The following is a 243,793-nucleotide window of genomic DNA, read 5'->3' as shown; positions in this document are numbered from 1 at the left end:
CTGCCATGGGGCCCTGGGCGGTGGGGATTTTGGATCTAACGTGTCTAGGCCGAGCCCATGCCGTGAAAGGCCGACCCTGCCGAAAGTCAGTGCTCGGTGAGGCGCCGCAGCCAGCTCTGCCCGCGAGCCGAGTCCGGGCTGCTGAGGGGGAGCCGCGCTGGGGGCGGCGGCGTCGGGGCGGGGGCGGGAGCCGGGCGGCAGCTCCAGCGCCCGTGGGGGAGGAGCGGCAGCGGCGGCGGCTGGAGCTGCTGTGGCGACCGACGCGAGGCGGTGGCAGAGGAGACCCACCCCTGTCCACATGGACAGTCGCAAAGGCCTCCGCTGATGCATTCACGCCTGGGCGGGGTGGGCGGACGGCCGTAGCGGCGGCGGCTGCAGAACGAGCTAGGGGCCTGGAGGCGCCTCACGGTCGCAGACACCTCGCCGCTCCGGCGCGGCGGGTGCGGCCATTTTACGGCCTGGGACGAAGGGAGGCGTGTTTGTGTGCTCGCGTTCATCCTCCTTTCTTGGGAACCCACGGCTGGGGGAAGTTTCTCAGGCAGCCTGGGTGGGAGGTGGATGGGGAGTCGTGGGCCGAGAGGAACCGGGCCCGGGAAGCGCCGTCGTCGTCGTCGCCGCTCGCGTTCCCCCGGAGGGGCCTGAGAAGCTCGGGCCGCGGGCCTCGCTGCCCGCCCGCCCGCGGACAGGCCGGGGCGCGCCTGGCCTGCTTTTGTGTAGGCCCGTCTGAACGTGGGAGCGCAGCCCGCCTGACGGCTGAGGCCAAGGCCCGCAACCCTGCGGCGTCTACCCTCCTCCGGCGCGGCCCCTCATCCCGGCGAGCACGGCGGCGGTGTGGGCCATGGATTAAGAAGGAGGCGGCGTGGGAGGAGGAAGATGGCGGCCGGCAAGAGCGGCGGCAGCGTCGGGGAGATTACTTTTCTGGAAGGTAAGTCTATTTCTGCCCTTGACGGGGAGAAGGGAGGGCATACTGGAAAACGTGGCCCCCAGAACCCCGGATATTCAGTTATCTGCTCTGGGTGGGTTTGGGGGGCGGTGAAGTACGAGGGATGAGCGATGACGGGGAGGGAGTGTGCTGCGAGCGCGCCTGGTTCGAGTCCGCCCAGGCGAGGGGCTCGGCTGCGAGCCGGTTCGGCCCAGGGGGCGCGGGTGGATTGAGCTGCGAGCCAGAGTTGGTGGGCGTCCTTTGAGAGTGCGCGCTGAAGTCTTTGACATTTAAAAAAAATTTGGGGGTGGTGGCCTAAGGATGAGAGCAGCCAGCATTCACATCTTGTTTGGTGTTCATGAAAAGTTTCAAATTGCTAAGGTTGGGTGCAACTGGGGACCAATCAAAGTAGGGAGGGGACAGTTTCATTGAGGTGTGTTTTATACCTTCTAGTCTGTTTCTCAGAGTTTCAGGCTTGCTTTTGCAGCCAGCCTTCAGATTAGGCTTGGCCTTGTCTGATATTCTTTCGGAATGTGTTTTTATAAAAATATTCTGTAAATTTATCTGGAAAAAGAGTAAGGTTTCCAGTGTCAATTTTGGGGCCGTAACTAAAGCTTATTGACACAATTTGAGTGTTTTATTCACTCGTGAGGGAAAGTTAAACATTTGCTGTAAGTAGACTAAGCCAGCCTCAGGAAAAGCTGTATATTTTTGTTGGGGAAGGTGGTAATGGGGAACAATATTGATTTTTTTGGCCTATGAATATATAAAGACCCCCAAAGTAGAGCTAAATGTTATTGTAATTGTAGCCCAAGAAGTGTTTATATTACTTAATTTGACTATGGATTCAGTGTTTACACTTTGTTTAGCAAAATGAGTCTCTGCTGCTCAGAGACTCATTCTTTTTGTTAAAAAGAATTTACTCTTTGGATAATTTTGCAAAGATGATTTTCATTCATAAGCTTTACTTCAAAAAATAACTTTTTTTAGTACGTTTTGGAAAGATTACTGAATCAAGAAAGTACAATTTAACTTAAAATTAAGAAAACCCCTAAACAGGTTCTATAGGAGGGTGTTGAGGAATGGGAATGCCTTGGTACTGCTTTGTTAACAGCACCTTGAACAGTCCCTGGAACACAGTAGGTACTCAATGTTAGTCTAGTGAAAGAATAGTGAATAATAGAGGTAATTTTTCTTAATTCTTCCTACTTGAGTATAGTAAAGTGAGAAAAAAATCTTACCGTACAAGCCAGCCTTTATCTAAAAGCGATGAGAACTTTACAGGAGATTTCCTAGTAAGAGTAAGAAAAGCTTCTGAGTTTTTCTGGGTTCATTTCGTATTACCTCCATTCCAGTTTGCGGAATGGGTACCTGTCGAGGCTGAGAGGGTGCAGCTTGTGTTACAGGTAGTGCTGTGTGTGTTGTTTTTGTTTTGAAATTGGAAACAAAAGATGGCTTACTCGTGCTTATTTCTTCAGTATGCAGGTGATTATACTTTTGTGCTATCCTAGATTTCCAGCTTCTATAGGCCCGATTGAGTTAAAATTCTAATTGGATGAACATAGGGAGGATTAAAACAAGCACAAATAAAGCCACAGGTGTAGAGTTAATGTGAGTTTCAAACTACTCCTTTTAGTTTATTCTAATCTAAGGGTCTTTGAATGTACAGGTGTGATAAATTCGAGTTTCACCATGTCTTAAGCATTTTTATAAAGCAAGCAAACGGTAACTTCTTTAGAGCATCAGCGTAAGGGTTCTGGGCATGGTGGCGCACGCCTTTAGTCACACACAGCATTTTGGAAGGCCGAGGCAGGCGGATCACTTGAGGCCAGGAATTGGTGACCAGCCTGGCCAACATGGCGAAACCCCACTCTACTAAAAATACAAAAATTAGCCGTGTGTGGTTGGCGTGCGCTTGTAGTCCCAGCTACTGCGGAGGCTGAGGCAGGAGAATCGTTTGAAAACGGGAGGCAGAGGTTGCAGTGATCGCGCCACTGCACTCCAGCCAGGACAACTGAGCGAGATTCTGTCTCCAAAAAAAAAAAAAAAAAAACGTAAGGAAAAGGAACAATTTTAGTTCCTCATAACCAATTTTCATATGCTATATTGAATGTTTCCAAATAAACGAATGATATTTAATACTAATGTTTTCTGCTTAATTTCCCATGATTCTTTTGGTGTCTTACACTTTTAATAATAATAAAGTATTCCAGCCAGGCCTGGTGGCTCACGCCTGTAAATCCCAACACTTTGGGAGGCCGAGATGAACAGATCACCTGAGGTCAGGAGTTTGAGACCAGCCTGGCCAACATGGTGAAACCCCGTCTCTACTAAAAATACAGAAATTAGACTGGCGTGGTGGCATGTGCCTGTAATCCCAACTACTGGGGAGGCTGAGGCAGGAGAATCACCTGAACCCGGGAGCTGGAGGTTGCAGTGAGCCGAGATCGCACCATTTGCACTCCAGCCTGGGCGAGGAGCGAAACTACATCTCAGATAATAATAAAATATTCCACCATAATTTGCTGTATGTTTTGTATTATCAGGTTTATAAGTGTTCAAAATATTTCCCCATACATAGGCTCCTAGGATTTAATATTAAGACATCTACATATTACACTTTCTTTACTTTCCAGTCGAGTCCTTGAAAAACTAAACTAGGTTCTCATTCGCTCATCACACTTACGGCATCCTCCTCTAACAGGCAATGTACCACGGTGAATACAACAGTGCGTAAGAGAGTCAAGGACTCTGCCTTTACTTAGTCTTCTGTCTTAGGTTCTGCGAAAGCATATCTCTGTAATAAACTGTGAAAAAGTAATGACTTTATCTTTTCACCATCATATTTCTTGCACCTGAAACATATTTGTTGTTAATGAAATAAACCAGATGATAAACAGTATGATAAATACTGGAAGACATAAACAGCAATGATGGGGAAGCCATTTTACATAGCACTGAAGTCAGGAAAGGCATCCCTGAGGAGGTTACACATAATTAAGTAAACATCTTAACTAAGAGACACTTCAGAATATGGCAGACGGGATACGTGTAAAGATTCATTTGATAAAAAGGCTGAAATGTAGAAAGCAAAGGAGAGTGATATGAGAGGCAGGAGATCTTTCATACAGGATCATGAATAATTTTTATATCTTTCTCAGCGGGAAGCCATTGACGAGTTTGGGGCAAGGAGGTGTAATGATAATGGTTTATCTTTATTTAAAAAAAACTTTGGCTGCTCTCTTGGAATGAATTAGGGGGCAAGATTAAAAGCAAGACAATAAATTAGGATAACATTGTAGTAGTCAAGGTAGAAGTGGTCGGGGCTTCAATTAGCATGACGTCAGTGGAGATTGGGGAAGAGAAGTTGATAGGTTGAGGATATGTTTGGATGTAGAGCTTACAGGAGTTGATGAATTGTACATTGAGTGTCAGAATAAGAGGAATCAAAAGGTTTTGTTTAGCCTGAGGTATTGGTGGTACTGCCATTTACTGAGATGGAGTAGACTGATAGAAGAATGAGAAGAAAATCAACAACACTGGTCATATTAAATTTGAGATGCCTGTTTGACATTTTTGCTCTGAAGTATGTTTTATATCTTTATAACTACTAAGATTCTAATTCCATTTCTTTCTATAGCTTCTCTAGGGAAAAGGAGACCTACTGGTTGTCTTTTTATACAAAAGCACACTAAAATTGTATGGATTTCATTAAGCCACAGCTTGTGTTAAAATTTTTTACTCTCCTCTCCCCTCTTTGACTTATTTCTTTCACTTCGCTAACTGCTGCTCATACCCCTTTTCCACTTATGATAGACAGTTTTGGCAGGTTGCTCCCCTGTATTTATTCAGTCAGCAGATACTTATTGAACACCTATGTTGTAGGCAATGGCACTGCACTGAGAGGCATAACAGTGAGGGAGAAGAAACCATGTTTTTTTCATAGAGTGTTCAGTCCAGTGAGGAAAGTAAAAAATAATAAAATAATACTTTTAAATGTAAAATTACAATTGACAAGTACAGCAATCAGTGGTGTATTGTTTATACAAGTTGAACATCCCAAATTTAGAAATCCAAAATGCACCAAAATTTGAAGCAACATGACCCCCCTAAGAAATGCTCATTGAATCAATTTAGATTTTTGGATTTGGGATGCTCAGTTGGGATAATATAATAAAATTTGCAAATATTCCAAAATCCAAAAAAAAAAAAATCTGAAATCTGAAACATTTCTCCTAGTTTCAAGCATTTCGGATAAGGGATAGTTAACCTGAAATCATGAGAACTGGATCTAATCAGGGTGGTTCGAAGTGGGTATTAGAGAACAGAAGGTAGGGAGGCAGTGCTTTCTAGGCAGAGGGAGTAAAATAGGGGAGCACGGCATGTTTGGAGAATTTAAGGGAGGACAGTAATGGTGTCAGATAGGAGAGAGGTGCAAGATGATACTGGAGGTGACATCAGATTTATTTCAAACAAGGTCAACAGCCGGGCATGGTGGCTCACGCCTGTAATCCCAGCATTTTGGGAGGCTGAGGTGAGAGGATTGCTTGAGCCCAGGAGTTCGAGACCAGCCTGAGCAACATAGTGAGCCCGTGTCCATACAAAAAAATTAAAAAATGATATGGGAGGGTTCTTGAGCCCAGGGGGGCAAGGCTGCAGTGAGCCATGATCATACCACTGCATTCCCACCTGGGAGTACAGAGCGAGACCCTGCTGCCCAGAAAAAAAAAAGGTCATCAGCTGCTACATGGAGAGAGCTTCAGAGAGGGGCAGCAGATTATCCAGTTAGGAGATGATTGGAATATAGGACAAAGGTGATTGATGGTAGCTAGCTTGTTCTTATAAACTTTCTTTTGATATTCTACCTCTTTTTTCACTGTGGGGGCTCGTTATAACAAGTCTACCTACTCTCTTATACATTTCTTCATTTTTGTACTGCACTTGTTCATATCTAGTTTTCTTTTCCTTTTTTTTTTAACCAAGTGAATTCCTTCTCCTATATTTTCTCCCGTTTTTCCTGAAGTAACTTTTTTCTGCCTTTCCTTTCTAATATACATATATTACTACTTTAGTTTGTTTTCCTTTTCATTTCAGCCTGTCTTCCTTTATGGACCTTGTCTACTAGGTTGAAAAGAGTGATGCTAAACTGTTGCATGCAATATTGTTCTCTACAGATACCAGCAAAAATGCTTCTGTCTCCAAATGAGAAGTGTTTCCATTTCACCTTAGCCAGTCTTTTATGTTATATATAAACTCAGTGCAGAACCCAATCAGTTTGCCAGTTTTACTGGAGACCGTAAATACCTAACACTGTCTGTTGAACTAGAGCACAGTTTCTCCCAAATGATTGGCATTCCATGGAATATGAACAGGGTTTCTAGTTTCTGCCTACTTAGGGGAATACACCTCTTTTTCTTTTGATTGCATTACTTTTGGAAACTACATCATGGTCATTGCTTATTTACTTACTTAAGTATGTTTATTTCCTGATTTCGTCCCAGTTAAAGTGATAAATTCTGTTTATCATGTGAGTTCATGTACTTGAAACAGTAAAGCAGAACCTCACTTGGAATGAAAGTGATTTTCAGGCAAAGTGCAGTGGGTCATACCTGTTATCCTGAGATAACACTTCGGGAGGCCAAGGCAGGAGGATTGCTTGAGCCCAGGAGTTCAAGACCAGCCTGAGCAACATAGCGAGGCCCCATCTCCACAAAAAATACAAAAATTAGCCGGACGTCACAGCATGCACCCGAAGTCCCAGGAATTCGGGAGGCTGAGGTGGGAGGATTGCTTGTTGCTCGAGCCCAGGAGATTGAGGCTGCAGTTCATGACACTGCACTTCAGCCTGGGTGACAGAGCTGAGAAGAAAGAAAGAAAAAAAGAGAGGGAGGGAGGAAGAAAGAAGAGGAAAAAGAGAAAAGGAGGAAGGAAAGAAAGGAAGGAGAAAAGAAAGTGATTTTCGTTAGAAATGCATTGAGAATATGAACTCAAAAGTCAGAATGCTGAGGTTCAACATCTGGCTTTACTACTTGTTAGCTGTGTGATCTTGGGTAGATTACTTAACCTCTCTGTGTTTTCTCATCTGTAAAACGAGGGTAGTAATTGTCATTAAAAAATAATAATTGTAGTTACCTTGTAAGATTGCCATGAGGATTGAGGTAATATATATTACTTAAAGCAATTCCAGGCATATAATAAGCACGCTGTGTTACTTGATATTATTTATTTTATTAGCAGATAGAGAAAAGAAAAAGAGCTTTCTTTCCTTGCTTGTCTTCTCTTCTATTTGAATTTTAGTTTGCATTGTTTTTCTTTCACTGACTACCTTTTTCTAGATATTAGCTGATTTTGACCAGTGTTGTAATGAGAGAGGAAAGAGAATGAAATTACATACTTTGTATGTCTAGACTTTCATAAGTTGATTATTCCTGTTACTATTAGAAAAGTATGTTGAATATTTGAGAAACTTGAGGTATAGAAGGGTTGTTTGGCACAGCTTAAGTTATTGGGGAAGTCAGACTGTAGCCTGGGACATGACTTAATAGCTTCAGCTTTCTTCAGCATTTCCTTCCTCTCTCTTTCTCCCCCTCTTCCTCATCACTTTGCTTCCCTGTTCTTACCTCTTTTTCCTGTGCCTCCCCCCAAAGGAAGGGGCGACTGAACAAGAGAGGGAAAAATAATGTTATTATTGGAGAAGTATTACTTATTGATGAAGCAGCACTTTTAAGAGGGCAAAAACGGAAAGCCACAAATCTCTTGAGGCCCAGCTTCAGAAATTTACAGTGTTACGTCTTCCACATTGTATTGGCCAAAAAAATACAGAGCCAGCCCTGATTGAAGGGGAGAGGGAGTAGATTCCACCCTTCAATGGGAAGAATGACAAATAATTTGCAGCCGTCTTTAATCTATACAGCCATCTTTTCTGTCCCATACCTACCTGGTATTTTTTCCCCATTCTTTCAACACTCATAGTATTTTTCAACAGTCATGTAGTATTTTAAATGACAATTCTTATGAAACCCAAACTCCAACTTTTGGACAGTTTGGGAAGCTAAAGAAGGACAAAACAAAATGGGCAACTTAATTAGTAATTTATTTCAAAGATATAAATAGCATAGAAACAGTCATTAGTTTAATGTTTTGTTTTTGTTTTTTGAGATGGAGTCTCGGCTCTGTTGCCCAGGCTGGAGTGTAGTGGCTCCATCTCAGCTCACTGGCTCACTGCAACCTCCGCCTTCCAGGTTCAAGCAATTCTGCTTCCTCAGCCTCCCTAGTAGCTGGGATTACAGGCGAGCACCACCATGCCTGACTAATTTTTGTATTTTTAGTAGAGATGGGGTTTCTCCATGTTGTCCAGGCTGGTCTCAAACTCCTGACCTCAAGTGATCCACCCACTTCAGCCTCCCAAAGTGCTGGGATTAGAAATGTGAGCCACCACACCTGGCCTTAGTTTAACTTTTAGTTGATTGGGAATGGATTCAGGAATTTCTGAAACTAGTCAAGCATAAGTATGGACAAAAGAGGAAGAATGTTAGAAACTTTTTCTTCCTTTTGTTTTTTCTTTCATTTAGTGATGCCTGGGTCATACTCTCATTTTCATTACTTAAACTCTTAGAAATGGTCATACTATTCACGATACTAAAAATAAAACAGTATCTTGATACAAAGTGCCAGTTAATCCACTAAGTCACAGACTGTTAATGCTCACAGTTACAGCACACTTAAGTTGTATACGTAAGTCATATTACTTAGAATGATGCAACAATGGATAATCCATTATTGTGAACTGCAAATGGTGGTTGCCATCATCAGGTAATAAAACAATGGCTACAATTACAGAAAGTGATAGATAATCTGTGCCATATCCATTTGACACTAAAAATGGTTGCTTTTGGCCCCTAATTTTTTTGTCTACCTTAGGTTTTTGTACTTCCCAGAATCTTCTGCATCCATTGGCAAAAATTAGGAACTGTCATCTTCAGAGTATATGGGGCTTTCAGTGCTAAAATTGGGATAGTCCCAGGCACACTGGGATGTTTGGACACTCTGCCTTGTCCTAGTTTAACAACAGCTACCTTGAAGCCGTCTGAAACCAGCCTGGAGTAGTATGACAACCGCTATGTTCTGATCTTGCCTTTGGAGGTTGTTTTTGTTTGTTTTGTTTGGGGGTGGGGTGAAGGAGGACTTGCTATTTCAAATACATTTTTATACTTTTTGAAGATGCGTTTTTTTCCCCTCCCAAATTCACTGCATTACAATTTTTGAAACAGAACGGGAGAAAAAAAATAACAAACAGTGCTGGCATTCAATAGATGGTAAATTCACTTTTCATTTTTAATAAAGAGTGGACGACGAGGAACTAGAAATTCTCCTAGGCTTGGAGAATTTAAACTGTTTAGTAACCTTGTTGTTTCATATATTCAAAAATCTACAACTTCCTACCCTCATAACCTCCTACTCATGAATCAAGCACTAAATTCTGGAGACAAGATGAAGGTACTACTTCTTAACTACCATGACCCCTGCTGACTCTGCTTCTGTGGAAACCAATAACTTCTCTTGCTTCATAACCCCAGCGGTCGCTATTTGAATGAAGTGGGATTCCAAACATTTTGGCATTCAGTCTTCTGTTTTCAGCCCAGGTTGGTTTTCATTTTTTAAACACAGGAGATATAAAAGAATGATTTAGTAAATCATAATAGCGATTAAGTCTGAGGCTGTTTATCAGCTTCTCCTTCACAAGTTTGGGTATCAGCTCCTCAGTCTCTTTTGCTTTCACCATTTACAGGCTTCACTTATTTCTTGAGTCTTTGGTAATTTAAGCTTTTTATGAAACTGTCCATCTTCTTGAATTATGTGTTTGCACTTTCAAGTTAAAGTGTTTATCAAATTTCATTGGTCTGTCTCACAGAATACTGAATTCCCTGACACTTTGAAAGCATAAGGAACATTTGGAACTACTTATCTCATGCAGTCATTTCTCAGTTTAATTTCTGGCTTTAGAAGTTTGTGTGCTTCAGCTTGAGATAAGTATATTTTTAAGAGATTGTGTATTCTGTGTAAAGGTAGCACCAACTGCACCACTTTGGAATAGGTGTCATTGCTAGACTTTTTCATTCCGTAGTAAGTTAAGGAGTTTCCAGCAACACCTGTAGCACTAAACTGCTGCCTGACTAATGAACTGAACTGACTATGCTAGCATCCTGCTGAAAGGTACATAGAAGTAGATAGACTAGTGAAGCTGGGGTCCTAAGGGAAAGAACATTTTGGTTTTGGTAGCTCACAGAGGGGTCTAATTTAATATTACATCCAGAAATATAGTATTTAAAGACTTTATCTTGAAGTAGTAGTGATCTGTTGGTTTGTCTTCTATACCAAAAGATACAGGTTTTGAAGGTCAGGGACTTGAGAAAGGCTTAGCTAGGTGATTTTTCTTCTTCATGTAGCATCTGCAGGGATGATTTGGTGGTGGCTTGTGTGGTTTGGTTGGGAAGTTCCATGTCTGCAGTCTAAAGACCTCTCAGATGGCCTCTGCAGCAGGGTACTCAGACTTGTAACATGGTGACTCAAGGCTTTGGAAAATCTTGATAGTTCTTGAGAAAGACTTGGGCTGTAGCCCTACAGAGCCACATAAATTTGCTTTTCTAACATTCACATTTAATTCTGTATTTTCTTTTGCTCGTTTTATATTTCTAAGTTACATTTTTCTTATAAGTTTTTCTCATATTCATAATTGTTGTGGTGCACTTATGGCTCATTGCAGTCTCAAACTCCTGGGCTCAAGGGATCCTCCTGCCTCAGCCTCCTTAGTAGCTGGGACTACAGGCATGTGCCACCACAACCAGCTGATTTTTTTATTTTTGTAGAGACAGAGTGTCACTATGCTGCTCAGGCTGGTCTCGACTTCTGGCCTCAAGCAATCTTCTTGCCTTAGCCACCTAAAACGCTAGGATTATAGGTGTGAGCTGTCTGATAGCCCCATGAGACTAGTAGAAATTAAAACATCACTACAGTGGGAGATGATGCATAGAAACAGGAAACAGGAAAACTTAAAAACAGTACTGAAACCACTTTGGAGATCGGTTTGGCAATACCTGTTGAACTTGAAAATGCACATCCCCGAGGACCAAATCATTCCATTGCTAAAGGATACCCTAGGTCAGGTATCGGAAGACTATGCCCCAGGCCGGGTGCAGTGGCTCACGTCTGTAATCCTAGCACTTTGGGAGGCCAAAGCGGGCAGATCACTTGAGGCCAGGAGTTCAAAACCAGCCTGGCCAACATGGTGAGACCCCTTCACTACTAAAAATACAAAAATCAGCCGGGCATCGTAGCATATGCCTGTAATCCCAGCTACTTGGGAGGCTGAGGCACGAGAATCACTTGAACCCAGGAGGCAGAGGTTGCAGTGAGCCGAGATTGTGCCACTGCACTCCAGCCTGCGTGACAGAGCGAGATTCTATCTTTAAAAAAAAAAAAGAAAAGAAAACTATGACCCAGCCAAATTTGGCCAGCTTCCTGTTTTTAAGAGGCTCATGAGCTCAGAATGGCTTTTATATTTTTAATGACTGGAGGGAAAAAGTCAAAAGAAGAATGTTTCATGACACATGAAAATTACATGAAATTCAAATGTCACTGCCCTTAAAGTTTTATTGCAACACAGCAATACCTATTCGCATTATACCTGCCTTCTCATTGAAATGGCAACGTTGAGTAACTGACAGACTGTATGGACTACACAGTGTAAGATATTTACTATCTGGCCCTTTACAGAAAAAGGCTGGTGACCTCTGCCCTAGAGAAACCACACATGCACAAGGAAACAAACTTAAAAAAAAAGTTCTTAATAGCAATATGAGACATACTAAAATATTCATAGTAGCAATGTGTGTAATAATAAAAAGGTGAAGGCCGGGCGCGGTGGCTCACACCTGTAATCCCAGCATTTTGGGAGGCTGAGGTGGGCAGATCACGAGGTCAGGAGATTGAGACCATCCTGGCTAATACAGTGAAACCCCATCTCTACTGAAAATACAAAAAATTAGCCAGGCGAGGTGGCGGGCGCCTGTAGTCCCAGCTACTCAGGAGGCTGAGGCAGGAGAATGGTGTGAACCCCGGGGGGCGGAGCCTGCAGTGAGCCAAGATAGTGCCACTGCACTCCAGCCTGGGCGACAGAGCGAGACTCCGTCTCAAAAAAAAAAAAAAAAAAAAGGTGAATATAACCTAAATTTCCACAAATAGAGGGATGTATAAATAAGCAATTATATTTATACTATGGAACACTAAATGATAATGAAAATGAAAGCACTAGCTTTTTTTTTTTCTCTTCAACTCTTTGAAAGTAAATTCCAGACATGCTGCTCATTTAACCGTAATTACTTTATTGTTTAACTTACCCTTATTTGTTTAGGAAATATACATTTCTTAAATTACTGCAGTGTAGTTATAAGACTCAGAAAATTAACATTGATACAATACTATAATCTACAAACATTTTTCCACTTTCATTAGTTGACCTAAAAATGTTCCTTAATAGCAAAAGAGAAAAAATTCTGGTTCAGGATCTGATACATAATGATGTATTGCATTGATTTGTCATGTCCCATTTGCCTTCTTTAATCTGGGAATAGCTCTTCAGACTTTGTCTTTCTTGACCTTGACATTTTTTTTTTTTTTTTTTTTTTTTTGAGACGGAGTCTCGCTCTGTCACCCAGGCTGGAGTGCAGTGGCGCAGTCTCGGCTCACTGCAAGCTCCGCCTCCCGGGTTCACGCCATTCTCCTGCCTCAGCCTCTCCGAGTAGCTGGGACTACAGGTGCCCGCCACCACGCCTGGCTAATTTTTTGTATTTTTAGTAGAGACGGGGTTTCACTGTGGTCTCGATTTCCTGACCTCGTGATCCGCCTGCCTCGGCCTCCCAAAGTGCTGGGATTACAAGCGTGAGCCACCACGCCCGGCCAACCTTGACATTTTTTAAGAAAACAGGATGGTTATTTTGTAGTTTAATCCCAATTTGCGTTTGTCTGATGTTTCCTTATGATTCAAGTCAGGTTATGCATTTTTTTAAAATATAAGGAATGCCATAAAAATGATTTTTTTGTTCTTCTCAGTGTGTCGTATTGAGGGGACCATGATGTCAATTTGTCTTGTTGTTGGGAAAATTAACTTTGATCACTTAGTTAAGGTGGTGTTCACCAGATTTTTCCGCAGAAAGTTACTATCTTTTTTTTTTTTTTTTTTTTTTTTTTTTTTGAGACAGAGTCTGGCTCTGTCGCTCAGGCTGGAGTGCAGTGGCGTGATCTCAGCTCACTGCAACCTCTGCCTCCCAGGTTCAAGCCATTCTCCTGCCTCAGCCTCCCGAGTAGCTGGGATTACAGGTGTGCACCACCAGGCCAGGCTAATTTTTTTGTATTTTTAGTAGAGATGGGGAATTACCATATTGGCCAGGCTGGTCTCGAACTCCTGATCCTGTGATCCGCCTGTCTTGGCCTCCCAAAGTGCTAGGATTATAGGCGTGAGCCACTGCACCCAGCCACTATCTTTCTCTTTGAAATTAATAAATATTGTATGGAGAGATAATTTGAAACCTTGTAAGTAACTTGTTTCTTGTCAGATTTCACCCACTGGTTCAACATCCATTGATGATTCATGCCTGAATCCCCCAATTATTAATATAATGGTTCCCAAGTGATTTTTCTCCCTTTACTGCACCAACAATAGAACCTTCACTACGTACTTGAATAGACTTGTTGATAGCTTATTGCTGGGGAGAAGTTAGATGCTTGCTGAAGGTTTGGGGAGTTATTCCTGTTTCAGATTAAGGGAGTTCCTTCCTATTCCTGGTTTGCAAGTTTTTTTTGTTGTTGTTTTGAGACAGAGTCTCACACACTTTGTTACCCAGGCTGGAGTGCAGTGGTGGCCTGATCTCGGCTCACTGCAATTCCACCTCCTGGGTTCAAGCAATTCTCCTGCCTCAGCCTCCCAATTAGCTGGGATTACAAGCATGCACCACCACACCCAGCTCATTTTTGTATTTTTAGTAGAAACAGGGTTTTACCATGTTGGCCAAGCTGGTCTTGAATGCCTGACCTCAAGTGATTCACCCACCTTGGCCTCCCAAAGTGCTGGGATTATCTCGTCTATCCTGCTAAGAGGTTTGTTTTGTTTTGTTTTGTTTTGTTTGAGACAGAGTCTTGCTGTGTCGCGCAGGCTGAAGTGCAGTGGCATGATCTTAGCTCACTCAACCTCTGCCTTCTGGGTTCAAGCGATTCTCCTGTGTCAGCCTCCTGAGTAGCTGGGATTACAGGTGCGCGGCACCACGCCTGGCTAATTTTTGTATTTTTAGTAGAGACAGGGTTTTGTAACATCGGCCAGGCTGGTCTCAAACTCCTGACCTCAAGTGATCCACCCACCTCGGCCTCCCAAAGTGCTGGGATTACGGGCATGAGCCACCGTGCCCTGCCTGCTAAGCGTTTTTGTTTGTTGTGAGTGGATATTGTAAATGACATTATGGTTTTCAAATGTTTACTTTTGCTTTTTAGAATAAACCCTGCTTAATTATAATATGTTATTTATATATCACTGAGTTTGATTTGCTAATATTTTATTTAGGTTTTATATCTGTCTTTTTGTGAGATTCCTCAGTAATTTTCCTTCCTTGAATGTCATTGTCAAGTTTGGGATCAAGTATTCTGACTTCATAAAATGAGCTGCAAAGTGTTCCTTTTTTATTTTCTGCAAAAGTTCAGATAAGATTGGTGCTATTTTTTAAAAGTTTGAAAGAAATTAGTGGTGAAGCCTTCTGAGCCTGAGTTTTGCTTTTTTGGGAAGATTTGTCATAATGAATTCAATTTATTTTATTGATATAGCAGTATTAAAAATCTTCTTTTGCTTCTTGTGTTCATTTGGTAACTTGTGCCCTCATAGACATTTAGGTTTTTGCTTTCTTTGGTCAACCATACTAGTTCCTATTCATCCACCAGATGTTTATCTTTTTTCACTTTTGTTAATCTCTCTTCTACTATTATCTCCTCTCTGGTTCTTTTTGTTCTTATGGGTTGCTACTTTTCTTCCTCTTTCCATTATTGTCATTTTAGTGGAGGATATGGAGAAAACTTTATGTGTTTAATTTGTGATATTTAATTGGGATCTCCCTTTAACCTTTTTCTTTCCATCTCCTTAATTTTCTAACTAGAATACAGTGGACATAATTTTCTGCTCTCATAATTAGAAATGTCAGCCATAACAAGTTATTGAAATGTAGTGATACTCTCAAGGACTTTTGAAGATTTTAAGTTTTTGTCCCCACTCCAGTTTGCCCCCAGACTTTTAAAAATCTCTTTTCTTTTTATAATTTATTTTTTCTCTCACTGGAAATTATTACTTCCATGGAGGTTCTAATCTAATATCAATTAGGTTATGATTGAGTTTGTTAGAATTATGTGTAAACAGCCAGGTGCGGTGGCACACGCCTGTAATCCCAGTGCTTTGGGAGGCCGAGGCGGGGGGATCACAATGTCAGGAGTTCGAGACCAGCCTGACCAATGTGGTGAAACCCTGTCTCTACTAAAAATACAAAGTTAGCCAGGCGTGGTAGCATGCGCCTATAATCCCAGCTACTCAGGAGGCTGAGGCAGGAGAATCACTTGAACCCGGGAGGCAGAGGTTGCAGTGAGCTGAGATTGCGCCACTGCACTCCAGCCTGGGCGACAGAGCAAGACTCCATCTCAAAAAAAAAAAAAAAAAAAGAATTGTGTGTAAAGAACCCCAGTTCCTTTAGTGCATAAATATTACAATGTCTCTTTTGACTTTTGAAACATAGGTTCATTTTACATTGTGTTTTTTAATTTTCATTTATGTATTTTTGAGACTGTTTTCGCTGTGTCACCCAGGCTGGATTGCAGTGTTGTGATGATAGCTCACTGCAGCCTCAACCTCCCAGGCTCAATTGATCCTCCGTCCAGTCCTCCTATCCCAGTCTCCTGGGTAGCTGGTACTACAGGCACGCACCACCATGCCAGGCTAATTTTTTTGTATTTTTTTGTAGAGACAGGGTTTTGTCATGTTGCCCAGGCTGGTCTCAAACTCCTGGGCTAAAGTGATCTGCCCACTTCAGCCTCACAGAATGCTGAGATTACAGGCATGAGCCACTGCACCCAGCCTTTGGTGTTTTAAAACTTTTTCTTTTGGAATTCATTTAAATTTATATAGAAGTTTCAATGATTGTTTGGAGAATTTATTTCCTTTTTTTTTTTTTTTTTTTAGACAGAGTTTCGCTCTTGTTGCCCAGGCTGGAGTGCAGTGGCATGATGCACCACCACACCCGGCTAATTTTGTATTTTTAGTAGAGACGGGGTTTCTCCATGTTGGTCAGGCTGGTTTCAAACTCCCGACCTCAGGTGATCCGCCCACCTCCGCCTCCACCTCCACCTCCCAAAGTGCTGGGATTACAGGCGGGAGCCACTGCACCCAGCCGGTTTAGAGAACTTCTATATAACTTTTACTCAGCCTCCACTAGTGTTACCACCAAATATAGCCAGTGTATGTTTGTCACAACTATGAAATTTAACATTTGTGTGGTAGTATTATTACTATTACCTGAACTACAAACTTTATTTTGGGTTTCACCAGTAATGCCATTAACAACCTTTTCATATTCGAGAGTCCAATCCAGGACTTTGGATTTGATTGTCTTGTCTCCTTAGTATACTGTGTTCTTTCACAGTTTCTTAATCTTTCCTTGTTTTTCATAACCTTGACAGTTGTACAAAATACTGTATACAGGTATTTTACACAGTGTCCCTCAGGTTGGGTTTGTCTGATGTTTTCTTGTGATTAAACTGGGATTATGCGTTTTAGGGAAAGGATCACAGTGCTGAAGGGCTATTTTCATCATACCATATTAAAGGGTACATGCCATGAATAAGACATATCACTATGAATGTTAACTATGATCACTTGGCTGAGGTAGTGTTTGTCAGGTTTCTCCATTGTCATAGTGTTTCCTCCCTTTTATGTCTGTGTTTTTGACGTAAGTTACCAAGGTGAGCCCATACTCAAGGGAAGGAAAATTCATTTTTATCTTTGGAGAAGGGAGTATATGCTTATATTATTTGGAATTCTTCTGTAAGGAACATGTGTCCCTTCTTTCCATTTATTTATTTATTCAATCATCTGTTTTTATCAGTATGGATTCGGGAATGTTTATTTTATTTAGGAGTTATAACCCAATGCCGATGTTATTTATTTTTGCTAAAATTGTTCCAACTTTGGCCGTTGGGAATTCTTTCAAGTTGGCTTCTGTAACCTTTTGACACGCCCCCATCTTTAAAAAAAAATAATGGTTTTCTTGCATTCTGACCCTGTAAGTTACACCAGGTTCATGTTGGTGTTTTTTCTGCTTCTGGCCTAGAATCAATCATTTCTTCTAGGAGCCCTGGCTCTTTTTATTAGAGAGAATGGTATTTAGAAACCAAGATCTAGTTGTAGGTGTGTTTGTTGCTACTGGGGTGTCATTGCTTCTAGACCCTCTTAAGAAAGCAGCCCTAGCTCTCTATACTAACCCATGTTACAACATACCTGTACATCTGTGTATGTATTAAATAAATGTGAGTTCATGCTGGCATGTCTGACTCTAACCTAGCACCATAGGGTTCATTTTATCTTTCCTCTCTTGCTTATTTGTAACTTCTTTATCTGACAGGGAGAAACCTTGTTTCCATCATCTACTATTTATTTACTTATGTTTTCAATCCCAGTATACATGCTAGGAAGTTTCATGTATACTGATGGTTTGCTCATTAAGACTTATTTCCTCCTGTTCATGATATTTCTGAAACTTCTTTTTCAGGCTTGCATTGAAGTTTTATATTTTTTAGAGAGGATTTATGTTTGCTTGTGTTAGTTGCTTTCAGGCTGTTTTTTTTTCCTTTTAAAAGCAGTTTTTTATTGTGGTATAATATACATAACATATAAGTTACTGTTTAACCATTTTTAAGGGTGTATTTATACAGTTCGTTGGTATTAAGTACATTTATAATGTTGTGCAGCTGCCACCAATATTTATTTTTGGATCTTTTAAATCATCATAAACAAGAACTGTGTACCTGTTAAACAGTAATTCTCCATTTCTCTACTTCCTTTAGCCTCTGGTAACCTTGATTCTACTTTCTGTCTCTATGAATTTACCTATTCTGGGTACCTCATATATGTGGAATCATACAATATTTGTATGGCTTATTTCACTTAGTAAACTGTTTTCAAGGTTCATCCATCTTGTATCCTGTATCCAATTTGTATCCCTTTAAGGCTGAATAATATTCTGTTGTGGCTGTGTGTGTGTGTGTGTGTGTGTGTGAACATATGTACACACATACTATATTGTGTTTATTAATCTGTTGATAGAAATTTGGGTTGTTTCCACCATTTAGCTTACTGTGAATAATGCTACTATGAACATTGGCATACAATTGTCTGTTTGAATACATGCTTTTGTTATTTTAGATGTCTCCCTAGAAGTGAAATTGCTAGCTCATATGGTAATTCTATGTTTAACTTTTTGAGGAACTGCCAAATTCTTTTCTACAGTGCCTGAACTGTTTTGCATTCCCACTAGCAATGCACAAGAGTTGCAGTTTCTCCCACCTCCTAGCCAATACTTGTTGCTTTCCATTTTTAAAGTAAGTAATAGCAGCCAGGCAGGGTGGCTTACACCTGTATTCCCAGCACTTTGAGTGGCTGAGGCAGGGAGGATGGATTGAGGCCAGGAGTTCGAGACCAGCCTGGGCAAAATGGCAAGACCTCACCTCTACAAAAAAATTTAAAAATTACCTGAACATGGTGGCATGTGTCTGTGATCCCAGCTACTCCATAGGCTGAGGCGGGAAGATCATTTGGGCCCAAGAGGTCAAGGCTGCAGTGAGCCATGATGGCACCACTGCACTCCAGCTTGGGCTACCTTGCCTCAAAAAAAAAAAAAAAAAAAAAAAAAAAGCTATCCTAATGGGTGAGAAGTAGTATCTCATTATGGTTTTGATTTGCATTTTTTCATGGTTAGTGATGCTGAGCATCTTTTCATGGGAGGATATTTTAATTATGGGTTTTTCATGGCCTTGTAAAGTTGTGAAAATTCTGGCTACAAACCGTAGTTAATTGTGGTCTCTTATGATTAGGGATTTCCTAACTGTCAAGTTTATTCGGGCTGCTGTATTGAAGTCCATAGACTGAGTGGTCTTTAAACCTCACGTTTCTCAGAATTCTGGAAGCTGGGAAGTTAGGTCAAGATATCCAGATTCAGTTAAACCTCACATTTCTCAGAATTCTGGAAGCTGGGAAGTTAGATCAAGATGTCCAGATTCAGTATCTGGTAAGGTCCCACTTTTTCACAAATGGTGCCTTCTGGCTGACTCCTCACGGAATGGAAGGGGCAGGCAAGCTCCATTGGGCCTCTTTGATAAGGGCACCAATCCCATTCGTGAGAGCTGTGCCCTCATTATCTAATCAGCTCCCACAGGCCCCACCTCTTAATACCATCTGTATCTTGGGGTTAGGATTTCACCATATAAATTTGGGAACATTCAGACCATAGCACTGACCATGGGGTGGATGTACTTTGTCTTTAGTTCAACTCAAAAGGCCAGAGCCAAGCATAAGACATCAGAATTATCCCCACTGCCTCTTCAGTGAGTTTTTTGTTCTGTTTTGTTTTTCCCTAGTTCACCCAGTCAGAATGTTGCCCTTCAGCTTGTCTGGTTTTCAGTCTGACATCTCATTTTGCTGGGGCCTTGAGGTTAACCTAATAAAGCCTGGGTTCTAAGGACATCGGGTTTTTGGTCATACAGTACCAAGAGAGAAATGCCATCTTTGGAATTTCATTTAGCTCTCTGGGTTCCCACCTTCTAGTTGTTAATGGATTCAAGGCGTTTCAGCCATGCACTTATAAAATTTTTTAAAATTCATAATGAGCACATTTAGTGTTCTGATCCAGAGTTTTTCAGGTTGTCAAATTTTAACCACATTGCCAAAACAGAAAACCTTGTTTGTTTTTCTTCTGTTAAAAGGCAGGTATCATTGAGTTTAAGGGAGGGTCTAGCAGTCTGGATATAGTTCTCATGAAGAAGGCAAGCAAACTATTTATAGGTACTTATTTCTAGAATCAGTGATCAAAGATGAGATTTAGGGCTGATTTTATATACATACATATTCATGTGCCCTCCATTTTTATTATAGCTTTCTAATCTTGAGTTTCTTTGTGTAGCAAACACATGTATGGATGATTATGAATTAGTAAAAACAGATTTTAATGTCTTCTTTTTCTCTTTGGAGGAAATCAGATGTTTACAAAAAATAGACAAAGGCAAGCAAATTAAAACAAAATCTAGAATAATCAAAGAGCTTGGGAAATGCTCATATTTGTTTTATATTGAATAGCTCTATTAATGAATACTTACTGCAGTTTGTTTTTATTTCAGCTTTGGCTAGATCAGAGTCTAAGAGAGATGGAGGTTTTAAAAATAATTGGAGCTTTGATCATGAAGAAGAAAGTGAAGGAGATACAGATAAAGAGTAAGGATTTTTTTTTCCCTCAGATATTTTATAAGAATAAAACTTCTCATTAGAAAAACAATTTCTATTCTATGAAAATATTTTTAGGAGTATGGTATTCTTAAGAAAACATTTAACTCTTTCACAGTCGCAATTCTTTATTGATAAATAATTTTACTGTTATTTTCTCCATCTTTTGAAATGTATAAATATATGCTTATAGTAAGTGTAACCTTACAATTAAAAATTGACTGTACAATGGAAGGCTTCAAAATAAGAAAATTGTTTTTTGTTTTTTAAAAAGGCATTCTGTTCAGGCAGCAATTTGGAAATCCACCATTTATCATGAGTAAGTGAACCCAGATAAGACCCTTGCATTTTGTATGAAAGTTTAAATACTACAGTATCTTTCTTCCCCAGTTGTGACCACCACCCCTACCACATCCATCTTAGGTCAGATTCTTACCAGAGAAAGCAGAACCATTATAAATGATAAACACAGGTGTTTACCCAGACAGAAGTTAAGCAAAGTGTTCATTACACTTTGTTAATCTACTTGGAATGACTGTTGTGTAAAAATTTTAAATGATAGTTTTAACAGAACTTTTTGTTTCTCGGGAGATTTGTTTTTAAAATTCAACATTTAGTTTTTTGGCTGGGCACAGTGGCTCATACCTGTAATTCCAACACTTTGGAAGGCCAAGGCAGGTGGTTCATTTGAGGTCAGGAGTTCAAGATCAGCCTGGCCAACATGGTGAGACCTCATCTCTACTAAAAATACAAAAGAGTAGCTGGATGTGGTGGCACACACCTGTAATCCCAGCTACTCAGGAGGCTGAGGCAGGAGAATCACTTGAACCCGGGAGGTAGAGGTTGCAGTGAACCCAGATCATGCCATTGCACTCCAGCCTGGGCGACAGAGTAAGACTCCGTCTCAGCAAAACAAAAACAAAAACATTGTTTTTAGTTTTTTGATTTATTGATCTGGTTTTCTGCTGGCCAAAATAAACAGCAAATTCAGAGATACACATATATACACACAAAGTTCTACCAAAACTATAAATATGTTAAAGAAATTTTTATACAAGAAGTCATTCAGAATATATTGGCTAAATATTGTAGGTGCTTCACTTCTGTCTGGGCAACAGCTCCGTTCATCATTACCACTTTATGTGCCTTCACCGATGAGATGTTGATTTGAAGTTTTATTTGAAGGAGAGCTTTGAACTGGTAAGTCTCTCATTTAAAGTCAGTATTTTATGGTTTTCTTTCTTTCATTTCTTTTATACTTTTTCTGATTACTTTAAAGTATAAAACAATTATTGTTATATTCAGTATGCATATAGTTTTGAAAAATTAGAATTAAATCTGAAATTAAGCTGCATAGAAAATATACCACTTTTTAAACATGTTTGTAAAATGTTTACGAGAGACTTTATCATTAAAAAAAGTTGGGATGTATATAAACAGTAATAAAACATTTTACATTTTTGTGTAAATATCTAGGACTTTACAATAAATAGCTGAGTTGTCTTCGAAAAGGTTGTATTTGACTTTCTTTGGTGGCAGGTTTACTGTAGTTATACATTTTTTAAAAACTGTCTTTATGGTGCTAGCTGTCCTGTACATTTCATTTCTGAATTGTACTTTTTGGTTCATCATGAGTCTCAGGGACATCAGCTTTTTGAACATGCATCTATTAACATGAACCTGTTAATAGATACATTAGTTTAATCATTTAGAATTTCAGGCCAGTGATTTCTCAATGAAGGGTTGATATTTCCAAGAGTGGTAGAAGTATAACTATTTTACCATGGTAATACCACTGGAATGACTTCCTTTTCATTAGCTAAGGCTTTTTTTCCTTTCAGTTCATTTCTTCGTTTCTCTTTCTACCCTTAATTTTCAATCTAAGACAAAAAGGAAAAATGAATGAGAATATATAAAGTCCATAACTAAATAAACAGAATTATGTGTTCATTTATTGTAGGGTTCAGCAAACTATGATCCATGGGCTAATCTTGTGTGCCACCTAATTCAATTAATAATTTTTATTGGAACATAGCCACATGTATTGTTTATGGCTGTTTTCATACAACATACGAGTAGCTTCTACAGAGAACATATGGCCTGCAAAGCCTGTGGTCTGGCCCTTTACGGAAAAAGTTTGCTGATTCCCTTAATTAGGTGAGCATAGAGGATAAAACCTCAGAATTTAATATAAGGATTGTGATTGCTACTTAAGGTTTTTTCCCCTTATTTTCTGTGTAGTGGGACAGATCTGCTCAGTGTGGATGAAGATGAGGATTCTGAAACCTCAAAAGGAAAAAAGGCAAGTGTTGCTTAAAATATTTTTTTCTTTTATGTTATATACAAAAAAATTGTTACCTCAAAAGAAGACTTACTATTTTTAAATTATAAACCCTAGTTACCCACTTTCTCCACTCCAGAGGCAAGTGGTGTTCCCAGTTTGTTACTTATCACTTTGGGAATGTTTCATGCATTATAAAGAAGAGAAATATTTCCACCTCCCATGTTACACAATTGGTAATATACGGTGCATGGTTTTTCTGATCTTCCTTTAACTTAATATATTATCTTGGAGACCATCTGTAAGAGTTCATAAAAAGCACCTCATTCTTTTCAGTGAGTGCATAGTATTCCATTGTATTATATACCATTAACCAATTCCACCTATTGATGAATATTTACAGTGTTGTCAACTTTTAAATTTTTTTCTAAAATAATCTGTAAATTAGCCTTCTATATGGGTTATTTTGCACACATACAAGCATATCTGTAGAATGAATTCCTAGAAGTTGCACCGCTTTATCAGGACAGGTCCATTTCTAATTTTGGCATACCAGATTTACACTTGTTCCATCGATATCTGAACGTATCTGTTTCCCCACACATCTATCATAATGTCATCAACCTTTGATCTTTGCCAATGAAAACTAGTATCTCAGTGTAGTTTTAATTTCCATTTTATTTTTTGTGAGGTTGAACATCATTTCATATGTATAGTCTAATTCTTTTTAAAATAATTGTCAGTTAATATCCTTTGCCCATTTTTCTATCTGGTCTTCAGAATATTATTCATAGGAATTATTTTTATATTTCGTCTAAGACACACTTTTTTTTCACATTTTGACATCTTTGAAATCTAGATGCATCTTATTAAGATAGCGTGAAATGCTTTAACTATTTTAAAAAAATGTTTTTGGCCAGGTGTAGTGGCTGACACCTGTAATCCTAGCACTTTGGGAAATCAAGGTGGGAGAATTGCTTTAGGCCAGGAGTTTGAGACTACCTGGGCAACAAAGTGAGACTCCATCTCTAAAAAATAAAAAATTTTGCGCTGTAGTACATACAATAATGGTGTATTGTATAATAATGTTATAGGTTTGATGAAATAAGGTATTTTGGAGAAATTTGCCCTTTGCTGTGATACTAGTTGCTAATATATATACGTGTGTGTGTGTGTCTTTTTTTTTTGAGACAGCGTCTGGCTCTGTTGCCCAGAATAGAGTGCAGTGGCACAATCTCAGCTTACTGCAACCTCTGTCTCCCAGGTTCAAACAATTCTCATGCCTCAGCCACACGAGTAGCTGGGATTACAGGCATACGCCACCATGCCTGGCTAATTTTTGTATTTTTATTAGAGACCGTGTTTCACCATTTTGGCTAGACTGGTCATGAACTCCTGGCCTCAAGTGATTCTCCCATCTCTGCCTCCGAAAGTGTTGGGATTACAGACGTGAGCCACCGCGCCTGGCCATTACTAAAATTTTAACTCAGTTTTTTCACTAGTCTTTTGTCTTTGCTTATGGTGGCTATTGCCGTGGGGAAAATATATTTCCTTGTGTCATCAGATATATCATTTTTCTTTTAAAGGCTTTTGAGTCTACTGTCTTTGTTCCTAATGATGTTAATTTAATAACTTACTTGGGACTGGGCACGGTGGCTCATGACAGTAATCCCAACACTTTGGGAGGCCTAAGCAGGCAGATCACTTGAGGTCAGTAGTTCGAGACCAGCCTGGCCAACATGTTGAAACCTCATCTCTACTAAAAATAGAAAAATTAGCCAGTCATGGTAGTGGGCGCCTGTAGTCCCAGCTACTTGGGAGGCTGACGAAGGAGAATTGCTTGAGCTCAGGAGGCGGAGGTTGCAATGAGCTGAGATTGTGCCACTGCACTCCAGCCTGGGTGACAGAGCGAGACTCAGTCTCCAAACAAAAAACAAAACAAAAAAACCCACTTTTATTTGCTTTGTCTTATTAGATATATAAAATAGTTTCACAGTAGTAATGCCCACATAATTACTAATAAAATGATTTTCAAATTATTTTGTTTCCTTGTTTTTGGTGACACTTGGAGGTATATGTATAGTCCCACTAGGAATATGTATTTAAATTAGTATATTTTTAAGTAATTTGAAATTGTTTATTTCTGTTTGGTATTCTACCAGCTGAATAGAGAGTTAGGTTTGTTGTTTTATTTTTTTTAATTTTGTTTTTTATAGTGAGGAATTGCATTTTATTTTGATTTTTATTTTTATTATGTAAATTTTTTGGATGGTTTCAGCATCACATCTCAAAAGACGTAATTTTCAGAGAAATCTAATTTTGTCTTGATTCCCTTTATTCTTTTTTCCCTATAAGTGACTTGTTTTAAAAATTATGTGGCTTAGCTTTTTATATATATATATGTAAGCATATACCACTTTTCTTGGAAAAACTATCCACACTGTTTGTTGACACCTTGATTTTTTTACTTGAGAGTATGTTATGTAGATCACTCTACAGCAAAGTGTTTACAAATCTTTATCATCCTTTTTATTGTTATATAGTACTTCATTGGATGGATATACTGTAGATATTCAGTTTGTCCCTACTAATGAATAGAGATTTTTTCCCCCAGTCTTTTGCTATTATGTATAAGACTTTACTAAAACCTTGTGCATATATATTTTTTCATATCTGTGTAGTATATTTGTGGGGTAGATTCCTAGAATTGAAGTTGCTATTTCAGAGGTGAAATTCACATGTAGTTTTGCTAGATACTGCCAAATTCCCCATCTATAGGTGTTAACATTAGTCATTCCCACTAGCAGTGTATGACTCTATTTCCCTGTAATCTTGCAAAATATGTAGTCATACTTGAATTTTTGCTGATCTGAACATAGCACCTTCACATATTTCCTGTATTTACAGTGTAAGAATTTAAAGAACTTTTAACATTTACTTTTTTTTCCCTTTCTGGGTTTGTTTTTTCCCTCTGCAACAGCTCTATTTTGTCATAATTTGAGGAAATTTATTTTATTTATTTCTTTATCTATTGAGACTGAGTCTCACTCTGTTGCCCAGGTTGGAGTGCATGGCGCGATATCGGCTCACTGCAGCTTCTGCCTCCTAGATTCAAGTGATTCTCCTGCCTCAACCTCCTGAGTAGCTAGGATTACATGCGGACACCGCCAAACCAGCTAATTTTTGTATTTTAATAGAGGTGGGGTTTCACCATGTTGTTAGGCTGGTCTTGAACTCCTGACCTCAAATGATCTGCCTACCTTGGCCTCCAAAAGTGCTAGGATTATAGGCGTGAGCCACTGTGCCTTCCTGAGGAAATTACTGAATTTGATGTTTTTCTGTTAATACTATTAAGTTTTTCTTTATAAAGTTATTCATGCTGAAAAACTCTAAGGTTTTTCCCATTGCAGATTTTCCTAGCTTTTATTTTAGCATCTGGATTTCCTGAAGTGCTGCTTTTTAGGTGTTTTTTAGATAGACAAGAAAAAAGCAGAAAAAAAGGAGTGAACTTGGTAGATGAAAATAAGATGTGAGCAGGCACGGTGTCTTTTGCCTGTAATCCCAGCACCTTGGTAGGATGAAGCAGAAGGATCGTTCGAAGCCAGGAGTTTGAGATCAGCCTGGGCGACAAAATGAGACTCTACCAGAAATAAAAATAAAAAATAAAAGATGTTTTCTATCACTAACTTACATAGGGCATTGGTCTTCATGTACACATATGTAGCTTTCAGATTGCTTTTTTTTGTTTTTTTGAGACAGAGTCTTGCTGTCCCTCAGGCCAGAGGGCAGTGGTGTGATCTCAGCTCACTGCAACCTCCACCTCCCAGGTTCAAGGGATTCTCCTGCCTCAGTCTCCTGAGTCACTGGGATTACAGGCGTGCGCCACCACGCCCGGCTAATTTTTTATATTTTTAGTAGAGACAGGGTTTCACCATGTGAGGCTGGTCTCGAACTGACCTCGTGATCTGCCCGCCTCGGCCTCCCAAAGTGCTGGGATTACAGGCGTGAGCCACCGCGCCTGGCCTGCTTTCAGATTTCTTATGATTTTTTGTAGAAGTATATGCTTTATTACATATTTTTTAAATGTAAATATTTATGTTTTAAAGTAAAACCTACAGGACACATTGATTTATTTAGTGAACTCTAAAGATCATTGTGATATGATAGTATCATCTATTTTAAGTATACATGGACCATATCTTAACAGTTAGAAATTTTATATTGTGCCTTTTCCCTCTTAAATTCATATTTCTTCTGTTCAGTTTTCCTGCAGAATCTTAATATGATATACTTTTATGTAATTGAAAATCTTTTTATTATCCTATCACACTTTGAGATATTTTTCACTGAAGATAAACTTCACTGAATCTTAACATTAAGTAAAACTCCTGCTACTAAAGTTTGTTTTTTTAAAAACTGAGTTATCATTATAATTATTAATGAACACTTGATCTAAAAAGTATTATTACAGATATTTATAATTATTAAATTTATTATGCAAAATAATATTGGAAATTTATCTTTTAAAATGGGGGAGGCTGATGGTTTCCCTTTTTATTCATTTAGTTCATCTATTCATGAATCTGTATTATCTGAATGAAACTTTCAGAACAATTTTACTCTTTCTTAAAAATCGACACATAACAATTGTACATATTTATGGAGGGAAATTTCTTTTTAAACTTTTTTGTTAGATACAAGTGCTGAGAAATCCTGGTTACATTCTAAATAGATAAATATGGAAGTAGTTTTGCTATAGTATTATCATACAGTTCTTTTTTTATTTGAGACAGAATCTCACTCTGTCTCCCAGGCTGGAGTACAGTGGGGCAATCTCGGCTCACTGCAGCCTCTTCCTCCTAGGGTCAAGCGATCCTCCTGCCTCAGCCTCCCAAGCAGCTGGGACTACAGGTGCCTGCCACCATGTCTGACTAATTTTTGTATTTTTAGTAGTTTTAGTGATTTTGCCATGTTGGCCACCAGGCTGGTCTTGAACTCCAGACCTCAAGTGATCCACCCATCTTGGCCTCCCAAAGTGCTGGAATTACAGGCATGAGCCATCGTGCCTGGCCACAGTTCTTTCCTTTTGAGTTAAATGCCAAAAATTACATAGTAATCAAACATTTAAAAATTAAAAATAATTTGTAGTCCAGTCATTAGGTATTGGCCTTCCAGATTTTGAGAAATACACTAAAAAAGCTTTACCAAGATTTGAATAGCTAGTATACTTGTTACTTTTAGGTTTCTTTGTTTTGTTTTGTTTTTTAACCAAACACTCTCAGAAATAATTGGAAAAACTGAAATCTTGTTAATTTCTATATGCTTTTGCCAATACAGCCCTTTTTTTTTTTTTTGAGACAGAGTCTCCTGGACCCCAGGCAGGAGTGCAGTGGCATGATCTTGGCTCACTGCAACCTTCGCCTTCCCAGTTTCAAGCAATTCTCCTGCCTCAGCCTCCTGAGTAGTTGGGACTACAGGCGTGCGCCACCACGTCTGTCTAGTTTTTGTATTTTTAATAGAAACAAGGTTTCACTATGTTGGCCAGGCTGGTCTCGAACTCCAGACCTCAGGTGATCTGCCCACCTTGGCCTCCCAAAGTGCTGGGATTACAGCTGTGAGCCACCACGCCCTGCCAGATTGAGGATTTAAAAATTGATTACCATGACTAAAGCTACCATGCTTGATAATCCTTCAGAAGATCTTTGTGTGTCCCAGGGATATATACATATATCTACTTGGATTTTGAATAGCTTACAGGTAACGTATAGGTCTGTCAAGCTAAAGGAAGAAACTGAGGCAAAATTAATATAGTTAATAAGTTAATAGAGTAAAAATTAATATAGTGAGTTTATGTGAGCCACATTTGAGGACTGCAACCTGGGAGCATAGATTTAGGTTGTCCCACATGTATGCTTTAATTAGCAGCAGTTATGAGTGAGTTTTTTAAGGAAAAAAGAAGAGACTATTCCTAAGTTGTTTAACAAGAATTTACATTAAAATAGCTAACAATAGATATTGATTGGCCATACTTTGTATCACAAATTCCTGGAACATGAAGATAATAGGGCCACAATGTGCAACTTGTGATAACTTTTTTTTTTTGAGATGGAGTCTCGCTCTTGCTACCCAGGCTGGAGTGCTGCAACTTCCGTCTCCTGGGTTCAAGCCATTCTCCTGCCTCAGCCTCCTGAGTAGCTGAGATTACAGGCATGCATCACCACACCCGGCAAATTTTTGTATTTTTAGTAAAGACGGGGTTTCACCATGTTGGTCAGGCTGGTCTCAAACTCCTGACCTGAGGTGATCCATCAGCCTCGACCTCCCAAAGTGCTGGGATTACAGGCGTGAGCTGCTCGGCCAACATTTTAGGTAATTTATCTGCTAGTCAGGAAACTACAGGCAAGAAAAAGCACAAAACACCTTTAAATAATTGCCTTTGGGCATAGGTCGGGGACTATGACTGAAGTCCCTTACTTATGTCTCTCTGGGCCTGATAAATTTTGCATATCTCACAGAGCTCAGACTGCTCTGAGCTATTTTTCTTTTCTCAGGTCCATATGGATCATTGGTTTAAACTATTATAGACTGGTTTCTCCATTTGAAAATGAGTGTGGAATTAGGAGAAATCCTTTATTTTAGTTCACAGTGTCTTCATACCTTTCCCCTTCTCTTTCACAGCATCTTCTCTTTGCCTTTGGGCTTCTGCAGTTTCACTGTGCTGCTTTTAAGGGATTTATATCTTTTGTTAGTTAAGAAAACATTTTAGTCATTATTTCTGTGGATTTTACCTTTCTACATTATTATTTCTAGACCTTCTAATAGACATAAAACCATCATTTAAAAAAAAAATCCCGTTTAACCTATATTTTATGTTTAAAAGCAAAAAAGGAAAAAAAAATGGCTAATGGAATGAAGAAGTATATCTCTGTACCATATTCTGAGTAATTTCTTTAGCTGTATCTTCCAATTTACTTTTCTCTTTAGCTCTATCTAAGCTGCTATTTAATCCATACATTGGATTTTTTTCTTTTTTTACTTTTTAAAAATTTCAGTGACATTTATCATTTATAGAACTGCTGTTGGTTCTCTTTCAAGGTTGTATTTTCGATAGTGTGTCTAATTTTTTACCGTTTCAATTTCTTTGTTTTTCAGAATTTAAGTGCTTTTGACATACATATGTCTCTAACTTAATGGTTTCTATTAGTTTTTCTTATTTGATATTCTTCGGTGCTAAACTTCCTGAGTATCAGTACTTTCCTTAAATTACGTGATGTGATAATTTTGGGTGGAAGATAACATTGATAATTTTTACATGTTTAGTATTCTCAATGAACTGTTCATTGATGCAGCAAATACATATTGAGGACAGTGTTCTAAGTGTTGGAGCAAAACAGACTTTTTTGTTCTTGTGGAACTTAAATTCTATTAACTTGCTATGCTTATTAGTTACTTAATGATTAATGTTATAAACATGAGTTGTCACATTAAGGCTCTACCCTGAAGTCTATTGTCCGTTAGCTACAATGGTTTTTACATTTTTAAATGCTTGGAAGAAAGAATCAAATGAATTCTATTTCATGACATGTGAGCATAATATAAAACTTAAATCTGTGTCCGTAAGTAAAGTTTTCTTGGAAAACAGCCATGCTTATTTATAAATTGTCTATGGCCACTTTTGTGCTACAACAACAGATTTGAATATTTGGACAGAGTTGAGTAGATACAACAGAGACTATATGATCAAGAAAGCCTACAATACTTACTTTTAGCCCTTGGCAGAAAAAGTTTGCTGATCCCTGTATCAGTGTTTATTTTGTATAAATGTATTTCATAGATCGATATCTGGAGTCCCCCTTGAAGACTCCCAGTGAATGACTGAGACCCCAGAGAATACTGGATATATATCCTAGGATGAAGCATTGATGAAACCATTCCATAAACAAAGTGACTGTCACCCACACTTTGATTGTGTTGCCAGGACACAGGCAGATGTTTTTTGTTTTTGTTTTTGGGAGCGTGTGGGTTCTTCAACACTCTGGACAGTAATACCTGGCTTTATCATATGCCCCACAGCATTGCTGCATAGTACCAGAGTTAAGCTGTCCTTTCATGTTTTATGCCCTGGTGCATTTTTATGAATTAATATGTACTTCCCTTGCCTGAGCATTAGTCATAATCTCTGAAAAATTTAAGTGATACCATAGCAGAACTTTAGAGACAATCTTAGTATCTACTAATAGAGGAGAGGTTAAATTAAAATTTTTTTGGAACGCAATTGACTGTTAGTAACTGATACCACAGAAAGCAAAACCATAGGTAAAGGGGGACTACTGTGTAGTATTTTTGGATAAGTCCTATGTTAACCAGTCAGGATAGCAAACTCTAGGCTTGCCAATAACTGTCCACTTTCTAGAATTGTCATGAGATTTAGATGATGTAATTCACATAGTATATGACACTAGCAGTTTTCTGGAATAGCTACATTTTGTTATCATTAAATGCAGTGTTATTGAACCTTTGTAAACTGATGTTTCTTTGCAAATAATGTTTATAGTTGCAGGTCTGACATCAGTAAGGTCCATGTTTGTAATTGGTTTTCTAGTCATTTGATCTCTTTTCGAACAAATGGATTCATCTGTTCACAGTAGTTCTCTTGATGCTGTGCTAGCATTACCTGGAAAACTGTCTTAGGCTGGGGTAGGGCGGTGGATTTAAAGTTTTAGGGGCTTCCAGACTGAATATATCATCATGATTTTATTAATGGGAGTACTCTAATCTGTGAGATAATCAGCCATAGATTTTTAAAAACTTATTTACACCTTATTTCCTCCCAGTAATTTGATGTAGATTATCAGATTAGGAGCACAAATAAAATGATGGAAAATCAAAACAATTAGGAGGTGAGTAGATGTGCCAGGATTCTGAAATAATTTATATGTTGTATTTTAATTCAACAGTTGTCTCTGAATTTTCTGGGAACTGAAATTGTGTCCTGTAATTTTATAATTGTATGATAAAAGAATCTTTACAAATTTATTTTGCTCCTTTTGCCCATTATGTACTGTGATCTCTCTAAAGTGATTGTTACTGATATGTTTATATTATTATTTGCATCTATTGAAGTATAAAGTATCAATTTCTGCCTGTACAGAAACTTTGATACTAAGGCAAAAGTTCTTATACAAAAGCACAAGTTGAAATGACAGCCGATTGCCATATTTGGCTGTAGTGTTCTCCAGATAGCAGCAAGGCCTGATAAGCAGGGGAAATGCTTACTTTTTACTCTCTGGAGAAAGCTATCCTAAGATCCTCTACCCTAATTGTCTCAATTTATCTTTGGAGAGATTTACATGAAAAGAAAGTAATATAATAAACCTCCATCTTCCTACAAATTTGCATTGTCTTTAGGAAAAAGAAGTAGGCAGTTGAATTATTTTCTTAAATCCACGCCAATGCTATCCACCATCATTCCCAATAGTTGTATGTTTTTACTACTTTTAAATGGTTTTCAAATAGTTGTTGATAGATTATCACATTGTAGCATTTTTGACTCATATTTCTGGATCTTTTTTTACAGTTAAATCGTCGATCTGAAATTGTTGCTAATAGCTCTGGTGAATTCATCTTGAAGACATATGTAAGACGAAACAAGTCTGAAAGTTTTAAAACTTTGAAAGGCAACCCAATTGGACTTAACATGTTGAGCAACAATAAGAAATTGAGGTATAGGCACTTCACCACACATTCCTACAGAAAAGATAAAGGAAGAGTTTGACACCAAAAACTTAGAAGTTAATAGGCCCAACCTGTACCTTTTCTTCTGAATTTGTCAATAGGGCCAAGAGGTAGCATGGTCCCAGTATGTGGATTCTTTGCTTTGAATCTTAGGAGAAGGATTGATTGCAGTGTCTCTTGTTTCTGAATGCAACATTGCAAGAAATACTTTGTTAGGGTGGGATCTCATGATTTTGCTTTTGTACATTTAGTAGAATCTCAGTCATAATATTTGAAGAAGCACAGTAGAGTGGTGTGGTCATGTCTCCTTTAGGAAATACTAATCAGGATTGTCTCAGTAGGGGACTTAAAAATTTCTTACTCCTCCTTTTTACAATAGTGAACCACTGTTATTGGTAGGATTGGGTATCAGTAGCAACTCAGAAATAGGGTTGAAAGTCACTTTTATTTCTGCTGTCTCAATTTATACATAGACAAATGAAGTACATAAAAGCTCAGTAACTTTCAAGTCGATGGCAAAATCAGAAATAGTGTTTAGGACTCCTGATTTTTATTTTAGTATTCTGCTTTATTTTTAAAATTTTCTCAACCTCCACCTCCCGGGTTCAAGTGATTCTCCTGCTTCAGCCTCCCGAGTAGCTGGGATTACAGGTGCCCACCACCATGCCCGGCTAATTTTTGTATTTGTTATTAGAGACAGGGTTTCACCATGTTGGCTGGGCTGGTCTCGAACTCCTGACCTCAGGTGATCTGCTATTTTTAAAATTTTCTTTAATTGAATTGGAAACATTTGAAAGACAAATTCAGGAAATGGAAAATTCCCAAAAGACAATTGGGTTTATCCATAAATTTTTTGTTGTTGTTGGTAAAGGTTTTTGTGTGTTTGTTCAGATTTTAAAAGATTTCTTTTGTAAATGTGTATATAATTTTTCCGTGTTCAAGTTATTTTTTGTTTCTTGAATCTGCAGTGAAAATACGCAAAATACGTCATTATGTTCTGGAACTGTAGTTCATGGTAGACGTTTTCATCATGCTCATGCACAGATACCAGTAGTAAAAACAGCAGCCCAAAGGTAAGAATTCTAATTGTCTTTGGTTAGTATATACATGGCATCCTCTTCAATAGGTTTTCACTTTTTTTAACCATTTTTTTTCCTTTGTGAAACCTTACTGTTTTCACTGTCTGTAGAGAGATATATCTCTGAAATAATTCATGACATGAAATTATACTATTTTACATCTTTTGAGTAATCACATTCTGTAAATAGAGAATTTTTCACTAAGACCTATTCTATTGTATTATAATCCAGAGAATCTAAGATGATACTGACACTGATTTACAATGTTGACCTTAAAGTGTTTGACTGAGATATCTTCAGTTGGTAGTTTAGCTCTGAAGAGTAAAATTACAGTTAATACCATACTATCTTTATAAGGCTTATAAGAGTTCATAGCATCAAAACAAGTCACATTAGTTTTAAATGTTGGAGAAAATGTTATTTTGTAGTTTTAGTTAGATTTAGGAGTTCTCATTGATCTTGAAAGTACTGCTTGACTCGAAATAATGAAAGTAACATTTGGGGAACCATTTTTGGAATGTTACATGACCTTTCAGTTGACTGAAATTCTTAGGCTAAAAGAGTTAAATAAATAATCTGTTTATTGCATTATAAACAGTTCCTTATAACTAGTAACATTTAAAGATTTGGCATATATTTTAGATGCTGTTCTTCATTTTTTAAAAATATAAAATCTAGACTGCTCCTCATTTAGAAGACGCATCCTAAACCTTGCTATATTTTTCTGTTTACATAGATATGCTATCAGATCTTTTACTTAAAAATGTTAAGTAACCTCATACTTTATGATAAACCAACCTTTTTTTTCCTTAAATATATTATTGTATCAAATAGTGTTCACATAAGATGCTTGAGAAACTTAAAAGGACAAATTACTGTGCAGACCAAAAATTGGCTTACTCTACTGCAAAGTACACAAACAAATCAAGCTCTCTGGCCTACATATGGCAAAAACATGAGAATAAACAATAAAAGGAGAGTAATTAGGGGAGAGAAAAAGAGTAGACACATTCTCATGCACTGATCATACTAATGGAAACCATTGCTGATAAAGGTGTCTTAATATTCTGCTAATGTAGTCTAAGTTTGAAATACTAATTTAAACCTTATAATCAATTTAGGTGATTCATTTACAACCAAAATTATTACATTATTTTTGCTTTTGAAGTTATCTGTTAGTTTGGAATTACTAGTGACCTATTCTCCATTCCTCATTTCCTCACTGGTAATGTTAAAAAAAAAACTGTTAACAGTCTGGAAATTGGGTTGCGATTTGTTTTACTCTAGGTCTCAACACCTATAACATTTTGCATGTGTATTATTGCTCATTTACATAAAAGATTAGATTCAGTTAATATGAACTAGTATATACTGGTAAAATGTTTCTTTAAAAACAACAACCTGAGTTAATTTGTATTTAAGAAATAATCCTGATTGAAAAATTCTTAACGATTAGGGGCAGTAAAGAAAACTGTATAATCAAGTCAGCAGGACAGATTCTACTTACATTTGTCTTTTATTTATTCTGTAGAAGAATAAGCATTTCTTATTCCAACTGCAGTATGACTGTCACTAAAAAGATTTTGATGTTCAAAGACAAGTCATTTAGACTTTTTCGGTTTTCTTCCTTCAAAAACATTGAATGATTTTATGCTACATAGCAGGCATAGATGAGGTGCATAAAGATGAATATGATAAAATCCCTACCAGTAAAGTTCAAGTTTGATTGCAGTAGAGATTGATTAGGGTACAGAAAGACAAGTAAACAAATGATTACATGCATGGTTAGGGCAGCAGTAGAGATACACAAAATATGTAGTAAAACTACAGAGAAGGGAACAAGAATTTATAAAGGAAACATTAAAGGAGTTTTTGAGTTTACCAGGTAGAAGAGGAAACTGCATGCAGTAGGAATGACGTCTACAAAGGCACAAAGAAAGGCTTTAACTAAGATTTTTGCTTCCAGGGATTTAGCGCAATTGTTAGACTTCAGGTGAGGGTCAACACATTGGCTTTTACAGCTTCTCCTAAATTTTCTTATTTTCTGAAGTCTTAATTTTTTTTTTTTTTTTTTTTTAGATTATAGAGATAGGGTTTTGCTCTGTTGCCCAGGCTGGAGTGTAGTGGCACAGTCATAGCTCACTGCAGCCTCAAACTTGTGGTCTCAAGCAATCCTCCCACTTCAGCCTCCTGAGTAGCTAAGACTGCAGGCATGCACCACCGCACCAGGCTAACTTTAAAAAAATTTTTTTTGGAGAGATGTGGTCTCGCTTTGTTACTTAGGCTGGTCTGCAGCTTCAAGCAGTACTGCCTCAGCACCGTAAAGTGCTGGGATTACAGGCCTGAGCCACTGCACCTGCCTCAAGTCTTATAATAATTTGAAATGAAAACAAATGCCATCCATGTGGTAATTCATTGAAACGTAGTGTATTCTTGGGGTGAGTGGTATATCTTGTCTTTTAAGTAAATCAGACCTGCTAAAATCTGAGTAATTTGTAGTTCTTTAGTAATAATATGGGAACGAGTGCTTTACACCTTTTTATCTAAACAGAATGGTGAAGTTTGTTAAAATATCACATTAGATTAGCTAGTCTTTGGGACATAATTAAGATTCCAATCTGTTTTCTTACTGCTATTCCAAATGTTAATTAAATTCATATTTAAAAGATAGATTGTTTATACACTAATAGTGATAGAGAAGTATGGGAAAAAAATGCAGAAATTTAAAAGTCTGTAGTTCATACCATCCCTGCCCCTAACTTCAATCAGACTTGTTGAAACAACACATTTTATGGGTTGATGTTTTACTTACACTTTCACTTTTTTTGACTTTTTATTAAGTATAAATAAAAAGACTTCCAAGAACCTTATAAGAAATTCTTGTAATTCTTATAAGGTTCTTAGAAGTCTTTTTATCATCTTTATCTTTTAAGTCTTCCCTCCCCCTTAGGGGGAAATGGATGTCTGTGAAAGCATATATAATTCATAAATAGGAATGTGGGTTCCTGGAATAAGTAATATTTAATTATTAGTGAAAAGCACCATTTTGAGAGGTTTTTTGTGTTTGTTTGTTTGAGACTGAGTCTCGCTCTACTGCCCATGCTGGAGTGCAGTGGCGTGATCTCCACTCACTGCAGCCTCCACCTCCTAGGTTTAAGCAATTCTCAGCCTCCTGAGTGGCTTAAATTACAGGCATGTGCCACCATGCCCAGCTAATTTTTTTTTTTTTTTGTATTTTTAGTAGAGATGCAGTGTCACTATGTTGGTCAGTCTGGTCTTGAACTCTTTACCTCAAATAATCCACCCACCTTGGCCTCCCAGAGTGCTGGGATTACAGGCTTGTGCCACCACACCTGGCCCATTTTGAGAGAATTTTTGAAGTTGTAAATGAGGTCATTGATACCAGAATTTATCTATTAGTCTTTTTCCCTTCCTTTTCTTTTCTCTTTTTTTTTTTTAATTTTAAGGCCACAGTTATAGTACTAATTGAAGGTAATTTTTCTTTTCTATATTGTGTGAAATAGTTCAACAAGAATGTAAGTTGACATTTTTACAAAGTCCTACGTTACTAATAATGACTTTTCCCTGTTTTTTATGTTTTATTTTAACATGTAAGCAACTCTAGGGCAGGACTTGATAAAAACACATATTGAAGGTACCTTAAGAATGCCATGACTTGTTAATCAGATACATTATAATGAATGCATTTTTTCTCAAGGATAAGAAAAATGAGCATTGGTGTGTGTCTTTGTGTATATATATATATATTTTTTATTTTTACTGTTTTCCTTTTCCTAACTCCCTTGGCTTATTGGGAAGTATTATACCTAACCTGTTTCTTCGACCTCTGTTCTTCTATTTCCTTTCCTCTGTACAGGTGAGTATAAAAAACAACAGAGGCCGGACGTGGTTGACTTAGACCTGTAATCCCAACACTTTGGGAGGGCAAAATAGGAGGATAGCCTGAGCCCAGGAGTTCGAGACCAGCCTTACCAACATGGCGAAACCTTGTCTCTATAAAAAATACAAACATTAACTAGGCACAGTGGTGCACACCTGTAGTCCCAGCTCCTCAAGGTGGGAGAATCACCTGAGCCTAGGGAAATCAAGGCTGCAGTGAGCTGTGGTTGTGCCACTGCACTCCAGCCTGGGTGACAGAGCCAGACCCTGTCATCTCAGAAACAAAAACGAGAGAGTACTAAACTGTTCTTGTTTCTTGGGCACAGCAGTATAGAATTGGAAGTGGCTACATTAGGTATTAATGCCTAACTTTTGGTTTTCATTTTACTTTTTCTGGAAATACAGCTATATAAGAAATAAATACATCAGATAGGACAGACTAGATTTAAACTTTTATGTTTATATTTTGCCTCGCTTCTTTAATAGGGATGTGATTATATTCCCTTGTTTTTCTGTCATTTATCTAGCATTTTATGTGTTATTTTTTAATAGCAAAGAGAAAATTTCAGATATATTAATGTACATTTATAATGATTCTTTTCCTTTTGAACATTTTTTAAAAATTTGTATTTTTTTAATGTGTTCGTGTAAAAAGAAGTTACTATATTTTTTTTCTTCATTTGCTAGGATTAAATCGGTATTTTAGTTGCATACTCCACATGATAGGAGTATGAGAACTGATATAGGAATTTGGGGATTTTGTAAATTATGCTTTGCTTACAGTTAGTTCCAAATATTTTGTTCCTTTTATAATAGGGATAAATAATATTAGACATGAATCTCATTTTATTCTAAATTGAGGGCTTATATAATTTCATTCTTGAGTAATTGATGTTAATAGCTTTTTGGAGTTTTCATGAACTATGGAGAAGGGTGGAACTTTTATACATTGGACTTGTGATAAGAAGCCATGATTTTAAATTATAGGCCTTTCCTTGTGTCCCAAATCATATACTATATTTAATCTAAGACTTTTGTGCAAAAGTTTCAGCCTTAAAAATTTTTTACTCCAAAAGAAATAATCATACCTGATATTAGGATCAGTCTGGAACCAATAAAAATTTTATAACTTCTAGGAAATGCTATTGTTTCTCGAAGACTATTTCTGTAACAGCAGTAGTCTCCTCCTTATTTGTGGTTTTGATTTAACCATTCCCTTATTAGTAGATACTGAGATTGTTTCTCAATTTGCTGTGATATCATTATTGAATTTTTCAGATATTGAGAATTATGTTCAGGTGAGAGAAGTACATACTATTCATAAAAGTACAAAGGAGGTACCATGGCATTAAACATGAAAGGACAGGCTAACTCTTGTGCTATGTAGCAACACTCTCAGGCATATAATAAAACTAGATGTAGTATACAGAGCAAAAAACCCATGTGCTCACAAAAGCATTTGCTCGTCTTCTGGCAGTGTAATCAGAAAGTGTGGTTGACACCCATTTTGTTTATGAAATGTTTTTACCAATGCTTCATTTTGGTATATTGGATTCGGTACTATCCTCAGTTTCAGGCACCCGTTGGGGGTCTTGGAAAGGATCCTTAGAGAATAGCAGGGAATATTGAATTCTAACATATCTTCAAGTATTTGATTGTTAAAGACCTTTCAAGATTTTTTTATATTTTAATGTATTCATCTTCCTGTTAAATATCTAAAAAGATTGTTTATTTTGTATATTGACAGAAATCGAAAAACAATTTAGACATGACTCAAAACATAGTATATTATATATATATAATGTATTTAAAACAAGTTGATCACATTATAGTTTTGCCTTAATGACTATAGTTACTACAACTACAGTGATATATCAACAATGAGGTCTCGCCTCTTACATTTTTTTTCTTTTTCATGTTTTAAGCAGTCTGGACCGAAAAGAAAGGTAAGCTTAATATTGAAGAAATTAGAGCATGGATGTAGTGGTAAAATATAAAAGTATTTATATGTTTTGAAAAATATTTGTTGAATTAGAGTTTACAATTAAAGCTTTTTTTAATTTTAAATTTTTAGTTGACATGTAATAATTGTACATATTTATGGGATCCAGAGTAATATATCAATACAGGTATACAATGTGTAATGATCAGATCAGGGTAATTAGTATATCCATCACCTCAAACATTTTTTGTTTCTTTGTGTTGTCAGCATTCAAAGTCCCTTTTTCTGGCTTTTTGAAAACATAAAATAAATTATAGTTAACCATATTCACCCTATAGTGCCACAGAAAGTGAGAACTCATTTTTCCTGTCTAGCTGTAATTTTGTATTTATGAACCCACCTCTCTCCATCCTCTCCTCCCCGACCCTTCCCAGCCTATCGTTTCCACAGTTCTACTCTCTATAATAAAAGGAAACTTGTTGACAGTACAACATGGTATTTGGCTTATATAGGTGGTATTTGAGGCTCATTCTGAATGTACATTTTTCTATGAGTGGTTATATATATTTATGCTAATAAGTGACTACTTTCTTTTAAAATAGAATATTTCAGTGCTTTAGTAAAATTGCTTTCAGTTACATCATCAAAATCTTTGTCATTATATTTTAGTGATAATACTCTTGTTTTTATGCTTTAATAGACTGGGGGAAGGGGAGGGAAATGTATTAGAACACCTTAAGCTCAGAGTTAAAACTTTAAACATCAAGTGTCTTCTCTTCTGACTGAAAAGTTTGTAAGAGGATTTTGTGATCAGTCTTCTATCATTATTTGTTCTCTTTGTAAGAACACTGGCAGACACATGTTGTTCTTTTAGAGGATATTTGAATGGTATAAATGGCATGGAAAAGTGTTTAAGAAAACACACACATTTCTTTGAACATTTCAAAGTAAAATGATCATAATTGTTCTAAAGTGGATATCCATAAGAGTAGCTTCTCTGGATTGAGCATGGTGGCTTACGCCTATAATCTTAGTACTTTGGGAGGCCAAAGCGGGAATATCTCTTGAGCCCAGGAGTTCCAGACTAGCCTGGGCAACATAGGGAGGCCCCGTCTCTACAAAAAAATAAAATAATTGGCCTGGTGTAGGTAGTAAGACAGTAAACAAACTGGAAAGTCCAGCTATTTTAAATTTCCAACCAAACTGTTGAATCAGTTAAAAAAAAAAAAGGAGTCTGTAGTGCCTTTCAAATGCCTGAATTTTGACATTCGTACATCAGCTGATGGATTAGTATTTTGAATTGCTATGTGATGGCTCTGCATGGGCATGGTGGCCAGCGCTTCAGTTTTGACCCCATTACCATCCTTGGTGATGACATGGACAGCAGTGTTTCTACAGTTGTTTGAAATGGTAAATATGTTTTTGGTTACATGCTGCCTTTTAGGCATATGCTTTTATTCATTCCAAGTATTTATCGAACCTACTGTTACAGGCATAAAGATACAGTGATGAACAAAGCAGACAAGATCCCCACAGTCCTGTAGTTTACATTCTTATGGGACAAAGACTAATACTGAACAAGTAAAACATGAAATAATAATTTCCATGTAGAGAAGTGTAATGGGTTGATGTGATAGACTGACAGTATGATTTCTTTAAATTACATATTCAGGGAAACTCTTTACTATGAAGCTAACATTTAACTAAAGACTAAATGGGGAATTGGCAGTGCCACGATCATAAGAATGGCTTTTCCAGATAGAGAAGAGGTTGTGCTAAGTTACTAATCCAGGAATGAGTTTGGCATGTCAAAGAACAGAAAAAAGGGGCCACTAAGGCTGGAGCTTAGAGAGCAAAGGAGACAATGTTATGAGATGGGTTTGGAGAGACTGGCTGGGACCTAGGTCATAAAAGGCTTTGTAAGGTGATCTGAAGCATTTGGATTTTATATTAGTGCAATAGAAGCTTTCAGAGCATTTAAGGTAGGGAAGTATTGTTACCTGATAAGTATTTGAGATTTTTAAACAGTCTTTTGCATGTGATTTATAATTTGGCATAAACAGAAGTTTAAATCAGTGGCAATTCAGTTAGAGAGGCAAGTTCCTCTCTAAATAGAGGTGTGTTGCAAAGGAAAATCAATAATAGTCTGTAAGTACTCAAAACTATCTCAGCAAGGTCTAGGAGTTGGAGAGGTAGAAAGACAGAGGTAAAACCAATCTTTTTGGCAGGGGAGGTGGGGATTGGGAGGGTTAAGGTGGAAAAATAAAAAGATTTTGAAGGTCTCATCCCATTAGGGATATAATATAATTTGCTTGAGGAAATCATTGGAATCTTGGTAAGTGTAATAAGCATTGAGAGGGAAGGTAACTATATTCATTTGTTAAATTCAGTAAGGAAGCAAAAGAGTATGTTGTGCAATGTTGTATAAAAATAGAAAAGAGGAAACAAAATGAAATAATAAACATAAATAGAAATATAAAAAGTAATAGAGTAAAATGAAAAGAAAACAAGTCCTATCAGCAGTTATAATAACTGTAGTCAGTATATTTAATAAAAGACATGCTGATTTGATTAAACCCAGCTATACTACATTGTTTACAAGCATCATACTAAAATAACAATGTGAAAGTAAGTTCAGAGCCACAAGAGATGCAAACAAAAAGAAAACATGAGTGGAATTTTAATAACAAGGGAGATGGAGTTAAGGATTAAAAGCAGACAGGATAAAGGAGCACATTTTGTAATAGGCACGGTTTATGGGAACATAACAAGTAAATGTAAAGCCTCCCCTAAAATAGTTAAAATTCAAGAAATTCAACATGGTAAAACCCTGCCTCTACTAAAAATACAAAAATTAGCCAGGTGTGGTGGCATGCGCCTGTAATCCCAGCTACTCGGGAGGTTGAGACATGAGAATTGCTTGAACCCGGGAGGCGAAGGTTGCAGTACGCCAAGATAGTGCCAGTGCACTCCAGCCTGGGTGACAGAGCAAGGCGCCATCTCAAAAAAACGAAAACAATAGAATACAATTGTGGGAGACTTTAATATATCTTGAAAATTAAACTGGTTTATCAGTTAAATAGGAATAATGAATTTTAACTGTAAAGTAATAAGACTTGATTCATTTTCATAGAAATTTATGTATTTGGCCATCTTTTATAATAATGGAAACATTAATAAAAAGAGCTATCATTAAAGCAAGGCAAACAACAATAACAAAAAGAGAAATGGTGTCCAGATCCTGGTTTCTAAGTACCACTCTCCACTAAAAGGAATTTGGAGAAATGGCTGATTCTGGGATTGCGATAGGTAAGACACAGAATGAGTATGGTATCAGAAACCTAGAAAATGTTGAAAAAATTAAGAGTGCCCACTTCAGAAGCACCTGTACTAAAATTGGAACAATAGAGATGATTAGCATGGATGACACACGAATTAGTAAAGCATTTCATATTCTTGTAAACTGTATGTATGTTTTATCACAGTAAAAAAGAAAAAAAAAAACACCAAAAGGATGTAGTTACATCAAAGGGAAACAGGAGCCAACTAAAAGAGCTCCCAAATGCCCAAACTGATAACAATTGGATTATAACAGACCGAGGGACACTCCATGAAATACCTGAGGAGTTCTCTTCTAAATACTGAAAAACACAAGAGAGGAAACTAAGGAGACATGATGACTAAGGACATGATGGCATTGTATCATAGATTGGATCCTGGAACAAAAATGGGGTGTTAGTAAATAGCTGGTAAATTTCTTTTTTTTTTTTTTCTTTTTCTTTGAGACAGTCTGGCTCTGTCGCCTAGGCTAGAGGGCAATGGTGCGACCTTGGCTCACTGCAACCTCCGCCTCCCAGGTTCAAGCGATTCTTGTACCTCAGCCTCCTGAGTAGCTGGGATTACAGGCACGCACCACCATGCCTGGCTGATTTTTGTATTTTTCGTAGAGACGGTGTTTCACCGTGTTGGCGAGTCTGTCCTTGAACTCGTGGCCTCAAGTGATCTGCCAGATTTTCGTATTTTTAGTAGAGATGATGTTTCACCATGTTGGCCAGTCTGGCCGCGAACTCCTGGCCTCAAGTGATCTGCTGGCCTTGGCTTCCCAAAGTGTTGGAATTATAGGCGTGAGCCACCTTGCCCAGCCGGTAAATTTCTAAGGCTAGAGTTTAGTTCGTAATAGCCTACCAGTGTTGGTTTCTTTTTTGACATGTGTGATGGCAATATTAAGGTGTTGACATTAAGGTAAGATATATAAGGGTATTCTGAATTGTCTTCGTAACTTTTCTGCAAATCTAAAATTATTTCAAACTTAGTTTACTACAAAAAATAGACTTTCACCACTGAGGCTTATCGAACTTTTAATGAACAGAGCATTCTGATGTTATTTAAGCAATTCAGGATAGAGAAATAAATGCTCTCTAGCTCATTTTAAACAGCTTGTAAAAATCTTGGGTTTATGAAATGGGACCTCTAAAGCTACACAAACACAAACCGTAAGAAGCAAAAATTCTACCTACCTACACAGGAAGACAGCAGATGACAGTAGAGCTTCTCTGCCTCTGGTTGGTTAGGGGTAGAAAAGAAATAGCCACTTTGAGATTAAATCCTAGGCTTGATTTTCAACGAGTTTGGAGTTTGAAATTTATACTTGCAAGAGTAATGGAATCCTCAAATTAAGAAATTAATGTAAATGCTGGCCAGGTGCGGTGGCTCATGCCTGTAATCTCAGCACTTTGGGAGGCCGAGGCAGGCAGATCACTTGAGGCCAGGAGTTCGAGGCCAGCCTGGCTGACATGGTGAAACACCGTCTCTACTAAAAATACAAAAATTAGCGCAGCACGGTGGCGCACACGTGTAATCCCAGCTACTCAGGAGGCTGAGGCACGGGAATCGCTTGAACCCGGGAGGCAGAGGTTGCAGTGAGCCAAGATCGCGCATGCCACTGTACTGCAGCCTGGTGACAGAGCCAGACTCTGTCTCAAAAAAAGAAGGAAATTAATGTAAATTTTCATTTTAGATCATCTAGCAAAAAGTTTTTAAAACTGAATTTTGGAGAAAATAATATATGGCTAGGTAGTTTATCAAACATTTTTATCTTGAAATGTTTATATTCTTGTATTTAAGATACTCTATTTCTTTATTATAATTTTTAAAAAACAGAACTTTAATTTGCCCTGCTTTTATAGGAAAAAATATAGCAAATATTGAAAGCAGTGGCCATAAATTCTGGAAATACAGGGAAGTATACACATTAGTTTAATGTTACAATACTTGGTAAGATTGTGGCTATCATATGATGTATTCAGCATGTTGTCCGTCATTAGCAAAGGATGGCTCAGTACACAGGTTCAAATTGTAAGAGCACTGCATTAATATAACAGTTTCATCAATCTCTATACGTGCATGTATGATATACTGTCTCAGATGATTTATGTCAATTGTTTTTACTAAATCTAGGTAAACCTGGATTTGGAAATAAGACTATATTATATTCTCTTTAGTGTGAAGGTGTATGGAATTTGAAAATATGCATTATATTTTAATCCCAAGTTAGGAACTAAAAACCTACCTTCTTTCTTATAAGACTGTTACTACTACATCTCAGGCAAATTGTCATTTTCATAGTGCATATCTTCACAAATTTCAAATTTTTCAGGGTGGAAATTGCCCAGTTGTACCAGATGTTGCTCTGCTCGATATTGGTGCAATTTGCTGGGATTCAGATTCTGGCATTGCTATTTAATAATTATGTGACCATGGACAAGTTGATTAACGTCATTGCATTTCAATTTTTTCATGTATAAAGTATTAATAATAATATGTCATATAAGGTTATTGTGAGGATTAAAGGAATTAATAAATACAAAGCACACATGGCACATGATGCTATTTTCTGACTGCTATTATAAGTACACTACTATCAGCTGGGCACGGTGGCTCACGCCTGTAATCCCAGCACTTTGGGAGGCTGACACAGGCGGATCACGAGGTCAGGAGATCAAGACCATCCTGGCTAACACGGTGAAACCCCGTCTCTACTAAAAATACAAAAAATTAGCTGGGTGTGGTGGTGGGTGCCTGTAGTCCCAGCTACTCGGGAGGCTGAGGCAGGAGAATGGCATGAACCCGGGAGGCGGAGCTTGCAGTAAGCCGAGGTCATGCCACTGCACTCCAGCCTGGGTGACAGAGTGAGACTCCCGTCTTAAAAAAAAAAAAAAAAAAAAGTAAGTACACTACTATCTCCACCCATATTATTTTTTCTTTTGTTATTTTCATATTTTGTGTTCACTTCAAGTGCTTTGACTTTTTGTAATATAAGAATATGAAATTCTTGCAGGAAAATTTCTTTGGAATTTTTGAGTAAAATGATTTTAATGAAATGAAAGCTATAATTTACATTACTAGATCACCAGTGTGAATACAATTACAAATAGCCTCTTTTATTTTTATGTGGTTTATTTAGAGTAGGAAAGTAGCTATTGTTGTAGCTCCCTGGTCTGTTGCACTTTTTGCAGTTCCCCTTCTGTAATGCTTTTATCCTACAATTAGCTATAAGGTTTTTGCTTTTTCCCCCCAAAATTAATGTTTGTGTTTAAATAGATACAGTATTTGGATGTAGTATTTAGATGTAGTACCTAGTTACTAAGGATTACGTTTAAAATCCTTGATATTGTATGTATGTGAAGTTTAAGAGAGGAATTTAATACTTTACAACAAACATACTTATAGCCCCTGACATAATGTCATACTACAAGACTAAGTACTTGTTCCACGATTGCTGGTCTTGTACGTAATGTTTTTTGTTCCGATTTTGGAATTGTCCTCAAGACAATCTCGTTCAACATTTATTCCTTTATTTATTAATTTGTTTTTAAACAACTAAAAAACACAGTAAAATTTTACAAATTGAGTTTCATTTATTGGTATAGTTTTGTTATTTTATAGTATCACTTTTTATATGGCAAAGAAACTATGATTTGCTTTTAATAGGCTTATTGTAAGTATGCCATTAACTTTTTCATTTTGAAAACTGTATTTCTGGTTAGAATAAAACTATATAAATTTCTTTTTTAGGAAAGAATACCCACCTCATGTCCAAAAAGTTGAAATTAATCCTGTAAGGTTAAGTCGGCTCCAAGGTGTTGGTAAGTGTGCAGTTTTGTTACACCTGTGAAGGATTTCAAATTGCTGTATGAAAAGTACAGTGGAGATACAATGCTGGCTTTAGAATATTCCCAGGTATAATAGATATCTATGCAGAAAACCATTTTTTTGTAACTGATTTGAGAATTTCTGTAATGGTAACCTGATACCTGGAACAGTTGCACAGTTAGGTGATTACAGTTTGAAATCTTTTGATTATTTTAGCATTTTTGTTACGTTACAAATTTGCAAATAGTGTAACTGTAGTTGAGCTATAGCTTTGAAATTGAGTTTTATTGAACTATGTTATAATGTTGTATTATGTAGTTGTGTTTCCACTTACTGGTTTTGCTCCTAAAATTTAGAATACATTAGGGAAACACTCAATTAAAAAGAGACCACACCTGCTAAAACTGTGTTAATAGTAGATACTGGAAAATCATTGTGAGTAAATATTTATATTCACATTGAAATATTTTTCAATATAATGGTTATTAATCCAAAAAATAAAGTAAGGGCAAATAACATTTATAAAAAATATATCATCATAAAATCAGTTTTCATTATCTAGAATAGTGATTTTAATGTGTGTCCATCTTGTTTTTCTGAGGCCTTTGCTTGTTTAAATAGCTCTGATGGCTCTTAGTTCCAAACTAGAATCATTTTTAAAAGCTAGGTTTTTCTGATAGCTTAGAATGTGCTTTTAAAAAACACCCACAGTTTTTTTTTTCTACTTTGGGTGAAAATCTTTTGTGCATGTATTGAACATTTCTCTATTTTATAAAGAGAATATTCCAAACATTTCATCCTTTCTTAATAATGGACAGTCTTTACAGATGTGAACTATTATACTTTACATACTAAGCATAGTTATGCTTACTAAGTTTATTAAGTTTCGTAATAGTGACTACTCTCTTCAACATTTATTCTGTTAAATGTTTATTGAGCTCTTACTCTGCTATATGCTGAGTCCAGTGCTTTGCATTCATTATTTACTTTTATCCTAGCTTTCTGTTCAAGATCCCTAAAAGCTAAAAAACGTCTTCAAGGACATAGAGCTTGTAAATGACAGAGCTGGTATTGGAACCCATGTCTTTTGATGCCAAATCCCACACTCTTAAACACTGTACATTATTATATTCTTGCTCTGTCACAAAGAAGGTTACTTCTAATCCTCAGAACTGTACAAAGGTATTATTTTTATTTTAACAAATGCATTTCTGGCCTGTTACGGTGGCTCACGCCTGTAATCCCAGCACTTTACGATGTCGACGCAGGCAATCACCTGAGGTCAGGAGTTCGAGACCAGCCTGGCCAACATGGCAAAACCCCATCACTACTGGAAAAAAAAATACAAAAATTAGCTGGGCATGATGGCGCATACCTATAATCCCAGATAATCGGAAGGCTGAGACACAAGAATCGCTTGAACCCAGGAGGCAGAGGTTGCAGTGAGCCGAGATCGCACCACTGTGCTCCAGCCTGGGTGACAGAGGGAGACTCGATCTCAAAAGTAAAAAAAAAAAAAAGCATTTCAAAGATGTTAAGTGATTTGGCCCACTAATAATGGTTTTAGATGCCAATCAGCCAGGCTTGTTACAAATAATTTTTAAAGTTTATTCAACAGCATTCATTAAGTAAACAAGCATACTCAAAAGAAAAAAGAGCATGCTTATTTACCATTCTTTTAACTTGGGTTTTGTTTGTTTCTTTGTTTGTCTGTTGTTTTTTGAGATGGAGTCTCACTCTGTATCCCAGGCTGGAAGGCAGTGGTGTGATATCAGCTCACTGCAACCTCTGCCTCCCGGGTTCAAATAATTCTCTGCCTCAGCCTCCCGAGTAGCTGGGATTACAGGCGCCCGCCACCAAGCCCAGCTAATTTTTGTATTGTTAATAGAGATGAAGTTTCACCATGTTGGCCAGACTGGTCTCAAACTCCTGACCTTGTGATCCACCCACCTCGGCCTCCCAAAGTGCTGGGATTACACTTATCAGCCACTGCTCCCGGCCCTTAACCTGTTATTTTGAAATAATTTTAGACTTAGAGAAAATTTGCAAATTTAATACAGAGACATACATGTTTATTTTTTCACACAGCTTCCCTTAATGTTAGTATTTTATAATCCTCGTATACTTATCAAAACTAAGAAATTGGTATAAGATTCTTAACTAAGCTGTAGAACTTATTTAGATTTCACCAGCTTTTCACTAATATCCTTTTTCTGTTTCAAGATTCATTCTGTGATCCCACATAGCATTTGTCATGTTCTCTTAGTTTCCTTAATGATTTCGAAGACTAGTCAGTTGCTTTGTATAATGCCTCTCAATTTGGTGATGATGTCGTCTTAGGATTAGATTAAGGCTATGCATTTGGGGCAAGACTTCCACAGAAACGATGTTGTGGCATTCTCAGTGCATCATTTTAGGGGTTACATGATATTGAATATGTCTTAGGATTGGTAGTGTTAACCGTGATCATTTGGTTAAGATACTCTCTGCTGGGTTTTTTCACTGTAAAATTACTATTTTTCCCTTGGTACTTAATAAAGATTTTAGAAGAGATATACTCTGAAACTGTGCAAATATCCTGTTTTTCTTCAAACTTCACCCACTGATTTTAGCATCCATTGGTGGGTCTTGCTGGCATCAGTTACTGCTTAATGATTGTCTAATGGTGATTTTCTGTTTTCTTCATTTCTTTTACATTTATTGATTAGAAATCTTCTGTAGGGAAGATCTGTACCTTCCTGATATATTTATTGATGATTATTAATTATTTATACCTGTGGACTCATTATTAATAAATGAGGGTTTTATGAGTAATACTTGTAAACCTTAGGAGAGGAATGTTGATGTATTTAACTTGTAAACTTTGTTTTCAGCTTCTTTCGTGTTAGGTAGGTACGTGTATGCTTGGGTGTAGGATAAATAGCAATGCTGTAATAATACCGTATATATTGTTGTATGAAGATTGCATTTTATTTCAAGATTTCCTTTGGAGATAATTTTTAAAACATTGAGATTTCAAACCACAGGATCACTAATTACTTGCGTAACACTTAGCATAATTTTCTCCTAAACAATATCATGGTCTTTCTATAGTTAACACTCAAGGTGATTTTCTTTATTGTTCTCTTTGCCTTTTTTATTTTGAATTTGAGGCACTTAGTATGTTTTTTTTATAAGTTATAGCCACATGTCAGTACTTACCAGCATTGATAAGCAGTTCTTTACTATAAAATTAAAGTTTGTAAACCATTAAGTGTAATTTTTGGTCAGACCACATGTCCTGTTGCTTTTTTATTTAGTTGCTTTAAAAATTTTTTCTAAACATGTAGAATAACAACCGTTAAGATCTCATTTTTCTCCCCACCTACTCTCTCATTTGTTTCTTAAACTCCCTTTTTTTCAGTCTGTTTTTTGTATCCTTGTTAGAGAGAACAGACGTATATTGTCTCTGAATGTACATTTAATTATATTCTTCATGTAATTACAATTCAATCACCTAATTTAGCACTGCTTAACACACGTTAACTTTTGCCTTTTGTTCGTTTTTGAGACAGGGTCTTGCTCTGTCACCCAGGCTGGAGTGCAGTGACATGATTATGGTTCACTGCAGCCTCGACCTCCTAGGCTTACATCATTCTCCCACCTCCACCAAGTAGCTGGGACTGCAGGCTCATGCTGCCACATCCAGCTAATTTTTTGTATTTTTTATAGAGATAAGGTTTCACCGTGTTGCCCAGTCTGCTGTCAGGCTTCTGGGCTCCAGCGATCTGCTCGCCTCAGCCTCCCAAAGTGCTGAGATTACAGGTTTGGGCCACTGCTCTGGCCACATACTAACTTTCAACCAGTCAGGGTAGCTGTTGTTAACATTTTAATATATAACTTTCCAGGCCTTTTCTATGCACATATACTCATTTTTAAATTGATATACAATATTCATACTGTGTGTACTGTTCTGTATGTAACTTGCTTTTTGACTTTATGATATCTAGTTTTTATACTCTCATTAAAAGATAACAGACATGGAACCAGCATGCAAAACACAGTTAAAGGAAGTTTAAGAATCAAATGCACCAGCTATGGTGGTTCACACCTATAATCCCAGCATTTGGGGAGGCCAAGGCAGGAGGATTGCTTGAGCCCAGGAGTTTGAGACCAGCCTGGGCAACATGGTGAAACCCTAACTCTCCAAAAAAAAGTAAAAATTAGCCGGGTATAGTGGCACGTGCCTGTAGTCCCAGTTGCTTGGGAGGCTGAGGCAGGAGGATCACTTGAGCCCAGCAGGTCGAGATTGCAGTGATCCACAATCGCGCCACTGTACTCCAACCTGGGCAACAGAGTGAGACCATATCTCAGAAAAATAAAAATAATCAAATGGATTCTTAAATTTATGGAGGACTTCCTTACAAATTTTTTTTGACCTCGTGATCTGCCTGCCTCAGCCTCCCAAAGTGCTGGGATTACAGGCATGAGCCACCACGCCCAGCTGCAAATTTTTATATCCAAGTTTCTATAATCTTTTTTTTTTAAATAAATATGTTGTGGCCCACTATATTTATGTGGCATAATTTGTTTTCAATGTTTTGACATTTAAAATATTATTACTGTACTGGTACATGCATTTTATATATTTGATCTATTTCTTTACATAAAATCCCTAGAAATAAAATTTGGGGGACAAATGATATACACATTTTTAAGACTTGATATGTTAATGCCAAAATGCCTTGTGTGGCCAGGCGCGGTGGCACACACCTGTAATCCTGGCACTTCAGGAGGCCGAGGCAGGCGGATCTCTTGAGGTCAGGAGTTTGAAACCAGTCTGGCCAACATGGTGAAATCCCATCTCTACTAAAAAATCTCAAAAAAAAAAAGAAAGAAAAAATGCCTTGTGTAAAGGTGGTTAGCTCCCAACACAGTATTATTTGAGTCGGCCTATTTTCTCCTGCTTTTCAGCAACGTTAGATTATTATCATTATTTTAGTCTTTGCTAGTCTGATCAAAATGTTTTTCTTATATTTTCTTCGTAACTGGTGAGGTATCTTACAGGATTAATGGCCATTTGAATTTCTTTTATTTATGTCTGCCCATTTATTTATGTGTCCTTTGCCTATTTATTACTTATTTGCAACTCTTTGTTATCTCTGATGTAGATATCTTTCTTTCCATTTTGTGGTTTCTCTGTTACTTTTTTCTTTTCTTTCTTTTCTTTTTTTGACGGAGTTTTGCTCTTGTTGCCCAAGCTGGAGTGCAATGGCACAATCTCAGCTCACCGCAACCTCCACCTCCCAGGTTAAAGCGATTTTCCTGCCTCACCCTCCCGAATAGCTGGGATTACAGGCCTGGGCCACTCTGCCCGGTTAATTTTTTTATTTTTTAGAGGAGACGGGTTTCTCCATGTTGGTCAGGTTGGTCTCGAACTCCCAACCTGAGGTGATCCCCCTGCCTCGGCCTCCCAAAGTGCCGGGATTACAGGCATGAGCCACTGTGCCTGGCCTTACTTTTTTCTAATGTTGTCAAATAGTACATTGTAGTTGAATCTGTTGTTAAAGTTGGGTTTCCTTAGTATTGTGTTTAGTAAAGCTTTTCCAACCCTGGAATTTTAAAAATATTCACCTTTATTTTCCAAAAGTCCTTGTAGATTTATTTTTATTTATTTACATGTTTTTACATGTAAATCATTTTTATTTAACAGCATTATCTTATTAATTAACTTTGTTTTCCCTCAATGCATTTGGGTGAATGTCAGAAATGCCTACTGAAGTATTTAATAAATTGCTCCAGGAATCAATTTCAACTGTATATTTTCTCATGTTTTTGGAATGTTGTGGGTTTTTTTTAATTAGTTTACTTTGCAAATATATTTGTAAGTTTTCCAGTGATATCTTAAAGTTAGGTATGATTATGCAAGCTTGCCTCGTGTCCCTATAAAATGACAGTGTCTGTTCTTGGGAAACTCCAGGGCTAGATAGACTACAAACTTGTAAACATACTGTTGTAGAGTCAGAAAGTAGTATGTAAAAGCCAATTTAAAATGTGGTATCATAAAGGAGTGGTCACTGCCCTTTTCTGGAATTTTAGTTAAATCTTCACACACAAAGATGAGGCCAGGCATGGTGGCTCACACCTGTAATCCCAGCACTTTGGGAGGCCAGGGTGGGAGGATCGCTTGAGCGCAGGCATTCAAGACCAGACTGGCCAACATAGTGAGACCCTGTCTCTATAAAATATAAAAAAATTAGCCAGGTGTGGTTATGAGCACCTGTAGTCCCAGCTACTCAAGAGGCAGAGGTGAAGGGATCACTTGAGCCTGTCAGGTGAAGGCTGTAGTGAGCACAGGTTGAGGCTGCAGTGCACTATGATCATGCCCCTGCACTCCAGCTGGGCTACAGAGTGAGACTCTTATCTCAAAAACAAAACAAAACAAAACATAAGTAAAGCTGAGTTTTGAATCATTGGAGTTTGACACACCAAGTCGAGGAGGGAAAGCTTTGCACCTAATGAGGATGGAATGCAAAGGCACAACAGGTGAAAGAGTCTCATCTTATTTGAACAAATAATGTATTTGATTGGAGAATGGGTAGAGGATAGCCACAGTTGAAGCCATAGAAGTAGGTAGAGATAGATTGTCATGCTAAAGAGTTTTTACAAAATCCTGTATGCCAAAAGTATAGTATATAGCCAGAAGTGATTTTTAAAGAAGATAATGAGAATGTGATAGATACATGACTTTAGTTTTGTTTTACATTGAAAATCAGTCAGTAGTAGCTACATGATGGAGAAAACCATTTTTCTAGTTTGTCTTTCTCTTTTGAAAAATTATAAAAAATAATATAAAAGCAAATACATAACCATTATAAAGATAACAGTTTGTATTCTATCACTGTCCTCTGGGTACTTATTTTTCAGCGTATTAGTAGTATCACAACTAAAATCTCAAATAAGAAAGTTAAGCCTCTTCCTTACCTTGCTTCTCCCACAACTTCTATTATGAAAATGTTTATACAGAAAAGTGGAGACTTCTACAGTGAACATGTGTATATCCATGTGGTAGATAGATATAATTAACACTTTTCTGTTCTTGTTTTATCACATGTCCATCTAGTCATCCCTTTATACGTTAATTCATCTTTTTTTGATGCATTTTAAAGTCGATTGCAGATGCCTGGTATACTTCTAAACACTTCAGTGGGCATATTATTAACTAGAGTTCAATATTTGTTTACAGTTTATTTTCTTTTGAGGGCTTGTTTGGAGGTTCTAGCAGGGGAGCACTGCTACTTGTATACCCTTGACCCAAGACCAGTCCTCCTCTATTGGGGATGGTCGTCCTCTTTCACCCAGTGTGCAGCTTTGGAAGGGATGCTCATGGAGCGATGAGGGAGGAAGTGGACACCCACCTAGCCAGCCAGATCAGCCCAGTTACCCCTGGCGATCAGTGGGGTGACAGATGTCACAGCCAGATCGCCCTCACATTCTTTGTTTTGAAATAAAATTTACTACAATGAAATACATAAATCTTAAGTATATAAAATTTGAAAACTACATATCCCTTTCTAACCAAAATCCCCATGAAGACATAGTACAAATAGTATCAGCACCTTAGAAAGTTCCCTCATGTTCTTTCACAGTTAGTCCCTACCTCTTCCCCCTCAAATGTAACCATTGTTTTGATTTTTCCTAGCATAGATTAATTTTACCTGTTCTAGGACTTCATGTAAATGGAGTAATGCACCATATACTCTTATGTGAGGCTTCTTTCATTCAGGATCTTTTTTTGAGACTCATCCATACTGTTGCTTGCATCAATAGTTTGTTTCTTTTTAACATTGCATTGTATGAGTATACCAAGTTATTTATCGATTTTCCTGATGATGGACACACCTGGGTTGTTTCCAGTTTTTGTCTATTAAGAATAAAGCTGCTATGAACATTCTTTTTATGAAGGATCTTTTTTTCAACTTGATTTTTAAAATGTTTTCTATTTATATCCAACCTGTATATAGATCACTCTTACCCAGTAATATCTTCCATAGTCCCCCCTTTTGTGCATACCTGGAAATAGTGTAGTGTATTTAAAAAGACGTTGAGCTAGGCTGGGCGTGGTGGTTCATGCCTGTAATCCCAGCATTTAGGGAGGCCAAGGTGGGTGGATCACCTGAAGCCAGGAATTCGAGACCAGCCTGGCCAACGTGGCGAAACCCTGTCTCTACTAAAAATACAAAAACTAGCCAGGCATGGTGATGCATGCCTGTAATCCCAGCTACTCAGGAGGCAGAGGCAGGAGAATTGCTTGAACCTGGGAGGCAGAGGTTGAGTGAGCCGAGATTGCACCGCTGCACTCCAGCCTGGGCAACAGAGCAAGACTCCGTCTCAAAAAAAAAAAAAAAAGAATACACATTGAGCTAGAAAATCTAGCAGGGAGTATCCTAATCTTCATGTTCCTACCGCAGGGTCGTTGGTAAATACTCTTTATTCTCTTTCTCATCCCTGTAAGAGAGATTCAGCATAATGTCACATGGTTTTCATCTTAAGTACTTCTCTGGAGTAATCTGTTGAGGATTTGAGGCTACATCAGCCTAGCAAAAATCACTTCTGTGATCACTTAGCTAGTAAAACTTCCACGGGCCACTTACTAAGTATTTGCCATCCTTGAACCAGTCCAATCTTAAGCTTTTTGCCATTTTATGTTTCTGCTGTAATTTTAGACTAGTTCATTTTTACTTGAGTTACCAAATCTTCTCAAGTGTTTTTCTCTTCTTTCCCTAGAAAATAGAATCCTAATGGAATTTCTTAACCCTGAGGCTAACATTTTTGTGTTTTTTTCTTGACTCTTTATAGATCTACTCTAGTTTCCTATAACACTATCAATCATTTACCATTTCTCCTCATGATATTGGTTTCAAAAGTCTCAGCTTAACCTTCTTAATTATGTCATTCCTTCCTTTTTCTCTTTCTTTCAGAGGCTTATAAATAACCTTGATTTAGGTAGGGATCAGAATTTTAATGTCATTTTTCTCTACCTATTATCAATTAAAATTTTGAACTATATCAAAGCTTAGGACATTTGTTTCCCTCTTTGTTATGATGGTAGAGAAAATGTGAAATAGACAAGATGATATAGGTATGGTGAAGAGAAGAGTGTGATTACATAATCAGGATGAAATGATACTGTCTTTTTAAATGTCAGTCTCCAGGATGCGGCAGAAAACTAATTAGATACATATTTGAGCAAAATAATGTGCAAAGATACGTGTGGCTTAAAAAGGTTAATGAAGTATGTTTATAAGGAAAAAGCTTTCCTTTGGGTACATTATCAAATTTAGTAAGGCCAAAAAAGCTTGTAGGGGCTTATGTTTTAAGACTGCTTTACTGTAAATTAAGTTTTTCAAATAATTGGTTGTGTGTTTCAGACAACTGTGTTTATTTTCTGAATTCCAAAATGTCTGCTTTCTTTTTATAGTGTCACATCATAGCTCTTCAACAAAGTAACTTAGCCTTCATAAAATTAATAATACCTGGATGCTCTGGACTGGAGCAGCTGCTCTGTAACCTCAGATTTTAGATCTCGGGGGAAAAAAAAGCACTTTTTAGTTACTCTCTGGCCAGAGGCTAAGTCCTTAATCGTTCTATATCTGTGCATGAATCATTATCTCTGTGTCACAAAGGTAATGCCATTTTCAGAGATGACATAGTGACAATGTCTCTTCCTGCGACCCCTGTAATTTCATTTTTTTAATGTGTCATATAGTTTTAAGTTTCTCATGTAATTCATTAATCCAGGAAACATTTATTAAGCCCTTGTGTAGTTTCGAGATGCTGGGAAAACACATGACTAAAACATAATTTCTGCTCTTCCCAGAGCTGGCAATACAATGGGGGAACAGAAGTACAAATAACAATAAAATGAGAGCTATGAAAACTCTAAGGATTGCTTAATTGTGCCTAGAGTCAGCTTCTCAACAAAGAAGAGTTTGAATTCACCACATAGATAGGCAGAGCTTCACTTGTGAAAAGAACAGCATATGTGAGGGTGAAAGAGAGAACACATGAAGAAATGAACCTTTTTGAGGTAAAGTTTAAGTGGAAGTAAGATTGAAACAGGAACTTCTGCTTGCCAAGAGATGGAATTTAATTAGAGTATTAGAATGACAAAGTCATAATTTTTAACTAGATCACTTTGGCAGTAGTGGGGAAGGATTTAAGGGGAGCAAAATTGGGATAGAGGACATCAGTTTAGGCAAGAGTTAAGCATCAGAAATGTAGTGGCAGTGGGTTTGGAGAGGACAGAGTGAACTTAAGAGCTATTTAGAAGTAAAGATGAAAGGACAAGGAGTAGTCATCGATTACTTAAATTTCTAGCTTTGGTGTCTAGGAAAATAGACGTGCAAACAGTGAGAGGATGATGATCACTTAGTGAAACTTTTTGTGATTGCACTGAGCAAGAATAATTATATAGGTTTCTTAAGACGGTGTTGTATATCAAACTAAATATTATATAATATTGATTTTTATGTCTACATAATCTTATTTTTAAAAACCAAATGATAAAAGAATATTAAATATAGGAAGCTAGAAGTATTTAACAAAGCTATGTTTGTGCAGGTTATTTTGGTTTACAGATTCTTCACTTATGTTTTAGAAACATGTTTGGCCTCTTGGATACTTAATCCTTTGCTGATAAAGTCAGATTATGGTAAATTTTAAATTGGCCTGTTTTGGAGTTCATCAAATCATTTAAACATTATAATTTGTAATGAAAATTATTAAATTCACATAAAAAATATCGAGAAAAATTCTCTTGTGTGTTCCGAAGTTAGAAAATTAGCTTGAGGCAGGCTTAGTTTAGTTTCGTTTACCCAAACAGTTGTACTGTTTGAATGCAAATTTTTCTCATTACTGCTCTTAGAGTAAGTGACTTGGAAAAAAAAGAAGGAAACCAGCCTGGGCAACATAGGGAGACCCTGTCTCTACAAATAATAAAAAAATTAGCTGAGTGTGGTGGCGCGTACCTGTAGTCACAGCGAGTTTGGAGGCTGAGGTGGGAAGATCACTTGAGCTAAGGTGTTTGAGATTAGAGTGAGCTATGAGCATGCCACTGCACTCCAGCCTGGGCGACAGAATGAGACCTTGTCTCAAAAAAAGAAAAGCAAGGAATTGTGAGTATGTGAGTGGTTAGGCACAGGAAGGGCTTCTGTTACCTTAGTAGAACAAAATAAAGTGAAGAGGATATTGATACACTTGATGAAGTGGTCCACATTGTGGAGATCCTGCTGAGGAGTGAAAAATAAATAAGAGAAGAGTAAGCCAGGATATAGCTATTGGTTTAGTCTTATGTTCTGATTATTTTTTTGCTGAAACACTAGCTTATTGTAACTAAACCTTAAAGTTTATTTTTTCTCCTTCCTGTAGAACGTATAATGAAGAAAACAGAAGAGTCCGAATCACAAGTAGAGCCTGAAATTAAGAGGAAAGTACAACAGAAACGGCACTGTAGTACCTATCAGCCTACTTCTCCTCTATCTCCTGCTTCAAAAAAATGTTTAACCCATTTAGAGGTAAGTAGAGAAATTATTCTTCGTTGCTAATCAGATTGTGTCTTTATTAATATTAGTTTCAGTACTTACTAAATTCTAGGTGATCTTTTATCATAGGACCAGAAGAGACCTGGAAAAGTTATTTAGGCAACTTTTTCTGCCTTCAGTAGACCATTTTTATGCTTTTTCAAAATATAGAATTTATTTTTCTGTAAATAATTTATCAGTGCTTCCCTGCAACATACTTCAAATGATTGCTGTCTGCCAGAAATTTTTTCAAATAATTTTAAGAAGCCAAAAAGTTACAAAAAATAGTAGAAGAAAATCTATATATGTATCTCCCAAATGTTTTTCACATTTGCTTTATTGTCCTCGCTGTCTATGCCTTTTTCCCTCCTTCCTCCTGCCTACCCATAAACGTATGTATATGTATTTTTTTGTACTATTTGAGTTGAAATTGCCAGCATGATGCCCATTTACCATTTAATACTTAAGTATATGTGTTTTTGGTTTTTTTATAATCAGAATACATCTGTCAAAATCTCAAAATTAACATTGATCTAAAATTACCATTTAATCCACAAGTCCCATTCAAATTTCTCCTAAATAATGTCCTTTATGGGTATAGAATTGAATTCAGGGCCATGTGCTGCATTGAATTGCCACGAATCTTTAGACTCTTTCAATAGAAATAATTTCACAGTCTTATCTTTGATAATCTTGGTATTTGTTGAGTAGTATAGGACACTTAACTTTGTGCCTCAGATTGTGTTTGTCTGATGTTTGTAAATGATGTATATGGTTTTCAAGAATGCTTCAGAAATGATGCTGTAATCTTACTGCGTTACATCAGGAGACATACGATGTTGATTTTCACATTAATGATATTTTACCTTAGTTAAGATGTTCTAGATTTCTTCACTGCAATGTCAGTTAATAGGTATTTTGACTAATTCATTAATAAGATTTCTTTTTTTGTTGTTTGTTTGGTTTTTTTTTTGGTTTTTTTTTTTTTTTTTTGAGACGGAGTCTTGCTCTGTCTCCCAGGCTGGAGTGCAGTGGCGCAATCTTGGCTCACTGCAAGCTCCGCCTCCCGGGTTCACGCCATTCTCCTGCCTCAGCCTCTCTGAGTAGCTGGGACTACAGGCGCCCGCCACCACGCCCAGCTAATTTTTTGTATTTTTAGTAGAGACGGGGTTTCACCATGGTCTCAATCTCCTGACCTCGTGATCCGCCCGCCTCGGCCTCCCAAAGTGGTGGGATTACAAGCATGAGCCACCGTGCCCAGCTCATTAATAAGATTTCTAACATGAGCTAGAAGTATTTCTTATCCCACATTTATATATTCATTTATATCAGCATGTACATATGAATAGTTATTTTACTCAAAAGGGTTATAGTCGGTAACTTTCATGATGTTTCATGACTTACCTTGATGCTTCAATTGTCCCAGATTCCATGTGAGTCCCTTCAAGATGGCCTATTTTTTCTGACATGTCCCTATCATTCTTTGAAGACATTCATGACATTCACTTCTCTGCTTTTTAGTATAACACGATGGTCTTATCTTGCATTTCTTTTTTTTTTTTTTTTTTTTCCTGAGATGGAGTCTTGCTCTGTCACCCAGGCTGGAGTTGAGTGGAGTGATCTCGGCTCACTGTAGCCTCCACCTCCTGGTTCAAGCAGTTCTTCTGTCTCAGCCTCCTGGGTATCTGGGACTACAGGTACCTGCCACCATACCTGGCTTATTTTTGTATTTTTAGTAGAGATGGGGTTTCACCATGTTGGCCAGGCTGGTCTTGAACTCCTGACCTCACGTGATCCACCCACCTCAGCCTCCCAAAGTGCTGGGATTACAGGCATGAGCCACCGCGACCGGTCATTATCTTGTATTTCTGTCTCAGCCCTAGAGTCATTCATTTCTCCGAGGAGCCATGCATACAAGGAGAAGGAAATACCTTCTCCTTTAAGTGGAGGGAACATATTTGGGCACTAGTTATGTTCACATGGGTATTATTGTTTCTCGGCCTTCTCAGTGGACAAAGCTAAGAAATACATGTGTATTAATTTTTAATCTATATTAGAATCCATGAGTTGACACTGATAACTCTAATTCCAGTCCAACACCGAGTTTATTTAATTTTTCCCACGTTGCATGTTTGTAATTCCCTTCTCCAGAAGTGATTAACTTGACTCCCATCACCCCTGGTGTATTTACCTGTTAGCTTAGTTTTTCTTTATGTGATAATGTCCTGCCATGCCAACCTAAGTTTGGCTCAGGCCATACTTATATCACCTACTGCTTAACCTAGATAAAGGAGGAGGAAAGCTCCTCCCCAGATACAACATCTTTCGTCTACTGGACATGCCCACTGAAAACCTCAGTTTGTTTGTTCGTTTGTTTGTTTTTAAAGTTCAGGGGTACACGTACAGGATGTGCAGGTTTGTTACGTAGGTAAACGTGTGCCGTGGTGGTTGCTGCACAGATCATCACATCACTTAGGTATTAAACACAGCAATAATTGTTTTTTAATAGAAGTCTTCCTTCTTTTACTCTATTCCTATGCCAATTGTTCTTATTTTCTTCTTAGTGGAGATAAAGAATTGTAGCCAGCCTCTATGTAATTTTTAATTCCTAGACAAGGTTAGTGTTTTTTTCTTTCCATGTATAGTCTCTGAAATTCTACACTACGTACTACTTGTAAGAAAACAAGATCTGTGGGCTGTGCGCGGTGGCTCACGCCTGTAATCCCAGCACTTTAGCAAGCCGAGGCAGGTGGTGGATCACCTGAGGTCAGGAGTTTGAAACCAGTCTGGCCAATATGGTGAAATCCCGTCTCTACTAAAAATATAAAAATTAACTGAGCATGGTGGTGGGCACCTGTAGTCCCAGCTACTTGGGAGGCCGAGGCGGGAGAATCTGTTGAACCCTGGAGGCAGAGGCTGCAGTGAGCCGAGACTGCGCCATTGCACTCCAGCCTGGGCAACAAGAGCGAATCTCCTTCTCAAAAAATAAATAAATAAAATAAAATAATAAATAAAAGAAAAAGAAAACAAATCTGTGAATTTAATGGGATAAACATCTTTAGGATATTTAATAAAAATGACATAGTCTCAAAGACAGACTTATTAAGTACAGTTATGGGTAGAGTCTTGCAGATAGTACGTGATATGTAATTTGGAATTATTTAATTTTGTAAAAAGCCTTCCACTTCTACTGACCAAAGCAGGGAATGAGATTTTAATCATTTTTTTTTTTCTTCAGTTTTTTTTGTTTGGAGAGATTGGATATCGCTATGTTGCCCAGGCTGCTCTTGAACTCTTGGTCCTAAACAGTCCTACTGCGTCAGCCTCCCAGCGTGTTGGGCTTACAGACCTGAGCCACCATGTCCAGGCTTAGTCAGTTTTTGTTTTCCAAAAGAAACTACACTTAACATAAAATTTTTATGAAAATTTATTACTTTACAGTATTCTCTACTAAAACGGAGCAGTATTGAGATTCTAGTTTTTAGAGAATTGGGTTAATAAAATGTTAATCTCTAGTTTTTATCATGAAAATTTTTTTTATCTTATTCAGTGTAGTGTATCTGCATTTTGTTCCTAATTCTCACAGAGTTCCAAGATGTATGTTTCTTAGCTGATGGAAGGCATATGGTAATAGCTCAGAACAAACTTCCTTTAATATTTTAATATTGGGAATTTTAATAGTAGGAATGTGTTTTTTCTGTTTTAGTATGAATTTTATGAGAGGAAACAGCACTTTTCCATGGAGTTCTTTTCATTTAGATATGCCCTCTTTACCTTTATTATAGACAGTAAAGTAATGGAGCCAGTCAGTACTCAGCTTGATCATATCCTCAGATTCTTGGAGACAGAGTTAGTTTATATATAGCTGACTGCTAGACTAGATAGTCTTGAAAATTTCTTCCAGCATTTTGATATTAAATCCCAACTAACATTACTTATTTAGGATCTCATGGTAGCCATGATGGTAATGATGGGGAAGAGAGGGACTTCATTTTGAGACTTTGAGGGGATTCCTTAATGATGCAATAAAATGCCAAAATCTTTTATTTCTTTTGTTCTTTTGGAACTTAAAGTTTCTGAACACTGTGAATGTTCAAAATGTGGAAAAGAAAAAGAAAATCAGACCAAATGCCAAAGTTGTGGTGTTCTTTTTTCTAAGGATTTGCAAAGAAATTGCAGACAAGCTGTTACTTTGAATGAGTCTACTGGACCATTATTAAGAACGTCAATTCATCAGAATTCTGGAGGACAGAAGTCACAAAACACAGGATTAACAACCAAGAAGTTTTATGGCAACAGTGTGGAAAAGGTTCCAATTGATATTATTGTGAATTGTGATGACAGTAAACACACTTATTTACAGACTAATGGAAAAGTCATTTTACCTGGGGCAAAAATACCCAAAATCACAAACTTGAAAGAAAGGAAAACAAGTTTGTCAGACCTAAATGATCCAAGTAAGTATTTTACTCCCTTTAATATTGCTTATATCAATCCAGTATTTTTCAGATGTATTTTTACAACCGCTCTCCCCAACCCCGTATATATTTTTAATATAAGTGTGAGCTTAAAACTAATCTTGTTCTCATCCTGTCCATCTTAAATAGTTAAAAAAAAAAACAACACAGAACTTGACCCTAGTCTTAGATGAAGTGCCAGTTATAACCAGCATTCTGACTTTGGCCAGGTTAATTTAATCTTTCTGATCTCTAAATGGGTATATTTCCTGCTGATAGTGGTTTTTTGTTTTTTTTGGGGGGGGGAGGAGGCTAAAATAACATAAAATATGCATAGCCCAATAAAATATTTGACATATAATATCCTTACCACGTTTGTTCCTAAATCTATATCCTGTCTTTTTATTCTTGTGTGTATGTGTATGGCATGCAGTCCTTGTTTATAATAAATAGCAAAAGATTAGAAATTTTTGGGGACTGGTTGACTATACAGTATGTATACTCTAAAGAAGTGAAAGATCTGATAAACTGTAACTTCCAAGATTCTTATTTAAGTGAATAATGTAAGCTACAGATAAGAGTGTATACTGTGGAGAATGAACATGATTTCTTCTAAAAAATGGAAACTGGGCACAGTGGTGTCCCAGCTACTCAGAAGACTGAGATGAGAGAATTGCTTGAGTTTAGGAGTTGAAGTATAGCCAGGGCAATATAGCAAGACCCTGTTGCTAAAAAAAAAAAAAACAATAATAATTGTAAATAGAACACTAGGCTTTCCTTTTAATATATACTTGTGTAGTTTTTCATTAAAAATATAGTTCATGGGCCTTTTTAAAAAATCTGTATACATGTACACACATACATCTGTGTGTGTGTGTGTGTGTGTGTGTGTGTGTGTGTATATATATATACACACATCTATATATGTCAGGTACTGTGCTAAGCATTTTACATACCATTTGTTCTTGCAACGATTCTGTGAAATAGATACCCTTATTGTCCCTAATTCTACGGAGAAGAGAAATTGAGCCAAATAACCAGTAAGTGGCAAAACCCCACCTCTCAAATGCTATATATGTAAATCTGTTTAGATTGTTTAATCTGGCCTGTTAGGTTTTCTGCTAATAAAAGACCAGTGTTGAAAGAGAAACCATGCTCAATATTTGTTCCTGAGACTGGACAGTAAAATTAAAAAGACAGGTAGAGAAATACTGAGATGATAGTTCTCTGGGACATGTACATTACTCAGTAAAAATTAAACATTTATGTTTGAAATGCTAATAAAGTCAACGCATGACTTTTGAATGCTTTTTCTGTGTCACTGTTTCAGGCCTGGGGATATAGCAGTGAACAAGACAATGTCCCTGCTCTCTCATAGTTTATGTGTAGCAGGGAGAAACAGATAAGCAAGTGAACATCCACAACAAAGAACAACAGAAAGTTTAAATCAGTTAATTTGACTGTGTGTGTGCTTACTTTATTGGGTTATCAAAGTGATATTTAGGCTGGGCACATTGGGTCACGCCTGTAATCCCAGCACTTTGGGAGGCCGAGGCGGGCGGATCACGAGGTCAGGAGATCGAGACCATCCTGGTTAACATGGTGAAACGCCGTCTCTACTAAAAATATAAAAAATTAGCCAGGCATGGTGGTGGGCGTCTGTAGTCCCAGTACTCGGGAGGCTGAGGCAGGAGAATGGCATCAACCTGGGAGGTGGAGCTTGCAGTGAGCCAAGATCGCACCACTGCACTCCAGCCTGGGCAACAGAGTGAGACTCCGTCTGAAAAAAAAAAAAAAAAAAGTGATATTTAATATAATACTTGGCCAAAATGCATAATATTGAGGGAAGTAGAATTCAGGCAGGAGCAAGCTTGTGGTGTTTCAGGGACAGAAATACTGGCTAGTGTGCCTGGAGGATAAAGAGACAAAAACAGAATATTATGAGAAAATTGGATAAATAGGCAGGGGCCAGATTATGTAAATTTATAAACCATAGCAAGGAGTTTGTATTTGACTCAAATACAATATGAGTGGCTTTGTGGAATTAAGATATAGAGATAGATTCGCTAAGATTCAGTAATGAGTACAAGGTATAAGAGCAAATTACCATCATAGTGTCTTTTCTTGCTCACGTCCATTTACTCAACAAGACTTATTGAACATTAGGCACTGGTCCAGATTTTTCCAAGGACCAGTTAAGATTTTAGTAACTTCCTGTGTGAGGTAAAATTACTTGGCTACAGCCAGGCATGGTGGCTCATGCCTGTAATCCCAACATTTTGGGAGGCTGAGGTGGGCGGATCACCTGAGGTCGGGAGTTCGAGACCAGCCTGGCCAACATGGTGAAACCCCATCTCTACTAAAAATACAAAAATTAGCTGGGTGTGGTGGTGCACACCTGTAATCCTAGCTACTAGGAAGGCTGAGGCAGGAGAATCACTTGAACCCAGGAGGCGGAGGTTGCAGTGAGCCAAGATTGCACCACTGTACTCCAGCCTGGGTGACAGAATGAGATTCTGTCTCAAAATACATATATATATGTATATATTTACATATACGTATATTTATATATAAATATATGTATATATAAATATATATGTATGTATATTTATAAACAAATATATATTTATAAACATATAAATATAAATAAATATGTTTATATATTTATAAATATATAAATATATTTATAAATATTTCATATAAAATATATAATTATATAAAATATATATTTACATATAAAATATATAATTATATAAAATATATATTTATATATAAATATATATACTTGACTACATGGAGTTGCACACATATTTACAGTGCATGCTATTTTGCGAACAAGTTGTGTGTAAATTATTTTTTACACTTTAAATTTTTTGGGACTCTGAAATAGACCTACTGTTCCTGTAACTTGCTGATATTGCTGTTTGGGTGAGTAGTGATGGACTGTAAAATCAAATTTTGTATTTGTATCATATTTTTTTAAAAGATACCAAGTCTTAATGCTTTCTTCAGATTTAACTTTTTATCAGATAGAGTGGGTTGTATCTTCATTCATTTTTATTAATTTTAGATCTGGAGGAGGTCCAAAGCAAATTCAGTATATTTTCCACTTTGGTAATTTATTTGCATTTTTAATGGACAGAAATGAAATATAAAATTATAACTATAGTTTTAATATAAATTATAAATTATTAAAATACTTTTAGTCATTTTGTCCAGTGATGATGATGATGACAACGACAGAACTAACAGAAGAGAGAGCATATCTCCTCAGCCTGCTGATTCAGCTTGTTCTTCCCCTGCACCATCCACTGGAAAAGTAGAAGCAGCGCTAAATGAAAATACTTGCAGAGTAGAGCGTGAACTACGAAGCATTCCAGAAGACTCAGAGTTAAATACAGTTACATTGCCAAGAAAAGCAAGAATGAAAGACCAGGTACTTTTCACATTTGTTGACATTTGTTCAGATTAATGCCTCCATTTTGGGGTGTTAATTATTTTTAGAAGGCAGTTTGGTAGTGCCAGGAGAAAATGATGGATTATTCATTAAGTGGGGCTTAAATACCACATGGGAGATTATTTGGAAGAACATTAAGCCATATACAAAAATAAGTTTCAATTAAACTTAAGGCTTAAAGTATAAAAAATTCAACAAGAAAACACAGTATCAACCTTACAATAAAATGCCAGTATGTACAAAAATTTCTTATAAAATCTAGCAGAGGAGAGAAGTCATTTTAACAGGGATATGTTTTACTATAATATTATGTTTCATTATATTATGTTTTATATTTTACTATAAAAATTTCAAAAAGTTCACATGGAAAAAGGTAATATGAATGATGTCAATAGGCAATGTATCTGGAACAACTATTTGTAATGCAGATGACATAATATTTTAATGTCTGTAATAGACTAAGAACTCTTAAAAATTACAGGATAAAAACAATGAACAAAGGATAAGAATGGACAAAAATAGAAAATTCATGTAGTAAACTACCACATGAAAAGTGCAAATTAAGGAAAATGAAATGTAACTGTATTCAGTGGACTTTAAAAATTGTTACAAAATCAATTAATATGTGCTGTTGTCAAGGATCCAAGGGAAAGGACACTTTCCCAATTTGCTGATGGAAAAGAAAGTTACTATAGTCTTTTGGGAAAGAAATGTAAAAATGACCATTAAAAAATTTTTAGTGTGTACTATTTGACCAAATAATTAATTTCTTAGACTCCATCTCTTCCCCAGAACGTAAGGCTTTATATGCAAACATGATTATTGGCAAACAAAATCATTGTGCCTGTTAATATGGATATGGCTGAAGAAGTTATGGTATATCCATATGATGCAGCCATTGAAAATAAAAATTAGAACTTGTATCAGTGACTTTGAGGGTTTCTGCATGGTACTGTTATGTGAGAATACCAAAATAAGGAAATATGTGTATATTACTTTAGTACGAATATTTTTATAAAATAATAAACTTGTATGTTAAATTCTATACGTATGTGTTTATACATGTCAGTGTTCATGGGAGTACAGATACAAATATGGGAACATATATACTTGGTTGTTAGGATGGGATCCTTAAAAAATGAAAAACAACAAAAGTAATCATAAGGATAATAGAAAAATATATGGGTTTATTGATTTACTTATTTAAAGGGGGGGATCTTGCTCTATCATCCAGGCTGGGATTACAGGTGCAAGCCACTGCACCCAGCTGGGTTAATATTTTTATATAATCTTACAGAATGCCTTTCCAACATGGTAGCACAAGCAAAAATAGTAAATGAAGAGATGAATGTGTTTGATTAAATGAAAAGTAGAACAGTGTAGAAAAACACTCTAAACACAGTTTGATAGGTAGATGCAAATGGAAAAATAGTAAGCTATGTGACAAAGTGTAAAGTGGTCCTTTGTATATTTTTAATTTAAGAAAAATCAAGAAATAGAGGCAAACCATAGGGAAATAAGGAAAGGAAATGAATAGAATTCGAAAAAACATAGTAATCAAAGTAGTGAAAATGAAATTAAAATACCTTTTGTGAACTTCAGATTGCTGAAAATTTTAAAACTATGATATTGTCTCGTCTTGATCAGTGTTTGGAGAAGTGGAATGTTGAGTGTATAAGTTGGTGTAACTGTTGAGGGCAGTTTGGCAGTAATTCTAAATGTGTACCACAATTGACTGGACTGCAAAAATGCTCTTTGAAGAATGGTTTGCTATCGCAAGAGATTGGAAAGAACTTAGATGTCCAGCATATGAGTTCAGTTAAATTAATGATGAATTTCCATGTAATGGAATTTTTAGATGAGCAGTTTTCAGACTGGCACACTGAATCATAAGGGTACCTCAGTGTGTACTGTCTTTGATGATGCTCCGTGGAGGATGTGGACCATTCAAATTCTAGACTAAATCCTTTACTGTAGATTCAACTGGAGCAGCTCTTTCCTGTTTTATTAGTGAGCTAAATAACCTCTCATTTGAAGATACAACTCTACAGCTAAAAACAAAACAAAACACTTTTAAACCTCTCTAACAGCTTTCTTTAATAATAAGGGAAAATAGGCCGGATGCGGTGGCTCACGCCTGTAATCCCAGCACTTTGGGAGGCCGAGGTGGGCAGATTGCCTGAGGTCAGGAGTTCGAGACCAGTCTGGCCAACATAGTAAAACCCTGTCTCTACTAAAAATACAAAAAAATTAGCCAGGCGTGGTGGCGTGTGCCTATAATCCCAGCTACTTGGGAGGCTGAGGTAGGAGAATTGCTTGAACCCCCTAGGGAGGTGGAGGTTGCGGTGAGCCGAGATCATGCCACTGCACTCCAGCCTGTGCGACAGAGTGAGACTCCATCTCAAAAAATAATAATAATGGAAAATATTAATGATAAATGTTAATAAGCCTGAAAAAGCAGTTTACAAAATCATATATATGATTTTATATCATATATATGATCATATTTTGTTTAAAATACATTTTTTTCCTATGACGTAGATGGCAGAAATACCTTTAGAAGGATAATGGGAATGATGGACATTCTTTTCCCTTATTTTCTGTCAAGATATTGTTTTATTTTTGTGATGATAATGAAGATACGAATATAATTACTTTTAATTAAAATTACATACCTATATGAAGTGTTTATGATTAATTTCTATTTGAAAGTGACTGGAATCATAATTTAACAGATGAAAATAATTTAAAATATGTAAATATATAAGGAAGGGTTATTTTGTAATGGAAATAGCAATTCCCCTAAATTGCTTGCTTTCTAAAGAATTGCTGATTTAATTCAAGTATCACTGCCACTATAACTAGCAGCATTTTACTGTGCATGAAGCACTCTGCTAAACTGCTTTTTATGCATTAACTCAGTTGAGTGGGTACTCTTACTCTGCATATTTTAGAGTTTAGGGAACCAAAACTTACGTAAGTTAAGTTTTACCAGATCAGATTTTTTTTTTTTTTTTTTTTAGAAGGAATTTCGATCTTGTTGCCCAGGCTGGAGTGCAGTGGTGCATTCTCAGCTGACTGCAACCTTCACCTCCCAGGATTAAGCAGTTCTCCTGCCTCAGCCTCCTGAGTAGCCGGGATTACAGGCACCTGCCACCACACCCAGCTAATTTTTTGTACTTTTAGTAGAGACGAGGTTTCACTGTGTTGGGCAGGCTAGTCTCGAACTCCTGACCTCAGATGATCCGCCCGTCTCGGCCTCCCAAAGTGCTGGGAGTACAGGTGTGAGCCACCGCGCCCGGCCAAGATCACATCTTTAGAAGGTGGTGTGGCTGTTTGAATCCAGGCAGTCTGATTCCCAGAGTACTATTCCTGACTGCCATACTATTACTCAAATTTAAATAACAACTAAAGTATAGCTAAATAAGATACAAGGATTTAGTGTTATATAAAAACCATAAATTTTAATTTCATCTAACACTGTTGAAGGGAAATCCATTTTATGTTGTGATATTTACATTTCTTATATTGAGTCTTTGCGTATGTTTATACTTAGCTTGCAGCCTTATTTTAGTAAATTATTAAGTGAAAATTTTCTTTTCCTTTTTAGTTTGGCAATTCTATTATCAACACACCTCTAAAACGTCGTAAAGTGTTTTCTCAAGAACCTCCAGATCCTTTAGCTTTAAGCTGCCAAAGTTCCTTTGACAGTGTCATTTTAAACTGTCGGAGTATACGAGTAGGAACACTCTTCCGGCTGTTAACAGAGCCTGTAATTGTAAGTACATTCTTAAGCTCTTTACTATACCAATTATAACATTAAAAATTCCATTGCTAAAGGTGATATATTTAAAATTTATACGTTAAAATATTTAATAGAATATCAAACTTAGTTCAAGATTTCACATTGCTTTAAGAGTATATAAATAGTAGCTCCTCACCATTAAAATCAGTTAGAAAACCTTCCAATATGTTGTTATTATCATGCCAGCTTACTACATGAAACTTTCAATGAGTTAGAAAACCTTCTAGTGTGTTACTGTTTTAGTATCATGCCAGCTAAGTGCATGAAAAGAATATATTAAAGAACTGTAGTGAGTGAATGAAGATTCCAGAAGCTTTGGGGTCTGCTGGAAAACGTATTATAGCATCAAGACTCCTAGAAATAGATTATTGTACTATAATGGCTGCCCAAAGGACTTTGTGTACTTACTATTATACCTGTGTACTTACTATTCTGCCACCAATCCAAGTTTTTATTTTCTGTTTGAAATTTTAATATAATCTCCTTAACTAGCCTTCTTAGTCATTATTTTTTTCTCTAATGTATTATAAACATTGTTGCTAGATTAACTGTCTAAAGCACTGTGTGTGTTCTGTAAGCCTTCATTTTATAATGTCTTAACTTGGTGTCCCTATTTGTTTCCATCTCTTCTTTCAAACTAATATTGTCCTTTTTACATAAAGCACTTGTCTTTAAGAGAACTTATTGCCGGGCGCGGTGTCTCATGCCTGTAATCCCAGCACTTTGGGAGGCCAAGGCGGCTGGATCACAAGGTCAGGAGTTTGAGACCAGCCTGGCTAATATGCTAAAACCCCATCTCTACTAAAAATAGAAAAATTAGCCGGGAGCAGTGGCGTGTGCCTGTAGTCCCAGCTGCTTGGGAGGCTGAGGCAGGAGAATTGCTTGAACCCGGGAGGCAGAGGTTGCAGTGAGCCGAGACGGCGCCACTGCACCCCAGCCTGGGTGACAGATCAAGACTCTGTCTCAAAAAACAGAAAAAAAGAGAGAAATAATTATATCACAGCAGGAAAGTTGTAAGGTATTTTATTATTTAATGTAATGAATAATAACTGTTTCTTTTCTGGTAAAGGTTCATGGTTCTAGGATACAATATGATCAAAAGAAAAAAAATTGTTTATAGGAGAAAATGAAATGTGAACCTGATTTCTTCACAGAGCACAGCTCTATGGGAATCCAGCAAATTTTTCTTTTCCATCAAAAACCCTAAGCTTCTCACAATTTAAAAACTAAAAGTTTCAGAAGTACCCTGGAGATTCAAAGCAAATTATATATAAATTGTCTACCCTTTATTGCCCAATAATAGTGTAACATATGTCAGTGTTTTTAGGGATTTATGAAATTTGTATTTTGTTACAGCCCTCATACTGCAGACTGTCTTTCCTGGTTTCTATCAATTAACAAAAATGTCACTCTGTGTCACTTTGCACCTCAGAAATTCCCAGGAGTGCCCTGTAACTTTATGGCTTTCTCCCACATTAATGCTGTTATTTATAACTCTTCAGTGTGATGAGTAAGGTTTTGCTGGTGATTTAGACATTTAATTAGAAAGTTGCATATTTAGTCTTAAAGCTGTTTATGAAGAACTACATTAAAATTTGGATGAATTTTTTCTGATAGGTTATATTTGCTACAGGGAAGAAAAACTTTGTAAATTTAGTTAAAAAAATAAAAGGCAGTATATGTAACATAAAATGTGTCAGTTTAAAAAATTACAATGCTAAATGAAATTTTCCAGCCAAAAAATATAATGTGGAAATTTGCAGTGTGGTATTAACCTTACTTGTAGCATGAGATTTTTCGCAAAGGGCATTCTTCATTGAAGAATAATTAGTGGATCTGTATCTTCTTCAGATAGTGTAAATAAAAAGATGATTTGATATTTTCTTCTTCTTCTTGAACATAACTTCCTTATGTTTTGTAGTGAAATGATTTATTTGCCAAGTTATGATTAATCTGAGAAACAGGTTTTAAATGTTTTACTACATTTTAATGTTTTATAAAATTCTACACTTGTTTATTAGATAATTTAATCATTTTAATTTGCTCAGTGATATAATTGGCATTATTATTTTTATTTATTTATTTATTTTTTATTTTTTGAGACAGTCTCACTCTGTTGCCCAGGCTGGAGTGCAGTGGCGCGATCTCGGCTCACTGCAAGCTCTGCCTCCTGGGTTCATGCCATTCTCCTGCCTCAGCCTCCCGAGTAGCTGGTACTACAGGCACCAGCCACCACGTCCAGCTAATTTTTTTATATTTTTAGTAGAGACGGGGTTTCACTGTGTTAGCCAGGATGGTCTCGATCTCTTGACCTCGTGATCCACCCGCCTCAGCCTCCCAAAGTGCTGGGATTATAGGTGTGAGCCACTGCGCCCGGCCAATTGGCATTATTTAGAAGTGTCCGTTTTATTTAAAAGCAAGTGCTTTTTTAAAGAAGTAAAATGGCATATATTATTAGGAATACCACATATGCACAAATTCATTTTTCAGATGAGAAGATATAAAACCAAGGTTTTCATTCAGTTTAAATTTAGAAACTTTCACAGTGTAGATGAAATAGAACAATGTCTACTTTTTTTTTTTTTGGAGACCGAGTCTCACTGTTGTCAGCCCGGGCTGGAGTGCAATGGCGCAATCTCGGCTCACTGCAGCCTCCACCTCACGGGTTCCAGCAATTCTCCTACCTCAGCCTCTTGAGTAGCTGAGATTACAGGTGCCTGCCACCATGCCTGGCTAATTTTTGTATTTTTAGTAGAGATGGGGTTATATCATCTTGGCCAGGCTGGTCTCAAACTCGACCTCAGGTGATCCACCCGCCTTGGCCTCCCAAAGTGCTGGGATTACAGGTGTGAGCCACTGCGCCCAGCTAAGTGTCTACTTGTAATATTAATGTGTGACTTACTTACATATTTCTAAATGACAAATATTTAGATATAACTTCCTTCAATTCCTTTATCTTATGCAGCAATTTTATTTAAATGCTTTATGTCAGCCAGGTGTGGTGGCTGTAATCCTAGCACTTTGGGAGGCTGAGGCAGGTGGATCACTTGAAGTCAGGAATTTCAGACCAGCCTGGTCAACATGGTAAAACCCCATCTCTACTAAGACTACAAAAATTAGTGGGGTGTGGTGGCGTGCACCCGTAACCCCAGCTACTAGGGAGGCTGAGGCAGAAGAATCACTTGAACCTGGGAGGTGGAAGTTGCAATGAGCCAAGATTGTGCCACTGCATTCCAGCTTGGGTAACAGAGCGAGACTCATTCTCAAATAAATAAATGAATGAGTGAATGCTTTATGTCATCATTATTGACACTTTTTGAATCAGCTAACATTTTTCCAATACATAGTGTCAACATCCACGTATGCTAGAATGTTTCACAAGCTACAGTACTCTTTTTTTAAATGATGAGGTCTCTCTTTGTTGCCCAGGCTGGAGTTCAGTGCTGCAGTCATAGCTAACTGTAACCTTGAGCTCCTAGGCACAAGCAATCCTTCCACCTCAGGCCCCAGAGTAGTTGGGACTATAGGCACATGCCATCTATACCCAGGTAAATTTTTCTTTTTTTGAGATGATGTCTCACTATTTTTGCCCAGGCTGGAGTGCAGTGGCACAATCTCGGCTCATTGCAACCTCTGCCTCCTGGGTTCAAGCGATTCTCCTGCCTCAGCCTCCTGAGTAGCTGGGATTACAGGCATGCATTGCCATGCCTGGCTAATTTTTTATACTTTTAGTAGAGATGGGGTTTCACCACGTTGGCCATGCTGGTCTTAAACTCTTGGGCTCAAGTGATCCTCCCAAAATGCTGGGATAACAGTTAAAAGCCACCATTCCCTGCTGGTACCCATGCTTAATGTCCCCAAATAATTTGTTACTTCCCAGAGAAACCAGTTAACACATTCCTTTCAGATGCAATCTTTAGAAAGTATGTTTAGTGATATTCTAGACTTTGCAATTAATTATTGTAGTAATTGCTAAATTTATTTTATATTTCCTTTCTCTTTTTATATTATGAAAATCTTCACACTGAAAAGTTGAAAGAATTTTGCAGTGAACATTTATCTAACTCCCAGCTAAATTTTACTATTAGCATTTTATTGTATTTGCTTTCCTTTTATCTGTTCATCCCTGTATATATTCATTTATCTTGTTTTTTAATGCATTTCAAAATACTTGCCTCCTTTTTTGAATCTCTCTTCTGTAAAATAATTAATTCAGGCTGTAATAGGGGTAATGTGCCTTTTCCACATTGAAATAATTAGTTAGAAAATACCATTTTGTAACCACCAGTAATAAGTAATTCAAGCAAGGACCTTCAATGATGCGAAAACCATTGAATGAAAGTCAAACCCCCATGACTTGCAATTTACCTATATAACATGTACCCCTGAACCTAAAATAAAAGTTAAAAAAAAAAAAAAAGAAAAGAAAGACTGATGGAAGGGATGTGGCAAGATGTTAACAGTTTAGCAGTTAGTGAGTTTAGGTAAGCAATATTTAGGTGTTCATTATAATGTTATACCAACTTCTCTGTGGGATTTTAAGAGATAAACGAGTAATATAAGAAACATTCTAAGTATTTGAATAAAAAAGCGAAGCCTGCCTTTCTTTGTAAGTCTAGAGCAATACTAATTCATCTTTTTTTTTAGTTTTGTTTAGATTTTATCAAGATACAGCTAGACGGTAAGCTATTTTATGTCTTTTTACTCAATAAAGCTTTCTTTACACCAAAGCACTTTACAGGAATAAAAGATTAAATAATATTCATAGAATTTATTAAGATGGTTAGTTGTTACATATATCTTCTTATCAAAGGGCATATATCTTGGTGTAATTTCATTCAGAAATATCACAGAGCCTAACTTTTTAGAAACCCCTTTTCATTTGGAAAAAATAAAAAAGCTTCTTCAAGGCAGTTATAAAGATTTTTTTTATTACCCACAGGAGTATTGATTTATAGAGCATAATAAATATGTGCTTACATTTATATAAACTTGTATTTCCTCACAGTTTCCCCCATTCATGATATTACCCTCTTAAGAATTATTTTTCCATTTCCATTTGTTTTCCTCCAGAACCAGACCATGATCCTGTAGAGATTATTTTGAATACCTCTGATCTAACTAAATGTGAATGGTGTAATGTCCGAAAATTACCTGTAGTGTTTCTTCAAGCAATTCCAGCAGTTTATCAAAAGCTGAGCATGCAACTGCAAATGAATAAGGAGGATAAAGTTTGGAATGATTATAAAGGAATAAATAAATTAACGAGTAAGTTGTGTAAAACAGATTATAATAGATAATTATAATAGATATTGTATTTATAATATCTGTTGAATAGCAAAATGTGAGTGCACTTTGACAGATGCCTTAGATGTGTATTATCTACAATTCTCACAGCTACCTTGTGAAATAGATATTACTTTCTCCATTTTACAGATGAGGAAAAACTCACAGAAAGTGGAAGGGCTGAAGATAAAACCCAGACTTACTCATTTAGAAGGTTTCTAAGTGATTAAAACCCAAAAGATCTGCACTCTTAACTAACACTGTAATCTGAGTAAAATAAAAATTTTTAACTGATAGGAATATTAAATGTAAATCAGCCATATAAATCTGGAAATCTTGAAACTTGGCCTGAATAGGAAGTTGTTAAGTTCCTAAAATGGGCCTTAAATCTTTATAATACGTAGGTGTGGTTCTCCAGGTTTTTTTCCTTCACCTTTAACACTTAAAGCATGGCTTGACTGCTTAGAAGATACACACATTTCAGCAGTAATTGCTGCTTCAGCTTAATTATGAAAAAGTGTTAGCTACCACTAAGTCTGCAAGAGTTGGCACATTAGTGAAAAGCTGTTTTGCAGTTAGATTTTCTTGAGATACTACCAGTTCACGTGGCAATTTTCTGTGTTTGACAAAAATGTTAACTATTATATCTTTAAGACTATAGATTTAGATTTATTAGATGAAGTAAATTAGTTACATACGTGAATAGATTTGTTCTTGAACTGTTGTTAGACTAATGTATTCTGGTTCCTTCCAATAACTTAGGTGACCTTGGCATGTAATACATACTGGTCTTTCCAGTGATTGTTGTGTATCCACTGTATGTCAGACGTTGTGGACCTTTATACTGGGATTTCTGATTATCTTCCTGGAAAGAATTAATAATTACTCCTTTTAAAAGTATCTATTTACTTCTTTTGTTTTTTTAGACTTATATTTATTTCTTTTCAGATTTGGAAGAACAATATATAATTTTAATTTTTCAAAATGGCCTTGATCCTCAGGCAAATATGGTATTCGAAAGTATCATTAATGAAATTGGTATAAAGAATAACATCTCCAATTTTTTTGCGAAAATTCCCTTTGAAGAAGCTAATGGCAGACTTGTTGCCTGTACAAGAACCTATGAAGAGAGCATCAAAGGAAGTTGTGGGCAAAAGGAAAACAAAATTAAAACTGTAATTATGTTTTTAAATTTAAAAATATTCTTAAATTGTGGGCAGTTTTAAAGGGAAATATGTTTTATTTTAATACCATTCATTTCAGTGTTAAATCTTTTTAATTTTATTTTGGAATTACTTGCTTTTATGTGTGATTTGTAAACTACCTTGTGTCAAAACAGTGGTGGGTAGGTGCCAAATAGCACTTGATACAGGTCTTAGAAGCATTTTTGGTTCCTCCACATTCTATCCTTTACTTTTCATCATCATTTTTTCTGTCATCCTTTTTTCTTTATACCCTATTTCCAACACATATATGCACACACTGCTACATTCAAATGGATTGGTTACCCTGTGTCTTAGGTTTGAAGAAATTGTGGTCCATGGTGTACATTTGTATGTAATATAGGCATATATGGTTGAAAACTTGAGAAATGAAGAATACATGCTATTTGATCTTTATTGTCAAAACATGTACCCAGTACTAAAATAACTATTCATATAGCTAGGTAACTCTGAAGCCACCTGAAGCGAAGGCCACAATACTACTATAACACATAGTATAATGGTAAATAATACAAACATAATTTTAAAACTCTAAGTTTATTTCCTATTACAGCAACTTACCTTTGCTGACCTAATTTATTGGGAACAAATCTCTCACACTGCCTACAAACTTGGAAATATGGCTGTCCACAGCGCAATCTTGGTGATAGTTGAGCAAGGACTCCCCAGAGAAGAGCTGTAAATATAGTTAGTGGATTGAGAAAAGAACAAAAGAAGAAAGGGAAATGATTCTCTTTCTTTTGCATAGTTTGCATAGGAGACAGTGCCAGAGGAAGAAAAGAGCAGCATAATGCCACTGGGATGGACTCAGACTTCAAAGGAAGGTTCTTTCCTCCAAGGAACCCGTTTCACTTAGCTTTATGGAGGGCTGAAACTCATTAGACTGTGTTCCCTGAGCCTCTGCCCCTACATCTTATAGATTGCCTAGCCATTGATCTAAGAGGCAAAAACCACTTTAGCTTTTTTGAAAGGTTATTTGAATTTTACCAGCATTATCTAATTTAATGTAGATAGTAGACAGAGAAGTAAGATATTGGAAAATTACTGTTACATAAGTTGGGAGAGTACACTATCTAGAAGTTACAGCTAATAAGAAAGTGGCCCCTAGTTTTGCCTGTTTCTTGTTTTTAATTGTTAAGTATCATGCATACTTTTTAGTTCCATATTTTTAATCCTTTTGCATTGAAAAGCATTCTTGCCTTGTGCTTACCGTTTTTATTGAAACTTTTCCTAATTGACTGTAAATTGCTAATTTAATTTCCTTTACCAGGTATCATTTGAATCTAAAATACAACTTAGAAGCAAACAAGAATTTCAGTTTTTTGATGAAGAAGAAGAAACTGGAGAAAACCACACCATCTTCATTGGCCCAGTAGAAAAGTGAGAGAATTCCTTTGTATTTGCAATGATCTTAAATGTCTTTCTCTGTTTTATTATACTTCAGTTGTGTATATATATATATAGATTTGTTTATTTGCTTGCCTTCTAATTTTGTTACAGGTTGATAGTATATCCACCACCTCCAGCTAAGGGAGGCATCTCCGTTACCAATGAGGACCTGCACTGTCTAAATGAAGGAGAATTTTTAAATGATGTTATTATAGACTTTTATTTGAAGTAAGTTAATTTTCCACTGATCTTTTATTAAATCTTTAACATTCTGTCATATCGTATGTCTTTGTTTTCCAGAGTCAGGCTTTTTGAGTTTTAAATTCCATCTCTGCCACTTGCCGTGTGACATTTGGGGAGTTATTTAATCTGTTTCTGTCTTTGCACATTTTAAAAATGAGAATTCTATCTAAAGAGTTGTGAAAATTGGGCCAGAGAGATGGCTTATGTCTATAATCCTGACACTTTGGGAGGTCAAGGTAGGAGGATTGCTTGAGCCCAAGAGTTCAGGACCAGCCTGGGAAACAAAGTGAGACCTTGTCTCCACAAAAAATTTAAAAATTAGCCAGGCATATACCTATAGTCCCAGTCACTTGGGAGGCTCAGGCAGGAAGATTACCTGAGCCCATGAGTTCGAAGTTGCAGTGAGCCATGATGGCGCCACTGCACTCCAGCCTGGTCAACAAAGCAAAACTCTACCCCCACACTCACCCCCCAAAACAGGAGTTGTGAGAATTAAATGAGATTGTACATATCAAGTAGTAGGAAAAATGCCTAGTACAGTGTTAGAAGTTTATGGTCTTGTAGGAAGCACAAATACAGAATTAAAGCAATGATAGAAGCATTAACATGGTACAGACCTAGCAGATGAGAGAATGCTTCATTATCTTTGGAGGTTGGGAGATAATGAGGGACTAGGAAGCTTTCCTGGAAGAGCTTACATTATGACCCAATATACATTATGACCCAACATACACATGGATACACCGATGTGCAATGTGTTTATACATGTATCAATTTGTATGTTTTTACTGGTTTGTGATATAAAATGGACATGTATATGAAATAAAACAGAACTTAGCATCAGTATGCATAGTTCTCTGTAATATTTTCTAGTTTCTTATACTGTGTTTCATTAAACAAAACAAAACTTTTAAAAATTGATGCTGGAATCTGCTGAATTGATTTTGTAGCCTATTGGTGGTTGCAACTCAGTTTGGTGGGAAAACACACACTGTTCTAAAAAGCAAAGTTTTCAGAGAAATGATATCATAATTGAATTTCTGTAAGACCATTTTGATAGGCATGACATTGTGGAAGTCTAGATGAGAAGTGACTTAAGGAAATTTAATTAAGATGATTTAAGAAGCCTAATTAAGATATTTTAGTTGAAATGATGACATGTTTTATGAGGTAGAATTGTTTAGTATATAGAATTAGTAGTACTCCAGGACTAATTAAGTGGATATTAAGGAGGAGAGAAAAGGGTACCAGGTAGCTCCTAGTTTTCTGGCTCAGAAGACCTGCTAAATGATGTTGGCACTAAAGCAGTGAATGCAGAAGCAGAACAGGCTTGGGTGAGGAGGGGATAAGTTCCCTTTTAGATGTCTGTGATATAACAAAAGGACAGTGCCAATAAGCAGTTGAGCAAATGGTGCTAGAGTTTGGTTGAGTTCTGACCAACAGAGATGGTAAGATGTTGTTTAATTGTGAGAATGAATGAAATTGTTAGGTAGGGATATAGAATGAGAAAAAGAGTATACGGACAGATCCTGGAGATTACATTTTAAGAGATAGACCGGGAATAAAAAGGCTCCCATGAATAACTTTTCCAAAGCTGTTGAAGAAGTAAGAAGAGAATTGAAGGGAAGTGAGAGCTTTAAAGGAGATTATATTCAGTTTTAACAATATAGCAGAGATCAGGGCAGATAAGGGCTAAGTATAATTTTGAGTTCACAATGACCCCAAGTCAACTATACAGCCTGGACTTGGCACCCCAGTCCCAGGGGTAACAAGTTACCCCTGAACTCCATTGGAGATGGTATCAGTGGAGGCCTCTTGGAGGCCTCCCACCCCCATCCATCAGTAACAGGGAGCCCTCTGGTATCAGTGGAGGTCTAGTAGAGAACATGTACTTTTAGTCCCGCCTCACAATACTGAGGTAACACCCTACCACCCACTGGAGTGTGGTGCTAGAGGAAGTCTGCTAAAACACAAGAATTACATTGCTCTACATACTTTCCAGCAAAAACAAAAACCATAATACTCAAAATGTCCAGGTTTCAAAATGAAAATCATTTGCCTTACCCAGAATCAGGAAGATCTGAAACTGAATGAGAAAAGAAAATCAATAGACATTAACACCAAGAAGACACAAATGTCAGAATTATTTGACAAAGATTTTAAAGCATCTGATACAGTTGGGGTTTGTGTCCCCGCCCAAATCTCATGTCCATTTGTAATCCCCAATGTTGGAAGAGGGGCCTTGTGGGAGGTGATTGGATTCTGGGGACAGATTTCACCCTTTCTATCCTTGTTATATTGAGTAAGTTCTCACAAGTTCTGGTTGTTTATAAAAGTGTGTAGCACCTCCCCCTTCGTTCTCTCTTACTCCTGCTCTGGCCATGTAAGATGTACATCCTTCCTCTTCACCTTCCCTCATGATTCCAAGTTTCCTGAGGCCTCCACAGCTACGCTTCCTGTACAGCCTGTGGATCTGTGAGTCAACTAAACCTCTTGTCTTTATAAATTACCCAGTCTCCGGTATTTTTTTTTTTTTTTTTTTTAAGAGATGGAGTCTTGCTCTGTCACCCAGTCTACAGTGCAGTGGTGCGATCTTGGCCTACGGCAGGCTTTGCCTTCTACATTCAAGCAGTCCTTCCACCTCAGCCTCCCAAGTAGCTGAGATTACAGGCACTCACCACCACACCCAGCTAATTTCAGGTAGTTCTTTAGAGCAGTGAGAGAATGGACTGATACAGCATCCATCATAAAAATGTTTTAATGAACGTGATGACAACTCACGAAACAAATGAAAACTCAGAACAATATAAAGAAGAAACAAATGGATGGGTCATGCCTGTAATCCTAGCAATTTTGGAGGCCAAGGTGGGAGGATCACTTGAGGCCAGAAGTTTGAGACCAGCCTGGGCAACATAGCAAAATCCTCATCTCTACAAAAAAACAAAAATATAAAAAACAAGGAAGAAACAAATGGAAATTTTAGAACTCAAAATACAAAACTGAAATAATGACTTCAGGGGCTGGGCTCAATAGCAGAATGGAAAAGACAGAGGAAGGAATCAGTGAACTGTCTACAAGGAATGTCAAAGTAATGATATTAAATAGGTTGAAAGAAAAAGGATGGAAAAGATATACCATACAAATATTAAACACAAGAAAGCAGAGTCTGACAAAGAAACTTCTGAGGAAAGAAAATTACCAGGGATCAAGAAGGATATTATGTAATGATAAAAGAGTGATCCACCAAGAAAACATACTAATCCTATGTACTAAACAACAGAGCTATAAAATGTGTGAAGCAAAAACTGATAGACCTGAAAGGAGAAACAGACAAATCCACAAATAAAATTGGAGATGTTGGTACCCCTCTCTCAACAATTGATAGAACAACTAGAAAGAAAATCAACAAGGATATAGAAGAACTCAACACCATCAACCAGCAGGATCTACTGAACATCAGGATTATATTCTTTTTTTTTTTTTTAATTATACTTTAAGTTCTAGGGTACATGTGCACAACGTGCAGGTTTGATACATAGGTATACATGTGCCATGTTGCTTTGCTGTACCCATCAACTCATCACTTATATTAGGTATTTCTCCTAATGCTATCCCTCCCCCAGCCCTCCATCCCACAACAGGCCCTGGTGTGTGATAACACGTTCCCCGCCCTGTGTCCAAGTGATCTCATTGTTCAGTTCCCACCCGTGAGTGAGAACATGCAGTGTTTGGTTTTCTGTCCTTGTGATAGTTTGCTGAGAATGATGGTTTCCAGCTTCATCCATGTCCCTGCAAAGGACATGAACTCATCTTTTTATGGCTGCATAGTATTCCATGGTGTATATGTGCCACATTTTCTTAATCCAGTCTATCATTGATGGGCATTTGGGTTGGTTCCAAGTCTTTGCTATTGTGAATAGTGCTGCAATAAACATACATTTGCATGTGTCTTTATAGCAGCGTGATTTATAATCCTTTGGGTATATACCAGGTAATGGGATTGCTGGGTCAAATGGTAATTCTAGTTCTAGATCCTTGAGGAATCGCCACACTGACTTCCACAATGGTTGAACTAATTTACACTCCCACCAACAGTGTAAAAGCATTCCTATTTCTCCACATCCTCTCCAGCATCTGTTGTTTCCTGACTTTTTAAAGATTGCCATTCTAACTGGTGTGAGATGGTATCTCATTGTGGTTTTGATTTCCATTTCTCTGATGACCAGTGATGATGAGCATTTTTTCATGTGTCTGTTCGCTGTATAGATGTCTTCTTTTGAGAAGTGTCTGTTCATATCCTTTGCCCATTTTTTGATGGAGTTGTTTTTTTCTTGTAAATTTGTTTGAGTTCATTGTAGATTCTGGATATTAGCCCTTTGTCAGATGGGGAGATTGCAAAAATTTTGTCCCATTCTGTAGGTTGCCTGTTCACTCTGATGATAGTTTCTTTTGCCGTGCAGAAGTTCTTTAGTTTAATTAGATCCCATTTGTCAATTTTGGCTTTTGTTACCATTGCTTTTGGTGTTTTAGTCATGAAGTCCTTGCCCATGCCTGTGTCCTGAATGGTATTGCCTAGGTTTTCTTCTAGGGCTTTTATGGTTTTAGGTCTAACATGTAAGTCTTTAATCCATCTTGAATTAATTTTTGTACAAGGTGTAAAGAAGGGATCCTGTTTCAGCTTTCTACATATGGCTAGCCAGTTTTCCCAGCACCATTTATTAAATAGGGAATCCTTTCCCCATTTCTTGTTTTTGTCAGGTTTGTCAAAGATCAGATGGTTGTAGATGTGTGGTATTATTTCTGAGGCCTCTGTTCTGTGTGATTAGTCTATATCTCCGTTTTGGTACCAGTACCATGCTGATTTGGTTACTGTAGCTTTGTAGTATAGTTTGAAGTCAGGTAGCATGATGCCTCCAGCTTTGTTGTTTTTTCTTAGGATTGTCTTGGCGATGTGGGGTCTTTTTTGGTTCCATGTGAACTTTAAAGTAGTTTTTTCTAATTCTGTGAGGAAAGTCATTGGTAGCTTGATGGAGATGACATTGAATCTATAAATTACTTTGCACAGTATGGCCATTTTCACGATATTGATTCTTCCTATCCATGAGAATGGAATGTTCTTCCATTTGTTTGTATCCTCTTTTATTTCGTTGAGCAGTGGTTTGTAATTGTCCTTGAAGAGGTCCTTCACATTCCTTGTAAGTTGGATTCCTAGGTATTTTATTCTCTTTGTAGCAACTGTGAATGGGAGTTCACTCATGATTTGGCTCTCTGTTTACCTGTTAATGGTGTGTAGGAATGCTTGTGACTTTTGCACATTGATTTTGTATCCTGAGACTTTGCTGAAGTTGCTTATCAGCATAAGGAGATTTTGGGCTGAGATGATGGGGTTTCTAAATACACAATCATGTCATCTGCAAACAGGGACAATTTGACTTCCCCATTTCCTAATTGAATACCCTTTATTTATTTCTCTTGCCTGATTGCCCTGGCCAGAACTTCCAACACTATGTTGAATAGGAGTGATGAGAGAGGGCATCCTTGTCTTGTGCTGGTTTTCAAAGGGAATGCTTCCAGTTTTTGTCCATTCAGTATGATATTGGCTGTGGGTTTCTCATAAATAAGTCTTATTATTTTGAGATACGTCCCATCAATACCTACTTTATTTAGAGTTTTTAGCATGAAGCGTTGTTGAATTTTGTCAAAGGCCTTTTCTGCATCTGTTGAGATAATCATGTGGTTCTTGTCATTGTTTCTGTTTATATGATGGATTACGTTTATTGATTTGTGTATGTTGAACCAGCCTTGCATCCCAGGGATGAAGCCCACTTGATCATGGTGGATAAGCTTTTTGATGTGCTGCTGGACTTGGTTTGCCAGTGTTTTATTGAGGATTTTCACATCAATGTTCATCAGGGATATTGATCTGAAATTCTCTTTTTTTGTTGTGTCTCTCTGCCAGGCTTTGGTATCAGGATGATGCTGGCCTCATAAAACGAGTTAGGGAGGATTTCCTCTTTTTCTGTTGATTGAAATAGTTTCAGAAGGAATGATACCAGCTCCTCTTTGTACCTCTGGTAGAATTAGGCTGTGAATCCGTCTGGTCCTGGACTTTTTTTGGTTGGTAGGCTATTATTGCCTCAATTTCAGAGCCTGTTACTGGTCTATTTAGAGATTCAACTTCTTCCTGGTTTAGTCTTGGGAGGGTGTGTGTGTCCAGGAATTTATCCATTTTTTCTAGATTTTCTAGTTTATTTGCGTAAAGGTGTTTATTCTCAGATGGTAGTTTGTACTTCTGTGGGATCAGTGGTGATATCCCCTTTATCATTTTTTATTGCGTCTATTTGATTCTTCTCTCTTTTCTTCTTTATTAGTCTTGCGGCAGTCTATCAATTTTGTTGATCTTTTCAAAAAACCAGCTCCGGGATTCATTGATTTTTTGAAGGATTTTTTGTGTGTCTATCTCCTTCAGTTCTGCTTTGATCTTAGTTATTTCTTGCTTTCTGCTAGCTTTTGAATTTGTTTGCTCTTGCTTCTCTGGTTTTTTTAATTGTGATGTTAGGGTGTCGATTTTAGATCTTTCCTGCTTTCTCTTGTGGGCATTTAGTGCTATAAATTTCCCTCTACACACTGCTTTAAATTAAGGTGATTTAAATGTGTCCAAGAGATTCTGGTACATTGTGTCTTTGTTCTCACTGGTTTCAAAGAACATCTTTATATCTGTTTTCATTTTGTCATTTACCCAGTAGTCATTCAGGAGCAAGTTGTTCAGTTTCCATGTAGTTGTGCAGTTTTGAGTGAGTTTCTTAATCCTGAGTTCTAATTTGATTGCACTGTGGTCTGAGAGACAGTTTGTTGTGATTTCTCTTCTTTTACATTTGCTGAGGAGTGCTTTACTTCCAATTATGTGGTCAGTTTTTGAATAAGTGCGACGTGGTGCTGAGAAGAATGTATATTCTGTTGATTTGGGGTGGAGAGTTCTGTAGATGTCTATTAGGTCTGCTTGTTGCAGAGCTGAGTTCAGGCTCTGGATATCCTTGTTAACCTGTCTCGTTGATCTGTCTAATATTGACAATGGGGTGTCAAAGTCTCCCATTATTATTGTGTGGGAGTCTACGTCTCTTTGTAGGTCTCTCAGAACTTGATTTATGAATCTGGGTGCTCCTGTATTGGGTGCATATATATTTAGGATAGTTAACTCTTCTTGTTGAATTGATCCCTTTACCACTATGTAATAGCTTTCTTTGTCTCTTTTGATCTTTGTTGGTTTAAAGTCTGTTTTATCAGAGACTAGGATTGTAACCCCTGCTTTTTTTTGCTTTCCATTTGCTTGGTAGATCTGCCTCCATCCCTTTATTTTGAGCCTGTGTGCATCTTTGCATGTGAGATGGATCTCCTGAATACAGCACACTGATGGGTCTTAACTCTTTATCCAGTTTGCCAGTGTGTCTTTTAATTGGGGCATTTAGCCCATTTACATTTAAGGTTAATATTGTTATGTGTGAATTTGATCCTGTCATTATGATGTTAGCTGGTTATTTTGCCCATTAATTGATGCAGTTTCTTCCTAGCCTCGATGGTCTTTACAATTTGGCCTGTTTTTGCAGTGGCTGGTACCGGTTGTTTCTTTCCATGTTTAGTGCTTCTTTCAGGAGCTCTTTTAGGGCAGGCCTGGTGGCGACACAGTCTCTCAACATTTGCTTGTCTGTAAAATATTTTATTTCTCCTTCACTTATGAAGCTTAGTTTGGCTAGATATGAAATTCTGGGTTGAAAATTCTTTCCTTTAAGAGTGTTGAATATTGGCCCCCACTCTCTTCTGGCTTGTAGGGTTTCTGCAGAGAGATCAGCTGTTAGTCTGATGGGCTTCCCTTTGTGGGTAACTCCACCTTTCTCTCTGGCTGCCCTTAACACTTTTTCCTTCATTTCAACCTTGGAGAATCTGACAGTTATGTGTCTTGGGGTTGCTCTTCTCAAGGAGTATCTTTGTGGTGGTCCCTGCATTTTCTGAATTTGAATATTGGCCTGCCTTGCTAGACTGGGGAAGTTCTCCTGGATAATATCCTGAAGAGTGTTTTCCAACTTGGTTCCATTCTCCCCATCACTTTCAGGTACACCAATCAAACGTAGATTTGGTCTTTTCACATAGTCCCATATTTCTTAGAGGCTTTGTTTCTTTTTACTCTTTTTTCTCTAACCTTGTCTTCTCACTTTATTTCATTAATTTGATCTTCAATCACTGATACTCTTTCTTCCACTTGATCGAATTGGCTATTGAAGCTTGTGCATGCGTCATGAAGTTCTTGTGCAATGGTTTTCAGCTCCATCAGGTCATTGAAGATCTTCTCTACACTCTTTATTCTAGTTAGCTATTCATCTAATCTTTTTTTATGGATTTTAGCTTCCTTGTGATGGGTTTGAACATCCTCTTTTAGCTCGGAGAAGTTTGTTATTACTGACCTCCAGAAGCCTGCTTCTGTCAACTTGTCAAAGTCATTCTCCGTCCAGCTTTGTTCTGTTGCTGGCAAGGAGCTGCGATCCTTTGGAGGAGAAGAGGCACTCTGATTTTTAGAATTTTCAGCTTTTCTGCTCTGGTTTCTCCCCATCTTTGTGGTTTTATCTACCTTTGGTCTTTGATGTTGGTGACCGACAGATAGGGTTTTGGTGTAGATGACCTTTTTGTTGATGTTGATGCTATTCCTTTCTGTTTATTGATGCTGTTCCTTTCTGTTTTCCTTCTAACAGTCAGGTCCCTCAGCTGTAGGTCTTTTGGAGTTTGCTGGCGTTCCACTCCAGACCAGCAGAGGCTGCAGAACAGCAAATATTGCAGAACAGCAAATATTGCTGCCTGATCCTTCCTCTGGAAGCTTCGTCCCAGAGGGGCAGCCGCCTATATGAGGTGTCTGTCGGCCCCTACTGGGAAGTGCCTCCCAGTTATGCTACACAGGGGTCAGGGACCCACTTGAGGAGGCATTCTGTCCGTCCTGAGAGCTCAGATGCCATGCTGGGAGAACCACTGCTCTCTTCAGAGCTGTCAGACAGGGATGTTTAAGTCTGCAGAAGTTGTCTGCCGCCTTTTATTCAGCTATGCCCTGCCCACAGTGGTGGAGTCTAGAGGCAGTAGGCCTTGTTGAACTGCAGTGGGCTCCTCCCAGTTTGAGCTTCCTGGCCGCTTTGTTTATCTACTCAAGCCTCAGCAATGGCGGATGCCCCTCCCCCAGTCAGGCTGCTGTCTCACAGATGGATCTCAGACTGCTGTGCTAGCAGTGAGCAAGGCTCCATGGGCGTGGGAGCCCCCGAGCCAGGCACAGGAGAGAATCACCTTGTCTGCCGGTTGCTAAGGCCTTGGGAAAAGCACAGTATTTAGGCGGGAGTGTCCCATTTTTCCAGGTAGTCTGTCACGGCTTCTCTTGGCTAGGAAAGGGAAATCCCCCAACCCGTTGTGCTTCCTGGGTGAGGCGATGCCCCGCCCTGCTTCACCTCGCCCTCCGTGGTCTGCATCCACTGTCCTACCAGTCCCAATGAGATGAGCCAGTTACCTCAGTTGGAAATGCAGAAATCACCCATCTTCTGCATCGGTCATGCTGAGAGCTGCAGACTGGAGCTGTTCCTATTAGACCATCTTGGAACCCCCACCCCCCCTGCCCAGGATTGTATTCTATCTAGTTTAACTGTGCCCCCATTTCAAGGACACCATTTTTCCTTTTGGTGTGTTTCAAAGTTCTTCATAGCTGACCAGACACAGTGGCTCATACCTGCAATCCCAGGGCTTTGGGAGGCCAAGGTGGGAGGATCACTTGAAGCCAGGAGTTGGAGACCAGCCTATGCAATATAATGAGGCCCTGTCTCTACAAAAACAAAAATGTTAATTAGCTGGGCAGGCCAGGCGTGGTGGCTCACGCCTATAATCCCAGCACTTTGGGAAGCTGAGGCAGGTGGATCATCTGAGGTCGGGAGGTGAAACCAGCCTGACCAACATGGGGAAACCCATCTCTACTAAAAATACAAAATTAGCCAGATGTGGTAGTGCATGCCTGTAATCCCAGCTACTCGGGAGGCTGAGGCAGGAGAATCACTTGAACCTGGCAGGTGGAGGTTGCGGTGAGCCAAGATCACGCCATTGCACTCCAGCCTGGGCAACAAGAGTGAAACTCCATCTCAAAAAAAAAAAAATTTAGCTGGGCATGGTGTTGCACACCTATAGTCCTAGCTATTGAGGAGGCTGAGATGGGAGGATCACTTGAGCCCATGACAAGAGTTTGAGGCTACAGTGAGCTATGATTACACACCACTGTACCCCAACCTGGGTGACACAGCAAGACCCTATATCTAAGGAAAAAATAAAATCTTTATAGATAAGTCAAAAGATGTTATCTCTTTTTTAAGTGATCCATACAAATGGCCAAAAAGCATATGAAAGATGCTCAACATCAGTAATCATTAGAGAAATGCAACATCAAAACAATAACACAGTGTCATCTCACATCCATTAGGATGGCTACTATTAAAACAATAACAAAAAAAAACAAAAACAGAAAATAAGTGTTGTTGAGGATGTGGAGAAATTGAAACTGTTACGAAATGGTGCTGCCACTGTGGAAAACAGTGTGTAGGCTCCTCAAAAAATTAAAAATAGAACTACAATATGATCCAGCAATCCCACTTCTGAGTATACAGTCTTGTGCCACATAACGTTTCAGTCAATTATGGACCACGTGATGGTGAGCCCATAAGATTATAATAACATTTTTACTGTACCTTTTCTGTGGGCACACAAATAGTTTCCACTGTGTTACAGTTGCCTACGGTATTCAGTACAGTAACATACTATACAGGTGTATAGTGTAGAAGCAGTAGGTTATACCATATAGCCTAGGTGTATAGGACAGTATACCACCTAGGATTGTGTAAGTACACTGTATCATGCACAACTTCAAATTACCTAATGATGCCATTCTTAGAACATAACCCCATTCTTAAGCACTGCATGACTGGATGTCCGAAAGAACCGAAAGCAGCGTCTTTTTGTTTTGAGTTAGGATCTCATTCTGTCATCCACGGTGGAGTGCAGCATCACAGTCACAGCTCACGATAGCCTCCTGGGCTCAAGTGATCGTCCTGCCTCAGCTTCCTAAGTAGGTGGGACTACAGGTGCACGCCATCACACCCTGCTAATTTTTTCACTTTTATACAGATGGTGTCTCACTTTGTTGGCCAGGCTGGTCTTGAACTGGCCTCAAGCAGTCCTCCTACCTTGGCTTCCTAAAGTTCTGGGATTACAGGCATAAACCACTGCTCCCAACCAGAAAGCAGAGTCTTGAAGACATATTTGCACACCCATGTTCATAGCAACATTCATAATAGCTGAGTGGTGGAAACAATCCTGCTGTCCATTGACGAACGGATAAACCAAATGTGTATACATATAATGAAATATGTATACATTTCCTTCTTTAAAAAGGAAGGAAATCCTGTTACTTGCTTTAACATAGATGAACCTTGAGGTCATTGTGCCAAGCACAGTAAGTCAGTCACAAAAGTATGATTTCTGTTATATGAGGTATCTAAAGTAGTCAAATTCATAGAAACAGAAAATAGAATTGATGTTTACTGGGATTTGAGGGGAAGGGGAAAAAGTTGTTTAATAGACATGTTCAGTTTTGCAACACGAGAAAGTTACTGGAGATCTGTTTTTAACACTGTGCATATACTTTACACTGCTGAACTCTACACTCAGAATGGTTAACATGATAAATTTTATATGTTTGTTCTTGTTTTTTTTGTTTTTGTTTTTGTTTTTTTTTTGAGACAGGAGTCTCGCTCTGTCACCCAGGCTCTGGAGTGCAGTGGTGCAATCTCGGCTCACTGCAAGCTCCGCCTCCTGGGTTCATGCCATTCTCCTGCTTCAGCCTCCTGAGTAGCTGGGACTACAGGCACTCACCACCATGCCTGGCTAATTGTTTTGTATTTTTATTAGAGACGGGGTTTCACCTTGTTGGCCACACTTGTCTCGAACTTCTGTCCTCAAGTGATTCCCCCCCACCCCCCCCGTCAGCTTCCCAAAGTGCTAGGATTACAGGCATGAGCCACTGTGCTTGGCCTAATTTTTTTTTTTTTTATTTAAGTAGAGGCAGGGTCTCCCTTTGTGCCCAGGCTGGTCTCAAATTTCTGGGCTCAAGCGATCCTCCCACCTTGGCCTCCAAAGTGCTGGAATTACAGACAATTACCATGCCCAGCTAAAAAAAATTTTTTTTTTTTCAAAGACAGATTCTTACTTTGTCGTTCAGGTTGGAGAGCAGTGATGCAATCACGACTCACTGAAGCCCAGACCTCCCTGGCTCAAGCGATCCTCATGCCTCAGCCTCTCAAGTGGCTGGGACTACATGTGCAAGCTACCACACTCTGCTAATTTTTAAAATTTTCTTGGAGATATAGGGTCTTCCTATGTTGCCCAGGCTATTCTCAAGGGATCCTCCCACCAGTGTGCCCAGCCTAAAATCACTGTTTAACTTCATCTTACAGTTAAAGGAGTTCTGATGTTGTTAGATTTTCCGTTTTATGAAATAGCAACTAAACAGCTTCACCAGCATTCAATATTTAAATGATGTGTGCACTTAGAGAAATTGGTGCACCCAAATGGAAGAAATTCCCATAAGGTTTTTTTTTTGTTATTGTGTTTCGTTTTTTATTTTTTGTTTTTGTTTTTGTTTTTGTTTTGAGACGGAGTCTCACTCTGTCACCCAGGTTGGAGTGCAGTGGCGCGATCTCAGCTCACTGCAAGCTCTGCCTCCCAGGTTCACGCCATTCTCCTGCCTCAGCCTCCCGAGTAGCTGGGACCACAGGTGTCCGCCACCATGCCTGGCTAATTTTTTGTATTTTTAGTAGAGACGGGGTTTCACCGTGTTAGCCAGGATGGTCTCGATCTCCTGACCTCGTGATCTGCCCGCCTTGGCCTCCCATTGTTTTTTGGTTTTTTTTTGAGATGGAGTTTCACTCTTGTTGTCCAGGCTGGAGTGCAATGGCACGATCTCGGCTTACTGCAGCATCCGCCTCCCGGGTTCAAGCTATTCTCCTGCCTCAGCCTCCTGAGTAGCTGGGATTACAGGCATGTGCTACCACACCCGGCTAGTTTTGTATTTTTAGTAGAGACCAGGTTTCTCCATGTTGGTCAGGCTGGTCTCAAACTCCCGACCTCAGGTGATCCGCCCGCCTCCGCCTCCGCCTCCACCTCCCAAAGTGCTGGGATTACAGGCGTGAGCCCCTGTGCCTGGCCTCCCATAAGTTTTTGTAGTAAGCTTGGGTTTTCCCTTTAATTCTAAAATAAGAGATATGATTATTATTTTAAAGTTAATAGTTGTAACACATGTACACTTAAAAAATCTAGAACTGTAGTCACAGAAATCTTATGGGTGCATATCAGTAAAACGAAACTAGTTACTTTAAAAGCATCAATTAGGCCACTGGCAGTGACTCACACCTATAATCCCAGTACTTTGGGAGGCCGATGCTGGAGGATTGCTTCAGGCAAGGAGTTCAAGACCATATTGGGCAATATAGCAAGACCCTTGTCTCTACAAAAACATACAAAAAAAAAAAAATGAGTTGGGCATGGTAGTGCAGGCCTGTGGTCCCAGCTACTCAGAAGAGTGAAGTGAGGGATCACTTGAGCCCAGGAGTTTGAGGTTGCAGTGAGCTGTGACCATGCCACTGCACTCCAGCCTGGGCGAGAGAGTGAGACTTTATCTCACAGAAATAAATAAAGCACAGGCTGGGTGTGGTGGCTCAAACCTGTAATCCTGGAGGCTTCCCGGGCTGGTGCCTGAGTCCCACATCCCTCGCCCCCCATCCTCCCCACATCCCATTCCTCCCTCACACCTGGCCCTGTGGCTCTTCCTCCTTCCCTTCCCCCGCCAAAAAAAAAAAAAAAAAATCTGTAATCCTAGCACTTGGGACACCAAGGCGAGCAGACCACCTGAGCCCAGAAGTTCGAGATCAGCCTGGACAACATGGCGAAACCCCATGTTTACCTCCCCCACAAAAAAAAAGCAAAAGTTAGCCGGGTGTGGTGGCGTATGCCTGTAGTCCCAGCTACCCTGGAGGAAGAGGTAGGAGGATGGCTTCAGCCCAGGAGGTGGAGGCTGCAGTGAGCCACTATGTCCAGCTCAGTTTTCTTACATCACAAATACATTTCCTTTTTTTAAGGTGAATATCCCTTTATTCAATTAAGTTTTATAAAACAGCCATTGTAGGCCAGGCACAATGGCTCATGCCTGTAATCCCAGCATTTGGGGAGGCCAGGGTGGGAGGATCATTTGAGGGATGGAGTTTGAGACCAACCTGGCCAACATGGTGAAACCCGGCCTCTACTAAAAAAAATACAGAAATTAGCTGGGTGTGGTGGCACGTGCCTGTAGTCCTAGCTACTCGGGAGGCTGAGGCAGGAGAATCACTTGAACCTGGAGGTGGAGGTTGCAGTGAGCCAAGATTGCGCCACTGCACTGCAGCCTGGGAGACAGACTGAGTGAGACTCGGTCTGAAAAAAAAAAAAAAAAAAACCAAAGTAGCCATTATAGTTCGGGCCAGCAAAAGTCTCATGGTTCACTCATTACAGTATAGTCCCTGGACTGATAGCTATTTATCTACATGGTGTGTGTTGAAGATACTATTGTAGAATTCAGCAACTAATATAAACTGTGTCTTGATCTGACTCACTGTCTTGTATTATCTTCTGTAGGGGCACACTGAGTTGCCTGAAGGCAAGAAATTTTTAAATTGTGTCATTTTCATTAAAACTTGAGCTTTGGAATTATTGCATATTAGTGATAAAAGTAACAGATCTCAAGAATGTGCCCTCTAGGGGGCCAGATGTTTTAAGCATTTGCTCTTTCTGTGTACGATTTCACAAGACTTTCAGACTGTCCTCATTTTGATAATATGGTCATAAGCTTGAACTTGCATAAGTCCTATGAGGAAGTTTGGATCATAAATAAATTTAATATATCATAATTTCCCTTTGTGATATAAACGACTATTGTTACTTGTTTTGCTATAGATGTATAAAAAAATAACTAAGGCAATAAAAAATTAGAACCAGGCCAGGCATGGTGGCTCACGCCTGTAATCCCAGCACCTTGGGAGGCCGAGGCAGGTGGATCACCTGAGGTCGGGAGTTCAAGACCAGCCTGACCAACATGGAGAAACCCTGTCTCTACTAAAAATACAAAATCAGCCTGGCATGGTGGTGCATGCCTGTAATCCCAACTACTCAGGAGGCTGAGGCAAGAGAATCGCTTGAACCCGGGAGGCGGAGCTTGTGGTGAGCCGAGTTCATGCCATTGCACTCCAGCCTGCCTGGGCAACAAGAGCGAAACTCTTACCTCAAAAAAAATTAGAACCAATGTAAGATCACTTTACAGAGTCATTGTTAACCATCTCACCACTCTACAAGTTCTTTCCCTTTATCTTCTATTTTCATAAAAAATACTATGCTGCTGGATCTTTGTGGTTTATTAACTGAACTGTTTAAAATGAAATAAAAAATACATAATGATAACAGCTTTACTTAGATATAATACATATAACATACAATTCACCCATTTGAAGTATACAATTCAGTGTGTTTCATTGCCCCATAAACAAGCCTAGTACCCATTAGCAATCACTGTTTTCTTCCAATCCCTCCTCCAGCCCTATGCAACTGTCAGTCTTTTCTCTATCTCTGGCTTTTTGTATTCTGGACATTTTGTACAAATAGAACCATAAAATATGTAGTTTTTATGAATAGATTCTTTTAGTTGGCACGTTTTCAAGGATTTTCTATGATATCATATGTATTATCACTTCATTTCTATTTCAGATACTTCATTGTATAAATGTGACACTTTATTTGTCCATTTTTCAGTTGGTGAGCATTTTTCTTATTATGCTTTTGGGCTATTATGAATAATGTGGGGACATATGCTCTACTCTAGATGTAGAGTGTGCCTTTGGTTTTTTTAAATTTATTTTTATTTTTTTGAGACCAAGTCTTGGTCTGTCACGCCCAGGCTGGAGTGTAGTGGCGTGATTTTGGCTCACTGCAACCTCTGCCTCACAGGTTCAAGTGATTCTCCCGCCTCAGTCTCCCAAGTAGTTGGGAGACTGGTGGCACTCGCCACCACACAGGCTAATTTTTTGTATTTTTAGTAGAGACAGGGTTTCATCATATTGGCCAGGCTGGTCTCGAGCTCCCGACCTCAGGTGGTCTGCCCACCTCAGCCTCCCAAAGTGCTGACATTACAGGCATGAGCCACTGTGCGCAACCTAACAAGGTTTTTGGTTTTTTTGTGTGTGACAGAGTCTCACTCTGTTTCTCAGGCTGGAGTGCAGTGGCTCAGTTTCAGCTCACTGCATAGAATGTGTCCTTGTTTTAAAACATTAGATTTTTATGTCATAATTTTATTTTCAAATAGCAATTTTCATTGCCTGAAGATAATTGGATAGTTATCAAACTTTGCTAATAACTTCCCTTGTTCTAAAGAAGAGAGATTGATGGTTCAAAGAAAAAAGATTTACTGAGTTTTTAATACAAAGCGAACTGTGGCCGTGTGCAATGGCTCACGCCTGTAATCCCAGGACTTTGTGAGGCTCAGGTGGGCAGATTACTTGAGGTCAGGAGTTCGAGACCAGCCTGACCAACATGAGGAAACCCCATCTCTACTAAAATAGAAAAATTAGCTGGGCATGGTGGTGTGTGCCTGTAATCCCAGCTACTTGGGAGGCTGAAGCAGGAGAATCACTTGAACCCAGGAGGTGGAGGTTGCAGTGAGTTGATATCGCACCACTGCCCTCCAGCCTGGGCAACAGAGCGAGACTCTGTCTCAAAAAAATAGAAATAAATAAATAAAGTGAACTGTTACATTAATTATATTTTAATTATTTTGTATCAAATAGATACTTGGTGCTTGAAAAACTGAAGAAAGAAGACGCTGACCGAATTCATATATTCAGTTCTTTTTTCTATAAACGCCTTAATCAGAGAGAGAGGAGAAATCATGAAACAACTAATCTGTCGTAAGTCAAACTCTGAAAATATTTAACAGATGTAAGTCACTCAAATTTAACTAAGTAAAAAATCACATACTTGAAAGAAAACACAAATCTCTGCAGTTCTCTTGCTTACTTTTTAAATTCTCCAGCCAGGAAGAGAACACACTAAATAAATGAGTTCCATTTTCATTCTTCATGGGTTCATGCCTTAAACTAACTTTGTGCTAGTTTTGGAATTTTTTTAACAACCTATTTATATTGAGGCAATATCATTTAGTTCTCTTATCAGTTTACAAAATTAATATAATTCATAATATTCTAATACTTTCAGAATACCTGGAATTTATAAATGTTCTAGGTCAAATATCTAGAATAGTGTTTCCCAAATGTGACTAATAGCTTTTTTTAAAATTACTTAGATACTTACTAACTACAGATTACTCTGTTTTATCCTAGTTGTTTATCCATAATATCTAAGAAAGGAACCTGTGAATCTATACTCTTAATAAGCTCTTTGGATGATTGTTCTCAGACAAATTAAGGAAGTACTGTTGCAGTATATATACAAATCAGGAGTACACAGTAGTCCTGATTTGTTTTCTTTTTTTCAAGACAGGGTCTCACTCTGTCGCCCAGGCTGGAGGGCATTGGTGCAATCTTGTCTCACCACAACCCCTGAGGTGATCCTTCCACCTCAGCCTCCCAAGTAGCTGAGACTAAGGCACACGCCACCCCACCCAGCTACATTTTGTATTTTTTTTGGAGACAGGGTTTCACCATGTTTCCCAGGCTGGTTTCAAACTCCTGGGCTCAAGGAATCTGTTCGCCTCTGCCTCCCAAAGTACTGGGATTTCAGGTGTGAGCCACCATGTCCCACCTGTTTTCTTTATAATTCCTCTCCAATAGTGATGGCATCTAGCTCTGATAATTTGCTGGTAATTGATCAAAAGATACACTTAAGAATTGGTACATTTTTTAATTTAAAACTAGTGTTAGATGTCTTGAATTAATGGCTGCTATGCATAATAAATAATAATAATAAATAATATTTTCTCTTATTTCAGCAATTCCTAATGTTGCATCTTAGAAGTGATAACAGTCATTGGTTTTGACTAGTGCTCATAGCTATATTGCTTCATCTACCATCAGATAATGCTCACTTTTCCTACTGTCTTCTCCCCAGTTACCCTAAGTTGTGCTTGGCTACACCTCTCAATATAGTTGCCAGTACGAATTCTGCAGTAATAAAAATAGTAAAGAGAAGTCTAGGCAAGATAAACACTAGAACTTCCGCCCCTCAGATGGAGTAACAGGAGTAAAATATCTTTCTCCAAATTCAACAATGGGTAGTCCCATGCCTTCCTAGTTTCCATCCAGCAAGTTGTATTTTCTTTCCCCAGTTTGTGAAGCCATTTTATGCAACTATTTGAACTATTACATCTGAATCTTCTTAATTTATACATCACTACATATAAGCTGGAGCACTAGAAATATTTCAGAAGCTTATAATTTATCTCCTTCTTACAGAATACAGCAAAAGCGACATGGGAGAGTAAAAACATGGACCCGGCATGTAGATATTTTTGAGAAGGATTTTATTTTTGTACCCCTTAATGAAGCGTGAGTAAGAATTTCCTTTATGTAAATGATGGCAATTTTTAAATAATGAGTATGAGATGAAGAATTCATTTTAAAACATCTTTCTGAAATCTCTTGTGTATATTCATATTTGTACTGCCTGTTTTACAAGAATTAATGCAGTTTCATAGTGAATCATGGAAGATATTGAATTTTACAGACAATAGACCAGTTACCTTTCTAATCTCATTTTATTCATTAATGTCAAATAATACCATTTTTTAAAAAATGGTGCTTATTGTCTAGCAAGTAACCTATAGAAAAGTATTATTTTATACAAAAAGATGATTAGGTCACATAAAGGAATTGGAATCTTAAGTTTAAAATACACTTCTGTTTTCAACCAGAAAGGAGAAATGATGGTTGGATTTATGCCATTTTTCAATTAAAAACCATGTGGACTACTTGAAGCAGTTTCTGAGTAAATGGAGGTGTTTAAAGATTTGTATTATTCTCTCCCAATGACTAGATAGTAGTATTTTACAATTGAGACTTAAAGTTTTTTGTATTTTATTCTTTCGCTTTTCTATGCCCTCAATCCAAAGACCACCAGAAATACACTTGTAGTCAGAAAACTTGGGTTTATTACTTGCATCAAGGAATAACACACACCATGGGCCACTCTGGAGCCTCTCAATAAAAGGATGTTTCAAAGAACCTGTGACAGAATCTGGGCTTTCCTTGGGTGATATGGGGGAGGGTCTAAAGTAGTAGTGGTTTGCCTAGGTAAAGAAGTAGCATTCACTCATTAATAAAGAAGAATGTTGGCTATTTTGTGGTTTCCAACTGTGACCTTACGTTTTTCTCTGCTTAGACAAATTATGATATGGCCCTACTTTGTCTCATTCTATCATGGTTGCAGAATATGCTTTCCTGGAGTTGGTATTCTGTGAGATTGTTTATGTCTAATAAGCCTAACTGTGCCAAGCTAGCTTCTGAATTTTTTTTTTTTTTTAAACTTTTGTAGAGGTGAGGGTCTCACTGTGTTGCTCAGGCTGGTCTTGAACTCTTGGCCTCAAGCCGTCCCCCCACCTCAGCCTCCCAAGTAGCTGGGATTATAGACATGAGCCACTGCTCCTAGAAAAGCTATATATTTTTAAATTCATGTTATCATAGTAAAGTTTAAAATAACATTTAAAACTAGTTAATTTCTTCATTCTCTTCAAAATAAGCTTTTGGCTGGGCGTGGTGGCTCACGCCTGTAATCCCAGCACTTTGAGAGGCTGAGGTGGGCAGATTACTTGAGGTCAGGGGTTCAAGACCAACCTGGCCAACATGGCAAAACCTCGTCTCTACTGAAAATACAAAAATTAGCTCGGCGTGGTGGTGCGTGCCTGTAATCCCAGCTACTCAGGAGGCTGAGGCAGGAGGATCGTCTGAACCCAGGGGGCAGAGGTTGCAGTGAGCCAAGATCATGCCCCTGCACTCCAGCCTAGGCAGCAGAGTGAGACTCCATCTCAAAAAAAAAAAGAAAGAAAGAAAAGAAGGTTTCTTGACTGAGTACTAATTTGTCTTGTAAAGTAACATGTGAACAGCTTACTAGGTGAAAGGGAGGGAAGCCATTTGTCAGAAATGAATTATAAAAATTTTAAATAGAAATATTATTTGATTATACACGATTTAGGAATAGAGGCACATCCCTCTTAGTCACTATACCTCTGCATGGAAGTTATTATCAGTGCTTCCAGTCACGTTAGTGAGAGGTAGAAAATGAACTCTGTAAAGAGGGCTCTACCATTTGTAGATTAAAAAATAGCCTATAAATCAAGAGAGCTTGTTTTAGTTTTTGCTTTTTTTTTTTGAAGAGATAAAGCTACAAATACTTATACACTAATTATGTTAGATTGGCTGCCATATATATTTGTCATCTGTTTTCTAGTAGTACCAATTTTTTTTTTTTCTTTCTTTCTTTTTTCTCGAGATAGGGTCTCTGTCTGTCACCCAGGCAGGAATGTAGTAGCATGATGTCAGCTTACTGCAGCCTCAACCTCCCAGGCTTAAGCGATCCTCTGACCTCAGCCTCCTGAGTAGCTGGGACTATAGGTGCATGCTACCACACCCGGCTAATTTTTGTATTTTTTTTTTAGAGGATGGGATTTTGCCATGCTGCCCAGGCTGGTCTCAAACTCCAGAGCGGAAGCGATCCACCTGCCTTAGCCTCTCAAAGTGCTGGGATTACAGGCATGTGCCACTGTACCTGGCCCTAATTTTTTTCTTAAGTTTCTAAGCTGTTTATTAAAAATTGTTATAGTAATTTCCAGAAACACAAATTTAATGTGTGGATCTAAGCTATCTTAAGTGAAATTGCCTAGGTATTTTCTTTTGTTTTGTTTTTTAAAGACAGAGTCTCATTCTGTTGCTCAGGCTGGAGTACAGTGGTGCAATCATAGCTCACTGAAGCTTCAAACTCCTAGGCTTAAGCAATCCTCCTGAGTAGCTAGAACTACAGGCGTGTGCCACAGGCCCAGCTAATTTTTTAAATTTTTTTTGGAGACGGGGTCTAGCTATGTTGCCCAGACTGGTCTCAAACTTCTGGCCTCAAGCAGTTCCCCCACCTCAGCCTCCCATAGCACCAGGATTACAGGCATGAGCCACTGCGCCTGGCCAAAAGTCTGTGTTACCCTCTCTCCTGCTGTTAAAGTTAATGTAGCTGTTATTAAAAGGAATCATAAAAGTAAAACCCTGGCTTAATGGAAGTAATTGTCTGATTCAGCTTTCTCTTCTTAGGCCAAAAAGGATTTTTCCTAGTTTTTAGGTGAGGAAATTTGTAGCTTAGCCACATTGGCATAGCTAAGAAATGTTAAGAACTGTGATAGGCTTTATTACAGCTATAGGTTGAGAGTCACTGTATTATACTATATTTCATCAATTTTATTTTATTTATTTTGAGATGGGGTCTCACTCTGTCTTCCAGACTGGAGTGCAGTGGCACCATCTCGGCTCACTGCAACCTCCGCCTCCCAGGCTCAAGCTATCCTCCCACCTCAGCCCCCAACCCCAGTAGCTTGGACCACAGGCATGTGCCATCACACCCAGCTAATATTTTGTGTTTTTGGTAGAGACGGGGTTTTGCCACATTGCCCAGGCCAGTCTCCAACTCCTGAGCTCAAGCGATATGCCTGCCTCAACCTCCCAAAGTGTTGGGATTACAGATGTGAGCCACTGTGCCTGGCATCATCAATTTTTAAAACACATTTTTCTCACATTGCAACATGTCTAAAGTTGTGATGTGACTTTAAAATAAAATTAGCTATGTGTTAGAAGTGATGAAATGAGGAGGTTGGTGTGTTAGCCTGATCTAAATCCATAGGGTACTAACGAATAATAATGAAGAACAGGAGAGAAGCAAGCTTTCATCCATCTGGCCTTCGCAATACTGAAGATGAAGCCAGCCAGCCTATGACAGCCATTTCTACTGGATGCTGTTTGATGAAGAGATAGATAGTGCTGTTTCTTAGTACTAACTTAGGTACTCTGATATTCTACAAAAATGAGAAAGTGGAATAATTTCTATCCATGGCAAGATAATTTGTTTTTCATCCAGCAAATATTTATTGAATACCCTACCATAGGACAAATATTATTTTGCTTGACCAATAAGCTCCCTGACATCTACAGCCTGTTCCTTGTATCCCAACACAGCCCTGTGTCTAGCAAAAAATGAGTATTAGCCAGGACTGTACAGCTTCTTGCTTGTGTCCTATACTCTACTGTTGGGAACAGTGATACCTGAATTCAGCTGTATCATAAGCACCTACTTGATAGCTGGAACTCTCTACTAATACTTAAATTTTTGTGCAAGGACTAGGTTAGATATGTTCTTTCTTTTTAATGTATTAAATTTCAATATAGCATGAGATAAAACATTACTTATATACATATTTTTGATATTAAGCCTTTCCTATCTTAACACACAGTAACAGCAAAAAGAACAAAACTATATATGCAATTCTTAGAGAATGTTGAAAAATCGTATGACCTAATTAGACTGCTGAAGACAGTTTAATCTTTTTTTTTTTTTTTTTTTTTGGAGACGGAGTCTCTCTCTGTCGCCCAGGGTGGAGTGCAGTGGCACGATCTCGGCTCACTGCAACCTCCACCTCCCGGGTTCAAGCAATTCTTCTGCCTCAACCTCCCGAGTAGCTGGGACTACAAGCGCACACTGCCATGCCCAGCTAATTTTTTGTATTTTAGTAGAGACGGGGTTTCACCGTGTTGCCCAGGCTGTTCTCAAACTCCTGAACTCAGGCAATCCACCCGCCTCGGCCTCCCAAAGTGCTAGGATTACAGGCATGAGCCACCGCGCCTGGCCGACAGTTTAATCTTTAAGATGGATAGTTTTCCATCTTTTTACATAAAGAGAAAGCAAAGGGGAATGACGAGTTGCAAAGTGACATTACTTGCCAGAAAAATCAATGAATTTTTCATTCCAAAAACAAGAAAGGGTTCAGGGATTGTTTGCAAAAGTAAATACAGGCTACATAATTTTAATACAAACTATGTTATTTTTGAATAGACATTGTGTTCTGTTACTGAATCAGTGATCACATAAAACAAGCAGATTAATTTGAGAACTAAAAAAAAATAGGCTTTTTTTTTTTTTTTTTTTTTTTAGATGGAGTCTTGCTCTGTCACCCCCCAAGCTGGAGTGCAGTGGCACAATCTCGGCTCACTGCAACGTCTGCCTCTTGGGTTCAAGTGATTCTCCTGCCTCAGCCTACTGAGTAGCTGAGATTACAGATGCGCACCACTGCGCCTGGCTAATTTTTGTATTTTTAGTAAAGACGGGGTTTTGCCATGTTGGCTACGCTGGTCTCCAACTCCTGACCTCAGGTGATCCACCCGCCTCAGTCTCCCAAAGTGCTGGGATTACTGGCGTGAGTTACCGCGCCTGGCCAGAATTAGGCATTTTTAATAAATTCATTGGCAGGAACTTCAGAAAAAAATATTTTAATCGATATGTATTGCCAAATATAATAAACTTTTCTAATAACATATTTAGTCATTTCATTTGTTTTTTACAGTGCACACTGGTTTTTGGCTGTTGTTTGTTTCCCCGGTTTGGAAAAACCAAAGTGTGAACCTAATCCTCATTACCATGAAAATGCTGTCATGCAGAAATGTTCAACTGTAGAGGACAGTTGTATTTCTTCTTCAGCCAGTGAAATGGAGAGTTGTTCACAAAACTCTTCCGCCAAGCCTGTAATTAAGAAGATGCTAAACAAAAAACATTGCATAGCTGTAATTGATTCCAATCCTGGGCAGGAAGAAAGTAACCCTCGTTATAAGAGAAACATGTGCAGTGTAAAATACAGTGTGAAAAAAATAAATCATACGGCGAGTGAAAATGAAGAATTCAATAAAGGAGAATCTACATCCCAGAAAGTTGCTGATAGGACTAAAAGTGAGAATGGCCTACAGAATGAAGGTTTAAGTTCCACACATCATACAGGTATGTATCTAAATGTTTTGAAAGAATGAAAAAATTCAGAATAATCTGGACTTTTTAATAAACAGGATTAAGATCCTGTTTTAAAGAAAATCAGGTTAATGGCTGGGTGTGGTGGCTCACGCTTATAATCCCAGCACTTTGGGAGGCCAAGGCAGGAGGATCACTTGAGGCCAAGAGTTTGAGAGCAGCCTGGGCAACATAGCGAGACCCAATCTCCAATAAATAAATAAATAAATAGAAAATTTTTAAAGAATTTACTTAATATAGTAACACAACTTACTTTTAATTTATACTGAGGTATAATTATAATATTCACTCATTTTATGAGTATAGCTTAATGAACTTTGATAAATGTATACATAGAGTCATGTAATCACTACTGCAAATCAAAATTGAGAACCTGACCAGGGCACAGTGGCTCACAACTGTAATCCCAGCACTTTGAGAGTCCAAGATGGGCAGATCACTTGGGCTCAGAAGTTTGAAACCAGTCTGGGCAACATGGTAAAGCCCTGTCTCTACCGAAAATACAGAAACTTAGCCAGACGTGGTGGTGCACATCTGTGGTCCCAGCTACTTGGGAGGTTGAGGAGGGAGGATCGCTTGAGTTCAGGGGGCTGAAGTTGCAGTGAGTGCATCCCAGCCTGGGTGACAGAGTGAAACCCCATCTCAAAATTAAAAAACAAAAAAATTGAGAACTTTCCATCACTCCAAAAAAAATCCTCTTGTGCCCTTTTTGTAGTCTGTCTCTTCGTCACCTGTAGGGTACAATTTGGAAATTGTAGTACAAAGTTTACATTTTCCATTTATTGGAACTTGGATTTATTTTTATTTCATAGGAAATTTACAGTATTCAGCATTAACAGTAGTAGATATATAAGACAAATTAGATCTCAATTTGCACATTGGTAAATTGAGATCAAATGGCCCAAGGCAGAAATTAAAGCTTTCTCTTCAGAATAGTGAACATTCCTGAAGGGGTGGCCTGCCCTTCCACACCTGTGGGTATATCTCGTCAGGTGGGACGAGAGACTGAGAAAGAAGTAAGACACAGAGACAAAGTATAAAGATCAGTAGGCCCAGGAGAACGGCACTCAGCATATCAAGGACCTGCACCAGCACTTGAGTTCTCTCAGTTTTTATTGATTACTATTTTCACTATCTCAGCAAGAGCAATGCGGTAGGAGAGCAAGGTGATAATAGGGAGAAGGTCAGCAAGAAAACATGTGAGCAAAGGAATCTGTGTCACAATTAGGTTCAAGGGGAGGTACTATGCCTGGATGTGCACGTAGGCCAGATTTATGTTTCTGTCCACCCAAACATCTCAGTGGAGTAAAGAATAACAAAGCAGCATTGCTGCCAACGTCTCGCCTCCTGCCATAGAGCAGTTTTTCTCCTATCTCAGAATTGAACAAATGTACAATCGGGTTTTATACCGAGACATTCAGTTCCCAGGAGCAGGCAGGAGACAGTGGCCTTCCTCTATCTCAACTGCAAGAGGCTTTCCTCTTTTACTAATCCTTCTCAGCACAGACCCTTCACAGGTGTTGGGCTGGGGGACGGTCAGGTCTTTCCCATCCCACAAGGCCATATTTCAGACTATCACATGGGAGAAACCTTGGACAATACCCGGCTTTCCGGGGCAGAGGTCCCTGCGGCTTTCCACAGCACGTTGTGCCCCTGGTTTATCGAGACTAGAGAATGGTGATGACTCTTACCAAGCATACTGCTTGTAAGCATTTTGTTAACAAGGCATATCCTGCACAGCCCTAGATCCCTTAAACCTTGATTCCATACAACACATGTTTTTGTGAGCTCAAGATTGGGGCAAAGAGGTTAGGGCAAAGTGGTTGGGGCAAAGTTACAGCATCTCAGGGCAAAGCAATTGTTCAGGGTACAGGCCAAAATGGAGTTTCTTATGTCTTCCCTTTCTACATAGACACAGTAACAGTCTGATCTCTCTTTCTTTTCCCTATACATTCCAATTAAAGGTTGGTTCTTCATTCCTCACTCTCCTTCACTGTTTTCAGTGGGAAGAGGAGCACTGGTCCAGTCTCTGCTTGTTTAAATCTCTCTTCAGCTCTAATAAATTGATTTTTGTCCTTGAGTCAGTTCTGTAGTTGTAGAACCTGTTAAATCTAGTTTTGGCCAGGTGTGGTGGCTCACGCCTGTAATCCCAGCACTTTGGGAGGCTGAGGCGGGTGGATCACTAGATCAGGAGTTTGAGACCAGCCTGACCAATGTGGTAAAACCCCATCTCTACTAAAAATACAAAAATTAGCTGGGCGTGGTGATGCCCGCCTGTAATCCTAGCTACTCAGGAGGGTGAGGCAGGAGAATCATTTGAACCCGGGGGCGGAGGTTGCAGTGAGCCGAGATCGCGCCACTGCACTTCAGTCTGGGCAACAGAGTGAGACTCCGTCTCATAAATAAATAAATAAATAAATAAATAAATAAATAAATAAATAATTTCTGTTCAAATTCTTAAATTTGATATCAAGTCAATTGTATAATTTCCTCTCCAACCTACAAGTAAAATAGTCCTCTCCATAAAAACCCATAACATGCTATAGTGTGTGCCTTGCAAACTTCTTAAACTGTGAATAGATCTAATACATTTTTCTTCTTTTTTTTTAATACCTTGCTCATGGAACTAATGAATTTTCTTTGGATGAAAAATATTGGTATAGGACATAGAATAAATTATGTGAATTCAGAAAGAACCTATCAAAAATTGTGAATATGGAACATACTCTTGGTACTTATACCAGCTTATATTATTTTAGTGAGTTAGAAAGCTATTGTTGAGCTTTTTTTTTTTTTTTTTTTGAGATGGAGTCTCTCTTAATCGATTACCCAGGCTAGAGTGCAGTGGCGCAATCTTGTCTCACTGCAACCTCCCCCTCCTGGGTTCAAGAGATTGTCTTCTCTTGCCTCAGCCTCCCTAGTAGCTGGGATTACAGGTGCACACCACCTCACCCAACCTCTTGAGCTCTTGTAAGAAACCTCCTGAGCAGGAAAATCTGGAGTAGATTAGTGGCTGCTTGGGGCTTTTGGGGGGTGGGCAGGTGAGGTGGGTGGGAATGTAGGAAGAGAGTGATAGCTAAGTGGTACGGGGTTTCTTTTTGAGATGATGAAAAGGTTTAAAAATTGGTTGTGATGATGGCTGTGCATATACTAAAAAACATTAGATTGTGTACTTTAAATGGCTGTATATGGTATGTGAATTACATTTTAGTGTGGTTTTTTAAAGTCTCCTTTTGACCAATAATGTTACATACTTAATGTGAATTCAAATGAATTAAGGTGCTTGACTTAAAGCAATGGGACAAAAGCCTAGGGCTTCATATACACAAACTCAGAGATTTCTAGTGCCCTCACCTACAAATTAATTTTCTGGTCAAGTAACAGCCAGTTAAATTTGAGTAAATAGCCTCAAAAATCCTAATGGAGGCCAAAGCAAAAAATAACTTGTTTTATGTAGTTTGCCTTCTTAATACTTGTTTATCCCATTTACTCATTTTTGAATTATAGTTTGTACATTTTTGTTTTGTTTTTAGTATGTGTATACCATATCAACTATCTCTTCCTCTGAAACAAATGTTTCACAAAAAATCACATACAGTGATTTCACATATAGTCAACAAGTGTTGACTACTTATGTCAGATAACGGGCTGTAGTAAGTGGAAATTAGGTTTTTACAGTAAACTAGGGAAATAACAATGTGTGGAATCACTACTTTCACTTGCTGTTTTTTCACTTGACACCTTATCAAATAATTGACTTGCCATGGTGCATGAAAAATGTGTATGCTTAAACTCTAGAATCACACTCAACATCTTCACATGGTCTCCTTATATGAGAAGTTCTCAGGAACTGACACTGATTGAGAGAACCACTGATCAAGTGATCACCTCTCAATTTACTCCAGATCACTTGTTTATGGGGGAATTGACTGCATCATTTAAGTTATTTTTCTCCTGTTTTTGAAAGGCATTTCTAGTTTAGTTTGTGTAAGGTAGGTAGATATTTATATGACCACAGTTTACATAGATCATGATTTGCTGCTAGAAGTAACCTGATTATAACTGACTAATTCTGAATTGCCTGAAGATTTTAGACAAATGTTATTCAAATATAGGTGTTTTAGCTTTAAACAGACTTAAAAATACAGATTTTTGGAAAAGATAAATTGAAGAGGTCATTATTTTTTTTCTTTCTTCTTCTTCTTTTTTTTTTTTTTTTGAGACAGGGTCTCACTCTGTTGCCCAGGCTGGAATGCAGTGGCACAATCACAGCTCACTGAAGCCGCTACCTCCTGGACTCAAGCAGTCCTCCCAACTCAACCCCCCAAGTAGCTGGGACTATAGGCATGTGTCACCTGCCTGGCAAAATTTATTTTCTTTAGAGACAGGGGCTCCCTATGTTGCCCAGGCTGGTCTCAAACTTCTGTGTTCAAGCAATCCTCCCATCTCAGCCTCCCAGAGTGTTGAGATTACAGGTGTGAGCCACTGCGCTCAGCCCATAGTGCTTTTTTTTTGTTGTGGTGGTGGACTTTTGTTCTTTTTTGAGACAGAGTCTCACTTTCGTAGAAGTTAAGAGTACAGCAATGCAATCACAGTTCACCGCAGTCTCAACCTCCCAGGCTTAAGTGATCCTCCCACCTCAGCTTCCTGAGTAACTGGGACCACAGGTGCACACCACTACACCTGGCTGATTCTTTATCTTATTTTGTTTGTAGAGACAGGGTCTCACTATGTTGCCCAGGTGATCCTTCTGAACTCAAGTGATCCTCCTGCCTCAGCCTCCCAAAGTGCTAGCTAGGATTACAGGTGCTAGGCCACTGTGCCTGGCCCCATAGTGCTTCATTGGTTTATTGGTTATTTTAAATAGGATGCTTCTGAACACAACAGTTAGATTTATGTATCTTTTCTCTTCTCTTTTTTTGAGACAGAGTCTCGCTCTATCACCCAGGTCGGAGTACAGTGGCGCGATCTTGGCTTACTGCAACCTCTGTTTCCCGGGTTCGAGCAATTCTCCTGTCTCAGCCTCTCAAGTAGCTGGGATTACAGGTGCATGCCACCATGCCCAGCTAGTTTTTGTATTTTTAGTAGAGACAGGGTTTCACCATGTTAGCCAGTCTGGATTATATATCTTTTCAGATTTTTTGCTTCCTTTTCAGCCCATCTTGTTTATATCAATATCTTAACACCTTTTTAGTACATACCAAAATTTATTTTATCCTGTTTACAATACCTAAAAGTCATGCTTTTCAAATTTTTAAAAGGAAAATAAATAAATAAAAATCAGCTGGGCATAGTGGTGTGCACCTGTAATCCCAGCACTTTGGGAGGCCAAAGCAGGAGGATGGTTTGAGCCTAGGAGTTCAAGGTTACAGTGAGTTATGATTGCATCACTGGACTCCACCTGGGCAAAAGAGTGAGCGAAATCCTGTCTCTTAAAAAATAAATAAGTGAGGCCAGGCACAGTGGCTCATTCCTGTAATCCCAACACTTTGGGAGGCCGAGGCAGGTGGATCACTTGAGGACAGGAGTTCAAGACCAGCCTGGTCAACATGGCAAAACCCCATCTCTGCTAAAAATACAAAAATGCCAGGCATGGTGGTATGTACCTGTAATCTCAGCTACTCAGTAGGCTGAAGCAGGAGAAATCACTTGAACCTGGGAGGCAGAGGTTGCAGTGAGCCGAGATTGTGCCACTGCACTCCAGCTTGGGCGACAGAGCAAGACCCTGTCTCAAAAAATAAAAAATAAATAAATAAAATAAAAATTTGAAATGGTAGTAAATCTTAACATTTCTTTGAAACATGTTGTGATTAGCTTCTTTTGGCAAAATAGTTGCTTATTATTTGTCTAAAAACAGACCTATTACTTACTTGTAGTTAATGTTCATTTTTGCCCTGAATTATATAACTTTCCACGTTTTTGAAATTTTAATTATAAAATTATGCAGTTGCATTTTCTTTTATGTTCTATGACTTGCTGTTTCTGTTATTGGACATAGGTTATTTTCAGACTGTCATAGCTTTCATTACTAAAGATACCTGACTTGCCTAACACAAAAGTACTTATTTGTTTACACATATACATATGTATATGTATTTAAGTATATGTATACTTAATCATATAGCTGATACCTAGTTTTTAATTTTTTTTTTTTTTTTTTTTTTTTTGAGACGGAGTCTTGCTCTGTCACCTAGGCTGGAGTGCAGTGGCGCAATCTCGGCTCACTGCAAGCTCCACCTCCCGGGTTCACGTCATTCTCCTGCCTCAGCCTCCCGAGTAGCTGGGACTACAGGTGCCCACCACCACGCCCGGCTAATTTTTGGTATTTTTAGTAGAGACGGGGTTTCATCGTGTTAGTCAGGATGGTCTCAATCTCCTGACCTTGTGATCCGCCCACCTCAGCCTCCCAAAGTGCTGGGATTACAGGCGTGAGCCACCGTGCCCGGCTAGTTTTTAAATTTTAATGAATTTTAGCATCTGAGTAGTGGAAACAACTGTAATTGACATGTCAGTCCAGGTTTTTAAAGTAACTTAATGTTTGTGATATTACACACTAAGGCAGATTTTGTGTCCTTGACTACTGTATCATTAATTAACTACTAGCAATTAATTTCAGCCTCATATACTATGAGTGATAGACATGGCCTTTTTTTTATTATGTAATGTTTCTTATTGATACAGATGGCTTAAGCAAAATCAGACTAAACTACAGTGATGAATCACCTGAAGCTGGTAAAATGCTTGAAGATGAACTCGTCGACTTCTCAGAAGATCAGGATAACCAGGTAAAACTTAATGCTTGGGAAAAAGTTCTAATGTTTTATCTAATTAAAAGTTTTTCTGGCTGAACATGGCGGTGCACACCTGTAGTCCCAGTGACTTGGGAGGCTAAGGCAGAAAGATCTCTTGAGCCTAGGAGTTTGAGTTCAGCCTGGGCAACATAAGGAAACTCCATCTCTTAAAAAAAGAATGAAAAAAGGAAAAAGAAAAAAATCTTACTTTGTAAAGTCTTGTAAAGCAGTTTCTTCGACTAGTAATTTATCATGGCTTCTGGATTTGGATCATATCTTAAAAAACAAATTCAGCTTTCAAGTCAGAAGTTGCCAGGATAAATGTATATATGCTGTTGCTGCTACTGTGGTGTGGACTGAACTTTAATATTAATTAACCCACCCTAACTCAGCTACCACCACCAATACCCACCTTTCTATTTCAAAGCATTTATGGGTCATACTTAACCTTTAACCTCACTTGACATTCAAGAAGCAAATGTTTAAACCTTCAGTTATATGGTACATGAGTACCAAAAAAATTATATTGTTTTCCCATTTTTCCAGTTTTTTTTTTTTCTCCTGCCTGATTCAATTTATATGTGTCATGGCAGAAGCAGATGATGTTTAATTAAAGTTAATATAGATGAATTCTGACTTTTCCTTAGAGTCTCATTTGCCCTAATAAACGGTATGAACACCAAGAATAAAGTATATCTGTGAAAATACTTTACTTTTTAGCTTCTGTTAAAAGAGGATTTTATATTGAGAAAAGTTTATAAGAATCCTACAGCATACCATTTTGTTAATTCTCTGACCTTTCATTAGTTGTTAGGACATACTGAGTTGTATAGTAGTGAAGATGGCTTTATGCTGTACCATCTCTCCTTTTTGCTTAATCTTCTGGTGAACAAAAGGCATTTTATGATATCTCTTGGTTTACAATGTATGGCAGCTAAATACAGCTTTTCAATCCAACATATATAGGAATTACATTCATGATTTATAATGAGCACTTAGGTACTTTTGGTTATAGCAGTTACCTGTGATGTGAACAAGCTAATGTAACTGTGCTTTATTATTACTATTATTCCTACTATTGGTTATTCCATTCGTAAAGTTGCCAGAAGCTTTCTCAAAGAACAACAATGACCAAAAAAGCCTTGTTTATTTTACATTCAAGAGAATCTACAGAATAAGGACACAGTGTCCTTAAGTTAGCTTCTCTCAAGTGAGATGGATATATGAGTTTCTCAAGGAAAACAGTGTTTCCAAAAACCCTTTAAATATTTCTGATGTGAAAACATTATTCATGTAAAATAACATGTTATTTTATATCCTATTGTGAAATAGCTGTCTTAGACAACAAGCTAAATTTTTGTAAAAATAAACTAAAATCAGAGCAGTAATATTTGGTGGCAGAAGAATCAGTCATATATTCAGTCTTAAAGATTTATTCTAGATTGAGTAAATAGATGTAACAATTTGTTATAAACCTCTGGTAGTTTATTTTCCTTAAAATGTCAATGTTGTAGCATTAGATAATTGGAATTAAGTAACATACCACATCTCTAGTGTCTAATCACCTAAATAGAGAAAAATTTTTGACAATCATCACAAATATTTTTGTCTCCAGTGTGCTATTTTGTTAGGTTATTAGTTATTTAGATTATATATTTTCAATATTAACAGTAGGCTGTCTTTTATAGGATGATAGCAGTGATGATGGATTCCTCGCTGATGACAACTGCAATTCAGAAATAGGACAGTGGCATTTAAAGCCTACTATCTGTAAACAGTAAGCGTTAACTGTGTATCTTGCAAACTACATAATTTTTATTTAAGTATGCTCATAAAATAAAACATAACAGGACAGTTTTTTTTTTTTTTTAATAAATACTTAAGCAAAACTCATAAATGCTGTCAGAGTCAGTGAGGAAACTTGAGGCATGCTATCCAGGGATTAAAATGGGAAGAATGGGTAATCATTTCAGTCCTCCATTTGCCAGTTTCCCCAGCCTCTGCATGCATATATCCACACACAAATGTTTTGTTTTGTTTAAATTTTTTATGTGTGTATTTTTTGAGACAGAGTCTTACTCTGTCGCCCAGGCTGGAGTGCAGTGGCGCGATCCCAGCTCACCACAACCTCCGCCTCCCAGGTTCAAGCGATTCTCATGCCTCAGCCTCAGGAATAGCTGGGACTACAGGTGCGCGCCACCATGCCTGGCTAAGTTTTGAATTTTTAGTAGAGATGGGGTTTTGCATGTTGGCAAGACTGATCTCAAACTCCTGGCCTCAAGTGATCCGCCCCTCTCAGCCTCCCAAAGTGCTGGGATTACAGGCGTGACCCATTGCGCCCGGCCACAAGTTTTGATAGTGAACCACTATTCCTTTTTACCTACAGTGTTTTGGAGCAGAAATCACTATATATCAAAACAGTAACTGGGGTTGGAGTTTACACTGATCCTTAGCTACTTTATGAAGGCTGTGGAGTAACCAAGGCAGACGTAAGAGGCATGTTCCAACTGAGAACTCCAATTAAGAGTGAGTCAGTTTTGATTTTTAGAAGTACGTGTTTCTTCTGAGATGCTGAACTTCTTAGGTGAAGTATTACCTATTTCTAGGTTTAATCTCCTTTGACTTTTTTTATAGAAAATGTTGACAGAAACTCTATTAAGAGACTTTGAAAATGCAGCATCATTCTACAGAAAAATAGAGACCTAGAGTAGTTAAAGAATCTGCTCCAAACTTTATAGAATTTTAGAAGAAAGAACCTAGATCACTTCCAGACACAGTGGGTCACACTTATAATCCTAGCACTTTTGAAGGCCAAAGCAGGAGGATCGCATGAGGCCAGGAGTGCAAGACCAGCTTGGGCAACACAGTGAGACGCCATCTCTGGAAAAAGTTAAAAAAAAAAAAAAAAATAGCCAAGTGTGGTGGCTAAAAAATAACCTAGATTTTTTTAACATTTGAGGAGTTTGGGCTCTACATTAGACTTCCTTACTTGAGTTTACAACATAGCTTTACAGAATTAAAATACTGAAAGTTGAATCCTCAGCCATCAATATTTATATACAGAGTTATACAGAGTGTCATACAGAGTGTTCTGAAGTGGAATCTTGAAAAAAAAAAAAAAAAACATGTTCTAAACTAATTATTTTATGTGATGATTACCTGTTTTGTTATCTATAATAAGTTTTAGTTGAAAATGAGATTTTTGGCTGGCCGCAGTAGCACATGCCTATAATCCCAGCAGTTTGGAAGGCTGAGGCGGGCAGATAGCTTGAGCCCAGGAGTTCTATACCAGCCTGGGCAACATGGAAAAACCCATCTCCACAAAAAAATTACAAAAATTAGCTGAGCGTGGTCACATATGCCTGTAGTTACAGCTCCTGAGGAGGCTGAGGTGGGAGGATCACCTGTGCTCAGGACATTGAGGCTGCAGTGAGCTGTTATTACGCCGCTTCACATGGTGACAGAGTGAGACCCTGCCTGAAAAAAATGGGCTGAGGTTGGGGGGATTATTTTCTTTCTACTTTTTCATGGCCCTTCTTTTGTTGATTTAGAATATGGGGATGTTCAAATTTTCAGAATTGTTTGACTTTTTACTAATTTTGAAGTACTTTTAGAAACCAACTACAGAATTTTAGTATAAAATATAGCTAAAATACGGTTAATATTCTATAATTCTATATTTAATATGTCCATAGATATTTAAGTATTATTAGATTATAAAGTTCGTATGTGTCTATAAGGTTCATTTTTTTTTCCCTCAGTAGTACTGAGTCATACAAAGGAGATTTTGAAGGTTTTAAATTTGATTGTTTATAATATGCCACTTTTAATCCTTCTGTGCCTTTGTAATATTATGAAGTATTCGACTTTTGGTCATTTTTACCCTGCAGACCTTGTATCCTACTTATGGACTCACTCCGAGGCCCTTCTCGGTCAAATGTTGTCAAAATTTTAAGAGAGTAAGTTCACACTTTATTTCGTATTCTGATGGGGATGAAGAACTATCTATATTTATATATATGTGTATTCTTAATATATATGAATTATTGCAGGTATTTAGAAGTGGAATGGGAAGTTAAAAAAGGAAGCAAAAGAAGTTTTTCCAAAGATGTTATGAAGGGCTCTAATCCAAAAGTACCACAGCAAAACAACTTCAGTGACTGTGGTGTATATGTATTGCAGTATGTAGAGAGCTTTTTTGAGGTAGGTTTCAATTTGTTGGATCTGATATAATAAATAATAAAATAGTGCATTTAACTTTACCTTAGTAAAAAACACAATAAGCAAATATTTTAAAGAGTTTCAAAATTATTGTTTCAAAAATTATTCCATGGAGCAAAAACTTCTAAATGGAAGAACCTTCAAGGCATAAAAATAGTATATTTACAGTTCATTAAATCCAAGGCTTGTTGAGCTCATTCTATCACTGAACAATCAACCTGCCCTCTCTACTAGCTCTTTCCACCTTAAGAAATCTCTCCCATGATTCACACTGCCTCTTTTAGCCTCTTTTCTCCTCTTCATAGATATATTTCTTAAGAAGTGTTTATATTCACTCTCTAATTCTACAGATTCTACTTCTCAAATCTCTAAAATCTGGCTTTATCCTTACCCTTATGTTAAAATTGCTCTTGACTTTCCAGCACCCTTTGACAGTGTCAACCATTTCTTCCTCACTCTCTTGCTTTGACTTCAGAGGTGCAGCACCACACATAACCTCTCTTCTATATTCTTTACAGTGATCTTGACTCCTATCTTCACCATACAGTGGATGACCACTAGGTTCTGTGAATTGTGTCATTTAATGTCAGATAGATTTACTTCTTTATCCTCGAGTGTCACTATTCTGAACTGCTATACCAATCTCTAACAGATTCCTATGACTCCTGCCTTCTGTTTTTCATGGTTGTTTTCCAAAAACATAAATCTAATCCTGTTACTTTCCTGCTTTAAATCTTATAGTGGCTTCCTGTGGCTGTTGATTTACAGACCAAAATCTTTCACGTGATTAATAAGCACCTATGTGATCTGGCCCCCTATTTAAGCTTCTAGCCTCATTTTCCCACCATTTTCACTCTAGCTTTAATACAACAGCCAGCCACCTGAATGCCATTGCTTCGTGTTCTTTCTTGCCTCTAGGCCTTGATTCATATTTCCTCACCTGGAATACTTTTTTGTTGCTTCTATCATACCTTGGCTGTCTAACATACATTCATTCTTCAGGTCTTAGCCTAAACATCACTTCCTCTTGCAATTGCATAAAACCCCAGATATGTATTTTCACAGTACTCTTTCTTCTGTCATAATACTTGCCATATTTCCTGTTTTAATTGTTGAATTACCTGTCTTTCTAAACTGGAGCTGGCAAACTTGTTAATAAAGTAGTAAATATGTTAGGCTTTGCAACTGTACAGTCTCTATTGCCTCTTAGTTCTGCTGTGGTCCAGTGAAAGCATCTGCAGGCAATATGTAAATGAGTTAGTGTGGCTGTGTTCCAATAAAACTTTATTACAGAAACAGGCGGTGGGCAGAATTTGGTCCACTGGCAAACCCTGATCTAGACTGTAAGATCTATGACAGAAACTGTGTCTTGTAACTCCAATACCTAACACAGTACTTGGCATGTGATAGATAATACACAAATACATATTGAATGAGTTGTTGGGTTTTCTTATTTTTAACTTTGGAATGTTTCTGTGATTGAAATGAAAGGTTATTTATTACAGTTTTCTAATATGCATTTAATTGTTTTATTTTCAGAATCCAATTCTCAATTTTGAACTACCTATGAATTTGTCAAACTGGTTTCCTCCACCAAGAATGAGAACAAAAAGAGAAGAAATCCGAAACATAATTCTGAAGCTAAAGGAAGATCAGAGCAAAGAGAAAAAAAAGCATAAGGACACTTACTCAACAGAAGCACCTTTAGGCGAAGGAACAGAACAATATGTCAATAGTATCTCAGATTGACCATTTCTGTTATTGTTATTTCTACCTTCAGAAACTAAATGACTTTCAAATTTGGGTATAGACAGTAAAGAACTGAAGTGCTCACTACTCAGTGATTTGGAAATTTTGATGCTTGTATAAATGTCACATAATTAATTTCCAAAGGCGTATGTATTAAGTAAAAGTCTGTAAATATGTTAATGAGGCCAATTTTTCCAGCATTTATAATTATTTTTTTCACTTGTTAGGAAGCTTTTGTTATGTATTTTCTGTTAATAGTACCTAAAATTGCACTTCTAAACACAAATAAAAAGAAAATATTTATAGGAGGAAATGATTAATTTGATATTCTTTAGTGAACTTGTTTAATTCCTCAGTGGGTGTGACATAGTTCATGGGAATATTCAAATATCTATGGTAATATTTTGACCCTTTATATTTGTTCTAAAATAAGTCAAAATGTGAAAATAATATTAAATCTAAGATATTTTGAACGAAGCATCTTTATATGCTTGTATAACAGGAACAAAGTAACAGCCTTTCAATTCATATACTGCCTTGTGTTCAGTGAACCCAAGAAATGTAATAAATATTTGTAATTTTACACAAATATTTAAGAGGAAAGAGTATTAAGAGCAATTCAAAAAAAGTAACCTTATACTACCAAAAAATAACTATTCTTGCATATATTATCATCGAATGCATTTTTGAAGACATCAAAGACTCAGGTTAAAACTATTTTGGTAAGTGCAGCTTGAATTTCAAATATCCCATGTTACCTTTCTCTATTACAGCTTAAAGTATGCTACAATCTGTGTCATATAGTTAATTGATAAGCATTTTTAATCTGTGTAAACACAGGAATTTAAATAGGAGTTTACTATTTTTTTGTAAAGCTTTTGCTATTTTTTCATTGCTCATTTTGTTCTTATTATTTTGATAAAGTATCAGACTTTTTGCTTGAGTTTTTCAGTGTAAATTATTTTTTACATGTAAAAGTACTGTATTCAACCAATTGCATAATACAGCAAAAATCTTTAAATTCCCCTTTAAAATAACTAAAATTTGATGGTTTCCATGACAGATTTATAGCACATATAGGGATCTTGCATATATCTGCAGAAACTTCATTATTTTTCAAATGAAATGATGTATACTTCTTTCAAATGAACTTTGAGACTTGAAACATATTTTAGTCATTTTTTGTTAAATATTGAATTTTTAAATACACATATATCAAAAAGTTGAGAATAAAAACAAAGCCTAATCATCAGCAATTATTTTATTTTTAATTTGGCCATCTCTGACATTGCAGTCAATATCTTAGGGTATTTTCTTGAATTTAATAAAGTCCCATGGGTGGGTTCAGGGTGAATGGGAGTGTTAACAACAACCAAAAAATATCTATTGAGACACAATAGAGTCTCAGTAAGAGAAATATTAAAATGTAAGAAAGGTCACCATTAGTGATATCAATTGTAGTTTGTTACTTTGAACTATATTTCTGATTATCTCTTTATAGTAATAACTTAGAGCTGTTAGCTCAGATATCTTAATTAGATCAGATATGAAAAGTTTAATTTTATTATTTACTGAACATGGCAAAATGCTTTTCAATCTCTAATAAAACTGGGATAAAAAATTTAAGTTGTTTTTTTAAAAACCTAATAGCAATAAGCAAAATTGGCATACATAATTTTTTTTTTAATGAACTGTATTTTGTCAGAATCTGAAGATACTATTCTAAAATGCCTACTTGTTTTTGTGTTCATTTGTAATGGTTACATTTTGCACCCTTAGATAATGTTTGATAAGATAAAAATATAATTTATCCCTTGTACCAACTCAAGTCAATCACATTTTAACATGAAAAATACAGATTAATGTATGTCAGCTTTCTAGAGGTAGAATACTCAGCTATTTGATGGTATTTTTTCCACCCCATGTGAAATTTTATTTTTGGAAGTTATGTTAGTGACATTGCAATATATATTGAAATCTTTGGAGGCTGCCAGGTTGAGCTTCAAAACTAGACTTGAGAATCTTTGGTGTATATGCACATTCACTTGATAATTGTGTACTCTGTGTAGTTTAAAGTGGGATCAGACTTTTAAAATGTGTTATTAGTACTTAGAAGTTGTGAAACAGAACTTATAGTGGTTTGTTACTAGACACTGAAACTGCATGACGAGTATCTGGTGTCTTAACTAATTAGATAGATCTGTTGTATTGGTTTTCTTGTTGGATAGAATAACAGTTAATCATTTTTAGAAGAGTCTTAGATTACTTGCCATAAAATTTGTATGTGTCTCAGCTCTTGTTGGTTTAGGAGCAGAGGTGGTGTTTAGTCCCTTCCCTTTAATGTTGCTGTGCGACTTCAGACAGCTGAAAACTTAATGGTATTATTTCAAGTTCACATAACCCTAAAAAAGCTTTTCTTTGTGTAGTAACTTGTGCTTAAACTTTTAGTCAATTAAATGTAGGAGGTTTTATTTGAAAACATAAAATGATTCTCTAAATTACATCGTTTTAAGCCACCAAAATGAATTCAGTAACTTTTCTTTAAAAACAATGATCTCTGAAAACTGTGAGACAATGTAAAAAGAATAAGTTTCAATTCCCCTAAAATCAAAAATTGTATTTAAAATCTCAGACAATTCACTGAACAGGAATAATAAAGAACATAATTTAATATATAATATGACCAAGAGTTCGGTGGAGCAAAGCGACTGGAATGTAACAACGGAAGGGAATACCTTGGTCAGAAGAAACAACTCTTAAGACTCAGTGTAGTGCTGTTTGTCTAGAAGAGATAACAGATAACAAGGCTGCTCTTTAGATCACTGTAAGGACAAAAGGAGAGGGAGATTATTAAGGTGAACTACAGGCTGTCTAGTCAAGTGGACGTAAGTAAATAGTTGAAGACCACTAAGTGCAGAGAGGCAAAACTAGACTATGTACTAAGAAATGTGCTAAAATACTCCAACAGGGATTTCTGGTACATTTGTCATTTCCTACTCAGGAAGAAGAAAAAGAGTTATGAAAACTGCTATTCCAAAACTTATTACCTGTAGAGGGAGAATTGGTTGATTAAGTGAAAGCAATGTGAATTATGGGGGAAAGTAGCCCAGCCCTACCATCTTAATTCTTAGAAGCCAGATCAAGGAATAATGCTAGCGTTTCCTAAAATACCATTTAGGAAACCAGAGTACAATGTACTTAGAGAAAGATGCCATCGACTCATGGCCTAAAATACTCATAAAAGTTAAAAGCATAGAGGTCTTTATTGTCTTCATTACAAATGATTACGGTTAAATTGTCCTTAGTGGACATGATTACAGTGAGAAGGATGGTACCCAAAATCAGTTTGTTTTTTTTTTCTTAAATTTGAGACAGGATCTCACTCTATCAACCAGGCTGGAGTACAGTGTGGCACGATCTTGGTTCACTGCAACTTCCACCTTCCTGGCTCAGGCGAATTCTCCCACTTCAGCTTCCCGAGTAGCTGGGACTACAGGCGCATGTTACAAAACTAGGATTTTTATCTAAATATGTATTAAAATTATCCAAAGAGCTTTACAAACTATAAGAATTTCCCAGTTAGTTCTGGTGCACACCTCCTTTTGGCAAGCCACTGATTTGAAAGGATCAGTATTTGTCTCTGGTGGCTTTCTAGTTGCTGGTCCCAAAGGTAAGTGAGGCTTGTCTGCGTTTTCTTCTCACCAGTGCTTTAAGATACGCTTTAAGTGTTTGCCTCAAATTCCCATTGAGAACTTGATTGAGGAGGTCGTGCTGTTACTAAGCCTTGAGAAATTACAAGTGGTGTATCTCTTATCTGAAATGCTTCAGACCAGAGGTGTTTCAGATTTTTTTGTATTTTAGAGTGTTTGTGTTCATACTGTTGAGCATTCCAAATCTGAAATCTGAAATGCTCCAAGGAGCATTTCTTTCGTGTGTCGTATCAGTGCTCAAAATGTTTCAAATGTTCAGATTTGAGATACTCAACCTATATTAAACTACTCATAGGTTAGAGACTGGCAAATGTCCAGATTTTCAAAGGGAAAAAGTAGATTCTGCAAATTATAAAGTAGTTCTTGATAAGACTCTAAGATGAATTATCAAAAGACTGGTTTATGAGCTGCTAAAGCAGGGGTCAGCAGGATCATATCATGGGATCATGGGACCGCTAACAGCAAGTTTGTTATATGTAATTTTTTTTTTTTTTTTGAGACCGGATCATGCTCTATCACCCAGGCTGAAGCACAGTGGCACGATCTTGGCTCACTGCAGCCTCAAACTCCTGGGCTCAAGCAATGTGCCTGCCCTAGCCTCCTGCGTAGCTGAGACTACAGGTGTATGCCACCACACCTGGCTAATGTTTTGTATTTTTTTTTTTTGTAGAGACCGAGTTTCATCATGTTGTCCAGGCTGGTCTCGAACTCCTGGATTCAAGTGATCCAACTGCCTAAGCCTCCCGTAGTGCTGGGACTACAGGCGTGAGCCACTGTGCCCAGCCTGTTTAATATTTTTAATGGGATTCTGGACAAGCTAATGTGTAGAATGCAGATAGACCATAAATTCTCAAAGTGTGTTTGATAACTTTGTTTTCATAGAATAGATTATGTGGTCATTTAAATTTAGAAAACAGTTTAAGCAGGTCTCCTCACGGGACTTCTTGGAGTCTTTAATAGGCTAATGTGCAGAACACAGCATTACTGTAGAATTTGGCCATATCCTCTCCTGGACTGGCTTTCTAAACTTCTTGATAAATGCTACCCATCAGAAAGACATAGCTTCAACTATTGGGGGTGTTTGTGAACTGACCTTCAATAGAAGATGCTTTTAAAATTGATTTGAGGGTTTTTTTTTATATTTTATTAATAGTTGGGTATATATATGATTTGGAAACTTGAAAATATGTGACCAGTGTCTTAGGGAAATGAAGCTTAATAAGGAGAATTTTTCTTTAATCATGATGAAAATGACCATTATGAAAAAATTACAAATATTTTTTAAACAAGTGGATTATTCTAGAAAAACAGCAAATTTAGTGATACTAATCTTTCATAAGGTTATCAAATCCCCTAAATTTCTCATATACAAGTAGCAATTGTGTAAAAATATGAAAGTGAATTGAAAGGTTATCTTAAGGCTTTTCCTTCTGTTTATATCTGAACCACTTAACTGCTAGATTAAACCCCCAACTTCCACTCAATTATCTTTTATTTCAGAATTAAACTGCAATAGACAAACTTTATACCTAGAAGCATTTTTTTCTTCTAAGGAAATCTGTGTGCCAGCTGGGCGCGGTGGCTCACACCTGTAATCCCAGCACTTTGGGAGGCCGAGGCAGGCGGATCACGAGGTCAGGAGATTGAGACCATCCTGGCTAACACGGTGAAACCCCATCTTTACTAAAAAATACAAAAAATTAGCCGGGCATGGTGGCAGGCACCTGTAGTCCCAGCTACTCGGAAGGCTGAGGCAGGAGAATGGCTTGAACGCAGAGAACACCCACCTGGCTACAGACGAGATCACTCAAAAAAAAAAAAAAAAAAATACAGGAATATCCTTTACTCAGATGGTGATCACACTGTACCACTACTTGGAGGGTAGGGGGAGAATTTGACCCAGGATTCAAACCCTAATCACAAACAAACTTCGGGTCTTTAAAAAAATTGTCTCGTAAAAATTTAAAATTCTATAACGGTCGGGCCGGTGGCTCACCCACATTTGGAGGCCGAGGGGGATCACGAGGTCAGGAGATCCAGACCATCCTGGTAAACGGTGAAACCCTCTCTACTAAAAAATACAAAAATTAGAAAAAAAAAAGAAAATCTGTGCAAGAAAGTACTCTTGGAGCTCAGCATGGTGATGCACATCTGTAGCCCCAGCTACTTGGGAGGCTGAGGTGGGAGGATCACTTGAGCCCAGGAGTTCAAATCCAGCCTAAGTCACAAAGCAAGACCTTCGTGTCTTTAAAAAAATTGTCTCCGTAAAAAAAAGTTTAAATATTCTATAAGCGGCCGGGCGCGGTGGCTCACGCCTGTAATCCCAGCACTTTGGGAGGCCGAGGCGAGCGGATCACGAGGTCAGGAGATCCAGACCATCCTGGCTAACACGGTGAAACCCCGTCTCTACTAAAAAAATACAAAAAGTTAGCAGGGCGCGGTGGCGGGCGCCTGTAGTCCCAGCTACTCAGGAGGCTGAGGCAGGAAAGTGGCGTGAACCCGGGAGGTGGAGCTTGCAGTGAGCCGAGATAGCCCCACTGCACTCCGGCCTGGGCAAAAGAGCGAGATTCTGTCTCAAAAAAAAAAAAAAAATTCTATAAGCTAGAAATTATTGTTATTAGTTTCCAGTGTTTTTAACCCCTTCAATAACTGAAAACAAGTTGTTCGAACCTGTTAGAGAATATATTATTAAATAATCATAATTAGCTTTATACATGGTAACAGAAGATTTGATCAAAAACAAGTTAGATGAAAATAAATTAGTTCTTATTTTTTGAATAAATATTTTGAGTGTCTACTTTGTACTAGGTGCTGGTGACAAAACAGCCAAACAGATACCATCTTCTTCCTCCCTGGAGCCTTCTTATAGTGTAATGGAAAAGACATGTTAATCAGCCACACAAATTAATAATTTCAAGTAGGTATCATAGACTGTATTAAGATAAGAAGTTCATAGAGTATATTAAGATAAGATAGCTGAATCTGGGGAAGTTAAGGAAGTCTTCCCCAAAGGTGTAACATTTGAACTACTTAACAAAGTCTAGAAGGGGAAGAGAGGATAGTGCTTGTAGGCTGTGCAAAGGCTCTGAGGTAGGAAGATGTGTAATTTGTTCTAAATGATAATGGCCTCATTTGTTAAGGATGCCAAACATTGGTCTAAGCATTTTATTTATGTTTTATCTTATTTTATTTTTTTGAGATGGAGTATCACTCTGTCGCCCAGGCTGGAGTGCAGTGGCATGATCTCGGCTCACGACAATCTCCACCTCCCGGGTTCAAGCGATTCTCCTGCCTCAGCCTCCAAGTAGCTAGAATTATAGGTGCACGCCATCATGCCCAGCTAATTTTTTTATTTTTATTTATTTATTTATTTTTTTTGAGACAGAGTTTCACCCCAGGCTGGAGTGCAGTGGCACGATCTCAGCTCACTGCAAGCTCCAACTCTTGGGTTCACGCCATTCTCCTGCCTCAGCCTCCCGAGTAGCTTGGACTACAGCCGCCCGCCACCACGCCCAGCTAATTCTTTTTTTCTATTTTTAGTAGAGACAGGGTTTCACGTGTTAGCCAGGATGGTCTCGATCTCCTGACCTCATGATCTGCCTGCCTCAGCCTCCCAAGTGCTGGGATTACAGGGGTGAGCCACTGCGCCTGGCCAGTGCCCAGCTAATTGTTGTATTTTTCATAGAGACGGGGTTTCATCATGTTGGACAGGCTGGTCTTGAACTCCTAACCTCAAGTGATCGCCCGCTTGACCTCCCAAAGTGCTAGGATTACAGGCGTGAGCCACCACACCTGACTGGTCTAAGCATTGTAAATCAATGAATTCACTTATTCCTCACAACGACATAAGAGATGCACTGTTATTACTCCCAATTTCCTGGACAAAGAAATCCAAAGGAATAGTTTCCCCAGCAAGGCTAGGTTTTGAATTCACAACCTTACCTAGAGGCTAGGTTAACCTGTACTAGATAAAAGAAAGTGAAAATAAATAAGATGTACCTATTTTTTTAAGAGATGCAATGTAGCATAATCTTGCTTATTACTGAAACTGGTTGTATAGGGGTTTGTTATGTTATTTGTTTAATATGGGTAAACATTTTCATAATTTTAAAAATAAAAGTGTGTAATACAAGTTCAGAATGAAGTAGAAAGGTAGGCTGGGACCTAATCATGGGGGCTTTTGAAGCTATATTCAAGATTTTGGTCATGGCCAGGCGCAGTGGCTCTCACCTGTAATCCCAGCACTTTGGGATGCCAGAGGTGGGTGGATCACCTCAAATCAGGAGTTCAAGACCAGCCTGGCTAACATGGTAAAACCCCATCTCTATTAAAAATACAAAAAATTAGCTGGGCATCGTGGCGGGCGCCTGTAATCCCAGCTACTTGGGAGGCTGATGCAGGAGAATTGCTTGAACCCAGGAGGCAGAGGCTGCAGTGAGCCAAGATCATGCCACTGCACTCCAGCCTGGGACAAGAGCGAGACACCGTCCCCCAAAAAAAGATTGATTTTGGTCATTATTCTAAAAAGCCATTGAAGCATTTCAAGCAGAGGAATAACATCAAATGTAAATGTTGGAAAGATCACAGTGGTAATGAAAGCATTACTAGGGACAAGAATGAGTGTAAACCTCTAATATAATAAGTAAACTAATTATGAAGTACTATAGTTAGGGTAACGGATACAATTATGCCTGTGATCATAGGAATGCTGAAATAGTAAGACATAATTTGGATATTTCATTTGAAATGTTCCTTTTAGAAACATGCAATGAGAACAGGAAATAGGCCAGGCACAGTGGCACACATCTGTAATCCCAGCACTCTGTGGGGGGTCAAGGCAGGAGGACTGCTTGAGGCCAGGAGTTCGAGACCAGCCTGTGCAACAGAACAAGGCCACATGTCTACAAAAAATTTTAAAATCCCAGCTACTTGGGAGGTTGAGATGGAAGGATTGCTTGAGCCCAGGATTTCAAGGCTGCAGTGAGCTATGAACAAGCCACTGCATTCCAGTCTGGGTAATAGAGCAAGACCCTGTCTCCGAAAAAAAAAAAAAAAAAAGTAGGAAATGGTTAGTTGGTTTTGTCTTAGTCAGGACTTGTGTTTTTTCTTTTCCTTTATGAAGAAAGGAATTAGCTAAATATATACAGCCGAAAAAGGGACAGAAAATGTCTAACTGAAGATATTTATAGAAAATTGGTTTTAATTTTTTTTTGTTTAAGAGACAGTCTTGCTCTATTGGCCAAGCTGGAGTGCAGTGGCATCATCATAGCTCACTGCAGCCTAGAACTCCTGGCCTCAAGCAATCCTCCTGCTTCAGCTTCCCAACGTGCTGAGATTACAAGTGTGGGCCACTGCATCCAGCAAGAAAATTGATTTTAAAAGCAAAATTGTGTATAAAGCATGTGATACCACCAAAGAAAAAAACAGCACTAAAACACCAAAGTTTTGTAATTTTTAAAATATAAAGATAAAAAGAATATAAAATTAGCATGGAATATCAACACTCCAGAGGAAAAGATTTTATCAGTGTAAAAACGGTTTATTATACTTGATCTAGTCAGGCAACATTTCCAAATATGTTTCTTAGGGAAACTGTCCAAAGTTCTTGTAACATAGCTAGTTATGTTGTGTATCACTTGCTCTCCCCCATCCCATTCTTCTCCTGTCACAGCTAACTGGATTTAGGGTAGATACTTGATCTCAAGGAAGGTTAGTTTAGTGATATGACCTAGCAGATAAAAAACAAAACAAAAACAGGCCAATCAGATTTGATCATTGGGAATTTAGATGGAAAATAAGGAACGAATTTGGAAACTGGAAGAAGAGAGAAGATGGTGTGTTAAAATGATAGTCTAATAAATTCTTTCTTTCTTTCTTTTTTATTTTTTTTCTGAGACGGAGTCTTGCTCTGTCACCCAGGCAGGAGTGCAGTGGCATGATCTCAGCTCACTGCAGCCTCTGCCTCCCAGATTCAAGCGATTCTCTGTCTCAGTCTCCTGAGTAGCTGGGATTACAGGCACACCACCATGCCCAGCTAATTTTTCTATTTCTAATAGAGATGGAGTTTCACCATGTTGGCCAGGCTGGTCTCGAACTCCTGACTTTGTAATCTGCCCGCCTCAGCCTCCCAAAGTGCTGGGATTACAGGCGTGAGCCACCGCACCCAGACAAATTACCTTATGTCTAAGATGGACACTGTTGGCCGGACGCGGTGGCTCACGCCTGTAATCCCAGCACTCTGGGAGGCCGAGGCAGGCGGATCATGAGGTCAGGAGATGGAGACCATCCTGGCTAACATGGTGAAACCCCGTCTCTACTAAAAACACAAAAAATTAGCCGGGTGTGGTGGTGGGCGCCTGTAGTCCCAGCTACTTGGGAGGCTGAGGCAGGAGAATGGCGTGAACCCGGGAGGTGGAGGCTGCAGTGAGCCGAGATCGTGCCACTGCACTCCAGCCTGGGTGACACAGCAAGACTCCATCTCAAAAAAAAAAAAAAAAAAAAAAGATGGACATTGTTTCCTCATATTTTCATCTCTGGAATAAAGCTACACTTTATCAAATAAGGAAACTTGGGTTTGCATAAGAATCACCTGGGAGGCTTGATAAAATGCAGAGTACTGGGCCGGGCGCGGTGGCTCACGCTTGTAATCCCAGCACTTTGGGAGGCCGAGGAGGGCGGATCACGAGGTCAGGAGATCCAGACCATCCTGGCTAACACGGTGAAACCCCGTCTCTACTAAAAATACAAAAAATTAGCCGGGCGTGGTGGCGGGCGCCTGTAGTCCCAGCTACTCGGAGAGGCTGAGGCAGGAGAATGGTGTGAACCCGGGAGGCGGAGCTTGCAGTGAGCCAAGATTGCGCCACTGAACTCCAGCCTGGGGGACAGAGGGAGACACCGTCTCAAAAAAAAAAAAAAAAAAAAAAAAAAAAAAAGCAGAGTACTGGGCCCTGTCCCCAGAGTTTCTGATTCAGGGAGTATCCAGTGGGGCCTTCAGATTTACATTTCCAACAAGGTCTCAGGCAAGACCACAAGGATGTATGTACGGCTTCTTAGTAGTGTTTTCAGATAGGTGTTTGAAAACCTCTTGATGCTGGTAAGACCAAGAAAGCAGCAAGCATCAAAGCATCAGCATTCAATGAAACATGTATGAAATTTTTTGATCATATCTACCCAAGAGTATTTTATTTGTAATTACAATTAAATGTGAATAACTTTGAGTCATGTGATCATACCATAAAGCTTTACTCTTAAATTATTATAGTCTGGATTTTAATTTCCTTTATAACCTATTTTAACTTTGTATGCTTTCATATTTTTCCCTATATTCATATACTCATATTCATCTATATATAGTAACACATGTATAAAGGTGCATTTTAAAATTGTTTTTCTTATAAAAACTAGGATAATTATGAAAACATTTTCCAGAATCTTTCTTTTGTCTCAGCATATCTTGTGGAAATCCAGGCCATCTGGTATAATTAAAGTTTATTTTATGATGGACCACAATTTATTTAGCTATTCCCTTGCTCTATCAGTGTCTATAGGCTTGTTATGCAACAGCAACAATTCCAAAATCTCAGAACTTACCCTCCCCAGAAAGTTTCCTTTCTTTGTTCATGTTCCATGCCCCAAAGAGGAAAATAGGGGAGCTCTGCTCATCAGTTACTCACCTACCCAGACTGATGAAGCTCTAGGTTGATACAAACTTCCTTAGCTACTCGAGGTTGGGACGGGAAACTGGTGAGCAGCACGTTGACTCTTCCAGCTTCTACCCAGAAGTGTCACATCACTTCCATTCACACTGCACTGCTCTAAAGTCAGTGGACACTCCTAACTTTGGAAGGAACAAATCAGTTTACTCTCACCATATTTCCAAAAGGAGAGGAATATTTTGTGACTACCACACTAATGGGCATTCACTTGTTTCCAGTTTTTTGCAATCATCATTGTCTAAAATATTTCTCTGATTCTTTATATGCTGGTAGTTTTATTTCTTTGGAATAGTTTCCCAAGGATTGTAGGATCAAAGGTCATATGTATTTTTAATTTTTGTGGATATTACCAGCTTCTTTTCCAAAAGGATGTAAGACTAAATTTTCTATAGCCATTAAAATACAGTTTCTCCTGAATCCCAATCAACAATAAGTATTATAGTTCTTTTAATTTTGCAAGCCTTTTGCATATAAGGCTATCTTTCATTATTACTTTGATTTGCATTTCCCTCATCATTAGTTTAATTTTTTTTTTTTTTTTTTTTGAGATGAAATCTCACTCTCTCACCCAGGCTGGAGCACAGTAGCGTGATCTCATGCTCACTGCAACCTCCACCTCCCGGATTCAAGGGATTCTCCTGCCTCAGCCTCCCAAGTAGCTGGGATTACAGGCACAGGCCACCACGCCCGGCTAATTTTTGTATTTTTAGTAGAAATGGGGTTTCGCCACATTGGCCAGGTTAATCTGGAACTCCTGACCACAAGTGATCCGCCCGCCTCAGCCTCCCAAAATGCTGGGATTACAGGCATGAGCCACTGTGACTGGCCCATCATTAGTTTAAATTTGAGCCTTTTTTTTCCCCGTGTTAGCTGTGCCTATCATTTGTCCATTCTCCACTGGATTAGTCTTTTTTTCCAATTAATATTTAAGCTTTCTGCATGTAACATTGCCATCTGTGTTACAAATGTATTTTTTCCTAATTTATTGTCTATAGACTTTGTGGTATATTTTCCATACCAAAGTTTTTATTTTTATGTATCTTTTGAGTTTTCAATCTTGGTTAAGACATTCTTTCTTGACTCAGAACAGTACATTTACTCACATAATTCTTGCAAAATGTTTAAAATATAAGTAATAAAACTACAGAGGCTGAGTGCAGTGGCTCATGCCTGTAATCCCAGTGCTTTGGGAGGCCAAGGTAAAAGGATTGCTTAAGGCCAGAAGTTTGTGACCAGCCTGGGCAACATAGTGAGACACACACCTGCAGTTCTAGCTACTGAGGAGGCTGAGGTGGGAGTTTGAGGTTACAGTGAACTATGATCATGCCACTGTACTCCAGCCTGATGAAAGCACAAGACCCTGTCTCTTAAAACACACACACACACAAATGGCCACGTGTGGTGGCTCATGCCTGTAATCCCAGCACTTTGAGAGGCTGAGGGGATAGGATTGCTTGGGCCCAGGAGTTCAAGACTGGCCTGAGCAACGTGGTGAGATCTCATCCCTACAAAAAAATTAAAAGTTAGCCAAGTGTGTTGGTGTGTCCCTGTAGTCACAGCCACTCGGGAGGCTGAGGTAGGAGGATCGCTTGAGCACGGGAGGTCAAGGCTGCAGTGAGCCAAGATTGGGCCACTGCACTCCAGCCTGGGCGACAGAGTGAGACCCTGTCTCAAAAAGAAAAAACAAAAAAAGAATATAACAACCATATTTCTTGTCATACACAGTTTTGTTTCGGTTTGGTTTGGTTTGGTTTGGTTTGGTTTTTGAGGCAAGGTCTCACTCCATTGCCCAGGCTGGAGTAGTGGCCCAATCTTGGCTCACTGCAGCCTTGACTTCCCAGGCTCAAGCGATCCTCTCACCTCAGCCTCCTGAGTAGCTGGGACTACAGGCATGTCCCACCATATCTGGCTAATTTTTGTATTTTTGTAGAGATGGGGTTTCACCATATTGCCCAGGCTGGTCTCTAACTCCTGGGCTCAAGCGATCTGGTTGCCTCAGCCTCCTATAGTGCTGGGATTACAAGTGTGAGCTACCTTGCCTGCCAGCCTATATTATTTAAAACTTTATATTTTTCTAGATGGTCATTTGTGCCAGCACTATTTATTAAAAATCCTGTTTCACATTAAAGTGAATTCCCATGTGTGTCATATATTAAATTATTATATTACTGAAATTTATTTCTGAAATTTCTATTTTGATTGTCTAACTGTAGAACATAGTGAAAGCTGAACTCAGAGGAAATGTATAGGTTTAAACAGCTTCATTTTTAAACACAAAAATTAAAGAAACTAAAACTTCATGTTAAAAAATTAGGGCTGGGCCCGGTGGCTCACGCCTATAATCCTAGCACTTTGGGAGGCCGAGGTGGATTACCTGAGGTCAAGAGGTCTAGACCAGCCTAGCCAACATGGTGAAACCCCGTCTCTACTAAAAATACAAAAAATTAGCCGGTGCAGTGGTGTGCACCTGTAATCCCAGATGCTCAGGAGGCTGAGGCAGGAGAATCGCTTGAACCTGAGAGGCAGAGGTTGCAGTGAGCTGAGATCGCACCACTGCTCTCCAGTCTGGGTGACAGAGCGAGACTTCACCTCAAAAAAAAAAAAAAAAAAATTAGGAACATCTGGTGATTTGTGAAACAGCACCTGTACAAAAATACTGGCTGTTTCCCTCTTCCTATTACCATGACCACTCCCCCAACTTCGTAACACTTATTAATTTATGAAATTGTTTTTATCAGTGAAGTTTTGTGTGTCTGTTAAATTACAAAATATTTTAAAATACAAAAATAAAATTAGGAACAGAACAGTGAATACATTTTTTTTTTCAAATAAATTGGGAAAGGAAATTGAGACAGAAGTTAACATTAATGATTGGAACTTCCTGCTACACTACCATACTCTGTCCAAAAATAAAGTCACAATTAGATTTTTTTTTGAAAAGATAAATTAGATAAACTCTTGAGACTGATAGAAAAAAAGAGAAAATTTAAAAAGGAAAATAGGAGAAAGGAGACATATCACAGATACAGAAAGGCTTAAAAAAGACTTTAACATGGCCGGGCGAGGTGCTCACGCCTGCAATCCCAGCACTTTGGGAGGCCAAAGTGGGTGGATCACCTGAGGTCAGGAGTTCGAGACCAGCCTGACCAACATGGTGAAACTCCATCTCTACTACAAATACAAAAATTAGCCGGGCATGGTGGTGCGCACCTGTAGTCCCAGCTACTTGGGAGGCTGAGGCAGGAGAATCTCTTGAACCTGGGAGGCTGAGGTTGCAGTGAGCCGAGATGGTGCCACTGTAGCCTGGGCAACAGAGCAAGAAAAAAAAAAAAAAAGACTTTAACATGTAATTATATTACTACAATCTGAAAGCTTGAAAGAAATACATAAATTTCTGGAAAGTTAGAAAATATCAGAACTAATTCAAGAAGTCAACAACTTGATTAGATTATGTACACTTAGAAGTTACTGGCAAAGAAAGTGTTACACAAGATCAGTTATTGCATTTAATTTAAAAAAAAAAAATTTTTTTTTTTTTTCCAGAGTTAGGGTCATTCCAGAGGCTGGGCCACTGTGTCCAGCTAGATTTGAATTTTTAAATTAAATTTGGGCTGGGTGTGGTGGCTCACACCTGTATTCCCAGCACTCTGGGAGGCCGAAGCACGAGGATTGCTTGAACCCAGGAATTTGAGACTAGTCTGGGCAAGCCCAGCTCTACAAAATATTTTTTAAATTAGCTGGTATGATAGCACAGGCCTGTGGTCCCAGCTACTCAGTAGGCTGAGGTGAGAGGATCGCTTGAGGCCAGGGAATTAGGCTTGAGGCCAGGATGAAGGCTACGGTGAGCTGTCAGCACACCGCTGCACTCCACCTGGGTAACAGAGCAAGGCCCTGTCTCCAAAAACATAAATAAAATTTAAAAATAAGTAAATAAAACGAAAATAATTAAAAATACTAAATTTGGGGCAATTTGAACTATTCTAAGGCATGCAAATCGGTGAAGGTATCCCAAATCATTTATAAAGCCAGTATATCTTTAATTTAAAAATTCTAGTAAAGATGGAAAAAAGTAACAAATAATATACTAAATAGTAAAACACTAAAAACCATTTAAATATCAAGAAATAGACAATACTATTCAACATTGTTTTTTCACATACAGCAAATATTCTAACATAAGAAAAATGAAATAACTGGTACAACCTTTGGAAAAATAAAAGGAACATTTTTGTTGATTAGATTGTTATAAAACTAGAAAGCTCGGAAAACATTTTTTTTAATACCACTGGAACAAATAAGATAATTGGGCAACGCCTAGATAAAAAACTAATTCTAACAATGAGAATGTAGGAAAGGAATTGAAAAAAAAATTCACCGTAATAACCAACAACTATTAAAATACTTAGGAATAAAACTAAGAAAAAAGGCAAATGAGAGAACTACACAGCCTCATCCATGAGCACAAGACCTACAAAGAACAGAAAGAAACAGATAATCATGTTCTCAGAAGGGAAGGCAAAATACTGTAAAATGTTGATTCCTTTCTAGTATTCTGTTACTATAATGCAATTTTATATAATGCCAGTAGTGTTCGTGGTGGTGTTTTAAATTTATTTTAACATCTCAAAGCTTGCCAAGGTGCTGTGGCTTATGCCTGTAATCCCAACATTTTGGGAGACTGAAGCACGAGGATGGCTTGAGCCCAGGAGTTTGAGATTGTAGTGAGCTATGATGGCACCATTGCACTTCAACCTGGGTGACAGAGTGAGACCCTGTCTCTTGAAAAAAACAAAACAAAACCAAAAACAAAACAAACAAAAAACCTCAAAGCTTAGATCAAAGGAAAAATTCCTGAGGGAAACCAGGAAAAGAAATATCAGCATGGTCGGGTGCAGTGGCTCACGCCTGTAATCCTAGCACTTCGGGAGGCAGAGGTGGGTGGATCACTTGAGGTCAGGAGTTCGAGACCAACCTCGCCAGCATAGCAAAACCCCATCTCTACTAAAACTACAAGAAATTAGCTTGGCGTGGTAGCACACGCCTGTCGTCCCAGCGAGGCTGAAGCATGAGAATCACTTGAACCAGGGAGGCAGAGGCTGCAGTGAGCCGAAATCTTGCCACTGCACTCCAGCCTGGGCAAGAGAGCAAGACTCCATCTCAAAAAAAAGAAAAAGAAATATCCAAATGTATGACAAAGTCACTATAAACAAATCAATATGGAATCTGGAGAGGAAGATAGTATGAAAATGAGATGAGTTTAAAGAAATAGTCTGGGGCAGAGAAAGACCATGTGCAAAAGACACACCTACAACACACAAAGGGTGAAAAGGGAATATAATGAGTACTGAAGTGAGCCAGAAATCTAATTATTCATTAGAACAATTGAAAAAATTGCTGTCTGTTACTAGCAGGCTTTGAGATGCTAATTCACAGATTATTATAACAGTTATTATCATTAACATTGTTACTATTATTATTTGGAGACAGAGTCTTGCTCTGTCACCCAGGCTGGAGTGCAGTGGCATGATCTTGGCTCACTGCAACCTTTGCCTCCCAAACTCAAGCAATTCTCCTGCTTCAGCCTCCCTAGTAGCTGGGATAAAAGGCACCCGCCACCATGCTGGGCTAATTTTTGAATTTTTAGTAGAGACAGGGTTTCGCCATGTTGGCCAGGCTGGTCTTGAACTCCCGACCTCAAGTGGTCCACCCACCTCGGGCTCCCAAAGTGCTGGGATTACAGGCATGAGCCACCATGCCCAGCCCAGTCAGTTATTTTTAATCCTTAAATCTTGAGAAAGTTGGCTATAAATAGGGTAACTATAAACCTCCTAGGGAGAAATTGTTCTAGTCTAGATAAAGCACTGGTCATAATTTCCTCAAGTTGCCAAGTAACCTAAAAATCCCAGAACAAGACCAGATTTATGAACTGAAGATTCTGTCTTTTCTGGGATGGGCAATGGCTGTCACATTTTTTTTTATCCTTTGTCAGACTTGTTAACAGGACATCATTGATAAATATATTTTCAATTAAATTCCTGTATAAAATACAGTTCTCCATACAGCTCCCTCCACCCACAAACACTCAACTAAAAAGCTTCAGAAAACAATTCTTAACCTTTTTAAAGAGATTCGTTCTGATAATTTCTATGTTATTCTTTTTCTGGTGCTCTTTAAAGTCCACTACTTGATATTATCATCCACGATGTGAAAAATAACACTAAGGTTTTAGTATTTTATGCTCCAAAAGATTTAAATACACAGGAGTAAAATTTTTTCTAGTGCCAACTTGGATATATTGATGTATACCTCTTGAATAAATTATGAACGTTATTTTTAAATTTTTATTTATTTTTTTTAGAGACAACAACTACCTACGTTGCCCAGGCTGCCCTGGAACTCCTGGCCTCAAGTGATCATCCCCCCTCAGCCTCCTAAATAACTAAATACCTGGGACTACAGGCATGCACCACATGCTCAGCTGTATTTTTTTTTTTTTTTTTTTTTTTTTTTGAGACGGAGTTTCACGCTTGTTGCCCAGGCTGGAGTGCAGTGGTGCAATCTCAGCTCACTGCAACCTCTGCCTCCCAGGTTCAAGCAATTCTCCTGCCTCAGCCTCCTGAGTACCTGGGACTACATGTGCGCCACCATACCTGGTTAATTTTTGTATTTTTAGTAGAGAAAGGGTTTCACCATGTTGGCTGGCTAGTCTGGAACTTTTGACTTCAGGTGATCCACCTGCGTCGGCCTCCCAAAGTGCTGGGATTATAGGTGTGACCCACCATACCCGGCCTTGTATTTTTTTTTTTAATTTTTTTTTTTTAGAAAAACAACAGCAAAATAAACTTAAGGAAATTGAAGGAAAGATTTTTTTTTAAAGAAAATATATGCTTTTATTTTTCCGTGATTACAAACACAATTGAGTATCAAATGCACAAAGTAAGAATTATATGGGGAAAAAAAATCGGATAGGTTCATATATATATCACGTTTTCAAGGCTATTTCCATCCAGAATAACCTTGGTTTGCCAGGGCCAATAGAAAGAAGTCACAAAATCGCCTTTAGTCAAATTTCTGTGTTTGCTTTCTTCTATAATTCCAATACCTCCACCATCAATGACTTGAGATAGCTGCCAAGGTGTTATATAATCAGTGCCAGTGTCTTCATTCATTCTACAACGAAGGCTGTCACTTCACACTTGGAAGGTTGCACAGCGGCCAGGCAGAGGCGCTCCTTACTTCCCAGAGGGGGTGGCGGCCAGGCAGAGGCGCTCCTCACTTCCCAGACGGGGCGGCCGGGCAGAGGCGCTCCTCACTTCCCAGATGGGGCGGCCGGGCAGAGGCGCTCCTCACTTCCCAGACGATGGGCGGCCGGGCAGAGGCGCTCCTCACATCCCACATGATGGACGGCCCGGCAGAGACGCTCCTCACTTCCTAGACCCGGTGGCTGCCGGGCAGAGGCTGTAATCTTAGCACTTTGGGAGGCCAAGGCAGGCGGCTGGGAGGTGGAGATTGTACCGAGCCGAGATCACGCCACTGCACTCCAGCCTGGGCAACATTGAGCACTGAGTGAGCGAGACTCCGTCTGTAATCCCAGCATTTCGGGAGGCCGAGGCAGGCAGATCATTGGAGGTCAGGAGTTGGAGACCAGCCTGGCCAACACGGGGAAACCCCGTCTCCACCAAAAATACAAAAACCAGCCAGGCGTGGTGGTGTGCGCCTGCAATCCCAGGCACCCATCAGGCCGAGGCAGGAGAATCAAGGGAGCCCGAGGCAGGGAGGCTGCAGTGAGCCGAGATCATGCCGCTGCACTCCAGCCTGGGCAACAGAGGGAGACCGTCTCAAGAAAAGAAAGGGAAAGGGAAAGGGAAAGGAAAGGAAGAAAGAAGAGAGAGAGAGAGAGAGGAGGGAAGGAGGAAAGAAGGGAAGAAGCGAAGAAGGGAAGGAAGAAAGGAAGGAAGGACGGAAGGAAGTGTATTTTTTAAATTATCAACTTTTAGGTCAAAAAATGCAACATAGAACCAGGCATGGTGGCTCATGCATGTAATCCCAGCACTTTGGAAGGCCGAGGCAAGTGGATAGCTGGAGCCCAGGAGTTTGAGACCAGCCTGGGTAACATGGTGAAACTCCGTGTCAACAAAAAATACAGAAAGTAGCCAGGCTTGGTGGTGTGTGTCTGTAGTCCCAGCTACTCAGGAGGCTGAGGTAGGAGGATTGCTTGAGCCCAGGAGGTTGAGGCTGCAATGAGCCGTGATCAGAGCACTGCACTGTAGCTTGGGTGACAAAACAAGACCCTACCGCCCCACCCTGCCCGAAAAATACATACTTACATAGAGTGTCTTTTTTATTCAGAACAAGCTTTTTTCAACCACTCTTTGGCTTATATTAATGAAGTGACTTTTGTAAAGCCTCTTAGAATGGGAGGGCTCTCTGCCAGAGGAACAAACAATGTCATTAGAGGGTTGGAACTTTCAACCTCCACCCCTGATCTCCAGGTAGGGGAGAAGTGCTGGAGGTTACCTTAATCATCAAAGGCCAAATGACTTAATCAATCATGCTTACATAATGAAGTCTACATAAACATCCTAAATGATGGGGTTCACAGAACTTCTGGGTTGGTGAGTGAATTCACATGTCAGGAAGATGGTATATCTGGCAAGAGCATAGAAGATCTGAGCCCCTTCTTACACATACCTTGCCCTATGCATATCTTCCATCTGTCTGACCATTCCTGAGTTGTGTCCTTTAAAATAAACTGGTAAACATAAACAAATGTTTCCCTGAGTTCTGTGAGCTACTTTTGCAAATTATCAAACCTGAGGCGAGGATCATGGGAATCCCTAATTGATGGATGGTCTGTCAGAAGTGCAGGTGACAACCTGGGACTTGTGACTGTCATCTGAAGTGGTGGCAGTCTTGGGGATTGAGCCCTTAACCAGGGAGGTCTGACACCAGGTAGACAGCGTCATAATTGAATTAAATTGTAGGATACCCAGTTGTTGGAATAGTTGGAGAATTACTAGATACATTTGGTGTCAGAAGTATTCTGTGAGTGTATAGGGAAATAGTTTCCCTTTTATAGGTTTACATGTAGAGAAAAAGTGCACAGATCATGAATGAATGTACAGCTCAATGTATTATTACTAAGATAACCCATCTGTATAATTCATTACCCAGGTTAAAAAAAATTACCAGTATGTCCACAGCCTCCCACATGCATTTCTTAATCTACGAAATCCTCACCCTTCTTTTTAGAGATGATGTATTAGGCTGTTCTTGCATTGCTATAAAGAAATACCTGGGAATGGGCTGGGCACAGTGGCTCACGCCTGTAATCGCAGAACTTTGGGAGGCCGAGGTGAGCGAATCACCTGAGGTCAGGAGTTCAACCAGCCTGGCCAGCATGATGAAACCCTGTCTCTACTACAAATACAAAAATTAGCCGGGCATGGTGGTGTGCACCTGTAGTCCCAGCTACTTGGGAGGCTGAGGCAGGAGAATCGCTTGAACCTGGGAGGCAGAGGCTGCAGTGAGCCAAGATCATACCATTACACTCCAGCCTGGGTGACACAGCAAGACTCCGTCTAAAAAGGAAAAAAGAAATATCTGAGACTGGATACTTTATAAAGAAAGGAGGTTTAATTGGCTCACAGTTTTGCAGGCTTTACAGGAAGCATGGTGCTGGCCTCTGTTCAGTTTCTGGTGAAGCCTCAGGGAGTTTTCAATCATGGCAGAAGGCAGAGTGGGAGCAGGCAATTCATAGAGAAAGTAGGAGCATGAAAGATGGGGATGGAGAGGGGTGTGAGAGGGGAAGGAGGAGAGGTGGAGGGAAGGAGAAAGTGCCATACACTTTTAAACGACCAGATCTCATGAAAACTCATGGTCACAAAGACAGCACCAAGCACAAGCCATGAGGGATCCACCCCCATGACCCAAACACCTCCCACCAGGCCCCACCCCTAGCATTGGGGATTACAATCCAACATGAGATCTGGGTGGTGATAAATGTCCAAACTGTATCAAATGAGGTTTCACTATGTTGCATAGACTGGATTCAATTCAAACTCTTGAACTCAAGTGATCCTCCTCCTGCCTCAGCCTCCCAAGTAGCTAGGATCACTGAGCAGGCTTCAATCTGTGTTTTTTTTTTTTTTTTTTGAGACGAAGTTTTGCTCTGTCGCCCAGGATGGAGTGCAGTGCAGTGGTACAATCTCAGCTCACTGCAACCTCTGCCTCCTGGGTTCAAGTGGTTCTCCTGCCTCAGCCTCCCAAGTAGCCAAGACTACAGGTATGCATCACCATCCCCAGCTAATTTTTGTATTTTTAGTAGGGATGGAGTTTTGCCATGTTAGGCAGGCTGGTCTCGAACTCCTGACCTCAGGTGGTCCACCCGCCTCAGCCTCCCAAAGTGCTGGGATTACAGGCGTGAGCCACCACACCCAGCCTCAATCCTTTTTAATAGACCACTTTGACCTATAGATTGTTGGGAAATGTACTCTCTCTCTCTCTCTATATATATATATACACACACACACACACACACACATATTTATATTATATATTATATATTTATATTACATATAAATATATATTATATATATATATATTTAGTTTATTATTCAGCAAACATTTGCTCCCCACTCATTCATTATAAGACTATTCATCCTGCCTCATTGATCTAGGATAGGCCATCTGACTTTTTTTTTGACAATAAAATGTGCGCAGAAGTAGCAGTATGCCAATTCTGATGCTAGGCTTTAAGAGGCACCACATGTTTCTGACCTAAAACAACAGGAGAAGGTGCCTCAGGTAGCCACTGGACCTTCATCTTACACCCCAGAATGAGACACATAAACAGACTGAATTGACTAGCAGACAACTAGAGTTGCCCTGGTGACCTGTATACTTACTTACCAGGAAGGAAACAAATGGTTTTTGTAAATGCATTGAGATTTTGTTGAGACTTTGTTGGCTACATAGCAAAGGCTAACTAATATAATAATAATTTGGTAAATCTTAATAAAGCCTAAGTGAATGAATTCAAGTTATTACTTTGTGAATTCATTTAATACTTTGTTCACTTCAAACTTATGTTTATTATTAACTGTAGGATAATATTTAACTCTGACACATATTTAATTAGGAACTTCCTGGTCAGTGATGACTCAATACTTCCTCGATCTATTTCAAGATACTACTATTTTTAAGACTAGGAAACCAACCACTAACAAACTTTTAATTTATTTAACAAACATTTTTCAGGAGAATACAAGGCATCACTAATTTCTTTAAATAGTACTCCCCACCCCCAATATTTCCTTGTCTTTTTATATTATATACGTAGTAATTTTTTATTTACACAGTATCAACTTTGAATATTTTATTCATAACCTTGAGAAAAGTTACAATTTATTTTTTGTAAACTAGCAACATCATAGAATATTTTACATGTGTAAAATTGAAGGATAATTGGTGAAATTAAAAATTACAAATTCTAGGCCGGGTGCGGTGGCTCACGCTTGTAATCCCAGCACTTTGGGAGGCTGAGGCGGGTGGATCACGAAGTCAGGAGATCGAGACCACGGTGAAATCCTGTCTCTACTAAAAATACAAAAAAATTAGCCGGGAGTGGTGGCGGGCGCCTGTAGTCCCAGCTACTCGGAGAGGCTGAGGCAGGAGAATGGCGTGAACCCGGGAGGCGGAGCTTGCAGTGAGCCGAGATTTGCGCCACTGCACTCCAGCCTGGGCAACAGAGCGAGACTCTGTCTCAAAAAAAAAAAAAAAAAAATTACAAATTCTAGGCCAGGCACGCCTATAATCCCAGCACTCTGGAAGTCTGAGGGAGGTAGAATACTTGAGCTCAGGAGTTCGAGACCAGCCTGGGCAACATGGCAAAATCTCATTTCTACAAAAAATACAAAATATTAGCCAGGCGTGGTGGTGTATGCCTGTAGTACCAGCTACTTGGGAGGCTGAGATGGGAGGATTGCTTGAGCCTGGTAGGTCGATACTACAGTGAGCCATGATTGGGCCACTGCACTCCAGATGGGAGACAGAACAAGAACCTGCCTCAAAAAATAAAAAAAAAAATACTGTGACCCAAGTCCATGGGTGAGAAAAAAAGTTACAAGTACTGTGAAAATTCATTTTAAAGAAAAAAAAGTATATATACTTCATAAAGATTGAATCACCTGTGGAATAGTTATTTAAATGTAATGTCTCCATGGAGAGTTGAGCAAAGCCCCCTCTCTTCTGTAACAAACCTCTAAAAAGTTCTAAAAATAATGTTCATTTCTGGCCGGGCGCAGTGGCTCATGCCTGTAATCCCAGCACTTTGGGAGGCTGAGGCGGGTGGATCACGAGGTCAGGAGATCGAGACCATCCTGGCTAACACAGTGAAACCCCATCTCTACTAAAAGTACAAAAAATTAGCCGGGCGTGGTGGTGGGCACCTGTGGTCTCAGCTACTCGGGAGGCTGAGGCATGAGAATGGTGGGAACCCAGAGGCGGAGCTTGCAGTGAGCCAAGATTGTGCCACTGCACTCCAGCCTGGGCAACAGAGTGAGACTCCGTCTCAAAAAAAAAAAAAAAAAAAAAAGATTTATGATTTTCACAATTACTACATTAAACATTAGGGTTCTTTTTCATGATAATGTGCAGTAGATGCAGATGTTGATGGTGTATGGGTATGAGTTAAGATATAGTGTAGGGAACCTGCTTAATTCCCTATACATTCCAGATGATAAACATTAGTGCAGATTGCTAACAACTGAGAAAAACAAAACCGTTAAAAGCTGCCGAATTATAGATATCTCACTTACTTACTTATTAAATAAACACTTAAGCACCTACTCATTCCTCTTACATAAAATGGGAATAATAATATAACTCTCCAAATCTATTGGAGTTGTTGGTTGAAGGCAACAGAAATGAACTCTGATTAACTTATCCAGAAAGAGAATGTATTGAAAGAATACGATGTAGCTCACAGAATCACTGGAAACAGTGAAGAACCAGGTTTGTAAAAGGTACAGGGCCATCCTTTAGGATGTCACTGTTGGCACTGCTGCAGACCCTGGCTGCTACAACCACGCACACCATTGTGAATCACCACTCTCCATCACGTCATCTTTGCATCTCTGTCCAAATTCCAGGTTTCAGGTGACAGCATCCAGTGGGCTTAGCCTATGTTCCATGTCATGTCTATACACTAGCTGCCAGGTCATGAAGAGAAGGACTTTGGCCTGCACCAGTTTCCAAAGTGTGAGGTGGGCTTTGCCTCCACTAAGACTCAGAATGAAGGATTCTCCAACTAATCCAACGAATGTGCTAAGAAAATAAAAGGAAAGGCTGAGCACTGTGGCTCACGCCTGTAGTCCCAACACTTTGGGAGGCCAAGGCAGGAAAATCGATCAAGCCCAAGAGTTTGAGACCAGCCTGGGCAACACGGCGAAACTCTGGTCTCTACAAAAGACGCATAAATTAGCCAGGCATGGGAGCACAAGTCCGTAGTCCCAGCTACTCAGGAAGCTGTGATAGGGGTATCACCTGAGCCCAGAAGTTGAAGCTGCAGTGAGCTGAGACGGTGCCACTGCACTACAGCCTGTGTGACACAGTGAGATCATGTCTCAAAAAAAAAAAAAAAAAAAAAGAAAAGGAAGAAAGAAAAATAAAATAATAGAGCATTTAAAAAATTGTTTGTGTTTTTTTGAGACGGATTTCCCTCTTATCTCCCAGGCTGGAGTGCAGTAGTGCTACCTTGGCTCACTGCAACCTCCTCCTCCCGGGTTCAAGCGATTCTCCTGCCTCAGCCTCCCAAGTAGCTGGGATTACAGGCACCCGCCACCAGGCCCGGCTAATTTTTTGTATTTTTAGTAGAGATGGGGTTTCGCCATGTTGGGCAGGCTGGTCTTGAACTCCTGACCTCAGGTGATCCATCTGCTTCAGCCTCCCAAAGTGCTGGCATTACAGGTGTGAGCCACTGCGCCCAGCCTCTTTTAAATTTAAAATCTCAGTATTTTGGAGAGTTATTAAAGAGAATAACAGATATAAAAATGTAATTATAAAACTACATGGGGCACAGTGGCTGACGCCTGTAATCCCAGCACTTTGAGAGGCTGATGTAGGAGTACCACTTGAGCCCAGGAGTTCAAGACCAGCCAGGGCAACATAGTGAGACCTCATGTCTACAAAAAATAAAACCAGCCAGGTGTGGTGGTGTGCACCTGTAGTCCCAGTGACTGGGGAAGGTGGGGTGACACAGGAGGGTCACTTAAGCCCAGAAGTTTGAGGCGGCACTGAGGCATGACGGCACCACCGCACTCCAGCCAGGGTAACAGAGCAAGACCCTGTTTCTTTCTTTTTCTTTTATTATTATTTATTTTAAGGGAGGGGATCAGATATTGAGGATGGGGGGTTCTTGCTAAACTGACTTGGCAAAGTTCTTGATAAAACTGGATTTCACAAGGAAGGACACAGATGGACCTAGGAGAAAGTTCACAAGCCTAACTAAAGTTTGGGCAAGCAAATACTCTTGGCCAAAGAAATCAACACTTGGTAAAGGGGGTGACATAATCAGATTTGGGGGAGAGGGGTAACTCTCTAGGAGTGGTAGAGAGACTGAACTAGAAGGAGCAGAGGTGATGTCAAGAGTTCGGATAAAATAAGGTGATGGTCTGTCCTAAGGGATGATGAGAGTTAAGGCATCAACTTGGAAACGCCTTATGATATAGAATGAACTGGATTTGGTGACTCCAAAACTAGAGTTGAGGAAGGGAAGGACTCCTTAGTGACTTAAAACCCAGAAACCAGTGTCTGGTAATACTATACATAGTCATAATAGGTCTGTGGCAAGGGGATTATCTGAGGCAGTGAGGAAGAAAAATACAATGAGTTTCTGTGATTGACCTGTGGATGTTCAGCCTGCCTCACTTAAATTTGGTGACATACAGCTATTTCCTGATCCCTGTGTTGTGTCTTGGAGTCTGGAGCGATGAAGACCTTTGTGCTCTTAGGCAAGTCCTTCCTCTTTTCTTTATTGATTTGGAATTCTTCTGGACTCGATCCAGCAATAATTTCAACAGTTGGTTTGACTATTGAATAGTTTCAATAGTTTCTGATGATTGGTTGTTAGAATGAAAATAAGGCCCTTTGATAACACAAAAATTAGAATTGGGGACATACACCTGGGAGATAACTGTCCTGTCATTTAACTGACTGTTGTCATTTAACTTTGAGTTTTCTTATCCTGTCACTTCTTGTGGGATCAAGAAAATTATGTTCCAAAGAAACGATGCTGCCATATTCTTGGAGATCAGTTATACACCAACGTAGGATACTACCTATGAATTTCCAGTGGTTTGCTTTGTGAAGAGGCTTAAATTTCCAACTGTGATGCATTTTGAAATGAGTGGGTTTGATGTCAACCCACTGAAAGATATCCCACAAAAAACAAAAGGACAAGAGTCATCAGCTCCCACACAAAGTAAAAAATGTGAACCTAATTTTAGCAGTGTTAATAAGGAGCAATTATCCATGAATCGCTGCATCAGTAATGCCTGTGTTATAATATTCTCTCCTCCTTAAGATACAGGAGCAACTGGTACATACTTGTCTGGGAACCAGTTTCATTAATACTGTTGTATCTGCCCAAAAATGAGTAGCAATATCTGTTACCAGTTTCACTACCTTTTGGAGTTTTGGATAACCTTTCTGTACTGTGATGTCTATATATTTTAATGAGTTAATTTTAGGTGAAATTGTAATTCTAACTTTGCATGTGAAATCAAGTTCATATATAATAAAGCTTGCCTATATAAAAAAAAGAGTTGGTGACATAGATGCAGTTGAAGCTGTTAAAGAGGATGTCAGCCAGGGAGGGTGTAGAGACCCTCACACACCTATGTTATCTATTCCCACAAAAAAGGAGAAATGAACTCACAAAATTTTGCATATGATTTCAGAGGGATTTGTGGAGTTCCTATCTATGATAAAGTATCCATGGATCTCAGTTAGAAATTTCTGGGATGGCACAAGAAGATCCAGGGAAGGGTCTTACAAATATCCAATGAGTGACAGCAAAGCTGAAAAACTTAGTCATGTGCCGAATAGTGACATTTGATCAATAACAGATGGCATATACAGTGGTCCCATAGATTATAATACCATATTTTTACTGTATTTTTCCTGTTTAGATACACAAATACTTCCCATTGTGTTACAGTTTTCTACAGTATTCACTACAGTAATAAGCTGTACAGGCTTGTAGTCCAGGAGCAACAAGCTATACCATATAGCCCAGAGAGTAACTTATACTGTCTAGGTTTGTGTAAGTACATTCTACGATGTTCACACAAAGACAAACTCATCCAATGAAGAATTTCTCGGAATGTATCCCTATGGTTATGTGATGCATGACTGTAGAGATACGGAATAACTTATTAAGATGAGTTTTTGCAAAAAGTAAGATGAGTTATATCCACCATGCTTAACTACAGCACTTGCAATTTTTCTTTTTTGAGACAGGGTCTCTGTCTGTCACCCAGGCTGGAGTGCAGTGGTGCGATCATGGTTCCCTGCAGCCTCAACCCCCCAACCCAGGCTCAAAGGATCCTCCCACCTCAGCCTCCTGAGTAGCTAGGAATACAAGCCCAGCTAATTTTCTGTATTTTTTGTAGAGATGGGGTTTCACCATGCTCAAACTCTGGACTCAAGCGATCCGCCCACCTTGGCCTCTCAAAGTGCTGGGATTACAGGCATAAGCCACTGTGCCCTGCCAGTGCATGCAGTTTCTTACAAGTGGTAACTCTCTTGCCAGTTGTTCATCCATCTGTCCCATTTATTCCATAGTAATACTAATGGTAGGCACTGCTTAATGAGTGACTACCATGTGAAAGCCACTCTGCCTGGCATTAGGGACACAAAGATTAAGTCCTTCACTACGACCTCAAGGAGTTTTACAGTCCAGTTGGAGGATATTTATAAGTAAACTTAAATAGCAATAGTGAAATATGTGTTTGAAGAGATATCTGCAATGGGTGTTAAGTGAGAAACGGGAAAGAGCACCAAAAAGCACCTAGGATTTGCATCAAGGGGGTTTAGGGAAAACTTCTTGGAGGGAACAAATAGGCTTTGTTCTGAAGGATTAATTGGATTTAGCTTGGCAATGCTCCAATGTAATAAATAGCATAGCCGTCTGTTCTGGGACACAAAAGTACTGCAGAATGGCCTGAATATAAATGACAAGAAATAGAGAAAGGCAGTGGGTAGAAATGAGATTGGAGAGGTAAGCAGGGCTAGGACACTGGATGCAAGTCATTCCAAAGACAGGCAGGTAACATTGTGCGAGGAAGCCTGGTTTAAAACAGACAGCTTTGTGAATTTTGGACCGCAATGAATTGGGGACCTCATAACCAACGAAAACGCATTCAAATTCAATTAGAAGAAAAAAACATGGTCAGGCACAGTGGCTCACATCTGTAATCCCAGTGCTTTGGGAGGCCAAGGCAGGAGGATCGCTTGGGTCCAGGAGTTCAAAATCAGCTTGGGCAATGTAGAAGACCCCTGCCTCTCTCAAAAAAAAAAAAAATAAATAAAAAAACTGCCTGGCATGGTGGCATGTGCCTATAGTCCTAGCTACTCAGGTGGCTGAGGTGGGAAAATTCATTGAGCCTAGGAGGTTGAGGTTATAGTGAACTATGATTGCACCACTGCACCCCAGCCTGGGTGATAGAGCAAGACTCTGTCTCAAAAAGAAAAGGGCTGGGCGTGGTGGCTCACGTCTGTAATCCCAGCACTTTGGGAGGCCAAGGCAGGCAGATCACTTTAGGTCAGGAGTTCGAGACCAGCCGGGCCAACATGGCAAAAACCCATCTCTACTAAAAATATAAAAACTAGCCAGGCATGGTAGTGCACACCTATAGTCCCAGTTACTTGGGACGCTGAGGCAGGAGAATCGCTTGAACCCGGGAGGCGGAGGTTGCAGCGAGCCGAGATCACACCAGTGCACTCCACCCTGGGAGACAGAGGGAGACTCTCAAAAAAAAAAAAAAAAAAAAGAGGAAAAAAGGAAATCCCCATTATGTTAGGCAAACAAAAACAGCCAGTTTGTGACTGGTGGCTAAATCAACAAGGATCTTACAAGACATCTTAAGTGGTTTGGACTTTATATCAAGAGTCAGAGAGTGCCATTACAGAAATTTAAATAGTGGAGTACATAAAAGACAAACTGACAATGTTGTAAAGACTGGATTAGAAGGGGATAAAACGGGGGCCTGGGAAACTGGTTAGGTGACTAGGGCAGTATGCAAGACTTGAAATGATAGTGGCCTGAAACAAGATAATGGTAGTGGCTATAAAGAGGAATTTGATACATTAGAGAGATATTATGGAGCCAGAAGCAAAGGCACTCAGTAATGGATTGGAAGTGTGGGGCAAAGGAGAGAAAAAAATCACGAAAGTCATTAGCTACAAAAAATCTTTAAAATGTATTGATTTATCTAGGTATGGCGGCTCACACTTGTAATCCCAGCACTTTGGGAGGCCAAGGGGGGGGGGGGATCGCTTGAAGCCAAGAGTTCAAGACCAGCCTGGGCAACATAGCAAGCCCCTGTGTTTACCAACAACAAAAAAATTAAGAAAATTAAAAAAAAGTACTGACTTCTATTGGTTTGCCAAATGAAGTTTAGTATTAAATCCAAAATTGAGTCAGAGCAGTGTGAACTGAGACAGCCATCTTCATCTTCTCCCTCTTTTTTTCAGTTTGTTTTGAAATTTAGTCTTATATACTTAAGACTTACTTTCTGGCAATTTGGAATTAAATTTCTGAGATTGCTGTAAATTATTTCCTTTCTTTGTTTCTCTTCCTCTTTCTTACTTCCCTATTTTATTCTTAATATTTTATTGTTTCAGTTGAATTCTAAAACATCTTATCAGAACTTAGATTTTTTATTTCTCCACCCAGAGAACGGTGGAGACTTTAAGTATTAGAAATTTGTCTCCTTGTCAGAATCTTCCAGATTTCCAGAAGTTTCCAAGTCGCTACGTATAAATGTTGCAGAAAAACGTGTAATTCTCATGTGTAAGTAGGCTATCTTTTTTCAGCGGATACATTTAGCATTATAGTCAATTGTTATTTCGTTGCCTTAAAACACGCTGTTTTCATTGTAAAAATGATGTGTTTTTACCACATAATTCAAATTTGCATAGGTACTTTATATTTTAAAAGGTGACTCACAGATATGTCACTAATAAAAACAGTAACATTTAAACGACTGAGAAGGTAGGGGCTCTAAATAAAGTAAATGCGGCGGCGAGGGTAGGAGGGGGAAGAGGCAAAGGGGTGCGAAATTCCCATCCCAAGCCCCCTCCTCCAAAGACCGAATGGCAACTTAGTTGTGCAGGAAGGTTCCCCCCTATGCAGGGCAGCTCAGTCCAAGCCGGCCCGATCCGGAGCCGAGGGAGCAGTGCTTCTTGCCGCAACCGCCACGCAGTCTCGCTGCCGCCCAAGCGCGGACACCTGGTTCTTGGGTCCCCCGCGCGGAGCCCCGGACTCCTCGCCCCCTCTCCGAACAACTTTCTCCCTGCTTGAACTGATTCTCGCTGTTGGCAGACTGCACAGTCACGGCATCCAGCCGGACACGACCTGCTTTGCCGGGACTGGAAACAACTACCGCGGAAAAAGAGGCCGTTTCGCCGTGGGAAGAACAAGAACTCCCGGCTTGCGGCTTGTCCAGGGGCAGCCCCTCCCTGCGCTGCAGGGCGCCTACCCCCGCCCCAGAGGCTCCGCGCCGCGGGCGGGGCGACCCCGGGGGTCGCGCGCCCTCTCCTGTAGCGCGCGCCCGACTGCCTGCCGCGGCCCCGGCGCCCCCGCCCCCTCGGGCGCTCCGTAGCCGTGACGTGCACGCAGCAGTGCCGGGGACTCGGCGGGGCGCCGGCCGGCGGGCGGAGACCGACTCGGGATCTGTCCGAGCAGGAAGCCAGCCGCAGCCCGGCCGCTGTCGCCGCCCCGTCCTGGTGCCCGTCCGCGTCGTCTCCCTCTTCACTGGCTCTCATCACTTCTCACCGCGCCCTCCAGCTTCACCGGGACAGGTAGCACCGCCGCCGCGCACCTGCCTTCGCGCCCGCACCGGTGAGTGTCCCAGAGACCCCGCTGCGGGGCGTCGGCGCCGGGATCTCGCGTTCCCCGGCCTGGCCTTGCTCCCAGGCCTCCTCGAGCAGCTCCGGGGCCGACGCTTCTGTTCACTGCCCGAGGACGCGGTTGGGAGAAGCAGGTGATGGGTGGGTCCTGGGCAGCAGTGGGGCCGGCGGTGGTTCTCGTTTCCACCGAAAGACAATCAGTCTCCTTTCATGGGTTCTCATCACCAAGGTCCCTTTGTGTTTCTTCCCTGGCTCCCAGGTAGAAGCAGAGCACTCAGGTGCCTAACTCGGACTTGGACACTCCGTGATAGTTTTATTTTCTCTTTTGTAAACACGCTTACAATTCAGTGCAGGGAGAGCACAATTTGCTCTGAGATGTGAAGATCAAATGATACCATTAATAGTCTAATCATGTAGGAGACCAGATCGAGACTTTCTAAAGCCTTATTCTTAGTCTCTAGGTGGTCCAGTACCTTGAGTATGTTAATTTACGGATATGCTACTGAACAATAACTTTTTTTAACTTCCAAAAACTCCCTAAAACGATTAAAATGCTCAAAGTCTGGGATTTTAATTTTAAGTGAGACATAATTTGATGGGGTTATTACTAGAACATCCGTGTTTAAAAGTATTTCCATACAGTTTAAAAAATTCATTACTTCTTTTTTTTTTTTGAGACGGAGCCTTGGTCTGTCGACCAGGCTTGGAGTGCGGTGGTGCGATTTCCGCTCACTGCAACCTCCGCCTCGCGGGTTCAAGCAGTTCTCTGCCATAGCCTCCCAAGTAGCTGAGATTACAAGCGCCCACCACCACGCCCAGCTAATTTTTTTGTATTTTTAGTAGAGACGGGGTTTCACCATCTTGGCCAGGCAGGTCTTGAAATCTTGACCTCGTGATCCACCCGCCTCGGCCTCCCAAAGTGTTGGGATTACAGGCGTGAGCCACGGCGCCTGGCCAAAAATTCTTTACATCTTATCTGGCATAAAGTGATGTGGTGGAGGGATGCTTAAATCCTGATTTACAAGTATTAGTGAGTAATGAGGAGCACTGCCCTAACTTAATAGACTTAACTGTACGGGCTAAATAAGCCTCTTTTTTTTTTTTTTTTTTTTTTTTAATGCTGTGGTGGTATAGATGCAGTCTAAATAAAGTCAGAACTTGAGAGTTTTAAAAATTAACTTTTTTTTTTTTTTTTTTTTTTTCAAACAGAGCCTTGCTCTGTCGGCTCACTGCAACCTCCACCTCCCGGGTTCGAACGATTGACCTCCCTCAGCCGCCCGAGTGGCTGGGACTACAGTAAGCACGCGCCACTGCCCATCTAATTTTTGTGTTTTTGGCAGAGACAGGGTTTCGCCATGTTGGCCAGGTGGGTCTCGAACTCCTGACCTCAGGTGATCCACTCGCCTAGGCCTCCCAAAGTGCTGGGATTACAGGCGTGAGCCCCCGTGCCTGGCCCGAAAATTAACACTCTTAAGATTTAGCTGAAACTTATCTTCACACCATAAAACGTGAATCTTGAACTTGGACTGGTAGTGGTCATGGTACAAAGGTTGGCGGCAAAACAGCATTTCTGTACAAATTAACTGAACTTCCTAGATGTCTTGGGTTGTGGTTTTCAAACTGGAGAATGTTTAGTGAAAAAATTACCTTTGTGCCTTTTTTCCTTAATTGTAGAAACCGCCACAAATGTTACAAAGTGGGCTATAGCCAGAGCTTGAAACCATGCCGCCGTTCAAAATAGCTCACAGACTTTTATATATACAGCTCATTTTGAGTATTTTACGTTACGCAGGAATTGCATCCACATTGGTAAACAGAAGTCATTTTAGTTTTATGTACATTTGCCCATTATTTTTGTATTTTTTGTGTGTGACATGCTGTTTATCATCTCTCATCTTTGTAAGTTACATTTTTGTTTTCAGAAACCATTGTAAATGTCAGTAACAGAAGTATGAATGACATTTAAGGAAAGATCATGATTAAAAACTATAATATATAAAACTATATATGATATACATATATGTTCTTGGTTAGTGCCTAGAAACATGAGCAAGAAAAATGTAATGAACAATTACAATATTTAATGTAAATTAATGCAATTAAATATTGTATTAAAAACAAAAGATCGTAAATCATAACCAGTAGGGATTATCTGAAATGGATTTTTCCCTGTTTATGTTTGCGTGGTCAAGTTTTAAAATAACAGTGGCCAGGAAATCTGAGAGATGCTGAAGGCTCTGTTCTCATCCTGTTGTGACTTTGCCTGGAGTCTGTGGTGTATCATGTAGCCCATTGTTTAGACAACTGGGCTGTATCTGGGTTCCAAAATGTAGCTTTCTTTAGAAAGTTTTAAAGACTTTGACCATGCGAGGCTTGAACAGATACAAACATCCAAACATTTAAAAAAAATTAACCCATTTTAACTTTCTGTTGATAGTTGAGACTCCATTTTTGACACGTAAAATATCAGTTTTAAGAAGAGTTTACTAACCTCTGTGTAGTTTTCCTTTTTATATATTAAAATATCTAAAAATGAAATATTGGGAAGTCTTATAACTTAAATAAATCTCAGAGTTTATTTATTCATTTTTTTTTTCTCTGAGATGGAGTCTTGCCCTGTCATCCAGGCTGTGCAATGGCATGATCTTGGGTCACTGCGACCTCCGTCTCCTGGGTTCAAGTGATTCTCCTGCCTCAGCCTCCTGAGTAGCTGAGATTACAGGTGCCCGCCACCACACCTGGCCAATTTTTGTATTATTATTAGAGATGGGGTTTCACCATGTTGGCCAGGCTGGTCTCAAACTCCTGAGCTCAAGTGATTTGCCTGCCTTGGCCTCCCAAAGTGCTGGGATTGCAGTTTCATAGAGTTTAATTATGATATCCATAATGAGATATTTCATAATAATTTGTGAACTGGCCCTTTACTAGTATAAGATTGTTGCACATTTATTAGGCATCTACCATAATTGGACAGATCACAGATTGAGGGGCTTGATCTACAAAATAATTTTCTAGGCTAATGGTCCTGTCCCTTTACAGATGAGGAAGTCTAGTCTCAAAGAATTAAATGCTTGCTCCAGAAGGGCAAAGTCTGGATTCACATCTGAGTCATTTGACCACGAAGCCCCTGTTTTTTCCACCAGAACAGTTTGCCTTGGTTTCAGTTCACTTGGTGGACTGTTTAAACCGGCAAAACTGGTATTATGTCAAAGAATGTAATTCAAGGTTTGACAAAAGCATCCAGGAGTAGATATGATAGGCCATGAATGTAGTTCTGGAACAAATTTAGAATCCTGTGTTTGTGTCTTCATTCTCAAATTGACAGCCTTGAACAGTGATGTTGCTGCCTTCTCATTTCTTGTATAGTTCTAGAACATTATATGTATTGTGCACGTTTTACTTTGATAGGTTTGTAAGAACTAGAGTTAGATTGTAATGTTCCTGGTTAGGATAGAACTTTAAAATTTTCCTGTAATGAAAAAGATAGATTATTTATGCAGTAGCTATCCTTTAAATATTATGTAATTAATTCTCTAATCTTGAGAGGGGGGACTCATTTTTAGATTATGATTAAATTGTCACTTAGAAACTATTAGTACAAATCTTTGCTATGGTCTGTGGAATATCCCTTGAGCTGCAATAGACATAAATGACAAAAATGAACAAATAAGCCCATTTTTTTTGGTAACAAACTAGGAATCACGCATTTCAGCAGTAGGATGTAGTTGGGTAAATGAGCAGAAGCAAGGTAGGAAGGCTGAGTTGGGTGGCTACCATTACGGGTTTTTTCATTATTTGCTTTGAACTATTAGGAATTTTGCATCTCAAGGATATTCATATTCAACTGTAAATACAAAACCACCACCTAATATAAATTAGTAATATTACTAATATAAATTGGTAATAGATGATCTGTGACACACACATCAAGAAGTCGAGTTAAATAAGCTTAAGTTCTCTTTTGGAGGCATTATATCTATATGCATGTATCTATGATCTATATGTGTGTATGTGTGTATGTGTGTATATATATATATATGTATATATATATATATTTTTTTTGGAGACAGAGTTTCATTCATGCCACATGCAGTGGCATGATCTCGGCTTGCTGCAACCTCCGTCTCCCAGGCTCAAGTGACACTCCCACCTCAGTCTCCGGAGTAGCTGGGACCACAGGTGTATGTCACCATGCCTGGCTAACTTTTTGTGTTTCTGGTGGAGAGGGGTTTTGCCATGTTGCCCAGGCTGGTCTTGAACTCCTGAGCTCAGATAATGTGCTGCCCCAGGCTCCTGAAGTACTGGGATTACAGGCATGAGCTACCGTGCCTTGCTGGCATTATATAATGTTCAGAGGAACCAGGATCTTTTCATTTAAAATGGTTATGATTTTATTTGACAAATTTGAGTGGGCTAGAATCTTTAAATATTTTGCAACGTCTTTCTAGTTACTGTTTTCAAAAATTAGCTTATTTTTCTTATTGATTAGTGTAAGAATGACGTAATGGTTTGAGAAATGACCATAAGTCCACCAAAAGTTTTCCCTGTGAGTACGGAAGCATAGAAAGTAAAACCTAAAGAAGAAATGTGGCATCTTTAGAAATCTTGGTGGTGCTAAAGAGAGAGGAAATAATCTTTTATACAGAAGGCATGTCTCAAGTGAAACCAAAACACCAAAGCACATTCCTTCAGTGTATATTCACATGGGGTAAATACGATGCTGAGTAATGTGCACAAAGGAAACTCCTGACAAAAACACAGTCATCTTTTGAGTATGTTAGGTCATTTGTTATTTTATTTGAAAATAACCTGGCCGGGGCGTGGTGGCTCACATCTGTAATCACAGCATTTTGGGAGGCCAAGGTGGGCGGATCACCTGAGGTCGGGAGTTGAGACCAGCCTGGGCAACATGGTGAAACCCCATCTCTACTAAAAATACAAAAATTAGCTGGGTGTGGTGGTGGGCGCCTATAATCCCAGCTACTCGGGAGGCCAAGGCACGAGAATCACTTGAACCTGGCAGGTGGAAGTTGCAGTGTGCTGAGATTGGGCCACTGCAATCCAGCCTGGGTGACTGAGTGAGACTCCGTCTCAAAAAAAAAAAAAAAATAACCTGCTGACTAACCTTTACAAGGTAATATAGTTTGTGTGGCAGAATTTTTTGATTTCTAATATATGTGGATGAACATCTTTTTCAACAAATAGTTACTGAGGGCCCACTGTGTTTTAGATATGACAAGTGTGAACTGATTCCTCCCTGTCCTGGCGTATCTTTGGATCCAGGAAATAGGAAGAGTTGCAGAGATATGAAAAAATAAATAGAAACCATCCATTTGAAATCCAAAGACATATATGTCAAAAGCTAATAACTTACATTTGTATGGCATTTTATTGCTTTAAAATATTTTTATATGCATTTGGTCCTTAAAACAACTTGATGAAGTAGATTTAGTAAATTTTTTCCTTTTCTACAGGTGAGGAAGTGGAGACTCAAAAAATTAAAAATACTGGCTGCATGTGGTGGCTCATGCTGGTAATCCCAGCACTTTGGGAGTCTGAGGTGGGAGGATCACTTTAGCCCAGGAGTTTGAGAACAGCCTGGGCAACATGGTGAAACCCTTTTACAAAAAATATTATACAAAAATTAGCTGGGGGTGGTGGTGCATGCCTGTAGTCCTAGCTGTGTAGGAGGCTGAGGTTGGAGGATCTCCTGAGCCCAAGAGGTCAAGGCTGCAGTGAGCCATGATTGCACCACTGCACTCCAGTCTAGGTGACAGAGCAAGATACTGTCTCTAAATAAATAAATACATTACTTAAAATTAAATAACTTGTTCAAGGTCAGTGTGGCTACTTAGAAGCATCATCTCTGTGTAGTCCCAAAGTAGTAAGTCCTCCACTTTCCCCCTGTTGCTTATGTATTTAACCTCACATTATGGCTTCAAGTGAGGTGGTTCAGGAAGTTCTGAAAAATTAGGGTCACTAAAATGGTGATTATTAAATTGTTACAGGTTATTATTTTTTAATGGAAGGTAGAAGATGAGCATGATGCATCATTATGGAACTACTTTAACATTTTAAATAGACTACTAGACTGAAATTGGTAATTAGCTTTTCTAGTTGGAGAATTTTTAAAGAACAATTAGTTAAAAAAAGGAGGGAGAAAAATGTTCTGGGGGAATTTTGAAAATAACTTGTATTACTTTGTGCATTGGTAGTGATCCGATAGTTACAACTGTCTTCGTAAAGACTCACTAAAGAACTGTGTGTGTGTCTGTGCTGGTTCCTTTATGTCTTCATTTATTTAAAACATACTTGAGTGTCTGCCACGGACCAGGCACTATTCTAAGTTCTAGGGATACAGTGATTAAATTAAGACCAAGCCCCTGCACTGACATTTTATTGTTGTTTTGAATTAAGTTAATTATAGACTCTTCATACTAGGATGTAATCAACAGGGCTGACCCTAAAGTTGGGAAATAGGCAGTTGTCAAAATTGTGCAATTTGAAGGCCACTGCATGACTTACTTGCTCTGGAATATTCTACTCCTGACCTGTCTGTTGAAGACTCCCAGACTATTGGGTTATGGCACTGTTACCAACCTGCTTTGATAAATATTAAGTATGTTCCATCATTTATCACACTTTCAGCAAAGAAAACTGAGAGAAAATAAATGGGAACTAGAGTTGGACACGGTGATGCGTGCCTGTAGTCCCAGCTACTCAGGAGGCTGAGGCAGGAGGAATGCTTGAGCTCAGCTGTTCGAGGCCAGCGTAGGCAACATAGTCAGATTTTGTCTCAAAAAAAAAAAAACAACAACAAGCAAGCAAAAAACAAATGGGACTAGGACTGATATGTTGGTGTTGTAAGAGAAGAGGTTAGCAAAGTATAATTTTAATAGCAGCTATTGTTTTTTCTTTGTTTGAGATGGAGTCTCACTCTGTCACCCAGGCTGGAGTGCAGTGGTGCCATCTTGGCTCACTGCAACGTCCGCCTCTCGGGTTCAAGCGATTCCCCTGCCTCAGCCTCCTCAGTAGCTGGGATTACAAGTGCTCACGACCATGCCTGGCTAATTTTTGTATTTGTAGTAGAGATGGGGTTTTCACCATGTTGGCCAGGCTGGTCTCGAACTTCTGACTTCAGGTGATCTGCCTACCTTGGCCTCCCAAACTGCTGAGATTACAGGCGTGAGCCACCGTGCCTGGCCAATAGCAGCTGTTGTTTATTGAGCTTTTACTACCATGTCAGATATTATGCCAAGTGAGTACTTTTGTATACATTAGCTCAATCACTGTGTCACCTCAGTGGTGTTGGTGTTATGACCTTCATTTTACAGATTAGGAAACTGAGGGGCAGAGATGTTAAATTTGCTCAAGCTTATTTGGTGGTGCTGGAATTTGGGTCTCTACTAGTAACTAAGAAGGTAGTAGATACTAATGTGGAAAGAGTACTTATGTGTGTTGTGTGTATATATATATATATTTATATATACACACACACATATATACACACACATATATTGTGTATATATGTGTATATATGTATACACACACATATATTGTGTATATATGTATACACACATATATATTGTGTATATGTGTATACACACATGTGTATATATGTATATGCAATATATATTGTGTATATATGTGTATATATGTATATACAAGAGTACTTATGTGTGTTGTGTGTGTGTATATAGATATACACACATATCTGTACACACACATATATTGTGTATATATGTATATAGACTATATACATATACATATATAGACATACATATACATATATACATATATGTATATGTCTATAGACATATATACACAATGTGTGTGTGTATATGTATATAGACATATACACAATATGTGTGTGTGTATATATACACACAATATATATACATATAGAACATATATACATATATATACATACAGAACATCAGAAGTCTGTCTGTGTGTGTATATATATGTATACACACACACACACACACACACGTAGAGACAGACTTCTGATGTTCTACTAGGATGTGTGACACATCACAGAGGAGGGCAACCTTGGTGTGGGAGTGATGGGTGTGGGGAGTCAGGATAGCTTGTTGGGTGAGGGGTGGGAATTGGGGTTGGGAGGAGATGGGAGGGTATTGCTTGCCTAACTACATGGTCGTCAGGCTTAATCCTCTCTCTGACAGCCCTGGGGCTCCAGAGTTGCATTTAAGCACAGTGCTTTCTTGTCCAGCTCCTGGGTAAGAGGATAGGCAGACCTGAGGCAATCCTGGTTTTGTCACTCATTAACTTGGTCAAATTATTTCATTTCTCTGGGCTTCAGTTTTCTCATCTATAAAATGGAGGTAAGAATATTACCTACCTTGTGTGGTTCTTATGAGGATTGAATTAGATAATAATACATGTAAAACACAGATCACACTGGCTAGCACATAGTGTACATTCATTATTATTGTTGTTACTGTTTTTTTTTTTATCATGTTTAATGTGGAATTTTCATCCAAAAGCAAGAAAAGCAGTATATTAGTGATTTGGTTGGAACCTTGAAGTTGGCTTTTTCTTTTTTTTTTTTGAGATGGAGTCTCGTTCTGTTGCCCAGGCTGGAGGGCAGTGGTGCCATCTTGGCTCACCACACCTTCTGCCTCCCAGGTTCAAGGAATTCTCCTGCCCCAGCTTCCTGAGTAGCTGGGACTACAGGCACGTGCCACCATGCCCAGCCAATTTTTGTATTTTCAGTAGACACGGGGTTTCACTATGTTGGCAAGCTTCCCTTTTGATTTATGTGCAAACTGGAATTAGAGAACTACTGGCTTAAACTTTTTCTTTATCTTTTGGTTAGGGAGGGCTTCAATAAGATTAACGACAATTTGCTTGGGTTATCCAGGCAGTATGTGGTAGAGGGAAGTGAAATATATTACCAGAATCTCTTCATTGACTTTTTTTTTTTTTAAGCTTATTTGGGGCTTATAGCATTTATATGGAGAAGACAATGCAGTGTTAAATTTTGCACCTAAATTAAACCGTAATGACTGTTTCGCTTTTTGTTTGTTCGTTTGAGATGGAGTTTCACTCTGTCACCCAGGCTGGAGTGCAGTGGTGCGATCTCAGCTTACTGCAAGCTCCGCCTCCTGGATTCATGCCATTCTTCTGCCTCAGCCTCCCAAGTAGCTGGGACTACAGGCTCCCGCCACCATGCCCAGCTAATTTTTCTTATTTAGTAGAGACAGGGTTTCACTGTGTTAGCCAGGATGGTCTTGATCTCCTGACCTCGTGATCCGCCTGCCTTGGCCTCCCAAAGTGTTGGGATTACAGGTGTGAGCCACTGCGCCTGGCCTGTTTCAGTTTTTTAACTAGCTTCATTTGGAGGTGATTAGTTAATATTAGTTAAAATTGTTAATTTTTAACAATTATACAAATAGTAAAAATGTATAAATACATGTTTGTATTTTTTTTTTTTTTTGAGATGGAGTCTCACCCTGTTGCCCATGCTGGAGTGCAGTGGCATGATCTCAGCTCACTGCAATCTCCCCCTCCCAGGTTCAAGCGATTCTCATGCCGCAGCCTCCTGAGTAGCTGGGATCACAGGCATGTGCCACCATGCCCGGCTAATTTTTGTATTTTTAGTGGAGACGGGGTTTCACCATGTTGGCCAGGCTGGTCTCGAACTCCTGACCTCAGCCGAGCCACCCGCCTCAGTCTCCCAAAATGCTGGGATTACAGGAGTGAGCCACAGTGCCCGGCCATTTCTATAGATCTGGTCATTTCTATAGATCTTAAAAACGTTTTGGATGAAACCGGAAACCATCATTCTCAGTAAACTGTCGCAAGGACAAAAAACCAAACACCGCATGTTCTCACTCATAGGTGGGAATTGAACAATGAGGTCTCATGGACACAGGAAGGGGAACATTACACTCCGGGGACTGTTGTGGGGTGGGACCTAATGCTAAATGACGAGTTAATGGGTGCAGCACACCAACATGGCACATGGATACATATGTAACAAACCTGCACGTTGTGCACATGTACCCTAAAACCTAAAGTATAATAATAAAAAAAAAAGTTTAAAAACTTAGATTTCTTTAGATAATGTACTGTTGAATAATCAGACTTGGTATTGTTAGTCATATCAGGCAAAGCCCCAAAAGGAAAGAGATTTTACCCCTGATGGTTCACATGAAGAGGCTATTTGCAGAGGTTAGAGAACAAACAAGTGTGGTAAAGCGCTCAGGGATTAGAAACAGTAAGAAACTCTTAGTTCTCCAGAAATTACCAGAGCAGAAAGCTGGCATTGTGGAGGAGGGCTAGAGGGAGCTGCGGTTTTGAAGCAGGAGGGGCGTGAAGGGAGGTTCCCTGAGACCTTTTCCTCCGAGACTCCACCAGTGGCTTACTTTACTAGAACCCAGCTGGGGAGCCCAAGTGATTTTTTTTTTTTTTTTTTTTTTAAGGCTCATTCTCCCAGTGCAAGAGCAGAGAAAGAATTGAGAACGTGAAGGAGCAAATGGAGATTAACTAGGACATTATTTAGAACCTTTGGGGATTTGTAGCATTTCCTTGGTACATTTAAAAAAAACTTGTAGCATTGTGATACATCTGCAAAATACTTGGGACTAATTGTTTCATACATGCTTTCAGAAATAGTTTAATCACTTTCTCATTTAACTGAACAATTATTTTAGAAACTTTTGATGATCCGTATAACCCAACAAGAAACACAAAGGTCTTTTGTTAATATATTGTTATACTTTGCTGAGGTTTTCTGAAATTTTCACTAGGCAGTCCTGGTTTAATGGAATACATGTTTCTTTCATTAAAAATCTTTAGTGACTAAATTAAAAATATCTTGGCAATAAGTCTTTCGCTTTTCTGGAATTTATACTTGTATTCACCTGGAATTTTTTTTGACAACAAGAGTACTAGAACATAGTGTTGATATGGTAATAGTTAATAGAAGCAAGACTATTGGGAAATAGTTGTTCGTCCTTCCCAAGTCCTTTTGAGGACACATTAAGTTTCTGTATAAATCTGTTGCAATTTGCTGTTATCTTGCAGTTGCTGATATTTTGCTAATGCCAATTTTACCTAGTTAATCTTAGTTCTGGCAAAAAGTTTGTGCTCTTTATTTTGGATAGATTCCTTGGGGGTTACTAAAGAAAAGGATTTCTCTTCGTAAAGAGGTGGTATGAAGGATTCTAGGGATATAATTAATACTCCCCCCAAAACAATTAGATTATGACTTATATTTTCTTTCTTCTCTTGAGGATTCCAGGGAAAAAGAAGTACAAGTTCTTAGATTAAGAAGCAGCTAGAGAGGGCCTTGTTCATGACCTCCAGAAAAGGAAGAGCCATATTGTGCAGGGTCGAGCAGATTAATAAACATCTGGCTGAGAGAATTTAGCATACAAATAAAGTATACCTCTGGATATAAATGTTATAACTGAGTTAAAAAAATATGTTTCCCAGCTTGTCTTTTTTAAAGAGTATGGTGAAAATGAGAAACAGGTTTGGAATCTACTGAATAACACCTGTGGTTGGAAACCAACCATTTAGATATTTTCTCTGTAAGTAGGCTTTTTTTTTTTTTAAAGGAGTGATTTCAAACTTTTGTGGGATCTTCTAAAAACATATTGTTTATTTGGATTTGACACTGATGGAATTAGTATCCCACAGGAGATATTTGAGGCTCTTAGTTTTTCCATGTTGTATTCTTTGAATTTCCTTGATTTGAGGATTGAGTTATTCCAGAGAGAACTTTTCTCTTCCTCCTTGTTATTTTTTTTCTAAAATTAGATGAACCAGCTGTGTTTTGGTTTGTGGGCATGATTTGTTGTCTGTCATCCTTTTGGTCTTAGTATCTGGGGGAAGAACAAAGAACCTGTGTGTGTTTTGAAGAGGAATGTATTAGTTTCTCTGCTCTTCTTGTTCATCTTGGTTGATCTTTAAGATGAGAAGAACGAAGAAATACTTTATGTACTTATTATTCTTGTGCTTGATATTTCAAACAAAACTGTGGCTTGTATTGGCCACTGAGATGATGGAGAAAACAGATGAACGTAAAGTGAAAAACTAGTCATCATGTATTCAAGTGGCTAATTGAAGAGGTTTATGTTAAAGAAAGGTTTTCTTTCAGGTATGGGAGGAGGGAAAAGAAGGATGGAAATTGAATGAGTTTGACCATATGACCAGCTGTCACGGCAGATGTTTTAGCAACCAGGAAATATTTATTTCAATCAGAATTTAATTTTATATTTTATAGGGATGCATTCTACTAATAAACCTTTTTTTTGGAAGGAAAGTGAGGATAAGTTAGGAATTTATAAACCAATTTGGTGATTTTAGTAAGTCATTAGTAAAAATGGAGATAGCCTGGTGGCTGCATATAGTGATGCTAGTATGTTAGAAAATGGGCTGTTAGAACACACACACACACACACTCACACATTTTTTTTTTTTCCTTTTTGCCAGATGTGCAACTGTATACAGAGGGCTATTATTTATTAAAGGTGTGTTTCTGGAACTGGCCCAGAATGTCATGGACTTTGGTCCTGTTTTTTGAGATTCTGCTATTTGGTATATAACACTGATATAGATTAGTATTTTCAGAACATGTGGACAACAGAGTAGGTCAGCATGATTGAACAGTGAAAGATATATGTCAGATGGGTTGGGGGTGGCATTATATTGTAATGATGGATTGAATGAGTGATCTAAAATCATCCTAGCACAGTATAATTGTAGCAATCCTTTTTTTTTTTTTTAAGACGGAGTCTCACTCTGTCACCCAGGCTGGAGTGCAGTGGTGTGATCTACTACAAGCTCCGCCTCCCAGGTTCACACCATTCTCCTGCCTCAGCCTCCTGAGTAGCTGGGACTACAGGCGTCAGCCACCACGCCCAGCTAATTTTGTTTTTGTATTTTTAGTAGAGACAGAGTTTCACTGTGTTAGCCAGGACGGTCTCGATATCCTGACCTCGTGATCTGCCCGCCTTGGCCTCCCAAAGTGCTGGGATTACAGGCGTGAGCCACTGTGCCTGGCCATAATTATAACAATTCTTGAGGGCCAATTATATGCTGTCACTTTGAGTGTTTTTCAGTTATTTTCTCATTTAATTCTCACGTTGACCCTATGAGGTGACTATTCTTATTATCCCATTTTATAGCTGAGAGAGCTGAGGTCTAAGTAACTTGAGAAGGTGATAGATGTAGTGAGTAGAGTCAAAAGATGCTTCCAGGTGGTCTGGCTCTAGAGTCTTTGCTCCACTTAGAATTCTAAGCTCGCTTTTTCTGTGTGCTCTTTTAAACACTCAGAGCTTTGAAAATCTCTTAAGGGTTAATCTTTTCTGTTTTTATCTCCCTACACAAATAGTAGTAAAATGGTGAGATTCGTGCATCTATGGCCCACTCTCAAGTCCAGGCGAGACAGTTCTGTGATACCCACTTCCCTTCTGAGCCAGACTCACCCTCAGATTTCTGCTCTGCACAGGGCTCCAGCCTCCCCTGCCAGTGGATGAGAGAGGGGAGACCTCCTAGACCCAAATCTAAGCCATTGTCTACAGCTCTTGTCTTTTAAACCTCTTAACAACTACCTGTTTTAGTTATATACCTGTTATAATTACATACTTAATGTATGTGCTTTAAGCAAATGTATTCCTGTAAAGTTTTATGTAAATAATGAATTTAATTGTAATTTAATTTTTTTTGTAGAGATGGGGGTCTTACTGTGTTGCCTAGGCTGGTATTGAACTCCTGGTCTCAAGTGATCCTCCTGCCTTGGCCTCCCAAAATGCTGAGATTATAGGCATGAGCCACTGCATCTGACCTGTAATTTTTTTTCTTTTTTTTTTTGAGACGGAGTCTCACTCTGTCGCCCAGGCTGGAGTGCAGTGGCGTGATCTCGGCTCACTGCAACCTCCACCCTCCGAGATCAAGCAATTCTCCTGCCTTAGCTTCCTGAGTAGCTGGGATTACAGGCGCCTGCCACGCCTGGTTAATTCTTGTATTTTTTTTTAGTAGAGACGGGGTTTCCCCATCTTGGCCAGGCTGGTCTTGAACTCCTGACCTCATGATCCACCCGCCTTGGCCTCCCAAAGTGCTGGGATTACAGGCGTGAGCCACCGTGCCCGGCATAATTTTTTTATTATTCTGAGAAAGCTTCCTATTTAAAGGGTCCCAGTGATAATTTCTTTTGTAAAGAGAAGAATCTTTGTATAAAACAAATGATTGTTTCCTAGATTATATTAAAAAATATGGATTTTTCACACATTACTTTTGCATAAACATAGTTCTAGCTAAATACATATTTGATATAAACATGCCAAAATGAAATTTGATCTTATATTGTGCTTCATATTACTAATAAAAAAGGATTGAATAATAGTTTTTTTCCTTGAATAAATGTCATTTGTTGGATTTGCACTAAAATGTACTTTTGTAGGCTTATCTACAGTAAGAATAATATTCTTTTAGGCAGTAGGTTGAGGTTCAGTATGTAACACAATAGTATATTATTTTGTTATAAAATTCATTAGGTAAATGCTAGAGTTCTACTTAAGTGCCAAAATCAGTATTTTATGATTCTGAAATAAATTATCTGAAAATAAAGTTTAGAGAGATAACTTAAAAACTTATAGTTGAAAGACAAACTACTCTTTGGAAAAAATATTTTTCTGTAACAGCGGGTAAAATACTTATTTCCTGTAGTTAATATAATGCTAATGAGGTCTTGATCCCAGACTCATTGTAATTTGTGCTCTGTCCCTAAACACTCAACAGTGACTACTCTGTAACCTAATTAACAGATCCAGTGGCCTCATTTAGAGCATTATTCTTTTCTAACCTCTTCATCTATTTCTTTTTTTGTTTTTTAGAGATAGAGTCTCACTCTCATCCAGGCTGGACTGCATTTGTACCATTATAGATCATGGCAGCCTCGAACTCCTGGGCTCAAGTGATCCTCCACCTCAGCTTCCCAAAGTGCTGGGATTATGGATGCGGGCCACCATGCCTGGTCTCTAAACTCTTACTGTGTGATTCAAAATCCTTTGTGACCTAATCTTGCCCCACTTTTTCACTATAGCACTCATCACACCTCTGCCATTCTCCTTCGCTCTAGCCCCGTTGGCCTCTTCCCCAAACGTGTCCCCATTCTCCTTTCTCCTTAGTCTTATTCAAACAAACCCCTTGTCTGGAGTGCACTTTTCTTTAGTCATTCTTACCCATCTTTCACTACCTGCTTGAATTAAATCTTTGAAAGTAGCCACCCCAAATTTACTGTTTGGAATTATACTGGTATTATAATGTACATCAAAGGTTATGTGATGTATGTGTATCTTCCTTCATTCTTGTCTACTCTGACTAGATTGTGAATTACTAGAGGGTATAAACTGCCTAGCGAGAGGCTTTGTAAGGTTTTGTTTGATCAGTGGATCTCAGGTCTCAGGACTCTTTTACACACTTAAAAATTACTGAAGACTGCATAAAGATTTTGTTTATGTGGATTATATCTATTGATATTTACTGTATTAGAAATTTAAAAATGATTTGATCCAGGCCAGGTGCTTTGAGAGGCTGAGGCAGGCAGATCACTTGAGGCCAGGAGTTCAAGACCAGCCTGGCCAACATGGTAAAACCCCGTCTCTACTAAAAATACAAAAAATTAGCGGGGCGTCGTGGCGGGTGCCTGTAGTCCCAGCTACTTGGGAGGCTGAGGCAGGAGAATGGTGTGAATCCAGGAGGTGGAGCTTGCAGTGAGCCGAGATCATGCCACTGCACTCCAGCCTGGGCGACAGAGCTAGACTCTGTCTCAAAAAAAAAAAAAAAGACTTGAAGGTCAGATAGCTAACCACTGGCAGAACTGAAAGATAATTCATAAGTCTCTTAGTTTGGAGTTCATTTTTCCTGTCAGTATTGTGCAGTTAAAACATTTAGAGGTAATTTCACATATAAGGCTATGACTAAAAAAAAAAAACTTTTTTTTTTTTGAGACAGAGTGAGTGCAGTGGTGCAATCTCAGTCATGCAACCTCCACCTCCTGTTCAAGGTTTTGAGCCTCAGCCTCCAAGTAGTGGGATACAGGTGAAGACAGGGTTTCACCGTGTTGGCCAGACTGGTCTTGAATTCCTGACCTCAAGTGATCAGCCTGCCTCACCCTCCCAAAGTGTTGGGATTACAGGCATGAGCCACTGCATCTGGCCAAAAATAAACATTTCTTTTTGTGCTATAATAAAATTCTGTAGGGAAGAAATTTCTGAACTCTTACCCAGTGCTCTAGAATCAAGTTTCATCTATTTGTTTCACCTCTTAAAAAAAAAAAAATTACCAGAAGTGATGGCACGTGCATCTAGTCCCACCTACTCAGGAGGCTGAGGTGGGAGGATTGCTTGAACTCAGGACTTTGAGGCTGCAGTGAACTATGATCATGCCACTGCACTGGGTGATACAGCAAGAACTTCAAAAAAAAGAAAAGGCTAGGCTCAGTGATTTATGCCAGTAATGCAGCACTTTGGGAGGCTGAGGTGGGAGGATCATTTGAGCCCAGGAGTTTAAGACCAGTCTGGACGACATAGCAAAACCTCCTCTCTACTAAGAATAAAAAAAAGTTAGCTGGGCGTCGTGGCGTGTGCCTGTAGTTCTAGCTATTTTGGAGGCTGAAGTGGGAGGATTGCTTGAGCCTGGGAGTTTGAGATGGCAGTGTGATATAATTGCACCCCTGAACTTCAGCCTGGGCAACAGAGTGAGACCCTCTCTCAAAGAAAAAAGCAGGCTGGGCATGGTGGCTCACACCTGTAATCCCAGCACTTTTGAAGGCTGAGGCGGGCAGATCACCTGAGGCCAGGAGTTCGAGACTATCCTGGCCAACATGGTGAAACCCCATCTCTACTAAGAATACAAAAGTTAGCTGGGCAGGGTGGCGGGTGCCTGTAATCCCAGCTACGTGGGAGGCTGAGGCAGGAGAATTGCTTGAACCCAGGAGGTGGAGGTTGCAGTGAGCAGAGACCACATCATTGCGCTCCAGCATGGGCAAAAGAGCTAGACTCTTGTCTCAAAAAAAAGAAAAAAAGAAAAAAACTAGTAGACAGTATAACCTACACATATGTGTGTGTGTGTATATTTTATATATATACATATACAGATATATACATTTAAAAATTAATACAGTATTCTAACATAAAGGAAAGTTATTAAATTATTAATTAATTATAGTAATTACATTAAATATATTGTTTATTTCAGTTTGTGAAGGTGCAGGCAGTCCTTTACTACAAGGCAGAATAAAGTAGTCAGATGCTACTAACATCTACATGTAGAATAATCATGAATGCAGCAGCTGTAAATTAGACTAATATGCAAGTACTGTAATTGGTGACTCAAATATCTTTATTAGCATTGCTCTATAATGTGATTTTTCCAGCATGATGAACACCTTTTGGTAAAGTTCCAAATAAAGGACAGTCTTCTTTCAATTTATGTGTTATTGTATGTTTTTTAGTCAGTGTATGTTAAAGCAATGCAAAAATATTTTAAATATATGTACACATATATTGGATTAGATTCTGGGCTTACCTATGTTCTCCTCTGAATTTGCTGTTCATTTTACCTTCTATACATCATTAGTGGCATCACAATAATTTGAAAATTTGAAATAAAAAGTTCTTGGCCCATACCCACAGGAGCTGGATCAGTCTGTAGCATCCTCACAGACATTTTTGCTGGCTGCAGTGTTTTTATTTTTTGTGTCATCTTCCTCAATTCATTCTTTTTTTTTTTTTTTTTTGAGATGGAGTCTTGCTCTGTTGCCCAGGCTGGAGTGCAGTGGCACAATCTTGGCTCACTGCCACCTCTGCCTTCCAGGTTCAAGCGATTCTCCTGCCTCAGCCACCTGAGTAGATGAGATTACAGGCGTGCACCACCACACCCAGCTAAGATTTTGTATTTTTAGTAGAGACGAGTTTTACCATGTTGACTAGGCTGGTCTCGAACTCCTGGCCTCAAGTGATCTGCCCATCTTGGCCTCCCAGAGTGTTGGGATTACAGCCGTGAGCCACTGTGCCTGGCCCTCAATTTATTCTTGAGTGTTGCATTCCTGTCTTTAAGTGAGACACTGAAGCTTTTACATTCTGAATAATAATACATATAAATAAATAATAAGAATGAATGTAAAATTAAAAATGTTTCATTTAAAGTGATGTAAATGAGAAACTATAATAGTTATAAATAGTATATGGTTCATAAATACACATGATTTACAAATTCCATTTTTTTGAGACAGAGTGTCACTGTTGCCCAGGCTGGAGTGCGGTGGCATGATCTCAACTCATTGCAGTCTCTGTCTTCCGGGCTTAAGCGATCCTCCCACCTCAGCCTCTGAGTAACTGAGACTACAGGTGCACACCACCACACCTGGCTAATTTTTGTATTTTTGTAGTCGGGCTTTTGCCATGTTGCTCAGGCTGGTCTCTTAACTTCTGACCTCAAGCCATCTGCTTGCCTTGGCCTCCCAAAGTGCTGGGACTTCAGGTGTGAGCCATTGCCCCTGGCCACAAATTCTATTCTTAAATAATTAAATTGGTGGAAATTTCTTGCATTTAAAAAAATGAATTTATTACAGAAATTATATTTTGCCTCCCAAAACACTTTCACCATTTTTAAAAATAATGAAATAAGGTTTGTTGCCCAGGTTGGTCTTAACTCCGGGTCTTAACTCATGTTGTTTATTATATAGAGTATTTGTTGCTCTGTATGTGGTATTGAAACTTCTAAACTAACCCCCTTTAGGTTTGTTTGTTCGTTTTGAGACAGAGTCTCACTCTGTTGCCCAGACTGGAGTGCAGTGGCATGATCTCGGCTTATTGCAACCTACGCCTCCTGGGTTGAAGCGATTCTTTTGTCTCAGCCTCCTAAGTAGCCGGGATTACAGGCTTGCACCACCATGCCTGGCTAATTTTCGTATTTTTAGTAGACATGGGGCTTTGCCATGTTAAATAGTCTGGTCTTGAACTCCTAACCTCAGGTGATCCACCAGCCGTGGCCTCCCAAAGTGCTGGGATTACAGGTGTGAGCCATTGCCCTTGGCCTCCTTTAGTTTTATAGGTCATTTTCCAATGACCATTGTTTGTGTAATTGAAAGCCAGATGTCTTTTAACTGATTTATCTTTCCTGATTATTTGATGTCACATTGGCAATTTAGTTGAATCTTGATGGATAACAGTATAAATATTTTGGTGGTGTTGATGAGGATAGTATTGATAGCTTACCCCAAGACACATGTATAAGCTATAAGAAAACAGTACTTTTTTTTTTTTTTCCCCTGAGATGGTCTCACTTTGTTGCTTAGGCTGGAGTGCAGTGATGCAAACACAGTTCACTGCAGCCTCGACCTCCTGGGCTCAAGTGATCCTCCCGCCTCAGCCCCCAAGTAGCTGGGACTAGAGGCTCACGCCACCATGCCCGGCTAATTTTTGTATTTTTTGTAGAGACAGGGTTTCATCATGTTGTCCAGGCTTGTCTCAAACTCCTAAGCTCAAGTGATCTGCCCGCCTTGGCCTCCCAAAGTGCTAGAACTACAGGCGCCAGCCGCTGCATCCAGCCCAGAAATTTTCTTAATAAGAAGGATTCTTCAAAGGGCTTTTTTAGTGGCCTCCACTAAATTGTGTGTATAACCCCCAGGAGTTTAATTAATAAACAAAAGGAAAAGAGTGAATATGTGTTTTAACTCAAGGTACATTTATCTATAGTTGTTCCTCATCAAAACTGCAGTAACTATTTAGCTATCAGATGCTAAATGTCTTTCTCTGTAAATAGAGTTTAGAGAGAAAAAAATCACCTACACAAAGATAGATCCTAAACAATTAAGAATCCTCCCGAATTTTATAAGACAGTGTGATGAAATCTTTCCCTTACTCCTGTTTGCAGTATAAATGAGATTGAGGTTGACTTTCCGAATAATTATTTACAGGAAAACAATAGAATTCACATTTGATACTGTGAGAAGTCAAACAGAATTCTAGGGTTGAGATACCTGTGCTACAGCCTAAACCATTAAGTCCCATATCTTGGAGGGTGGTATTTGTCAGTACTTTTTCAAAGATCCCCAGGTAGTTCCAATCTGCAGTTCAATTACTTATCTTTTTTAAAAATTAAATCTTTGTAAGTAAAACTTTCTTGTCAGGTGTTGAGGAAACTTGGTAACCAGAATGTTTTAAAAATTTAGTTTTTGTGTACTAATTTTTAAAATGTATGGTATCTTGTGGAGGAGTTAAAAAAAGTAGAACATTCTCTGGGATAGAGACTTAAGAATTATTTAAAATTATTAAAATGGTACATTGATTCACAATTTGAAAGTAGAAATTAATTCTGTTGAAACTAATACTGTTGAGTCTACTTTTCTGTTTCTGGCCTACCGTATCTAAACCACTCTAAACACGTCACTCACTTGTTTTATCCTTATTTTAATGAGCTTCTGAGATGAAGTTTCTGTAACCTCTTTTTGTCTCCTGTTTGTCAAAAAGATTCTTCATGTCTTACCTAAATTTCTTTGTTCACATTCTGTGTTTGGAGATGTAGGTAGGTCATTTTATCATTGATGTGAGTATACACACTCATACACTGTCCCCCACCCCTGTCACACAGTTTAAAGCCTTCTCTTTCACATAGATAATTTTGTAAGTCTGAATAGCCTAATTTAGATAAACTTTCTTTGTAGTTCCATTAGAAAACTCTCCATTTTGAGCGCTTGCTTAGGTTTTAATATGAAGGAAACATTTTACATTAGGAATCATTGTTTTACTAACCTTACTGACAAAAAGAAATAGTGATGAGGAAGTGACTGAAACCAGTTCAGACAGTATCGAGCATCCAGATGCTACAAGGGTTGAGAACAGACAGGACTAAGAACACAGGTGGAGAAGTCAGCTCTGAAAAGAGTTGTGGATCACCTTCAGGTACAGATGGATGAAGTTACCGATGTGTTTTCAGTTGGAGAGGCAGAGTGTCGAGGAATTTTATACCTATGGTGTTGTATTTTTCTGTCAGGTAGGCATTAGGTCATCTTGATTTTCTATAGGATGGAGATAATATTGGGCCTTTCAATGAAGTGCTAAAGTTTTGAGATATTTGAACTGTGTTGGTGATCTTTATAATTTTAGTAAGTACACTTATTATTAAAGCATATTGTTCAGTTATCCTGTTCAAATAATTGGATTTTTAAGTGTATTTACTTGGCTTTTCAGAAAATGTTTAAATTGATTCTGTGAGGTAGGAAAGTGATTATAGGTTTATCTATATGTGTTTTTGATAGTCAAAAAAAGATGAAGTAATTGTAATAATTGTGACATAGAATCCATTAGAAGTGAAATAATATAGTTGGTGCAAATGCTATGCTAGTGATAAACATGAGTGGTGAGAATGAAACAGATTCTTCCCAATTTGAAATTTCATATTCTGGTAGGGCAGGCTGCTTACATGTGAGGATATTTTTAACACTTGATTGAATTTCTCCAAACTTTATATAAAATAATGAGTATCCAATTATAATCAGTAGTAAATAAAAAGTGGAATGTTTGACTTAACACTGAACTCTGCAGCTGAACCATTGTGGAGAAACTAAGGTTTGGAATGACAGCCACACAAGTTAGAGAAGATTTTAGGAAATTGGAATTGATTACCTTGAAAGAAATAAGACTAATGAGGTGATTCAGACATGTTTCAAATGCAGAAGGTAGTGATCATGTATCAATCAGTATTTTTTGGTGAAAACAGTAGAAGGCTTGATCTTCAGCTGCACTCTGAGGGATTTTAGACTAGTTAGTTAGTTTATTCATTGAGAGTTGTTTGCCTGCTATGTAGAGGCACAATGCCAGGATTGAGAGATGGATTTGTGAGCAGTACAGACACAGTTCCACCATCATCAAGCTTATGTTCCAGTAGGGAGATTGACATTAAACAACCTTTTATCATATGGTTATGCTTCAGTGGAGAAGTTCTGTGGGTGCTATGAAACCATATTAGGGAGGAAAGATGTGAGAAAGAGCAGTGTAAGATGGTGGCAAAACGTTAGGATGGGTGACGGAATACCTCTGTGAACTAATCAGGCCTCTTTAAAAATTCACCCTTCCCAAACTACAAAATCAACTTATTTGTTCATTGTGGAAAATCCACAAAACCAAAATGAAGTGAATAAGAATCTTTGATATTTCTATTACATAGAGATAATCACTAGTTTTTTAGAAGGCCTTAAAAATTAAATGCATTTTCATCTTTATAAGGTGACTGGGAAATTTCATTTCTAGACCTGGAATTTATGGTTGTTGTTTCTCTGACTAATGCTGCTGTATCAAGAAGAGTAATTATAATGATACTATTGTAACACCTTGCTATAGCCCCACTTAGTAATTGCTTGATGGATTATGTAAATGAATGTTTGTTCATAGTCCAAAGCAAATAGTTTTTTGAGATGTTAAATATAACAGGTAATATAAATGCTTTTTTACATAATAAAATATAATGAATTTATTTTTACATAATAAAATGGTATATATTTATTTTTCTAGGTGAATATAATTTAACAGCGTGATAGTTAATATTTTTGTACCAAATAGGATTAATGATTTTTATTAATCATTAATTAATATTATTAAATGATTAATAAAAATCATAAATTTAAATATATATAAATTTAAATAATTGATAGACCCATAATCCAGTAGTTTGAATAAAGTTATCTTTACTTTTGACATGTTCTTTTCATGCATTTCTGTGTCTTTCTACCACTAAATTGCTGATATTCATTTACTTTCCATTGGATCTTTTTTGCTACCATTAGAGAATGAACGCAATTTAATGTTTTATGTGACCATTTAGCCCTTTAAATATTGAAATACATTAAAGCAAAGTGGATGTTTTTACTTTTCATGTAACAATTGTCTTTTTTCCTTTAAAAAAGTAGCTTCTTAAATAATAGTTAAAATTTTATGGTATATTTGTTAGAGATTTTCCTTAATGAGGAAAATCAAGGAATTGAAGTCTTCCCCTTAGCTTTAATTTTAATCCCTTCCCCCCAATTTTATGAAGTGGTGCTTAAAACTGGGGGAGTTTATTGAGAAATTATTATTATTATTACTATATATATATTTTTTGACACAGTCTCACTCTGTCACCCAGGCTGGAGTGCAATGGCACGATCTCGGCTCATTGCAACCTCTTGTCTCCCAGGTTCAAGCGATTCTCCTGCCTCAGCCTCCCGAGTAGCTGAGATTGCAGTCACACGCCACCATACCTGGCTAATTTTTGTATGTTTAGTAGAGATAGGGTTTCACCATGTTGGCTAGGGTGGTCTCAAACTCCTGACCTCAGGTGATCTGCCCACCTCAGCCTCCCAAAGTGTTGGGATTACAGGCATGAGCCACCACGCCCGGTGAGAAATTATTTTATGTATACAAGATTATCCTTTGATATTATCATTTATACATTGTAAAGAAGGTGCCATTATACATTGTAAAGCAGTGCCAATAGTCCCAATAGTACAGTGAGTTCTCTCCATTAAGTATAATCCTCCCAGGACTTGGGATTTGTGGTTGCCATGTTGCCACTGGTAAGGTTAGAGTCTGCGTAATAGCCGAGCTGAGCAAATTCTTCCATGGCAGGCACAGAAGAAATCGTGCAGGTCACCTCTGGGTCAGGAACTTATACAGAAGATAATGCTGCCTTGGCCTCTGGCATTGGGGGTTGGGCTGGCCCTTGTCTCTGGATGCTTCAAATGAGACGCATTGGCAACTGTCCAAATTGGAAATAAACCTCTCAGGTTCCAGGCCTCCCTTGGCTCTGAGGGCTGTGTACGGGAGTCAGCAGCATCTGGGGTGGATGCCTGCTTTACCAAAGATCAGTCTCCAACCTTGAGGGCCGTGTTGCTTATCTGTTGACAGTTGGGGAGCAGATTGCCAAATACAGGTCAGGAGGTGTATATGACCTATAAAAGGGTCTTCTCCTTTTCCAGTTAGGCTGCTCAGGGCTTCAGCTTTATTCAGTTGTTCAGTTTTATTTTGTTATTGCTTAACAATTCTGATGTCTAGTTAAAGTTTAGTAATGCATTGGTTTGAGGGAATATGGTCTGAATCACAAATCCACAGAGCTACCATTATGCAGGGATGGAAAGTGGCTTTTTAATGGAGTTGACTAATCTGTTCCTAATATGAGTAATTAGTGATATTTACAAGGTAGCTTGAATCCTGATAGGCAGAGCACACTGGTGTTTTTTGTTTTGTTTTCATGGAATGAGTAGCGTATCATTTCTCTAAGATTTTATCCTACTCATCTTTTAATACTCCGTTCAAAATGGAGTTCCTGTGTCCTGGTCCTTGTCCTTCACTGCTCCCCCGAACACCATTTCTAGGACTACTTTATGTCAGTACTATAAATATTGGTGTACATTGTGGTGTACTTGTCTTTCTCCTTTTGTAAGTTGTAAACGCTTGATTTTATTCTTGTGTCTTCAGGGCCTAGTACTTTTCCCTGCTGTAATAGATGCTCCATAAATGTCTATCCAATAAATAATTTTATCCTGTGCACTGTGAATATATTGTCACTTCTTTTAAATATTGTTTTCTCCAAATATAAATTCTAGGCCATTCCATCAACATACAATTTCTCAGAGGTGATAAGGTTGGGCTAGTCAAGGACTTAATGAGCCAGGGAAATTATAATATTATTTTTTAAAAAAGAATACTAGCAGCAATGGTTAGAAAGGGTTAAAGCCCCATAAATCTTTTTGAATAACATCTGTTTACATTGTGTTTATTTTAAGTTAATCAGCTAAAAAGCAAATGCGTCCTTTTGCCAACCAGAAATCAAAATAATACAGCGGTTGGCATTCCCCTAGGCCACCACCTGGTTGCTCTTCTCTATTTAGAAACTAAGCACTACTGTCATTTTAGTGTGCATATGTCTGTCTTTTACTTACATTTTTAGTCTTGTAGAAACACGCAGTTCGTGTGTGTCTGTGTGTGTGTGTGTGTGTGTGTGTTTGTGTGTGTTTTGGTAGAGGTGGGGTCTTGCTGTGTTTCCCAGGCTGGTCTCAAATTCCTGGCCTTAAGCAATGCTCCCACCTTGGCCTCCCAAAGTGCTGAAACTGTAGGTCCGAGCCACTGTGCCTGGCCTTGTATGTGTTTTTTGTTTGTTTGTTTTTTTAACATGAAAGATCTTGTACTCCACAAAATGTTTTACAATTCTAATTTTTTATGTAACAATAGCTCATGTTGGAAGATAAAGATCCACCTTACTTTAAAAAATTATTGCATGACTCTCTGTCCAGATACAGCATAGTTTACAAAACCATTTTTTTTATTGATAGGCATTCAGATGGTTTATGGTTTTTCCTCTCTTAACAGTGCTTCAGCAGATATCCCTGGTGTGTACTAAGAAATACTGGTTCAGAGGATTTACCAGTTTATAGTCTCAAAGTGAGAACAACTCAGTGTGACAGGTTTTTAATTTTCATAACTGTGATGGATGAGAAAAGTATCTCATTGTTAAATATATTAATATCTTTTTTAAGGGTACATATCAGAATTTACGCTTGTGTCTTCAGGGCCTAGTACTCCCAAGCTCAAGTGATAAAGATGGATAAAATATGGTTTTCTGGCATAATTATTTACACAAATGTGGCTGGCTGTTTGAAACACAGACTTTGTGTTTAAAAGATTTTTTTAAAAAGTTGAGTTTGTGATTTCTTTCTTTCTTTTTTTTTTTGAAACAGGGTCTCACTGTGTCACCTGCGCTGGAGTGCAGTGGCACAATTTCAGTTCACTGCAACTTTGACTTCCTGGGCTCAGATGATCCTGGCACCTCAGTCTCCCCAGTAGCTTGGACTACAGGTGTGTGCCACCACACCCAGCTAATTTTTGTATATATATATATTTTTTTTTTGTGGAGACAAGGTTTCGCTGTGTTGCCCAGGCTGGTCTCAAACTTTAGGGCTCAAGCAGTCTGCCCCCTGTGGCCTCCCAAAGTGCTAGAATTATAGGCATGAACCACTGCACCCAGCCAAGTTTGTGATTTTATATGAAGAAACACTTATTCCCTGCCCCAAATTCATTTTAGTTTAGCTTTATTTGACTTATAATACAAAGAAAAAAGTATTCTTTGTTCTTCAGTTTCCAGAATGAAATTATTTGAAGGCCAAGACCATGGGAGACAGTTTCAAACTTGAAAAAACACAGTTTGTTTAAGACAGCATAGAATCAAGACACCATATTATATTCTGATTTAGAGAAATGGATATTTTGATTGTCAGTTACTTATAATGGCCAAGGTATAAGACACCTTACAAATATTGTACAATATGGTATTTTTTTTTAAATTTAAAAATTGAAACAGAGTCTTGCTATATTGCCCAAGCTGATCTTAAACTCCTGGGCTTGAGTGATCATCCTGTTACACTCTCCTGAGTAGCTGGATTACAGACGTGCATCACCACACCCAGTGAATATAGTATATTGTCTTCTATATTTTATGGTTTCTTAAGAATTTCGCAGTAAGTCGTTTTGTTTAATTGCTTTATGGTATTTTGTTTATATGTCTTGTATTGGCTTAGTGAATATAAGTAAAATAAATAGTTCTAAAAAATTTCTGACCGGGCACAGTGGCTCACGCCTGTAATCCCAGCACTTTGGGAGGCCGAGGCAGGCAGATGATGAGGTCAGGAGATTGAGACCATCCTGGCTAACATGGTGAAACCCCTTCTCTACTAAAAAATACAAAAAAAATTAGCCAGGCGTGATGGCGGGCGCCTGTAGTCCCAGCTACTCAGGAGGCTGAGGCGGGAGAATGGCTTGAACCTGGGAGGCGGAGCTTGCATTGAGCCCAGTTAGTGCCACTGCACTCCAGCCTGGGCGATAGAGCGAGACTCCGTCTCAAAAAAAAAAAAAATTTCTGCCTTTTTCTAATTTCCCGAAGAGAAAAAAAAGGCATTGAAAGTGAACCAGAATATAAGCTAATTATTCTCCTAATTACTTCTGTTGCCATTTGAGTTTGTTTGCTAATGAAATTCTTTTTTTAAATACTTAAAAAAAAATAGAGGCCAGCTGAGGTGGCTCACGCCTGTAATCCCAGTATTTTGAGAGGCTGCGACAGGAAGATCCTTTGAGCCCAGGAGTTCAGACCAGCCTGGGCAACATAAATCCTATCTCTACAAAAAAAACAAATAAAAAATCAGCCAGGTATGGTGACGCATGCCTGTAGTCCTAGCTGCTTGGGAGGCTGAGATGGGAAGATTGCTTGAGCCCAGGAGGTTGAGGCTGCAGTGAACCATGATCCCGCCAATGCATTCCAGGCTGGATGACAGAGTGAGACTTTGTCTCCAAAAAAAAAAAAAAAAAAAAGAGAGATAGGATTTGGCTACATTGTTCAGTCTGGTCTGGTCTCCAGCTCATGACCTCAAGTGATCCTTCCATCTTGGCCTCACAAAGTGCTGGGATTATAGGCACATGCCACTGTGCCTGGTGTAAATTCTTAATAAAGAATGAGGGCGGGCGCAGTGGCTCACACCTATAATCCCAGCGCTTTGGGATGCCGAGGTGGTCCGATTACCTGAGGTCAGGAGTTTGAGAACAGCCTGGCCAACGTGGTGAAACCCCATCTCCATTAAAAATGAAAATAGCCAGGCGTGGTAGCGAGTGCCTGTGGTCCCAACTACTTGGGAGGCTGAGGCAGGAGAATCGCTTGAACCCAGGAGGTGGAAGTTGTAGTGAGCCAAGATTGTGCCACTGCACTCCAGCCTGGGTGACAGAGTGAGATTCCGTCCGAAAAAAAAAAAAAAATTCTTAATAAAAATTGTTGTTTTAAAAAAATGCATTTTAAGACAGCATATTTGTTTTAATTGACTGAGTTGTCTTTCATTTTTGATACTTTATTGTAATGTGTCATTTTCACTTTAGGAGCTATATATTGTGTTCATTAACCTTAGTGTTTTCTTTTTTAAGATTCTTTTTCTATGGCTGTTGAAAAAGAAAAGTAGAAAGAAACAGGTTTTATGCTTTAGTCATTTCATGTGGTAATTATTACAGATCTCTCATTTCTCCCTTGCCTGCTATTCGTTTAGTTTACAGTGCTAAATGACTTACCTTTTTCTTAACCAGTTTGTTGCTGTAGCTTGTTACACTTTTCATTCTTGCTCTGTTATCCCATCTCTAGATTCAAGTTTCCTTTTTCTTCTTTCTTTCCCTTTTAAGACTGTTTTTATGTGTCCTTATTTTCTTGCCCCGTATCTGTTACTGCTGTACATACTATCTCTTAAGGTGAAAACAAATTCTGTCTGGCCAAGGATTCTGGATTCTGACTGTCTTAATGGACCTCTTTGAAATCTACTTGTTGCAAAATAATTGGGTAATGGGGGCTGGAGGTCTAGAAAAAAAAATTGGGTAGTGGCAAAGATTATTGTTAAATTAGCACACTTTAAATATGTGATGTGGCCAGGTGCAGTGGCTCATGCCTGTAATCCCAGCACTTTGGGAGGCTGAGGGTGGCGGATCATCTGAGGTCAGGAGTTCGAGACCAGCCTGGCCAACATGGCAAAACCCTGTCTCTACTAAAAAATAACAAAAATTAGCTGGGTGTAGTAGTGCGCACCTGTAATCCCAGCTACTTGGGAGGCTGAGGCAGAAGAATCACTGTAACCCAGGAGGCAGAGATTGCAGCGAGTCGAGATTGTGCCACTGCACTCCAGCCTGGGTGACTGAGTGAGACTCTATCTCAAAAATAAATAAAATAAAACAAATATGTGATGTGAAAATGTTACTTTTTTTTTTGTTCTTTATAGAGACAGTGTAAGGTATATGCTGGATTTGAAGTTTTGTAAAGATAAACTAATACTGATATACATCTGTTCCCAGAAACTTTAATCTTTTCTGAAACTTTGTTACAGGTTTTAACTGAACATAGAGCTATGTTTAGCCATTTGGGTTGAAGAGGGCATTTACTACTCATCCCTTCAGTCAACAAATATTTAATAATTCCCTGTATATGATATACTATGTTAGATACTGGCTGCTTATGAATAAGCAGTATGTAATTCTGGTCCTTAAACTCTAAGGAGAGATTAAACTTTTTTTTTTTTTTTTTAAGATAGAGTCTTGCTGTGTCACCCAGGCTGGAGTGCAGTGGTTTGATCTCAGCTCACTGCAACCTCCACCTCCCAGGTTCAAGTGATTCTCCTGCCCCAGCCTCCCGAGTAGAGTAGCTGGGACTATAGGTGCACACCACCACGCTCGGCTAATTTTTGTATTTTTAGTAGAGACAGGGTTTCACCATGTTGGCCAGGTCGGTCTCAAACTCCTGACCTCAAGTGATCTGCCCACCTCAGCCTCCCAAAGTGCTGGGATTACAAGCATAAGCCACCGTGCCCAGCTGAGATTAAAATTTAATAACAAAATTGGGCCTTGGGCATCTAAAAGGTCAGTAAAATTGATTATTTTGACAATAAAGTAGAAAACAAAGCAGAGAGAGACTAACGCTATGTAAAGTTAAAAGTAGGTTCATAGAAAGGGGTACCTAATCCTGAGAAGGGTTAGAGTGAATGACTTCGGGGAGGAGGAGAGATTTGCTTAATTTTTGAAGCAGAGAGTAGAAATGCAATACGGGAAGAATAGGGGAGAGGTCTTTCTGGCAGGAGTACAAATTGTGTGCATGGAATGGTGACTCTTCAATGGCCTTTGTACACAGCACATATGCTATGTGTAGAGGATACCCTTGGATAATTTGACCTATGCTGTAACAGTGAGAGGGATATTTTTTGAGTTCCTCCATCTCCAGCATGGAGTTGACACATTGATCTCTGCTGGGGATAACTCAGCTTTCCAGGTTTTCAAGGTTGCATGTGTTTCCTCCAGTGTCGTTTGGAGAAACTGTTTCTATTCAAGATAAGACAAGACAAAGGGGGCTCTGTGGGTGGCTCATGCCTGTAATCCCAGCACATTGGGAGGAGTTCAGCGAACAGCCTGGCCAATGTGGTGAAATCCCGTCTCTACTAAAAATAGAAAAATTAGCCGGGTGTGGTGGGCACCTGTACTCCCAGCTATTCGGGCGGCTGAGTCAGGAGAATCACTTGAACCTGGGAGGTGGAGCCTGCAGTGAGCCGAGATCGTGCCACTGCACTCCAGCCTGGGCGACTAAGCAAGACTCCGTCTCAAAAAAAAAAAAAAAAAAAAAAAAAAAAAAAAACCCCAAAAAAAAAAAAAAAAAAAAAAAAAAAAAAAAAAGGTAAGACAAAGGGATGGGGAGACTGCCGTGTCACCTAAACCACACGTGGACAGATGAGGACTGGGGCTGGAGTTCAGAGTGAAACTAATTATTCTGAGTAACCTTACTCTAAATATTATAGTGAGGTGAGTCATATAAAGTATGGGCAGGAAATTGAGATGACTTTGGGATGGGTTACGCAGTTCTTTGGCTTAATGAAAATTTCAAAAAACATATTTTCTTTTGCATTTTGAATCTGACCTTGTGCTGGGGATTTTGTTTGAATTTAGTGATAGACTGAAATGCAATTACTATACACATTACCTTAATGTGTATCAGTTTAAAATAGTTTTATATTGTCCCAGATTTTGTGGATTTATCTTGGTTTCTTATACCAAGATAAATTCACCTTATACTGTCTTATACCATCTCTTCCCTTATTATATTCAAGATTCTTATTGCTGCTGCTTCCACATAATTTTTTTTTAATTCTTTTTTTTTTTGGAGGGGGCAGGACAGCATGAATGTATTTTTTTTTAATTCTTTACAGCTGGTTAAAAGGAAAAATGGAAAGAAAAAGGTTTATACTTGAGTCATTTCATATGGTGATTATTACAGATCTCTAATTTCTTCCTTGCCTGCTATTCATTTAGTTTTCAGTGCTGAATGTCTTACCGTTCTCTTAACCAGTTTGTTGCTCTGCTTGTTACACTTTTCATTCTTGCTCTGTTATCCCATCTCTAGATTCAAGTTTCCTTTCTCTTCTTTCTCTTTTCCCTTTTTAGCCTGTTTTTATGTGTCCTTGTTTTCTTGCCCTTTATCTGTTATTGCTGTGCATACTATCTCTTAAGCTGAAAACAAATTCTCTCTGTCTGGCCAAGGATTCTGACTGTCTTTGTGGATGGACCTCTCTGAAATTTACTTGTTGCAAATTTAGCTTTTCACAAAAGAACAAGTGATAGTCCTTGATAATCCTCAGTTAGCTCGTTAGCTTTTTTTTTTTGTTTTTGAGAAGACAGGGTCTTGCTTTGTCACCCAGGCTGGAGTGCAGTGGCATGATCGCAGCTCACTGCAGCCTTGATCTCCTAGGCTCAAGTGATCCTCCCACCTCAGTCTCTGGAGTAGCTGGGACTACAGGCATGCGCCACCATGCCCAGCTAATTTTTAATTTTTTTTTGTAGAGATGGGGTCTTGCTATGTTGCCCAAGCTGGTCTGGAACTCCTGGGCTTAAGCGATCCCCTTCCCTTGCCCTCCCCAAATTCTGGGATTACAGGTATTAGCCACCGAGCCTGGCCTCCCAGATAGATTTTTAGTCTCTCTTTCCTCAGAGTGCCTCTAGTTTTCTCCTAAAGTTTTAGTTTTTCTATCCTTTGGAAAATAGCCTATAGGCACAAGGTCTTGTTTTGATTTTGAATGGGAAATATTGCCTGGGTCACATGGTTAGGTTCACTGAACCGGTAACCCAACTTGTGGAAATTAGGACGTTGAAGTAGACGTGTTAAGTGGGGCTTTCAGCATTTCTCCCTTTTTCTCTTCCGGTATTTTGATGATGGCTCACAGGGTAGAGGTCTTTATTTTAATAATGACATATTTTCCAGAAGGGATAGTTTCCATCTCTGAGATGGCATTTGATATCTTTTTTTTTTTTTTTTTTTTTGCCATTTAAAATATCCCACTTGCCTCAGTAATGTTGACACATACCATAATTAGTAAGGGCCTCGGGCTGTGTCTAAAAGGTCAATAACATCGATTATTTTGACAATAAAGTCAAGGTTCCTCTATTAATGCCTAGGATCCACCTATCATTTTGATGATCATTTAGTGTTTGCAGGCATTATGAAAGAGTTGGAAATTTATCATCTAGACCACAACATAATTACATGACCTTTATTTGTGAATTTTTTAAGCTGAGGGGAGCAAAAAGGCTGTGTATTAGGAAGAGGTCAGATTTCTGCCTTATGGTTGATGGGAAGAGGAAAGAAGTTTGAATATAGTTCTTGTTTATCAGAGTTTGCCTTAAGGGGGATCATGGTGGAAGGACTTTTTTATTTTTATTTATTATTTATTTATTTATGAGACAGAGTCTTGCTCTGTTTCCCAGGTTGGAGTGCGGTGGTGCCATCTCTGCTCCCTACAACCTGTGCCTCCCGGGTTCAAGTGATTCTCCTGCCTCAGCCTCCCAAGTAGCTGGGATCACAGGTGCATGCCACCATGCCTGGCTAATTTTTTGTATTTTTAGTAGAGACGGGGTTTCACCGTGTTAGCCAGGATGGTCTCCATCTCCTGACATCGTCATCTGCCCACCTCGGGCTCCCAAAGTGCTGGGATTACAGGTGTGAGCCACCGTGCCCAGCCATGACTTTTTATATGAGTAGCATGAGAGATCCTGAATGGGGGAGACTTTATTTGAGGGACTTGGAATTGGGAGGGAAGTTTGAAAAAAAAAAAATAGGATTGGACACAGAGAATGGAAGTGAAGTTGAAAGCCAGAATTAGGAATGTAATAGAATCAGGCTGGGGAAAGCCCGCATTCCATAGGATGTGGCAGTATGGAGAAGAGCAAAGTGAAAGGGAAGTTTGCCCGGCACGGTGGCTCACGCCTGTAATCCCAGCACTTTGGAGGGCCAAGGCGGGTGGATCACGAGGTCAGGAGATCGAGACCATCCTGGCTAACACGGTGAAACCCCGTCTCTACTAAAAATACAAAAACAAAATTAGCCGGGCGTGATGGCGGGCGCCTGTAGTCCCAGTTACTCGGGAGGCTGAGGCAGGAGAATGGCGTGAACCCGGGAGGCGGAGCTTGCAGTGAGCCGAGGTCGCACCACTGTGCTCCAGCCTGGGGGACAGAGTGAGACTCCGTCTCAAAAAAAAAAAAAAAAAAAAAAAGGCAAAGAAAAAGATGAGGGTGGAGCTGAGGAATAAAGTATCAGCTGAAGACTGAGGGATGTAGCTTTAGTTTAAAACTTAGTTTAATTTGTTAATCCTTGGAATTGGTAGGGGGCAGTGTAATGATGTAAAGAGTTACTTTATAATTCCTTATGCTTTTAGTATTCAGTGCACACTTTCATTTGTTCTCCAAATATGGATTTATATAGTGTTTTTAATTAAGTAAATGTAAATTTTCATTTATTCATTTAGTCATTTATTCAAGGGATATTTTATTGAGCATCAACTCTATGCCAGGCTCTTACAACTCAGGAAAAGGGAGAGACAGGGATGTACATTAATTGCTGTCTGTTCTATTGCTGGGCAAACAGAGGAATGAATTCAGTATAATGTACAAGTTACATTGGTTTTATATGTAGCTTTTCCCAGGCCAATCTTTGGAAGCACAGAGTAGCAAGCTTTCTCCTATTTAAAAAGAAAGTCATAAGAATAGCTGGAAATTATGCTGAAATGTATTCTTTTGGAGGAAGTAGTATAGTGTAGTAATTAAGAACACAAGTTCTTAATTTGTCAAATTTATACATCTTTTCCTTTGTGATTAATGTTGTTTTGGATCCTAGTTTTTTGTTTTGTTTTGTTTTTTGGTCTTTTTTTTTTTTTTGGAGACTGGGTATCACTGTGTTGTCCACATTAGACTGCAGTGGCTATTCACAGGCGTGACTGCAGCCTCGAAATCCTGGGCTCAAGCGATCCTCCCGTGGAGCTGGGAATATAGGCACGTGCTACCACTGCCTGGCTTTTGCGTTCTGTTAATTTTTTTTTCCTATTGTGAGGTCATGAAGGTAGTCTCCTATACAAACTTATAGAAGCTTTATTGTTTGCTTTTCACATGTAGATTTATGACCCACCTATGTATAATTTTTGTATATGATGTGCAGTAGGACTCAAATTTTATTTTTTACCTCCAAGTGGATATCCAGTTGTCCCCGTGGCATTTATTGAAAAGTTCATCTTTCCCCATTATCTGCATTGCCTACTTCTGTTGTAAATTAAATCAAGTAAATATTTATATATTTATTTTTTAAATGAAAACAATTTTTTTTTGAGATGGAGTCTTGCTCTGTTGCCCAGGCTGGAGTGCAGTGGTGCGATCCTGGCTCACTGCAACCTCCGTCTCCCGGGTTCAAGTGATTCTCCTGCCTCAGCCTCCTGAGTAGCTGGGATTACAGGCACCTGCTACCACGCCCAGCTAAATTTTTTTGTGTGTGTGTTTTTAGTAGAGACAGAGTTTCACCACGTTGGCCAGGCTGGTCGCAAACTCCTGACTTCGGGTGATCTGCCCGCCTCGGCTTCCCAAAGTGCTGGGATTACAGGTGTGAGCTACTGTGCCCAGCCTATATATTTATATATATAAATCTTTGCTATTTTTCCTTGGTCTGTCTATTTATACACTGTTACCACACTGTTTTGTTGTGGCTTTATAGTAAATCTTTTCTTCCTGTCTAGGTCTTCTCGAAGAATGTCTTGGCTATTCTTGGCCTTTGCATTTCTGCATACGTTTTAGAATAAGCTTGTCAAGTTCCCCGAAGAAAATCTGTTGAAATTTTAATTGGGATTGCATTCAACCTAGAGATCATGTTGGAGAGAACTGACATTTTCAGTGGTATTGAGTCTTCTCACCTAAGATCATAGTGTGTTGCTTACTTTATTTAGGTCTTTGTTAATTTAATAATGTTTTATAGTTTCTTTGTAGTGTTCATATATATTTGTTCTTTTCATTTTTATTTTGCTCTTAATTTCGTATTTCCAGAAGGACTGCAAGGGCTGTACTGTACAGTGAATTCCTGCATACCCTTTACCCAGATTTCTCAGATGAACACCTTACCACATTTTCTTTATCATTTTCTCTTTCTTTGTACATATACATACATATACACACATGTCTTGCACAACTTTTTTTCTGCACTTTTTGACTGTAAGTTGACATGCTGTCCCTTTACCCCTAAATACTTCAGTGTGTATTTCTTGATAGCAGAATCATTATCTCACCTGACCATAGGTAACAGTTATCACTACTATAATTTAAAATCTGCAGACTGTATTTGGAGTTCACAGGTTGTCTGAAGCATGTCATTCATAGCAAAGATAAGTCCCAGATTCTGCGTTGCATTCACTTGTTATGTGCTTTAGTCTCGCGTCATCTGGAATAGTTATTTATCTTTCTTTGTGTTTCACGACCTTAAAATTTTTGAAGAGTTCAGGCCATTTATTTTGTAAAGATGCCTATGCAGTGACATAGCACTACACACCCACTAGAAAGGCTAAAATGTTTTACACTTACACTACTAAATGCTAGCAAGGATGTCAAACAATTGGAACTCTCATATGTTGCTTACCGTACTACTGGGAATCCTACTCCCAGGTATTTATCCAAGAGCAATGTCTACACAAAGACTTACATGTGAATATTTGTAGCAGCCTTATTAATAGTTATCCCAAATTGGAAACAATTCCAGCATCTATCAGCAAATCAACAGATAAGCAAATAATCCCATGCAGTGAAAAACTACTCAGCAGTAAATAGAACCCAACTACTGATAGCCACAACAACATGGATGAATCTCACAAGCATTATGCTAAGTAAAAGACACCAGAACTCAGGAATACATGATTCCATATATATGAAATTCTAGAACAGGCAAAACTAATCTCCATAATAACAGAAATCAGATAAGTGGTGGCCAGGAACTAAGAAAGGCAAATGAAATTGACTACAAAGGGGGCATGAGGGAACTTTTTGGGGGAATGGAACTATTCTATATATATATATATATATATATATATGGGAATGGAACTATTCTCTCTCTCTCTCTATATATATATATTTTTTTTTTTTTTTTTTTTGAGACAGTCTTGCTCTGTTGCCCAGGCTGGAGTGCAGTGGCGCAATCATGGCTCACTGCAGCCTTAACCTCCTGGGATCAAGTGATCCTCCCACTTCATCTTCCCAAGTAGCTGGGACTACAGGTATGCACCACCATACCCAGCTAATTTTTAAGTTTTTTGTAGAGATAGGAGTCTCACTATGTTGGCCAGGATTGTCTTGAACTCCTGGGTCAAGTAATTCTCTTACCTTGGCCTCCCAAACTTGTGGGATTACAGTTTGAGCCACCATGCCCGGCCTATTCTGTATCTTGAACTGTACTCCTAAGAAGTTAAATTTTACTATATGTAAATTATACCTCAACAAATGTGACTTTAAAAAATCATTAGAATTTGGCACATTAACAGTGCAAAAGTTTCCAGCCTGGGCAACATGGTGAAAAAACACAAAAGATTAGCTGGGTGTGGTGGTGGGCGCTTGTGGTCCCAGCTACTTGGAAGGCTGAGGCATTAGAATCACTTGAACCTGGGAGGTGGAAGTTGCAGTGAGCCAAGATCGTGCCACTGCACTCCAGCCTGGGCAACTGAACAAGACTCCATCTCAAAATAAACAAACAAAAAGTCATTCCAGAACCACGTTCTGCCATCATCTTTCCCTGAGCTTCTCCTGCCTCAGCCCAATCTCCTCCCACCAGTCTTTCTCACCTTTATTCCCACTGTGTCCCCCACACACTCTTCCACCAGATCCTGAAAAAAATGATATTGCTTGTATTTATTTATGTTCTTCCCACTAAACTGAAGCACCCTGATGGTGGGGATATCTGATTCATGTAATGTAATACCAGCTAATTTTTGTATTTTTAGTAGAGAAGGTGTTTCACCATGTTGGCCAGGCTGGTCTTGAACTCTTGCCCTCAAGTGGTCCTCCTGCCTTGGCCTCCCAAAATGTTAAGATTATAGGCATGAACCACTGCCTCAAGCCCGGAATGATTTTGTCAGAAGAAGCCATTTGAGCTAAAGTGTAGAGATGGGATAAACCTGGAATACTTGGAGGAACTTAGAGCAGTTGAGAAGGCTGGAGAGTGTGGACCTGAGGAAGGAGGTGGAAGAAAGGAATTAAGGAATTAAGGTGGAATTAAGGAATTAAGGAAAGAAATAAGTGTTTGTCATGCTATTGAACAAATTTTTTGAAAAGCAAAGGCAACATGATATTCCTTCATATGCAATGTAACTTCTTCACAAAACCCGAAAATGAACATTATTCAGTATGCTGCAAGTAGGTTTTGCTGATGAAATGAAGGAAGATGCTGAGAGGTCTCTAGACTCACTTGCTATTTAGATGTCTAGTTTCAGGTTACCAACCTCAAAGTACTTTCTACCTTTCAAATTTAGGTCTTCAATTCATTACAGTACCAGGTTTCATTGAATCTAAAATACCATGAATTCTAAGGTACGCAATTAATATTTTATATACTGCTAAGAAAGAAAAAAGTCACTGCCAATTAAGTAATGACACATCATAAAATGCTAAATACATCTCAATTTTAAACATGTTAATGTGTGAAAAAGTGCCTATTGGAGATATCTTTCATTTAATCCTCATAACAGGTTTCATGTACATATTATTCACTGTATGTCATAGCTTTTCATGGTAATTCTTATTGAATAATCAAACCTGTGGTTGTTCACTCTTCGCATGCTGAATTATACTGTATTGTAATTTAGTTAATTACCTTTTATTGTTAAATATTTATTTCCAAGTTTTTTTCTCTGTTTTGTTTTTCACCTGCCCCTCCGTCTCCTCCTCTTTTTTTTTTTAACTGCCGCTTCAGGAATATAAGCTTTTTTAAAATTAATTTTTATTTATAATTGACACATAATTATACATATTTATGGGGTACAGTGTGATGTTTCAATGCTTGTATATGTAGTATAATGATCGAAGTATATTTATTGCTTTAAACGTGTCATTTCTTTGTGGTAACAGCATTCAAAGTCTCTTTTAGCTATCTTGAAATAAACACTGCATTACTATTTGCTGTATTCACCCTACTGTGTAACAGAACACCAGAATTTATTCTTCCTAACTGTAACTTTGTACCCATTGAACAATCTCTCCTGGTCCTCCCCCTGTCCTCCACCCCCTTTCATTGGTAAGCACTATTCTACTCTCTACTTTTATGAAATCAATTTTTTTAGATTCCGTGTATGAGTGAGTTCTTACAGTGTCTTTCTGTGCCTGGCTTATTTTACCTAACATGTTGTCTTCTAGGTCCATCTGTGTTGCTGCAAATGACAGGATTTCATTCTGTTTTGTGGCGGAATACTATTTGCCTGAAGATGGGCATTTAGGTTGATTCTGAGTCTTGTATAAATAAACTTTTGATTATTTTCTTAAGGATAGATGCCTGGAACTGAAAATATAGGTAAAAAAGTCTAAACTTTCTTATGACTCTTGATGTATATACATATAGTCACGTTGCTTTTCAAAACTACTATACCAATTTAAATTGTTTACAATACTTAAATGTGTAAGTTCCACCTTCATTAGCAGACTATCACAATAAATTTGTTTTCTAATTCTGTAGGCAGAAATAGTATCTCTCTTTTTTTTTTTTTCTTTTTGAGATGGCGTCTTGCTCTGTCGCCCAGGCTGGAGTGCAGTGGCACGATCTCGGCTCGCTGCAACCTCCGCCTCGTGGGTTCAAGCAATTCTCTTGCCTCAGCCTCCTGAGTAGCTAGGATTACAGGTGTGTGTCATCATGCCTGGCTAATTTTTAAATTTTTAGTAGAGATGTTTCACCATGTTGGCCAGGCTGGTTTTGAACTCCTGACCTCGAGTGATCCGCCTGCCTTGGCCTCCCAAAGTGTTGGGATTACAGGCGTGAGCCACTGCGCCTGGCCAGAAATAGTATCTCATTTTTCGGACCATGTCAAAAGAATGATAACATCTCATTTTAGTATATATTTTTTGGATTACTGATTAGATTGAACATTTGATCACATTAGTTTTTGTAGGAGATAATTGGTGTATAAGTTTCTGGCTTTTTTTTGTGATAATAAGTAAATTATAAATTAAGAACAGATGTAATTATGCAGATGTCATGACATTTTTAATTGTGAGATTTATTTTTTCCCTCATAGTAATATAATAGCTGTATATATAGATATTTTTTGAGACGGAGTCTTGCTGTGTGGCCCAGGCTGGAGTGCAGTGGCTCAATGTTGGCTCACTGCAAGCTCCGCCTCCCGAGTTCATGCCATTCTCCTGCTTCAACCTCCCGAGTAGCTGGACTACAGGCGTCCGCTGCCACGCCTGGCTAACTTTTTGTATTTTTAGTACAGATGGGGTTTCACCGTGTTAGCCAGGATGGTCTCGATCTCCTGACCTCGTGATCCACCCACCTTGGCCTCCCAAAGTGCTGGGATTAAAGGTGTGAGCCACTGTGCCCGGCCTAATAGCTGTATTTTTAATTGCAAAGAATAATTGATGCAGTTAGAAAATTTTGGAGTCATGTGAATTTCTAATTTTGATCTGTTGCTCAGTTGTTGATTTTTAAGGTGAGATTTAATGTTTTAAAGAATTATGACTTTAATATGTATAATGTTTGTTGTCTTTTTAATGCTGGGATAAAATTGTAATGATTTCTAACCATTGTAAGGCTGTGAAACTTGATTATCTGAAAATTATTAAAATTATAATAGTATATGCTAAAAATGTAATAATATGTGCTATTCCAAGTGGTTAAAAAAATTGAGACTTAAATGATAAAACAAAGATTCTGCTATATTCCTTTTGTCTTAAGTTTATTCCATTAGTAAAAAGTACTTGATCAAGAAGACTTTGACTTTTTTCAACTGATGTTAAAAATGAAAAAAGATATCTTAATCTTATGTCATAAGGATCTGTTTGAATACTTGTGAAGCAGAAGCATTTGGCATGAATATTTTAAAATTGTTACTATTTATTTGTGAACGTTTTAAAATTGTTTAAATTGAACAATTTAAAATTGGTTCCTTCTGAGCTACGCTAATCCTAGCTATTTTAAACTGGCTTTCAGCAATATGTATTACAGTGCATACATGAATCATTTCTTTGGAATAGAAAATTGGATGTTAAGTAATATTTATTAAAATGCAGAATTTTTCTGTGGCAAAATATTTCTACCAGTGGGCTCTGATAGAAACAGATTTTTTAAAGAAAGTAGAGGGGTTGGCACAGTTTAGTTGACAGCCAGTTGATAGACAAAGAGGAGCCTTGTCCTAGTGCTCTGTTATGTGGCTATGGATGAGTCACTTAAATTTCCTGCCTGTTTTCGTTTTTGGAAATGAAAACAATAACACTGGTTATGGATTGTTCATATTATAAAAACAGTTAAATTCTGATGTTCTGCCGAAAAATTGGTTCATCAGTCGGTTATAATTACTGTTGCTAGTTGGTTCTAAGTTTTTAAGTTTTAGATTAAGATGGATTTATTTCATGGCTTGATCCAATCCAGCACATTTTAAATGATTTCACTTTATTTATTAGTTACCCTGTATGATGAGATGGGGTTATCAGTATCTTGTTAACAAAAGAAGCTGTTAAATTATTCTCAAGAATATAAGGTGGACTGTATACTTATTTTTTACCAAGGGAAAAAAGGGGAATTTGTGCCATGGAAACTAAAGATCCCATTTATTTTTGTCATTATGCCAAAAAATAACAACAGTGTTTTCTCTCTGGCTTAGAGTGGTAGAGCTTCTTTGACGTTTCCTATTTCTACCTCTGCTTTTATCGAGCTGTAGAACTCTTCATTTAGAATATAACATTTGCAAATATTGAAAAAGTACTTTTTTTTTTTTGTGGGATTGCCACTAGGTGGTGGGTATAATATGTGAGGAATGATCAGTGGTAATAATAGTTCTGATAGTTTCAGGTACTTGTATTTTTACATTGTTGTGCTTTTTCATTATTGTGTATATTTGAACATTTCTGTGAAACTTAGTTTCTTTTCATAATTATTTTATTTATTTTCTTTAGAGACAAGATCTGGCTCTGTTGCCCAGGCCAATGTGTGATGGTGTGATCATAGCTCACTGCAGGCTTGAACTCCTGGGCTTGGGTGATTCACCTGTCTTAGCCTCTCAAATGGTTGGGATTACAGGTATACACCACCATACTCAGCTAAATTTTTATTTTTAAATTTTTTGTGGAGACAGAATCTTGTCATGTTGACCAGGCTTGTCTGGAACTCCTGGCCCCAAGTGATCCTCCCACCTCAGTCTCCCAAAGTGTTGGGATTATATGCATGAGCCACTGTGCATAATGATTTTAAAATTTCAGAGCTCTCAAAAGATGTTACTGTACCGTGGAATTAGTCCTCTTTCCCCTTAGGGAAAATATTTCCAATTTTATAATGAAAGTTAGAATACAAGTCAGTGACAACATAATCCACTTACCTGAAATGCATTTTACAGCAAACTTTTAAAGATTAAGTTACAATTCTTATATAAGACAATTATATTACTAAGGATTGGGGCTTAAAAAATGATTAAAATGGGCTGGGTGCGGTGGCTCACGCTTGTAATCCCAGCACTTTGGGAGGCCAAGGCGGGTGGATCACTTGAGGTCAGGAGTCGAGATCAGCCTGGCCAACGTGGTGAAACCTTGTCTCTACTAAAAATACAAAAATGAGCCGGACATGGTGGCGGGCGCCTGTAATCCCAGCTACTTGGGAGGCTGAGGCAAGAGAATCACTTGAATCCGGGAGGTGGAGGTTGCAGTGAGCCAAGATCACACCATTGCACTCCAGCCTGGGCGACAGACTCCTTCTCAAAAAAAAAAAAAAAAAGAAAAAAAAATTAAAATGAGAAATGTAAAATTGTCAGATTAATAAACTTTATTAAACATTCCCAAGGCGATGATGAAAATAATTAACAGTGAATTATTCTCTAAAGATGTGTTTCCTTGTTAAACATTGGACTTCTTGATAAACATGGAGAATGTCTACGTACATTTATATCTTCGTTCTCTTCTGAAACATCATTAGAATGACAGTATAGGAATTTAAAAAAAATTATACAGTTGGGAACATCCCTACCAAAAAGTTAGATGTGCCCAGTTACTCTAGAATGAAGTCACAGGTCTCCATGTACTTGTATCGAGATGCTAGTTAGCGACTTAGTGACTTTCTAAATGTGAATGGAAAACAAGTTGAGAAAAGCCTTTCCATGAGAAAGAAAAAAGCAATAGAAGGAAAAAAGCAGCCAGAAGGAATCAGAGACAATGGAGGGAAAATAAAAATGTGACTGTAGAAATAAAATTTTCTGTGGAAGGGTTAGAAAGTCAAGTGAAGGACATTCCCAAGACGGTGGAATAAAGGGATGTAGGTAATAGAAGAGAAAAGAGGCGAGAATAAGAGTGGCAATCTTGTAGAAGGAGAACATTAAATTATAGACCTCAGAAGGCAAGAACTGCATAGGAAGACATCTAAAAAACAGAAAGAATATCAGAACATTCCTCACTGTATGATTTGTGCTTCCAGACTACACATGTTCTTAGTGTATGTAGCACAATGAATTCAAGCAACACAGAGCCATATTATCATGGAAGTTTAGGGCACCCAGGATTAAGGCAAGATCCTTCAAGCTTTCAGGTAATAGGGGTGAAATAAAAAGGGGTATGAATAATCAGGAACCTAAAAGGCATAGCAGTTCTGGATGCTAAAATATATGTTCCCCAAATCTTGAAGAAAAATGACTTTCAACCCAGAACTCAATTATATGTGTGTGTTCAATCAGTAATTTAAGTATGAAGGTAGAACAAAGACCCTATTGAGCATGAAAGGACTCAAATGTGTACCTAGGAGACAGCAGTGAAGGGAAGCCCCAGAATGATAGCTGACCGTAGTTTCAGAGAGCAGCCAAATAACTAAAGGAGGGGCGGGAGGCACTGTTGTTGGTTATATGAGCAAAAAAAAAAAAAAATAAATTAAAAAAAGTGCTCTTTTATCACCTTAATAAGAAAATTAATATAAAATGCATCTTTGTGAATCACTGTTAATATTGAATGGAACTTGTGAGAAGATTGTAAATACTACTACTTCATTGTGAACAACTAAACTGAGGAAAAAAAGGCTTAAGCCTTCAATGCAAAGAAATTCATCCTTCATGAAGAATACTCAATAGTTCTAATGGATTCTATTCCAGGATGGTAATTCTTGTGAAGTGAGACCAAGTTGTAGCTGAGTTGAATTTTAATTGTTGAATAATTACTGTGTAATTAATTCCAGAGAATGAGTGAGATTATAAAATAGTAACTGAGTACTTGAACTACTCTGGAACTTTAGATTTATCTGATCTGAATACCTACGGACTTAAAGTTGATAGTGTAAAGACTCAAGAATAAATTGATAGGCGGAAGGCAGCAGCTTTAAAAGAAATCATCCTATGTTGGTGGTTAGGAGTCAAGGCAAAATGCCCACAGCACAGTAGAGGAGAGGGTTTTTGTTGTGAGATCTACTTAAAAAAAAAAAAAAAACCAAAGGTTTGCTTGCTTTTAACTCTGGGGAAACTGAAGCTTTTTAACCCATAAATAACATTCCTTTGAGATATTGCCACACTTTATGAGCTGGGAAGGTGTAAGGAGCTTTGGATCATATAATCAGTATGATCGATTATTTTTGTTTGTGAAGAGTTAACTGAGTAACTTTTTAAGTGCCTTGACAAAACCATTATGGTTTTATCAGGTTTTATAGAGGATCTCAGTAATGCATAAATTGTGTCTGTCTCAAGTCTTTGTCTGAAAATTAAAAAATCCAGGCATATTATTCCACTGGGAGACATTCCCATGATAATGTTTGATTTATTGGCTACTTAGCAGAATTTTATAGAAATCTACTTTAAAAAAAAACCTGACTCCCACCTAAACTTTGCCAACTGTTTGGATAAACTTTGTATTTTTATCCATGTTTTGAGAATCTATTACTGTATTTCTTTAATTTTACTAATCTGGCACATTTGTGCAAAATGCTAAATTGGAGGGCAAGTGATGAATAGATCTGATTTGAGGGTATTTACATTCCAACAGACTGGAACAATCAGAAAAATCTAGTTGCTGAGTAATAGCATTATTAAAAGATGATTGCTTTACTGCATTTGCTTTTTAATGGATTTTGACACAAAGTCCCATAAGATCTATCGACACTGAACAATCTGTGTACCTAAAGAATTAAATCTCTCATATGTATGAAGTTTTCTTTTAATTTTATTTGAAACACTCAGTTATTAAATTACTTAATTCCTTGTTTATGAATTCACTAATTATTTGCTATTATCTGGTGCCCTGCTTTTGGTGCTTTTTTCCCTCATCATATTGGATTATTGCCTACCACTCTCTTCTACCAGAGACCTTTCTAATATGGTCAGTGACCTTTCTAATATGCAGATCTAATTAGGTGACCCTCAGTTGCCTGTAGAATAGAGTTAAGGCTGTTTACATCTTGGCATAGATCTGCCTTGATCTGTCAGGCTTTGTCTTCCACCACTTTTTTCCCCCTTCTTCCTCTCAGTACACCCTCCAGTCATACTAAGTAACACTTATATCCAGTATTTCAGCTTTTAGTTTCACATCTTTGAATTTTTTTTTTAGAAAATTATAATTTCACCTTTTATTTTAGATACAGGGGTACATGTACAGGTTTGTTACATGGGTATACTGTGTGCTACTGAGGTTTAGGATATGGATGATTTCATCACTCAGGTGTTGAGGACAGTACCCAATAGGTAGTTTTTTTAGCCCTTTCCCCCTCCCTCTCTGCCCCCTCTAGTAGTCCCCAATGTCTATGACTCCCATCTTTTTTTTTTTTTTTTTTTTGAGACGAAGTCTCACTATATTGCCCGTGCTGGTCTTGAACTCCTGAACTCAAGCAGTCCTCTTGCCTTGGCCTCCCAGAGTGCTGAAATTACAGGCATGAGCTACCACACCTGGCTTCGGCTCCCATCTTTATGTCCATGTGTACTCAGTGTTTAGTTCCCACTTGTAAGTGTGAACATAATTGTATTTGGTTTTCTGTTCCTGTGTTAATTTCGCTTGGGCTAATGGCCTCCAGCTGCCTCCATGTTACTGCAAAGGGCATTACTTCATTCTTTTTAGTGGCTGCATAGTATTCCATGGTGTATGTCTACTATATTTTCTTTATCCGGTCCATCGTTTATGGACACCGAGGTTGATTCCATGTCTGTTGTGAATAGTGCTGTGATGAACATACAAGGGCGTGTGTCTCTTCTTTTTCTGTGTGTATATTTATTTATTTATTTATTTTTTGAGACAGAGTCTCACTCTGTCACCCAGGCTGGAGTACGGTGGCGCAATCTTGGCTCACTGCAGCCTCCACCTCCCGGGTTCAAATGCTTCTCCTGCCTCAGCCTCCCAAATAGCCGGGATTACAGGCATGCACCACCATGCTCGGCTAATTTTATTTGTATTTTTAGTAGAGACGGGGTTTCTCCATGTTGGTCAGGCTGGTCTCGAACTCCCGACCTCAAGTGATTCACCCACCTCGGCCTCCCAGAGTGCTGGGATTACAGGCCTGAGCCACTGTGCCCGGCGTGTATATTTATTTTTAAACAGGCATATTATGTTCAAAGAATGCATGTGTCTTTTTGGTAGAACGATTTATTTTCCTTTGGGTATATACCCAGTCATGTAATTGCTGGGTCAGATGGTAGCTCTGTTATATGTATATTTTTTTAGTTTTTATTTTTTTTTGAGACTGAGTCTCACTCTGTTGCCCAGGTTGGAGTGCAGTGGCATGATCTTGGCTCACTGCAACCTCCACCTTCTGGGCTCAAGCCATTCTCCTGCCTTATACCCGAGTAGCTGGGATTACAGGTGCCTGCCACCACGCCTGTCTAATTTTTGGATTTTTAGTAGAGACGAGGTTTCACCATGTTAGCCAGGCTGGTCTCAAACTCCTGACCTCAAGTGATCCGCCTGCCTCAGCTTTCCAAAATGCTGGGATTATAGGTGTGAGCCACTGTACCTGGCTGGTAACTCTTTTAAGTTTAGAAATCTCCAAACTGCTTTCCATAGTGGTTGAATTAATTTACATTCCAACCAACAGTATATTTTTTCTCTGCGGGCTTGCCAGCCTCTGTTGTTTTTTTACTTTTTAATAAAAGTCATTTAATTAGGTCCCACTTGTCAATTTTTGTTTTTGTTGCAGTTGCTTTTGGGGACGGAGCCAAAAATTCTTAGCCAAGGCCAGTGTCAAGAAAGGTATTTCCTAGGTTTTCTTCTAGATTTTTATAGTTTGAGGTCTTACATTTAAATCTTTATAATCCATCTTGAGTGATTTTTGTATATGGTGAAAGGTAGGGGTCCAGTTTCATTCTTCTGCATATGGCTAGCCAGTTATCCCAGCACCATTTATTGAATAGAGAGTCCTTTTCCTATTGCTTGTTTTTGTTGACTTTGTCAAAAATCAGGTGGTTGTAGGTGTGGGGCTTTGTTTCTGTGTTCTCTATTCTGTCCCATTGGTCTGTCTGTTTTTGTACCAATACCATGCTGTTTTGGTTACTGTAGCCTTCTGTATAGTTTGAAGTCGGGTAGTGTGAATATACTGTGATCTAACAAGCTTTTATTCCTGGGACATAAGGGTGGTTCAACATATGCAAATCAATAAATGTGATTCACCACATTGACAGAATTAAAAGCAAAAATCATCGGATCATCTCAATAGAGGCAGAAAAAGTTTTCTGTAAAATCTAGCACCCCTTCATAATAAAAACCTTCAGCAGACGAGGCATCAAAGAAACATAACTGAAAATAATGAGTTATCTATAATAAACCCATAGCCAACATTGTACCGAACAGGCAAAGGAACAAGACAAGAATGCCCACTCACACCACTCTTATTCTGGAAGTCCTAGCCAGAGCAGTCAGGCAAGAGAATAAATAAAAGGTATTCAAATAGGAAAAAAGAAGTCAAACTGTCTCTCTTTGCTGATGATACATTCTAAATGTGGAAAACCCTGAAGTTTCTCCCAAAAGACTCCAAGAACTGATAAATGACTTCAGTAATGTTTCAGGACACAAAATAAATGTGCAAAAATGAGTAGTATTTCTAAACAGCAGTGACGTTCAAGCTGAAAGTCAAATCAAGAACACAATCCTGTTTACAATAGCCACACAGACAGAACGAAATACTTAAAAATATAGCTAACCAAGGAGGTGAAAGACCTCTACAAGGAGAACCACAAAACACTTCTGAAAGAAATCAGAAAGCCAGGCGCGGTGGCTCATGCCTGTAATCCCAGCACTTTGGGAGGCCAAGGCGGGTGGATCACCGGAGGTCAGGAGTTCGAGACCAGCCTGGCCAACATGGTGAAACCCCATCTCTACTAAAAATACAAAAACTAGCCAGGCATGGTGGCGGACCCCTGTAATCCCAGCTACTAGGGAGGCTGAGGCAGGAGAATTGCTTGAACCCAGGCGGTGGAGGTTGCGGTGATTCAAGATCTCGCCATTGCACTCCACCCCGGGCGACAAGAGCAAAACTCTGTCTCAAAAAAAAAAAAGTATTTTACTTTGGTCCTTTATTTATGTGACACACCTAAGTTAAGGAGGAACAAACATGTTTGTAGGCAAGAGAGTCTCATTTTTGTAATTTATCATCAACATTCGAAATTTTAAAATTAATATTTAAAAAGTATTAGCTCTAGGGAGTCAGTAAGGCAAGCAAATATAGACTTGTTTGTAAAGCAAGAAAATATTTACTTTCTTTTTTTCCCTCTGAATTTACTTACTACAAGGTAGGGTTTGTGTGTAGCCTAGAGTTTGAACCTTCATTTCAAGGAATGAAATGAAACAAGATAGCTCTTGTTTCTTGATTTTTGCTTGTTTTTTGGGCCTAAGTTAGCGTTCTCAAATGGGGAAAAAATGAGGAAGGAGAGAGTAGGTGTAGACTGTTAGGTAACAGGGGTACCTTAATGGCGCCGGTTCCGGGTTCTTCTCCCCTCCTTGACCGGGCACTGTCTGAACCCGCCAAAGGAGGGCCAATCAGAAAGAAGCATCTCCCGCCTTCCCTTGGGCCCGCCCCACGTAGGCCCAAGGGATATAAAACCCAGCACACTAGCAGCTCTCCCTCTCCTCTCCCCTCCCCTCCCCTCTCTCTCCCCTGCGCGACCTGACCTCTACCTCTCCAATAGAGATCTCTTGGCTGCCACAGGTGTCGTCTCTGACTAGCCTGTCGCCCTTCATTTTGGTGCCGTGACTCGGATCGGGATTCCCCACCTTTAGGTGGGACCCCGATCCCCTTCCCAGGCTCAGTCTAGACCTCCGGCCAGCCTTCACCCATTTTCCTGTTCACCGAGCTCTTCGCCCACCACCGGCCTCATCTCGGTAAGTTTTCCCCTCCCGGGCCTACCTCTCGGGCCAATCGCCAGACCCTAGCCGCTCCCGTGACAGACACATTTTGCCGGACGCCCTTACGGCAGTGGTAGGCCCCCATCATTCACTTCCGCCTCAGCCTGCAGGGAATGGAGTTTTCTCCCTCTCCTCCTCGCGTCTCTGGCCTGGGCCCCTCTCCTTCGCTCGTTAAAATCCTGGTACCAGGTGACCCACGGCCTCCCGCCTCTCAGAGGCTCCTCAGTCCTTCCGTTTCGGTGACGATGGATCCGGAGGCTCTGACTCGCTCCGCGGCAAGCAGCCAGCAGGGGGCGCCCTGCCTAGCTTGTCGCCGTCTATTCCTTCCTCTCTTATGGGAGGCTCTGCATCCCTGCCGGCTGACTCCCCCCTACAATGTCTTTTAAATAATTCGTCGGCCCTTGGCCTCGCCTCAGACATCAAACCAAAACACCTAATTAAATTTTGCACTCAAAACTGGCCCACCTATCCCCTAGACAACCAAAACAAATGGCCTCCTTATGGCTCTCTCGATCCTGATCTTCTTCGGGATCTCTACAACTATTGCGTGCGAACAGGAAAATGGGTAGAGATCCCATATATTCACGGCCTCTTCCTCCTATGGGACACACCTAACCTCCGGCTCCCTTGCGAACCCCAACAGCTCCTTGCCGCTCTTAAACTGCCAACCCCTCCCTCTGCCCCCGACTTCGACCCAGCCGACGAGCCCCCCCCCCCCCTACCACCACCCTCCGCCCCACCTTCCGGCCGCCGGCCCAGATCAACCAGACGCCCCTCCCAGCGGCGCCTGCCCGCCCCCCACAAACTGCACCTACACCAGCGCTCCTCCAAACTTCCCAGGCCCCGAAGGCTGGTGCAATGGCTCCCTACACAAGTCTATCAACTCTTCCACTGGTGGCCCCTGTGTTCCCGTCACTCTCTTTCCCCAACTCACCCTATTACCCTTCTCTGAAGGCTCATCAGCACACTGACACAAGAGAGCAGTTTTCCTACCATTCATTCTCGGGCTATCCCTCACCACCTCCCTACTAGGCTCAGGACTAGGGGCTGCCTCCCTAGGTTACAGCGTGTCTCAGTTTTCCGATCTCAAGATTCCGCTTTACAACGTCAAATCACATCCCTAGCAGGGGTAACACTTCAAACCGCTGAGCTCTAGATTTACTCACCGCTGAAAAAGGCGGTACTTGCATCTTCTTACAAACATTAAAACTTACATAAGATTAGGAAGAAACTAATAGGGGCCAACTCATCCCCATCATTGTGGGACACCCTAAAGACCCCCTCCTAGCCTGGATCCTCCCATTTCTAGGCCCTGTCATGGGTCCTCTTGTGCTCTCCTTCCGTGCCTTCTCAAATTCATGAGACAGCAAGTCTCATCCATCTCTAACCAAACCTTTAAACAGCTTCTCCTTAGACATCATCAACTCCTAGCAACCAGCGAGGAAGCGGCTGACTCCAGAGACAGACTCTGAGCGCCATGTCTCGGTTCCACCAGTTCCTAGACAATCTCCGCAAAGACTGCTGGCTCATCACAGACCCCTCCCTGCCCCTTGGCTGGCTACAAGGAACATTCATGGACTTCACAACTGACGAGATGTTCACATACAGTGCCCTACTGCTTGGCCTTATACTCCTGCTGTGCCCCGTACACAACCCCCACAGTCCTCCCATACCCCTCCCCTACGACGCCCCCGCTCAGCAGGAAGTAGTCAGACGAACTACAATGCCCATTTCCCCACTTCTTAAGAAACAAAAAAGGGAGGAATGTTAGGTAACAGGGGTACCTTAATGGCGCCGGTTCCGGGTTCTTCTCCTCTCCTTGACCGGGCACTGTCTGAACCCGCCAAAGGAGGGCCAATCAGAAAGAAGCATCTCCCGCCTTCCCTTGGGCCCGCCCCACGTAGGCCCAAGGGATATAAAACCCAGCACACCAGCGGCTCTCTCTCTCCCTTCTCTTCTTTTCTCTCTCTTCTCTTCTGTCTCTCCCCCGCGTGACCTGACCTCTACCTCTCCAATAAAGATCTCTTGGCTGCCACAGGTGTCGTCTCTGACTAGCCTGTCGCCCTTCATAGACTATACCCATGTTACAGCACAGCACTGCTTCTGTGAGTATTTCCTGTTTCCCCCCAGGCATTTGAGTACCTGGGATATTATCACTTTAGTTATTCTCCTTCGCCAATAATTAATTCCAATTCTTTTAATGGCAGTGGTGGTAACTTTATGACTTTAGGATTTTCTAGGATCTTATTTCTATGTGTGCTTTTGTTTTTTGTTTAGAAAGAATGTGCTTTTCTTTTTTGTTTAGGATGAAAAATATTTTTTTTCTGGTGCTATGCCTGACACATATTGGGACTTCAGTAAATGTTTATAGAATGCGTTTGTAATAATTTCACTTCATGGTTTAACCCCCCTCCAGACTCTACTCTACCCAGACAGTCCCGTCATAAGAGTGAGCCCTTACTTTCACGAAAGAAAATTCAAAATTGGTATGCGGCTGAACAAAGGTAAATGAGTCAACATAGTCACTCAGAAGCACCATACAGTGTGTTCCCCAACACACTTAAGAGGAGACAGGACCTGGGAGCTGCTGAGAAGTACTGAGGCTCCCATCTCAAGGGCCTTCAGTTACAAGCTGATGTCCTTAATGTATTTTCAGTATTTCACAAAGCCTGATGGAAGGTTTATGTTTGCTATGATTAAGCTGAAGTAGGCTAAGATGTCAGATTTCTTACTGGAGTAATACCCAGCCTGGGTGACAGAGTGAGACCCTGTCTCAAAAAAAGAAAAAGAAATTGTCATTTAATAAGAAGAGGATAACTATGAATGAAACTAATTTAAACGGGGAGCTAGGTCAGTTTAGGATATGAAAAGTTTGAGATGGCTGTTGATTTCCTAAGTAGTGATATTGAATAGGCTATGTGCTCTAGATGTCTGGAGTTAGGAGAGAGGTATAAGTTGGAGATAGAAAATGGGGCCTTACTATTACTATTTTTTTGAGACAGGGTCTCATTCCATTACCCAGGCTGGAGTGCAGTGGCACAATCTTGACTCACTACAATCTCCGTCCCCCAGGTTCAAGCAGTTCTCGTGTGTCAGCCACCTGAATAGCCAGAATTGCAGGCGCACGCCACCACACCTGGCTAATTTTTGTATTTTTAGTAGAGATGGGATTTCCCCATGTTGGCCAGGTTGGTCTCGAACTCCTGAGCTCGAGTTATCCACCTGCCTCTGCCTTCCAAAGTGCTGGCATTACAGGTGTGTGAGCCACCATGCCTGGCCACATGGGGCGTTATTAGCATATTAATAACACTGATGCCATGATTAGCCATATGGATAATGTTTAAAGCCGTAAGACTAGATGTATTACTTTGTTTTCACACTTTATAAAGAACTTCCCCGAGACTGGGTCATTTATAAAGGAAAGAGGTTTAATTGATTCGCAGTTTTGTATGGCTGGGGAGGTGTCAGGAAATTTACAATCATGGCAGAAAGTGAAGGGGAAGCAAGTACCTTCTTCACAAGGTACTTCACAGAAGAGAGGAGAGGAAGAGGAGGGAGAAAGAGAAGAGCGGGGAGAGGAGGGAAAGAGAGGGGCGAGAGGAGAGGAGGAGGAGAGGAGAGGAGAGGAGAGGAGGGGTTGTTCTTGCATGGCTTAAGAAGGAATAGGATCTGGTGGGTGAGTAGCGACTGGTTTTAGATAGGAGTAAGAATAATTTGGACTTAACAGAATGAAAGGAAGACTGTATGGGCACAGATGTAGATTGATATGTAGAGGTGGTGGCGAGAGCTTAATTTTTTTTTTAATGAGAAAACTTGTATTTGCATTTTCAGAGATAGTTTAGTAGAATACTGTCTTCAAAGCATGTTGTGGAGTGGGGTTGAAAGTTAAAGTGGCCCTTGGAAATTTGAAAAAATAATTTGAGGGCTAGGCACAGTGGCTCATGTCTGTAATCCCAGCACTTTGGGAGGCCAAGGCGGGTGGATCAACTGAGGTCATGAGTTCAAGACCAGCCTGGCCAACCTGGTGAAACCCCGTCTCTACTAAAAATACAAAAATTAGCTGGGTGTGGTGGCGGGCGCCTGTAATCCCAGCTACTCAGGAGGCTGAGGCAGGAGAATCACTTGAACCTAGAAGGTGGAGGTTGCAGTGAGCTGAGATCACGCCATTGCACTCCAGCCTGGGCGACAGAGCAAGACTTTGTCCCAAAGAAAAAAATTTGATTCTCATCTTATAGAATATCTGAATATACTTATTGCATAATTTATATGTCAATTAAGAAAGAATAATATATTTTATAATTGATTCAAGAAATGAAAAATTTCAGTGAAAATTTCCGGTTCTTTTGATTGTCTCTCTGATTCTCAGTGAGTCATTTAAATGCAATACTAACCAGAAGACAAAATTAACTCCGTGTAAAAAGCATGTTTACCTTTTAAAAATATTTCTTTGACTGGGCATGGTGGCTTGTGCCTGTAATCCCAGCTACTTGAGAGGCTGACTCAGGAGAATTGCTTGAACCTAGGAGGCGGAGGTTGCAGCGAGCCGAGACCACGCCACTGGACTCTAGTCTGGGTGACAGAGCGAGACTCAGTCTCATTAAAAAAAAAAATTTTTTTTTTTTTGAGACAGAGTCTCGCTCTGTCACCCAGGCTGGAGAGTAGTGGCGTGATCATGACTCACTAGCCTCAACATCCCAGGCTGAAGTGATCCTTCCACTTCGGCCTCCCAGCCACGCTAGCTGGGACCACAGGCATGCACCACTTCACCCAGCTAGTTTTTGTATTTTTTGTAGAGACAGGGATCTCACTTTGTTGCCCAGGCTGGTCTTGAACTCTTGGGCTCAAGCAATCTCTCCAGCTTGGCCTCCCAAATTTCTGGGATTACAGGCATGAGCCACTGCACCTGGTGGAAAAAAACTCTTAAACCTAGCACAAATTAAAAAACTAGGTAATTTCTGGGTGTATCACTGGATAATAAGATTAGTCACAGCATATGGAATATTTAAATCACCTGGGATGAATATCTTGCTGTTATATTCTGATACTTTAACATCTGTGAAAGAAATTTTGCCCATTTTTATGTTTATTTCTTGATTATACTACCAGAGGTCTCTCTTGTTGCCATCTTGGTTTTGATGGGTTTTAGCCAGCTTCTTTACTGCAGCCCATTTTATCAGCAGGGTCTTTATGACCTGTGTCTTGTGCTGACCTCCTCTCTCATCTTGTGACTTAGAATGCCTTAAATGTCTAAAAACCAGTAGGTTTTAGCCTTATTTTACCCACCTCCTATTCAAGATGGAGTTGCTCTGGTTCACACGTCTCTGACGCTCTTTCATTTTATCTTAACTCTGAAAGGTTGCCTCGTCTTTATCTTCTATAGCTTCTAGTGAATATTTCATTTCTATTATGTTGTTGTTAAAGAAAAATTATTCGGACACTTGTTAAAACAGCAAGGAATACTTTATTCAAGGACTCTTGTGGTAGGGGTGGTATTAGTCTGCTAGAAGTGTAGACTGCTCGGGCTGCCATAATAAAATACCACAAACATTTGTATTCTGACAACAGAAATTTATTTTTTTCACAGTTTTGTAACCTGGATATCTGAGGTCAGTGTGTCACCGTGGTTAGGTTCTGATAAGAGCACTTTTCCTGGCTTGTAGATGGCTGCCTTTTCTCTGTGTGTTCACTTGGCCTTTCCATGGTGCATGTACTTGGAGAGAGATCTATTTCTCTCTCTTCCTCTTATTATATGGCCACCAATCCTATCTGATTAGAACCCTACCCTTCCGACCTCATTTAATCTTAATTACCTCCTGAAAGCCCTGTAAGGCTTAAACATATGAATTTGGGGGGAACAAAATTCAGTCCATAGCAGTACTTTCAGTTCATAGTTCATATCAAGGGGTATTGCAGTAGTGGGGAGAGATGGGCCTCAACTCCTGAATATGGCAGAGACAGCTGGGGATTGTGAACCCAGAATATCTGAGACAGGTCTCAACCAATTTAGAAAGTTTGTTTTGAAACCAATTTAGAAAGGTTAAGGATGCGCCTGTGACACAGCCACAGGAGGTTCTGAGGACATGTACCTAAGGTGGTCAGGGCACAACTTGGTTTTATATATTTTAGGTAGACATGAGACATCAATTAATTTGTGTAAGATGTACATTGGTTTCGTCTGGAAAGGCGGGTAAACTCAAGGCAGGGGGAGGGGACTTCGAAATCATAGGTAGATAAGAGACAAACTATTGCATTCTTTTGAGTCTCTGATTAGCCTTTCACAGAATACACAATTTACATGTGAGAGGAGGGTAGAGGAAATAATCTTATGCCCTAGTCTGGCTTAGTGAAACAATATGGTAGAAGAAGCAATGAGATATGCATTTGTCTCACATGAGCCTCAGCGGGATGACTTTGAATTCTGGCTGTCCTTCATCCACAAGGAATTTCCATGTGGGCAAATTGGGAGGGAGGTATGTAACTTTTTAAAAAATGTTTGTAGCTATGTCGTTTAGGAATAAAACGGGAGGCAGGCCTGCCTGACATAGTCCCCAGCTTGACTTTTTCCTTGGCTTAGTGATTTTGGGGTTCCAAGATTTTTTTCCTTTCACAGGATTTACAGCCAAGGAACAGAGTGAGTGGATCAGTGGATGGAAAATTATTCATGGAGACATCAAGGGCATAGAAAGTCTTGCCATACTGACTTAACAGGATTTTTGCTGAAGGCAGGTCAAGGACTTAGAGTGTTAATGGAAAAAGCAAACTGTAAAATATTTAAAGAGGTTTATTCGGAGCCAATATGAATGACTATGGCCCAATGAACAGTCTCAAGAAGTCCTGAGAAAGTGTATGTGAGGCGGTTGGGTTATAATTTGGTTTTATACATTTTAGGAAGGCAGGAATTACAGGCGAAGACATAATACGTGGAAGGTATATATTGATTCTGCCCCTGCCTGAAAACTGGGAAATCTTGAAGTGGGGGGATGGCAGAATGGGGAGCTTATGGGTCATAGGTGGATTCAAAGATTTTCTGATTGGCAGTTGAAAGAGTTAAGCTTTGTCTAAAGACTCGAAGTCAGTAGAAAAAAATGCTCAAGGTAAGATAAGGGGGATGTCAGCTGGGCGTGCTGGCTGAGGCTTGTAATCCCAGCACTTTGCGAGGCCAAGCCAGGTGGATCACTTGGGGTCAGGAGTTCAAGACCAGTCTGGCTAACATAATGAAACCTTGTCTCTACTAAAAAAAAAAAAAAAAAAAAAAAAAAAAAAAAAAAAAAAAAGCAAAAATTAGCTGGGCGTTGTGGCAGGTGCCTGTAGTCCTAGCTACTCTAGAGGCTGAGGCAGGAGAATTGCTTGAACCCTGGAGGTGGAGGTTGCAGTGAGCCCAGATTGCCCCACTGCCCTCCAGCTTGGGCAACAGAGTGAGACTCTGTCTCAAAAAACAAAACAAAAAAAAGATCCATAGATGTTGAGGTTCTTGTTATGTAGAGAAGCTTCATAGGTAGCAGGCTACAGAGAGAATGATGGTAAATGTCTCTTTTCATACCTTAAAAGATGTCAGTTGTAGTTAATCTCGCGTAGATCCATCTTGGAAATGCCTGGCTGCATTAATTACTATGAAATTCTCTACAGATGCAAATTTCCCCCACAAAAGACAGCTTTGCAGGGCCATTTCAAAATATGTCAAAGAAATATATTTTGGGGTAAAATTTTTTTTTTTTTTTTTTTTGGCGGAGTCTTGCTCTGTCGCCCAGGCTGGAGTGCAGTGGCGCAATCTCGGCTCACTGCAAGCTCCGCCTCCTGGGTTCACGCCATTCTCCTGCCTCAGCCTCTCCGAGTAGCTGGGACTACAGGCGCCCGCCACCACGCCCGGCTAATTTTTTGTATTTTTAGTAGAGACGGGGTTTCACCATGGTCTCGATCTCCTGACCTCGTGATCCGCCCGCCTCAGCCTCCCAAAGTGCTGGGATTACAAGCGTGAGCCACCACGCCCGGCCTGGGGTAAAATATTTTGATTCCCTTCAGGGTCTGCTATCTGGCATGTGATGCTATACCAGAATCATGTTGAAATGTGTCTTATTGCTGAATGTTTTGTCAGTCTTATGATCTCTATTTTAATGTTAATATTGGTCAGTTGTGCCTAAATTCCAAAAGGGAGTGGGGTATAATGAGGCATGTCTGACCTCCCTTCCTGTCTTGGCTGGGAATTCAGTTTTTCAAGTTCCTCCATCCAAGAGGGATCCCCATTCAGTTGGTTAGGGGCTTAGGATTTTATTTTTGGTTTATGACATGAAAGGTGGGGGATTGGAACTGGATCAAGTATCAGGGGTCAGGGAGTCTATCTAAATTGATTTAGCAGGATTCTTGCTAAAACTGGGCTGTGCAGGCCTGTCAGAGATAGAACGGAGTTAAGGCCAAGGTTGAGGCCTAGTTGAGGAGAGGCCTCAGAGGAGCCTAATTAAAGTTGATTGGTCAAGGAGAGAGTCTCGGCCAGGTGCAGTGGCTTATGCCTGTAATCCCAGTTACTCAGAAGGCTGAGGTGGGAGGATTGCCTGAGCCCAGGAGTTCCAGGCTGCAGTGAGCTATGATTGTGCCATTGCACTCCAGCCTGGGTGAAAAAGTGAGACCCTATCTCCTAAGCAGTTTCTTTTTTCTTTTTTTGGTGTACCCGTAATTGTTTTTGGTGTTTCTCATTCCAGAGTCTTTCTCCTTTTTGCTTCTCTCCATCCTCATGGGCTGATGTATTTGTATAGAATCCCTGTACTGTAGATATAGGGCTTTGATGGAGCAATGTTAGCTGTGTGCCTTTAAATTTGTTACCTTAACTGGGAAGTCATAGTTAACAGTTGAAAATAGGAAAGTAGTTCGAAGTTTAATTTGCCATTCTTTTTTGGACTTCGGGAGTTTTGCTTTGCTGTGATTTTTCTTTTCTTTTTTTTCACTGTCACAAGTTTTACACACAGTGATTTCAGGTAATTTTTCCTGAATGATCCCTCCTGTCTATTCTGTAATTTCTGTTTGTATTTAAAATTACCACAACTATTGTCTTGAAACTGACTGGTGGCTTCAAACAAGGGATATAGTGGGGAAGGAAAAGGGAAAGGGGGAGAGGTATGACTAGTATCTTTTGGGTGCCAGTAGAACAGTGAGCTCAGTTTTATGTCACTTAATCCTCACAGCAGTTCTGAAAGGTAAGTGATATCCCACCATATGGATAAGGACAAAGATAAAAATCGAAGAGGTTAAATAACTTACTTAAGCTTGTCAGAAAGTGGTGGAGCTGAGTTTCAAGCCTAGGTTTTTTTTTTTTTTTTTTTTTTCAGAGACAAGGTCTTCTTACTCTGTCTCCCAGGCTGGAGAGCAGTGGCACAATGATAGCTTACTGCAACTTTGAACTCCTGGATTCAAGTCATCCTCCTTTCTCAGCCTCCTGAGTAGCCAGGACTACAGGGCTAGGCCATCATTCCTGGCTAATATTTAAAATTTTTGATTTTTGTAGAGGTGGAGTCTTGCTGTGTTGTTCAGGCTGGTCTTGAACTCCTAGGATCAAGTGATCCTGCCACTTCGGCTTCTCAAAGTGCTTTTTTTTAAAATTAGTTTTTTTGTGTGTGTTGATACATAGTAGGTGTATATATTATGGGGTACATGAGATATTTTGATACAGGCGTACAGTGTGCCATAATCACGTTGGGGTAAATGAAGTACCCAGCATCTCAAGGATTTATTCTTTCTTTGTGCCATAATGATCCAAGTATACTATTTTAGTTATTTTTAAATGACAGTAAGTTACTATTGACTGTAGTCACCCTCTTGTGCTATCAAGTACTAGATTTTATTCATTCTAACTATATTTTTGTACCCATTAACCATCCCTACTCCCCATCCCACTACATTCCCAGCCTCAATTATCATTCTACTCCCTATCTTCATGAGTTCAATTGTTTCAGTTTTTTTTTTTCTAGCTCCCGCAGATACGTGAGAACATGTGAAGTTTTCCTTTCTCTGCCTGATGTGTTTCATTTAATGTGATGACCTCCAGTTCCATCCATGTTGTTGTAAATGACAGGATCTTTCTTTTTCATGGCTGAATAATACTCCACTGTATATATGCACCATGTTTTCTTTATTCATTCTTCTGTTCATGGGCACTTGGGTTGCTTCCAGATCTTGGCTATTGAGTATAGTGCTGCAGTAAAAATGGGAGTGCAGATATCTCTTCAATATACTTATTCCTTTCTCTTGAGTATGTTCCTAGCAGTAGGATTGCTAGATCATATGGTCATTACATTTTTAGTTTTTGGAGGAACCTCCAAACTGTTCTCCACAGTAGTTATATTAAATGGTTTTACAATTACAGTTTTAGAATATTCTGTGTACTTCTTATTACCAGTGAGTTTTGTGCCTTCAGATGATTTCTTCTTGCTCAGTAATGTCCTTTTCTTTTGGATTGATGCCACCTGGGAGGCAGGGTCTGGAGTCAAGAACCTTAGAAATCTACCTGCTGCTGTATTCTGAAGCTGAGCTGGCACCCAAGCCACAGACCAAGTTTTTCCCACTCTTTTCTCCTCTTTCCTCAAGCAAAGAGTCTCTCTCCATGGCCACCACCATCCCAGGGCCATGGCAAGTACAGCCTGGCTACTGCCGACGTTCACTCAAGGCCCAAGAGTTCTTCAGTCAGTTCGTGGTGGATGCTGCCAGTCCTGAATCTCCCACTTTAGAACAGTGGGCTCCCCTTTCGCCCAGGGCACATCCGGAAATGCCACCCAAGAGTCAAGGCCGGGGATCAGAGACCCCAGGAGCCCGCTTGGTGCTCGTTAACCCACTCTGGCTGAGCTGGTACCCAGGCTGCCAGACAAAGTCCCCCTTACTCTTCCCTTTCCTTTCCTCAGTCAGGCAGTCTCTCCCCATGGCCACCACAGCTGGGAATGTGCTGGGTCATACCTGAAGCTAGCATAGCTCTCAGTCTCACCTGTGACCCATGGTGAGTATTGCCTGGCTACCAGTGCTGACTGTTCAGGCCCCAGGGGCTCTTTAGTCAGCAGGTGATGAATTCTGCTGGGACTGGGTTCTTCCCTTCAAATCAGTGAGTTATCTTCTGCCCAGGCTGTGTTTAGAAATGCCCAGGAGCTAGGGCCTGGAATGGGGGCCTCAGGACCTGCCCTGTTCTCTATTCTACTATGACTGAGTTGGTTGGTATCCAGGTTGCAAGACAAAGTCCCCTTTACCCTTCCCTCTTCTCCTCTCAAGCGGAGGGAAGGAGTCTTTAATAGAGCCGTGAGTTGTACTCCTGGCTGCCCAGCTGGTGTTCTCACTAGGTCACAGGCTCCCCAAACCCAGTGGCTCTGAGCCTATCATAGCACCTGGACTTGCCCAGAAAATGCAGTCCTTGTGGTCTAGACTGCTTTTCAAGTTTATTTAGGACCCCAGAGCAATTTAGCCTGCAGTGGGGCTTGCTGAGATGAACTATTTGCCTCTGGCTAGGGCTTCTCTAAATGCTCTGTTTGTGAGCTCTCCCTCCCACAAGCCTGTAGATTTTCTCACCACACCACCATTGCTGCTGCCAAGGGGTGGGGAGAGAGAGGGTGGTGCTGAGAGTTGAAGACTGGTTTTGCTCCGCTCTCCAGTGCCTCTTTCTTTGATGTGATGTTGAAACCAGGCACTGGTTTTAATTGGTACATTGCTCACCTGATTTTTTGTTCTTATGAAGATGCTTTTTTTGGGTGGATAGTTGTTCAATTTGGTGTTCCTGAAGGGGAAGTGATTGCTGGAGCCTTCTATTAAGCCATCTTGCTCTGTCTCCTTACCCTGAAGTGTTTTGATTACAAGTGTGAGCCACTGTTCCTGGCTGAGCCTAGGATTTGAAGATATTTCAGGATGAGCACAGTGGCTCATGCCTGTAATCCTAGCACTTTGTATGGTTGAGGTGGGTTGATTGCTTGAGCTCAGGAGTTCGAGACCTGCCTGGGCAACACAGTAAGACCCTGTATATAAAAAAATAAAAATTACAAAAATTAGCTGCATACACCTATGGTCCCAGCTACTTGGGAGGCTGAAATAGGAGAATGTCTTGAACATGGGAGGTCAAGGTTGCAGTGAGCCATGATTGCATCACTGTACCACTGCACTATAGCCTGGGTGATAGAGAGACCCAGTCTCAAAAAAAAAAAAAAAAAAAGAAAAAGATATTTCAGTTCTTCTAAGTCTAGACCTGCTTTTACTCTTCCAAAACTGTGTGAACAATTCATTCATTTACCAGTGAATATTGAGTTGCTTACTGTGTGCTGGGCCTCAGGGACACAGAGAGGAATAGTCCAAGTCCTGATGAAACAGAAATGAGATGATTAGGTTTACCTTTTGGTAGGATTACTAGTGATATGTGTGAAGTGGCACGAGTATAAGCAGGCAGCTGAGTTAATTACAGAAGTCCTGGTAAAAGATGATGTTCATTTTTCATTTGAACTAGGACGGTAGAGGAGATGCAGAGAAGGAGTTGGATTTGTGATGCCTATTGGAGATAAAGCTGACAACATTAAGGAAGTGATATGAATTTGGAAGGAGCTCAAGGGATTGGGGATGATTTCGGGTTGGATTTGAAAGAGTGCTGTTAGTGCCTTCCCTGATAGAAGGAAGAGCAAGCTGGAGTGGTAGACCATGGCAATAATAACGTAATAATTATGTTACGCCTATAGATAATTCATGAAGAGGTGTCCAGTAGACAAGTAAACATCTGGGAACTCAATGGAGGTTTCGGCTAGAGCAACAACTTTGAGCATCACTTATACATAAATGGTATTTAAAGCCATGGGACTAAATATGATTAGGGAAAGAGTATAGATGTGTGTGTGGTAATGTAAGTCTGAAGTAGTGGTATTGATTCACTTCTGTGAAGACTCTTCATCTAATTTGTCAACTTGGAATTATATATAAACCTGATGGCATTTGCTGGATAGGGAAAGCAACTCACTTTGTAGCCACTGCGTAGACGACATTAACCAACAAGCAAGTTGCAAAGGTGCCAATAGTTAGCCGCTTTTGAATGAACTGTATGCCAAATGTCCTTGACTTTCATGAAACTACACCTGAGAGCATCCACATGAGGATCCCAGATTTGAGAATGGCACACAAAAGGAGGATTATGATACATGAATCAGCTTTTCTTTTTAAATATAGATAAGTAGTGAAAAAATAAGTGCCTGTCAAGATGACATCTGGGATCATTCACCAGATGATTCATTGTTACATTTTAGTCTCATAGCATCCAGGCTAATAAAACAAAATATTTTGCATGTCATGGATTGTTTTGGCTACTCTTTATAGACAGAATTATGAATGTTAGATCTCAGAATGCTAAGTATGAAAGAAACCATACAGGGATAATGGAAAAATTAGGTTAGAATTCACATTAGGCAAAAACTGGAAACAATCCAAATGTTCATCAACAGAGCAATAGGTGAACAATTGTGGTATAGTCTGTTCATTGGACTAGTACACACAACAAGGTTAAATATGTTGAAAGCAAAAGCATTTTGTTGAATGAAAGCCAGACACCAAAGAATACGTACTGTATGATGTCACTTATATGACGTTCAGGAATAGGCAGAAACTAACAGAACAGTAGGAATGCCCATGGGGAATGGTTATTGACCAAAAGGAGTCATGAGACAACTGTTTTGTTTTAGAAACAGGGTCTCGTTCTGTCACCCAGAATGAATTGCAGTGATACAGTCATAGCTCACTGTAGCCTCAAGCAGTCCTCCTGCCTCGGCCTCCCAAAGTGTTGGCATTCTAGGCATGAGCCACCACTCGTGACCTTGATTGGAGTGTTTCATAAATGGCTATATCCATTTTTCCATATTCATCAACTTGTATACTTAGATTTGTACATTTCACTGTATGTCAGTTTTACCTCAGTGGAGAATAAGAAAACAACAAAAATGGCATGTTGAGTAGTTCCGTGAGGATGAGCTTTGGGAGCACGTCAGTCCATTCTCAGAGAGTGAGGGAACGTTTCCCAGAGATAATAATCTCTCTTTTTATCCTTTTACTTACACAGTTGACTTATTTTTTTCAACTCTTAGCTACCTCCCCACAATCATATCTATTCCTATGACTATTTAATTTATTGTGCAAATGCAGAATACTTTAGGTAGCAAAAGGGAGTGCTGTTATAAATTACACTCAACTGGTAAAAACTATCATTGTTTGCTTCTGTTCTAGTCAGAGGGTTGTACTCTACTGCAGTCATACCTGAAGGAAGGCAGTAGTAGAGCAGGTGTACCTGAGGGTGGAACAACCTCTGCTTAGCCTCATCTAAAAGTAGATAAAGGGGGCCGGGTGCAGTGGCTCACGCCTGTAATCCCAGCACTTTGGGAGGCCGAGGCAGGCGGATCACGAGGTCGGGAGATCAAGACCATCCTGGCTAACACGGTGAAACCCCATCTCTACTAAAAATACAAAAAATTAGCCGGGTGTGGTGGCGGATGCCTGTAATCCCAGCTACTCGGGAGGCTGAGGCAGGAGAATGGCATGAGCCTGGGAGGCGGAGCTTGCAGTGAGCCAGGATTGTGCCACTGCACTCCAGTCTGGGTGAGAGAGTGAGATTCCATCTCAAAAAAAAAAAAAAAAAAAAGCCAAACAAAAAAAAGTAGATAAAGGGGGCAGAGTTCAGCAAGATGCAAGGGAGGAGGTGGGGATTTTATGTGGCAGGGGTAGATGTGTTTGTTGGGATTTACATGTGAACTTTTGAAAAAGATACGTTATTTGTTTTATATATATTTTGAAACTGATTGATGTTGCTGTGTCTGTTCCTTTGAAACAGGTGACAGTGGATAGTGGAAACAGGAGATTGTGGATCCTCCTTCAAAAATGGAGGATGGAAAGCCCGTTTGGGCGCCACACCCTACAGATGGATTTCAGATGGGCAACATTGTGGATATTGGCCCCGACAACTTAACAATTGAACCCTTGAATCAGAAAGGCAAGGTGAGTTTCTCAGAAAGATGTTGAAATATGATTTCTTTCAAAAATAGGTGTTTTTTTTCACAAGAGTTAGGTCTGTCTTCTTAATGAAGTAGATATTTGGGAAAGCATATTGCTGGTGAGTCTGTTTTCTCCTGACTTCTTTGATTAAATCAGAGGTATGTGCTCTAGGGAAAAAATGGTGCCCTATGATAAAATCAGATGGGAATTTAGTGAGCCTTTCATTCTTTGTTTTTTTCACATCCCTTTGATCATCCAGTTCTTAGCCTTTCATTCTTAAGAACTAGCTATATGATAAAATCTAAACAATAATGACATTTTAATTTCTTGTGCCACATTACTAAAGTTATTAGTGTGTCTGTGATCGACATGTCACAAAGTAAAAATATGAAGAGTGAATGTGGGGATATCAGATTTTGCTTTTTTGCCTTAGCTTCTATTATAAAGTCTTTTTTTTAAAGTTTTTTGTTCACTTAAAATTATTGCTATCATTTTTGTGATAGATGCTTTAATTCTGTACACATGGTATTTATTTCTTTGTATGCTTAGACATAAACTAGACAGCATTACAAAATGAAAGTCTGAGGGAAAAGTGACTAGGAGTTGTGACTTGTTTACAGAGAAGGCATCATTGTAAATACCTGTTTCAGTCTTCATGGAGGCTGATACAGTCTGTTTTTGTGGAACTTCACTCCATTCTCAGAGAGTGAGGGGAAGTTTTCCAGAGGAAACAATCTCTTTTTATTCTTTTGGTTCCACAATTGATTTATTTTTCAACTCTTAGCTATCTTAGCACAGTAATATCTATTCCCATGATAGATGTCCACAATTTTTAGTTTAATGAGTATGCCTGTTAAACAGTTCTTCTGACTAAATTAAATTTGTAGATGTCATTTCTGTTTACTTTAGACTGAAAATGTTCATGAATAATTTATATTCTATGATACATGGCTAACTAATGCCATATGACTACCATCCTTCTGGGAACTTAGAAAAACAAGGTGGATCTCTCATGAGGTCTTTTCACAGAGAAAACTATTCTGTTACTGTAAACAACCCACGAACTGAAATGCATAATGTATAATGTGCCATGTTAGAGGAGGCCAATTAAAGATACCCTCAGGACAGGAAAGACAAAGTATTTCTGGTTTTTCCTCTTATTAACAGGTACCTATTTGTACTTACAATTCAGTACATGTTTAAAAAAATAAGCTCAATTACTTTACATATTTGAAGGCTTTTGATTTTTGTTTAACATATTTTATAAGCACAGTAAATCAGAAGACCAAAATGAAATTGAGAGCGTATTTCCTAGGTGTTTATATATAGTTGTTATGTATATTTTGTTGTATTCATAGGTGACAAAACAATTCAGTTCAATTATAGAAGAAACTTGATTTAAGAGGATACACTTTTTCATATTTTAAATATTTTAATATACTTTACACTGTGCCTTATTCATATTATTCAGGTACATATGTAGAACCAATAAAAACTGTTTACATTAGGGAGTGATATAAATTTCATGGATCTGTAGATAATTCTGTGAACTAAAGTGTACGTTTTTTCCACAAGAATTTTTTTGAGGATTAACAAGTTCTCAGAGGTTACCTTTAATCTTAATTTTCCTCCCTACTTTCTGATCAGGGTCTTAATAAACATACTGCCATAATAACCAGACAGTTAAAAAGATCCTTAAGAGAAGCAATCTTTTGCTTAGCTCATTCATTGCCTAGAGATCATCAGCTTCGAAGTAATTATTAAGGAATTAAGTACATAAAGGGGTGGACTGGTCATGCACACCTTTGTGCAGTGTGTGTGCAGTGGAAGTACAGTGGAAGTGTAGATGAGGAAGTGGGGAACATGTCTTGATAGCAATGGCTTTTCAAGGTTTTTGTGACCCATAGTAAAATAGATTTCACATTGCATTAGGTATGTGTATTATGTGTGTGTGTGAATTTATAACAAATAAATTTTACATTTCAACAACTGTGTGTGTAGTGTTTGTGTGTGTTTACTTATAAATGAAACAGTTGGTCAAAAGAAACATTCTTAGCACATGGTATGCATTCTGATAATTTCTAATGACTTTTATTCTTTTAAAAATGCTGTTTTAGGCTAGGTGCAGTGGCTTATGCCTGTAATCCTAGAACTTTGGGAGTACAGAGGGAGGATTGCTTGAGCTTAGGAATTCGAGACTAGCCTGGGCAACATAGTGAGACCTCATCTCTACAAAAAATTTAAAAAAATTAGCTGGGTGTGGTGGTACATGCCTGTTTTAGCTACTCTGGTGGCTGAAGTGCACTTAAGCCAGCAGGTCAAGGCTGCAGTGAGCCGTGATTGTGCCACTGCACTCTAGCCTGGGTGACAGAGTGAGATCCTGTCTCAAAAAAAAAAAAAGAAAACAATTTTAATTTACTAAATTGGTTTCATATTCTGTATTTGCAGCAGTGGTAAGAAGCCACTCTGAAGCCCTGTAGGCTGAAGCCCTAAATTTATGGCATAGAAGGGTCTGCATTTTCTTTTCCCTGTCTGCTTTGCTGGTCTTATGTTTTGTCAACCAAGTCTCCCTTCATACTCTTACTCTTGTGTGCCTCTTTCGTCTTCTCTTCTGCAAGTATTAAGTCCTTACCATACCCCAGGTGATGTTATGTGCTTTGTATCATTGCTCACATTGCTCCTGCCTGGAGTGCCACTATCCATACCCACTCTTTATTTTATTTAATTTTTTTTTTTTGAGTCGGAGTTTTGCTATTGTTGCCCAGGCTGGAGTGCAGTGGCGTAATCTTGGCTCACTGCAACCTCTGCCTCCCGGATTCAGGCGATTCTCCTGCCTCAGCCTCTCGAGTAGCTGGGATTACAGGTGCCCCACCACCATGTCTGGATAATCTGTTGTATTTTTAGTAGAGATGGGGTTTCATCATGTTGGCCAGGTTGTTCTCAAACTCCTGACGTCAGGTGATCCACCTGCCTGGGGCTCCCAAAGTACAGGGATTACGGGTGTGAGCCACCGCACCTGGCCAATCTCCATATCCTTTTGCTTAGAAAATACTTATTTTTCCTTTAAGACTCTGATTGAGGTCACCTTGTTTATGAAGTTTTTCTACAGATACCCAATCTGTGCCTCCCCTCCATTCAGTAGAATTGGCTGTTGACTACTTTTTCCTTTGAGGAGTGGTGTAAATTCTTAGCTTTCCTTTAATCTTTATTGGAGATAATTGTTTACTTTGTCTCCCCCTCCCTACTAGACTATGTAATCTTCTCAAGTGCAGGGGCTGTTTTATTCTGTCATTAGAGCTTGATGCTCTGTATTTGACTTGTGGTAGGTGATTAATGCTGAGTGATCAATATATGTTTTTAGCAGAAAAAAGCCTCCTTCCTCTAAGAGAAAACAATTAATGAAACATTTTCTCTTTAAGGAGAGAGGAAGATGGGGCTGGTGGTAATTTAAGGAATAAAGAAGGAGGGAGAGAAAACACCTTTCAGGACTCCCTGCTGGCCTTTTAGCCTGCTCTTAACTTTCTTATTCCAGCAACTCTTTGTCATTGGCCTCCCCTCATCCCCACTGCCCTCATCATCTAACTTCTTAGAACGTTTCTAATTTGACATGGCTGCTAACAGGCAGAGCTAAACCCTGGAGTCTGGGGAGCCCGTAACCCTCTTGCCATGGCTGTGAAAGTTGGGCACGTACACATATGACATTAGCAGTTATTTCTGAAGCATTTTCCTATAGAATCATTATTATAAATTGTGGATTGTTTTATATTACCATTGATATACTTAATGCACATTATGGGTTAATTTTGCTTTTGTGGCCTGTCCTACAAACTTTTCCACATTTATAACATTAATAACATGTGTACTGGGTTCCGAATAATTAACTTCCAGAGTTTTTATGGCATAACAATTTTCTACATTGGGTGTGACTTACAATTGAAGTAGTTCCAGCAGCGTGGATTTTACTCTTTATAGTTGTAGCTTTACACACACACCCCTATAAATATTATTTTAAAATAATTGAATCATTTTTCCCTGCAGTTTTCTTTGATACAATTAGAAACTTCAGCCACAAGAGTAATTGTAATTGTTTGAGAAGTACTGTATCAGCTTATAAATAACTGTGAGAATGGCATGGATTAAAATTTAATTCTCTTTGGGTGTCATTTGAGATCATTTGTTCTCTCTTACTAGATGTTATCTTAATTCTGCAGTGTCTACTATAGCATTTAAGTGATAAATATAAGTATTCATGGATACTTGTAATTTTACAGATGAAATATTTTTGAGTACTTTTTATATTTCTGACAGATTTTTGTACAGGAGTTTGTGTCAAATATATTTTACTGAAACAGTAGCTATTAATATAACCCTCTGGTTATATCTGATTGAATGTTACTTTTTTCTTTTTTTTTGAGATGGAATTTTTTTCTGTCTTTTTTTTTTTTTTTTGAGATGGAATTTCGCTCTTGTCTTCCAGGCTGGAGTGCAATGGCATGATCTCGGCTCACTGCAACCTCCACCTCCCAGGTTCAAGGGATTCTCCTGCCTCAGCCTCCCTGGTAGCTGGGATTACAGGGTGCCGCATCACGCCCGACTAATTTTTGTATTTTTAGTAGAGACGGAGTTCTACCATGTTGGCCAGGCTAGTTTCAAACTCCTGACCTCAGATGATCCACCCGCCTTGGCCTCCCAAAGTGTTGGGATTATAGGCATGAGCCACTGTGCCTGGTCACTTTTTCCTTTTTTAAAACACTGAAATTGCTATATCTACCACATTAACATTTTATTTAAAAAAATTGTTAAATAGCATATATATGTAAATTTAATATTAATATACCTCTGTTTTTGTCCTTCTCTAGGTGTTAGAGCCTAGGATACTTACTGATTTTTATTGTTGATTTCTTGCCCACAGTAATAGTAGATAATATTTTTGAGTGAAGTTATTGTTCTGTTTTGGGGTTAATGACTTGTTAAATAGTAGGATCTGTATTATATTTTAATAAAGAGCATATTGTTGCCACTATTACAGTATATGCAACCAATTAAGCCCTTCTATTGTTCTTACTATTTAAAAGCCTTGAGTTTAATGAGCATTTGTTTTGTTTGTTAGACATTTTTGGCTCTCATAAACCAAGTGTTTCCTGCAGAAGAGGACAGTAAAAAAGATGTGGAAGATAACTGTAAGTACCAAGTTAAAAATTAACTCTCTGCACAGAAAAGGAAACTGTTCTTTTAAAAAAATAAATTAGTGGTTATATTACTGATACACTGTGCTGGTTCAGAAACAATCTAGTCTTTTGACACGAATGTTCATGTGAATGAAGGAACTCGAGTCCTCCGTGTTGTCTCACATTTGCATTTTGGTGAAAGAGTCTTGAGTGTTCTTTTGGTGTTATTTGAGTTGCATAAATGTGGGGAATGGTAATTACTGTGAGGCTTGAACTAAAGGTCTCTTGTTAACAGTTTTGAAAGTTATTGAACCTTATCTAGAGTCAGGTGGTTTTTATAGTAGTATATGTGGTTCAGTAATTTGGAAGTTGAGTCAGTAGGAGTCATTTAACATCACCGTTTGAAGCAAACATGCATTTAAAAAAATTCTATATAATTACAAATTGAAAAATTAATTTCAGAACGATTATATTAAAACACAGCATTAATTTGACTTATAACACCTTGGCATGTTTGATGAAAAAAGGCCTTCTCGATGGAACAGGCCAATGTTTATTCTTACATTTTTAAGATTAAGCAGTAATCATTTCATATTGGGGGCAGCAGTGTTAACAATTATGTACACTTGTCATGGATTTCATTAAAGGTACTTGACACTAACAACTCTCCATTTAACAAAAAAAGGTAGCGTTAACAATTATGTACAGGACTTTGAGACCAGCCTGGCCAACATGGTGAAACCCTGTCTCTACTAAAAGTACAAAAATTAGTTGAGCATGGTGGTGGGCGCTGGTAATCCCAGCTACTCGGGAGGCCGAGGCAGGAGACTACCTTGAACCCAGGAGGCGGAGATTGCAGTGAGCTGAGATCACGCTATTGCACTACAGCCTGGGTGACAAGAGTAAAGCTCCGTCTCTATATAATAAATAAATAAAATTGGAAAGAGTTCTAAAAGTTGCCTCAGTCTCTTTTTCAGTAATGGAATGACTTCTAGAACAACATATATTTAGAATTGATTGACTTCTGTGTTGAAGTTGTTTGTGGGTTCCTTTTTTCTTTTAGTGAGCCAGAGCTGTAATGATTAAGCAGGATCTTAAATGCTCAGATAACTCTCTAGTCAGATATCTAAATTTAATAATGAAGTCATACCTAATCTTCATTAAAAACTTTTATATGTATTTGTTATATAGTTATTAAAACAGTGTTTATAAAGAAACTAATTGTTTATTCAAATATTTTGTTATATGTCTTATGTTAAATTGTTTCAAAATTTTAATATTCTTTTGGGTATAGTTAAATCTGTTGATAATTAGGCCTAAAAGGTAAACAGTTTACATAAAGAGTTGCATGTAAATAGCCAAGCCAAGTAATCCTAGGACTGACTACTAGGAAAGGACAGCAGGAAGGAATTATTTGGTAGAGCAGGAAGCTATTTGTGAGGCCCTTGTGAACATCCCTAGGTCATACCTTTAGGGAGATGTAGGCAGTTGGGACTTAGCATTTCACGTTCTGGCAAAACAGGGTTGCAAATATTTTCCTCTCCCTCTCTCTTTTTCTGTGTCTTCTTGAAAATGGAATGGCCTGTGTGGCATGATTTCAGAGGAATACCCTCCTGTCCCAATTTTTATTGTCATCAGCAGATACTTCATCAGTTAGGGGTTTATTTGGTTTAATAAACACACATCCCTGAAAAGGCAGGTGGTGAGTGTGGAAGGAGTAAAGATAGGAGAGCAAGTAGTAATTCCCATGTCTGTGTAGGCTTACATAATTAGCGTTCACAGGGGAAGTGTACTGTAGGATTACGAGTTTTTACTTAGAGGAAGCAGTGACAACATCATACAACCAGGTATTTCAGAGGAAAGTGAGAGAGATGGGGAGTGGTTCAACAGAGTGCTTTGGGTAAAGAAAGAGGAACATGTAGACCAGGCTCCAGGGGACAAGGATGGAAGAAGATTAGGGATATAGAAAGGTAGGTAACATCATACCCAAACCAGATATATTAATACCTCTGCTGCCTAACCCTCTCTATATCCTTCCTTAATTCAAAGGAAAGCTGCCATTCAGCTGTTAGGAGCCTCCACCCATTTCTTATTCTCTTTTATTCTGCCCTAAGTGGCACTAGAAAGCAGTGAGGTGACTGAGGCAGGAGAATCATTTGAACCCAGGAGGCGGAGGTTGCAGTGAGCTGAGATCGTGCCACTGCACTCCAGCCTGGGCAACCAGTGAGATTTTGTCTCAAAAAAAAAAAAAAAAAGCAGTGAGGTGAAAGTGAACTGGCTGCATTAAATGAGTATAGATGGATGTGCAGTCTCTGCAGGTAGTTGTGGCAAGAGGCTCTTGTTTGACACCATTGGTTAGGTGTTGAATAGTATGTTAGACATACATGCAGTGTAGGCACATGAGCAATTTCAGTGAGGGATCAAACAAATGAATCAGGCAGCATCTTGCCCCCAAGGATCTGATTTAGTAGACAAAACCAGATATGTAACATTACCATAATAACACTGGCAGTGTGTGGTAAGAACCATAAAGAAATTACAAAGAAGATAGTAGTTCTAGTGGTGGTGGTGAGAATGGGGAAGTGTCATTTGTGAGGTAACCTTTGTACCGACCTTAAAGAATAGGTAGATTTTTGACACCTAGAAATGTAGAGGATATTCTACCTGGAAGCCGACAGATGAATGATTGATACCTGCATTTAATAAATAGTTCAGTCTGCCTATAAGTTAGTATTAAGGTGAATTGTGGAAAATTATATGAAAAGGTCATGAGTGTAGGTTTATTAAGAGCTCTGATCAGATGTGAATTTGGATGTTGATAGAGACCCAGTGATGATTTTATGGGGAGAGAGATTTGATGAGGGCTCTACTTTAGTCAATGTGCTGAGAAGTCTGGATTAGAGAGGAGAGAGACTGAGGCAATAGGTAAATAAGAGGCCACCATGATCACAAAAGAGGTAATGAGAACTAAACTGGTATTGGAGCAGTAGAAATGGAAAGAAAGGAGATACATTGAGAGATTCAGATTATGCTTTGAGTACCTGCCATGAGCTGGCACTGTGCTGTACTTTCTTACCTGGCATAAAGATTTGGAAACTGGTTTAGAATAAGGAGGAAGAGAGAAGATGATTTTAGTGTTGACTAAGGTTTACAATTTCAGTGACAGAAAATGGTGGTGCTAATAACAGAAACAAGGTGGTTGAGAAGAGGAGTGGTTTTTGTCTAGCATGGGATAGAAATGGAGCTCAGGAGATTGAAGGACTTGGAGAATAGATTGGGAGTCAATTCTGACACTTCAGTAGAGCAGATGTCACTCAAACAAGATTTATCTGTTCAAACTCTCCCATTAACTAGCTTCCTATTCTCAGTTAAGACATACATAATTTCTCTAAGAGTCTTCATTATGTCAGTTGTGAAGGACTCCCTGAATGATTTGATGGTCTGTTCCCATTCTAAAATTTTATCTTTTGTGTTTTATCTGTGAAATTCTGAGTATCAGATTGGATTAGTGTCATCACTTTGTTGTGTCAGAAGTATATTAAAATAAGAGATATCTATTGTAGTACGTTTTTCTCTCTTGAATTGTACTTTTTAATCAACCTTCATTAACTTACTAGTACTCACTAGGTTTACTCTTTTAGTTGAAAATTCATTACTTAAAAATATCACCGTAACACACATGTCAAACTGGATCGCTTTTAAATCAGCTTCTAGGGTTTACATCAGCCAGCGTTTTAAAAAAGATGGAGTTAAATGTAACCTAACAATTGATTTTTAGGATAAGTCAAAGTGATTCAGATTAAGATAGTATTGTTTTATTTTATTTGTTTTCTTCAATTCTCTAATGACATATAAATTTTATGTCTTAGGTTCACTAATGTATTTAAATGAAGCCACACTGCTCCATAATATCAAAGTTCGATATAGTAAAGACAGAATTTATGTAAGTATTTTACCTATAGTGTAAGTTTTTGTGGAGATAATTATTTCATGTGGTACTCTTTGATTTTGTCACGCTTGAAATTTTCTAACAGAAAATCATGCTTGATCTGAGCCTCTTAAATAGAGTGTGAGCTTAGTGAGGACAAAGATTTTTTTCTAATTTACAACTCGAACTCCAGGGGTTAAAACATGCCTGGTACACAGAAAGCACTTAATCAGTATTTGTGGAATTAAATAATGGATTCAGAGTGTCATTTAATATCTTTTGGACTTAAAAATGTCCAGTTTGAGTATTTTTGAAAGCACTATAATGGGTTTTGGTTTTGATTTTTGACTTTTGGTATGTCTGATTCACTTTCCACATTGTTTGGAAGACAATGTAAGGCAGCCTATAAGGAATTTCAAATTCAAAATTTGAATGAGGAAAAAAATGTAAATTACAATAGGAGGTGGTATCTCAGGAAATACTAAGAACACAGGAATGCTGACCGTAGAGCCTAAATAGTTGCTGAATTTCATTAGACCGTAGATACTCTACCTTGGAAGTCTAGAATATTCAAAAATGAAAGAAAATGCTTTCAGTGTAAATAGTCAAGGTTTACATCAAATCATTCAGATGGATACTTAACCTAGTATGTTTAATTATAATTATTATTTGGGCATGCATGAAATTTTATTCCAGTATCACCTAACTGTGTAGTCCTTTGGTGGCTGGAGATAAATTACCCCACTGTAGTTCTCCTGTTATAAAGATGGGGCTCTTCATTATTTTTGAACGAAGAAAACACATGGCTTCTTTGACACTTAGTAGATCAAATGACAGTCTTAATCTTTTATATCACTATCAATTTGCCTAATTGTACTTGCTTAATTCTGACTAAATTACATTTAGTCTCTGCCATCTGTCCAAGTAGTGACAGCTGGGAAATAGAACTTATTTATTCTGTTCCAAAAGAGTATACTTGACATCTTCTAGTTATATATAGTTTTAAGACTTTACTTTTCTCCCTGATTTTTTTCAAAATAAACTAAATAAAGAACGTATTTAAGTTTAAATGTGGCTATTCTTGATTAGAAATATATTTAGAGGCAAAATTTATTCAATCAGCTGACTCATGTTGAGCATCTAATATGTGCTAAATTCCAAAATTAAAAGCAAGCTTAAGTTGCTCATTAAACATTTAGCCCATAAATGTTCTAGGCAATGGTTAGCATGTATTGTTTGGAAGAAATCTGGGACCAAATGGTCACCACAGAGCTAAATCAATCCTTGGCATTCAGTGATAGGGATGGGCCCTGAAGGTGCTACGAGCTGTATTAAACTCCTTAGTAGCAGGGTGAATACAGTAGGTAAGGAATACAAATGACTAAAACTTAGCTGTAGGAGATTTTGTAAGTAGGGTCAACAGAAGAAGGCTGAATGAGATAGAGCTAGAGACTCAGATTTCTGTCTGTAGTGCCTTGGTGGTGATGCCATGTCCCTGAGGAAGCACATGGAAGGAGAATATTTTCTTTGAGGCAGAGGTAGGTGGGAAGAGATAATCTTGAGTTTGGATATGCTGAACTTGAGGTGCCTATGGGTTGGTAAGATACGAATATTTATTAAGAATTAGAGAAATATGGGTCCCTATAAGGATCAGGGAATACTCAGGGAATATTTAGGACTGATTTGGGAGTCTTAGTTATATAGATAATTGAAATTTTTTGTATTTTATTTTTTCTATGAGCTTCGTTTATCTTTAAATGAAAATAGTAATTGGAATATTTTATGTTTATGCTTTTCATATTTAGACATACGTCGCCAACATTCTGATTGCCGTGAATCCATACTTTGACATACCTAAAATATATTCTTCAGAAGCAATAAGGTCATATCAAGGAAAATCTCTTGGGACAAGACCACCTCATGCCTTTGCAATTGGTAAGTGATTTTAAATGTATTTTAATTCTTGTCTTTCTTTATATTGTACAGATTTACTCAATTTTTCTTTTGGATGAATAAAAGATACCATAAATTGAATATATATTTTGGAGAAACTGTATACCTCTTGGATATATCAACATTGTTAGGAGCAAGTATTTTACACAGGGTGAGGAAGAATACTTTTGCAGTCAACTAATGGGGCAGGCATACCATACATCATTATCTGTGTTAAATGCCTGTGTCCTCTAAGGGATGTCTGCCCAGGTGAAAGCAGGATGTCATAAAAGCTGACCTAATGGTACTTTTAGACTCTTTAATACCATCAGCTCCATCTTAAAAGTGTCCTCCTTCACAATTTTGAGGTTCTGGCCTTCGTCTCTTACCCAGCTCATCCCTTATGAGTGTGTTACTTGGGCTAGATTTCAGCTGTAAGAGCAGACTTCTGGGCATCATCTTGCATCAGGGGTTTATAAAATTAAAGGATTAAAAGTAGTATATGCTTCATACCACTGGAGAATCTGTGTGGGAAGACAGTAGTGTCTCTTTGCCTTTCTCAGCCTCTTTTATTTTGAAGTCCTCCAGCTCAGAGGCATAGGGATTGGAGGTTTTTGATCAGAATGAGCAATTACCCCTCTTCCCACCAAATGCGGAGGTGGTAGCTAACCCTTTGCATTCAGACATAAAGCAGCTAAATGACATGTATTGGAACTAGTTCGTAGTGCATCCTGTTTCTCTTTGGGCTTTCCCTTCATGCTTGTGTTTTGGCCTAACCAGAGTTCACTTCCAGATTTAGTTGACCTGTGTGCTGTCTACTACTAGGTAGAGTGAATATGGCTGACATAATTACTCTACCAGGGCAGCAGCAGATTTACTTTTGGCTTGAAGAAGCTATGACAGGCATGGTTGTGTTCAGCCTGCAAAATGGTGCCCCATCCCTTAAAACCTGAATACGAGCAAACATCACTGGAGAAAAGTTACATGTTTAAAATGTAAATAAACCAGCTTTTATTTTTAGCTTTTTACTGCTAAAAAACAAGTGTTTGGAATGATTCTTTAAAAATGTGTGGAGGTTGGGTGTGGTGGCTCATGCCTGTAATCCAGGCACTTGGGGGAGGGCGGATCGCTTGAGCCTGGGAAGTCAAGACCAGCCTGGGCAAACATGCAAAACCTTGTCTCTATAAAAAAAATGAAAAAATTAGCCGGGCATGTGCTTGCCTGTAGTCCCAGCTACTCTGGAGGCAGTGGTGGGAAGATCGCTTGAGCTCAGGAGACAGAGGCTGCAGTGAGCTGAAATCATGCCACTATACTTCAACCTGGGTGACAGAGAGATACCCTGTCTCAAAAAAAAAAAAAAAAAGCGGTGGTGGGCGGTGGTGGAGCAGGTTGCTGATAAATTGGACAAAGGGATGTGTGCGCTCTTGCACATGGTTTGCATTCTCCCCTTAGAGTAAAAGCCGTTTCCGAAGGCTTCTTGGCACATGTCTGAGGTGAGAAATAGTTGTCTTATAGAGCCAAATTGTGATGACCTAGTTTTGAATTAAAGTTGTCTTAATTTGAGACTGCTTTAACAGCATTAAATTGCTTTCAACTTGTCTGTGTAGTCTTAACATTTAATACAGTTTATAGCCTAAATTGTTGGAGTCTAATGAAGATAGTTAAAAATTATATATGTAAACAGTGGCAAATCTAGGAAATTTTGAGCTGTTAATTTTGCCTAGTTGTAAAACGTTGACAAATTCTAAATTTAATAGTTGTATTAGAGGAAAAAAACCCACAGATATATTTTGCCGTTATGTATTTTTTTTTTCCAGCCGAATTTTTGGTTGCCAGATTTCTTAATTGGAAGCTCATTAATTCTTGCTTTTCACTGGGGACTTCATTAGTTATGCATAGTGACCATTTTTTTAATCCCTCTGCAGATCAGCTCTGGAATTAGGAAGAGATGAGCCGCAGCCCATAATATCAAGACATGCTGTCAGAAACTTAAGAGTTGTTTATTTGGATTTCATATTACTTAACTTTTAGGATAATAAGATAGAACATTTAAAGTTAATACTTTTAAAATGATTTGAACACTTTTGAATGACTTTATTTTAAATTTCATTAACATTGAACAGACATTTATGATTTCTTTAAGAGTAAGTGCTCCTAAAGTGAGCTTTCTATTATTAACTTTATATTTAATATATTGCTCATCAGTGATGTCTTATTTTGACCCTAGCTGATAAAGCTTTTCGAGACATGAAGGTGCTCAAGATGAGTCAGTCTATCATTGTATCTGGAGAATCAGGAGCCGGCAAAACAGAAAATACAAAATTTGTTCTAAGGTGAGTATTCAGCTAACTTGAAATATTTGAGTAGGTTGATCGTTTTTTTACCCCCTTGAGATAGGGTCTTACTGTGTCACCCAGGGTGGAATGCAGTGTCACCACCACAGCTCACCGTAGCCTTGACCTCCTGGGCTCAAGCCACTGTTCCACCTCATTCTCCCTAATAGCTGGGACTACAGGCACATGCCACCATGCCCTGATAATCTTTTAATTTTTTTGTAGAGATGAAGTCTTACTGTGGTGCCTAGGCTGGTTTCGAATTTCTGGGCTGGGCTCAAGCAACCCTCCTGCCTTGGCCTCCCAAAATGCTGGGATTATAGGCATAAGCCACCATGCTTGGCAACCAGGTTGACTTTTTTCTGGTAAAAAAGTACTTATGTAAAAGTTGTCACCATTTCTAAGTGTATAGCATAGTAGCATTAAGTATATTCACATTGTTGTGCAGCCAATCTGTACAGTCTCCAGAACTTTCATCTTGGAAAACTAAAACTTGACCCATTCAACAACAACTCCATTTATCTACTCACCTAGCAACCACCATTCTACTTTCCAGTTTTTCTGTGAATTTAACTACTTTAGCTATTTCTCATGTAAGTGAAATTACACAGTTATTTGTCTTTCTGTGACTGGCCTATTTTATTTAGCTCAACTTAAGATTCATCCATGTTGTAGTATGTGTCAGAATTTCCTTCCTTTTATTTTTATTTTTTAGTATTTTGGATCCCATCCTTCCTTTTTAAGGCTGAATACTATTTTATTGTAGATCTGTGGTACATTTTGTTTATCCATGCATTTGTCAATGGACATTTAGGTTACTTCCACCTCTTGGCTATTGTCAGTAGTGCTGTTATGAACATAGGTGTGCAAATATTTCTTTGAGAATTTGAAAAGGTTGACTTTTAATACCTTTGCATACTTCATGGCATAGTTTGGAATGGTGGGCTCTATCCTTTTTAAGATACAGACACCTTATATGGAAGCTAGTCTATAGATTACTGAAAGCCAGCTCTGACATGTTATTCACGTGAGGATCTTGGAGGAGACCTGTACTGGTTAGACAAAGGGTGATCTAGAAATATTCCTTAAGAATCTAACATTTACGTTCTGTCTGTATTTCTGTTGTTAGCATGGTTAAAACCATTTTTTACCTTAAGCTTACGATAATTTACCTCCTTATTTCTGTTTCCCTGTAGCCTGCCTCCTAATGTGTTCGCTTTGCTGCCATTAAACTCTCTGCATTGTGTTTTTTTTTTTTTTTGTCTATTTGTTTGGTTTGGTTTTTTTTTTTTTTTGAAAACTGGGTCTTGCTCTGCTGCCCAGTCACCCAGGCTGTAGGGCAGTGGTGTGATCATAGCTCACTGCAGCCTCGACCTCCTGGGGCTAAGTGATCCTCCTACCTCAGCCTCCCAAGTAACTGGGACCACAGGCATATGCCACCATGCCTGGCTAATTTTTAATTTTTTTGTAGAGACAGGGTTATGCTATGTTGTCCAGGCTGGTCTCCAGCTCCTGGACTCAAGTGACCCTCCCACTTTGACCTCCTGAAGTGCTGGGATTACAAGCATGAGCCACCATGCCTGGCCTTACACTTTGTTTAGAATTATAGCATTTTAAAAATGGAAGGAATCATAACACTCATTGTAGTACAGTTCTTTTAATTTACATACCCATGAGGTTAGATCTAGTGGTTGAACTACTGCTAGGAGCAGCGTACTTACCAGTGTTACTCCCACGGAATTATAGTTCTTAGTTGATTGCTGCATAGTGGTACTATGAAATTTTGCTATTCATTATGTAAATATGTATGCTGTTCAGAGTTATTTATATAAAATCAATTGAAGAGTTTGTCAACAGCTGTTATATATATGTATATATATACATACACACAATTCTGGTTAAGTGAATACTTCCCAATGTTCTTGGATTCTAAGTGTTTCAATTTCTTTTTCTTTCTTTCCTGTATGTAATAGTCTATATGAGTCTATGGTTAATATATGAAAATGAACAAAAAGTTAAGGAGTTATAAACTTATAATGTGAACTTACATTTTAAATTAAGGATTGCTCTTTATTTTGAAATGTGCCAGGCAAATAGTTATTTTTCTGTGTTTCATATTTCAGTGAAACAACGTGAAGAGTGATAACTTCCCAGTTGTTCAGAGGCAGATTGCCTTATTTTCTGTAGCCAAAGATTGAATTAATAGGCTCTCACAAAAGGCTTTGACATCTCCTGTAGTTGATGAATATGATATATTTAAAATCAAATAGTTGGATAAAATCAGAACATTCCCAAAACAATTTAAAAAACAATGTCAATTAGATGTTAAATGCAATACAAATAGGATTTATTTTTCATTTTTATAATTTCAACATTTAGATTCAGGCCATACATATGCAGGTTTGTTATGAGTATATTTTGTGACACAGAGGTTTGGGGTGTGAATGATCTCATTGAGGTAATGAGCATAGTACCACCAAATATAATTTTTTTTTTTTTCTTTTGAGATGGAGTCTCACTCTGTTGCGCAGGCTGGAGTGCAGTGGTGCAGTCTCGGCTCACTGCAACCTCGGCCTCTCAGGTTCAAGCAATTCTCCTGCCCCAGCCTCCTGAGTAGCTGGGATGACAGGGGCGTGCTACCATGCTGGGCTAATTTTTTGTATTTTAGTAGAGAAGGGGTTTCACCATTTTGGCCAGGCTGGTCTTGAACTCTTGACCTCAGGTAATCCACCCTCCTTGGCCTCCCAAAATGCTGGGATTACAGGCATGAACCACCACACCTGGCCGCAAATAGAATTTTAAATAAATTTAAAAAGCTATAACAGAATAGTTGCATTTAAGTACACATTTGTTGTGATGATGATCTAGGTTTCAGTTTTATATGTACTAAATAATTATAAATTATTGTACACTATATTATTGTCATCAACATTTTTTATCCTATATTTTAAACAGATACCTGACTGAATCCTATGGAACAGGTCAAGATATTGATGACAGAATTGTTGAAGGTATTGCTAATTTTTCTATTGTTACGCATGTACTGAAATTAATTTACAAGACTTCTTTCAGTGGTATGTAATGTTCTTCTCTCAGAGATGCAAAAGATACTCTTATCTCCTGCTAATCATTGCTCATATATCATCTTGTTATTTACCTAACATCAGTTGTTTCTGCCCCCACCCCCACCTCATGAAAACACTAAGAAGGCAGGGATTTTTGTTTCATATTCCAAACCCGTAGAATGGTAACTGATACTGAGCATAAATATCTGTTGAATGAATGAAATACAGGAATGTCTTTAGCTTCCTGTTTGTTTTGTGGAGCTTGTTTTGTGTAAAGGGAAGAGGAAGAAGGGTTATTTGGCATTAGGTGCTTTTTTAGAGAAGTCATTTTTTAACAAAGGCAGTAGTGTGTAAATTGATTTCCTTAAGCTATCCATGCTTGTATACCTTCTTAGAAAGTCTTCTTGTAGCTCAGTTTGGAGACTACTGGCCTAGACTACCATTATGTTGAATCTCCTGCATGATGCCCTCCTGCGTCATAGACTCCCGTTTGGCCTCTTCACTTAGATTCTTACTTCTCTTTAATCCAGTCTCTGTATGGAAGTTGGAATAATTTCTTTTTCTTTTTCTTTTCTTTTCTTTTTTTTTTTTGAGGTGGAGTCTCACTCTGTCACCCAGGCTGGAGTGCAGTGGCTTGATCTTGGCTCACTACAACCTCTGCCTCCTGGGTTCAAGTGATTCTCCTGCCTCAGCCTCCCGAGTAGCTGGGATTACAGGTGCCCACCACCATGCCCGGCTAATTTTTGTATTTTTAGTAGAGACAGGGTTTCACCATGTTGGTCAGGCTGGTTTCAAACTCCTAATCTCATGATCCGCCCACCTCGGCCTCCCAAAGTGCTGGGATTACAGGTGTGAGCCACCACACCTGGCTGACCATGTTGGCTTCAGTTTTTTTGTCCCATCCGAAACATGAGGGATATATGTTAATATTTCTTTTAGTTTTAATGTTTTCTTACTTATTTCGGCATGTGAAATGGCGGGGGAATGATCTTTAAAAGAGTTTAGAGACTAGTTAAGCCTTCTACTGTGGATAGAATAGGAGAAATCTACTTGAAAAGGCTTCATAAGAAATATGGCTTCATCCTTATTTTTTATTTTTATTTTATTTATTTTTTTGAGGCGGAGTCTCGCTCTGTCTCCCAGGCTGGAGTACAGTGGTGCGATCTTGGCTCACTGCAACCTCCGCCTCCTGGGTTCATGCCATTCTCCTGCCTCAGCCTCCCGAGTAGCTGGGACTACAGGTGCCCGCCACCACACCCAACTAATTTTTTTATACTTTTAGTAGAGATAGGGTTTCACCATGTTAGCCAGGATGGTCTGGATCTTCAGACCTCGAGATCCGCCTGCCTCGGCCTCCCAAAGTGTTGGGATTACAGGCGTGGACCACCGCGCCCGGCTGGCTTCATGTTTATTATAGGAAGAACATGCTTCATAAAAAAAATTTTAACACTAAACATTATGAAGCACTTTAAGTTTGTTGATGGAGAGGAGAATATGTGTGTAAGATTAACACTAATTTGGTATGTTTATAATTGAGACTTAGGTGAGTATAAGAGTAGACTCTAATAAGTCTTATCCAGTCATGATATGTTTATAGGTGATTATAAAATAACAGTGAAAATGTTATATTTGTTCATTAGGACTTTAAAACCTATTATTCTGAGAGCCTTTCTTAGGTAATTCTGTAAACTCTTAATTTGTTAAATTTCACTGGATATACATGTAAAAATGTTAAATATGGAGACTATTAATATGTAAAATGTTTTAGAAAAGTAAGTCAAGTAATACATCTCTTGCCTATATTTTCTCACAAGAGGTTTGCTGTTTTATCTAAGTACTGTTGTGGATCTGATATACTTGATAAAACAGTAAAAATTCTTAGGGAAAATATTTTAAAGTCCAATTATAAATTTTGTAACATAGTGGCTTAAAAATTTAGTCTTTCCTATAACATTTACATTTTGTTTTTATATATTTGAGAAATTTTCCCATCTCCTGGACTTGAATAGTGCCTGAGCATAGTGGGTAGTCAATAAATATTTGTGGAATTTGGCATTATATGTGAATTCCTTCATGTTAATTTTTTTTTTTTTTTTGAGACGGAGCCTTGCTCTTGTTGCCCAGGCTGGAGTGTAATGGTGCGACCTCGGCTCACCGCAACCTCCGGCTCCCGGGTTCAAGCAATTCTCCTGCCTCAGTCTCCCAAGTAACTGGGATTACAGGCATGCGCCACCATGCCCGGCTAATTTTTGTATTTTTTAGTAGAGATGGGGTTTCATCATCTTGGCCAGGCTGGTCTCGAACTCCTGACCTCGTTATCCACCCGCCTTGGCCTCCCAAAGTGCTGGGATTACAGGTGTGAGCCACTGTGCCCGGCCCATGTTAATGTATTTTAGAACATTTTTTTCTAGACATATATATTAACAAATGGAGATATACTATGCATATTTTGTAATGTTCTGTCATGCTAATTTTTTGATGGATTTTTTTTTGTTTCTCAATAGCTAACCCACTCCTAGAAGCCTTTGGAAATGCAAAGACTGTTCGCAATAATAATAGCAGTCGATTTGGGAAATTTGTAGAAATACATTTTAATGAAAAGGTGAGTGAGAGTAAGCTTTGGAATGATATTTTTGGGGAGTGTTTGTGAAAATGCAAGGGTCAGTTGGTTCTGTATTTGCACTTAATGGTAAATCCCTTTAAGTTTCATTATTACTTTAGATGGTTGCAGGAATGTATGTGTCCACTATGACCATCTAAAAGCTCCTTTCACAATCTAAACCCCAGATACTGAATTTGACTTCAGCATTGAGTATTACCGTATAGCTAGTCATGTAAGATATTCTAGCACCTGTGTTGAGGTATGGTGCAAGGTCAGTTGTGATTCTTAAGGGGCTCAAAACTTAGCAGGATTTGGGTAGAGACTTAAATGAGGATGTTTAAAATGAAGGATGACCATTATAAATACTCTATGCTTACATTTAGTTATTTGTTTTTTCCCCTTTATTTGATGAATATTATAACCTTTTTGATAGACAAAGGTGTATTAGAAAAGGTAAATAATTTAACATTGGTAAATTATACTTTAAGACTTTAAATGCAAAAATAAATTTTCTCTGTGTTTTGTTTTTTAGAGCTCAGTTGTTGGAGGATTTGTTTCACATTATCTCCTAGAGAAATCTAGGATCTGTGTTCAAGGCAAAGAGGAAAGAAATTATCATATCTTTTATAGGTTGTGTGCTGGTGCTTCCGAAGATATTAGAGAAAAACTTCATTTGAGTTCACCAGATAATTTTCGGGTAGGTCGGAAGAAAAGAAATTTCATATAGCCAGGTGCAGTGGCTCATGCGTGTAATCCCAACACTTTGGGAGGCTGAGGTGGATGGATTGCTTGAGCCTGGGAGTTTGAGGGCAGCCTGGGCAATGTAGCGAGACCCTGTCTCTTAAAAAAAAATACAAAAAATTAGCTGAGCATGGTGGCACTCACCTGTAGTTCCAGCTACTCGGGAGGCTGAGGTGGGAGGATCTCCTGAGCCCAGGAGGTTGAGGCTGCGGTGAGCCATGATTGTGCCACTGCACTCCAGCCTGGGCAATAGAGCAAGACCCTATCTCAAAGAAAAAAAAATTTCGTATAATTTTTGAAAATATAATTGCCATCAAGCCTAAAACTTATTTTAGTGGATTTTGAAATCTACTTGTTGTGTGTATGTAACTTACATTGGATCAAATATAACATGTTAGAATGACCACTGTACTGAGAAGATCTCTATTAAGGTGTACTTCTGAGTTTATAATATAACACTGTATGAGGAGGCACATAATGGAATAGATAAAAGGATAGATGTTAAACCCTATATCAATTTAAACTCAATTAGAAATTTATAATAGCTCTGTAATACTAGCTTTAAAGTTACCTTTGACTTATCTGTAAAAATGTTTGAACACTGAATTAATATTAATAAAGGACACATGATTGTATTTCTTAATTCACTTCAACAACAAATATTTATTGCTTGCCCATTGGGTGCCAGGCATTGGGCCAGGATTAAAAAGATAAATAATACCCAGTCCCTGCTTCTTACCCAGTCCCTGCTCTTGAGCATCTTAGAATGTGATGGGAAACACACACGCGCACACACACACACACACACACACACACACACACACACCCCCACACACCTGAGCATCACAAGCCAAGGGAGTAGAGTTTCTAGGAGCGGTGACTGGGGATGGTTAACACAATTTTCAGATTCTCAGGTTAGAAAACAGAGTCCTTGTCTGGAGTATGGGAATGTAGTTTATACAAAGGAATGGAATGTGAGTAAGGAATGTCGTTTGTATAGAGTTCTCCAGCTGATTCTGATAGTCTTTTTTGGTCAGAAAGCCTCCATTGAGAATCATAACACACATGATTACTGCTGTGTGGTTGTGTGTGTGTTTGCAGGCAGCTTTTCTTTTACTTCAACCAATTTCTTTTAATGTGTATTTACAAATTTTAAAAGTCTGTTGTCTTAAAACGCTTTATAAATGTATCTCTTTATATACTTCTAAAATGTCCAGTCTTTTCTAGAGCTCTCCAAATTAATTGGAATTTGAAGCTAGTTGCCCACATTTTCATGAAAGTAAGGGAAGCATTTCTTTTTTACTGTGGTTTTTAAAAAAGGAATAAATTACTAGGAATTACATGAAATATGATAATGATGATATGGTTTTGTCAATACTTAGTTGACAATAAAGTGATGTGACTATTCTGGCCTTGATCTAGCGTTTCTTCCTGCTCGGAGGCTTGGGAGCATAGTGTTTTTGAGTTTCAGAATGTACAGCCTTTCCTGGTACAATGGCAGGCATCCTGAAAGGATGTTGAAATTTATCTGGTCAGAGGATTTCCTGTTTCTGCAGTGTGAACCAGGAGGCCTGATTTCCTTTCTTACAGGAGAGTCCTTGTGATGGTAAGAGGGAGAGTAGGGGAACAGCGTTGCATACATCTGCCATCTTGAATATTCCTCTCATATGCAGGCACAAACACACTACTATATCCACTTGCCCCAAATAATTCTGCCTTAAAGTGACTTGAAAGTGTGTTAGTGATCTCATCAGGTTTTTCTGTAGTTTAGCCTTCTGGTTATAATTGAGAGATCAGGTTTTAAAAACAAAGGGGAAACCTGCAGTAGGTTGAACACTTGCAAAATTGTTGAATTTTTTGGTCACTACTCTATCAAAATTAGTATGTAAAGAATTGTAGATGTATACCTGTCTGTAAACATTTTTATTAACCACACATATACTTTAAAAAGTAAAAGGTTTAAAAATGTTTGCATTTAGACATTTCAAATATTTCTGCACATGTTTTATGGAGCCAGTTGCTGTAATCATGGATAGATCCTTGAATGTAAAGAAGGCTTGGATAGAATAAGAATAGATGGCAGGGATAGTGTTCTAGTTACAGAAAAACTAAAAGGACGCGTTTCTATCCAAGGTTGTAATATTAGGCCCTACTGTCCAGAAGCAAAGTATTTGGCAAAACAATTGGAGTGAGGAGACAAAATGCTTGGTAGCAAAGAACATATTTGTTTTGGCTCTATATGTTTAAGCTATTATTCTGCTAAGTAAAAGAGCCCTTATTTGAAACAGTCCATTGAAAATGCTTACCGACATTGTCCCTCCTCCCTTCTGTTTTATTTTTTTCCCAAAGATTCTAGGGTGGAAGAAAAAAAAAAAACATGTATATAGTTGTCTTGTTTTTACTGTATTTTAGCATTTAATTATAATGGAGAAGGAAAGATAGATGCATTGATTGTCTAAAATATTAATTTATCCCCAAATCATTCAAATTTATTATAAAATTTTTTTTGGTATGTGTATGATGTGGTGCATTTAATCTGGGAATTCATGGCATGGTACAATAAAATCATAGTGACCTGATTTAAGAGAAGCTGAGATGTTTAAAAAAACTTGTCCATCCTGTTCTCTGTGTACATCCTTTCTGATCAGATTTGCCCAATTCCATCTCAATGTCTTTAGGCGTGTGTAATTTTCAGAAAAATGCAGAAAAATTTTAGTCTGCCATATAGCAAATATGTTCATTCACTTTTTATTAGAAACAGTTTTTAAATGAAGCAAGCCTTCAATTGTGAGCAGTAGATTCTTTTTGAACTACTCCTCTTGTTCTATATTTTGGAAGCATTTAGCTTTTGAAAGCCTTTGGTAAGCAAAGTAAATCATTGAAATAAGAAAACTTTAAATTATTTGACCCATAAAGCATAAAGCAAGTACTGTAATTTATGTACAGTCATTGTTTGCTTTCAATAAATATGAAAAACATGTTTTAAAAAACTGACTCTAAAAATCAAAAATTAAGAAAATCAAGAACAGAATTTCTTTCTTAACTTTTCAGAATTTAAAATATTGCTTGAAAAATTAAACCACAGTATTGGTCCTTACTTGAGATTCTACATATTTAGTAGGAAGGTGATTTTCATGATTTTATGCCCTATATTTAGATTTTTGATACTGAAAAGATATAAAATTGTTGCCCTTTAAAAGTAGAAAACCATTATGTCATTGATTTTTATTTTAATCATTTTATTTAATCTATGCTCAGAGATTAGGATTTTTAATATTCCTGGTTTTATTAGTAGGAAGAAAATGCTTAAAATATAGAAGTATTGATTTTAATGGTGAGATTATACAATACTCAAGTTGTGTTTAGAAATTCTTCATGGTTGGCACTATTTGGTAAGTTGTGTTTTCTCCTGTATTATTTCCCTGTGGATCATATATGTTAATTATATTTAATTTGTTTTGTCATAGTATTTAAACCGAGGCTGCACTAGATACTTTGCTAACAAAGAAACTGACAAACAGATTTTACAGAACCGCAAAAGTCCTGAGGTATAGTAGACCATTTTTCATAAAATCTTTAACGTAAAAAAAGACTCATGCTGAAAGATGTGTTATAATTTTTATTTTGGAGCCCAAGTAAGAGTTCTAACTTTTAGGCTTATACTTTAAAAAACTAAATATTCATCTAAGTCTCTTTCACAGTGTAATACTTTATACCTCTTGTTGATATCTAGTGAAGCGACAGGTTCTGGTTCTTCTGGTTGGGCATCACTGCACTGCTCTCCTCTCATTCTGTTTTCAAGCATGAAGGTATTAAATTGCCTAAGAATCATTCTCTTCTAGCATTTTTGAAACTTGCTATTACCCGCTTGAGCTTAAGTATATGTCTTTTACAATTTATTGTCTATTTCAAGGCTGACATGAGGTTTGATGTAGACAGTAAATAGATTAAGCATTCTTGGGAAGAAATGCTTATAGGCTAGGTGTGGTGGCTCACACCTATAATCCCAGCACTTTGGGAGGCCAAGGCGGGAGGATCGTTTGAAGCCAGGAGTTTGAGACCAGCCTGGGCAACATAGTGAAACCCCATCTTTACAAAAAATAAAAAAAATTCACTGGGTGAGGTCGTGTATGCCTGTAGTTCTAGCTACTTGGGGGGCTAAAGTGGGAGGATTGCTTGAACCCTGGAGGTGGAGGCTGTAGTGAGCCATGATCATGCCATTGTACTCCAGCCTGGGCAACAGAATTAAAAACAAACAAAAAAAAGCTGGTCAGGTGGAGTAGCTCACCCTTGTTAATCCCAGCACTTTGGGAGGCTGAGGCGGGTGGATCATTTGAGTTCAGGAGTTCGAGACCAGCTCGGCCAACATGATGAGACCCTGTCTCTACCAAAAAATTACAAAAATTAGCTAAGTGTCATGGTGTGTGCCTGTAATCCCAGCTACTCTGGAGGCTGAGGCAGGAGAATCGCTTGAACCCAGGAGATGGAGGCTGTTGTAAGTGGAGATCGCACCACTGTACTCCAGCCTGGGCAACAGAACGAGACTCCGTCTCAAAAGCTTATATATCATTGTAGTTCTGTTTAAAACATCATATTTATGTAATATATTATGAAAAATTTATATATTGGTTTCAGTAAATTATATTTCCAAGAATAATTAGATATAATTATACCATTAAGTATTATTTTTAAAACATTAAGTTCTTAATCTAAAAATTTACAACCCATATAAATTTTAATATGCAATGTTTAATAAGTGATGTTAAGTTGCATGTACTCAAGGGGTTTAAGTTATGAAATACTAAGTAAGGATTAATGATAGATACTGGTTAGTGTTACTTTTATTAATTTTATTAAAAATTTAAATTGAGTAATCGAAGAAGTTTTTATAATAGTCAGTTTTTAATGCTTCTACATTTGTAAGCCCGATATTTTTTACTCCTCTTAAAATGGATGAGATGATTTATGTTTTTAGCATATTTATATAAAAGGATAGAAAGCAAATAAAATATTCCATTATTTAAAATTCTAGGCAGACAACCCTACCGTTAATTTTTGTTTAATTTGGCATTTTATATATCATTATAGATACAGAATCTGAATTACAAACTATAAACTTCGTTATAGCCATGGTTGGTACTTTAAGAAGCAACATTAATATTTATTATGGCATCTTTCTTTGTCTTGATAAGACTATATTTTTCTGAGATATCAAAATATAGTAGTTATAGTATTTTCACTAAGATAATGGAGACCTCTCCTAGTGGGACATTTCAGCAGTTCTGAAGGGGGGAAAAAGATATAAATTTGATCATTTGCCATGGAAAAAAATGGAGTAGAGAGGAAAGAAAACTGGAGTTTACTCTCCAAAGAGTAGCATGTACTCTCCAAAGAAGAAAATTGCCCTCTTATTCTAGAGTCAGTATACTCTGTCAGAAATCTTATTCACATTGCGTGAGTGTGTGTTTATATGTATAGTTAAATAATGGATTAATATGTTTAAATTACTTTTTATGTCTTCTTTATCAGGAGGATGAGGTGATCATTTTGACTAATTAAACCCTTTGCCCAATTCCATCTGAATGTCTTTAGGTTGTGTGTAATTTTTAGAAAAATGCAGTATTTTTAGTCTACCATACAGCAAATATGTTCATTAACTTTTGATTAGAAACAGTTTTTAAATGAAGCAATTCTTCGACTGCAAGGCTAAAAATTCTGCATGATGTGTGTTTTCTGCTGAACAGTTTTGGCTGCATGTGATTGTTTCCTTTGCTTCTTTTAAGAATAAAATTGAATTTTATTGTCTTAGATATTTTCCAGAAATGTTACACATTCATAATTGAACATTTTAAATAATTTTGTGGAAAGACAATTATAGTTTGAGCTGGGAATCATTTATTTACTGGGAGGAAAAAATATTCATCTCCAGGAGGCATCTTTAATGATCAGTTGATCATGATCCTGTTACTTAATGTTTAACTTACATATTCTCAAGTTCTGGAAAATTTCTAGTACAGTCTTTTCGTGTCCAGTAACTTTTATGTTTCTCCTTCTAGTTTCTGCAGACCTGACTTTCTTCTTCTTTTTTTCTTCTGAGTTGGTATAGAGTCTAACAAATGAGTACATTAGATGCAAGTTCTTTTAGGAGAGAAAACAAATTTTCTTCTCATTTTTTCTGAAATGTTTTAAGTCATTGTGTAAATTATGAGAGTAAGCATAATGCTTACTAATATACTTTACCTTATATGTATATATATGCATATTAAAAGGTTTAGAAAAGAATTCTAAGGCATGAAAATTGTATCAGCCTGACCCCTATTTACTATGACTTAATATTGGTGCAGTTGGTGGCAGTTAACCTAAAGGAGTGTCATACTAATTGTCACATTTAAATTTTTTATTGCACTTTTTAACTTACTTTTTCTTTTTTTAATTGACAAGAATAATATATATTTATACAGTACATTGGAGTACAATGTAATGTTTGATACATGTATATATTGTGGAATAATTAAATGAATATATTAAATGAATATATTTATCAGTACCTCATTTAAAAAAACTGTAATGTTGATTCAAGTATTGATATCCCCTCCTTTTTCACTCAATTTTTGTCTTTTTCTAATATCCTAGGATTATAAGACTTTAGAGTGAAAATTGTAATTTAATTGAAAAACATCTAATTTCATTATTTTAATTGAAATTTTTACTGATAAGTGTAGATTCACATGTAGTAAATAGTGAAATAGAACAGAGAGATCCTGTGTATACTTTTCCTGGTCATTTAGTTTTTGAATGTTAGAATAGTAAAGATTTTCCCATTGACAGATTTTATTTTTGCATGTCATATAGTGCATTAATTGACCTGGTGTAGTAGTTTTAGTGTACTTAAATAGTGTAACGATCAGTTAATTGGTGTCTTCTCGTTTTGTAGTACCTTAAGGCAGGTTCTATGAAAGATCCTCTGTTAGATGACCATGGTGATTTTATTAGAATGTGCACGGCTATGAAAAAAATTGGTTTGGATGATGAAGAAAAGCTTGATCTCTTCCGGGTTGTAGCTGGCGTCCTGCACCTTGGAAATATTGATTTTGAGGAAGCTGGCAGCACTTCAGGTTTGCTTTTTATTTTTTTAAGAGGAAAAAAATTAAATAGAGTTTCTGTTATTTATTTGTCATATGAAAATTGAATCTCTTTATATGCAGTTTGCTTAAAAACTTTAAGAAATATCTAAAATATACTGGGTTACATGTTGAATCTCCCAAATGAAGAATGTTTCATTATCAGTCATTCTGAGCTGTGTTTTGAACAAATCAGTGATATTGCTTAGGAATAAACCTCTCATTTTTGAAGGATAACTATTTTATCCTGATAAATTTAGGGTAATTTTTAGTTAAATTTTCCAGTTATATTACACTTTTCCAATAGGTGAGCAGATTAATTCTCTATCATCTATTAAGGCATTTTTGAAAATTTTCAGGCTCATTGGGTGAATTAGTTAGGGCAACTTAATATATAAAAGCCCATGCACTTTATTAATGAGAAATGAAAATAAATGAAAATTTTAATCTTATGCAGATTGAAAGAGTATTTAAATACATGGCAAAAGCAACTTTTCAACTGCAGTGTTTCAGTCTGTACATAAACAGTAGGACTTTGCATAATTCTAAATTTGATCTACGAATACAGGGAATGGCAAACTATGAACCACGGCCCAAATTTGGCCCACTGCCTGTTTTTGTAAGTAAAATTTTATTGGAACAATGCCACACCCACTCATTTATGTGTGGTCTATACCAACTTTTGTGCTAGTGTCAGAGTTGAGTAGCTGCAAGAGAGTCTGTATGTCTTGCAAAGCCTAAAATATTTACTATCTGGCCCTTTAGAGAAAAAGATTGTCAACCCCTATATTAAGACATTATTGTAGGATCTTATACCAAGGATGAGTTAAGGAAAACCTACAGCACCATTTAATGTAGTAGTCAATAATGGGCTTTGGTGTTAGATCCCAGAGGCTCTCTGAGCCTTGGTTTCTTCACTTGCAAAATTAAATAAACCATGAGAAGGACTTTTAAAGTACAGTCAGTACCTAGTGTAACGCTAAAGGTTCTTGCCTTAGCCACGCCAGAGAATTGGTGTGGTGGCTGCCCGCAGTGAGTGATGGAGACAGGGACCAAGAGAAAAAAAAGCTGTGGACTTTATTGAGCAGAGTGACAGTACAAAGCGTTCACAGTGTGGAAGGGGTCCCAAGTGGGTAGCCAGAGTTAGATTATGCAGTTGCCTTTTAAACTCTTTAAGGTGGGAAATACGTGCAGCGGGAAGATGTTACCAGAGCCAGAAACAAAGGCAGTAAATTATTTTGTGATATGTTTTAGATTTTGAGGAAAACCGGAATTGCAACTTAGGTTTTATTTACTTTATGACCTTGCAGCGGCATGGCAAAGGAGACGGGATTTTACGGGACTTTACAAAGTATGTTTACAAGGAATTGGAATTAGGAGCATAGATAAGGCCCAGTGGTCACAGAAAAATGGGCATTTAACATTTCTTTTAGTTTCAGGGGAGGGGGAAGGGAGAGAGGGAGAGAGGACATAGGGAAGCTTACAGCAAAATTTTTGCTGTTACAGCTTTCTTGGGGAAGAAAACACGTGCACAAATCTTGGTGTTAGGAATATTTTAAGCACATATCCTTAATATTGTTCATCCAGGACCAAAGTAAGTCCTGATACAGGAAATGAGTGAGTTTCACAGCTTTCTGAGCCCCTACTCGACCCCGGAAGCCCAGCTGGCACCTCCTCTCACTAGCAATAGTGTGCATATAGGGAAAGGGGACAAGAAGACAGGAAAAAAAAAAGATTAAAAAAAGTGTTATCTGCAAGACCCTTCTTATTCTGTGTTTCATCATAAACATCGTAATTGTAATCTGTATATCATAAATATAATGAGGTAGGGGATATTATCTCCATTTTACAGAAGTGGAACCTGTGTTGAAATGATGCATGTGATTGTTGATGAAGTTGTAGATGTGAGAGCTGGTTCTCCTCATGTCTGACTAACTCAGAGGCTTGTGATAATTGTCCCTTCTTTCTCCCAGGCCACTGAAATTTGTCATCTATGAATGAACAGACTAAAACAGATGTCTTAATGATTTTCAGATCTAGTGTTCTATAATGCTGTGAAATCAATAATGTGAGATGCAACATAACATAGTGGATGGGAGCACGTGCTCTTGATTCAGATGCTTTACCACATACTGTATGTGTGACCTTAGGCAGGGAACGTAGCCTTTTCATGTCTTAGTTTCCTCACTGTAAACTGAAGATAATAGTCCCTACCTCATGTTGTAAAGAGGAATATGTGAGTTAAATATTTGTTAAATGATTTGAGTACTTGTGTCTGGCACATAGTCATCATTATAAGTGCTTTAAATGAGTAAGTACAATTAAAATACAGATTGCTCCCAATTTAAAATGAAAAAAAAATTCAAGCCAAATTAGGTATGTTCTTAATGTGCATTAACATTTTTTATTGTTTTTTTGAAGGATTGGAAAATTTGTTTTGAAAACATAATGAATGTTAGCATACATTGCATTTGCTCTCTAGCATTGTTATACCAAAGGGGCATATGTGGGAGATTCTAACACACAAAAAATCTTTACAATAATTAATACACACTTTAGAAATGTTGTTGGAAGTGATAAATGGCATCTTCACACCTCTTATTATTACCCTGTGGTAGAAGATGCAGTTGTATAGAGTATTCTAAGTGTTGCATGATCAAGTTAGTTGAAGAGTATGAAATGCCCAAAAGGTAATGCTATTTGCATTATCTCTAATTTTTCTTCTCTAACTTCCTTCTGTTGAAGGGAAAGTGAACAGAAATCAGGGAAGATTGGAAAGAGGCAGGGAATCAATAAGATTAATACATGATTAAATTAATTATTTTAAAACCCAAGATTTTATTATATTTGTCTTCATCCTTCTTATGACTCTTCCTATAGATCCAAATGGTTTCTTTCTAATTAGAAGTGATTTCTTTTTTCCCTAGGGAGCTTAATTTGGCATGTCTTAGCAATTTGAAAAAATCTTGGTTTTGGCAGGGCATGGTGGTTCATGCCTGTTATCCCAGCATTTTGGGAGGCTGAGGCGGGAGGGTTACTTGAGCTCAGGAATTCAAGACCAGCCTGGGCGACATAGTGAGACCCCATGAAAAAAAAAAAACCAAAACACACACAGACACACACACACACACACACACACACACACACACACACACACAAAATAAATTAGCTGGGCATGGTGGTGCATGCCTATAGTCCCAGCTACTTGGAAAGCTGAGGTGGAATGATTGAGCCCTGGAGGTCGAGGCTGCAGTGAGCCATGATCTTACCATTGCACTCCAGCCTGGGACAGTGAGACCCTGTCTCCAAAAAAATTTGGTATTTTTATAATTATTCTACTGGAAAGATTATTCTCCAATAAGCACTTATAGGACTCTTAAGTGTCATAAAGAAATTTTTGCATGATGAAAATGCAGAAAACTGCATTGGGACTGCCTATATTTTTAAAATTCCACATAACAAATAAAATGTTATTATAATAAGAAACTTTAAAAATGTTTGAAGAAGTTCTTTTTTGGAAAGAAGTGATATGAAAACTTTACATGATAGTATTTTGCCTTTTAACACTTATTAAAAATCCTGTTTTTTTTTTATCTTAGCCTTACATCATTTTTGGAGGTATGTAAGAAACTTTGCAATATAATAAAAAAGAAATATTTAAATGAATTATTTGATGGTCAGTTTTTTGAGAGCTATGTAATTTTAGGCAATATGTATATGTATAGAACCTACATGTGAGTAATAAGCACATTTTCATTGAATAAAACATTCAAAATATTCTCAAAGTATCTCTCTTTTCTTTTTTCTTTTTTTTGGTAGGAGCTTTATTGAGATCTAGTTAATATACCATACAGTTCACTCAGTTGAAGTGTACATTTCAGTGGTTTTTAGTATTTTTAGAGTTGTGCAACCATCACCATAGATTTAGAACATTTTCATCACCCCACAAAGAAACCGTGTACCCATTAGCAGTCACTCCTCATTGCCCACTTCTCTCACCCCTAGGTCACCACTGATCTACTTCCTGTCTATAAATTTATTCTGGACATTTCATATAAATGGAATCATACAATATGTGGTCTTTTGTGATTGGCTTCTTTCACTTAGCATAATGTTTTCAAGGTTAATCCATGTTACAGCATTTAGCAGTACTTCATTTTATTTTTATTGCCGAATAATATTTCATTGTATGGATATACTACATTGTTTATCCATTTGTCAGTTTCTAGACATTTGGGTTGTTTCCATTTTTTGGCTATTATGAATAATGCTGCTGAGAACATTTGGGTACAAATTTGTGTTTGGATGTGTTTTCATTTCTCCTGAGTAAATACCTTGGAGTGGAATTGCTGAATCACATCATGGTAAACTCTGACCTTTTGAGGAACTGTCAGACTTTTTCAAAGCAGCTTTTCCACTTTACACAGCTATTCCCATCAGAAGTGTATGAGGGTTTCAGTTTCTCCATATCCTCAGCAGTACTATCTGTATGCTTATAGTAGTCGTAGAGGGTGTAAAGTGTTATCTTTTTGTGGTTTTTATTTGCGTGTTCTTGATGGCTCAAGATGCTGAGCATCTTTCTGTGTGCTTACTGACCATTTGTATATCTTTTTTGGAGAAGTGTCTGTTGAGATTCTTTGCCCATTTATTAATTGGGTTGTCTTTTTATTACCAAGTTGTAAGAGTTTTAAAAATATATTCTGAGTGCAAGTCCTTTATCAGATATGTAATTTGCAAATCTTTTCTCCCATTCTGTGTGTTATCTTTTTACTCATTTGATAGTGTTCTTTGAAACTCAAGTTTTTATTTCAGTGAAGCCTAATTTATCTGTTTTTTCTTTTATTGCTTGTGATTTTGGTATTATATCAAAGACATGAAGATTTATTCTGTGATCATGAAGGTTTATAACTATGTTTTTTTCTAACAGTTTAATAGCTTTAGCTCTTATATTTAAGTCTTTGATTCCATTTTGAGATAATTTTTGTTTATGGTTGAGGAAGGGGTCCAGCTTCATTCTTTTGCATGTGGACATCCAGTTGTTCCAGTACCTTTATTGAAGAAGCTGTTCTTTCCTCAATGAATTGTCCCAACAACATCTTATTATTATAAGGTCTCATTTTTCACAGTCTTTTCTCATATATATTCTGAGATTGGTATGTTAAGTAGTTTATGAATTTGTCGTAAAATTCTCAGGATTTTCACACATTCTTTGTAGTTTTTAATTAGGTAGTCAGAATATATCATTTATTAATACTAATCTGAAAATATTTGTAAAATGTTATTTTTTATTATAATGCAAGTAAATATAAACAATAGTTAATCTTTATCTAGTACTTCTCTGCACCAGACACTATTCCAAGCACTTCACATACATAACCTTATTAATCTGAATAACAACCATATAAGGTAGGTAAAGTAATTGTCCCAGTTTTATGGATGAAGAAACTGAGCACAAAGAGAATAAGTAACTTATTCAAGGTCACATAGCTAGTAGTTGTAGAGCCTGATCAGCCCTGAGACTAAAGCACTGTCTTTCTTTATAGTACTTTTTAAAACAGCCCTTATAAATAGAAATCTGTAGATATGATGTACTAAGGCAAAAATGACCTGCCTGGCCACCTTCTGCTGCAATGTATCTTTTCCTCACATGCCCCTGCACAAGCACACAAAAAATAAAATGGCACATGTGCAGGCTGGATGTGCCAATGGCAGATTTCTCAAAATGCGCACATGGGTCAAGACCTAACTGCATTGGGTTTTTTTTTTTTTTTTTTTTTTTTGCTATTCTCTGCTCTGCAGTGTAAAGATATTGAAAATGTCAAAAAGGCTTGCAGATACCCCTAAGGGTAACAGTAAATAAGGAAAAGAGGAAGCATTTGTACTGATCTCTAGCACAGAAAGTCAAGCTGTTGGAGGAACTGGACAGGGGTACACATGCATATTAATGTGTATATGAAACATAAATGAATTTTGTGTTTCGAATTGAGCTCATCGTGTATATGCAGTTATTCCAAAATTGGAAAAAATCTAAAATCTGAAACACTTTTGGTCCCGAGCATTTCAGTTAAGGGGTACTCAACCTGTACAGGTAGTAGTAAATGTCTCTTCACTCCCTTCAACCCCAAGCAATATGAGTACATGCTTATTATGTATATGCATAAACACATCCATAGACAGATATGTACATCCATATTGATCTATTCAGGTGCCTTACAGCGTTTGCACTAAAATTACTCCTTGAAATTTCTTGGAGTCGTATGAATTTTAATGATGAGATACTATATTTCTCCAAAGATTTAATATATTAAAAAGGATTATAATCTATCATTAGTGTAGTTTGCTTATAGGGTCAAAAAAACTGAAACAGTGGCAGTTTAATATTGATGTGCTTAAAGGATTATACCATGGACTTCCCCAAGGGAGGATTTTCTGTTGTTCTTAGCAGTACGGGTGTTTGACGAGGATAGTGAAAAAGTGAGGTGGATTTAAAAGTTACAAATAAGCCTTGCTTATAGTTTTTTGTAAGTGAAGTATAATTCTAAGAAACGGGTCTTGAAAATGTGGTTTATATAATACTTATTAATTTCAATGAAAATGTATTTCTATCAGGTGGTAGTAATCTGAAGAATAAATCTGCTCAGTCTTTGGAATATTGTGCTGAATTACTGGGTTTGGACCAAGATGATCTTCGAGTAAGTTTGACCACAAGAGTCATGCTAACAACAGCAGGGGGCACCAAAGGAACAGTTATAAAGTAAGTTCCTTAACTAATTGCGCTGCAAAAATTTTGCCTTGCAGTTTGTCAAGGAAAAACATAAGTTACATTGTGTTTAAAACCTGAGCTTGATAGATCAAAATTCTGTGCATCTCAGTGGAGTAATCCACCATATAAATCAATGGAGTTTAACATAGCTCTTAAAGTTGTTCCTTGCTGATATTTGGAATTTATAAGTTAAGAGAGAGGTTTACTTTTCTACAACTATGAAAATATGAGCTGATGGTATAAATCAATATATGTCAGTTTTAGGCAACAGATCATTTTATTTTAAAAGTAATTTTTTATG

The 243,793-nt window shown here is 38.6% G+C and overlaps 2 protein-coding genes and 1 pseudogene across 20 annotated transcripts in view; all 3 read left to right on the top strand.

Annotated features, from left to right (window-relative positions):
• The first annotated feature begins 228 nt into the window (after positions 1-228).
• On the top strand, positions 229-120,380 carry SENP6 (SUMO specific peptidase 6). 10 transcript variants are annotated; one of them, XM_032152907.2, is made up of 25 exons: positions 753-925; positions 20,390-20,483; positions 20,767-20,811; positions 22,734-22,794; positions 32,351-32,496; positions 33,477-33,581; positions 39,416-39,433; positions 46,504-46,574; positions 57,991-58,136; positions 62,302-62,599; positions 65,806-66,035; positions 69,667-69,834; positions 74,509-74,542; positions 74,935-75,129; positions 76,096-76,322; positions 77,641-77,750; positions 77,871-77,987; positions 94,931-95,050; positions 96,554-96,646; positions 101,689-102,116; positions 108,825-108,928; positions 110,623-110,711; positions 112,825-112,893; positions 112,987-113,137; positions 114,695-120,380. In XM_032152907.2, exons 1-25 carry the CDS (start codon positions 874-876, stop codon positions 114,902-114,904), a joined length of 3,381 nt encoding a protein of 1,126 aa, XP_032008798.1. In that variant the 5' UTR covers positions 753-873; the 3' UTR covers positions 114,905-120,380. The 10 variants fall into 10 exon arrangements, with proteins under 10 accessions (XP_032008816.1, XP_032008836.1, XP_032008798.1 ...); XM_032152899.2 differs by having other exon boundaries at positions 39,413-39,433; XM_058435070.1 differs by lacking the exon at positions 753-925 and adding an exon at positions 9,499-9,564 and having other exon boundaries at positions 39,413-39,433.
• LOC116477492 (U6 spliceosomal RNA) lies at positions 42,796-42,887 on the top strand (annotated as a pseudogene).
• A 25,832-nt stretch (positions 120,381-146,212) lies between the features above and the next one.
• The window catches only part of MYO6 (myosin VI), a 152,934-nt gene continuing 55,353 nt past the window's right edge, over positions 146,213-243,793 (top strand). For 4 of the 10 annotated variants that reach the window (XM_058435064.1, XM_058435060.1, XM_058435058.1 and 1 more), the window contains exons 1-12: positions 146,219-146,454; positions 209,679-209,842; positions 214,950-215,019; positions 218,877-218,950; positions 220,741-220,870; positions 223,095-223,200; positions 226,156-226,211; positions 228,770-228,867; positions 229,400-229,564; positions 233,076-233,156; positions 236,543-236,723; positions 243,339-243,483. In XM_058435064.1, the coding sequence (XP_058291047.1) occupies positions 209,726-209,842; positions 214,950-215,019; positions 218,877-218,950; positions 220,741-220,870; positions 223,095-223,200; positions 226,156-226,211; positions 228,770-228,867; positions 229,400-229,564; positions 233,076-233,156; positions 236,543-236,723; positions 243,339-243,483 (1,223 nt within the window). In that variant the 5' untranslated portion in view covers positions 146,219-146,454; positions 209,679-209,725. Of the gene's footprint in view, positions 146,455-172,209; positions 172,328-176,818; positions 176,834-194,650; positions 194,843-197,174; positions 197,371-209,678; positions 209,843-214,949; positions 215,020-218,876; positions 218,951-220,740; positions 220,871-223,094; positions 223,201-226,155; positions 226,212-228,769; positions 228,868-229,399; positions 229,595-233,075; positions 233,157-236,542; positions 236,724-243,338; positions 243,484-243,793 lie in introns of those variants that run through there. The other 6 variants (XM_058435045.1, XM_058435065.1, XM_058435055.1 and 3 more) reach the window with 6 other exon arrangements.

This window comes from Hylobates moloch, unplaced genomic scaffold (assembly GCF_009828535.3).
Source record: "Hylobates moloch isolate HMO894 unplaced genomic scaffold, HMol_V3 SCAFFOLD_2, whole genome shotgun sequence".
NCBI lineage: Eukaryota > Metazoa > Chordata > Mammalia > Primates > Hylobatidae > Hylobates > Hylobates moloch.
Note: the sequence above shows the minus strand (reverse complement) of the source record. Positions and strands in the feature narration are given on the sequence as shown.

Coding starts and splice junctions, on each gene's coding strand:
- SENP6 (XM_032152899.2), top strand. CDS start 874: ATGGCGGCCGGCAAGAGCGGCGGCAGCGTCGGGGAGATTACTTTTCTG. Junction 69,835..74,508: donor TGTTAACAGAGCCTGTAATT/GTAAGTACATTC, acceptor CTTTTTTTTTAG/TTTTGTTTAGATTTTATCAA. Junction 76,323..77,640: donor AGGAAAACAAAATTAAAACT/GTAATTATGTTT, acceptor TTCCTTTACCAG/GTATCATTTGAATCTAAAAT.